At 37.1% G+C, this 259,212-nt stretch overlaps 12 protein-coding genes, 1 long non-coding RNA gene and 3 other non-coding genes across 19 annotated transcripts; 6 read left to right on the top strand and 10 right to left on the bottom strand.

Moving 5' to 3' along the window:
* Positions 1-4,373: 4,373 nt before the first annotated feature.
* On the bottom strand, positions 4,374-5,849 carry LOC126055780 (forkhead box protein C1). The gene has a single exon (XM_049846380.2). It carries the CDS (start codon positions 5,804-5,806, stop codon positions 4,862-4,864), a length of 945 nt encoding a protein of 314 aa, XP_049702337.2. The 5' UTR covers positions 5,807-5,849; the 3' UTR covers positions 4,374-4,861.
* A 10,281-nt stretch (positions 5,850-16,130) lies between these two features.
* LOC110370398 (alpha-(1,3)-fucosyltransferase C) lies at positions 16,131-17,928 on the top strand. The gene is made up of 2 exons (XM_021326185.3): positions 16,131-17,093; positions 17,512-17,928. Exons 1-2 carry the CDS (start codon positions 16,165-16,167, stop codon positions 17,846-17,848), a joined length of 1,266 nt encoding a protein of 421 aa, XP_021181860.3. The 5' UTR covers positions 16,131-16,164; the 3' UTR covers positions 17,849-17,928.
* A 7,459-nt stretch (positions 17,929-25,387) lies between these two features.
* LOC126055867 (cuticle protein) lies at positions 25,388-26,546 on the bottom strand. Its single transcript, XM_049846649.2, has 2 exons — positions 26,483-26,546; positions 25,388-26,180 (listed from the first exon to the last, which is right to left on the bottom strand). Exons 1-2 carry the CDS (start codon positions 26,492-26,494, stop codon positions 25,449-25,451), a joined length of 744 nt encoding a protein of 247 aa, XP_049702606.2. The 5' UTR covers positions 26,495-26,546; the 3' UTR covers positions 25,388-25,448.
* Positions 26,547-31,737: 5,191 nt separating this feature from the next.
* On the bottom strand, positions 31,738-32,581 carry LOC135118027 (cuticle protein 7-like). The gene is made up of 2 exons (XM_064038893.1): positions 32,469-32,581; positions 31,738-32,333 (listed from the first exon to the last, which is right to left on the bottom strand). Exons 1-2 carry the CDS (start codon positions 32,478-32,480, stop codon positions 31,818-31,820), a joined length of 528 nt encoding a protein of 175 aa, XP_063894963.1. The 5' UTR covers positions 32,481-32,581; the 3' UTR covers positions 31,738-31,817.
* A 2,186-nt stretch (positions 32,582-34,767) lies between these two features.
* On the bottom strand, positions 34,768-46,027 carry LOC126055753 (cuticle protein 8-like). 2 transcript variants are annotated; one of them, XM_064038895.1, is made up of 2 exons: positions 45,890-46,027; positions 34,768-35,291 (listed from the first exon to the last, which is right to left on the bottom strand). In XM_064038895.1, the coding sequence occupies exons 1-2, from the start codon at positions 45,890-45,892 to the stop codon at positions 34,803-34,805; spliced, it is 492 nt and encodes a 163-aa protein (XP_063894965.1). In that variant the 5' UTR covers positions 45,893-46,027; the 3' UTR covers positions 34,768-34,802. The 2 variants fall into 2 exon arrangements, with proteins under 2 accessions (XP_063894965.1, XP_049702292.2); XM_049846335.2 differs by lacking the exon at positions 45,890-46,027 and adding an exon at positions 35,486-35,530 and having other exon boundaries at positions 34,769-35,291.
* LOC126055869 (cuticle protein-like) lies at positions 43,439-46,960 on the top strand. The gene is made up of 3 exons (XM_064038896.1): positions 43,439-43,511; positions 43,641-44,117; positions 46,272-46,960. The coding sequence occupies exons 1-3, from the start codon at positions 43,500-43,502 to the stop codon at positions 46,893-46,895; spliced, it is 1,113 nt and encodes a 370-aa protein (XP_063894966.1). The 5' UTR covers positions 43,439-43,499; the 3' UTR covers positions 46,896-46,960.
* LOC126055781 (cuticle protein 8) lies at positions 46,080-49,842 on the top strand. Of its 2 annotated transcripts, none has more exons than XM_064038892.1 (2): positions 46,080-46,124; positions 49,180-49,842. In XM_064038892.1, the coding sequence occupies exons 1-2, from the start codon at positions 46,113-46,115 to the stop codon at positions 49,747-49,749; spliced, it is 582 nt and encodes a 193-aa protein (XP_063894962.1). In that variant the 5' UTR covers positions 46,080-46,112; the 3' UTR covers positions 49,750-49,842. The 2 variants fall into 2 exon arrangements, with proteins under 2 accessions (XP_063894962.1, XP_049702343.2); XM_049846386.2 differs by lacking the exon at positions 46,080-46,124 and adding an exon at positions 48,822-48,941 and having other exon boundaries at positions 49,180-49,841.
* A 1,815-nt stretch (positions 49,843-51,657) lies between these two features.
* LOC110370387 (superkiller complex protein 8) lies at positions 51,658-54,457 on the bottom strand. Its single transcript, XM_064038891.1, has 7 exons — positions 54,298-54,457; positions 54,134-54,222; positions 53,888-54,036; positions 53,307-53,542; positions 52,958-53,145; positions 52,328-52,496; positions 51,658-51,943 (listed from the first exon to the last, which is right to left on the bottom strand). Exons 1-7 carry the CDS (start codon positions 54,313-54,315, stop codon positions 51,809-51,811), a joined length of 984 nt encoding a protein of 327 aa, XP_063894961.1. The 5' UTR covers positions 54,316-54,457; the 3' UTR covers positions 51,658-51,808.
* A 479-nt stretch (positions 54,458-54,936) lies between these two features.
* LOC135118028 (uncharacterized) lies at positions 54,937-56,264 on the top strand. The gene is made up of 2 exons (XR_010277318.1): positions 54,937-55,512; positions 55,718-56,264. It is a non-coding gene; the product is annotated as an uncharacterized LOC135118028 (long non-coding RNA).
* Positions 56,265-56,593: 329 nt separating this feature from the next.
* On the bottom strand, positions 56,594-58,932 carry LOC110370399 (superkiller complex protein 8). The gene is made up of 7 exons (XM_021326186.3): positions 58,773-58,932; positions 58,582-58,700; positions 58,158-58,327; positions 57,643-57,878; positions 57,264-57,451; positions 56,818-56,989; positions 56,594-56,731 (listed from the first exon to the last, which is right to left on the bottom strand). The coding sequence occupies exons 1-7, from the start codon at positions 58,788-58,790 to the stop codon at positions 56,642-56,644; spliced, it is 993 nt and encodes a 330-aa protein (XP_021181861.3). The 5' UTR covers positions 58,791-58,932; the 3' UTR covers positions 56,594-56,641.
* A 254-nt stretch (positions 58,933-59,186) lies between these two features.
* LOC126055796 (pre-mRNA-splicing factor RBM22) lies at positions 59,187-62,091 on the top strand. Its single transcript, XM_049846426.2, has 7 exons — positions 59,187-59,448; positions 59,528-59,581; positions 59,669-60,162; positions 60,363-60,536; positions 60,878-61,020; positions 61,142-61,254; positions 61,509-62,091. Exons 1-7 carry the CDS (start codon positions 59,395-59,397, stop codon positions 61,716-61,718), a joined length of 1,242 nt encoding a protein of 413 aa, XP_049702383.1. The 5' UTR covers positions 59,187-59,394; the 3' UTR covers positions 61,719-62,091.
* Positions 62,092-62,167: 76 nt separating this feature from the next.
* Positions 62,168-68,451, bottom strand: LOC110370336 (secretory carrier-associated membrane protein 1). Its single transcript, XM_021326084.3, has 8 exons — positions 68,225-68,451; positions 68,052-68,153; positions 67,649-67,789; positions 65,884-66,088; positions 65,387-65,645; positions 64,900-65,017; positions 64,325-64,490; positions 62,168-63,859 (listed from the first exon to the last, which is right to left on the bottom strand). Exons 1-7 carry the CDS (start codon positions 68,279-68,281, stop codon positions 64,335-64,337), a joined length of 1,038 nt encoding a protein of 345 aa, XP_021181759.2. The 5' UTR covers positions 68,282-68,451; the 3' UTR covers positions 62,168-63,859; positions 64,325-64,334.
* A 431-nt stretch (positions 68,452-68,882) lies between these two features.
* LOC110370406 (furin-like protease 2) lies at positions 68,883-237,385 on the top strand. Of its 2 annotated transcripts, none has more exons than XM_021326195.3 (14): positions 68,883-69,172; positions 166,369-166,726; positions 213,122-213,226; positions 220,985-221,161; positions 222,080-222,214; positions 223,930-224,237; positions 224,474-226,270; positions 226,348-226,581; positions 227,244-227,402; positions 228,738-228,877; positions 230,516-230,771; positions 233,055-233,146; positions 233,485-233,648; positions 234,347-237,385. In XM_021326195.3, the coding sequence occupies exons 2-14, from the start codon at positions 166,565-166,567 to the stop codon at positions 234,536-234,538; spliced, it is 3,921 nt and encodes a 1,306-aa protein (XP_021181870.3). In that variant the 5' UTR covers positions 68,883-69,172; positions 166,369-166,564; the 3' UTR covers positions 234,539-237,385. The 2 variants fall into 2 exon arrangements, with proteins under 2 accessions (XP_021181870.3, XP_049702326.2); XM_049846369.2 differs by lacking the exon at positions 68,883-69,172 and adding an exon at positions 109,180-109,428.
* Trnas-gcu (transfer RNA serine (anticodon GCU)) lies at positions 185,861-185,942 on the bottom strand. The gene has a single exon. It is a non-coding gene; the product is annotated as a tRNA-Ser (tRNA).
* On the bottom strand, positions 198,825-198,895 carry Trnag-gcc (transfer RNA glycine (anticodon GCC)). Its single transcript has one exon. It is a non-coding gene; the product is annotated as a tRNA-Gly (tRNA).
* Trnag-gcc (transfer RNA glycine (anticodon GCC)) lies at positions 203,112-203,182 on the bottom strand. Its single transcript has one exon. It is a non-coding gene; the product is annotated as a tRNA-Gly (tRNA).
* Positions 237,386-259,212: the final 21,827 nt, after the last annotated feature.

The following is a 259,212-nucleotide window of genomic DNA, read 5'->3' as shown; positions in this document are numbered from 1 at the left end:
AAATAATGAAGTTAAGATAGTTATTAATCACTTGGCCCGTTGAAGCTAGACATTATTCATAATGCTCGGGCATTATAAATAATGCCCGAATTAATCACATGGTCCATAACATTAACACTAAAGGATTAAATATTAACATTGACAGTAACAAAGCAGAGGAAAACATCGTCATAAAGTGATTTATCAATGATTTTATCTTTGGATAATCCCAGCTTATTCTAACAATGGGATTAGTAGAATTTGTTCAGGAAGTTGACGCATTGGTCCCTTCCCTTGAACACCTACAACCTGTTTTGGTTTTAATGCCTTTGTTGTACTGATAACATGTGATAAGCAGTTACGGCCGCTCCCAATATCATATCTATCGCTTCTTTTGCTTACCAGAGATAGGAATTTGACAGTACTTGTATGGTGGGCTTCCAATCTAGTCGGATGTAGCTGAGTACCAGTGTTTTACAAGGAGCGACTGCCCTATCTGACCTCCTCAACACAGCTACCAGGGCACCCCTTGGTTAGACTGGTGTCAGACTTACTTGTTTCTGACTACCCGTAACGATGCCAAGGATGTAAAATGACAGCCGGGATCTACAGTTTAACGTATATCTCTAGTTAGCAAAACAAAAGATGGACAGATTATTGGGGCTGGCGTTAGTTTGTTTTGACGAAAACAGATAGGAATATCCCTTAAAAAACTATGGTAAAAGAAGAATGGGTGAGAATATTTCGCATATAATATGAGGAAGATAAAAGTCTATGTAAGGAGTAGGAAGCTGATTGACTTTAAGATTGTGTTAAGTAATTATGTTCTTTATTTAAGAAGTGCATGGAAAGCAATTCTTAACAATGGTTTATGTAACCTAAGATCTAGTTAGATTGCCTAGTAAGTCTGTATTAAGATTACTTCTCACTGCACTAAAAACATGTTTTATTTCCTCGATATTAGTTTTTAAGCGCTTTCAATCTTTATAAAATTCGTAATCGACGTTTTTGAGTTTATGCACAATTAGCCTAAGCTTATTTCTTTCTTATATTAGAGATAAAAAAATAATAATTTCACATGTTTTTAGAATTGATCTAGATTTATAAACCCATACGCCTCTGGAATAACTTTTAATATTTCAAGATCAATAATTTTGGAGCAGCGGTGGAGTTCAAGACGTTGGCTTGCCATTTTATAGAAGGAATACTAAAATAACAAAACAATACTACTACCACTCAACCAACTAGATCACACCCACTGAAACAAACACACACACACACCTGTACACAGACGTACCTAACCACATATGTATCTATGTATTAGTAGATACCTATCACCATATACTCAGCCAATCCACATTAGCATAGCACACAGTTTGTTTGGCTAACCACAGAGGCTGGAGAATCGCAAATTCGTTGCATGAGCACGATGTCAAGATATCGGCTGCAAATTACAGGCCGGGACCGACGTCCGTCCATTTTGATTGACATGGAATCAGAACTGACGCCGGTTTAATTAAATAACTAAGTACCACTTACGGTGGAGTACTACAGTGATGGTTGTAAGTTTTGAGTTCCTGTTCGTGTTTTAATTGAGTTAGTTTCTCTATCTCTTCAAAAATATTTATCACGTTCATTAGCATTAAATATTTTACCGCAAATAGAACGTGATAAATATTTTTCTTTTCCCATGTATGTAGATATCTATATTTAAGACTTCTAAAATACAACCTCTCCTGACAGTTGCAAGAGAACCAACAATTTTGAGCAAAAAAATATGTTTATTCATTTGCCAGCTCACATAATTTTTAACCAATGTATGAAAAAAACATAATACATAGGTACATAGCCTATGTATATTATTTCATTAACATTATTTTTGGGAAAGAAGAGACATATTTCATTGGAATTTCTTTGAGACACTGACTTCAATTAATGAAATTCTTTCAACGTATTTCAAATCCAAATCTTAATGAAATAAATATTTACTAGAATTCTGTAAAAATATCCCGTATTTTATTAAGAGTTTTTCCTAGGTTAATACGGCGGCGGGCGGTGGCGTAGGCTGGATAAGTTTATTTTAAAAGAAATACCGTTTAGTTTATAGAGAAGTTTAATATGATTATAAGTTCAATGTCTGAGCTTATATTTTTAGAACATTAGAAAAAATATATCCATGATTAGTTATCGATTCAAAACCTTTAGTTACTTACGAATACTTTTAAGATTTCTAACTTCCAATGTTGGATCAGTTTATTTTTATTAAACTGCTTTATGAATTGTCCTAAATCAGCTTTTTTAAATAATTTACTATCTTTCTATCTAAAAATTCATAGGATACAACAGGAATTTTGAAATAGGTATGTTTTCAGAAAATGTGTTCACATCTCAATTGGCGTAACATGTAGATTTTATTTACCCTAATTTTAACTCAGTACCTTTATTTTCCCAGACGCATTTTATTAAGCAGCTAAGTTTTTGTTTGTATTACGTTCAGAAAAAATATTTTGCGTACCTATAATATCAACATATTTCTTTATAAATGTCACGCAAATCACAAGTACCTTTTAAGTATATTACCTTAAATCAGGTAACTTCAGCAAAGCGTGAGAAGAAATGAATTGGCAATTTGTTCAAATGTTTATGATAACATCAAGATGAACTATCGGAACGGAATGTGACACCTCGAGCTACCCTTTACAAATCTAACCCAAATGCCTTATCGTATATATCTTTAACTTCCTTATTTCTTCTGTATTTGTCATAATTTTTACTTAATATTGAACAAATAGTTTAATATCATTTCATTTGCATTTAGATGTACTTATAATTTATTTTATTTATTGCTTTTATTTTGACCCCTGCAAAGGACATAATAAGATTAACAACATATACGTTTAACTAGACTTTTTATTTAATTCTTGATTATATTTATCTAAACTTTTGGAAAACTACTAGGCTTATAAAATTTGTTATAATAACGCTCTGAAAATTTGCTGTAAACTGAGAACTGTCTCAAGGCGGCACGGTCAAGCAACAACAACAAAATAAAAATAATATGGACATCCCGAATCGATGACAGTTGATGATTTTTATTTTAAATAGTTGACCCTTTGTATCGTTTACCTCGTATTTTATTAAGAGACTAGACTTTTACTAACATTTTAAAACCAAAATAATCCAAATACATGTGTCTAGCAATTGCTGAGTTTTTGCGATACAAACGAACAGCAATACATTTTCATCAACAAAAACTTCAATCCCGAATTTTTTATCATCTATTAACGTCCATTTGAGAAATAAATATGGCGTTTTGATATATTTTCTATCCAAAGTTATCAAAACATCAAACATATTCTATTCTCTAGACAAAAGTGGTTTGGAGATTGAAAATTCGGCCCATGGCTTGTTTTTACTTGTTTAATACTTTTCATTACATTTAAAACATTTCTTTGAACTCACTACAAGTAAATTAATATTCTAAAAGTCTAGAACATTACCTACACTTTTAAAATAAGTTCACACGAGAAAAGATTTAGTTAATAATTAGCGTTAAACCATGATTCATCCTTATTCCAACTATGTATTTGTTAGACAGCTTTAAACAATAACTAGGTGCTTAGCAAAACAATGGACATTGGCGTGAGAAATAATGTCCATTCAAATATTAGTATTACTTAGTATTTCTATTTAACTAGCTAGGCTATCTACTTATGCAGTTTATGAACCTATTCCTGAATGGTTACCTATGTAAATATAATTATGAAATAAAACCAACTGAAAAAATATAGGCGAAAGTTTATAAGCTATGCACCTATGTATGTTTGTATCTATTTACATAATATAGTATAGCTTCTATCAGAATATCTGTTTTTTATCCATGTGCGGGAAATAGTTTTCACGAAACTGCTTTTAATGATGAATAAAAGTCTGCTAAGCTGTTGCTCAATCATTTGTTGTAAATTGGAAATGACTAATATTGTTAAACATACCCCTGCCAATAATATTTATCTCCCTGCCAATTATCTTTACCTGTTGTAGTGAATATTAGTTCTACTAATCATGACAATAAGTTCAATGCGATATTTTTGTAGGTATTTAATAAAATAACTTCTTGTGTTTTTTGAGCAAAAATGATAAATTCTGGAGTATTTGCGTTTGATGGTTTACTATTAGGCTTGTATCGCCGATTGATAGTATAATATTTTGCGATAAATGTTGGTATTGATAAAACTTTAAGTCATTCACAGTTCTTGGCAATATTTTCTCATGTGGGTGGGTACCCATAAAAATATTGACTTTATGTGCATGTTTCGGCTAGCCGGCTTAAGTCCAACGTATATTTGGATGGCTAATTAGTGAAATAAAACATGTTGTTAAATTATAATTTCTATTTATTCGGAGATTTCATAGAATTGTTATTATTATTATTTTAATTGATTAATGTCATCTAGTAAATAATAAACAACAGTATGTTTACATGTCATTAACAACGAAGAGTAGACAACATCACTTTACGTATTTACAAATAGATCTAGGAGACGTATCTACATAGCTTGGTCGTTTTCAGACTTTATCAATAAATCGCTTAATATACCAACTATCACTGTTCTACATATACAGTTTTACATGGAAATAATACTTATATATCAGTTTATACAATAATTTACACTTAGATTAGCTTTACAGACGATAGACAAGAAATAAACGGGAACAATAGACAGAACAGAGGAATACGAAAGGAAAGAGTTCAACGCGCTCGCACGCTGCAGATACACAGGGAAATAAAGACTAACACGAGGATATCACTAGGTAACGATAACGTACACGGTGTAGGTAGTTAATACTGGTTATTGAGAGGAGTGAGGCATACGCACTGCGCCTAGGTGTCGGGCGGGCGCTGGTGGTCGGGCGGGCTGGGCGGCGCGGGCGCGGCGCGGCGCAGCTGGTGCAGCAGCGCGGGCTCCAGCGCCGGCCACCAGCCGCCCAGCAGCGGGTAGTGCGCGGCCGGCGCCAGCGGCGCGCGCGCCTCCTCCTCCGCGCCGCGCTCCTCCGCGTCGCTGGCCACCACGTCGATGTCCTCCTCCGCGTCCTCCTCCGCGCTGCTGTCGCGCCGCGCGCGCTTCTCCGGCGCGTCATCAGGCGCTAACAGCGATGCGACATCAAACTGTCGCTTGCGCGCCTGCCCCGCGCTCGCCAGGCGCCCCGCGCCCCAGAACGGCAGCGGCAGCGCCGTCGGCGGCGGAGACTGCGGCGGCGGCGACGGCGAGTCCTCCCCATCATCATCCACTGCCAATCCCATGTGTTTACGCACTTTCCTTTGAGCTTTGCGTCTTCTGAAATCACCTTTGCGGAAATCTTCAATGTTAGCTGGGTGAATAGCCCAATAATGTCCTTTCCCATTGGCAGATCGTCCAGCCTTGACGAAGCAGTCGTTCAGTGATAAGTTGTGTCGTATTGAGTTTCGCCAGCCGGGTCCACGGGATCGGAAGTACGGATAGTTGTCGAGGATGTGTTGGTAGATGTCGGAGAGCACTAGTTTTCGTTCTGGCGAGCTGAGTATGGCCATGGCTATGAGGCCGATGTAGCTGTGCTGCGGCTTGGGCTCCTCGGGCTGCAGCACGCGCTGCTGCAGCAGGGACATGGAGAGCGCGAGGCGCGGCCCGTAGGGCGCGTAGCACGGCGCCACGCTCGGTGGGTACAGGCGGAGGCGCTCGGCCACGGCATAGTTGTACAGCTGCAGGCGGTAGTGGTCCAGAGCCGCGGCGGTCACGGTCGGCGCGTCCTTCCCGAGCGGCCAGGAGCCTCCTTCGGCGCCGCTACACATGTTGCCAGGCGGAGAGCGTGGCGCGGAGTGGCGGCGCCGGGCCGGCGGTGGCGCGCGGTGGTGCAGGGGGCGGGGAGAGCGAGCCGGCAGCCAATCAGCGCGTCGCCGCTACTTGTATACGTGTTTTTGTTTAGCGACGCCCCACTCCAGTGGCTTTGCAACTCCACGCGCCCTGCCTTGAGGCTACCAGTACTGCCTGCAACCAAACAGATGTGGAGCGACTCCCTTAAGAAATGTACGTCGGTATTTGTTTACGCTAATGCAATATTAATTAGTCATAGATACTTGTTTGATAGCTGCGATACTGATTTACTGGGCACATAACCTGAAGGGAACAGTGAAACAGAATATAAATATAATATGTGGAATTTTATTATGTGACTTTTCAGAATACCATGTTTCTTAAAGTGTTTCTTACATGCTTGACAAAAGACACATTTCTTCTATAAATAGATAATAGCGGACATAGACCTTAAAGAAGGTATTACATTGTATCTAACTTCTTTTCAACAGATGGATATTTGATAATGCAGCAGGCATAATGCGATCCTTTATTTGATATTACAATATGTGAGTAAGCAGTGCATTACATTTTCGTCTAATTAGGTCAATCATTAAAGCAGAATTCCATATAATGCGGTCCATTCGGTACAAAGGCTTAGGTACTTCATATATTATTACCTAAGCATGCCTGACTGAAAGAGTCTGAACTTGAGACTTTCTATCTTTATTTTGTTTGATACATAATTATTTGGACTTATACATTCTCAGTCTGATAAACAAACATGTCATACGATTATTATTGAACCCGAACGCCCAATAAATTAAAAACAAACAAAACATTTAAAATATTAGTTAAGGTCCTTTCAAAGCTACATTTAGTAAAAGAAGGGATGCTTCTCACATTTAAAAAATTATTTTTCATATATTTCAGTAAGCACATCTAACTGAAAAATATTTTCAGCTGAAGATTCGCCTGTTTTGCTAACAGTACTCACCAAAACCGTTACAAATGACAACTTCGTAGCGAGTGCTTCCCTGTTATTTCAGAGATATCACAACACGCAACAACACATTACTTCTCAGGAGGCGAGCGGGAAAGAGATGCAGCTATAAAAATACTCCACCCCTCCGCGTCAGACAAGGACAGAGTATCGAGCAACAGTTCCACATGTCGCCATTGCTCGAATTTTGTCGCTTTGCGCCATTCACAACTCCAACCAAAAATGAACTCTAAAGTCTAGCACAAAAGGTTGAATTTCAATTAATGGTGTATGTCACTTAAGATGTTTTTCAGTGTTTTATAAGGCAATGAAAATAAAGAGGTTCGAAGAGCATGGCGCTTTGAGTGCGAGTAAGCCAGTGATATCGGTGTAACGCAACGTTTTCACAATGCAGTTGCCGCCCATTTAAATACGCCATTTTGTTTACTGTCTCCACGGCGTGTTTTACACAGAAAGCAGTGTTTTGTGGAATAAGTAAATTACAGGAAATATTTACTCGTTTCAGCGTAGACAATGGATACGGGTTGGGTTGGCCAATCGATTCGGTTTGCTGTAGATTTTTTTCTTTTTTTTTGTTTTCATTTTCTTTCGTTTAATAAACGAAAATGGTACTTATTATTATTACAATTCTTAAGGGTTGGTTAAGTTCTTCTGGCGTGAGTTTACCTATAACTGTAGGTGTTCTGCCCGCCGCTAGTCGGAAAAACAGTGCAAAAAATAACATTGTAAAGTTTACAAGGGGATGGAAAATTAAATTGACTCAGAAAATGTTGTAGAAAGAATTTGTAAGGAAGTATTTTTTTTTCTTCAGTTTTCGAAGTGACCTATGCTTACAACATTTATATGCTACTTTTATGATAGGGGAGATGTTCCCAAAACGGGTAAGCTAAGGGAAGATGTTAAATAAAATAACCAAGAACATAACATGCGACTTGTATTTGTACTCATAGGGTTGTTTATATAATAAACTTTGGAAAACATAAGATAGTCTTAGTAATCTTCTTCAAAATTTAGAAAAAAATCAAAAAAAATAAACCCCTTCGAAATACCCGCTTTGCCCTCGGGGGGGTCCTAAAACGGGTAGCGCCTTTGGGCAAAGCAGGTAATGAATGAATATATGTGATAAATGAATTAGAAAACGTATCTTAGCCTCCTATTATCCAGGAAATCTTTATCGTTAATTAGTCTCCTTAATTATGTTAAACAGTATTCTTATTTTGATCAGTCTAGATCACTTTTTTACTTTATTAAATGTTACATTTGAAATTATAATCGTACCAGCAGATAATTTTGTTAAAAATCAGAGAAAACATATTTTAATTTCTTTTTCACGCTGTTCCTGTACTTCTTCAGCTCTCTGTGGCTTCCTTTGTCTTCGATTAGCTTTCTGTGGGATCAATTGAGGAAGTGGTCCCTTATTTCAAATCGGGTAGTCACCCGTTATGCCCCTACCCGTTTTGCCCAAAAGCACGTTTTAAATTTCAACTACCTTAACCTTAAAATAGTTAACAAGGAGACCACTAAGTATTCACAATTAATAAGCATATAACATGCAAAATGATAATACAAAACTGCGAAAACCGTATCTTGCACCATATTTGAGTAGTCAGCACTAGCAGAATCCGATTTTTTTTAATAAACTCTGCAAAAAACTTTTTTTACATCTAATCTCGAAAACGCTCGTTCTAGGCGCCTGAGCCAACTGACCGTGATCGGCGGGGTGGTAGTGCACCGCTCTACACTCACAGGTTCTCACTAAGACCTATAATATTCGAATGGCAAAGCCTACCCGTTTTAGGAAGGGTACCCGTTTTAGGAACATCTCCCACTTAGTTTAAGGAACTTTTAAATTAGCTCACAATTTAACATAAGCAATATAAATAAATCCGCACTATGTTAAAATTATTTATTTTTACAAATGATACATAACAAAACAAACCGGCTTATAAATTAACCAAAAACACGCTCTATCCCAGAATAAAGCCTGTTTTATTAAAAACAAAAACAATACACTTCTACAAACCAACAAATACGTATTAAAATAGACAAATAAACCGCATAGTTTGTACAAAATCAGTTAATTTCGTTGCCACAAAACAAAGCTGAAAAAACATTTTATTTCGATTCCCATTTCATTTGTACATGTGGGGTAGATTAAATTTTAAATCCGCGGCACGTTTCGGCCAGTTTTAAACAAGCGATTGCCACGAAAACAATTGGCGTCCATCCAACGCAACAAACACGCATTTTAATTATTGTGTGAGCGATTGTACTGTAAAGTACAGTCAATTGCCACTTTGTAATTATGACGTACCTAGTTCAATAAGTATAGTTGTTATGTTTAAATAAACAGGGATGATTAAAGAGAGGGAAAAGATGTATTTTATTTTATTATGACAATAAACTACAGTAATTCCGTGTTTCGGATTTTCAATTCTATAGGTCTCAACTGCCATTTGGACATATTTGACAGTCGTTAGTTGTCAGAAGCCAGTCTGACAATGTCTTAAAGACGACCCCAGCGTAGTTGGAAAAAACTAGGCAGATGACGAAACTAAAATATTTTTTTGAAAATAAAATAGTTAACAGTTTTTTCATCTAAGTTATTTGTAACACAAATAAATTTTCTTTTAAACGTTTAAACATAGTTGTAATTTATGCAGATTGATTTATTCATACCTGCCTGTTTCCCATTGTTGTTGTAATTGCCGCCGGTCCGCAAGACGAAGGCGTGTCGCTCCGCCCACCGCTCCCAAAACTCTTTTGTAAATGTGCTCGACTGTACTTGTGTAAATTCATTTATTTTTCACCCGCATTGTACTAACGCCCTGCAGTTTATTTTATGTTTGCATTGTCTGTTTGACTGTACACGGTTGAAGGCGTGTCCTAGTTTGTGTTTATTTTGGGCTTGGAATTTAGATTTTATTTATTCAATGCAGCATTCAAGTAGGTACATAGCTTAGGTACTCTATTTCATGCTGCCCTATTTAAAATTTCATGTACCTATGAAATTTTAAATATAAATACCAATGTATTATAAATTTGTTGTGTAATTGTTCATTATAAATACCAATGTATTATGAACTACTTTAAAAGACTGAATAACGCTAACTTAAATTAAAATCGTATTTTATTTAATAAAGGCCTCCCAAGAAATATCCTAAAAGAAGACCAAATACAGTGACATACAACAGCGCCCTTTTCAATACACACAAATTACAAAAAACGAGCTCACGTCCCAACATTGCCATTAAAATCATAATAAAAAAATACGTATAACAAAAAAAAAATAGCTATAATAAGAATCAAAAGGCCCGCTATGTTTACAGAGTTTCCATGTAAAATAACTTCGGTATTGAATTAGAGACTTTGTGTGCAAAACTGTTCAGAAAATATTTTGGCTTCACAAAGGAGGTATTAAGGCGACAAGGGGGAATATAATTTTATGTAAATCGCCACCGCCGCCGACGGCTGAGTTTCGCGTCGCTCCTGAATTTGTTTATATCTGGCGGGAAACAAGCCACGTAGCGAGGCTTCTGTCGTCTCGATCGATGTTACACGTCACTATAGCTAGGTATACTCATCTACATCGCTAAGGGTGCAGTAAAAAGGTGTCCGGATAAAAAAGTCTATGTTGATTTTCGAGTTCTGTTTAAAACATTTTCTTGTAACAGTTGTGGATTTAGTCTGGCTGTTAACTGTCTTTCGAAGTTACATACTTGCCAAGTTAGTTCAAAATTGAATGAAACTGCTTCACACAACAAATATATGCAACCTTTGATACCAAACATGTAAATGGCAAGCAAAAAAACAAACGAAGCACAAAAGAAACTCATATAAAAGCAGACCCAGTTCCAAAAATGCTATCTTCAATAAAAAACACGTTCTGTTTTCAGACTCGTTCACATTTATTCAATAGCTCTCACAAACCTATTGAATGCTACCCTAATCCTAAATTATCGTGCTCCACAAAATAAAACATATCACGAATCCTTAGTCATGTCTAAATCTGCAAATAAAGCCCTATCCTACCTCAGACTAGTCCCAAAGGGATTTTATTTGAGTCTTTTTGTACACATTCATAGATACCCATACTTTTGTCATAGACTACATACGTTCGTAAGAGAAACTGTTCTAAGGATGCAGTGGGGGAATATTTTGAGGAGACGTTGGTAAGTCTGTGGCGAAGCCGTATATATTTGGATCACAAAGCACGGACGCACGAGTCGATTTAATACGCTTATTTGAAGATAATCCCCGTCCCCTAGCAGAATACCTCGGCGATTTGAGACTGTTACGTTTGCAGACATGTTTCATTAACCAGCTCGTCATATTACGACATATTTTCGGCTTAGACACCGTGTATCTTGTACTGGTCTAAGTATAAGCTTATTAAATTTTATCAAACGCTATTTATAAGAAGTACTAAATGGTCAGAATAAGATAATGCCATTATTGCAAATTATGGGATACTACGTAGGCTTGCTACGAGAGCTACGGCGTAGCTTAAGATATTTTAGGTGCAGTGAAAGCAGTTCTGAATTTACAGTAAAGATCAAAACACTGACGAAATATAAAACCACGAATATAAGACAGCTAATTTGGGCCATCTAAAAATATTCAACAAAGCTTTTTCTTCCACATCAAAGAAAAGCAAGCAAGTACCAACATTATAATGGCGTCTCGTTACCAACACAGAGCTGAAACAATACAAAAACGTACTACATACAAATGGCTTGTTGTTTTCAGTTGTGTCTGTATTTTGGGAGGAGGGCTGGCGAAGTGTGGAGGACGGAGGGGGCTAATTACGAGCCGGGGGAAGGAGGGGGGGCGCTCCCGTCTGCCTAGATATCCGATGATATCTATAGGTGTGTATGTAGGTATGTAAGGTGGGATGACATTACAAATCTTTGTGGAGCGCTTTGTGATGTGATGTAATGTTTTATAGAACGGCTTTGTAGATTTAAGAGTGTACTTTTTAAAAGTTCACGCAATTTCTGTATTGGGAAACGGTACTGAGCTCTCGTGGTTCTCTCGATGTTAGAAAGGCAGTCGGTCTGTGTTAATTATAATAGAAGTGGGTTGAATTCAGTATAATTAGAAGATGAGTTACAGATTTTTGATAAAGGAAAATGTATTTCGTGGGCCTATTTCTTTCTGTTTCATATTTCATAGATATTTTAAAGTTTATGGTGCATAAAAGTTCGCACAAAAAGGTCAGTAAACCAATGAACTATCTGGGGTGATATAAAAATAGTATATCGAAGAAATCATTCAATAGTAGGAATTCGCAATCTCTTGAACTAATATTAATAGTCAATAGAATTACGCAAAATAAAAACACACTATTAGCCTCTTGAAAAAACCCACTCAAACTAATAATATTTTCTAAGAATCAACATCGCAGCCTCCGCGGAGATACAACGACATAAAAAAATAATACGTATCGAGCGAACACTTGAATAATCACTTATTTTATTAGGCTGAGATATTATTCATATTTTTTGTTGTACCAATTGTGTAACAGAAAACGCGAAGCTCCATTCAAGTACCTACTGTAACTCTATACAAATTGGCACCTCCATTGAGGCCGGTTGACACTTTTATATAACCACGATTAACAGTCAAACGAAATTAGAACCCAATAATATTATTAAAAGTTTTTTTTTGAAGTTCACAATACAAGTTCCCCTTCCGTGACTTGTGAATAGGTAATGGTAACTCGGATTACCACCTACGTATTTGTGTAAACACAATAAATATTTTTTGGTCTCTCCCTTTATCTGTTAAGTGCAGATTGAGAGATATTCGTCAGTGTTTAAGATACGTGTAAAGATAAAGGAACAATAATTTAGTTTGAAAGCAGGAACTGGATATTTGAGTCATGATAAGCGTAAACTTTCTTGTACCAAAATGTTCGAGATTTCACGTGAAAGTTCAGAGAATATTATAATGTGTTGCAACATGATTTTATCATATTTAATCGGTTTATATTGTAGCTATAATGAATAGGTAACACTGTATTAAAATACTTTATTATTCCTGGAATATAATTAAAATACATAAATACATGACTTAAAGTTTTTGGATTTAAAATTACTAGTCCTTCCATTCGCACGCTAATGGGTTCGTCGATTTTCACGGTTATTTAAACAACTCTAATCAGGATAATAGATTATTTTAACCTAATGAGCCCAATAGCTCAGTATACTTAATCGTACGGATCAAGGGTAGACTATTTTCAACCCTTCTTTCAAGTTGCTAATTTATTTTCTGTGTTAAAAAAAACTGTGTGAACAGGCGTCAATGTAAATTTTTAACTATACATAGTTTATAAAAAGCCAGAAGATATTGCACATTTCACTTATCTACTACTGATTTTAATATGACTTAATTCTAATTCAAGACGCACTACAAAATAATGAACATAGGGCACTGCAACTGTTGTGATTGAATTAAGCACAGCAGAGCGCACATCCCGTGGACAATAGTGATGTGGTAACTAAGCGTTAGGATTAACCGCCGCTAAGTGGATTAGCACATGGTGCGCCCGGCCCTTCCGACTCATTGTAACACACTTGAGCTTATGCTTACTGAGAAATCATCAAATTGATGGACTATTAATATGATTCCTTGCCACTTTTTTGTGTGATTTTGTTCGGAAGCATATGGTGTTGGTTAGTTGTTGTGGTGTGGTGGTTGTCAAAATATCCGGTCAGTGATGTGGTCTAGTTTTTTTGCTATTTGAATTAGAGTTAAGATGTTTATAAATGTGATAGCTTCGATAAAGTCTCATAGATTGGCGTAAAATCATGCCTTTGTACCGTTGTACAGTAAAATAAGTTGATTGTCATGGCTCAGTTTGGAATGGTTCTTGTTTATTTGGCAAGCTCATTTATCTGTCCGATGGTTTTGGACAACACTTTTAAATGTTTAGTTACTATACTTACCTACTAGACACCTTGCAACATGATCTACAAAACAAATTATCTTTATATAACAAACTAAGCAAGTGTATTTTATTCTTACAATTTTCAGAGGATGCGAATAGAAGGAAGCTACCGACTTAACGCTCAAATATGGGTCGCAAAATAAACAATGCCCACAAAACTAGGCACACATTTACTCCCATATGTTCTCCATCGCCGTACAAAAGGCGGAAACCCTCGAGTGGTTACTGGAGCATACTTCAGAGCCGTCAACATTGGCACACGGGGTAATACAATACCCACCCATTGTGTGACACGCTACTGTTTTGTCAATATCTAAATTATAGAAATACCAGACGCTGGCTCAAATTGTGTTAGGTACTACCAATTTAAATCTGTATATCACATAGATTTTTCAATGATGTTAATTGATCAAAGATATACGAATGACAGCTTATATCCAGAATGTTTTAGTGTGTAGTTACATTCATGAAAAAATATCTGATCACTTATTAAAGGTATCTGATCGGTGGTATTTGATCAGCAAATTACATAATTGAGATTTTAAAATAGGTAATTAACTGAGTATTCGAAGAATGTGAAGCTTAAAAATAAAACAAGATGAAAGGCTTGGCCTAAAAACCCTTATATCGGTTCTGAATACCATACTTTTGTTATTTAGTTCGTAGTTTTTTTTTTCACAATTTAATACGTACTTACTTGTCTTATAAAAATGTGAACTTTCTATATTTATAACGCTACAAAAAACTTGTATTGCAGTTATTTTCTGTTGTGCGATGTTGTGATTCAGCATTTTAATACAAAAACAAAATCGCATCGTAATGAAGCCGAACAATATTGATGATAAAAATATTTTTGTTGTTAGCAATGTTTTGTTCTGTTTCTCTTTTGTGTACTTTATTTAAACATTGACAATAAAATTATGTATGTATACCAAGATGATATTTTGCAATCTACTTATGAACTATTGATACCAGTGTGGAGTGATTTTTAAATCTATAGTTATCTACATTTCTCTCTGATTTCACTGAAAGTACTAATGCAACATAACTGACTGGATACATTATATTGTTTACATTCATTATTTAGTCTCTATAGTATACGCTATGGTACAACATCGATTTGTTCCGGAATTTTATAAAAGTAATTCTAAACCTAATTTTCATTCGTCACACTTCCACCAAATAAAACCTTATTCCGGTCAGCTGCAAAACAGTTCCAAATATCATGTTATATAAGTAAGTCACACATGCACATTCCGAGAACCTTCTAATTCAATTACTGAGCTATTGTGGTCAAAGTTTTTGCTCTCCAACATTTTACAGCAACAATGGAGTTATTTTGCCAACAATAACTGTATTCGATGGACAATACTGTCGACACTCGGACACGATCGCGGGTATGTAGTAAAGGGATAGGTAGTAGGTTAAAGTGGTACAAAGTTGGTTCATGGGACATTTTAAAAATTAAAAGTTGCAGAAGTAAAATGACGACATGAAATCTAGGTTTTCTTTTAAATTAAATTACATGTTTTATCCAGTCTGAACAATGTCGACCTTAATGATTTATTTAAAATAGCAGTTTTCAATGGAATTTCAAATAGCACGATTCAGAAAATCACATATACAATCGCAGATAACGCAGATAAGTTTCAAATCAAAACCCATATATGGGCCCATTTTTTAAACAAAATTTAATGGGCCGTCCGCCGCTTTTATTGTTAAAAAATAAACGAATTCGAACAACCTTTTATACCTTGAAAACCTCAAAAAAATTTAAGACTTATTAAAATGTTAACCTTCTGTTCTCCCTCGACAGTTCCTCCCCCTCCAGTGACAGTTGTCAATATTTTTTTACCACTCAAAACTAACTGTTCATGAAACATGAATTGTATTTATATGTGAAGTGTTTATCATGTCCTGGTCCAGATACGATCTTAATCTCGGATTAGTGAGGCGTTAGGACGCATTGTTAAGTGATGGTGCCACCTATGTATGTGACAATGGGCCATTGAGTGGTCAAGATACTCCCACGAGTTATAATGACGATTAGTGTGACGGTCAGCCGTCGTGTATCCGGCCTTATTTGAGTGTTATTTGGTAATATTGGTCTTTATTTGTACGTTATTGTAATTTCAGAAGTAATTTTGGTCCTGTGACTTCTTTTACTGTAGAATATATTGTACTATACAGTTTACTTATATAATATATTACTAGTATCTTCAAAACAAGTTTCTGTTATTTGTAGAGGAAAGACATTTATCTTTTCAATATTCATACTTCTTGCAGTGCAAGGGTTAGGTGCAGTATTTCCATTGCCTATTTTCACAAAAATTGTGAACGTCATTAGAAACCTGTGCCAATGAAAACGTCATCTTTGTTTGTACATACAATGATTTTCTACAATGTCGTTTTTATGGAAATTACAGTATAACTTTTTATCCTTAAAATGTGCGCTATCCGTGTTATTGTTTTTGATAATATTTACACTATTACAGATATGGACGGATCGTTCCATGCTACATTACAGCCACATAATACCCAGCTTGCAAATGTTGTCTGATAGCGGACCTATACAACCTAATATATCGATGAAACACATATTAATATGGGACAAGTATTACTTGATGACCACTAACCGTGGTAACCAGATATTCCCGAGGTTACAGTGCCGAGTTAACAACTGTTTATTCACTGAAAACAAAGACTTGTTTAATGGAGACTACACGAAGTTTGATGCTGTGCTTTTTGCCGAACAAGTGTTAGGGCAAGGCTTCAAGCTTCCAGAGAAGCGAGCGCAGTCACAAATATATATTTTCACTACAATTGAATCGGCGTACCACGTCCCAGCTTGTGAAGTGTACCACGATGACTTCTTCAACTGGACGTTTACGTACAGACTGGACTCGGACGTGCTGTGGCCACACTTCTTAGTGCGTAATGCGAAACGCGACGTTGTAGCTCCGAGTATAGACGTGAAGTGGAAGCAGTACACTAGGAAGCGCATCAATTCCAACATACTGAAGATCCTACATAAGAAAACAAAAGCCGCCGCCTGGCTGGTCAGTAACTGCAAAGCTGACAGCGCACGTGACGACTATCTAACACGACTTCAGGAGAACCTATACCACTTCTCTCTTCAGATAGACGTGTATGGGGAATGTTCCAAAGTCAAATGTGCAAATGATAACTGTGGGGAAATGTTGGCTAAGGATTATTACTTCTACATGGCGTTCGAGAACTCTTTCTCGGAAGATTACGTCACAGAGAAGGTGCTGGACGGGTACCATCATTATGTAGTCCCCATTGTGTACGGTGGAGCTAATTACACCAGGTAAGACATCGTTAGCGAAGTTCCCACGGAATAAACCTACAAATACACTGCTTCAATGGAAGTTTTGCTTATTCTGCGTAATCTATTACTTATCGCGTTTTGTTTGTTTAAATTCTTTAACAACTTATTTTGATTTTACAATGAATAGGTGAACGAAGAAATAGGTATTTTCTATCTAGAGTCGTCACGGGTTATTTTTTTCCTCGAATATAATTAAAGGTACTGATTCTTCCGACTATGTGAAATGGGCCAAACAGGCGTATTGATATGACGCTGGTTGCCCCGTCATTTTACTTCCCAACTTGAATATTTCCCACGTTACAGTTACGTAATTATTCGTGCAATGTAGGCAAATCAGGAATATTATCAATGACCGCTGTCTTATTTACTAAACTCTTAGATAGCTTCTATCCAACAGATTCCTACCTCCCGGCTCCTACCTCAACGCCCGCGAGATTCATCCCTACAACTTGGCCTACATCATGTATCAATCTATTAAACGCCCGATGAAGTACCACCAGTTCTTCAGATGGACCAACTACTACACTTTAGACAATGACATACCTGGCCACCATCCTTTATGCAACCTCTGTGAAGCCTTGAACAGTGAAAAAGCTAAAATACCAAAGACATATAAAAACTTTAGGTTCTGGTGGAATGGTCGTAACGGTATGAAGTGGTGCCTGTCAAGAAACTTTTGGAATGAGACCTCTTTGATGCACATAGATATTAGGGATATGTTCCATATGTACTAATTGAGTTTTGTATGCGCTTGTCGCCTTTTGTGTTTGTAATGTTTATTTATTTATTTGTTTGGTAAAGTTTTACATTCGAATTTGATAGTTTTTTTCCTACTAGCGACCAGTTCCGGCTTTGCAAGGGATAACAATATTTCCTCACTATTTAATGTATGTCAGTATACATATAAACCTTCCTCTTTAACCACTATCAACATATTAAAAAAAACCGCATGAAAATCGGTTGCGTAGTTTAGAAGATTTAAGCGTACAAAAGGACACGGGGACAAAAATGGCGACTTTGTGTTATGCTATGTAGTGATATAACCATATTTTATTATCTCTAAAAATAAATCATTCATTTGTGACTACATTTCCATAACACGATTTTGCAATAGGAAAAAGATTAAGACTTCTTATAAGATGTCCGGAAACTCGGTATTGCGGTTACAAATATCGCACAAATCAATGTCTCATATCGGATCTCCCACGCGGAGAGGCTTAGCGAAACCTCATCAGCGTCAAACTAAAGCACCTATAAGAGTTCATAGAAAGCATCACCGATAGTTTTGTAATCCCCACACAATAACAGGCCGTTATTAATTTCATATCGCTAACAAAAGCGCATGTTGCTACAAATATTAGTACAAAAGACGGCGCAGTAATTAATGTTAGAGTCGTATTGGTTGAATCCCGTCGTTAGTCCCGGGGGAGGGCAAATCGCCGCCGACACAATACGGTAGTTAGGGACGGGCACGGCTCGCTATCGGCGGACGTTTAACGAGCAAATTATTTAGTAAATGTTGCCAAATAATAACATTAATGCGAGGGGCGCGTAGGAACTGGAGTGCGTGGTGCGCACTCGACTGCGCTTTCAATGCGTTTAGGTTGCTTTAGAGGAATTATAAATTAATTTGGGGCACATCATTCTATCTGAATTAATCTAAAATACATATAAGTTACATACAACAATTCATTTGTAGCAAGTTATGGAATGATAACTCCATTCGGTACTTATTAAAAACTCTTAATACCTACATGTATCATCTCAGTATTAGGTACTGGGCTTACTTAGTTTTGACATAAAAATCGAAACAATAATCCTAAAAGTAAAACCTCAGTTACCTAAGTTAATTCCAAGATTACATACCTAATACATATTCATCAAATAAAAGAAACCTCAACACACTAACCAACAAAACCAAATAAAACCTAACGAATTTCAAGAACCTATTCACAGAATCTCAACAACCCAAATATTGTTGGTGTGCAAAAATGTTGATGTCCACAAAGGTCTGTCGAGGGGTGGTCGCCCCTCGAACTGGCAGCCAATAAGAGGCGGCGACGAGTACCAGAGAGCAAACAGCCACGATCCTGAATGCCACATAATCACGAAGTAAGGAAAGATGAGCGGAGATGCCATAATGCAGGTAGGTCGGGCGCCTTCTTCTAGGTCAAATTCGTACGGTGGGCATGACCAAAATGATCAGTTACGAGTGAACTAACTAGACGTTCGGGTTCTTTCAGGCGATTTTTGGTGTTACGAAGAAATAAGAATGGTCGTGTTCATGTCTGAAGAAGGCCTATGAGGGTGATTTTGCCGTATGGCACCTCCGCTAGTAATTTTGTACTCCATGCACCTAATTGAGTGGCTCCTCAACTGCGCTCCACTGATCTATTGTCATCGCCATTAAAGCAATTATGAGCTAAATGCTCGCGAATTAATGACGGTTTTATAGATGTTTCACGCTTGGACGCACGTCTTTTCAAATTAGGAACGTTGATTGTTTTATGAGCATTTTCTGCTGGTTGATGCAGTGGTTTAAAGAGTAACTTTATGCATAGCCAACCTTTGCATCCAAGTTGGTATATGGATTTCATGTAAAAAACTATTAGAAAGATAGACCCAGCTTTCCTTCGGATTATGGCATTGTATATTATATTAGGTTACTACGATGCTCTACGATGATAGGTCATTTCAAAACTCTCCATCAAAAGATACCAAAATTGGATTTGTTAACCATTGACAAGATAAGTTGTTAATTTTTTATCATTGTCTAAATTGCAATTAAGAGCCACTGCAGCGGCTTTTGTACTACTTTACCCATTAATAGAATTCGCTACAAAGTTAGGGGATGTTTACCGCAGCGCTAATAGGCCGCAGCGCTAAACATTTGCCGCTAACTAAACATTATAACGTATTCACAGCGCGTTTGCAATGCTCGCCGACTTTTTGCCGTGTTTCTCTCTCCCCTACTCAGGGATGTATTTTGTTAATCCTGCCTTTTTTACATTCATAATTCAAAAATATTTTTTTCGTCGTAACTAGGACTTTTGGCACTTGGCACTTTTTAAAAATTGTCATAGAGGTAAGGACTTCTCTCCTATAGCTGATTTTAGGAAATAGGAAAGGATTTTTAAGCGATATTCTTTTTTGGTGTGTACCTTAGTAAAACGATCTCTTGTTATGTGAAAATACGTTTAAGTATTTACTGCTTCACCGCAAACGGTCGCATCACAACAATATTCCTAAACTCAAATTCCAAATTCAAAATACATCAAAGATCAGTCGAGAACGCAAGTCGTACTAGTCTCCCGGGAGCGTCCCCGCAAACGGAATGGATAATTCAATAACCACCGGAACGCTCCACTAATCCTCAAATTAGCAATACGATATGAATAAATAGATTTTGGTCGAACAAAGCAGGTGCCTTGGGAATACGGAGTAGGGGACACGCGGGTGTTTAGCGAATCATTAGTTTTGCTAATGAAGGGTTGCGTCAAATATGCCAATGTCATTGGAAATGGGGAGTACTTATTTTTCATGTACGCTAGTTTGTTTTAACATGCTTAATTCAATATTGTAGACATAAAAATACATCTTTGTTGTACAGCAAAGAAGTTAAAATTAAAGGCAATTTGACAACAACGAAAGCAGCTCTTCATTGGCTTACAGTCAATAGTAGTGTCGTATTTAGAAATCAATACAAGAAATGTTGTAGCTATAAAAGCACATAAGTTCTCCTTCAAACTACCAAACATTATGTCTACAGAGAGACTAACTATCACAAACCGAACTACATAATGTGAACAACAATAATGGAGTAGGTAACGTAAACAGATAGCAATCTAATCTCATTGTTGCAGCGTCTCAATTATAACAGATACATTGAGCGGCAGAGATACGCCAATTAGGCGAGGTTCGGAAGCTGGCGCGCGTGCGCACACACTAATTGTTTCCGACATAGTCTTGCCACCCACTCCCGGACTTGTTTAACAAGAAATTTTCAACAGAAAATCCATGCCACGTTAAGAGGGCTAATAAAAATTATATGGGAACCTATAAGTTTTATGATAAACTGCATGGTGCATAAATACATTGAATACCAAAACCGGATTTGCACATAAAACATTTTGGGCTATATAATTTTAGTTAAGATTTGTATTTATTGCAAAAAGGTAAGTAACTTATAAGCTACATAGCCACAAAAACATTGCAATGGTTTGACTGTGGGGCCGTTAAGACATACTTTTTTATTTAAACTCACACTAATTATACTGACAATACACAAAAATGCATAAATATTCTACGAAAAGTTGTAAATTACTCATGAATTCGTGGAAAAACATAAAAATACTTTCTCAACTTTTCAAACACAATCTAAATAATATGACTTTCATTTACGTCCACAAATTTCCTATTTGGCCTTCTCCTGTATCTCTGTGGTATTCACGAAGCCACCACCCTGCCCGCCTCCCGTAGCTCCGGGCGATAACAAGGAAAGGAATATCAGAGCGCAAAGCTACAACTGCACAATGTTTTGACAGAACCTAAAGTACTGCATTGCCAACGGATTCAGTCTGCCATGCCGTCCGATTCAATTTCTCAGAATTGGAATTGGTTCTTTCTATGTCGCTGAATTTCTGTTCCTGTAACGAGGTAAATCCTGCTTTGGTTACTTGAATATTTGAGTTGTTACTGCGTATTTGGTATTGGTTTAGTTAAAGGGTGATATAGAATTTGAAGCTGAAATCTGTACTTATATATCTTCACAAATTGCAATATTTTTGGTTTTCAATACATACTTGATTGGGCAGAACACTTTTGGTATATAAAAGTTAGTATTAAATACAAAACATTTCGTAGAACCCCAACACAATACAATCAAGTACACTCTAAAAATCATTACACTTGCGTGCAGCCACACGGGCCTAAAGTGCACTTCATCATATCAGTGTACACTGGAAGCCACACAAAATATCAACATTTTTGGGCGATGCAACTTGACACTCGGGTCATCCGGAAGCAATCGAGCACAATGTACTAAATGCACGCAATTGTACGAGGCACGTGCGGCCTCGTGCGGCCTCGTGCAGCCTCATGCGGCCTCGTGCGACCGATTTGTACCAAAGAGATGTACAAATGCGTGCCGAATTAGTGACGTTTCTATTATAGTTGGAGACTGATGATTCACGCTTGTTGGGCCTCAATTAATTGTTTCTAATGTAGAGGTACTTGTATTCTTTGTGTGGTTAATCTGTGTCTACTTAAACATATTCACGATGTGTTCTAGAGTACTGCTATAAATGTTCTACATGTCTCTATGTTCCTATGTGCTTTATATGCGTCAACTTAAAAGACAAATCATGACTTCTGATATTTCAGAAAACCAGAACTTGAATCAATTAAGGAAAAAAAACTTAAAATTGTACCTATTAGGTACAATCAGGCCTCTGTCACTCGACGTACTTGCGCGCGATAAATGCCTACCGCTCGCTGGGTTACCGGTAGCCCCACGCGGCACAGGGCTTTCGACAGACGCTCGCGACGCGCGCGTTTTATGTTTATTATTTTTATTTGTGAACATGACGACCTCTGGCCAGTTATGTGCAGTGCTTGGTTTCAGATCAAGTAAAAGAAAAAATATAAAGCTTTCGTTTTTCCGTTTACCTAGAGATGTAGACTGGCCAGTAATTGTTTATTTTTTATTTGGTTTTTAAAATTATCTAATAAACTGAAGAACTATTTTAATTTGTGTAGGTGTATATGTGACTATTTTAGGAAAATATAAAGGTTGGTTTCCTATTATACATATATGTATAGGCATTTAGAAATATTTTATACCTTTGTATGAATATACATAGGTTTCTATTTTTTTAAGTAAAAATACTTATCTTTGTCATTTTAAAAATAAGCGACTTACTTTAGATACTTAAATTATAGATACTTATACTTAGTTACACATGCAATGATTACCGAGTTTTGTAGATAAAAACACTTCGAGTATAAGTAGGTATAGTTCTCGTCCAACTAAATGGTGGCTTGGAACATTTTGAACACAAGAAACCAATTTTGAGTAAGTAGGTATGTATCAGCGGTCAGCGGTGTTGTGCCAGGGGTAATAGGTAAGTATAGAATACTTGCGTGTTCTGTGCTCGAAAAGTAGTTGGGCACCTCCATTGATATTCGGGAAGACAGTTACAAATAAGCGTAACTTTGTTCCCTATTTAATTGTAAGAGGCAACCCTACGCTCGCTGTCGGCACGGTCGCGGTCACTGAACTGTGCGCTATCGCATTGAAATAACAATCGAGCGCTAGAGTTTTTAAGGTTCATTTTCTAACGCAGCTATGAATTTGTAGGTAATTTGGGAACTTGTAGGTGCTTATAACAGTAGGTATGGACTTTTTTGTATGGAGTGATTTATCTGTTACGTAGTAACTATTATATAATCTGTGGTACAATCCCATACTTAAAATAAAAAATTAAGCCCTCCTTTCCTTTTCTAAATATCCTTAAAAAGTTCTTAATTTGAATTAGATGGTCCAAATAGTACTTAGTGAGAATTAACGTGTAGACTAAAAGCAAAACACAGCGGTTTTATAATTCAGTAGCTAATAGAGTGGCATTAATAATGCTCTTTGATTTCATAGGAGCCTAGTAGCTTCGTAGTTAACTCAGCCGGCTTGCTTGCTTGCCTGCTTGCCACAATCGCTTTGAAAACTTTACTGAAATTATTAATTAATGCAAAGTTTTGGTTTTATTTTTTTTTGCATATTTAATGTAGCTTTAGAAAGAAAATTATAGTTTTGGTTGTTTGTTGGTTACGTGCACAAAGTGTTTGTAATGTGCAGTCTAATTAATCTTTTGACATTATGACGATCGGCTACAATCTCCAAATGACAGCCGTGTAAAAATAATTTACCTTTGTGCATTTAAAAGAGTAACAATTAGAACAAAGTTAGAGTTATGTTGATTAAAAGAGTGTATAATAGTTTCTATGAGAATATCAAAGTAATTATCATTTTGGTGCCTGTTAGCTTTCAATTTAAAAAGCTCGTAAGCTGAGTTATAAACAGTAATATTTTTAAGTATGTACCTCCAGGATAAAGACACAGATAAAACTTTAACAACCCAACTAAACACAGTTATTATCAAAACATTTTTTCAAACACAACCCTTTTATGAAACGTAATTATACCGAGCTAAACCTCTAGAGATTGTTTCATATGAGGAACATTCGGTGTAATATCAGCGTTCTGACTGCTAGTGAGCAAGGGAGGCGGGGGAGGGGGGGAGGCCGGGAGATGAGGGGGGGTGACGGTAATAGTTCATCATCCGATAATAGCGGGATTAACACGATCCAACCCTTTGTGGGCGGCTTGTAAAACTTCACCAAAACATTTGTCGGCTCTGATTATTTATTCGTCCTATACATTAAATATTCGCTCAGTGAATACGGTATTGCTTCTCTTTATCAACAGACAACACGAGTGATTTTATCATTTTAATGTGTTATTGAATTTTGGTTTTCCTTTCTACTTGGCGTAAATTGATTTATTTTCAGTTGTCTGTTTCATTCCTGAGCGAAATCAAACAACATCGCAATTTAAATAGGTTAGGGTTAAATAGATTAGGGTTGCAAAAACCTATAAGATATGCTTGCATGGTTCTTTTCAAATTGAAATTCTTTCCTATTTTTACTCACCGAAGAAAGTATTTTATCATTTTTTTTAAACCCTTCACAGTATTTTATAATAGCACCCAAGAGTAACCTAATATAATGTTATTCACATCACACACTGTAAAGCGCCCCCAGAGCATCCTAACAACTACTTTCACCATCAGCTCTGTCAATTTATATTTGCCTGCAATCATTAATGTAGGCGTCAACACGTTCTGCTGTTTTTGCAAAGCGCGCGCTAAACATCTCCACTGTATGAAGATACACCCTGCCCTCCTCACACCGTAGTTTGTAGGGCGATAGAGGGGAATGTTCCCAAATTCTCAAAGTGCGTGCCTGGTCGCAGAGTAAACTAGCCGAATGAATAGGTGTCAGAAGCAATGCGTCAGAGAGTCCCGCCGGGGGCGCGGACGTGCCGCGTAACCGGACCCACTCGCATGATAATGCTACATAATTCAATTGATTCCCCGACACTACCCACACGCTTCCATCTAACTTCGTTTAGAACGTTTTGATATCGGATACGCCGCTTTGACGCCTCCTTGTACAATTCTTTCCCCACTGACCCTCGGTAAAAAATAAAAGCTGCGAAATTAGATTGACTATCTTGTATTCAACAAAATAAATAAGTTTAACAACAATGGTTCTTATGACTTAGTGGTGGTAAGAGACAGCGGGGGAGGAGAAGGTGACGTGGCCGAGGTTTTCAGCGTACGCCAGTTTAGCGACGGGGGCTGCGGCGTACGCAACCTTGGCGACGGGAGCAGCGGCGTAAGCCACAGGGGCTTGGTGATAAGAGATCTGAGGAGCCTGGGAGTAGGTAACTTGGGCAGGGGCGTGGGAGTAAGAGATCTGAGCAGGGGCGTGAGAGTAGGAGAGTTGAGCAGGTGCGTAGGCGACCTTGGCGACGGGGGCAGCGTAGGCGAGCTTGGCGACGGGTGCGGCGTAGGTCACTTTAGCGACGGGGGCAGGGGCGTAGGCGATCTTGGCGACGGGAGCGGCGGCGTAGGCGATCTTGGCAACGGGGGCGGCGGCGTAGGCGATCTTGGCGACGGGGGCAGCTACGGCGATCTTGGTGGGCTGTTCGACGGGGGTACCCTCGTAGCGGACAACAGCGTTGAAGCCGTGCTCTTCGTCAGCGGTGTAGTCGACGATGCGGTGGACACCGTCGGGTTGCACGAGCGAGTAGGAGCCGTGCACGTTGTCGCCGGAGCGGGACTCCTGCTGTTGCTTCACGTCACCGCTTTGTCCATCGTGGACTGAGTACGAGAAGTCGTACTGAGCGGGAGCTTCGGGCTGGGCGTGGGCGTACGCCAGTTTAGCGACGGGCAGGACGGGGAGAGCCACGGCGGTGGCGGCGGCCACGAGGGCGGAGAAGGCAAGGATCTGTAAAAGAATTTGGTCATTAGTAATTGATATAATAAAGACCTGTGTTGAACAACTTGAATCCTTATTTTGTTTTTTTTTTTTTTCAAAAATAAGTTATCTTTTATTGATGACAAAATTTAAAATTATGGCAATCAATAATCTTGCACGATGTCGCTCAAAAAAGAACAGGCAAACAATCCTAATCCACTATGTCAAGTCAAACATGTCGTGAAGAAATAACCATTACTATTTAACAAGTTTGCCACTGATCTAGTTACAAAACCGTCTCGTAATTATAATAAACAAAAACAACCACTTACTCTGGCAACCATGTTGATTGGTTTGTTTATTGTCGACGAATGTGCTGTTACCCAGTAGCTTCGAGCTTTTATACTAGCCTCAAGTATTGCGTATGCACATACACACACACATGCATACATACCACATATGTATATTATAAGGCTTACAAACATGTGTACTCGCGCCTACGAGATGCCCGCGGCGAAGTCAAAAACTGGATCGATATCACAGATAAGATCCGATTATGTAATTCGTTTCAAGTTCAATTATTTTGTTTACTTGCTATCAGTGTTTTATGTTTATTTTATTCATTACCATGCCATGTGGTGGAACGGATTTCCGATTTTTTTTATTGATTAGGTATGAGTTTTCTTTATGAAACAATTAGACCGGTGATTATTTGGTGACTTCGTTGCTCGAAAGAATTACTGCTAAATGGGAAGGAAAACTGGACCTTAAGCTTCCCTTTATAACCTTTGCAGAAAATTAACAATTAACATGTCTAACTTTATCGTCTAAACAGGTACTTATATCATATCATAGTCAAATATCCGTATTTTTGTTTAATACGCATAGAAATAAACTAACAAATTGTATGCTTTATTCATAAACATTCTTTATTTTAGGTAAAAACAAATTGTTTGTATGGAAAATATTTGTATGTATTTAGGGAGATTGATCCGTGTCATCTATTTTCACACCTATTTTACACTATATTATACAGTTGCCTAATTCCACACAAATAAATAGGCTAATGAATCAGGCTAATAGATAGTCGTTGTATCAATAAAACAACAATACAACAGAAGTCACGAACAAAGCTATATTCGTACCTACTTATTGTATTATCTATCACCATCTCTATAAAAGAACGAATTGAATACTCCGCCCAAATGGTTTTGATACTAGTTTCATTATTAATTTAATTTATTGTATCGAGATTTCTGTCCTTGTTAAAGAAATATTATCTCTTTCATACATATAACGCAAATATGTATCTGGTTAAAAAAACTTACGGGTGATAGTATTGTTATAATTTTATATGCGTTTGTCTTGAAATAATTTTTCTAGCAAAAAGTTTTCCTAGTGAAATAGGTCTTAAAAATTCTATACGATACTGTAGTCTCTACTCACATAATTGTTTATAAAAAAATCAAAAACATTTTTTATTTTATCATTATTTATTTTATTGTATCAAGACAACTCCAGCCCCACCTGCATAAAGTCCCCATGTAACTAATTAGGATTATCCACAATGAATATAGCGATAGTATCACGATATTATCTAATAGCTACCGAGCTCCACAATAGTGAATATTAATCACACACTTTGATATCACAATTGGAGCGGTTTCGGCACTCTTGTTCCATCTAATATGAACGTATTTATGTAATATTTTAGCAATAAGTATTACTAAGTATATTATCGGCATGTAATTCAGTATTTTTGTTTAAGATAAATTACCGTAATTAATTGCAATAAAAGCATTGATTGACTCTAATTAGTATGCAAATGTGTGCTACGAGCACTTAGAAATTGGTGTTGCAGTATTTAAGGAAGGAAATTGCAGTGTGGTATTGCAATTTTTATATCAATTGAAAAGCTTGTGCATTAGACAGATGTACGCAACTAAGAAACGCTTCTATGAAAAAGTGCCAAAGGTTTGATTAATATTTGCAATCCTAAAGGTTAAGTTTAGATGAAAAAAATCTTGTTTCATAAAAAAAAGAACTTATTTTGGTCTTAATTGCATGATACAGTTATTGCATAAAGTCATATAGGTGCACTGAATCATCCCGTGACGACCAAAACCTTGCACAAGAACCCGTTGACAACAATAATGACATTAATAAAGTTCGGAATGAGAATAATTCCGGTTTACAACCGGACCAAAAGGTACCGATTCTTCGACCTTGCCTTAAATGGAACCTACATTTTTGAGGTTCTTAAATGCCATTGAATTTACGTAAATTACCAATACTTGTGATTTTTTCCCACGAATAAATTGACTCTTGACACTTTTATGTGAAAATTGTGAATAAGCTTAATTTTTTCGTCGCGGGTTCTGCATAATAATTTTATTAGGTAGATATTATGGAAGAAATTGCTATTTATCAATAAGACCGCCGATTGTACTGTGTTTTTGTATGTTGTGAATGTTGTGATGTCCTGTGTTGTGTCTTGGTGTACAATAAAGAATAATCTATCTATCTATCTATTATGTCTAACCTTGCTGCTTAGGTTATTTAAGACTTACTAATTGAATTAAAAACATACAAATAATTGAATTAATATTTCCAGACTTAATTATATCAATTTCTAAAATAAAATTTGTACGTACTACAACCTACAAAAAAAAATTGAAACTTTACGGAAAAATAAGTATGAATGACCAAGTAAAATCTTATTAACATTAGTTTTGTTAGGTACTCTAGTAACTAGTAAAAATCCAAAAAAAAAAAAATTGGATAGGTACATAATTCTACTGCGGTATTGGTAGCATTTCTTTCTCATTGACCCCTAAAACGTCAGCGCAACAGTTAACTCGAGAACAGGTTCCAAAACGCCATTACTACTTAATCATACCAACCAATATACTTAAATGCGATCGCTCCATTTTTCTCAATTGCCAAACTAATGATTTACGTAACAAACGCACTGAGGTAACTACATCTTTGTTACACATTAGCCAAAATATATTTATGATCCCTCGAGGGCATGGCATGAGGTCGGACTTCTGTCTTATTTATCAATGTCGTGTTTTGAAAAGATATGTCTTTCTTTAATTTGAGACCTAATTGTTAAAGCAAATATATAAATTCTTATTCTAAGAGAAAAGATGGATAAAACTATAGATGATGCGGTTGCCGTAAATTTCAAAGTGTTCGCATCAATTAAGACAGCAGAAAACTACTTAGTAGTGTCTATACAGTTTCACAATTTTAAATAGGTCAAACCAAAACAAAATGCTTTATCCAAATTAATTTAATTTTAAATTATGATAAACGAATTAATTTTAAATCATGATAAAAAGATTAATTTATCTGTTACTGATGAAAGCTTCTGTATAAACAAGGATACTTATTTACAGTTTTAAAAGAATCGATATTGACCTGCTGTCCTACACCTATTTAAGCTGACAAGTGAGGCTGATGAAATCGCAGATCCATATGACAGTCAATGAGATAAAATATTACCTACTCAAGTTGAGATACCACAGTAAATAGTCCTGCAATCATCATTAAAAAGCTTCTTTGCTAAATTTGGAAAATCTTATTTAAAAATATCGAACGAAATTCGATTAATTCGGAATTCGGTTAAAATTAAAACTGTCCTCAATGGCAACTATTCGAAACGGAAGTTTTTATTGGTAAAATGACATTGACAGGTTAACTGGTTTTTGGAGCTAAATGGTTTAAACTTGAGGTGAACCATATTTTAAGTTAATTGTAGCTCAAGAACATTTATAGCTTTCCTGTATTGAGTAAAGCACAGGTGGTTAAGCAACCGATAGGTGTGATCGGTCGGTGGATGGGTGACCATCTAGACATGACGAGTTCCTCTGTGTTTTGGAATTCACATTAAATTGGTGGACCCCAGGCGTAATTAGAATATCTTTGGCAGTCATTACGGGAAGTCGAATCGGGATCTAAAAGTGACCACCAGTCTTACTAAGGGTAGGGTAGGGTTATAGGGTAAGTATCAGGTTGCGCGGAATGAGGAGGTCAGATGGCAGTCGCACCGTTTCAAATACTTCTATAGTATAAAATAATTACCTATGGCATATACACCTACCTACTTATTAACATACATATAATAATCATTATACCCACTTGATATCATACAAGATTGGAATCTTATCAGATATCAAAAATAGAAGCTAATAAGAATCTTGTCAAGACCCACTAAACCATTATAAGTATAACAAATTAGGAGTGACAAGGTGACCCTTACACCATTTAATATCTACTTAAAGAGATATGCATCTATCTACCAGTTATCATAAGGTAAGGCACGGTCACGAACGTACTAAAGCCTACTAGACAATTCCATTCATTCGATCAATCAGTCAGCAGTAAAGGGTGCATCTACACAGTGCAAGTAACTTGCGAATGTTGAGGCACATACATAGGTTGCATGCATTTTAAAAACGTTCGGGCCCAGCGACTCGCGCATAGGGCTGCCATCTCGCATTTCGCCAAACCCGGACAAACATTTAAAAAACCTGGTCATTTTTCGTAAATCGCATTTTTTTCCCCGAACGAGTACGATTTTTTTAACAAAATAATACCTAATTTGTAAACCATTTACAATTAACATATACTTAAATTCAATGAGGTGCTTCCTTACATGAAAAGTGTCCGGGTTTTCCCCGGACACTTTTTGAAACCCCGCCCGGACGGCCCCCGGACGGCCACCAAACGAGGACAAATCCGGGAAAACCCGGACGGATGGCAGCCCTACTCACACATGTACCAGAGCAAAATACCCACCCGCGTGTTCTTGTCACTTGCGCATGTTACTTGCTCCAACTACATACACCGTGTAGACGCACCCTAAGTACAGGTAGTTATATCGTTACACATAAGTCTAATATTATTACCATTGGACAACACCTTAAACATTTCGGTCAAGGCCTTGGTCAACAGTCACCAAACTACTTTTAATTTCTCTAAACAAACCAATTTAACTAGACCTACCGAACCTCTTTCTATGTTCTACACGTTAGAAGGCACGTAGAAAGCTACAGGTCAACTTAAAATGGAGACCACATGTTTTTCAAATATTTTAATGCTCGGTCCAAGATTATTGTTGTAATTCGTTTAAGTATTAATTATGTGTCGTATTTAATTTGTTATTTGAGTTATGTTTTTGTATACGATTATGAAGTAATTTGAAATTATGGATGATTAAATGGTCTTATCATAATGTTGCGATTGAAGCATTTATTTAGCCAGATAGAAGTTGCTTAATAATATGCGTAAAATGGTTCTTATGGAAGCCGACCCCAACATAGTTGGGAAAAAGGCTCGGAGGATGATGGTTCTTATGGAATCGAAATAATTAAAAGTGTGAATGAATTATTGTCTTTATGTATGACTACTTACCTGTAATTGATTCGTTCAAAGGGAAATTTTTAGTAACGAATTATAAAATCATGCTGTGTCCTATCAATATTTTTTATGTTAGCCAAAGACCAGGACTAGTTTTAACTAGAACATCAGAGCAGTAGGTAACTGAAATCTTCACGAGTAAATGCAATAAAAAATGTAATCAGTTCAATAATTTAATATCACATAGTCAATTCAATAAATAGAACAATCATATTATGTAACAATAACAAGGGTAGTTATCTAGTGGTGGTAGGAGATGGCGGGAGAGGAGTAAGTGACGTGCGCTACGGGCGCGGCGTAGGCGAGCTTGGCGACGGGCGCGGAGTAGGCCACGGGAGCGTGAGCGTAGGACACGGGGGCAGGCGCGTAGGCTACCTTGGCGACGGGAGCGGCGTAGGCGAGCTTGGCTACGGGAGCGGCGTAGGCGAGCTTGGCGACGGGGGCGGCGATGGCCAGCTTGGCGACGGGAGCGGGGTGCACGGGGGTGCCCTCGTAGCGCACGTTGGCGTTGAATCCGTGCTCCTTGTCGGCGGTGTACTCGACGATGCGGTGCACGCCGTCGGGCTGCACGAGCGAGTAGGAGCCGTGCACGGCGTCGCCCTCACGAGCCTCCTGCTGCTGCTTCACGTCGCCGCTGTGCTCGTCGTGCACGGAGTACGAGAACTCGTAGTGCGCAGGCGCGGCGTACTCTGCCGGGGCCACCGCCACCAGCGGCACGGCGTAAGCCGCCACGGCCAGGGACAGTACAATCACGAACTGAAATAAAATTGTTCTATGAATTAGATTCAGAATTAAACATTTCGATCCTCGACGAACAATGAGATTTAACTGTTTATTTTTTGTTGTTTTAGAATCATATAGCTTAGCTTAACTAACATAACTCATACTCACTTTGGCAACCATTTTTGCAAGTTGAATTGTTGTTGCTGATTTGAGTATCAGTGGAAGACTATGAAATTGTATGACTTGCTACACTTTTTATACAGGGTTGTAGGCCGAGTCGGTCTCGTTGGTGACACACGGCGTGCCCGCGGCTTCGTTCATTAAACTTCACAATGATTGAGAGCTGAAGGCCAACAAGCTGCATTGCTGAGCCGAACTTCACGATATTACATATTTCGCACCTGATGGTACATTCCAATGTTGCAAGTATATAGATCTTTCATGTCTAAGAGCAACAACGTGTCCTGAAAGTTAAACTGGAATTCAGTACTTTGCATACAAAACTATAATTTAAATAAACCAGACCAGTTGTTTACATTCTTAAAATTAAATTACCTTAATCTGAACCTAAAATATTGGGTCAAAAAACTCTTCCTGACCACTGCCAACATGGAGTATGCATTGCTACGTTGTATTTTAATGCTTAGCTGGCCGAAAAATAGGGTTTTTAATCAGGTTAATTTTGCATATTTGTATTGATTATGTCTTTAATAAATTATATAATGATTATGAGTGCAATCATTGTATTGAATTATTGCATCAGAAGACCTACATACGTTAATAATGCGCCAGAATCTAACCTTGATTTTGTTTTTTAAGTTTCCGCAAAAAAACTTGTTACCGCGGTCAAGTTTACGACCTTTTATTTAATGAGCAAGGTATTACACAAGAAATACTTTCATTTTGAGCGTGAGCTCATCCGTCATCCATCCGATATGGCTGAAAGTTCTAAATCTGGTTTTTGACCTATATTGAGTTTTGTTTTAAGTGAGATGTGCCAAAGAAAATGGCTACCATTACCACTCCGATATAACCGATGTAAACTGATTTTAATACAGACTTTAATGTCTGGTTTACTGTTTTGGTCGTATTCAACTGTAAATAGCCCACTCACATAGCTACGCATTTTTTTTACTACATTTGTCTCTTTGGCTGTCATTTTGTGGGTTCGATTCTCGGTTAGGCGAGTAACAATACAAATTTTATCTTTATATACTTTCTAAGAATCTTGTACACCAATGACTGTATTTCGGTGGGCACGTACGGCAACTGAAGGTCTCGGCTGCCATCGCACATCTTGGGCAGTCGTAACGGGTAGTCAGAAAAGAATGTCTGTCAACCAGTCTTACCGAGGGGAATTGTGTTGGCCGTGAAATTGGGTTGAAGGTCAGATAGGCAGATGCCCCGTGTAAAACAGTGGTACAGTTACCGGCACGGATATTGAGCTCTCGGCGGAAGAGTGGGGATCGCTTTGCGCACCCGTACGCATAAGGCAATAAGGCAGTGAATCGCTTCTGCGCAGGTGAAGGTCAGGGCTCAATATCCGTGCCGATAACTGTACCTACTCAGCTGCTTTCGGTTAGATGGAAGCGGACTCTAACATGTGTAGTTGGGAAAAGGCGGGGCAGACGATGTCCACCTGTAATGTCACCCTAATTGTCAAAAAATATTTTAAACGATTACCTCATTTCATAGCATCTTCAAAGCATTTGATGATGACTCCAACTAGAGTCAAAAGAGTTTGCTGTAAGTCGTATTTACATAGGTATGGTCAATGTTGAAGAACTAATTTTTAGGGTATTCATTTTGTTTTCCAATCAGATTTAACAATTTTCATCTCTTTAGGAACGGTTCTTACTGATATTTGTAGGAGTACCTATGTTACAGCTGACTACAGATATCTACTTTAAAATATAAAAAAAATGTTGCTCTAGCTTACGACGCTTGGCTTGGCATGTGGATTTCTCAGTCATTATAACGACAGTTGTCAGACAATGGCGTAATAGTTGGCTATTACGCCATTGTCTGAGCCTGGCTTTACCCCAACGCTAACTTTTCGTTAGACAGTTGAATCAAATTCCAGATGAAATACCATCGCGCTTTTTGCGCATTCCTAAATACTCTGGCCCCTGACCGGACCTGGCAGGTACCGTGGGCTCTATTCCTGAGGCCTCAGTGCTACTGCTGAGACAACGATCCGGTAATTTTAGCTATAAAAATAATTAGGCTGTGCACTTCCACGGAAAATCATTTTGCCATATAGAGTTATATACATAAAGGTTTATAGACCTCAGGGTTTGCATTTGAACATAAAAAAAAATATGCTAGAGTAATAATTGTAGTGTTTATCATTAGAGTAATAACATTTTCTGTAACTTGAACTTTCTTGCTTTCTGTATGGGTGGTGAAATGCAATAAAATAAGTAGATAATTCGATTCAATAATTTAATATTTCATAATCATTTCAATAAATAGAACAGTCTAACTATATAACAAGGGTATCTAGTGGTGGTAGGAGATGGCAGGAGAGGAGTAAGTGACGTGCGCTACGGGCGCGGCGTAGGTGAGCTTGGCGACGGGCGCGGAGTAGGCCACTGGAGCGTGAGCGTAGGACACGGGGGCAGGCGCGTAGGCTACCTTGGCGACGGGAGCGGCGTAGGCGAGCTTGGCCACGGGAGCGGCGTAGGCCAGCTTGGCGACGGGAGCGGGGTGCACGGGGGTGCCCTCGTAGCGCACGTTGGCGTTGAATCCGTGCTCCTTGTCGGCGGTGTACTCGACGATGCGGTGCACGCCGTCGGGCTGCACGAGCGAGTAGGAGCCGTGCACGGCGTCGCCCTCACGAGCCTCCTGCTGCTGCTTCACGTCGCCGCTGTGCTCGTCGTGCACGGAGTACGAGAACTCGTAGTGCGCAGGCGCGGCGTACTCTGCCGGGGCCACCGCCACCAGCGGCACGGCGTAAGCCGCCACAGCCAGGGACAATACGATGACAAACTGCAATCAAATTTACATTTTTAATACGTAATGAAATATCATTTTACCCTACTAAGTATTCGAGAACTTATAAAATTATGAATACAAGCACTAATAAATATCAACAAGAATGGAAATAAGATTGTATCTAGTTTTAGTTCTCCTAAATGAAAACCCTCGCTGCTAATTATTACCAAATTTAGCGATAAACCAACCTTAGCAACCATTTTGGAATTGGTGTTGTAGATATGAATATCAATGCACAAAAAGCTAATTTACACTCGCTATAGAAATTTTTGTAATAATATATTAAGAAAACTGAGAACTGATTACGATAGCCGACAAATACAAGAAAACAACAAAAATCCTCAAATGCTGTGGAAAGTGCTAAAATCCATCTACGACCCCAACGCTCAAAGAAATGCCACATCAAACGTAACGTCAAACTCCGCAGATCCAATCGACTGTCTCAACAAATTCAACTCTTACTTCACAGCAGTAGGAAAAAATTTAGCCGATACCATACTAACGAGATTATCTGAAACTCAAGAATCCCTAACTAGCAAATACACGCCACACAAACCTTCACCTATCACCTTCTTTCTTCACCCCACTGACGAAACAGAAATATCCCACTTTATCAGCCAACTAAAGAACGATAGCAGCCCTGGACCCGACAAAATTGGTGTGAGACTTTTGAAAAAAATACAAAGCTCTATTATAGTTCCCTTAGCACATATAATCAACCTCAGCTTAGAAACAGGTGTATTTCCTGAACATTGGAAAGTCGCTGCAGTGAGTCCAATTCACAAAGGAGGGCCCACAGATAAACCTGAAAACTACAGGCCGATTGCACTCCTTAGTATATTGTCAAAAATCCTCGAAAAAGTTGTAAATAAACGTTTGATAAATTTCCTAGAAAAGAACCACCTCATCTCAAATAGACAATTTGGCTTCAGAAAAGGGAAGTCTACTGAAGATGCCACCTTGCTATTAACAAATAAAATATCAGATTGCGTCGAAAGGGGGGAACGATGCATGGCGGTTTTCTTAGATCTAGCCAAAGCATTCGACACAATTTCAACAAATCTTCTTCTCAGAAAATTAGAGTCATCCGGTATTAGAGGTAAGCCGCTTGAATGGTTTCACAGCTATCTAACAAACCGCAGTCAGTATGTCAAATCTGAGGGATACACCAGTAATAAACTCCACATCAACTTCGGAGTTCCCCAAGGTAGTCTTTTGGGCCCCACTCTTTTCATAATCTATATGAATGATATACTCAATCTGAACCTTCCGAACGCAGAACTAATATCCTACGCTGACGACACTGTCATAATCTTTCATTCCAAAACTTGGGAACACTTATTTAATTTAGCTGAAGAAGGCCTAGCAACAGTAGCACAAACTCTGAACTACAACCTGCTAACACTTAACATAAAAAAAACCAAAATAATCACATTTTTCAAAACTCTAACATCCAGTCCACCTCCTAATCTCTCACTTAAATTCCATACATGCACTCCAAACACATCAAGAGAAACCTGTTCATGTGATCACATTCAACGAACCCAATCTATCCGCTACCTAGGTCTCCTCATTGATGAAAATCTATCCTTTAAAATACACATCCAATCTCTGTCAGGTCGAGTAAGAAAACTAATATACATTATGAAAAAACTTAGAGACCGAACACCAAAAGACATACTCCTCACGGTATATTACGCCATATGCCAATCAATCATCCAATACGGTATATCTGTTTGGGGAGGAGCGGGAAAAACCACACTCATAGACCTTGAAAGAGCCCAAAGGGCAGTGATCAAAGTACTTCTTAAAAAGCCGTGGCTCTTCCCAACAGACACCCTATATAAAGAATTTGCAGTTCTACGTGTCCGCCAACTATTTATTCTTAATGCATACCTACACACACACAAAACCTTGAAAAAAAGAACAGACTACAATACACTCACCTCAAAACGTTTATTCAAAATCCCAATACCACGCACGACTTCCCTCTTAACCAGACGATGCCCTACCTATCTCCACACAACTGTCTTTAATAACGTTCACAGCAGGTTACCGCACGACACAAATGAGCTGACACTTTCCTCGTGTAAGAAGATAATCAAAAAATGGCTAACAGGACTCTCATACGAAGAGACAGAAAATCTTCTCACAACACAATCTACACTCGAAAGGATGCATTAGCAAACTTCCCACGCATGTGCACACACACACACACACATACACACACATACATACACACACACACACACACACACACACACACACACACACACACATACACATACACACATACACACGCGCACTCACTTTTTTGAGACTGATAAGCTAAGTTCGATTTAAATTAAGCATTTTGTTATAATTTTAATTTTTTTTACTAACATTTTATTTTACTTTAAACGTCTAGAACGAGACAATTTTATTTTTTTAGAAGATGCTCCAATTAGTTATAACTTTCTTAGTTTTCTTTTACGTCTTGTTTAAATTTTTATATTCTATTTTTGTCCACATAAACAACGACCTATAATTCGACAAAAGTACTCATTGTAACCGCAACTCGGGCTCCCAAGATACAGGCCTAGCCTAGTTTGGGGACCGCCGATCCAAAAAACCAATGTCTGCTACTACATATAGTTACACCAAATCAATGTACCTAAGTTAATTTTAAGGCAAACTATGTAACTGTGGATAAAATAAAAACTTTATTATTATTTCTCGTTATTACTAAAATATCTCACATCTATGTGTGGCTTGAGATTGCACGGGCCGAAGCCAAGTGCTTTTTGGTAAGTGGGTTGAACAAAATTATGAATTTAAAAATTTACGTGTTAATCTGCATGTATTTAGGATAACTGCCTTTTGGAGAAGAAGATAGGTAGATGGACTGATATTTAATGAATTAAGGCTGTTGTGTAAAGTTTTTGGGACGACTCCTGTGCTGGATAATATGATGGGGATAGTTTTGGTGTGTGTGATATTCCACTGTGTTTTGAGCTCTATGGATAAATCTGTGTACTTCGCTATTTTCTCGGTGTGTGTGCTGGTGAGATTATGGGTATTGCATATAGCTATGTCTATTATGTACACAAATTTATTTTGTTTATCTACCATAAGTATGTCTGGTCTATTGTTATAAATGGTTTTATCGGTGATTATGGTTCTATCCCAGTACAATTTGAATTTATCGTTTTCTAATACTGCTTGTGGTTTGTATTTGTAGTAGGATACTTTGTCTGTAATTAGTTTTGTTTGGATTGCTAGTGATTGATGGATTATTGCAGCTACTTGGTCATGGCGGTGTTTGTAGTCAGTTTGGGCTATGGCTCTACACGCACCCGTGATGTGCTGGATGGTCTCGGACGCGCCATGACATCGTCTGCAGGAGTCGTTGTAGTTGGGTCGGCGGATTATGAATTTTTGGTAGTTGCCTGTGTCTATGACCTGGTCTTGAATGGCGATCATAAATCCCTCCGTCTCAGGGAAGAGTTCACCTCGCTGTAGCCACGCGTTCGATGCTTTCATATCGACATGAGGTTGCTGCAAGTCGAGGCGATGTCTTCCGTGAAGGGATTTACGCTCCCAAGCTACTATTTTATCTGCTTTGCTGGTGATATGTTCATTGGTTTGTGGGTCATTGCTGTGTAAATTAAGTGGAGTAATTTTTCTATCTGTTTGGGTGATGATTTTGTGAAGAGGTGATTGAAGGGCTTTCTGTATGAAAAACTTTCTTAAGCTGGTTATTTGTTTGTTGTGTAAATTTTCTATATCTATAAGACCACGGCCTCCTTCGTCTCGCGGTAGCGTGAGTCTTTGAACACAGGATCGTGGGTGGTGTTTTCTGTTCGTCGTTAGGGTAGTGTTTATAGAGCGCTGTAGTTTAGTAAGATCAGATTTGGACCAATTTATAATGCCGAAAGAGTAGGTAAGTAGGGGAATAGCAAATGAATTTATGGATTTTATTAAATTACGCGACGTCAGTTGTGATTTTACCAGCATGTTCAGTCTGTGTCTGTATTTAGTGATTATTTTGTTTTTTGTGTGTTTTTGATTAATTTGGTGTGATTGTTCAAAGCCTAGGTATTTGTATGTGTCATTTTGTGATAAGGGTTCTATTGTTTTGCCAGAGTCTAATACATATGGGTTTCTATCAACATCTTTTCCATTTCGTAAAGTAAATGTTTTACATTTGTCAATACCGAATAACATGTTTATATCATCAGAAAAAGTTTGAGTAAGATCTGCTAGTGAGTGAAGTCCTGATATAGTATTGCTATAGAGTTTGATATCGTCCATAAACATTAAATGGGTCAGCTGATAGCTATCCTGTGTTTCGTTATTTTTAATTATAAGGCCATTGTCAGAAGAGTTCAAAAGGTTAGATAGCGGGTTTAAAGCTAGGCAAAACCAAAGAGGGCTTAAAGCGTCTCCTTGATAAATTCCTCGCTTTATGGGTATGGGATCTGTTTCTATTGATTTTCCTACTTTAAGTTTAGTATTCCAATGTTTCATGGACTGTGTCAAAAAATGAATAATTTCGGGATGAATTTTGTAATGTTTTAATATGTATAATAACCAGCTATGGGGAACAGAGTCAAAAGCTTTTTGATAATCTATATACATGGTGCAAATATCATTTTTTAATTTAACATTGTGTTTCATGGCAATGGCGTCTATTGTTAATTGCTCCTTACACCCCTGGCTATATTTACGGCACCCTTTTTGCTCCTCTGCTAGGATATTGTTCTGTACGGTGTGTTTGTATATGATTTCTGCGATACAGCCGGTAGTTAACTTGTAAATAGTTTGTAGACAAGTTATGGGCCTGTATTTGGCTGGATTCGTATAGTCGGAGTCTTTAGGGAGCATGTAGGTTAGGCCTTGCGTGATAAATTCTGGGATATTTTCTGGATATTTTATGAAATCATTGATGTGATTATAGATAGAGGGGTGTAGAGAAGTTAATTTCTTATAGTAATAGTTGTGGATGTGATCAGTACCAGGACTTTTCCAGTTATGTGCTTTATTGATGACGTTAGCAAAGACCTCTAATGGGATTGCGGTAAATTCCATATCTGTTACGGTTCCTAAATTGCTTTTATCGTCTTCTATCCATCTAGCAGTTTGATTATGTACTGATGCATTCGACCAAATGTTTGACCAAAAGCCGTGTAGTTGTTCGGGGTTAGGATTGGGTCTGTCTACTGTCTGTTGTCTATTTTGTGTATTTGTCGTGTCTGTGGTTAGTGTTCTATAAAACTGTCTTTCGTTGTTTGTAAATTGTATATTTTGGTCTTTACGTTTAGTGCAATTGAAATATCTGCGACGCCTACTTGTTACGGCTGAGAGTTTCTGTTTTAGACTATCCATAAATTGTTCGTTTGTTATGTTAGGTTCTTCGTAGCTAGAGTGTGTTCTGTATTTGTGTTTGATTCTATCAATGTGTGTAATTAGTCTTGGGTGCCTGTTTCCGTTGATGTATTGTGTCATTCTTCCTATGTCTTTGCGTATTTTTTCTATTTTTATATCTAGTCGTTTCAGCCACTTTGGTCTTCGGTCTACTACTATGTTGCGCTGTGAGGACGTTTGTGTAGGTGTTTGTGTAGATGTTGTTTGCTCTCTAAGTTTAGTTCCATTACAAATTGCTGCGGTATAGGCAGCGCAATAGATAAGTGTATGAGTTTTAAGAAAGTTGTCTTCTTTAGATGCGTACTTTGGTAAAACATTGTTATTTAAATATGTAATTATGTGTGCAAATTTCTTTGATGTTTTCTGTTTGGGTATAAAAGGTCTATTTGTGGGGTCTGATAATAAATATTTGTTGTAGGTTTCTTCAAATAGCTTTTCTATTTTGGTGTCTAGGGTTTCATCTACAAACATAGTACTTATCGTTTCTTCGGCTACTGTATCTAGCTGTGGGAGTACACTATCAATTGTTATTGGGATATCTGTTTGATTTAAGCCATTACTACTGCGAAAGTTGATAGGTTGGGTATTTATAGTTGAGTTGCTCGTTATTGCGTCGTCATATGTATCTAGTGTGGGCTGAATGTTGAGGAAATCCCTAACTTGTCGTTTTATTTCTTCTAATCTATCATCAGAGATAAGCCTATTATTTATAATTACTCTACGCTGATCAGCAATACGCTGCTCAGAGACATGTGCGATACAGGAGAATCGTTGTGTTATGATTGTGTGCAGTTGTTTTCTGTAAGCTGTTCTATTGGTTTCTAAATGGGTTATTTTAAAATATTCTGTTATTATTGCCTCATTTATATCGTCAGTCCATCTTAAACGACCAGTTGTGTTTATGGGTTGTTGTGATTCACCTACGAAAGGTTGTGTAAGTGCTAGTGTAGTGTCACTGATATTTTGTAGACTAATTCGTACCTCATTTTTTATAGACTCTAACGTAGTTTCAGGAAGTAATTTATTTCGTAAAATTGCGCGTTTCTGGTCTCCTAAACGTTGTTTTGATACTGGTATCTCGGGAAATTTTTGTGTGAATTTAACATATAGTGGGTCTAAGTAACCGCGGATTTTAGTATCTAAATCGGTAACTTGAAGGTAAGTGCGCCAGATGAACTCATTCATCTCTCTTGTCCATCTCAATCGCGCGCGAGCTTGGCCGGTGGTGGGTACAGGATTGTCGGCTACTGCCTCCTGCACAACATCCATGGCTACAGAAGTTATAGAACTAGGTGGGGAATTAGAAGAAGAATCAGTATTATAGTTTAAGCAAGAAAGCGGAGAAGAAGGGAGTGAAGGGAATAGAGATACAGAAGAAGATGGTCTGCTGTAACCTTGTTCGGGTGACCCGGTAGGAGCCCGCTGACTCAACTCACTACCACCGATGGTTCGTATGCTGGAGCGCCCAGCATCGGCTCCAGGCGCGCCCCGGCGATCGCCCCCGGGCAGCGATCCTATACGTAATTTTCTTTTTGCTCTAGTCTCCATTTTGTCGATGGGTTACTATTGCCACGTTAGCCGCCCAGTAATATTATTTTTGCGTTGCCCGCCCCCCACGTGATCTGGTGTTCGATCGGGACGTGTGGTTAGGTTTCAGGGGGCTTATTATTATTATTATTACTGTGACAATGTGTGACCTGCTACAGTTTTTATACTTGTGTTGTCGCCTACAGTTCACATCGTTGGTGACACATTGCAAGCCTGGGGCGCCGCGAAGTGCGTAAGGTGCACTGATTGAGAGGTGAAGGTCGGCTTATGGCGTTTGCATAAGTTGAATTACTTGCATTACAAACAAGATTAGGAATGTACCTCTTGTACCAGTTCACATTCGGCTTAAGGTAATGTTGATTTTTAATTAAGATGTGGAGTGACAGAAACGCACGTGATAATGTGTGGCTGAAGGCGTTGCTGTACAAAAATATACATTTTCTAAGAACACTCAAATTCATGCTGGGGAATTTTTGTCACGTTTTTTTGAGACTCAAAAGGAGTTGATTTTCAGATAACTTCGATTTAATAATATTGTTTTTTTAAATACGTTTTGTAATTTTTTTTTAATCATTTTAATAGACAGATGGTATCTTTTGCAACAATCTAACCCGAGTGATCAAGAGTTGAGATGGCAGTAGTTTATCACTATTGCTGACTCATTCAAAATCTTTTTTTAATGTGTTACTCAAACAAGCTTACAAGCAAAATATTTCGCATTAGACTGGATTAAAAAATTCGAAAAATAATGTAGCTTATAACTACTTTAAGTACTTTACAGCCACTCTACCTAATCTAGATTAAAGTTACGTATTTAATCAGATGATTTAAGATTGAAGTTTGTTAGTAGCAACAAATCCATGCCACTTTTTTACTGTAGGTAATATATTTGCCTTTCTGCATTAAATTAACATACAAACAATACGTTAAGACGATTTAAATCTGTTTCTAGTTCTGATTATGTAATTAATGAGTTAACTGAGTTTAAGGCTTTTTGAATTTTACATCATATACATACCTAGGTATTTAGAAAGTATAACATATCAGCTTTGTCAGCGGTATGTACCTATCATTTCATATATCAGTTGCGTGCACAACCTTAACCTCTAAATTAATATGCAGTGCCCCAGGCTGGTCGTGTGTCACCAATAATACAATGAAGGCGATAATTTACGTATAAAAAGTGCACCAGATTACAAATTGTCACATTCAAAACTTGCTATTCCAATCAGCAACAACAAACTAAAAATGGTCGCCAAAGTAAGTATAGATAATTTTACTTAATTAAATGTCTTAGAAAGAAATATAATAATTTCTCAAATGTAATTTTACTTCTTTGATAAAATTGAATAAGAAAGTAATTAATTAATTATGCATTTTTTATTGCAGTTCGTGATCGTATTGTCCCTGGCTGTGGCGGCTTACGCCGTGCCGCTGGTGGCGGTGGCCCCGGCAGAGTACGCCGCGCCTGCGCACTACGAGTTCTCGTACTCCGTGCACGACGAGCACAGCGGCGACGTGAAGCAGCAGCAGGAGGCTCGTGAGGGCGACGCCGTGCACGGCTCCTACTCGCTCGTGCAGCCCGACGGCGTGCACCGCATCGTCGAGTACACCGCCGACAAGGAGCACGGATTCAACGCCAACGTGCGCTACGAGGGCACCCCCGTGCACCCCGCTCCCGTCGCCAAGCTGGCCATCGCCGCCCCCGTCGCCAAGCTCGCCTACGCCGCTCCCGTAGCCAAGCTCGCCTACGCCGCTCCCGTCGCCAAGGTAGCCTACGCGCCTGCCCCCGTGTCCTACGCTCACGCTCCCGTGGCCTACTCCGCGCCCGTCGCCAAGCTCGCCTACGCCGCGCCCGTAGCGCACGTCACCTACTCCTCTCCCGCCATCTCCTACCATCACTAGATAACTACCCTTGTTACAAAGCTAGACTGTTGTATTTATTAAAATGGTTATAAAGTATTAAATTATTGAACAGATTTAACTATTTTATTTCATTTTATCACTCACAAACTGCTGCTGTGTCAAATTCTGAAAATCTCGTAGATTGTAAGCTGAAATGATAATGAATAAGGAATCAATACGGTTTAATTTTGAACAGTATCTCTACTGTCTGCTTACTTGACTCTTGATCGTACTCCTTAACGGGATATGTTATTTATTTTTATTTTATTTAAGTCAGGCATCTGCGTTATGCTATGTGGTATGACTTAAATTTGCACTATATGAAGCTTACTATTTCGCAAACGGATAGCAGATCAGAAAATCCTCTTGGCAATGACATATAAATATTTTTAACATACTCATCCGAACAGACCCAAACTTACACGAATGAGCAGATGGTAAGGTGAACATTATCGAAATATGTTTACTTAGAGCTCCCTGTAGACTGCCAACTTTTGGGTCTCTTAATCAGTAAGTATGGAGATGTAGATATATAGTGCACACGTTGCAAATATCGTGTATCAGTCAGCTAAGAGATTGACAGGATTAAGAGGACGCGCACACCATAAACTTTTAGTCGACCGATGGTTTCGGGCTCATAAATCAGTATGATGATGAATGGAAATACACACGTAATAACGATCAGGTATTTACTCGGAATCAGACCGAGTAAAAACTGTGATTGAATTCGTGATTTTCTAAATAAAAGCGATTTAGGATTCAGAGAAATTCCTTCAAAGTAAACTGTTGGTCAACTATCGGGCGCTAAACACAATAATTCCAGAAGTCGCTGAATAAGATCTAAGTCATCCAATACAACTTCATTTCGTAAATAATTTATATATTCAGTGTAAGTAAATAAATAATCTAATCACCTATGAATATTATTTAAAATACTTAAAGGTGTACTAATAAATTAGGGTTGTTTTGACCCTTATTTATGGACTTCCTAATAATACTTTATTTAGCCTTTATATAGATAGACCTTTACTTGCTATTCTTCGAGGATCCACCAGGTCCCGATGGAACAATTTCCCGCACCCGGATAAAAAATAACCTGAGGCTTTTCTCAGGCTCCATAGGTTATGTGCACCGAACATTAAAATCGGTTCAATTGTTTTTATGTGAAAGCACAACAGACAGACGGTAACTTTCTTCATACTTACTACATATATTAATATGGTTGAGAATGGTCAGTTAACGTAATACTGCCCATAATAAAGTCCACACGTGGACGAAACCTCGGGCGAAAGTGTAACGAAATAGCTGACTGATGATGGTAAAATTATAACTTACTTCAAACCCGATATTCAGGACCTTGGTTTATTTACATAGCTTTCCATTTTTAGATTTTTAAAAAGTACATAGGTACTTAGGTAATAGTATATTTATGAAATAAATATCGTTGTCATAAGATTCCAAAAACCGCTTTACTTCTTAACAATAGGATACTAACCAAAATGAATTAAAAGATTAAAGAAGGTCGTGAACTTGACCGGTAACAAGTTTTTTTTTGCGGAAACTTAAAAACTAACTAAGTCATGGTCAAAATTGGTCGCATTATCGAAATGAGTGTTAAAATCTGATGCAATAATCTCAAAATAAAGTATTTTCAGTTTATAAATTAAAGACATCTAAAAGCTTTATATTGTTGTTGAATTATTCATTTGAGTACTAAGGCAACTGGAACGTACCATCAGGTGCCAAATCCGTAGTACCGCGAAGTTCGGCTCAGCAATGCAGTCGGCCTTCACCTCTCAATCATTGTGAAGTTTAATGAACGAAGCCGCGGGCACGCAGTGTGTCACCAACGAGACCGACTCGGCCTACAACCCTGTATAAAAAGTGTAGCAAGTCATACAATTTCATAGTCTTCATCTGATACTCAAATCAGCAACAACCAATCAACTTGCAAAAATGGTCGCCAAAGTGAGTATTGAGCTATATTAAGATAAGCTCAGTCAAAATTCTGAAACAATAAATTAAGATAAATAAATTAAGATTTTCAATCTCATTGCTCGTCGAGGATTGAAATGTTTAATTCTGAACCTAATTCATAGAACAATTTTATTTCAGTTCGTGATCGTATTGTCCCTGGCCGTAGCGGCTTACGCCGTGCCGCTGGTGGCGGTGGCCCCGGCAGAGTACGCCGCGCCTGCGCACTACGAGTTCTCGTACTCCGTGCACGACGAGCACAGCGGCGACGTGAAGCAGCAGCAGGAGGCTCGTGAGGGCGACGCCGTGCACGGCTCCTACTCGCTCGTGCAGCCCGACGGCGTGCACCGCATCGTCGAGTACACCGCCGACAAGGAGCACGGATTCAACGCCAACGTGCGCTACGAGGGCACCCCCGTGCACCCCGCTCCCGTCGCCAAGCTCGCCTACGCCGCCCCCGTAGCCAAGCTCGCCTACGCCGCTCCCGTAGCCAAGCTCGCCTACGCCGCTCCCGTAGCCAAGCTCGCCTACGCCGCTCCCGTAGCCAAGCTCGCCTACGCCGCCCCCGTCGCCAAGCTCGCCTACGCCGCTCCCGTAGCCAAGCTCGCCTACGCCGCTCCCGTCGCCAAGGTAGCCTACGCGCCTGCCCCCGTGTCCTACGCTCACGCTCCCGTGGCCTACTCCGCGCCCGTCGCCAAGCTCGCCTACGCCGCGCCCGTAGCGCACGTCACTTACTCCTCTCCCGCCATCTCCTACCACCACTAGATACCCTTGTTAAATAGTTAGATTGTTGTATTTATTGAAATGAAAACGAGTTATTAAATTATTTGACTGAATATTTTCTCTTACTTTGATATCCTAACCTATGTCAGTTAACAAAAAATATTCTGTGCGAAATGAGTAGGTACGTATGCTTATTACCTCTATATTAGGATAAGTTAAATATTTTTGTTGGTTATGTGCACTACTGTGCGAAAGAGAATTTTGAAAAATAAATTCCAAGTCATTCTGAAGTCGTCAGGTGACTTTGAAAAAAACTAATAATTCTTGGGTGGTAAAAGTGGGCAGTTAACTCGATAAGCTATAGAACAACAAATATTATTATGACTTCAGGGCCTGGTATGAACTTGCAACGCACGTGCCCATACCATTGATTTGACAATCCCGTTATCGCAATGTTCGCCATGCCTGCCGAACCTGAGGTCGCAGGTTTGATTACCAGTACATGACATTTCTTTGATGAGTATGCTTGTTGACTGTGGTCTGTGTGTTATAAGATTTATCTAAATATATGAGCATATGTAGCCATATAGTTTTTCAGTTGTGTTAGCACTCATAAGGCTTAATAGCTTAGGTACCATGGAGCCAACCGACTATGAGAGAAAGGTGGCCCGATATTTATTAGTGTTTATTTATAAATCACTTGATTTGTTGTCTGTCGCAAACGCAAATGCTGTGGACGGGGATTGATCCAAAATCATCGAAAGCTCTATAAGCTTTATGAATAAAAACAGACAACTATGGTGAACTGTGATTTACATACCTATTGCTGTAATTTGACGGATGTTTCCAAATTCTATCACTAGAGCTGAATCGTTTTATGTGCTTGCAGGCATAAGTAGAATAGAAGGCAGTCATCCTTATTCTAAATGCCCCTAATTTTAACTCGCTTTTATTAGATCGACCTGTATGCAAGCTATACATTGGAATCTGAGATTACTAATTTAACCATCTTCCAGGGATCGAAGCGTCGTGAACATTGGCACGTACATATACATATATTTCTGATGGCAAAACGTACGGTATAGAACCTACTGTAAAACTGTTCTGATGATGGAGCCGGAAGATATGAACTGCTACTTTATGATGAAACATAGCGGGTTGCATAGACGCATATACCTACAATTTACACTTTTTAATCTAGGTTTAGTTTTCCTGTACTTAAGTATCTGAATAATTAAAATTTGTACCTTACATACTACTTTCTACCTACCTACCTACTTACTTCTGTTAGTACCTAAATAATGAAGCGCTATATAAGAAAGCATTCTACAATGTGAAAATCAAATTCTAATAAATACTACTCAGTTACAATTGAGGTCAAAAAAAATCTATAAGAGATATAGAGAAAAAAATAGCTTTTAGCACTACTCACCTTACTCTCACCTTACCTACTCTATATGCTATTTTCAATACAGCAACCACCATGCAAAGACACCGTTAACCCATTGTTTATCCTTCAAACGTGAAATGTAATTTTAAATCTTATTTATTAATACCTCATCCTCGGTACGCTGATTAAAACAAACAGCTCGTAAACTGTACCTTAAATATTTTTTTTTTTTGACATTTAATAATGAACGAAAACTTCGCGTTAATTTTCGCTAAGTATCAAGGCAAATATTAACTGATGCAATATTCTAAAAATTCACTTCACTTCTTCGAAACTATCGTTGCGGTATTTTAATCAGCCCACGCCTAAATATTATGCAGCAACTTTTGAAAATATTAAATAAGCATTACAAATCAGCTCTCGTATTCTATAAAGTCGTTAGACAGCTAAGGAATGTACACACAGGTGCTAATCTCTAAGTACCTAAGATAGATATTGTAATATTCGGTTCAGCAATGCAGCGCGTTGGCCTTCACCTCTCAATCACTATGAGCAATGCCGCGGGCGCGTCGTGTATCACTGCGAGACCTACAGGCGACAGTGCTGTATAAAAACTGTAGCAGGTCACATATTATCGTAGTCGAGTACTGACACTTAAATCAGTAACAACAAATCCAATTGCAAAAATGGTTGCCAAAGTGAGTAGATACTTTTGGAAGACAAATTAATATAATAATTATAATTCGGCAAACTCGTACCATGTGACATTGCCATGGTCCGCAGTTGGCGAGGGCCAACCCGCCTAGACCATGGTGTGATCCAAACGTATTATTTCTTTATATAGAAAGCTATTTAAACAATTAAAGATGATTAACTATTCCAATATTTATGTTTTGACTGGACCAAATAATTATAATGAACCTGACTTCTTTTCAGTTCGTGATCGTATTGTCCCTGGCCGTGGCGGCTTACGCCGTGCCGCTGGTGGCGGTGGCCCCGGCAGAGTACGCCGCGCCTGCGCACTACGAGTTCTCGTACTCCGTGCACGACGAGCACAGCGGCGACGTGAAGCAGCAGCAGGAGGCTCGTGAGGGCGACGCCGTGCACGGCTCCTACTCGCTCGTGCAGCCCGACGGCGTGCACCGCATCGTCGAGTACACCGCCGACAAGGAGCACGGATTCAACGCCAACGTGCGCTACGAGGGCACCCCCGTGCACCCCGCTCCCGTCGCCAAGCTGGCCATCGCCGCCCCCGTCGCCAAGCTCGCCTACGCCGCTCCCGTAGCCAAGCTCGCCTACGCCGCTCCCGTAGCCAAGCTTGCCTACGCCGCTCCCGTCGCCAAGGTTGCCTACGCCGCTCCCGTCGCCAAGGTAGCCTACGCGCCTGCCCCCGTGTCCTACGCTCACGCTCCAGTGGCCTACTCCGCGCCCGTCGCCAAGCTCGCCTACGCCGCGCCCGTAGCGCACGTCACCTACTCCTCTCCCGCCATCTCCTACCACCACTAGATACCCTTGTTACATAGTTAGACTGTTCTATTTATTGAAATGACTAGGTGATAATAAACAATTATTAAGCGAAATTCATTACTTTTATTTAGCACCCTCACTGATATCGACTCCATTGGTGTTCCAATAAAACTGTGCGTTTAATACAGTAAACACAAATCTCAATCAAAATGAACCACCTAAGCACAAATAGCGAATCCAGATCATAAATTGCAGAAATCGACCGTACGATATTGGACATACATATTCTGTCAACTTTATATCAATATCGATAGTGGGGTGAGTGAGGGAGGGGGGCGGAGTCGGACCGCACCTGAATTATTCATACAGCCGCATAGTGATTTCATCTCATTGAATGGTGCTGGCAGCGGCGCGGCCGTGATTACGACATCGATACCTCCGCTGCCGGCCGCCACCGGTCGTATGTGGACTGCACAATGCCTCAACCGCCTATTAATATCGCTGTGGCGTTTTGCAAATTCTATATTTGAACTGGCTTCTGATCCTGGATATATGCAATCGAATAACTATAGCACACATCCTGCTCGCTAAGGTGACCCTGCCCGCAGCAGGAGAGTATCAGACTTTTATCGACTAAAACATAGCGGAGCCCTTTGTATACCCAGGATCGCGGTAACTCTTTCGAGCAATCCAACAAGCAGGCCTGCCACCTACCTACATACAATGGAAGGGAAACTACATTTAATAACGACAAGAATCGCTCAAACTTACAAAACTTTAAAAATATTCATGAACACTAAAGAGGATTTATTCTGCCGCCGCGACAGGTAAAAATGAAGAGATTGGTTTTTATCTGTGCACGCCGGCAAATTGAATGTAAAGTTGATTTCCCGGCGGGCCGCGCCGCATAATTCGCCGCAAATTAAGCCGAAACCAATTGACTTGCTACCAATGTAAATATTTTTGATAAATGCCTCCCCTTTATGTATTTAGCTTGACAACAGCTCAATAATGTGTTGATACTTATCACAAAAGCCGTATAATTTCGATACTCTTTTGTGTCTGTGGACGGTTTTTGTTGTTCGCTTGTAGATATAAGATCGTGTGTGTGGGATGGTTTGGCTGGCTGACCAATAGGACATTTTGCACATGGAGAATTAATAAGTATAAGAATTCACAGGTTAGGATATTGATGTTCTTTCGTAGGTATATGTAGGTACCTAAATGACAATGATTGGAAGGATTGAAAACGTCATCTAAGCACTTTTGAGAGTAGGAATACCTATGTATATATTCAGTGAATCTCTCAAGGTTTTTAAAATTCAATTAAGTAATCAATTTTTAATCAGTTTCCCTCTCAGTCCTACCACGTCAAAACAACCAACACATAACTAATTAAACCAACGGTGCTACCAGGCCAAAAAAATCCAAAAATCCGTGACCACTGGCAACACAAAACAGGCCACATTAATAATCCCGAAAAGGGTATTTTTTGGTCCTAACTAGTTATAAGAGTGCAAATCCTAGGCAAAGAACGGGAGTAATATGACGGCGGGCGGAATCCTCTTACCGCCGAAAATTAATCAAGCCGACTCTCCCCGTCTTGTAGGGGATAGCGCCCTTACGCACACATACGTATAGTTGGTATATTGAAGTGTATTTGGATACCTGTGTACCCTATATGTGTTAGAATCTAGGTATTGTTGAGTGAGAATGGTTGTAATATGTCTAAGGTACCTATGTTAAGTGTAGCGCATTTGAACTTTTTAGTATGTACACAATTCAAATAATGTGGAGGAACACTGAATTATAGTGATTAGAGGGTTAAATTCAAAGTGAAAGGTTTTTATTTCCAATAGACCTTTGCAGGCTCCTATGAAACGGGTGAAGGCTGGCTTGATTTTGTTTGGCCAATATCTAATTTGAGATGTAATAAAACATGTTACAGAAGTTTCAAAATAAACAATTTTAATATTTGTTACAAAAACAGACTTAAATACCTACATAACCATAATTTATACAAGTACCTATACATACATAGGTAGGTATATAAAAGTATACTTTTAATACTCACCGTTAAAGTTGTTAGAGAAATTACTTATTTTATTAGATTCATTGTTTGTTCCTTTTTCTCAGGCTTTGGTAATGGTGGGCACTCGTAGATATTTATGCTCTTATCCTTAGACACGGAGATAATCTTTTTATTGTTGCTGTTGAAATTCACGCCCCACGCCTGGAAAAAGGAAACTAAATTTATGAATTTAACAAACACACACGCTTAGGTATATAAGTAGGTAGTATTACAGATTCGTGTATAGATAATCCCTGAAATAAAATTTATCTAATGTGTTCACTTCAAAACACTTATAGGTACTTACTCCTTTAATAATATAATATACTATTTTAAGCTGTTTATTTCACTATTTAGTACTTTAGTGTTATCGCTAAATTGATATTCCAAACTGAGAAATGATGCTTCACTTACTTATTTTGTACTTACTTACTACTTATCTCGTTTCGTAGAGTTCGGTGTTTGTAAAAAAGGGATATTATTTCGTTGGATTAGGTACTACTTAACTACTATCAAGTTATTACCTAAGTAAATATACACACTTACCACATCGCTATGTTCGTGGAAGGTATTGAGTACGGCAAGGCCGTCAGTGGCGGCGACCCTCACGCTGCCGTCGGCGGCGGCAGTAGCCACGCGCGTGCCGTCCAAAGTGAAACAGACGCTGACAGCCCAGCATTTGTGGTTTAGAGAGAATTGGAGGCCTGCGCTAGCCCTGTAGAGATTTTACAGTGATTAGATGGTGAAAAAAATTACTGGACAGATGTGAGTTGGACTCGCGCTCGAAAGGTTCCCGTTATATGTATCGAGCAAAAACATGTTTATGATACTCGTATAGAAGTCTATTGAAATATGATTATAGTCCGGTTTTAATATTTTTTGGGGTTGAGCAAATTTTTTCGAAAGGTATGGGAAAAGTGCGACGATAATCGATAGAGAAACTACAATGGACCAAAATCAATACTTTTGATTAATTAGACTCGAATTTCTTAATGATAGTAGGTATCATTGCCAGGTACGTAGATAACGTTAAGGCCGAACCTATTCCGTGTCTGGAACTGGCCTAGATTGCAATTTTGATGTCGAAAACATTTGCATACGAAAAAGCGATACAAAAGGCATTCACGCACGACATTTAAAATTAATTTCAAAGCTGAAACGGGAAACCAAACTCACACATCATAAATCTTGACATAACCATCGTTAGAGGCAGTGGCCAGTCGTTTACTGCACGGTGAGAACGCAATACTCCTGATGGGCTGTGAGTGAGCCTCTACTGTGTGGACAACCTTCCCTTGTGTTACATCTACTATGCATAGGATGCCGTCCTCTGAGCCGGTTGCTATGTATCTGCCGTTGGGACTCTGAGAAAATGGAGATTAATTTTTAGCCAGTTCTTAGATATTACAAGTTTTGGTAACTTAGTAATATTGCATTTAAATAGGTTACTTTGTCTTTCAGATAAATCCTGCTAGACGAGTTAATTTAGACTAGGTTAATAAAGTAGTTTAAACATATCACTCACCCAAGACACACTTAATATAAACTTCCCTCTGGTATCCAAAACTTTCTCAGTAGTTCCACTCTGAACACTGTATACAACTATCTTGCCAGTATAACCACCAGTGGCAATGTGCTCTCCGTCCGGAGAAAAAGCTATCTTCCATGCATCTGTGACTCCGGTTGGTATCTCCACTAACTTCTTCCCCAAGAGTAGGTCCCAGAATATGAGGCTAGAGTCAAGTGATGAACTTGCTATTACTAAAAAGTGAGAAAAGTATTTTAGAATCATTTCCAACAATGATGTACAGAAATGTAATATTGTGTGTAGTTTTTTCTCCAGAATGTTTGAATTAGCACAAAGATTTGTCCCTAGCCTGAATTATACAAAATTTTCAAGAAAGTGTAAGTTTATATAAAAAACATAACACAGCAAAAATGTTATTAAAAAAATACAAATATTTTAACAGGAGAGTGTATCAAGATGACCAGATTTTCCATTGCAATGGTTCATAAGTATGAATTAGTCTGATAGATTCAATTCTTAGCAGCATGGTGAAACACCTCTTTTTTGGTTAATTTTTAGAATAGGTTCAGGAGACCTACTTGGTGCAGAAGGACTAACAGCTACGCAGACCACAGCCATCGAGTGACCCTCCAATGAATGAAGTACCTCTAGCTTATTGTTTTCTAGTGTCCATACTTTTACCAAGCAGTCCAAACCACCAGTCACTATGAAATCTTTTGAAGCATTCCTAAAAGATTAAAAATGAAGTAATTAGTGAATAAAACCAATCAGATATTATGGCCAATGTTTTTTATTATTCTTTGCCTCCTGTTTATTTTACTCACGCTGAATCTCCAGCGGTGTTTACTTTAGCCCACGAACAGCAATAAATAGGGTCCTCATGTGCATTTTCTTTTTTCAATATTAAGGAATACTGAAAAAAAACATATGTTTTATGTTTAGTTTGTTTTGCAAATAATTACATTAAATTCTTAGAAAGGGTACTTACTATGGTACCAGCCGGCATTTTCGTATATCAAATATTTAATTTTTAGCTTCGCAATGTAACCTAAATTTACTTTTGAAAACAAAATAAATAAATCCGCTTTGAATAAAATAATTTCGTGCACAAGGAAGGAGAACTGTCAAATAATAACTACAATAAATTACATGAGTTGTAAAATCCTTCTTATAGATCCACTAAAGTTAGAGTAGGCTAAACGTACTTTGCTATGCTGAAAAACTGGAAAAATATTCTTTGGAACGCGGAGCCATTGTCATTTCCAGAACTGTCAATGTCGTTCAAATAATGACAACAAAATCAGCGTTTGGAAACTATACCTACTTACCTACAACTACATACCCAACATTCAGCCTTCCTTCCTTCTGGCATTGATTGATTGATCCTCAAAATTCTTGGATCAAGCGTTTTATTATACGATAAAGATATACAGTCGTGGACACGTAATTAAAGACACTCCCTATTTTACCACCAACAGCTCACTCATGGTAACTAACATGACAGTCATATATACAATAAGTTAAATACAATTTTGTTGTTATTAAATCATAATGTGACATCGTAGGTATTCTTAAAAAAAAATAATAAAAAAGTTTATTAATTTAATCAAATCACTCTTCTCACTATTAAAAGTGAATCAATCCTAATCTATGGGTCAGTCAAGTAGCTGGCCAGCTAATTAAAGACGCCGATATATTTGTTCTTAATTTTAAAAAGGAGAAGAAAATTACTACCTACATATTTTTTTACTCGTTTTGCCGCGTATTTTTAATGGAACGTCGTTATAACTTATAACATTTATCAAATTTCTTTAAAAAAACACGTTTTTAATAAAATACTATGGGAAAAAACAAGAGTTGTGATTCTTCGACTAGGAAGATTATAATGAACTTATATGATAAGGGTTGGTCATACAGAAAAATAGCAAACCACATAAATTGTTCAAAAGACATGGTTTTTAATGCTATCAAACATTTTAAGCATTTCAACACTACTGAAAACATGCCTAGAAAAACCAGGCCAAGAAAGACTACTCCGCGAGAAGACTTGCACATCGTGTTGTTGGCAAAAAAGGATCCATTAATGGGATCAGAACTGATCCGTTCGGAGTTATACGGTGCGGAAGGAACGACGGGTGTGTCTGGAAGAACTGTCAGACGAAGATTATGTGAGGCAAACTTGTATGGAAGGGCCACACGGAAGGTACCGCAGTTGAAAAATACAAACATCAAAGCTAGACTAGCGTTTGCTAAGAAATATGTTAACTGGACAGAGCAAGAATGGAAAAATGTGCTATTTAGTGATGAAACTAAAATAAATATGATCAGTTCCGACGGAAGTCCCAAGTACACGAAAAAAATTGACCAACATGAAGGTGGAAATATTAAAGTGTGGGGCTGCTTTTCAGGATTCGGTGTTGGACCTGTGAGAAAGATAGATGGCAACATGGATAGATTACAGTATAAGAATATCTTAGAAGGGACCATGCTACCCCACGCCCATCAACATTTACCAGAAAATTGGACATTTCAGCATGACAATAATCCCAAACATACAGCTAAAGTGGTAAAAGACTTCTTGAGCAATGAGTCCGTGAGGGTATTGGATTGGCCGCCTTGCAGTCCCGACCTAAATCCAATAGAAAACTTGTGGCACCATGTAAATAAAGCAGTGGCTTCAAAACGTTCATCAAACGTAAATCAACTTTACGATGCATTTAAAGAAGCATGGGAGCAAATTCCAGTAGCTACTTGTTCAAAATTGATCGCTTCCATGCCCAAGAGATGTCGTGCCGTTATTGAGGCAAATGGACATGCAACCAAATATTGATATGCATCGTAATGTTTCATTGATCTGTACCTCACCTCTGACAAGTTCTGTTGATGATATTTAGACTTACTATTAAATAATATTCCCATAAATATTTAAAAATAAAGTACCTAATATGTTCCAAAGGTTATTTAAAAAAATAAATCCAGATCAACAGCTCGAGTAAGTGTTCGTCGGGTGTCTTTAATTATTATATTGTCCATGAATGTATGTGGGCACAGGCGCCTAAGGCACAGAAGCATAGAGCTTTAACCGCCACGCTTGCTCAATGTGGGTCGAAAATTTCAGACTCTAACAGTCCTGGTATCCTCGAAATGTTTTCCTTCACCTTTTAATTATTCATTGGTGTTCAAAATATAAGCTATAAGAGTAAAATAACATACATACCTATGTATAGACAAATTGAAAACCCTCTCCTTTTCAGGAACTCAGTTATACATATAATGAAACAGAGTTTACAAGATGGTATGGTATATTAAAAAAAAACTAATATTATACATTATTATAATGGGCAGTCATAAATATTTAAACTTTTATCTTCTGATACAGACATAATTTTATTACTTTCTGCATTAAACTTCACACCCCAAACCTGGAACAGAAAAAAGCACAAATTACGATTGACCCACACATAGTAGATAACATTTTTAAGTGTGTTAGCTTTAAGTAATAAGGTACCTGATCACTGTGTTCCTTAAATACATGTTGGCACTGCATACTGTCTAGGTCCCAGACTCGTACCGTCCGGTCTGCACTGCCCGATGCAAACCTTTTGCCATCAGGTGAGAAAGCTACTGAGAGCACCCAGGAAGCATGCCCTGATAATGTGCCAGCTAAGTTAGCGTGCACCCTGGAACAGAAAAAAACAATATTTTTTAATACAGAAAATGTGGAAGACACATTTACTCAGCAGTAGGAGAATACTCCTGCCCCTATATTATTTATTTATATATTACACTAAGGTATACATTAACTTTTAGCCAATATTAAATTAGATAGGTATATATTTTAAATACCAATGAACAATACATTAAATAAATATTTATTTACATTTATTTAATGTAACATTTCTTAGGTACTAATTCTCAACATATTTAAGGATATCTGTTCTCAAAGCAACTTACACATCATAAAGTTTCATATGCCCATCATCGGAGGCTGTGAGCAGTAACTGAGAGTCTGGTGAAAAGCAGAGACTCCTTATAGGCATAGCATGGCCTTCTAATGTGTGGACGAGCTTGCCTTGAGCCACATCGAAGATGTTGATGATACCATCCAGGGCTCCACTTGCTATGTACTTTCCATCTGGACTCTGAAAAGAGAGGTTTGTTCTTTTAAAAGGTGTAATTTTGTGTCTGCCTATTTAGAAGATGTAAAATTTAGATAATACTATAATTTGAATGAGTCTATTTTCTGATTTAATGACAGATAGTGGTTATACAAGAATATGATGGTTATACATAAATAGCTAAAAGTTTTACATAATAAAAATACATATCTTACATAAGCAACACTCAATGTGAATTTTCCTCTTGTATCTAAAGTCTGCTCTTGCTTCCCGCTTTCTACTCCAAATATGAGAATCTTCCCAGCATTGCTCCCAGATATAACATGTTTGCCATCAGGAGAGAAGTCTAAAGTCCACACATCTGTGGGACCTGTTTCCATTGTCTTTATTTTCTCACCATTCGTCAAGTCCCAAAGTATTAGGGAGGAGTCTTGAGAACTGCTGGCTAATGCTGAAATGTGATAATAGAAATGATTTTGAATAAGGCATTTTTGAATAGCATACTTACACACAAGACATGCAAAAAGAATGATAAATATTGTTCATCATTATTACTAGCTTGTCAAGTGCTTATTGGAAAAATGATGAAGTAAATTAATTAGTACAAAAAGATCTTTTATGTAACTGACACAGTGTCTCAAAGGATCAGGCATACAAACTCTACTGTCCTGACTGTCTATGATGGTACAAACTAGTATATTTGAATTGGTTTAATTTCTCAGCTACTTACTCTTTCCATCAGGGCTGACAGCAACGGATATCACACCCAGTGAGTGACCCTCCAACTGATGTTTTTCCTCCAGTTTGCCATTCTCAAGCTGCCACACTTTGATCAAGTCATCAAGCCCTCCAGTGATCAAGTAGTTCTCTGAACTAACTTCAGCTTCGTGGTTCGAGTCACTGCAATAAAAATGGAATATGTAACACTATATATTTGGCTTGCAACTTAGAGGTAGACATTGTGAAGTGAATTCACTTACTCAAGATATATTAATTTTGTGGAAACACAATAACTTTTAACAGTTTATGTAAAATGTACATTAGACTAGGTGTTCAAATGAATTTGAAAAATTTATTGGAAAGTTGTGGTGAAGTATAAACTCAATGCACACACCCTACTCCAGATGTTATAACTGTGATCAGGTTATACTTACTGTGAAGGTTCAATATTCTCATTTTCAGGTTCTTTAGGCTTCTCATTATCTATTTTACTCCAGCCACAACACCAAATTGAGTCCTCATGCGCATTTTCCCGTTTCAATTGCATATAATACTGAAAATAACGAAAATAGCATCATTTTGCCGATACGATAAACTGTGATTTTTACAAAACTATAAAACGTACCAATGTAGTAATCGACATAGTCACTTCTTATATTGTGAATAAACTTTCCTATTTATATGGAAATGTTGAACTAACACAATTATTTCCTTTTACAAAATAAACTCAGGAAAACATTGATGACAGATTGACAGACGCTCGTTTGACACTTTGGCAGAAACTAGAGAGCTGGCGCGGAATCGCGGACATATCCGGGATGTACGGTTTTATTGTTATTAACGTTTTACAGTATTATCTAACCAATATGAAATTCTCTTAAAATATTATTTTTCTCTTCGAAAATCACCTTTTCATGGAAATAATATTTAAAAACATACACACCGTGTTATAAAACTAAAATCACACCTTTGATAAATCGATTTACCATACGAGAGTATCAGCGTATAACCGAAAAGATCGGGTGTTAAAAAATAATTTATTAAAAAAGTTAATCAAAGATGGCGTCACGTTGATAGTTGATTTTGATTCGATTCATTCACTTTCCTGTTGGCGTTGTTGATTATTTTAAGCTGTTTTTGTAGATGTATTAACCTTAGGAACTAATAACTGTGTCATGTGTTAATTAGTTTGCTATCGCTATCAACTATTATCTTCTTGACTAGGCCATTCAACTTATTGATTTGCAATGGCAGTATCAAAATCAACAAACACGTATAATCGTCAAAATTGGGAAGATTCGGTAAGCAATGACAACAATTTCACTTAAATTATAACCGATTCTTGAAGTTGATTAACATTTGCTAAACCTTCTCTTACAGGATTTCCCCATTCTGTGTCAAACATGTCTTGGTGATAACCCCTACATACGTATGGTAAGTTCGATATTTTTGGCTCTATTACATGAATGTACATTTTATTACCCAATGCTTGTTTGCTATCATGTTTTAATATAATTTCAGACCAAAGAAAAATATGGCAAGGAGTGCAAAATATGTGCAAGACCCTTCACCGTGTTCCGTTGGTGTCCTGGCGCTCGTATGCGTTTCAAGAAAACAGAAATATGCCAGACATGTTCCAAACTCAAGAATGTATGTCAAACGTGCCTTTTGGACCTTGAATATGGTTTACCAATTCAAGTGAGAGATGCTGCGCTTAAAATACAAGATGATCTACCTCGAAATGAAGTGAATAAAGAATATTATATTCAGAATTTAGATAGTCAGATGTCTAAGTTTGATGCTACACAGCCTAGTAATTCCGCTTTAAAGTCAAAAGGTGCTTCCGATTTATTGTTACGTTTGGCTAGAACAGCTCCCTACTATAAGAGGAACAGACCCCATGTGTGCTCCTTCTGGGTGAAAGGAGAGTGTAGGCGAGGTGAGGAGTGTCCTTATCGCCACGAGAAGCCTACAGACCCTGATGATCCTCTGGCTGATCAAAACATCAAGGACAGGTAAGACTAATCCTCATTTTTGTTTTTTGAGAAGTAGTTAACATGAACTTTTACTTGAAATCTAGATACCATTTAATTTGTATAATTGGACTTTATGAAATTCTACTTATTAAGTTTTCAACACAAACCTATTCTTTCTATAAACCCAGTAGTCCTTATAATGTATAAGTATGTTCCTAAATATCACAACTTGTTTCCAGATATTATGGTGTCAATGACCCTGTGGCAGAGAAGTTGATGCGAAGAGCAGCGGCCATGCCAGCCTTGCCTCCACCAGAGGACAAGACAGTCACTACACTGTACATCGGCAATCTACCCGATAACATTAGTGAGGATGAACTAAGGGGGCATTTCTATCAGTATGGTGAAATAAGGTTTGTTCATTATTTAAGAATACCAAACTCTGAGGCTAAAAACATCGCACACTATGCTAACACTTTGTTCAGCAGTGGAAGTCTTTTGGCTATGTTAAAAAACTACTTCAAAAAAGTATTTATTCAAAATTGCAGCCTATATCATTTTTCTGAAGTCAAAATTACATGGCCACCTTTAACCACTTCCTATGTTTTTGCTGGGAAGAAGTGGCCCAACAAATTCGTCACCCACACATGTCATCACTCCACTTTGCTTGGATAAATTTACTAATTTATCCATTACTAATTAATACTTTAAATAATCCCCAGAATCACCTTTAACAATTAGTATATTATTTCAGATCTCTAACTCTAGTGCCCAGAGCACAGTGTGCATTTGTGCAATACACAACAAGGAGTGCAGCTGAGCATGCTGCAGAAAAGACTTTCAACAGATTGGTCATTGGAGGCAAGAGACTCACTATCAAGTGGGGTAAATCTCAAGGCAAGTATAACATTCATCTCCAATAATTTTTTTTACATATTGAACTGACCAAACAAAGTAATAAATGATTATTGTTTTGTTTATATGGAATATAAAATTATTGTTGTCCATAATTTACCAGGTCGCCAAGGAGCAAATGAGAAGAATGAAGCAACACCAGTGTTGGAACCGGTTCCTGGTCTTCCGGGCACATTGCCCCCACCACCTGCGTACTTGCATCCATTCCCACCTCAGGTATATTACTTTCTTTTTAAGTCTTCTTTATTAATTTTATATCATTGGGTGTAATATTACGCATTTAACCAGCAGTCCTTTTCTTCAAATTATTTAGTTGCTTAATTAATCAAGTTGCCATTTATGTAAGCAAGACAATCAATACCTACTTGCTTCTCATATCACTTGTCAGTGGCAGAATCGTCGACACGAAAGAATATAATATAAATATTCTAAAAAATAGAATAGAAATCAGCTTCTTGATTTTGTTCTAGATGCCGCCACCACCGAATCGTCCTAACGACTTCTTCAACTTGCATCATTACGGAGGCGGCGGTTGGCCCGCGTGGGGCGCCCCGGGCGTCCCCGGCGTGCCCGGAGTCCCCGGGGTGCCGCCGCCGCCCGCGCCGCTGGCGCTGCACTACCCGAGCCAGGACCCCGCCCGCCTCGGCGCTCACGCTCACGCTAACCAACCACAAACCTAGTACCTACCCGATTCCAAACCGGAATCATAGACCTCTTATACAGTTCTCTAGCAGAAACAACAGTGGCTTATATTCAAAGCAATAAAGGTGGACCGTGATAAACTAAAAGTTCGCCTCATTCAGCAACAGATTTACACATTTAGAGTATTAGTAATATGACGTAGAATCAAACAATTATACACATACGCAATACGCAAATAGTGAGATTTTCAATACAAGTTACATAAATATTGGTCCTATAGTTCCATGTTGTGAGAGTCTAGATTTATTTTTAGGCATCTTAGATAATTTTATTAAGGGGTAATCAGTTATAGCTAGATTAGAATAGGATAAAATTGTGAGCATTTTCTTATTAAATTGAGTTATGTATGTACATATGGTATTTTATTTAATTCATCTTAGACCTATTTCCTTGAAATTTTATTAACTAGCAGTGATTAAAACAATAATTTCTGAAACTATATTTATTATTAATCATAAGTTTATAACATGACTTAATCGTTACAAAACAGTTTAAACATTTAGATAAATCTACACGCCTTCGCTTACCATTTATCTGGGGTAAGGACGGTCTGGTAAATAATTTACATTATACTAGGCCCAGATTATACATAACATACCTACGTATTGTTGGCACCCCGATAATGGGAGCACTCACGTCGTATTTGTTTCGATACAATTTCGTAAGCGGTTTATGTATTTGTTAATAGTCAGTTTCCAAAGCTGTTTAGTCCATTGACTAGTTAATAATATGCTTAAATGTTTATCAACTTACACTATTTTATTTATACAACGATAAATACTAAAGTAGAAGTCTTGTGCATCTAATAGATAGTCTCAACGCAGGGCAAGAGGGAGTCACACACTTGGAAACACTAACGATTAAGTAAATGGTCCAAATACATACATTTAATTAGCGACGTTTACATGAAATTTTAATTATTCATTAAATTTTAAAAAGATATTCAAATTTCAATATACATTTAGCATTCAAATTTTAATTAAGGGTTATTTACACTTATTTTTGGAATGTTAACAAAATATAAATTCAACGAGAAATAAGTTTGGAATAATAACAAGGGCACATTTATTCAACAAAGTTAGCTTTGCAAACAAACGACAATTTGAGTGATTACCCGCCGTCGATAATTTTAACTGTTTGTTTTATCAAACATGCAAGGTACTTACTAAATAATCAATTATATAAGTAAAACAAATAAAACCTGTTTTCTAAAAAATATAAACCGCTATATATTCAGCAATGATAAAACCCTGGTAAAACATTTTTATATGAAGACTTCACAATTTTTAGTAGGTACATAGATCTTAAAGCGTTTGTAAGCTCATGTCGATTAAAATCAATCATTTACAGCTAGCAAAATAACTAAGTTGTGGCATATTAAACGTTAATTAGATAAATATCGTTATCATTATTATAATAAAATACTCAAATGCTGTTTAATAAGTACAGTGCGACAAAGAATAGAGATGAAAATTAAACTACTGCTTTCAATACATTTTAAGATTAGAAGTTAAGACAACAGTGAAAATTGGCTGAAATACAACCCCTTACAAAATCTATCGTTGTTATTATAAATGATTTATATAACTCTATTATGTGTTGCACTATACGTTTTATTTAATTAATTGAAACGCCAAAACTTGCATAAATTATTTGAAATAATAGTTAAATAACATTTCGTACACAGCCATATGACATTTTGGCCGTTACAACAGCTACCTGGGCACTTTAACACGAGGCGGTACAGGCAACGCTTTGTACTGCGTCACGTTAAAGTGTACAAACATAGGATATGATGATAGAATCAAGCTTACAACACAATCACATCACATGATATATTTTTCTATGTTAAGTAATTGATAATGCGAGAAGTCGTTAGATAAGTAACGAAAACACTTTCCCCAAACTATCATTTAATTTGATCGTACTTGTAGAATACATAAATGATATAAACGCGGTCGACATAACAATATTTCGCGATAAAATGACTGTATCGGAGAAAAATGTAAACATATGCATTTAATATCAGAAGAAGCCTTGCGGTATCTTGATTGATGAAGTTATTTCGTACTTTCCCGATATGCACTCAGAGCGACACATTTATTCCTTTCGGTCACACCTGCAAACAGAATATCCAGTTGTAAATAAATATAGCAAATGACAAGCAAAATACTCATGAAAAAAAGGTGCTATATCAATTAAAGCTAATTGTTTTATCAGTAAGAGGTAATCACGGGAAGGATTAATTACAACTCGATAAAATTATAATAATATTGTGAAATACAATTCTGTGATCTCTAATTTTAGAAGCTTACAATATTTGATCCTGACCCAATCTGCAGTTTTTTTATTGACTTTCACTTTTAAAGTGAATATTGAAGCCCCTTTTTTGGTGTATCTCATGCAAACTTTTGATCCTAACAAATTATGGACGCGTAAGTTTTGATATATGTATCTTAAAATCAACTCTGATTTGACCTGCAGGAGGTTACACTTCTATCTAAGGGATCTCAAGTTGTACCTCAACGAGCCTACAATAAATACCCATAACTTTCTACGTTAAAAAAAAAGAACTGTAACTCACATGCAATGTTCTAATACCGGTTAGCGTTAGCGATCTGGGCATTCACCGCAGCGGCTGCAGCGCTGGACGCAGCGGTCTGCACGTGCTGGTTGCGGAGTATCTCAGTCGTGAACTCCGCCTGAGCCTTCGCGAGAGACGCGCCCGTTGACCGGTAGATGCGGTGAACCTTGAATTTTAAGTCAAAGCTGGTTTACATGTGCATATTAAGTAGGTAGATATGTAAATAATAAATGTCTTGATACAAGAAATGTTGGAGTGTGATGTAATTTTTATGTGGAAATGTCTCAAGACAGAAATAATATTTAAAGAATAATATAAGATTTTTTTAGTTTGATCTTTCTAGTTATTTTTAACTTTACTGGGTGTATTAATATTTACATGGAATTTCAGTATCATATAAAAAGAAGATAATGCCTCTATACTTTTGGGAAAACCATGCGTGAAATTGTTATTTATTTTGATGATAAAACTAAGCAAAGATTTACATTATATGGTACATGAATCATACTGATAAAGTTAGATAAGATACGGATTTAGATAGCGAATAACGAAATATAATGGAAGTAATATCTTACCTTAGCCATAAGCATGACATCGACAACCACACATACGATGAATCCTATGGTGACCATCAAAGTGATGATACCAACTGCAATGTTCTCCTTGAATGCGCCAATGCTGGTGATGAGACCGCTGGGAAATAAAATAATTATGTTTTTATGAACAGTTAGAATGACTGTCTATTTTAATTATTGTTTTGGTACTTTCTGACGCTAATTAAAAAGGTTATTTACAGTAGCTGTTGTCATTTATTGTGCTTTTGATAAAACATGTTATTGTTTATACATATTCAAGAGAATGGTTTTCTACATCATAGGGAAAGAATAATGTTATGGTCCAATAATACTGATAAAGTAGAAATTGTATTTTATTGTCTAGGTGGGTATATTATTTATACTACATAGAGCGTGGCCATAGACTATAAGAAGTTTTAATTCAACTGTAGATGGACTAATGATGATACATTAAATATCCTACAGTTTAATAAACCAAATAACTTACCAAGAGCCTCCACCGCTGAATCCAATAGACTGCACAACAGTTATGATGATTTGGAACAGAAATATGAAGAAGAAGACCATAAAGTTAAAAGAGGAATCGCTTCGGAACGCCTTGTAGATAGGTCTGTACCAACATACGAAGCTGAACGGAGTTAGGAGAATGAAGTAGAGAATTGATAGGCCGAATGTCGTGAAACCGTTGCCGGCGAACATAAGGGACATAGCCCCGATTATGTTGAGGGATAGTACCAGGGCATGGACTGAAACAAAACAAAAGGTTATTATAAAATTGAAGCCCTTCCATTGGGGATTATTTTTAAATCCTGTGTATCAGAGTATGGCTTGTCTTTACCCAAGGAATTAAATGAATGTGTTGCTTGCATACATAAAACTGTAATAATATTGATTTTAAATAAGTATTATACTTCAGACTTCTACACTGCTTGGGTAAATACAACAGGGATAAACTAATCACAAATTAAACTAATATGTACTCACACATCCACAAGTGATAAAGGTGACGAACAATCCTTTGGAACTCGAGTGGTATATCAACATTGATGTCTTGGTAGAAACACGGCTGTATAGGGCAGAAAGCGGGTAGAGGGGGCCAATTGTTTCGTCGCCCTGCTGAACCGGCTCTCAACTCTGCTTCCCTTCGTGCTAACTCTTCAGCTTTACGCTCCAACTCTTCTTGTCTTCTCTGTAAATCACTCATAGCTATTACTAAGGGTCCCACAGTGACTGATCTGGTTTAACGTATAATGTATAATCTACAGCGGAAAGTTACACCCACACAAGCAATTTAGAGTTTACAAGAACGCGTGGGTGTACCATTCGCGATTAGCGAGTGGTGGTCAGTTAATTGAGCAATTTTAAAACGTGCACAATGGTGTCTATTTTTAAACGAGATAAACAAATGTAGTTTTTGTTACTAGATCAAAAATTACCAGTTGTATGTAACTACATTTTTAAGTGAGGTGCGAATGACATAACTATGCTCTGTACTAAAAATTTTGGATTGCAGTGCAAATAAAATGCTGTTATCACACAATTACCAGCTGTATGTGAAATTACAAACTACTAATTGTAAGGTTAGCAGTGTGATGAAGATCTCATCTCTTTAAAAAAGTGATGCAATATAAAGATACAACTATCAGTCTGAGTGACATCAAAATCTATACCGATTAGACAGGCATGCAGTATCTACATTTAAATTAATGCTAAAAGATATAATTATTGAGTCATACTGGTGAAATTACTAATACAAATAATGATGATACATAATGTTAACAAGTGTTTACCTTCAACTCCTTTTGTGCGTTTTGAAAAAAGCAAAGTGCATATTAGTCAATAATTAACATGCAAGAACACTTTGTACATGTGCTGGTGTTTACTACACTATGTTGATTATTTTTTAAATGTCAGTAATATTGAAACAATGGTCTATTTATACATAATTTCCATTAAAATCAGATTTCTGTAACTAACTCTGTTGTTAATTCCAGTCAGTAAAATAAAAGGAAGATAAAATGAATTGGAAAATGTATTGCTTTTATTTTTAATTGGTAGTGATATGTGCTGTGATCACAGCAATCATTTTATACAATGCAATTTCATAAACATTTTTATCCTTAATATATATAAAGATATTGGGTTTATGGTTCAAATTGCCAAAGGAACATAGAATATAATAACAGAATAGAATAGGAGGTTTTTACCTCTGTCACTAATGTAATTTTTTACATTAACTGAAGTAGCTAATGAATTGTCTATAGTTGTTAATAAACAGTCAATTAAGGATTCTTTATTAAGCATTAAAGTAAGAATTACTGTGAAATTTTTTAGTGTTGCTTTTAATATAAAAAAATATTTATAACACAATAAAATTGTCACATAGAGACAATAAATAGAATCACATTGTTGTTACTACCGAAATACTGCTGGACAAAGGCCTGCCCAAATTGGAGATGATTTGCCCATACTCACGATTTGAGCATGCATGTTGCTGGGTGAGAATCACATTACATAATAGTTTTTTGCTTAAATCACCACAAAAATGGATCCCTAAAGATAGAAAGTGATTGAGAGCAAGGAAACACTGGAAAGAAAATTGGATAACTTCCTGGCAGAATGGCCACAAAAAAAAAAAAAAATAGATGATAGATGGAAGGCTATGGGGAAGGCCTTTGCCCAGCAGTGGGACAGTATAGCCTGAATAAAAAATTATTATATAAAAATAAGAGTTTTGTTAGCTAATTACCTGAAAATCTGCAGTGGTGAAGTTCTGAGGTGGCTGGGTTTGTGCTGCAGGTTGTGCCGGCCTGGTGTACTGCCCACTCACGGGGGGAGACACCGCCTGCATGATCGCTGGCTGTGATGGCTGCTGAGGAGATGGTTGCACCTACAAGCAAGTTTACAGCCATTCTTATTTACTTGGTACATATTTAGAGATGTGGTAAATATTTATCAATAGGATAAGTTTCGAAACTGCACATAATTACAAATTGCATCAATAAGAATAAGTAAACCACAAAGAAAGATAAAGAAAGCAAAACAAAAGCCATTAATTAACGTTAGATACGTTGCCCCGATATCTATCAGAGATACCGTTGTCCGTATCGACACATATAAAATCCCACTAATGACTAATATGAACATGTTACCGTAGCTTGATTTGCATTTTGTTGGCCATCGAAGGGATTGTAATCGTCCAGGCCTCGTGTTGCATTGTTAGTACTCCTGGCCACCTGCTGCACTGAAGGATCCTGAAATATTTCCACAATTTAACGAGAAAAGTACAAAAACATAATTTTCGTATCAACGAAGGGCTACGTACTGCGAATGGGTTGTCTATGGTTGGATCACTAAACGGATTATCCTCGAATTTGGACATTATAATAAACTAATTCACGCCACTTTATAATTTGTGATGCACTATTAACACAAAGGAAAGGTTTTCTCACTTCTTAACAATATATTTTTAGCACAAAAATAGAGATAACAGTCAACCGAAATGACAGATTGCTGATGACGACGAAGATGACAGCTGACATGAGCGTGTTGCCCTTGCAATGCCAACTTATTATTTTTATATTTCCGCTGTAGAAAATAAAAATACCTCAAAAGAAAAGAGCTATTGTTTAATTTCTAACAAGAGTCAAGTGAGATTAAATAATTTTAATGGGTGGTGTCTATTGTAAATAATTCATGTAAAAATCTTAATATCGGCAAGTTTGCTACATACTTTCATACAACGATAATAAAATTTTGTTACAGTGTTTATTTTACAATTTATGTGGTGTTCCTTTTACAAAAAGTGAGCCCCGCTTGATAAGAAGTAGAACCAGTCACTTGATTGTGAAAATCCATGTTTGTAAACACTTACAAAACATAAACCTTTTGCGTAACCTTGGTGCAAAAAGACAAAAAAATCGGATCTTTTAATATCTGAATGTTGGTAACGTCTCTTTCGTTGAAGGCGAAAGTGGATTGCAGTTGGCAACTGCAAAACAAGTGTCAGTTTATTGGATGATTCTGTCAAAGTAGGTAGCTGTTTACGTTTTGTATCGTTATTTTGCGATCGTTTTGCACAACTTTTGTTATATCTTATTGTTTTTATGATAACGCTTTATCCCTACGTCTTTATGGTGAAATATAAATGTGATATTTCTTTACGTTTTATGAACAATGTCAGATGTCAAGAGGTAAAAGTCTGTGTTTTGTGTTCTAACGTGTGAGTGACAGTTTTTATATTGTTTGGGATTTGGAGCGATAAACATAATCGGTGAGTTTCCTCTTTTATTCATGTACAAGGTAGTCGTAAACAGAAATGTTTCAGGTGTTACGTGGACAGTGGTGTTGGAACGTAGGCTGGTTGTTTGAGTGATTGACCGGGTTCTGATAGTGGTAGGCTTGCGTAATGTAGCAGTAGGTGTAAGTGCTGGTGGAACATTTAAGGAGGCGTAAGACTGGCGAGGTGCGCTGCGCGGCGCGTGCGCCAGCTGGGGAGCAGCGCGCGCGCACCCGCCGCACGCAGCGAAAGTTGTTTGCTCTTGATATCAAGGAAGTAACGCAAGAGTAACAGAATACCGGTCTTACACCACTTACACCACTATGCATAATATTTGATTTCTTTTTTATTTGTATTCCTGAGAATTGCATGCAACAGGTTAAAATATTTTGACTGCCTTCCAGCCATGAGTCATGACCACACATGATACTTTTTGTATGATGTTTCATTTAAATCCTATAAGATAATACCTCAGTAGTAATATTTAAAACAGAATTCAACAAATACCTACAGAAAAATATTTTTAACCAGCTATTTACTTATTATAGGAAACAATTTATTTGCGTACCAAGTATGTGGTCACACACAATGTATTTCTATTCTCTTGAATGAGGATAAAGTAAAGTTATAGTTGTGATAACAAAGTCAGAGGCCAAAACGGTCATTCTAATTATCATTTGTTTCACTTGACCGTGTATTCATTAGAATATAAAGTACTTACATTTGTACCGAAACCAGAACCACTGACTAATTGGTACACAAAGTATGTAATTTATCCCAATGCCATTGCACTCATTCATTTAAAAATATAAACAATATTTTATCTTTTATGTTGATACAATGTCTGTAAAAACAAACCTTGCCAGAAAGAATATAATAAGAATTTTAAATGTTTATAAATTAAAGAGTTGAGGTTGATACAGTTTTCATTGCTACAACTTGTAGTATTTCTGCTCATTCATGAAACTTGCATATTGTCTAAACTGGTAAATTATTTTACCTTCAGGGATCTGTGTAATGCTAATGTGATATTAGCATAACACAGCATTTGGACTGAGTAGCAAAAATAGAAATGCTGTGAAGACATGAGTATTGAAAAAGTATTTTTATTCATCATCAAAAAAATAATTTAATGTAACATAACAATATGATATCATTACTTCATTAAAATTAACTTGTTTACAAAGAAAGTTATAACCTTACTCTAAGCATCTATCTAGGTACATAATTGAATCTTATCAATTACTAATGAGATAAAATTGTTCTTAATTATTCTCAATAGATGCTGTGAAGTTCACATCAATGAAACAATGTGTTGAATGGTTGGCATACTATCTGCAACTATTCAACGGTTCACAGGCTAATCAAAACACTGGCATGTGTGCAAAAACAAAACATGTAATGCTCCATCCCACTTGATCTCATTGACACACAATTTTGACCTTTATTGCTAGGAGATAAGACTCTTTCTAAAGTTTATATGAAATGGCCATCATAGACTAACAATTTGCATTGAGTATACTAGAATCAGTCATAGGCATAGAGTTGTAGTCTGATGGCTTGGTTAGATTCTCATAACTAATAATAGTTGTTAACTAAATATAATACTGGGCCTATTTGTTTATTATTCACTGTTTTTGGACAGCAGAAGTTATTTTTCTCGATTCCATCTAGTGATCGCGAAAACTAGATAAATTCTAGCTTTTGTTTCTATCGATTTATCAGAATTTACGATACAAATATGTTCTCCATGTCAAAATTCTAACATGCCATACATCGTCGGACATTATTTCCAGAGCTATGTGCACGAACAGCGCTGTCGAATGCCCGGATTCCACAAACACTATTCGGCATATGGACTACAACACAAAAGGATATTGCTTTTTGACGAAAAATTATTTGGCCTAGCTGAGGACTAACATTTTGCTCTCGTGGAATGTGCAACCTTTGGCATTTTGTCATGAACTACGTTCCTCGCGACTGGATTGACAACCGACTTGACCTTTGATTGTTCGACAGCCTCAAAACTTTTCTGAGAATTACTTTTTCACAGAAAAGGTCGTTATAGCGAAAAACAGAACTGTGAAATTCTTTGTATAAGTCAGATATCGCGGCGATAACACTTGGCCGGCGTTACGTAAAGAAATTCATAATTCTCGCTTTTTACTTTTGTTGGGTGACCACATGCGTATTTTACGATTTCGTAACAGGTTTATCTGTGGAGTTATCGTCGAGTGGCGCGATGTACGGCCATTCAACATGTTGTGCCTACATGGCCGAACGTTTGTCATGGTCTCGTTTTTTTGCTTTTTGTTTGAGCTCGATGAAAAGGACGTGTTACGCGTTATTGCGTAATGACTACCTCATGATTTTATAGGACTTGTGTTATTTTAGTATCGACATAACCCAAGTACCAGCGAACGTAGTCTCTGCTATTGTATTGTTTGAGAAATGAACTGTTTCTTGTTAATTAAGGATACAAAGGCACGTTATCTTGTGCTTCTTTTCTCCGCATTCTGTCTGACTCGACATGTTAGTTTTTCATCATAGACCCGCGTATTCTTAACGAACGATCAGTTAATTAATTTTCTCTCAGAAAATTCGTAGTGCCCGTAGTGCTAACTGTACTACGAACTGGTAAAGACCTCAAATAACGAAATAACATGTGAGGCTTTCCTTACAAGAGGTCCTCACCTGCCTGGGCTTCCAATCTAACCGGATGCAGCTGAGAACCAGTGTTTTACACATGGAGTGATCGCCTATCTGACCTCCACAACTCAGTTACCCGGGCAACCCGATATCCCTTCGTAAGTGGTTGTCAAACTTTCTGACTTCTGAATACCAAAGACTACCAAAGATGTTCAGATGAGAGGCGAGGCCAATTAGCGTGTCCTTTCGATACACTGAAGAACTTGTCATGACAAGAATACACCCATCCACGGACCGATCCCGCTAATCGTTGCTTAACCTTATGATCGATCGATCCGTTTTAACTTAGCTACAAGCTCTTCCAAAAGTAACTTCAGTACAGTAGGTATGGAGTAAGAATGTTAAGATATCTGAGATAGAATGGGTTTAACTATTCTTTTCCCAAGCTCAGATTTATCACCAGGCCATCGTACTAGTCGTAGATAGTCACCATTTGTAAGAGGTCAGTTTTACGGTCGGCTAGGGCGTAATGAATCGGCGACAAAATGCGTTATGTGGGGCCGCATTGCGTAAAAGAAGTTCAAACTTTCTGGGCGGGTGCACTTGTATAGTCCAACTTTGTCGATAAACGTTTCGGGCCGGCGTCGTCCTGACGGTGTCGAATGTCCAATCTTTGTGTGAATACTAGGTAGTTGGGTAGTTCTCTTCGTGTTACAGTGTCACGTTTAAGTGTTCTCTTCTTTCTTAAATGTTCCATCTTTGAAGGGATCTCTTTAGATTTTGTTTGGGTTCCCAATATTGTTGTAAAGAAACAGTATGGCGTGTTTTACTGAAGAAGGAATAGATCATGCATTTGAGACTTTAATAATTGAAATAATGCGTCTTAGCTAAATAAAAAATACTTAATTTTATAAGTCACGACAATTTCCCCGATTTAGTCAGCTCAGCTAGTAGAAAACTAAAATGCGGATGTAAAATCAACGTGCTTATTAAAAGGTAGTGAACGGTTGACCTTGCCTTGTCAGCCGTTCACTTACATTTGCTTACAATTAGAATAATATGTCGTAACTCATTATCGTATATTTTTTCCTATTTAAGTCCTTATAGTTTTGACCTCGTTATTGTATCCGTCTTAATATCTGTCAAAAGATCTGAAAGTCTAGAATAAAATAAGACTGTAACTAATACCTGGTTGGGTCTGCAAAAGCCAGTTTCAAGTTGCAAAAAGATTTATGAACTATTTGGAAACTTGAACTGACTCAAAAGTTTTCTATTCAATACATGTATTTCAATATTAACAGCAAGCTTCAATTGATATCACTCTATCTACCTATGATCAGCTTTGTCTTGACACAAGCCTCAAAGATACGGGTACTGTGAAACCTTGAGGAACGGTATAATGAAACAATACCTGGGGTTTTAGTCAGAGTTCAGTCTGTAGTAAATAGTATTACCTATATCAAAAGTTGTTACTATTGAAAGATAATTCTGGTAGGTATACCAACCGGTATTTTGGAGATTATGGAGAATTTATTAAGCGTTATAATAAATATTCTTCCAAACCGGTTAGCTTCCATTCTTTCATTTATTCTGGTTTTTAACCCCGACGCAAAAACGACGGGGTGTTATAAGTTTGACGTGTCTGTGTGTGTGTGTGTGTGTGTGTGTGTATGTGGCATCGTAGCTCCCAAACGGATGATCCGATTGTAATGCGGTTTTTTTTGTTTAAAAGGTATGAGAGTCGGGAGTGTTCTTAGCTATGTTTGGTGGAAATCGGTTCAGGTCTTCAAGGTCATCAGCTCGTTTGCTAGATGTGATAGGAATGTTACACGCTCAGTTTACTTGCAAGTATATGTGGGATTTGAAATTTGAAACACTAATGCCTTTTGGAACCACTGAGCTGGTCTGCTGTTAGGGCACGAAGGTAGGAGACGTAACCCTGAACTGCCTTTTAGTAAACCCATCGAGTTTGGGCTCGTTGAATTTGTCTTGACGAGTTCTCTTCATGTTTCTGATTGACGAGAACCTGATGCTGGAAATGGGATGTGCCGGATGAAACCCTGGAATGCCGGAATGAAACGGATAAACCGATTTATATTTTTGCTGAAAAACGTAGAATGTCCGAAGGTTAATCTTTATTGTTTCTCAATCTGTGCAATTCTCCCAGAGCCAGTTTGTCATGAGGATTGTTAAACAGCTTCCTTTGGCCGAGATCGCATATAGCGACCCTATCTTAAGATAAAATAAATTAAAGGAAAGAAGGAAAAATTAAGGAGCTCCTTTAAAAAACATGAAATAAAATTAAATTATAAATTTAAAAAAACCCCCGACCCAAAAAAAGTACGCAATAATTATGACAAAAGGTTAAAAACGCTAAACCCTATAAAAAGCAAAAAATAACTTTTAACACTACGTAAACTAAATTTTGACGTGTCGGGGGACCGCTTTTTACCTTCATAAATCAAATGATACCTACCTAATTACAACATTCGTTTAAAAAAAAAACACGTATCTAAAGTAATGAATTAATTAGAGCGGTCCCCCGACACGACAAAATTTAGTTTACGTAGTGTTAAAAGTTATATTTGCTTTTTATAGGGTTTAGCGTTTTTAACCTTTTGTCATAATTATTGCGTACTTTTTTTGGGGCGGGGGTTTTTTTGCCATGATTAGTGACCTTGCGTTACGAGATGATAACCTTTTTGTCAAAGCTGTTGTTAGGCCTGATTATGATATTTCTGTACGTGAGATTTCTTTTGGTAAATCTATTCCATGGTAAAATAATTAACAGACGCTTTTGTTGCCGGGATCCATTATGACTCAAAATGTTATTATGAAATGAGAAAATCTTCAATGCCTACGTAATCATATTTACTCATTACTAAATTACTTAAATAAGAGGCCGCACTGGTGCACATATTTTTTATCTCAGTAGTTGACCTTATAGACATTTAAGCAAAAACATAAAAGGTCCATAGTACGCTACGCATTCAGTACACTATTGAGATAAATAGCCTTCATTAATCAGACATAGAAATAACGTTTAAATACTAAATAACAATATTTAGTATTTAAACGTTACCAAACTACACCCTGTCAAAAACCTGTAAGGATGCATAATCTGCTCCATTTTAGAAGCCGGTTAAAATATTCTGCGCTGCAGCGGAGCTGAAAGATTTCATTGAAAGATTTTATCTTTGTTGTCAGAGGACAAAGAACTTGTTATTATCAGAATAGAGCCTTGACATTGAGTAATAATATCTGCTTCCGCAAATCTCCTCAGCTCTTCAACGGATAATAAATTCTCTACTGAAGTAAGTAGGTATTACATCGTAATGGTGATAAATTGTCAGCTGTCATATTTTGGTTTTATTGTCTCGGTAGATGTCTACCGGCCGGTAATCGCTGGCCGTTTACGTTTCTCTCACCGATTTATGGAGTTTTCTGATGACATAACTTCGTTGCAAATTGCCCAATAAAAGTTATTTGTGTGGACGCTATTTTTGTAGCCTATTCTATTTTTGATACAAAACACTCCGAAGTTTTATTATAAGAACAATCCTATTTCGACTTATTAAATCGTCCGATTCAGTAAATTCTTTATCCTGTAAGCAACATTGCAGCATTGATTTGTGTTTCCATTGTATTATTTTTTATTCCGCAAAGTGTATAATTTAATTCTTCCTTCAATAATTAAATGTGATTTATTCATCCAGTATCATCACTAATTATGTAGTCGGAAGCCACGTAGCTATATATGTCTGTTTATTTTCGGTTTGATGACGATCCGGCGATGTACATTGCAATTATCTCACGGAACTGACTAATCTACGCTAAACTATGCTAAAGCCGCAATTTGGCCGCTTGTCACGGAGGTCGCTGCATGCTAAACTCGACCTTCCTGTGAGATCACTATAAAAAAAAATCTTACAAAAACAAAGCGGTATATTTTGACTACCATATTTCCTCACGTCTTAAGCTTGAAATTACCTATTGTATAAGACGTTTAAAGATGTTGTATAGTTGAACAAAAATGTGATGTTAATGATGGAAATGTACTTAATTATCTTTTTCAAATAACAATAAAGAAAACAGCGCGGAACTTCAGCAACGAGCCGAGTCTTGTCAAGAACATAATGAGAAGACAGTGAAAGAAAAGTAGCAGAAGTTATTCGTAAATAAATCATTCTGTTACAAAGGATTGCTGACTAGTCGTTGCACTATTAAACAACACCAATATTCTATTCTATGTTTAATGTTTAATTCCGCGGAAAGTAAATGTTTAATAGTAAATTCGTTTCAGAAAACGTTGAATTCAACTCTGATTTGAGGACAGCCATAAATATACAAAGCGAGCACGCGAACCGATGCTTAGCATTAGCGTGGAAGTATTCATCAGTATAATGTTGTTTTTATATATCAATTTGCCTTAAGTTGGTGAGCTAAGTTAGTGTAGCCACTTGGGCCGGTACTTAGGGAGGTCTTGCGGAGTCACCCTGAGTTAGTTCGTTTACGCCTGCAATGTATTTTAAGTGTAATCCAATTTGAATGTCTGCTTTGATGCAACTAACCTTAGCAGCCATGAAGCCGTCCTTAATGCTAATGAATACACAACTGTGTGCTCGCGGCCGCGGCTTACCGCTCGGGACTCAGATTAATTAAGTCTTTATACAGCCTGTTTGCAATGATAGTTGGCTTTTATTCAAATGTACTTTACGTTTAGGACTTCTGAATTTGTTATGATGTTTTATGAGTATCTTGGTTTAAGTGACAGATTTTTAGGCATTCGATTTCTGCTTCTACACAAAGCTACCTAATGCTGAATACATATTTGAATATATGATTGCTGTTGTCAAGTTGTACCTTTAATTAGTTTAATGATGTATCAGCGTTGATTCCATGAAATAATGATTAGATGTTACGGAGCGGCAATTAGTACAATTTGCCTGTGTGACGTATAAATAAACAAGAAAGCCGACAAACCACAACATTGCGTTTTGGCGCTCAACACAAACAACCATGGTTTACATAATTAAATTATAACATTTCTGTACAAATGTCAGGGTATGTTATAACAACAGTAGCAAGGTTTACATTCCCATTTGTAGCCGACTTCAAAAAGGCAGAGTTTCTCAATTAATTATCAGGTATTTTAAGTAATTTTATAAAATAATATTATTATGCTATGCGTATACATATATTTTGGGAGTATAAAAAGTAAGTAAATTAAATTACATTTTACGTATCGCTACGTTCAGTCAAGGGGTGTAAACATTAAATCTCTTTGTCAAACCATGGAGGATGACTATGATGAAAAATTTCTATGTGAAGTAATTTTCGTTTCGAAACTCTTTTCAGAAAACCATATAAAATGTATGCTTCCCATCCTATTCAAAAGCCCCTCAAATTGCGAGGCACCTTCATTACACCTTTATAAGGTTGCCAGATCCAGATTAGCTTTGACGGGCACGGGAACATTAATCACACGGCGCCCCGGCTCACGCTTGGCCGGATTTTTTCGTTGTGTAAAAATCAATTTAGATCTGTGGTAATGTTGGTGCATGGAGTATGATACAGAGCTGTCTAATAATAATTGAAATGCCTGCTTCTTTAAAAACGGAAGCTTTAGAAGTCTCTGCAACTTCTCTTGCATTTTGAGAAAATCCAAACATGCATTTAAACAAACTAACTTCAATTAAATGATCATCATTATAACATAAGGATCTACTTATTCACGTCAAAGTTGTCACCAGTCCCAGAATTCGAAATAGACGTAGTCTAAGTTACAATTACTTAACTGGGTCGTAACTGTATCCGTCAAGTATAGTGGAGCACTATAAATGGATCACGAGTAATCTAACAACTTGCCTAGTTAACAACTTGCAATCACGGTTCGAGGACGCCACGCGATCTAGTCAGGCGACATTTACACAATTTCGCCTCAATATTAGATTACGATTTACCTCACATCTCGTATTACTTAATTGTACAATCGTGTTTGATATTGTTTCGGTAATGTTACCATCTCCTTGCTGTGAATATTTTCCTCTATGACTGTTAGAAGTGGAATATACGACTGTTGCTTGCTACTCACTGCCATATGCTTGAATATATTATTTTGTTAATGTGTGTGCACTGTGCAGCCTACAAATAATGTCCGATAGTTTTCACTTTCATTTATTAAATAGAAAGTAGATTGTAGTTGGTCAGGCATTATAATAAAGTAGAATATCGTTCTAATCGCTTTTCTTACATAGATGTGCAATCAGCTATTGCGGTGGTCGTTAATGTCAATTTAAACCAATATCGATACGAAACATCTCATTAATCACAAATGAGTGTAATGGAACTAGGCTAAACTAATAAATAACATGGATAATAGGATGCTTTTGAAATGCCTCTTTGATAGTGTCTGCGTAGTTAGTACACTCTCGGGCGCGTGATCGTATCTTAACCATTATCAGGTTTACGCTGAGCCCGATAGGCCTCATTTCGTTTGCCACTAATTGGCTCATAAACACTTATCTGGGACATTCCGTCCCGTCCTCATTGCTGCTCGGAGCCAAATAGCGAACAACTCAGAGTTATTGGCCTATAATCCCAATCAGTTTGTATTTGTATATCCATTGCAACTTATTTGCGGACCTGGGAGATATGAAATTGCACCCCAGATAGGTCCCGTTACGTCGTGATCCGGCCGCATCTGTATTGTTATTATTTTCAACGAAATATCGCGGAGATAGCAGCGCGAATGACCCCAGAAACTGGAACGCAGCGTAGGAACATATCATAAATTCAACAAATAAGGTTTCCCCGCAGCTAGTTGCCTTTTCGAGTGAACTTCCTTTCAGCTCCGGGAATATGTTCGCTTTGTTTTGTTGTGTTAGCGAGTTAGGAACGGCAAATTGTCGGATTACACAACTCCTAAGTTGCTAGGTCAACATAAACACAGGATCTGTTCGGATTCCGGCCTCTCGCGGTTTTTGTGTTCTGCTAAAGTAATTTGCTTATTGGCATAATATGAGTCAAAGACAACATTTGTTACTTATCGTTTGTTATTCCAATACAGCAGCCGTTTTCAGAGTTAAAAGTTCGGGGCGTTTGTTTCGTAAACAAAGCTTAATTTTCCAAATTGCCCACTTAGGGAAAACCTTTCGAGGCGCGACCAGCTTGTTTGCAAAACCTGTTTTTCTTTTTAAATAATAATAACATTTCAGAAAGTTGTCGTAAATTCGGTGATTTATTTCTGTTTCCTTTACTAGCGTAGCATCCGTTCGTACGGACTTCCTTTTGGCGGCGCCGTGTAAATAAGCTGCCGGCATTTTGTTTGCCAGTTTAACGGTTGTAAATTGTATGAGAAAAACAGTAGCCAGCGCCCGTCGCACCGCAAGGCGGACGGCGAGCGGCGAGTCCGCTGCTTTACTCCTTACATATTTATGAGATTGTAAAAAAGTGTATCTTAATGTGAGACACTGAGCGTTTATTTTAAATGTGTAAGCGTGCACGTGATCCAGAAGTACTTTCTTATAGAACAAAGACAGTTCAGCGTACCTGTCACTGTTTCCTTGGCAACTTGAAAGAAGTTCCAAGAAACGGGAATGTGTCGCGCACGGTTGTGAAATGGTACGGAACAAACTTAGCTATTTTCGATTAACGCAGAATTCTCGATAAACAATCAACAAACGTCGTGTGCCCTTTAGCGTAAAATCGAAAGGAATCATGTATTTACCTCGACCATTCTTGTATTCGTTGTGGCTGCTGTCTGTTCATCCGTTCTGAAAGTTCCTTCGTAAATACACCTTCCTTTGTTTACCAGTTCAACGTTGTAAATTGTACAATAATAATGGTGCGGTTGTGAGAACTGCGCTCTAGTTCAGAATGCGGTGCTGCTCCACTGCCACATAATATTCATAGCATCATTTGGAAGTTCTCCGGTATCTTAAGAGACCAAATCTCCTAATTAGCATTCTGGAATACTCAATCATATTCTAAGAGCTGGAGGCAATGTACTTAGGTGTGCTGTGAATTACTTTCTGAGTGGATTGGATTGGGGTCACATTTAAATGCAATTATTATCAATAGAAATAGTTGAGTAAGTAAGCATCTTCTCAAAATCATCTGTTTTAACTTAAAGGTTGAATTTATAAGAAAAACGTAATTTAACAAAGATTTTTCTGTTCAGTCTGCTTTTCGAAATGTTTGAATTATCATAACATTATTTTCAAAATGGAATGCAAAGTCCGAGCCTTGAGAAGATATTAAAAGTGACTAAAGCTTTTTAAAGTAAGACAGAACCCGACGAAACTTTAATGACGTCAAATTTGCTGCCGAGTACACGAGCCAAGGAACCCGAGGAGGTTTGCAGGGAAAAAGCGAACATTATGCACTGTTACCTCGGGTCAGCAACATGCAATATTGTATGTACAATATTTTTATCTCAAAAGAACCCGCTAGACAAGGCGACCAATTTATATTACTACTATCCAAAATTCTGTAAAAATTCAAGGCAAAGTTAGTACAGGTGCTCACTTATCTCTTTTGCCCACTGTACTCCGGCAGTGCAGAGTCAAACTTCATTAAAGTCAGTCAGTTAGGCAGTTTGCGATGTTGCCGGGGAACCTAGTTAGGGAGGCGCGGCACGTTCGGAGTTGTCACGACGCGACAGCCCGACTGTTTTTCCGTGGTCAGGAAACTAACACGTGGCGGTGGTCGTCCATCGTCTCTTATGCAATGTTGTGTGACTTTATGGCTTGTGAGTACTTCCGAATGTGTTGGCCTCCTCTTAATTGCTTACTGGTTTCTTTTGAGAGATTTATGGACTGATAAATTCGTGTTCGTTGAAAAGATTTTTTCTGATGTGGGTTCTTAGTTACACAGAAAAAAAGTGTTTTGAGATGTTGTAGATTTAGGCGGTTTATTTCAAGTCACGTCTGAACCTCATGAGTCATCAATACTCGTTAGAAACTAAAGTTGAGTATTTAGCAGTGAAAGCATGTCTTCCGCTACCTGAATATTGTTTACATCCCAAGAGAAAACCTGTACAATCAGATGCCGTTGCAACATTTTTGGCAAGAGTTCTGTTAATTCAGAAGTTCTGCCGCTCCCTCGTTCTCTCGGTGATTATTTCAAAACTTTTCTTTTAGAAACAGGACGGCTTCAACTTAGCACTGTAGTTTGCACGTCGGAAAAAGGAAGTCTGTTCATTTGTAAAAGTACGTAACTGTCGTAGTGTTCGTTATCACAGTTTGTGGATAAATGCAGTAATTATTTAAGCAAAGGAACTTTCTGTTTCTCGTTTCGGCAGCTGTTCTCTTTTGTTTTTTGATACGCTAACGACTAACTAGATGGCTATTCCATTTTCTTTTATTTTATTGCATTTTTTATTTACTTCTGTTAATGATCAACTTTCTAATAGTTCTCAGTATTTACGCATTGAATATCATCTATTTAGATCATTTGAAAACAAAGAAGTTAAACAGTTTCATTATTGAAAACTTACATTTTCGTTAACGAAGGAGAGACGACGCCAATGGTTTCTGTCTTAACTGCTTCCTAAACTTGAACAATAAAACAATTTCTCGCTGCTAAGGTAACGTTTACAATGCAGTAAGAGTCCTCTCTTTATGACGCCAGCGGCTTATCCTCTGCATACAAATTAAACAGACACTTTCAAGTTTTGCTCGGTTCGTTTTAAGTTTAAATCTATTATGTGGTAACGTGTTAGCCATGGTGAATATAAAACCATGTTCGTCATATAATTTCACACGTGACGCAACAAAATTTGGAAATTGAAATCGTATATCGTTAGTTCCTTCGAAAATTGTGATTTTTTTCAATTTAGCTTGTTTCCTGGCCGTTTTTGTACCGGCACGTATTTAGTAATGTCTACTTACTGAATATGGTTTCGTAAGTACGTTGAATGTAGGCGAAGGAAAAAAAATATAAGTAGCCTACTTACGTTAAAAGTAGCTGTCTAGCTCTAGAGTGTCTAGCCCAAAGTGGGTTAGGCTGATCTGATGTTAGTGATTTATTGGAGCAAATGTTTTAAAGTTTGTATTTGCACGGGTATTTACTTAATATTTTCAATTCCCGAGCACACCCTTTAGGCTTTTTGAAGCCCGGCTTATTTTCTCAAACTTCGTACATTATTCGCAAAATATGGTTTATATTCTGGGAGCACTTAGACGTTTTGGGGTCTTAAAACATAGAGTAATTATAAAGTTTTGAACAACATTTAAGTAGCGAAGTCATAACAATTATAATTTTGGCTAATTATTTCAAAAGTAATATTATTATGTGGGCTAATTGGAATAATACTGCTTTCAAGCATAAAATCTTCCTTGGTGCGACTTTCGTACTAAAATTATAAAGGAAACTGACATTTATATAGTTTTATGTTATTATTAGAAGAGTAAACTTCTGGACTTAAATACTTTCACAGACTTAATCACCGCTTTGAATTAACATATCAGGTGTGAATTCAGCCTTACACAGAGTAAGTGGAAATCAATCGGAGACGCCGTGTCACAAAACCCAAATTAACGTTAATTGACTGGCTAATGATTTATTAGTCGGTTTGTGTATCGTCGACTGAGACTAATTAACCAAGTAAATTCAAGTCGGCACGAATTTATTATGTAATTGTATGTAACTGTTAATACGCTTGTTATACGGATCGGTGTAAAATTATATACGCTACATGTATTTACACTTACATAAATACATACCTATAAGTCGTACTTATTTACACTTGGTAACAGTTATTAGTTTCTTTTTATAATACTCTACTTCTAGATTTATTATACTTAGGTATTCGACGTTGATATCTCGTGTTTCATGAAGCCATTTCGCTGATCATCATTATGGGCTTCTTTCCATTGAGCTTCATTCTCATACCAGTCAGCCTCCTTATTGATGGCATTATGAACTGGTAACAAACATAAAACATCTGTTACATTCGAAATTCATCACTGCTGGCAACTGTTTATTCAGTGCGACGATAAGTTACGACCCTACATAATTTGTTGCAGCTGATGTTCAATTATGATTAATTGTCTGCCATCAATCATAGAGGATATTCTTAATATTCATCTCAGCTTCAGGTACCATTAACACTGTAATGGCTTCGTTTTAACTCTCCCCTTTATCTTTGTCACTAGAATCAACATGACAGGGTTCTACCAGGACAATTAGACCACTTATCAACTACATGTTAAGCTTGTACTACAATTACCTAAGACCTTAAAGGCTTGGTCACACGTATACTGCTGCGATTTGGTAAACGGAGTGCCTACGCGCGGCGAATGCAGCTTACAACAACAACGAGTGACTTGTAACAAGCTTCGAGTAGCTTAGTAACAAGTTTACTTCAGGTGGGCAATTGTAGTGGCAGCTAGTACTCGCTCCGTCTGAACTAGAATTTAATTGCATAAAATTCGTTTGACTGTGAATGTTCAGTATGGAGAAATACTGTCAACGTGCTGCAATCAGGAAATTTTACATGGAAAATTATAAACTTCACCCTATATTTCAGTCTCAACGGAGCACAATTTAAAATAAGTATATTATTATCGTTCGATTCTCGTGCATATTTAAATAAATTAATATTTTCACTGTCACCTGCATATTTTATTGAACAAAACCGTCGCGGTTTTATACCTATAATGCCCGTTAAAATCACTAGTTTGTTATGCAACGTACCTTCAGCACTTATTATGCAAATATAATCACGTTCCAAATTGTAGGATCTAAAGTGCGCAGTAATTATTTGTGGAATACAAAATTAAGTGAAAATATCCATGATCGGAATACGAACTCGCCAAGTTTTGGGCTGTCAAGTGCACGAGTCTCGTCGCTACGCCATCTTTCACGCATTATCCGGCTTCTTTGAGCGAACAGTTTAATTTGTTAAATTGAAAAGAAACATCGTATTGTTCAGATAAAATTAGGTTTATTTTGTGAAACCCAATCGGTCGTAACAGAAGATCCGTTCGACGGAAATAAGTGAATGGAATAAATGAAATGACCTATAAAGTGGATAGGATGCGGCCGTTTTGAGAAAACTTGCTGTGTTTTACTTAAATCGATATCGCATATTCGAGTGTGTTTCATGTCAGAACTTGGTTGCATCGATCATAGCGACTGAAATTAAATAAAGATTATTTTCAATATTTCGGAAAGTAACTCAAATTAACAATACCAAGGTCTTTAACAATAGCAGTTTGTTTGCAATTGTTGTCAAGAGCGATCTTAGCAGGAACTTACTCTGTATTAAGTTAGTTTAATCGCTTGTATCTCTGAGTATGGCATAGATCTTAGTTCTTGCAAACTCATCCTCATAATAATTTCTTGTTTAAGACCGAGGACGTCTTAGATGTGACGTCACCCGATTATTAAGAGCTTAAGTATGAACAGAGTAGCGACACTAAGCTCTGGATTAGGTGAGCCGCATTGTGTAACTATAACGCGAAACATGATGATATATTTTTGAATCATTATATCTACACTAAGTAAGTATTATGAATGGAACTTAGGAGAATTCACCTCTTACGTATATATAAACATCAACAAGGATACCTTCTTCAGTAGTTAGTGAATGTTGCTGTTAAATCTGGATACCTCTTTATTCAAAGAAACCTAATAACTTAAGAAGAGAAGGTTTCTTTGAATTCAGTGAATCACAGCAAAAAGGATCTCATAATTACTTATCAGTCATAGTGTGAGTTCATCAGCAGGTAATTAACTTAGCATAAATGCATTAAAAATAGCTACCTATATTTTAATTAACAATATCAAAATTCAGTGTGCACATGCAGGCAGCCATGCTTGATAAAATGAACGTTTAATATATTTGTAGTATCATGTTGAGGGTTACACGTCGCCCGAGGCGGGAACATCGTTAATCTCGTGACGCTGCGACTCCAGTCTACTTTGACATATTTACATAAATACCACTTAAATACGGATGTCTGTCACCCTCTTTATATCAATAACGAATATCATTTGATTATTATTTGGCCGATTTTTTTGCGGCTTCTTCCTATTTTGTACTAAATGACCAACTATCAGCCAGTGCCAGTTCGTGACCAAAGAAGTTCAAACAGTAATTCTGGTGTAAAAAAAGCCAATAGTATTACGAGGTGTACTTAGTAAATAGTTCTCGTTAACCAGAAAGTGGAAACTAGTAGTATTTGGATTGCATTTTGCTGAGTTTGTATAGCAGTTACAATTAAGCAACGTTAGAGTTAAACGTGTCTGCGGTTGTGCCAACCACTTTAATGCTATCCGAGCATTGGTATCACGGTACTGGGATTTGATGGCCACGGATATGGGACTCAATGAATATTAAATTAATTCGTGCATTTAGCTTGAAATACGGTAATTAACATGTGACGTATCCCGGTCGGTTTACGAGGTGATAAAGTTGTCGGATTGGCTTGATGACGTGTGTGCGTGGGTCACCGCTCCGCGTGGACGGATCGCTGTGTGGCAATTCACAGGATCGTTTGTGCGTAACCGCTTTATCTTTATGATTGACTTCCTGACGGAACAACATTTTGTACCAATATTACAATATGAGGGCACGTGGACGCTGTTATCTTTTTCTGATAAAATATGAGGTGCGAATTGGGCCCTTGAAAACATGCAAAGGTTTTACGTGTCGTTTTACAGCGCTGTCTGCCTCCTCACCTGTACAGAATTACTCGATAAGCTTTTTAAGGTTTTTTCTGGGATCAGAATAAGAAAGCAAATATAGGGTTTTATGATATTCCAGCTTTTAGGACCTGAAACTCTTAGAGTGTCAGTTTACCTTTCGTACGATATGACACACTTTTGTTAGACGTTTTATCTACGTACCTTCTTGTATTTGTCTCCTAAAACTCGAACACACTCTTTGTAAAAATAACATGTCTATAATAGATCTATTACTTTTGTTCCAGGTACGTCACATTTCCCATCAAAGAACGCGAAACGAGTTTTTCCCCAACACGAGGTCGCCGCCCGACTGTATTGTCAATGTAAATAAGGTTGATAGGTTGAACTATGTGTTTGTTTATATATATTAGATGAGAAATGAGCCGTGGGATTTTTCACGGTTCATAGCGGCCATTGTATCGCAGTGCAATGTTCTTTACGATGCAATGTGGATAGTAGAGTAGTGATTTATAGCTGTTGCGAACATAAAATTCTTAATAACTCATTACAACCGACTTGTTCAAGGGAAATGCTTACATATTATTAAAGAAAATTACTAGATCTAGATGTAGGTAATAGAATCTGAGAACAGTCCTCAGAACAAGACTAATTAATCCATTGTAGTTCCCTGTGAGCCTACCTATATCTTAATTTTTGCATCTGCAGCCTTTTTCCTCTGTGGATGTATTTATTTATAACAGCCGTGGGTAATATCATAACAATTTACCTTGTTACCAACATCAAAAATAATACGCATATTACAGATAATTATGTTGGAATTGCACGAAGCTTGGCTTGGTTTACATAAATCCGTAATGTCAATTGCGGAAGTACCGGAAACGTGCGTTTGACACCGCATCGGATATGCGCTATATGCTGCTGACGTTATGCAGCTCCATTGCTAGGCAGAAATGCAACCGTCCGCGACCGATTGCGAAATGTCGATCGCATTAAACTATGCTAGACCAAGTCCATTTTCTGATCAACCTAATCCGGACCAAACATTGTGGCGAATTCGTCAAACGAACATATATCAGTCTCTATGCTTCTGATCACAATTTTATCACCGGCTCCTTAGATCAAACGTTTATTGCAGCTTGTTTTATGACGTTAATTCTCTTTAAACACGATTGCTTCTCAAGAAACCTGTCAAGTAAGGTCTGCTTCTACACATTTTCGCAATACACAGTCGTATTTTCCTTGATTTGATATTTCACCAAATTGTTTTTGTTCTTTACGATTCATCAATTTGAAAGAGCAATCAACTGAAATTGGATTCGTTACGGAAATGGCCCACAATTGGCACTTTTACACGTCAATTTGAATTCGCTGGGTGCTTCGGAAATACGGTTATGATTGTAACGCTTCATGTACCTGAACTCTATCTTAGATTTTTGACTAGAGATCTGGTTTAGGTGTTTTCTAGATATAAATTCTATAAGCTTGCTAGCTTACCGTTTCCATATCGGATAACGCTGTGCACCGGGTGCGAAAGATAAGCAGCTAGTATCCTCGTACAACGTGTCGCCGATATCAACGTCTTCGCCAGCCATGACGGCCGTCACCGTCGGAAGCGTGCAGCCGGCGCAGCGCCGCGCTCCATTCACCGAGCTGTACTGACAACATCTGCTTTACACTCGCACTAACCCTTCAGCTTTAAACACTAGAGTCTATAATCCCTTGTGTGGATAGTATTAGTACTTTGTCCAATTGTAACTAGTGTCGATTACGCGCCATGTTGTTTAGACGTACCCTTTGTTTACATTGACGTGCGTCGCGCGGCAGGACATGGTGCACCGGTCGCTAACAAGCATCTTAAATCTAGACTCCCCATTGTTGTTTACTCTATTGTTTATCTATGATGTTCGATTTGTTTGATGTTGCTATTATGCTATTAGTTTGGTTCAATGATTTCAGTAGTTCAATCCTAAAAGAGAACTTAAGTCCGTAAAACTCAATTTCGATTTTAACAACGTTCTCTATAGGATAGAACATGGTTTTATTTATCCCAAATTAGTTGGAGTTGTTCCAAGAAATCTGAGTATAAAAACGCCATTTCCAAGCTATTCATCATTGAAGTATTCCTGTTCTATAAATAACTAATTTAGTAGTGCTGCAGCGGAGCTGTTGAATGTTGAATGGACGTAATGCGTTTCTTTGTGCACAAATAAACTTTACTCTTCTGGATTGAATCCGGTTGAATTCTGTAGCGATTGACGTAATCAAGGCGCCTTTAGAATGCTGCTATATATATTTTTTTAAATACTATAAAAAATATTAGTGTGTCGTGGTGGCCTAGTGATCAAAGAACCAACCTCTCGAGTATGAGGGCGCGGGTTCGATTCCAGGTCAGGCAAGTACCAATGCAACTTTTCTAAGATTGTATGTACTTTCTAAGTATATCTTAGACACCAATGACTGTGTTTCGGATGGCACGTTAAACTGTAGGTCCCGGCTGTCATTGAACATCCTTGGCAGTCGTTACGGGTAGTCAGAAGCCAGTAAGTCTGACACCAGTCTAACCAAGGGGTATTGGGTTGCCCGGGTAACTGGGTTGAGGAGGTCAGGCAGGGCAGTCGCTCCTTGTAAAGCACTGGTACTCAGCTACATCCGGTTAGACTGGAAGCCGACCCCAACATAGTTTGGGAAAAAGGCTCGGAGGATGGATATAAAAAATATTAGTTCTTTAAAACATTCTTTTTCGTGAATATGCCTTGCCTAACCGTATTCATTTAAAAATTAATTACACATTGAGGTGGTTCGTGGCTGTCTAGCCTTTCAATTGTAAGTAGTTGGTGTGCCCCCAGGTGACTTTAATATCACGTCATGCAACTGTACATTTCATGGCACGCGGATGTGACCTGAGTGCACCTACAATCGAACACATACAAATCCGTGGGAAGTAACAGTTCTCTATTCATATAATGTGTCGGCATCGCGTCTTTAATGCGCTGTAATTACACACAGAGTGCACTGGAGGAACGTGGAACATTAAGCGAAACGAGCATGCCCTATCATCTGTAGCTGAACTTTCCGCGTCGCCGGGCCTGTATCGAGGAACTTCGCCGATTAACCAATTGAGACCGGCCTGCGCGCCTGGGGGGGCTAGATATTGCGCCACGAAATGGACTCTGTCTTCCTACAGAATACTTACACTGCAAGCAATTATTATTCAACGTGGCCAAGTAATGTAGACAGTTTTATTGCAGTTATTTAGAAATCGTTTACGAGGTGTTTAAGGTTTTATAGCGTAATTATGGGTTGTGTATGCAGGAACTTTGTTCATTCTAGACTCATGAGGCGGTGAGTCATACAACTTCAAAAAGAAATTGTACAAGCAAGCCTTTATTGGAAGATTCCGATTACTTTATGTTACTAAACTTTTTAAGAAATAAGTCGGTAACTAGTTTTAGGACTACATTAGTCGACTCAACTCGATTTCGGAATAAACTAGATCGGTTGGCCAAACTAGTTACGAGACGCAATCGAATCAATCTTGTGAACGTAGGTATATTTCAGATTAAACTAAGCTCAGTTCTTAAGACTGGAATATCTGAGTCAAAGCTGCGAGTACATATTTATGAGAGCAATTTTTCTTTATGAGAGACGATACAACGAGGTTAACTTACGGTCATGCATGCATAGATTCTTTTCGTTAGTGCGATTTATGGTCATCATCCGACCCAGCATGACTTCACGGTCAGACAGGCGTGGCATCAAACATCGCTATCTGTTGTAGCTGTAACTTACTTATCAAAGTTATTTTTAAGGGTAGTCATTACGTCTCTCTTGTTCTGGATCTTATGTCTGTACTTTGTCACATTATAGTCTCAAGTTTTTGACGTGTATTTTGCAGAATTCCAACGCAGTAGATAAACCATTTTATAGGACCTGTATTCCACATACATGTATAGTAGTATGTGTTGTCTGTTCCTTGTTGTTAGAGCCACAAATTGTAGGCACAGGCACGTATCTCATAAGCATAATTTCGTGTGGTTCGTCACATGTCTTGGCAATGCACAGTCGGAAACTTGATAGAACATGGATTAATATTGACGTAAAGACCTATAAAAACTTTAATGCTTGACGTCAAACAAACCATCTGGCAGCAAGATTAAAAAAATCTTAATGTTCGCCGAATCGGATCAGCTTCATGTTTGATTACAGGAATTAGCCGTGGAAATTAAGTACACACAAGTACACATGTTTTTGTATTTACCTATTTGCTACGTTGTTATTAGGTTCATTCTTGTGGAATAATTTTATTAATCACTAGGTACAGGGAAATCAAATCATTCGTTTAATGTAACAATAAACAATATGCTACGCGATACTAAACAATGGGGGATTATAATTTATTACAGTGAAGTTAATTAGTGAGGATAATTTTCAAAAATTGAATGCAATTGAAAGCTAAATTCATTCAAGCGGTACGGCACACATTGTACCAACTGTTGACGTTGGAACTACATATTTCATTTATGGTACTACTGTAATAGTGTGCCACGGCAGGGGTTAATAAGTTTAGCATATTATTGAATGCTTGCGTGGCACATTTGCGTGTGGCGAGTCGGAAGTCATTTGCTCCATCGCCAATAATGGCCGTGCTCGATCATCTGGATAATAGGTCCAAGTGTTAAATTTAAAGCTACTTACCGTCGCTCCTCTATAAAATATTATCTTCGTTTGGTCGCTATCGTTTATAAAGTTGGCAGTTTAATCACGAAATATAGCTGGGATAATTAAACGTTCATTCATCACGGGTGTAGGTACAAGTACGTGGATGCTGTTGTCCTGGGAGTGACACTAGTTTCATCACTTAAATTACTCTACCCAAGACTGTATTTTAGACTATCAATTTTTAGTATATAAGGAGATTTAAAGCCATTAAATATATACCCAAAAATATTCCAGAATATTCCAGATAAATCCCACTCATATTCAATTCTATCTAGACACACGGCAGTGTGTCCGCCAAGTTCGAGCAAAAAAGCGACACACCGGCCGTGGGTTATATTACACGAACCATTTCGGGCCAAATTCGACCCCCCTGTAACTCAAAATCTATTTTATTTACGCATATCAAATTTCTAGTATCTGTTGAGACCCCCTCACTTATCTAAAATACAAAATTTCATTAATATACCTATTGTAGGTCTTGAGATATTGACGTCAGAAAATCGCTATTTTTACTATACACTCACTGACTGACTGACTGACTGACTGACTGACTCACTCATCAAAAACCTAGACCACTTCCAATGGTCGTATTGACTTGAAATTTGGCATGGAGGTAGGTCTTTATGTCAAGGTAAAGGGAAAAATCTGAAAATGGCCAAGTGTGAGTCGGTTTCAAAATAATGAAGGTGTTTTATACCCGGTGTAAATTTATACCCCTAAGGAACTAAAACGAACTAAATTTATCTATATTGATATAATATATCTTCGAATGGTACAAAGGTTTGTATTTAGTCAAAGTAAAGTAAAAATCTGAAAACGGCCAAGTGTGAATCACTTTCGAAAATAACGAATGTGTAACTTTGATCCACGAACATAATATATGATAACATGTCATGTGAGTCAGTTGGTAAATCTAGTCCATTTAGTTAATCTAGTTCATTTCTTTGTAAGAAACATAGTGCATATTAAAAATCTAAAAATAGTATAAATGAGACATTTCTTTAACTAACTTCATCATAAGAAAAAATAAAATAAACAACCTTACAAAAATAAATGAAATCCCACCCAAAACAAAATGTGAAAGACTGCCAAGTTCGATAATATGGGAATGCTTCGCCTATAAAAGTGAGATCTGAATAAGTACCAAGTTCCATACACATACCTCAGTTAAAAATAGTTACTTTTTAATGATGATTACTTGGCAAGTTTTAATAGAAAATTAAATACTTGATTCATTGCGTTTAGTAGGTTTATAACAAGGTGTATGAAAACTTGCCAAGTAACATCATTAAAAAGTAACTATTTTTAACTGAGGTATGTGTATGGAACTTGGTACTTATTCAGATCTCACTTCTTTTATAGGCGAAGCATTCCCATATTATCGAACTTGGCAGTCTTTCACATTTTTGTTTTGGGTGGGATCAGATTATCTGTAAAAGCCTTTGGCGGTTGATTGAAGTATTTTACTGGAACATAGTCGAGTCCTATGAATAAACAATGGACTAGTAGAACTGTTGCAGCAAAAAATCTCATGTTTTGATTATGTAAAAGTGAAGCATGTTTTACAAGCACGTTATATATGTTTTGTTTTACATAAATTATGGCAGTACTGCTGCTGTGTTCATACGTCAAAAGTTTTTTGATTTCATAGAAGTCTCACCATTAATAAAATTCCTCTTGATCTGAATCTACACGCTTTAATTGAGAACTATAACAACCTAATGAAAATATAAAATTTCCTTCAAAGAATAAGATTTTCACAACTATCAAAACATATGACGATAAAGTAAAAGGATTTCTAACGAGTGTAATAACCATACGAGTAGGTAGGTAATGATGAATAAAGGATATTATATACAGTACATACGAAAAAATAAAGTTTTCAGCAAACTGTGTTTCGGTAGATTCGTGAAAACAAATGCGTGTGCGGTTTTCAATCGTGTTTGATTGATTGAAACAGTGATACCTGCTAGTTTTAATCAACCAAATACATGCTGCGTTTTATTCTGCACCAACAAAATGTTTAATATAATTAATTTCCTTTAAGCGTGAAGTAGGAAAAGTAATTTTTTTATCCGAGTGACCTTGCTATGAAACTGTTTTTTTTTCTTATAACCACGTTGCCAAGGCGTTTATTCGTACCGTTATCATGTTTTATCGAACAGGAAAGAAATGCTATTTCAGGCATTAGCTAACCTCGACAATTGCTATAGTTAACAAGTTTTATAGCGTAAGGCTGCTGTTACATGTTCGGGGTATAAGGAAAGTCTGCATACAGAGTTACCACTAGGATTTTGAAGACTGATACGAAATATAATACATACATCTCGTTTGTAAAAATTGCAGTAGATAACAGGTTCCTGGTGTACCGGTTTGTACAAACGACAGACGTTTGATGTTATAATAACCTAGTTTAAATGCACTCGACATCGCGATTGTTGAACAAGGATATCAATGTTAAGCTTTTTTGTTTTTTTCCTTGTGACTTGACGTAGAATTGTGTAGGTTACTAATTAGGTGTATAAGAAATAATGATCAAGGAAATTTCCTCTATTTTTCTTGTTAAAACGTCTACGAACATTGAGCAACCGGCTTTAGGTAAGTCATCGAAAAATTATTTACCCGCTGAATGTAGCGAGCTGGGCTTGTTTTCCTGGCCACCCCTACTTGGCTCCCCTGAGCCTTGGCTCTTCGCCAACGTTTCCTGATGACGTCTCCCACACGTTAAATTGATATTGGCACTTAGCGCGGCTCTCGTTGTCGCCGATCATGCTGTAAAACTTTCAACTTTTGACACTTGCTATCTATATCTTATGAAGATCTAGACCTCTGTCCATTAGGGAACTTCGACAACGTAAAGTTGGCGTGCGAACCATTTCTGATATCTCAGCATTATGAATGAGTCGATACATATAGTTTTTACGCGACTAGGTGGTTTATGAGATCAATCAGACGCCTCCATTATGTATTTCAAGTTTAAAGAACAATGCTTATCAACAAAACGTGTAATCTGACTAGTCATTACTGAAGTAATATTTGATCTTGTATGAGTAACGAGTACAGTCATTAAGTATGTAGCACATTGCAAGAAAGGTCACGGCTCAGTGCATGTTACGCAACTCGTCTCGTGATGACATGATCGCGCGCCACAACTTACCCACCAAGTTAAACAATGACAATGGACATATTGAATAACTTTGATAAGATACAAACACTATCTCTAAGATTTTTTTTGAGATGTCTTAAACTTGCCAAGATGCAAACGTTCAACTCAATATACATTGCACGGTGGTTTTGTTCCATCCTCCAGCAGAGATTATGAAACGCTCGTCAATTGTTGTCGTATACTCAAATAGTTATCTCCAACTCCTTAGAAATGTTGGCTAAGTGAAACGGGTTTTACCTGCATCTAGCGTAACTTCCTAGTTGTCTATTCCGAACCAATCGAAAGAAAGTTAATTCGTTGTCGTGCCAGGGGTTTAGTAATCGTCTTAAGTTTAGAACTACGAAGTTTCTGTTACTTGCGCCATCTCTCTCTCTTAAACTTTTGCAAACGACGAAATTTTAATAAGGAACTACCTAAGTATGTATTTCTAAGGAATTTACGTACAATGTCTTTACAAAGGCCCATTTTTCTGTATTCAAGAAACTTCAGAGAGAGCCGAAACAAAACAAACTTTAGAACATCACATACTAACCAAATAGCCGAAATAGCACCTGAAGTGAACATATCAAAGCATTTTTGCCACGTTCTTTTAGTGGCCTTTCAACAATCGCCTAGCGACGATATTGACATTCTAATATCCCTTTTAGATCAAAGTTAAAAAGGCATGTGGAAGACCTTGTTTCTTATCAAACGTTCGAATATATTCCGGTGGAATTTGGGATCGGCCTGGGCTGGAAGGCGGCGATCGTTGGAATTTTGCCAGTAGCCAGTGCATTGTTGGCCCGCCATGTTAGTAAATTAATATCGCCAATAGAGCTGCACTCTACACGGCAACTTGCATCCACTGCCATAGGGTCCCAACGCTGGCATGTTGTCTTTAAGCGCTTTTTCAATACAACGTGTGATGTTTGGATGCCATTTTTGTTCGTTGTTCGAAGTTTTCAACTTTATTTTGAATGGATCACAGAATGTATAGTAGTCAGGTTCTATAAATTGTTTTTTGTTTGAAGTCTAAAGGTTAATGAAAGAGAAACCTAGCAGGAAAAACACAAAGACGCTCAGGTTATTTCCAGATTTTTTGCTATCAAATAAACTCCGGTCGACGTTCTGCGACGCCGATTTGATTTTTATCGTTTCAGTATTATGCACGGTAAATCTTAAACATATACAATGATGTCAGATTTTAATAAAAATGCCGTAACATGAATTCATGATTGATTCATTCCACTTGCAAAGAGCCTGCAAAGAGCCTGTCCTGTAGTGACACACAGTATTGCGTGAGCTTTATGACCGTGTTTGACTTGTTATCATTCTTGTACCTAGGATTTTGTTATCATAAGATGCGAGAACCGAGAATCTAGGCAATAATATACTTTCGCTTTGCGTCTTATTGCTTTCAGTAAGTCCACAATGAGTACGAAAAAATGATAAATAAATTATTTATTGAGGCTTATTAAATACTTTCCATAACTGCATTTAAATTAATTCGATTAGCAATACTAAAGTGGCGTTTGAATAATGCCTGTTATCTGAAAAGTTAATTAACTATGACTAAAGAATTAAAAGGTTCGACTGGTCCGACCGGCAATCGCTGGGTGACTGACGAAATCGAAGATTTCAAGGCTGTCTTTGTGTTCTTGACACCCATTGAATAACAATTAGCTGGGTACAAATGTTATTTGTACTAAACAGAAACCTTTGATTGTGCGATGGGGGTTTGGCACACTTTTTTAATGCCATTGTTTATTGAATTTGCAACTGTGGTAAAGTTTTAGCCTTTTTTCGCAACTTCATACTGAGAATGTAATCACGCATGAGTGGTCCTGACAAATTACAATTTGCGTTGCGAATAAATTTTGCTGTTTAGTATAATTCATCACCAATCACACATTAGTTATACTATGTATCACTATCACGGCTCAATAAGTTTAAATCTCACTGGTATTACCATAACTTTTAGTAGGTAAATGTCCTCCTAAGTTTATTAGGTAATATTGAGTACCGTTTGACCTCTGTAACTATGTAGAAGCCAAGGGACTCCGAAGTTCCCCGTCCTAATCGTTTTGTCTGAAATTATCTTTGTCCATGCCTACTATAAGTAAAACTAGGTAAAGTTTTACCTTTGATTTTTCCTCAAAACGAACTAAGTAGTATGTAAGCACTTGATTATGCAGAATCGTTATGGATGATGAATCCGTCGCATTGCGTTCTTTGTAATTAATTAAAATTAATCAACTCTAGGAAATGACAGGTAAATGCGGTTGCTGTGGATAGGTACTTGTACCTATATTTTGCTGTTTTTCATTTTAATATTTTCCTTAGTATACAATAGGTTTAATTGAGGTTTGTCTGACGTGCTTGGAACCATACTTTTGGTAGTATGAATAAGTAAAAACATTCAGTCAGCTATTTTGCCCAGCATTATGTGACCATGATTCAACATTTCCCACACAATAACATAAAGGTTTTGAACAGGCTTTCCCTTTTCTCTTTTTTAAATATGTGAATTGAACCAATGTACCTCAATGTTCACTCAGGCTATCACATTACACTGCGAGACAGAATTGTATAATCGGACATATTAAGCAGGTGTTACATAACTGAGTACCTTTATACATTCAAGAGACGTATATAAGGCACCGTCACACATGCAAGTAAGTTTACGAGCGTTTGTCACGTGTGTGCATGCGTATGGACACACGTGACGACGGCGATGCTCGCGTGCTTACCGCTGGCTAACTGGAGCGCGACCACCACGCAACCATTCAAGGTCGATTAGTTGCTGGCCGAAGCTGCTCGTCTTGTTACCTACACCTAGCTTTATCCAAGATGCGTTCATACGCAAGGAAACATGTTGACAAGTGTAATCGGGCTTTTTAAGCGATCCAAAAATATACTGAGGTTGAGGAATTAACATATTGGGTCCTTTTTTCAGTTATTTTTGGACTCCATGATTTACATAAAACACTTTAAACCAAGCCGAGGTATAAAATGGGACTCAATTGATTTTTCTCCAGGTCACGGGACGACGACGTCCGGAAATTGAAAAATATATGTCTACCTGTTTAAAGCTGGGCGAAACCACGAGCGAAGGTTATTTAACATTGAGGCAACTTAAAGGTTGCCTTGTGTTGCATAGATGGCTACAAATTGCGTTTGACATTTGATCCTCAGTATACTTGGCAACCGCAACGTTTTGGTGATTAAGGTCAGGCTCTAAAGTGCATAAAGGTTGAATTTGCAACGAAAGTTGTTGTAAGCATGGCTGTATCACGATATTTGCTTCGTTAAAAGTTTCTCCTATAATCACCATATTCTTTTTTAATTTACCAGCAAATGTTTCACTTCATCGATAACTTTTAATGAATACGAGCATTAATTGCAATAGATACCAACCTGAGAACAGATCATTAAAAATAATGGAGCTATTCGCTTTTTATTTATTTTCGTATCAATTTGTTTTTGAATAAATAATTGTAATCCGGCTCAATCAAAAAAACGAGTGTCCACTTGTTGGTTCAATACGGATAATATTGATTCGAATAAAAACATTGTAATTATTTGAAACGGAGCTAAAGTCCAGTACTAAGGGTTTTAAAAATTGACTCAACAAAACAACTGATTTAAAAGTTCGAAGTTCCCACCAAATGTCAAACTTAATTGTGGGTACAGCTATTCACCTTTGCAGTTACATGTGTTTGCTGAAAGATGAACCGCTTACCACATAGTTTACGCTCGTCGAGTTGAACAATTTATAATGGCAATGTGTAATCAGCAATCTGTAGGGCGAGTCATTAAGCTCGTTTAACTCCGACGGAAGTCAAACGCAGCTACCGACTGCGGACAGCAGTTTTCCCAATATTTGCTCCACAACTCTACACCGACATTATGTGTTAAACTTTATCAATTATCGAGTAATGTGGCGAAGTTGTTCTGCCCGTCGAATACTTCACGCACACTGCTTCGTAACTTTCCCAACTTGCCAATGATAAGAAATATTTCGGATTCTGAGGTGCGAGGAATACGAATGTGCTTAGAATTGCTAAAAGATTTCCAAGTAATGGATTTAAAAGCCTGACTAGTAATTTGATTTCAATTCGGCTTTGCTTGATATTTTATGTCGTCTTAATATAGACAGTCGATTACATGATTTTTTTTTGTTGAAATGTTCGTTTGAAAATCAAAATACTTAGAAGTTATTTATTATCCTATCCTGTTGCTGATGTGGCCACAGATCTGACGCCAACTGAAACAAAAAATAATAGTTGAGCAAAAAACTGACGAGCTATCAACATTGCTAAAGAGTGATGGCACGATGTCCGTGACTCTAAAACAAGTTTCAAACATTATTACTCTTTGGGTATTCTTTTTGTAATGATACTTGAAAGGTAAATTAAAATAAAATGCATAGCAAATCTAAGCACAATATAAGACGTGATGTTTTTACAGTACTGGAAAGGATAATCAAATTTCTCTCTTGCTTAACCCCGAATGTCAGGAAGGTGCTTATTGACTTGACATTATAGAAAATCTGATCACGAGTCAAGTCTGATTCGCTTTCTCCTCGCGTGTGGCTATTATGTAAACACTGGCGAAACTGCTATCGTCTGCGAATCTGCTCGAGATTGCTCTGTCGAGAAATTGAACTATTTTGTGGATAAATTGAGGAAAATATAAATAGGGCCTATATAATTTCGATGACAACAAATTGGAAGGCGCTTATGTCGCTGCTAAGCTCTAGCGCTTACGAAGTGTTTTACCTCCCTGTAGACGAAGTGATCCATCAATCATGGTAATTTATTATTATTAATGATAATTTACGGATTGCAAGGGATTTCCTTGTCTTCGGTTTGGGACTAATAACAGCTTGATTTATTGCTATTTATATTTAGGCACTTGCTTAGACGAGACATTTAGCTGAATTATTTACGAAAATACATTTTTAAGAGATTGGAAATTAAGGCGTCGCGTCGGCTTAATGTTAATTTTAAAATAAATAAAAGATTAGCGGAGTTGTGGAACCTTCCCTGAACCCAAATATCTAGGAGGACAATGAATGGACAGTTCGCGTCGGATCACCTGTCCAAGTGTCTCAAGCGCGGAGGCGTCGTTTGTCAACGTCACGTCTGCAAGACTCTGAGAATGCTCGGAAGGCGCCCATTGTCCGCTTGTCCAGTCATCCCCTATTTTTAACCTTCAAACCGACAAGCCTTCTAAGAAGCGTTGGCAATGGATTCGTAGAAAAACGTACCTTACTCTACGCAGATTGCAAACATTCAGTAATATTACTCGACCTTTTAGTAGATAAGATAATTTGCCATTACCGGGGAATTAGATAGTAGGATCGTCTTTTGTTTATCAAAGCCTATTTTTTTTCTTTTCGGGAGCTTTTAGATTGGATATGTGGAAGTCGAATTCAATTATTTTAGGTAACTCATCAAATAACTTAAACTTAGCTTTGTTTGAGAACTTAGTGTGACGTGGAAAATTTGTCACCGCTGTCAGTCACTAAATTCCCATTGGACATGAACTAGTTTTCCCTAAGCTGCCTACTTCGAGTTACTAACAATTAGTTAGTTACTTATTGTCTCATTTAAGTTGTTCCTCGCTTGAATAACTCGGCAAGTGTGTAGCGGAGTAGTGTTGCAAGTTAGGGCGGAACTTGTTTAGAGTGTCAATGACAGTTCTCAGCTTCTGCGTTATTCGCTTCACAAGTAAGTTTATTGTGCAGTGTTGCATTACAATGGATGCACTTTCGTATGCAAGACGTACAGACTTCTTCATAAATGAATTTGCTAATTCTGCATTGTTCGTCATTTTCGCGTGCTCGTTTGTTTCATTTACATTGTGTTGTTTGAACTTATGAATGATTTTGCTTTTGCCGATTCTTTGAATGGGACAGGTAGTTACATTGACTGTATAGTATCGCAAGATAAGCAAAATTAAGACAATTTGTATTCTACAATACCGTGAACTGATTGCAGGTCGTTGACATGTCTATGTACCGTCTCTAACAAAGTTTTAGAACAAACGTACTGATAACTGATTTCCCTTACAATCAACCCTATTCACTTGATTTCCCGAAGACGTGTTTTGTCTTTATAACACTCGTGACTTCTATGAATATTCTATTAATTTCACATTTGGAAATGTCTGTGAAGCCTGTTAATTTAGGTGCCAATTGGGTTAACCGTTTTAGGAGTACGCTCTGAGTATTAATTAGGTAGTCGAGTTATCTCACAAATACCTGTATGTATGTAAATTGTATTTCGTTGAAGTAGTGTTGGTTCAAGGAAAATAATGTAAATAATTTATGATTTCAAACATTAAAATAAAGTTTTATTCCATGTAAATCCAAACCTAAATTATCATATTCGGTACTTAATTACGTTAATACGTGATTCAAAATTACATTGAATTCTATGGTTTCAAAATAAACCTTCCTTATAGGTATACTTATTTCCATTGAACTGCACTTAAGTCGTGGTTTCGCTTATGATGTCATAGGATTAATTCGCACTTTCTACTTTTTTGCGAAATGCGATTGTGGCGCTGAATTTAATTCTCTCTGCGTGTTGAGAATCTCTAGTGAATGGGATTTTTTGTTTCTGTGGTTACCACGTGCGTTTTAGAGAAGAACTTTTAAGCGGAAATGCATTCAATAACAGATTATGAATAAGTCGACATGAAATACAAATTGAATACAACAATTTGATAACCTATAAAACAGTTGAGATTAAAAGCTTTTCAAAACTTCATTCGCTCCCAATCCTACAATAGATTGGAGCTTTACAGCTGGCGCTTTAATAAATAGAGCTGCAACTAATGAAATAGTGGAAGTATCAATCGGATAATCGCAATAGACAGCTCGGACATAAGAGATGTCCGCCCAACTGTAAGAGATTAATAACTAGACCTTCTTCCAAGAAATATCTGTTCCAATAGACGTCAATTGTATTATGACAATGCACTGTACCTCGGCAATTACACACTGGGTGCCATTGTAAGGAACCGTTCGGTCTCACTCCTTTTATCATTCACTGAACATTGAAATGTATGGAGATTGATTTCGTTCGAGTTATCGGATCTCTTTTCTTTGTTACTGATAGGTTAAAGATGGTGCACGATATTGTATCCATTCGAGCGGTTTCAGTTCTAAGCTAGTTGACTGAAATTGTTATTTTGTTAGTGTAATTAAAACGTTTTTGTGGGATTTTGTTTTCAGAATTCAGAATGTAACAACAATTTGAAATTCGCGTTGCCCTTTTACGTTGTTTCCCAGGCAAATAAATTGATACATATTTGGAACATTTTATTCGTGTAGGATATATTTTTTCGTTCGGCTTTTGTTAACACGAGTCGTAAAATGTATTGTGCTTTTATTTTTAACTAATCGAGTAAAAGGTTTCATGAAAGGTATTAGAATATTTCCATTTATGCTCGCATTTACTTGTTACATTTTATACGTTCGTATTAGAAAAAAATAAGGTCTGGATACCTAAATATTTTTCGTTAAAAATTAAGCTGAAATCTTAAACAACACGACATATTTTGACAAACTATTATTGTAAAAAGAAAACTTTTTTTTTGTTTATTTGAGATGGATAAACTCAAAAGCATCTGGACCAATTTTAACAATTATTTTACCATTAAAAAGCTTTTTATATGCTATTATAAGCTACATTTTATTCCGATACGGGCAGTGGTTCCCTAGGGACGCAGGTGAAACCGCGGCAAAACAGCTAGTTAGTAATAAAATTTATCAAAGTAATATTATAGCAATTATGACTTTGTAATGATACCTATTAAATACTGCCGTCATGTTTTATGACACTATTTGCAATGTCTATAAAATTGAAGTATTCATAAAAAAAGTTGTAATTGTCGCGGAATTGAGTTAATTAAATTACACATTTTACTACTTTGTTTGTAATAAATGTCACTGTCGCGTCCTTAACGCTAGACGAGGCGTGACTACTCAGGAATTACGAGAAAAGAAAACAATTGCAAAAGAAAAAAACATTTTCATATTTCTTGTAAATTATGGTTGTGGATACGAGCACTTGGAAGAACAAACTAATGATAGCCAATGATTCATTGAATAATAAACAATGATTTTCAAAGTATCGACATCATGGAGTTGAGTCAAATCCAAATCAATTTCTATGTGACCTAGGCAGAACTACTGCAATCATCCAGATAGCAGCTATTGTCAAATTACTCTCGACCAATCAATAAGCTTTTACACCAATGTGCTAATGCTGGCCGTAGTTGACGTCATATCAAACCGCGATTAGACGGAAAATCGATAGCTATAGTGATCACTCGGCTCTGAACAATTTGATCGTAAAAGGCGTTGTGCCAAGTCCCAATTACGAGTGATTGAGTGTTGCCGTCTGTGTGGTCATTAAACGACCCCATCACTAATGACACGGTAATTAGTAAATGGATTACTCACACTTTATTTTTTCTAACAAGTTCCCATCAGGTTATCTGGCGTGGGAAGTGGACTGTGCGAAAGGGACTTAGTGTCATAGGCTATTTGTCGTCTTTGGTAAGACTGTTTCTTATATGGATGAAAGACGAGCATTAAACATAAGGTGCAATTCTACTTCCAAGTTCAATTTCTTTTATTAATATCTTATTTAATTTCTTGACACTTTAAGCCCGCATACTAGTTCGTTACTTAATGTCAAACAGCACGCGCGGGCTATATTCAATACAGTCTGTACTTGACAAAGGGGTGTTACGATTTCTGATTGCCTTCTATATTGCGTTAGCGAAACATCTTTCGCGCTTTCCATTTGTTTACTAATCTGTGACACTAATAATCCCATTCACATGCTAAACTCGGTGTATCTGCCAGCAGCCGACATGCTTATTGTGCTGATATGTAATGTAATCATAGTGTCATGTTCAGGATTGTTGAGACAGGCTTTAATTAAGATCAATGAGGAATGCTCCTGATGCCTTGATGTTAAGTCAGCCAAACAAAACGAAACTGTAGAGCAAACATGTATAAGGGTTGCTTAAGGAGTTACATAAAATGAATTAAGTAAACATTTTCCTTCACTGTTCATTCTTTCCTTTTGTTTATGGAACTGCATCACTGACATTGAATCATAGTTTGTTATCAAACGCCTTAGTCCTTATTCACGCCTATTGCAGGTCATATAAGCTGCGATTAAATTCTCGGCACGTGTAGTTGTTGTTACTTGTGCTGTAACCTGAGATATCTACCTACATGGTTACGTGTTCTAATCATATAAAGGCGGTTCCCTGTCAATCATATGTCGACCATTTAGGTGAGACGTTTAACAGACGCATCAAAACCGGAGCTGCAATGTCAGAAACGTTATTCAGACATACAAATACATTCGGTGCCCCCATAAACAACGAAACTACAATAAAACTATTCGAAACACGTACAATTGTTAAGCCTAAAACTGAACGGAAACTAGTTTTAAATAATCACGCGTAAAATTGTTTGTTCGACCTACATCCGTTTCACTCGACGATTTTACCGTTTCATCAATAGGAAAATCACTTTGAGTACCCCTGTGTCCTAGTAGTACGTAACTTGGGAATTTAGCTTTGCGTGCGTTATCGAACTAGTTCAAGCCTCTGGGGCCATTCATAATCTGTTCAAATAAAAAGTTGGGATCGCGTGACTATTGAAAGCAGCCCGTTTTACTTTACCAATTGGATCGTTAATTTGTTGTAATCAATTTAGTTTGATTGCTATCATAGCACTTGATTTGATTATTTTATTATTGATGAATCTTATTGATGCGATTTTTTTTAAGTTGAAGAGAATGTGTTTGTTTCGTGTTAGAGTTGTTATTGTGTTATTGAAACCCACAAAATAGCCATATTTTATTACATTTGACAGCTAAATATGAGACGCTGTTACTTACATAAGCAAACTTGCATAAACACAAATATCTACCGTATTGCTTTATGTACAGTTAGTTAGTGTATTTAGATATTTAGTCACATATTTCGTAACGCGTGAATGTCTGTATCCGTAAAGGCTGCACAGTCGCTTGCTATGTAGGACTTAGAATGGCTACTACTTTAGTACCTAGATATAATCTAAAACTGCGTTATATAATCAAACCTGTCTTGAAAGTTTCGAAAATAGATCGAATAGTGAGTAATTGGCTGGCCACTATCCAGTTAACGTTCACCATTTCAAATATATCTGACTAAATTGATTCGACACGGTATGAATATCGTTAGAATGATTTCTTGTGAATTCTACTCATCATTCTCATTCGAAAAAGACGGCCAAAACCATTACTGCAACAAGATTTAGATTGTTTATTGCCTGCCGATCTGTATTATTTTTATTAAGTGGCTTAAAGTAATAATTATGAGAACATTCATCACTGCTGAATGATGCGTTTTTTTAACTTTTATGAAAAAGTGGTGTATTCTAGACTAGAACACAATTTTTTCTCATTTTTCACACTCAATGAAATTGAGTTGCATGGCACGTAGTTTATTGCTTTTGTTTTATATTCATACTAATGATATTTCTCGTTGGTACTAATTTGTTAGGTACAAAAAATCTTTAGAAAAAGCTTAATGACGTCAATACTTAGGTCTGTATATTTCAAGTCAGGTAAAGTTAATTTGTAACGTTAGCCAAAAGTAAATTCATACTGTGAAATAAATTGCTGTTCTAAACAACATTCAAATATCAGTTAAGGCTCGAACAAGAACAACACACAAATAAATCAGTGTTCGATGAAACGATAACTTGGTAGTAAGAATTTGACTCATGTATTGGCACAAAAGCCTGGACTCCCGCCCGGGTATTGTACCACACACGTACGTGATAGAAACTACACATCCATAGTAAGTTGTAAATAATGTTCAGATTCTAAATGATAGCGAAAGAGTTGCATAGAACTGATGTCGGCCGAAATAACCCATGTTAGCGACCTTCATACAATATTGTTGCCAGATATTATACCTCCATCTTACTTGTAAAAGAGGAGTGGGACGAGAAACTTTTGCTCATTTCTTCAGAACGTATAAAGGTGTGTGCACAACTGCCATTACGGCGTATACGGGAATCTATAAGCAAAGAGATAAAGTTGGTACGGCATTTCCTGCGGAATCACCGGGTCAATTTAAAAAGTTTTTGACGTACAGACAGCTTGTTTTGTGTAGACAAATATGTCTAGACAAAATGTGGGAATCATAGAATGTTCCAGATATTATGTTTCGAAGGAAATATGTTATTCATGAAAAGAAAACTACTTGGTGGAATAATATTTTTGTAACTTTTCTGAGTGACACAGTTCAACATGAATGTTAGATGAACTAGAATTTAGCGATATTGTTAGAAATCTCCATTGACTGCTTAACAGGGATTAAAATAGATATGTTTCGCAAAGTTTGTTGATGTAATTACAAGTCGGTCCTCTCTCCTGCATACGCAAGTTACCTATTAATCCTATTGACAGGGGAATATGGGCACGTGTAGTGTTTAGTGACCTTTAGAGGCTTTGGATCTCGGATGTGTGACGAAACGGCAGCTTGATTCGAAGGCACGGCCCCCGGCCGCAGTAACTTGTGATCAGAGTTCTGACTAGTTAGATTGCGGCTTTAATCCAATTTGATGTTCATGAACTACTGTTGATATACGACCCGGAGGGGTCTCTACCAAGATTTACTAGCGACGAAATGTTTGCACGTCTATTTATTTCTTACATGGTTGCGGCAAATTAAATTTCATCTGGTTTTGAAGTCCTGTTACGTCTCTCCTTTGTAGTGTTCTCGGATATAGAAAGTTTTCCTTCATTTCTAAAGGTGCAATCTTGGTCGATAATAATCACTTTGTTTTAAAAAATAAAAAAGTCTTCCACTTTATCTTGAAAATCATATTGCGATTATTATTTATGTATTTTTGAATTGCGAGTTACACGGACTGAATACAGTATATAATTTTGGAAATATTAAATGGAAATACTGAAAACACTAGGTATGCTACGCGACCTACCGCGACCTATCGATGTAGGGCTGGGTTTACGATGCAAAATGCGTCCGGGGTCAAGCCGTGCGTACTCCAATGACGTCATAAACCCGTTTTGGAGCGCAGCATCTGTGTCGGTGGCCGCTAATAACATCTGTCATAAAATACTGCCATAAGTAAATGCACGTGTGCACTAAGTTGTGCATAGCTTTGAGCTCAGACGTAATGTTCGCGGTTGCGGTTTCTGCTTACATCCCGCGATACGCGCATCACAAAGGCATATTGTGCCATCGACTCAACTATGATTTGCATTTACTGCATTGTAAGTTCTCTGCTTTGATCAAATATGTACTGTGAGTAGCTCGAATGAGGTCGCAACGCGCCGCGCACTGCTCTTTGCATTTCGATGCAATCCAATCCCTCCTGCATTACTACTCGCGACTAGCCCATAAAAGCCATGAATAAATATCATTGATGATGCATAAATGAATTGATGAATGGGCGATCCTATCGATACATATTTGCTTTCATGTAAAATTTACATTTATGATTGGCGACGATTTTATTAAACAAATAAAAAAATATTTTAAATATCAATATGTTTTTGTAGCATTGGATAAACGAACTGGATACTTGTCCAAACAAATATCAGTAGTGCTGCTCTTCATTAGTGTCTCTCGAACCTTAAGCAATAACATTGTCATAGTTATGTTGATTGTTTTGACTCGCTTTTAACTAACACATTATCTTCACCTGTGTCGTTACTAAAGTTTGTAACAGACAATTATTTAACAGTATTAATTACAATATAACGATGTTACCAACTTTGACATTGAATCCTTGTGTCTGATGTAACTTAATTTCGCGGCAACTTAATGACAAGTTGTGACTAATGTTAGTTATATTTACTTTGAAAACGGGTAATCTGTCGCTTGGAACTTTCTCACTATCTCATCTCACTTATATTGGAAACAGTTTAAAATGATTAATGTAAAGCGAGCATGTATTTAATGGTTTTTCTTGCTGGATAGTCAATGAAATTGCTTATAATGGCCCGTTAGTTTCGACATTAATCTTCGATAATGAGTCTAGATTTAGTGTTGACTAGAAGTTATAACTTTAATCTCTACGTTACCTAACTTTAGTCCAAAATTTATCGACCCATCATTCTGCAATACATACATATTGTAAAAACCAGTAGCAATAATACGACATCAGAACATTTTGTAAACTAGTTTAATTCCCAAAATCAAGGTTTTAGTTGTCTGTTAAATCTTTAATTAAGTTTAATGCATGTCGCCATTTTGTAACAGCCTTGGCCCGCTAGTGAAACGCGAATGTTGCCTGCCTATTATCCGCAAACGACGAGAAAGTTCCTCATTTCAGTGAATATTAATGAGCTTTACTGAAAACAAAACTGTGTAACTTTCCCAAATGTTACAAGTCGTGTTTTATATTATGTATGTTTACGGTGTACGGAATATAGGTTTTTATATTGGAATTGTTATACAAATATGGTTCAAGTCTTCTAGCATCTTGCTTTTGATTTTGCACAAAAGCACTGTACTGCATTCTACATTACAGATTGAATTATGCAACTCGAATAATTGTACAAACTGTATACGGTTGAGCGGCCAAATACGCCATTCGATACACATTCACACTCGAATGCATTTATTACATTTAAAACATTGAAAGCTTCGACATTCAAAGTTAATTGACAAGGGCTCCATACACGTCCACGACAATATTTATGGTCTGTTTGTTTTTCGATTAAACGTATCAACTGTCGCGTCACCTCCGCCGGACCGGAGCGGAGCTATTTACTCGACATTTGAATATAGAATACGACCGTTTTGTGTTGATTTGTTTGTTTAGATTGAATCTCTAACGTTCGCGTGTTGGGCTCGCAAATCTCGTTCCAATATGATCGTTACAATGATTGGCAATATACGGAATTACAGTCGTAAATGGTAGCGTTGTTGCGTTTGCGAATGTCAACTGTTAAAATTTGCAGCTTTTGGAAAATTTAACAGGCCTTTTTATGACCCGGATGTCACAGTATCTGCATCCGCCTTCACAAGTGGGGATCGCGAATTTGAAATCGTTGTAATATGCATGACCTATTGATAGGTATTCGTGTATGTAATTTACGCAATCTCTTATATTTGTATTACATATTTGCGTAATAAACTCAACATTGTGCAACGAAATAAAACATTACTTATTTTCCTTTCTATTCTTTCAGGTACGTACAAAAGTCATCAAACAAAATGCTCTTCTTTCTTGCTGGTAAAGTATTAGAGACGTCTGAGTTGTCACCGCAGATCGGCGTTCAATTTTGCCAGACGAAGTTGCGGGCAATTCCGTCGGGCACCGGGCTCGAATAAAAAGTCGCGCGAAGTGCAATAAGTGCCTCCATCAATGTCGCGTTAGCGCCAACACAATAAAATAGAAAGTCAATTGGCTTTGGAAAAAGTCGGCTCTACCTCTGACGTTCGAGACTCGAGATGTCGCGCACGATACGTCTGGGTGCAATCTAATTGCTTTTTATTATTGTTTTCCTATTCCGACAGGTCTTTCATAATGTTAGAATCGAGAATCTTTACAATTGAAAGTGAAAAGCTGCAGCATTTATTAATTCGATTATCAAGGTAAACCTCTTCGAAATCTTTTCTGTAATTGGTTACGAAATCATTTCTTATGAATAAAGAAAAAGGAGGAAATAAGCATATTATCGGTTTTTAGTGGTATAAAAAACTGTTTTCTGATATTCGCAAAGATCGTGATTGCAATTGAGAGCAAAACTAACTAATGCGAGTATTCTTAGAATGCCACAATGCAACAATTGGAACTCTTCGTTGCAAATTGCATTGTGTGCAAAAATGTTTCAGATCTTTTATATCCATGCGTTTGCAAGATTGTATGTTGTCGACAAACGAGATATTGTCGCAGCGTGTTGACGTAAATATTTACATAATTACACACGTGATATAATTTAAATCGAGTATATTGCTGTGACCGTAAGTTAAGCTGTACTGAGCTGTGACGTCAGGCCGCTTTATTTCCTGGACGTGTTAATTCCATTAAATCCTCACGCGTTGATGCCGAATGATTACTTGGCTTAATTACCGTTGTAGCCTGCCTGCTGTACGGAAAATTACTTAATGATAAAGTAGAATTACTGATAAAAAATCTAAAAAATAAGTAGGTAACCACATAATTATTGCTTCGGTAATGTTGAATGTATAATCTAACTATTGAATTTCCATAACAAGTTAGGATGGTAGGAGAATATCTTAGAAACCGGTTATTACAAGACGTCGATAATGTTAAAGATATGCATACTTTAGATGAAGCTATCCTTCATCCATTGCAAGGTGATATGCAAGTGTATCAGTGCATGCCTGTTGCGCCTACATACTTTATTACATCAATGCAAACTAACCAGTTACTATGTAACACCAAGTAATACTATTTGAATAATTACATAGACTTTAAAAAGTCGTTATAGCCCTCATGTTTATGTTAGTTGTACTTAACCGCGTCGTTAACCCGTTTCCCTTACTAATGTAGTGTTATAAAACATTCGGAGATTGTACAAGTACATATATTGGTTTTTTTTATTAACTTCTTACTGGCTCACACGTATTACTGAATAAGAAACACGCAGTGCCTTAATAGTTGGGCACGAGACCTCGACGCGTGCGAAATCGAGAGCCCGACCAAACTGGCTGGGCCGTTCACTTTCACTGCGACAAAGGCCCGTTGTTAGTGTTATCTTATTAGCTTACGGACTCTGTTTGTTTTTGACGTTTCGTTTTGTGGCCAATTACGCCGCCAAGAGGCGAACTACACCCCACTAGGAGTGAGTGATGTGGTTGCTGCGAAACTTAGTGAACAAATTAGTTAACTCTGTATGCGGTGCTTACATGAATTGCAGATTTTGTGATAACTTGACCCGACTGACAGTGTTGAATTTGTATAATCTGAGTGAGTGTTAATAGAGCAGACTGTGTTCTGAGTGTTAATAGTGTTTTGTGGTTAATTCTAGGTGAGCAGTTTTGTTACTAGGTGAGAAGTTTAAATATTTATATTATCATATTGAATCCTTGTTTCGAAAAGAGAAATAATGTGTTGTATGTAATTTTGGCTTTTTCCGTTTGTGAAATAAAATCCTTGATTTGATCTAAAGTTTGATTCACTACATAATGTTCTTCAAGTATAATGCTGCACAATTCCATTGGCATTTACTCAATGCATTCGAAATGGCAAATCAATTAAAATAATTATAATGTATTTCCATGACCTGTTGTAGAAATAGGTAATAATGATTTGTAATAGGACCTGCGGTTTGCATGACATGACAGCAATAAACAATAGGAATACTGGTTATGACAAAATAGTAATAGCTGTCAGCTCAACAGTGATTGGCCCATTGTAGTATTGAAACATTATGTATTTTGGTAATTATCTCCGATTTAAGTTATGAATTTCTAGTGTTGCTATTAGATTTCATCATGTCTGCGATGTTTCCAATACACGACTAACCTTTTGCTACGATTTGCGCAAGAGAATGTCAATAAAGTTTCGCATAAATGTTAGAGGCGCTTGGAACTAAAAGTTGTCTTTATTGTTAAGACTTTACAATACATCGCTGGCATTTGAGACAAGTCACGATTTAGTCGCCTCCGTGAAACTTTAAATACGAATAGTTTGGCTGTTTGAATTTTAATTATAGTATGTACGTATTCAATATATGAAGAGGACGATCAGTTGCCGTTTTGAATCGGAATTTAGTATTTGAGATTCTGATTGATTCTTTTTATTGTCTGGGAAACTTGCAAAATCGTATTTGCGCAAATTATAACACACAAGGAAAACTGAATTGACGGTTTTTGTGGGTTAAACGTCTTCCAAATAGTCAAGGCATTTGCGTAAACTTTGAACAAAAGTAAACTAGGACACATATTCGGAAGACATTCATTTAATATTAAGGTTCATTGTTCTGTCGTCGGTTCACACGGGTTGGCCCAAATCATGGTAGATTTCGCAAAGATAATGTAATAATATAACTATTTACAGTGCTGGTGTCGAATAAATAGATCCCTTTAGGGTGATACCGTTTGTACCTTCAGTCCTGCCTCTACGTTTATTGAGACTGGAATATTCGTCCTTCAAAGCAGGATATCACACAACAGTGTCAGGTAGCTGACACCTTGTTAGAGAGGTCGTCCCTTTTGAATCTTGCCTCCATTGTGTTGAGATGGGTCGTCTGGATTCTGTTTCAAACATGTCTCATTCAATGTCTGACAAATGGGACACCTACTTAATTGAAATTACCTATATCATCTACTCTATGTACCTACGCAAATCGAATTCGACACAATAGGTTCGAATAGAGCGAATTTTTGCGATGTCTCGTGACCACAAATGGGTGGTTCGCCCATTCAGCTTGTTTGGTCCGGAAATATATTCCCCCGATGTCGTGTGTAGTCGCGTGTGTGTAGGGGAAGCTGTCTAAAACATGCCAGTCTCCAGTCTATAATTCACGCTCGGACGAGCCCGACCGGCGCGAGCGGCTTCAATCGCTCAATGTCAATTGGACCAACCCCGCCCCGCGATCTTGCGCTCTCAATGGCACCTCGACAAAGAAATGTACGCCATTTTTCTTCGAGAAATGCAATTAGAACGGATGCATTTCTCTTTCGTTGCTTGTGTTGTGCAACAACGGACAACGATCTTGGATTTTTAATTTAAGGTAGTATTTTCTAGGTTTAATGCAACTTGACATCAAACTATTGTTCGAAAAGAAGAAATAAAACGTACGATGGATCTCCAGCCAATTTTACACCAACTTATTTATTGCTGCTACAATGGATTGATATGAATCTCAGAGAAACTTGGCTTCTTTTGTATTTTCTTTTGTGCTTGAAATAGTAAAACGTCTACCACTGCAGATGTAGGAAGAATAAAACGTAATTTTAGCTGATGTAGCTTTAGATAGAAATCGATGAACAAACATTTAGTCCGTTCTCATACTTTGCTACTAAAATGTGCCAATTAGTAAATGTAACGAGTAACTTTCAGTTTGGTGAACGGCCTACAGTCAGCAATAACAGATAGTGAATAAGTAAGGGTGTAAGTTGCGTAATAAGCGAATGTTCCGAAGAGATCGTGCGCGTTAATCAGCTCGGTGGCTGGGTAGGCTTGGGCAAGCGGTCGCGACGGAATTCGCAAGTTACGCAAATACTCTACACAGGTACCTATATCATATGATATAGAAGTCTTTCGTGGCCGGTATCCTTTGAAAACCGAAGCCTTGCATGAGCTGGCTCCTGTTTCGTGAGCGATAGTGTAAGGTGATATTGTGTGGGATAATTTGATTGGTGGGGCCTTTAAATTTAGGTATGAACATAATTTAATCCTTGATTGCTGCTACGTATTTGCAATATACAGGTAGGGTGAAAGGATTAATTTCACAGACATCGATATAATTTATGGTGCATAGTGTAGAGATAGCGGTATAAGAGAGCACACGTAGTGTCTTTTTGACGTCACCGATATTCATAAAAAATGGAGTAAATTATTTTTCCAATCTTCCGAGTTGGTCATGAGTGAATTACGAGTGAAATTAAACTCGGCCCGTAGCTTGCGAAATTCATCCGGCCTTTTGAATAATGCAAACGCTTTATTGGACTGAACGTGGATACCTATGCTGCCCATTCTATACAATGTGTTGTTTTTTATTTTAACCGATTTAGTGGAAGTTCGACACAAAGCGTTATCTTTTTATTGTTGCAGCGCAAATTGTGTGTCCCAATATCAATTCGTGGCTACAAACCGAATCAAATCAAAATCCAATTTAAAAGAATGCATGGCCTACATCATAAATTTTAATCGAACTGACGGACGTTAGAAAATATATGCCTCAATGAATTATGTAAAATATTTTTTCAATGTTTCGGATTACAGCCCATCTGTCAAGCGTCGGACCATTAAATCTAAGCGACATGAATATTTCAGGCTCAACAAACCGCCGTGTGTTTGTTGTACGTTTTTATTAACACAAGACATTAACGCTAACGGTTGGCTGCACTCGGCTACGCTCCACTGGTATAAATCCATCTGAATTAGCGCAACGACAATGCGAGGACATTACGTTGCGCGCAAGTCCTTGTACTAAATCAAGCGCACTATTTTAGAGGAATAACAGCTGCACGCGACTACTGCAATAAAAGCAGAGGCTTTGATATAAGCAGTAGTGTGTCACCTAACTAAGTTTCGGGCTTCGTTCCAATGTTCATAGTGTTATATCTATTGCGCTACGTGATCGACGAACGATTGCGAATCGCTCGTTGAGAAAGCGCAATGGAGTGTTAAGCGGAGTCCGATTTCCCATTTGTGATTTTCTAATATTCCATACAGTACAGACTGCCAGACTTGCACTTTCGAAGGAAGACATCATTTGTTTTACGAACGAAGAAATAACAAGACGAGTTTAATAATCACATTTCGATAAAAATTGCAGATGTCCAATCATATAGCTTCGTATTTAGTGTGTTCTAGTTTTCCTAGAACTTTCCATTCTGGCCAAAGTCAGCGAGTTAAACAATACTTACCTGGTAGACTTTGGTTGGTTGCCTTCACATAAATCCTTTTAAGGCTATCCTTTTACGCTTGTCGATATTCATATCTTCGGAGTTGTGAACATAGTCGATGGCAGCATTAAACTTGTGTGCCTGATTTTGTCAGTTGCATAACTGCATGACTGGTCATGTCCCGGTTTTTGGAAATGTGTCACCACGGACAGCAAAACCAGTTTCCACTGTTGCGTTCTTGTGTGCGTGTCACTTTTTCTGTATATCTGCAATATGACGTATGGCGGATTGCAAATAAATAATACTTTATGTGTGACAACGCACGCTGTCCACTTTTTTATTCGCCATTCGCTGTTTTTGTTTGTCGGATAACGTTACGCCATTGTGTTTTAGCTGAACGTGTGTCATTTACGTAAACGAGTTTTTATTTATTTACTAATAATATTCGTATATTTTGTATATAAAATATACTACTACGCTGTATGGACAGTATTTTGACGGTTCCAGTGTTGTTATCTTCCAAAACGTTTTACGAATGGGATCGCGAGCTATAATCCGATCCGCGACAGTTTTGATTCATGATTTAATGCCGACATTAATATGACCAAAATACATGAGAGTTGTTTCAGTGGGCTAATCCATAATTATCGGTGTAATGCATTGCGACCGCGCCGCTTATTTGTTTGTTAGCGCGTGACTACGGTAATTACAAATTGTGGTTGTGTTTGATACTGTTTGTCTGTTGACATAGTCCAAAATTTAAACTCGGCGTAACTGTAAATTATGCAGTTAGTGAATCCAGTAAACTTGCGCAGCTCCAAGTGAATTCAGCGTACACTTATCTCTTAACTTCTTGGCAGTTAATTTATCCCTATCTTCTGGGGTAAGGAACATCCATTGAACGACTTATGAAATTATTATGATTTTATCTACCCTACTTACACAATTCAGAATACGGTACTTACTATAATTAATATGGCATATTGAACCTTAGCCCTCCATGCCATGGCACTCGTAACTTGAATTTTATTGCCAATAAAATATGCCATAAAATCTCAAAGTATACTCTACAATACTGCATTATTACAACAGTCTTTCTTCATCGGCTTTACTTAAAATTCACAAATTGGTCTTTAACAAACAGTACTGCTGGGCTAACAGTTTAAAATACGCCCCGGGACCGGGTAAACCTAATTTATAATATAGCAGTAAATTATGCAATGAATTCCCGGTTGAAATTTCCTCGTTGCGAGTGAAAATGGTCGGTGGCCCGGGGAGAGATAAAGCTCACCTGAGCGTTAGGCGAGGCCTGTGTGCGGGCGGTGCTCGCACTCAGTTGTGGCTACGAAGCGAGCTCCCTAATCGAATTGCCTGCAAATTGTATTACCCATCCTTCAATGGATAGATCAAACTAGTGAGCGAAGTGGTGCGTGTGCTGCGTAACTCGCTCATATTCTCTTGTATTGAGATGTTCATTCCATTTGGCAGCATAACGGAAGCCTTCTTGCTTTGTGTCGTGCACTTCGTAGCAGGGGATTCTATTGAAAAGTCATCCAAGTAATATTTGTTTAGCTTGATCTGATACAGAAGCTAATCACCGCTGATAATTGCTCCTCAGCATTAAAAAAACGTAGATATAGCAACAGTCTACTTGATACTTAATAGCGTTCCAATGTAGGCATAGACACTATAAGCATCAATACATAGGTACTTAGATATGTATTTTCTTTGAAGATACCCAAATTTTAAGTAGAAATTGCAGCGTTACCAACATGCACATTGATTACTATAACTACGCTTATTACTTGGGTCAGGCATCGGAGGAATCCGCATTCCACAGAGGAATTTAGTGGAAGCTTCTGGCTTGCTTTCTTAGGGCGCGAACATTATACTCTTCTTGTGAATTTCACCAGTCATTTAAGGAAGAAAATAAAATACAATGGAAATAAGCAAGAAAGATTAATGTTCCTAAACTATTTAAAAAGAAACGATCACACAGTTAACGTTGAACCGTTGCATTCCTATTTAATTAGAACTCGTTCCTCGCGCCTCAGTAACGACTTAAACAACTGTTTGTGAAGCTTACCTTCATTGCCCAAGCTTTATCTATCTTAATCTATTTAAGCTCAGCAAAGAGTACCTGCTAAATGCCTCTAGGAAAATAAATTCCTCCGAGGTATTTCAAGATAGTAAGAAGATTGATAACCTAGTCGAAATGGAAATGGTGCGATTTATAAAAAATTAAAGGAGTGGTTATCCTTCATAGATTTCCATCAGGGCGGAAACGTCCGTGCTAAAGTATCGTGTACGAAATTGCCTCCAAGGAAGCTCTGAAAAAAGGGAAAATAAGGCGACATCCGCCAGGGCCGACGGTCATTACGTTAATGCGAGACTAAACTTGATTGATGATCCTGCGCTCTAGGAAAATCGTTGACCTGCTGTTTGGATCTCTGTCGCTGTCTTTATGAACAAGATCACAAACCTAACTACTAACTCGAAATAAGAATAAACATGCCATAAATATACCACACCTTTTGACTTTATCATAAAGTTTTGGGAATAAATGTGTCACCCCAACATATTTTTGGTTCGTAGAACATTGCTCAGTAATTTAGTCTTACCATTCAATCCTCTGACATTTAAAACGAATGGGTATTAAATCTGGGTTTAACGCTTCCACACGTTTAAAATGAATTCAGAACCGAATTTCGAGTGAGCACGAATATCACCTTTCAACCCTAGAAGCCAAGTTTCTTCGGCACGTAGCGTCCGACTAATTTAATTTGATAGCCGTAATATAATCTGCCATGTTTTCTTAAGACCTTAATTTTAGTTAGACGTTCGAGTTTCATATTACTTTGAAAGGCGCTGCAAACATCGTACTACATAAAACGGGACTGGGAAAAAACTCGTACCAACGTTTTGTTAAGCTTGTATCACCATTGTTTTACATGCTCTAAAACGGAGTTGTTACTCGATCCCGCAACGAGCGTATTGTGCCTCTGGCAGAACTAGCTAAACTAAACGAACAACTTCTTTTATTGCTATCGCGTGCAAATGCTCAATTGCCATGCTATAAAAACAAACGCGAGACCTCGCCTCACGCAGTGCGAACAAAGCGACAAACTCCTGTCAACGCCTCTGTGATAGCACGTTATATAAATGTTGCATTATAAAATGTTGGCAGTAATATAATGTGAAGTTCGGTGTGAATGCTGCCCGCCTCTCAGCGCATTGTACCAGCCGGTGTCCTAATTAGTTCATGATGCACATAGAGCAGTAATGGACCGGCCGTGTACTAAGCAATGGACATCGGGTACCTGGTCTAAATTTAGGTCCCACCTGCCAGTTAACGTATAATGTAGAGCCATTGTTGAACGGTTGACTTGGCCTATAGAGCTGCAGGATTGAACGGGATTATTATCCGTTGAGGTGGCCTAGTGAGCTTCTACATTTGATAACTCATTGTTTGGATGGGCGAGCGTTTAATTTAATATGTGCAGATTTTGGTTTTAAGGTATTATAAAGAGAAAACTAGATAAGACTATAAAAAAAAAAAAACATTCTAATTTGCTGAAACAGGTTTCCTAAGATAAAGTCAGACTTACAGAATAATTTTACCCAAGAAACGTTGTATTCAAACGTACCGAAATGAAGTTCGTTTATAATTTGCATAAAGATAGTGTGGGCTCTTTAACTAGTTTCACCAACTGTCATTACGTTTAAAATTGATGTTATTACACTTTAAGTACTCGCAACAAATTACCTTTCATTAAATTTTAAGCTTTGAGAGCAATTTCTTTGGATGGTTCTTAGGAATGTTGTTTGAAAGTGAAAGGATGAGCCAATGAGACTCCGAATTTGAATCACACAAATATATTGAGATCTTACGTAATTTGACATTGATGTATTCGTTTCGAGTGAGGGACAAGCAGTTTAAATTTATTATGCATGCTAAAATAAAATAAGAGCTCTATTTTTCAGCTAGTTATTTTCTCATCTGAAATTCACTGAATCTTTTCTAGTAAATATATTATAACTTTATAAGTTTCAAAATATCTTCTGAAAATTCGTATCTTTCAAAACTGATAGCTAATTGAATTTAGATAAAAATGGTTCATGTTAAAAGTAGTTGGAATTAAGTACTTCAAATTGAAGGTCTTCTCGGAGCCCAAACCAGCAATTGACAGTAACATTTCACACCATTTCGTCCCTAGTCGTGAATTACCTCATATTTGCAATTCGCCAATTCATTCTATCTACTTGATCTGGATAAAGCAATTTTATCTGTCGATCCAAGGGTTCGAATTTTTCAAACCAGACCAATGATTCACTTACGTGCGTCCCCTCTAATATTTACTATGTCGGAGAAGTGGCAATAGACTTTACAGGCTTTACTATGCATGGGTGAACTCCAATAAATGTAGCCTCTTATTTTTATTCTCTGCGTAAATCCTTTTCGAACTTTTCAAAAGAATAATCTGTAAAATAAGTTATTTTAGCCTTTTGTAAAAAAAAGATTTTTATGTAAATTTATTTTTGTAGTTATTTCGTTAGTTGGGAAAATATATTTTTCATTTCAATTTATAAATGGAATTCAAATAAAAATATTATATTCGACGGAAGATCAAGGTCCAAGCCCTCGTGTACATTTACCTACTGGAATACTATACTTTGATAATGGTTTCAGGGTCCCATGTATTGCTCAGACATTTAACCACCAATTCTAGAAGTCATATAAGAGACGTAACTATTTAAGATTTTATCTCTCTTTCAATTCTAATGAAAGTCTTGGGCTTATTTGATTTGTAATTCTAAATTGAAGATCAAACGCATTTCAGACATCAAATTGTTAGTGGCAAGCTAAGTGGTTTTAAACCAGACTGAAAACTATTTAACCTTTATATAAAGTCAAGTTTTTAGACGAATTAGCACTCGTTAAAGGCTTTATGAATTTCTAATATCGTAATCATGCTCTTGAAAAAATATAACTCTTTAGCATTAAAAATAGCCTGAAAAAATCTGAGAAATATTTCGCACGAAAATATTCACTTTAGATTTTAATAAAATAAACAAGTTATCATAATTTATGACTACTTCTCCCCCGAGGGTAAAGAGTCCACACTTTTTGCTTAGAATAAATAAGAAATACTTATAGGATATTTTTATAGTGCTTATAAAATTAATATTTTAGTTATAATAACTTGGTTATATGTTCAAACACAGTGATACACTGTGAGGTGTCAGTACAAACTATTAGTTTATCACTCAAGTAATATTGTAGATTTGTTGCAAAACCCTCGAAGCTGGTCGTTTGCGGCGATGACTAATCCAGATGCCAGCACACTCCGTTACTTGGATCCAGTCTCAGAAGCTTTATAAATTGACCGCCATTCAGTTACTTAGTACATGAAGCATTGAAGAACGCGGATGACTTGTTTCTTTAACCCAAGACTGTAGGGGTTTAGTTGTGGGCTAATTGGTAATTAGTTCTTGTTCTTAGCTGCAGTGATGCTTTCGTCTATTATACATGCTCTAAGGTTTTGATTCTGAAATTGAAAAACTTTCCTATTTACAGTCTGGTTATGTGCTAAGTATTTTCTGGTTTTAACCAAAGTTTAATTACCGGTTGAACCTGTTAACTTTAGTTGGTTATTCCGTAGACAAAAGAGTTTTAAAGAATTTGGTTCACACGTTATCCCTTACCTGGATTAACTAACTTGGATCAAATTGAAACCCGACAATTGATAGGGTTATTTGTCCACTTACTTAAAGCTCTTAGCTACAGACGCGGGTACTAGCTGGAGGTCTATAAAAGGATACAATAACAGTTTAACAGCAAACTGAATCTTATGCCAAAGCCGGGGTGGTTGGAAAGGCGGCTGCCCTGCAGCGCTCGTTACTGTAATGCGCGACTAAACTTGATGGATACAGTCGTACCGTCGGCGCTTACAGCGACGCCTGTTACTTTTATCTTAACTAAAAAGCTCAAGACAGACTCGATGCGGTGGTTCACCTCGGAAAAGCGATCGAGATAAAGGATCTTGAAAGCCTCTAGGAAAAAATTCCCGCTTATAAATTATCCACGTAATTTGACATCGAAAGGTAATTCGATTTGAAGACCATATTTGAAAGTCAATTTTTTAACCCCCGACGCAAAAACGACGGGGTGTTATAAGTTTGACGTGTCTGTGTGTGTGTGTGTGTGTGTGTGTGTGTGTGTATGTGGCATCGTAGCTCCCAAACGGATGATCCGATTGAAATGCGGTTTTTTTTGTTTAAAAGGTATGTCAGTCGGGAGTGTTCTTAGCTATGTTTGGTGGAAATCGGTTCAGGTCTTCAAGGTCATCAGCTCGTTTGCTAGATGTGATAGGAATGTTACACGCTCAGTTTACTTGCAAGTATATGTGGGATCTGAAATTTGAAACACTAATGTATTTTGGAACCACTGAGCTGGTCTGCTGTTAGGGCACGAAGGTAGGAGACGTAACCCTGAACTGCCTTTTAGTAAACCCATCGAGTTTGGGTTCGTTGAATTTGTCTTGACGAGTTCTCTTCATGTTTCTAATTGACGAGAACCTGATGCTGGATATGGGATGTGGCGGATGAAACCCTGGAATGCCGGAATGAAACGGATACACCGATTTATATTTTTGCTGAAAATCTAGAATGTCCAAAGGTTAATCTTTATTGTTTCTCAATCTGTGCAATTCTCCCAGAGCCAGTTTGTCGTGAGGATTGTTAAACAGCTTCCTTTGGCCGAGATCGCATATAGCGACCCCATCTTAAGATAAAATAAATTAAATGAAAGAAGGAAAAATTAAGGAGCTCCTTTAAAAAGCATGAAATAAAATTAAATTATAAATTTAAAAAAACCCCCGACCCAAAAAAAGTACGCAATAATTATGACAAAAGGTTAAAAACGCTAAACCCTATAAAAAGCAAAAAATAACTTTTAACACTACGTAAACTAAATTTTGACGTGTCGGGGGACCGCTTTTTACCTTCACAAATAATTACATAAATCAAATGATACCTACCTAATTACAACATTCGTTTAAAAAAAAACACGTATCTAAAGTAATGAATTAGAGCGGTCCCCCGACACGACAAAATTTAGTTTACGTAGTGTTAAAAGTTATTTTTTGCTTTTTATAGGGTTTAGCGTTTTTAACCTTTTGTCATAATTATTGCGTACTTTTTTTGGGTCGGGGGTTTTTTTAAATTTTGTTTCATGATATTGACCCCAACACTTGGACACATTAACGGCAACACATAAAATGGTTTTATGTAAATGGTCGCATGCAGAATTCAATTTGGGTGAATCAATCCACTTTGTAGACACAAACTCAACTTTAGGGTTATTTGGGTGTGGTGTGGCGTATGCACATACATATTTTAAATGAAGGGACCGACATATAACACGGACGCTTCGTCCGGACTTTCTTTTAGTCAAATGAGGCATAATAAAATAATGGTACGAAAAAAGGTTCCTCGAAAAAGTTATGAAAGGGAGATCCAAAAGTTTTAGTAGCGTCCGCCCTTTTACATTTTATACATTCTACTCTGTGTTAGCCTTGTGTTATTATTTATGTTACATTTTCGTCTGACCGCAGCCTCTCGACTGCGGTGCTGTTTTTAATTAATGCTACCCATTCCACGTACCTTCCTTGTGTTACAGCAATTATTTTCCCAACCTCATTAAGAAGTTTAATGTTAGGAAGAAAAATATTCTTGTTGATGTTTCCACCTTCATGTTTTTCTTTCGTTCCCGGCGTCCGTTCCTTTTCTTTTGTGCTATTGTGATACAAACTCGCCGATTTCCGACGCTTTTTGTTTATTCGATCCCTTCGATCGTTGTTTCTTTCGATTGCTGCTTTTACGTAGCGATTACAAAGTGATTGATACGATCGGAAGACTTCCTTTGCGCAATTTTGTTAAACTTTATCCTCGACGGAATTGCGTTTGTCATCGTTTGTTTGTTTTTTCGGAACATAATTTTTAACACTTATCTGCTCAATAAAATTGAGCGTATGAAACATGCGATGGCTCGTATCGGGATCGTTAGTGGAACGGTTAGGTCGTTTCGTTATTTACCATCGGTCGTCCATCATATTTAATCGTATCGCGTCGGTTCGTTTTTGCTCTTCGTGTGTTTGTTTCGTTCGGCGCAAACTGCGACACGTGTCGGTGTGACGTTTTGTTTCTGTTGACGTGCCTATGATGGATCGCACTCAGGGATTTTCTAGATTATATTACAACAGCTCTATTATAAAGCCTACTTATTTGGTACGCGATTCTTTTCAATTCACTCACTGGTTTATGATAATGATAATTTCCCAGATAGTAATGTCCTATTTATTTATTTACGAAAGTGAAAGTAAACTAACGATGTCCTTTTGTATTAGACAAGACTTTGATGTCTTATGTTCGTGTTAGAAGTCATTAAACGAAGCCTTGCATCAAGTAAACATCGGCTCTGTGCTCCTTAATGCCGTAATGTTTTCTGTAGAAAATTACTTCCAGTGTACGATGCGCCAGAAAGGAAATGGTCATTGCTTATACCAAATAAGGAAGCCGGATCATGTCAGTTAGGTCCTAATGTCTACGGATTTCGTGAGCCCGCCAGCTAACGGGGGTCTTTAAAGTAATGACGTCAAACATTTGGAGACACGTTCTACTTAATTTAGACAAGTTCTAATATGTTCAGTCATTACTACCTTTCATAGTTACAGCCTTAATGTTAATACATTTGGGCTCGAATGTAGAACGACAATCATTGAGGTCAGGTGTTAAATAAGTGGGTTTTGAATAACCTGCCTTAATGGTGTTTGTTCGTAGTGTTTTGAAGAGGATTTTAAACAGTTGCTTATTTATTCATTGAATTGTGTTCGTAAAATGTGCATTGTTTGCGGATGTCTTGAACAGACTATTTGAGTACCCGTGTAGTGTGAGTAATTCTGTTGATAAAATAATAGACGTTTCACCAAGACAAGGAATTCATCTCTATTATATCGAATACCTTAATGGGCTTAATGTTTACTAAACTCAGTAACCTCTTAGTTTCTACAGAGAATTCATAGTCCTCAAATCATAAGTGGGGTCGTCTGTTGAGTTACAAACTTCCAAATCAATTAACCGAACAATCGATTACTCTTACCTCTTCAACCCCGTAAGTCATGAGAAACTACAATAACCCTTTATTGAATTTGAGGTAACTTCGCTGTCACTGAATAAGTAATCGTTATTCCAGATACTTTGAAATGTTGAAATTAATAACTGCTAGTCACGGAAAAGGCAACATTTTCATTACAGCTAAGGACTTCCTCAAGCAATAGTATTACGGTGGGATCAATAATATTGGCTGCGTCTCAGGGCTGTTACGTAATAGAAGTTTCTAGTTCCATTTATTTTCTAACAGGTCTATCAATAACATATTGAACTTGCTGTATTGGACTTACATGGGTAAAGTATCTGCCGGCTTCGTAAAATAATTATAAAAACAATAGATAGCTTGGGGCGCTTAACGTTTTACACAAAAGCGTATTCCAGTACATGTTTTAGCATTTTTGCCAAGCATATGTGGAGAGATTCAGATTTTGAATTTCAAATGCATTCGTTGGCAAAGTTCGTATTCAGGGTAGCCTCTATATTCTATTTCGCACATCAAATTAAATAGGCAGTAATTTTTGCATTGTATTTGCTGTAATATGAAAAGAACCAAATAAAAACTGATTTGTTAGTCATATTGTTACTCAAGTTGGATCCTTAAAGTTCGTCATCATCATTGCTTAGTACATGAATATACACCTCGTTTATTTCATTTTTCGTAGAAACGTTTACAATGACTAATTCAACCGCTGATTTGGAATTGTTATTTATTATCGTAACATATATTTTTCTAAAAATTGTTGCCCTATTGACAAATCGCTTTCCCTTTACTCACATTGCATTGCTTGTGTTTAAATATTTACTGAATTCACATCGAATTAAAATCTCTGTAAACATTTTTCGACGACAGCCCTGTCCATGAATCAGACTCGTTGTACTTGTCACGTTTTCAATTAGTATGTTCAGAGATGCTTGGCTTATGGCCCTTGAGCGGCCCTGCCACTTGACTACCCATTCATCCATTCGACTGTGGAGATAATTCTGACTATTCGCACCCTGAATGACGGGACCAGCGAATATATCTTTTTTATGTTCTTAACATTTCTGTTAATGTTTTTCCTTTCATCAGTTTTCCTTATAACGAATTGTGCTTTTCTTTGAGAACGTTTTAATTATTTTTTAGCTTCACACTTAAGTGCGTTGTTTTAATACCCGTATTTTCAATTTACAGCAATATATTACACGAAAACATTGCTTAGAGAGCTGCAAGATGTTTTGAAAGCATTTTCTCCTTATTTAGAAGATTCCGTAGTTTATCGATGAAGCTTCCTAGTTTGAAGTACCTTATCTTCGCATCTGTATTCCGTATCGTTAGTTACCGAGAGACTCGAAACATTCCAAAGAACTGAACTATTTACGCTCTCTGGCATATCAATTCGTCGTGTATCTCATTCGGTGTAAAGGTAAATGGTCTATAAGCAATAGCTGAGCTGCATCCGAGTATATTAAAAATCCGATCAGAATCGGTTCAGTGGATCCCGCGTTATAAGCGAAACGGGGCGAACGTTGAATTTTATGAAACACTAGCAATGCCCGCGACTGTGATTAAATCCCCTCCGCTCCATGCCGTGCTATTTAGGTTGAAGTTGAACGAACTTTAATAAGTAGCCTACGTAGAAATATGGGAAAAATCTTTTTCGACATGTAATTTAATACGTTTTGCGGTACAACTTTATCAAAATAGAAATATCGTAATAATACCTTTTGTGTTGGAACTGTAGTTTCAATGAAGCCATCCGAGTATAAAATACGTTTCATATTTCCACATTACTGGGCAAGCTTTGATACTAATTAATTACAAATTATATTTTACTTTTAGTGTGGTACTATGCAATATGTATACTGTTAAAACAGAGGTTATAATTATGTTTGTTGATTTGTTAATTTGAAATCCTTCAAGTATTTAAGAACGCCATTTCAAAACAAAAGTAAGTACTAACTCGTATATAAATAAGGACCTCTCAGTAAAACAAATTGGGTTTACAAAGAGGCCATTCATATAACAAATTACTGGTTAACTAACTGGCGAGAACATCGCACAATTAAGTTACCTTTTAATTATGCGTCCTTGCCGACATTACACCTATATAGCACCCAAGTTATTCATTTGCATAGGGGTATGCCATCAGTTGGGGGTCAACGCGACGACGTGTACAATTAGTGCGGTTGGCTGCGATATGTAGGATCAACCGGCCCAGAGGCCCGATCTCCGAATCCGGGACATGCGCGTTTATTAACTGAGCCTTGTTACTAATTAGGGTCTAGGCACACTCTCAATGTGTGCGTAAAACAGTACAAATTATTCGCATGTGTGAGTAAAAATACTCCTTCAATGGGTAATTCAAAATGAGTGGTCTGTACCGAGGCTATGATTAATAGAGCGAAGTTTACTGTTTCAAGGCTTTCATTTAAGGTCAATATTTCTTGTAGTCGAAACAAAATGAAATTACACCGTTTTATTATTGTGCAATGAGCACATATTCTTTATATTTCCCACATGATGACGCGTCCATTCCATTCCTCAATACAAAGAGTACTTCGCTTCCAGTCTTTAGTAGTTTTGAAGTGCATTTTGTGCACCGTCACTTTACTATTGTGGAGAGACATCTTTTGTGGGCCTCTTCTCGGCTTTATGGTTGCTCTAGATCTTGGTCGTGATTTTGTTAGAACTTACACATTTTATTGCGGCTTTAAATTATTGTATGGAATGTAGGTTAAAAGATGACCTGATTATGCTCAAAATGTTTTTGCCTACAAATGGTTTCAAATATTTACTGAAAATAGTTGAGCTTCCATTACATTACGTAATGAAATGATATTATAGATGAATTAATTTAAGAGTTCATTATGACAGAAAGTGCATCCATTTATCCCAATGATGACCAAAGGCTTTTATATTATACCCATTTAATATGGAAATAATTTAATGACAAATATTATCTAATGAAATTGAATGCATTGGCTTTATTTAGTGTTCATTACAACGCACTCTAATTAGTTAATTATAGAAATTAATATTCATTTTCTGTTAACGAGTAGTTTGAAATTATGAATGAAAATGTTGCGCTTCGCCAATATGTTTAATATTATTAGCTAATTGGGATACCAAAATGGGTATATTTAATTCCAAATTATATTTTTTCTCTTTTCTAACAGATTGACTAGGTATTCTTTGTATGTGTTGTAACTAACTCACGTATCTAGGATTACTATTATTTTATCAAATTGTGAATGTTTGCACGCCGAATGGCAAAATGTGGCTGAGCTTTACTATAAGTATTTTAAGACCTTCGCATTCACCCATATTTGCAAATTAAAATTCTATTCTATTCTACTTACTTAGAACTAAAGCCAATGCAAGAATAATGTGCTAAAATGAAGCTTCATCATCATCTTTAATCATAATATCAAACGTCAGAACTTTGAAAGATAGTGTAAGCTATTATTTTCATTTTGTTAAGTTTTGTAGAATATTGACGGTATAATTAACATCGTGGGATCTACCCAGGTGGTACCGCTTATTGCATAGTATGCTGTATAATTATCAGTTTTTATTCATGCATATTGCAGGTGTCAGACAATAAGCATATTCTTAAAGGTCTAGTCTACTATAATTCTCATGAAGTCCTATTTAAAATGACATCATCATCATTTGCCTAACATTTTCCCAACTATGTGGGGTCGTCTTCAAGTTTGAGTACCATTGTTTTACAAGGAGCGACTGCCTGTCAATATTATTTAAAATTACATAATATAATAACGTTTCCGCGAATAACCTAACGTTATTACCATACGCAAGACCTTGATTTTAATTGTTTGTGATCTTCAATTTTATTGTAGTAGTATTATTACTCGATTAACACAATTTAATAAGGAAAACTAATTCAATGCCATCGCTTTGATAATAGTTTTTATTTATTGTGTTGCAATTAAATATAGTCGATTTCCTTTAATTCAGCACGTTTTATAGCCAAGTTTGTAAGCATGTAAGGTAAATTAAAGGGCATATGTATTATCTATACTAATATTATAAAGAGGAAAACTTTGTTTGTTTGTTTGGTTGTAATGAATAGGCTCAAAAACTACTGGACCTGTTTTTAAAAATTCTTTCACTATTCGAAAGCTACATTATCCACGAGTAACATAGGCTATATTTTATCCCGGTACGGGCAGTAGTTACCACGGGACGCGGGTGAAACCGCGGGAAAACGGCTAGTATTTCATAAAGAAGAACGTGTTACAGTTACGGTAACGTCAAAAATTCTTCCTACGATTGGTCAGTAGTTTCAGGAATCACATAGAAACTCATCTCAATATTTCCATTCATCATTCACCTTATCATTGAAGTTAAAAATAGATATTTCATTAATCGTAGTATTTATGAAAAGATAAGTACAAAGACTTAATTACTTGACAACTAAGTTTTATTTATGAAGTCTCAAGTTTTCATTACTTACTCATTAGTATTTGTTTACATATTATTAGGACCGGCGCGTGTAATGGGTGTATGTAAATATTTACTTGACTTTTACCTATCGCAGACATTGACGTTAGTCTGATTAGTTAAATGTGTTACTTGTTTTCTTGTTTCAATGCTTTCTATTAATCATAATTGTCTTACCTGAAAGTAGGACATTACCTATAGCTTAATTGTAGGTAGAGTTACATCTAAAAATAGCATAATTTTGTCACAAAAGTAGAAGTTAATCAAAACCAATAAAGTTACTGTAATTTTTCAGACTACATGAAAATATATTTCTATTAAACGAAAATGAAATAAAAGTTAATAAAAACGTATATATTTTTTATGTACGTTCAGTTTATTCCAGGCAGATCGGAAATATCTGTGAAGCATGATAGCCTGAAAGACGGTCAAGTGCTCGTCCGACGAGATGCCTCTGTATAACGAAGCTTTTTAAATTAATTATGATTCAGATAAGAACACTTGAACCAGACACACACTCGGAATTTATTAGTGCAGATCCAATTTATCTTTATTACTTTCAGATAGTGGGAGTGAAGGATACGCTTTTGGTCTTAATTGACGTATAAAATTATCAATATGAGAAATATTATATCCAGTAGCTTCGCCCGTGTTTTGAGCAAATACTTCAAGAAACACTCTGTTAAAAATATAAGTTTACTTTAAACATCTCACTTGTCTCGTTGAAAGTACATAAAATATCACGGCAAACATCACAAAACGGATAGTGTTCATTAAAACTAAGGTGTGAAATCTCACCTTGATGTAAACTACGCGTAACGATTTAGCATGACCTAGTATGCCGAATACCTCAGCCCCTACTCCTGGCCAGCGAGGATCCTGAATATTAGTGAGACGAGGGTCGACACGTGTCCATCCGTCCGCAGTTATTGTCACAGTTCTGATCACTCACACAGATATAGGTAGCTACTGTTGCTTCTCACACATTTATTTGGACACTCGTCACTTAGGCAGTGTCTTCTTGTGTCGACTTTTTGATATTAAATCGTCAATTTTACTTAGTTAAACCTGGCATACATTTATAGCATAGTACGAATGTAAATTTTCCATTTATTCGCATTCGTTTTCGATACGAGGAAAGTTCGACTTTCCTCCTATCCATCCAATTTTAGCGACATAAAATATTTTTAGTTAAAAAGTTTGTAACACGTCTTTTGGCCTTGATATTCTTTCACCTAACTTCCGCTTTTTATTCCTTGAATAATTCAGCTATAATTCACAGTTGATTGCTGATAATATTGCATTGAAATCAAATTGTGTTATGTCACGTAGACGTTAGCATTTCATAGTGTTGGCGTGCCAGAATTCAACGGAGACTTTATGTACTTATGCGAAATATTCTAGTTCCGAGAAAGGCGGAACTTCATAGAAATCTTATGTAGTAGGTCTAGTACTTTGGTGCAATATTTACAATACATTTGATGAGTTTATTGTACGAGTTTCCAGGCGGACCGCTTAAGTCCTTTCTGACAATGTTACAGTAACAATGTGTTTTACTTCACTAACAGATGTTTCTCTCTGTTTCAGGTAAGCATCGCAGTCGTTAGTGCGACGTTCGTTTCTCTTAGAACTGGAATCATTATCCAGAGTAAGTTTTCTCCTATACAAACAAACCTATTGATGTCAAAGCTGCTCTACAAATCCCTCGTTACTTGAACGAAATACATCCCAATATTTTTTTCCTCGACGAGTAAATCTGTTCAATTACATTGCATTACTTTCAAAATTACTTCGTCGAATAAGCCTACGTCTTGCGGAAAAGAAACCCGTTAGATTTATTCTGTATCTGGTGAATGTGAGCCAGTCAATATCCAATTATCCTATTTCAACAGAATTTATTTATTTAAAGCATTTTGTTCTGTGTTCATTTAAGAATTCTGTTGGTGCCTTGCAATCAATCCGTGTAAATCCTTGTGTAGTGATCACGGTAAGACGAAAAAGTGCGTCGTGAAATAGCGTTGAATTATCTGATAGCAAAAAGCGCGGACGACGGCATTAGTTTCAAGCTACGAAAATAGCGGTTTTTGTAGCGTGATTTTAAATAAGAATATATTTTAGGATCAATCTAATAATAAATCAGAACTTATTTCTACGTAATCACACATACGTTCTTTGTTTTATGATGAAGAAGCGTGATTTAGAGTTAATTTGACATACTTCAAAGAAGTAGTTTAGTTATTCCGAATTTTTACGTAGCTCAACGTGACAGCAAAATATTTTACTACCTTCACAGTGTTCAGGTATGTTATAATATCAAATGTTAAAATCGATTGAACGTAACTGTTGCACTCAAATCACGCCTCAATTTACACACCCCGCCGTTAGTAAATTGGATTAGAGGCAACGGAAGCAATTTCACACAACGTACATTACTTGTGTACAAACGCCGACTCCGTGGCCTCCTTTACATAAACCGCTGTGTACGGAGACAAAGCGGCATTCGCTTTGGGCGTCCTATTACAGTAATGCTCAGCTAAAACTTGACTGATTACTGGTCTGCCAGGATGAATTTTTCCACTGTCACACCACTGCGCCGCTTTAGACGGACATTAGCAGTATTAGAGGGATTTTCTCGTCTGTGTAATCGAAATTCTTGGTTAAACGAGCGCGTCGCAGCTGTTATCGTGTTCATCCATCATTACACAAGGTTTCCTAGATAATTAAGGAAACTCACAATTTTTTTTCGGTTCTTTGGTATGTTATTGCTTTTCTTGAAGGAAATTAAATGGAAGAGGGTGAGGGTTGTTCCAATAATTTTTGAAGACATGTTGACATTTCAATTACATTCATCTAACTTTTGATACCTATACCTACCTCTAGATAGAACCACATCAGTACTACTTTGAAAATTTTCATATTCAAATGTGAACATCGAGTTAATTTACTGTAGGATCTTAAATTACCTTTGAAATTAGATATATTTCGCTGTCAGTGCGGATGTAATTTCCATTTATTATTAGCCTTGTTGAATATTCATTATTAACATTAGTACGCATTACTCCTGGTATTCGGGTCGTGCACGCGAAAAATGCTTTATGGCCATCGTTAACTCGATACTATCTGCACTGAATGTTAATCAATTATTTATGTAGCTGACTATTCCAATAATTTTCATATTTACATTTAAAACTAGCCTTGCTTTACCCGTGTATATTTGAGTTTTCCACTGAATATCTTATAGTTGGCGTTACAAAAAAACATACCTACGAAAGAAGCTCAAAGGCTAATATAAACCTGCCAAGTTCTTAGTGTATTCTGTCCTCGACAAAGACAAAATGCCTTAGATCCTAATTTAGTTATCTAGGTCACCGAGACAGGTCTCCATTTTCTTGTCCTAATTAGGTACCAGCGGAAGTTAAGGATTTTAATAAGGACAGACATCTTACCTATTGAGGATTTGTCAGCTTAAGTCAACAGTTCCTTTAATTTGCGACTATTTGCCTTACACACACATGTGCAATATAAAGGTTTACCGTTGATACTTAAGTTCTTAAAGTCCTACAAATTAAGGACCGTTCTGCACTGTAGATAATTATCGGATTCGGATCAGATAAGTGGGAAGCCGATTCACGAATCTTGAAGGCTTGGTGAATTGAAAATGTATTGATTCAGAGGATGGACCGGGGCTTTTGACATAGATCTCTTAATTGCCTCCCGGGAGTGCTGAAGATCCAACCTTTCTTTTATTGATTGCTTTTTTTACTCTAGACTTTTTGCTTACAGTAATGCTTAAAACTGGTATAATTATTCAAATTTAGCCTAAACATTGCCTTAATTCTATAAGTATACCTGATATTCTCGGTGAAATTAAGCGCCCAATGCCATTGGTGATTGGTGAACCTCATATGTCTTCCAATGTTCAGTTTTTGGCACCTGCATTAAAATTGCGCACTCATAATATTATATAATGCAAAAATAATTAAATAACAAAATTGAACAACCTTTATAACGAATACAAATTGCTGTCACATTTACAATTAAAAAACTATCCTATATTTACCTCCAATTTAAAACTTGTGCCAGAATTATTGCCAGCTATTGTTTTCAATGCTATTAACGTTGGTATATCCTGCTCGTGTCTACTGCAGGCACGTCAGGGGGCAATTATAATTAAAATAGCTTGTTCAACGACAACAACGTGCTGCTATCGAGGTCGTGTTTCTCATTGTTTATTGTAATGCGCCATGTCATTATAACCAGCGTCGATAGTTTGACAGAGGTTCCAACTCGCGGTATTGTTAGCAGACTTTAGGTGCTTCCTATTCAAGCTGCTTGAATGTAATAGATTGATGCACCGATACTGCATAATGTGGAGCAAGACTGAGGTCAGAGATGGAAATTAAATCCTTCTTGGGTAACTTGTTCTTGGCCAATTTATTATGAAATGGTCTGTAATTTGCATTCGGTGATATAATATTTTTCATCCCACCATCTCGGAAAGAGTAGTTTTACCCTTTGATATCTGAGCGCAAAAGTCGTTTTTATCCTCTAGAGCGGCAAAGTGATTTGAATTTAGAACATCGTGTGCAATACTCCATTTGTGACAATCTTGATAAGACTTTTCAAACAAATACATATTAAACAAATAAAATACTGCTTAAAATAATTATTTAATTAATTAAGTATTTTTTGTTATTGTTTTTACACAGAGTTTCAACGTCGTTTCATTTTTAAAGTGAGTTTTCAAATATATGATATGTGCGCGCCATTTTGTTTTTTTGCATTTTAGTAATTTCCTCGATGAGGTGGGATGAAAAGTTACGTGTTGCACTCGAGTGCAAAGATTTTTCACCTTGTGCTCTTTTGATTCCCTCGCTATCGCTCAGGATTCTAATTATTGAAACACTCGCTACGCTCGTGTTTCAATTTTAGAATCCTTCGCTTGCTCGGTCATCAAAATTGAGCCCGCGGTTAAAAAGCAACTTTGCACTCTTGTATAACAAATAACTATTGTAGTACGTGTACAATAGAAAAGATAGGTATACGTACATGTTTCCCTATTTTTACAAAGATCCGTTTCCTAAAACAAATCAAGTCTTGCACAAGCATTGTCAACTACAAACAAACCAAACGTGTTTGTTGGAATAACAACGATATTGCATAAATCAAATACAGTTTTCCATAAACCATTCACTGTTGCAGGCAAAACTTAAGTCAATCTGTAGGTTCCTGCGATGCAATTGCGTGCCCATACATATTCAAGTGTTCATACATCACGAGTGGTAGCCGCGGGATTGTGAGCTCCGTAATAACATGCAACTCGTGAGACGTTCGTGTATTCACGTTTATTCAGATACCCCTGTTATCAGAACAGCTTTGTCTCCTTTGAAGCTTTGCTGCGCTTGATTTGCTTCAGCTTGCGGTGGGGACTTTTAAAATTCCGTTTTTGATATTCAACTGTTTTATTTTTAAGGAACTATGCTCTTTGTCAGTCATGTAAGGTACATTTGTAATACAATGTTCAATTTTAACTAGACTTCGGTATAAGAAACCTTTCAACATACTCCGTAATGAAAACGTGCGCATGCAAGCTCAACAGAAATTCAATTTCAGTGTCCCAAATTGAACTTTTTATTAGAATTTTTCTCTGTTTCTTTCATATTATTTGTACATAAATTGAAGTCATATTATATGAGTAGCGTATATTAATAATGGAACGAAAAGGTTTCTTAGTTCATTGTCCAAAGAACGCCAGACATTTTTGTATTTGTAGCCCTGACTTTGTCATTTGTTTTAGGTCACCCACCTTTTTCCAGAGACGGAATACAGACGGTTTGTACAAGCCTGGAGCGAATCCAGTATTAGATAAATGAAGTGTCCTGTTCCTCTGGCTAAAGCGTTCCGTCGCACTCATCGAATTATAGAATTATTTACGTCGTTCCTTTTTACAGAATCGCTGTTGTGTTTTGAGATTGTAGCTTTGGTAGTTTGTTTTCTATGTAATGATAGTATTATTATCTCGTGACGAAAAGTCGCGTCGACGCTGGTCTTACAATTTATCGACATAATTGGCAGTCATGAATATTATGTGTTTTAGTATTATCCAAAAAATACTATGTCTGTTAAATTCTTCTGCAATATTGACTATAAAACGTATAATGTATGTGAACGTCAAAATAAATTCCAAAAGTATAAGTTACATATTCCAATCTATCGATGAGTTAACAACTCGGTCAGTTAAGGCCATACAGGTGCATTTTCTCATAGCAGCCGTTACGAGAATATTACTCACGTTAAGCCGTCCTAGCACGCGGCTTTCCTTGCTATGTTTTCTATTTCCCTCCAATGGCGAAGACGTAAACAAATAGTTTGTATGTTTGTTTATACAACTGCTGCGATTGCTTTGATTGTGTTTTTGTTTATATTACATACTTACTATTATTTCCTATTCAGTAAGGATGCGTAGTAATTGGCGTATCTAATTTGTTAAAACACAATTAAATAAGATACTGGGTGTCCCATAAGTCCTTTGAAATCTAAATTTCGAATAAAATTTAAATGGCGCGCGGGAATGGCATGCGGGGTGCGGGGATAGCATCAACGGTCTTTGGGAATTCATCCACCATGGAAAGTTTTACCGTAGCGGACCGTGGTTTTTCTGTGCTTGAGTTTTATCAAAACAATGATTCGGCCACCATTGCGCGGCGTATCTTTTGATTCCTGTATTAACTGAATTTTTTATGGATGGTAATTTCTTAGCTTTCTTTAAAATGCGCTGTAACGACGATCTTGTCTGTCTGGGTGTATTTAATGCATTGGAACGCTTACGAATGGATTGAGTAGGATTTTCACGAGCTGACTCTTGCACTACGTCGATGTTGTCTTCCGTCAACGTTGAATCATTGTTGTGATAAAACTCAAACACACAAAAACCACGGTCCGCTACGGTAAAACTTTCCATGGCGAATGAATTCCCAAAGACCGTTGATGCTATCCCCGCACCCCGCATGCCATTCCCGCGCGCCATTTAAATTTTATTCGAAATTTAGATTTCAAAGGACTTATGGGACACCCAGTACTTGAAAAAGCTTTTTGCTGTAGTGACATAACTTCGTTCCTTATTTATTTCTCTGGACTAACAAGTCAAATAATAAATGCTTACAGTTTCTTGAAACACGTATGAGCCTAGTTATTTTTTATAGCTATTACCTCGATTTTATTACCTTGAACGTATCTTTGTAATTGTTAGTAATGGTGTTAGAAAGATGTTGATTGTGCAATAAATAGCGGTCAAGTACAAGTTGATAATTGAATATCACAGTTTTGTACTATAATCTGATTGCTTAATTTATCTGCCTGTTGTTGGAAACAAAGGAAAGTTTAACTATTGGACATGGTCCAAGCCACTCGTGTTACCGCAGTACATATTTCATACACGAAGACTGTTTAGTGGCCACAATTTTTGGATAGAGTGACCATTATTTTTATATCTTAGATATCTCCAATTAAATAGAACAATTAGAGTATAATGGGCGTGTCCACTGACATTTGAAAATTAAATGTTTTTATAAAAAAATATTTGGGATAACACAACTTATTTCGTTTAACAATTTCATCGAAATCCTTCCAACTGTTTCGACATGATTGACGCGCAAAATTGCAGTTTTATAAATATTAGTTTGATTTTATGATTTAAAATAAATTCCTCTGTATCCGTGGAACCACATTTAAATGTTATTACAAATTAAATATTCTGTTTAATGTTACCGTTATTGAGTACTAAATGCCTACGGTATGTGGTTAGCTCGACAACGAATACTGACCTCACTGTATAAATCCATTAAGTTGATTAATTGTACACAATTAATTATGTATCATCATTGCGACCATGAGAGATAGAATCGAAGAGCACCTACGACTAGATTAATGGACTTAATGTGCGGAGGTGGCAAGGACACTCAATTGGAATTACATTCATTAACGTTGAAGAAGCTATTATGTAAAATTACATTGAAATTGGACGTCGGAATTTAAAATTCTATCCACTCCATCTTTCATAACACAATGCATTGATTGCGTTATCAAACATGGATAGACTTTTCACAGGATTGACATGCTCACGTGTTTAGTGGAAGTGCTGGAGGCCAAAAATAGAATTTGTTGCACAGCAGATTGCAACTAGTGAAACAATCTACAAATACTAACCCCGAATAAAAATTAGTACACGAACAGCGAATATTTGAAAAAATCTGTGTAAAGCCAACGTCATTCCCATAGCTGTGTCAGAACGACACAAAAACAAATAGTTGTGCTGCTCCCACTACCACCCAATATCAATCTATGTAATCTGATGTGAAGTGACACCGGGATATGACGTGCTCCCGAATTAATCCAATACGTACAACTGTCGGTATGGTATTCCCTTTATTTCGTCCCAATGAACTGGCTCCCACTCCAAATTAATGGAATTAGTGAGTAGCCTATTTGACTGTACGATAATTAGATGTGAATGAAGGACGAATGGAAATTCAATGCAAATAAGCTAAATATAATTCGAAACTGTAATTTCCTAGTAGACAAAAGCGTCTCTTTGATCTTCTGTCTCTAAAATCCAAATGCTGTCATGCGCTCGTTTGAATAGCAAAACCTCAAAATTAAGCCTACCGTCGACATGACAGCGTGCATTGTTAATAAAAAAACGCTATTTTGTTATTTGTGATGAAGGTTTATTTCAAAAGGGGAAAAGAGGGTTTACGATGAAATACAATACAGCTGAATTTATATGGAAATAACCCATGTATTGGTAGCTTACTTCGCACGTTCATCTCGATGCTTCTCGTACGTTCCGAGGCAATCCGATCTTGTGTCGGTTGGCATGGACTCTAATCTCGGCCGGTTGTATTGGGGTGTATTACTATCATGTGCATATTGAGCGATGTCGGGTTTCCCCGGGATTTATCGGACCCTATCTGAGCATACGGACAGTGTGGTACTCGGTGTCCTATAGGTGTATACAATGTTCTGAGCTTATTGGAAAAGGTAACGTACAAGCGTGCACAAAAACGGAAATTCTAAAGAGTTACTTTTTACGCGAAGCTACAGAAGGGCGATGCTCTCTAGGCGATGTTAGCTCGAGGACTGGCTATTTTTGGAAACCCAGCAATCGCTACAGACGTATCCGTATTTGGTTTATATTCAGAAAAAAAAACGTCAAATTCCTATTGGAGAAGAAATTACTTCTTTCAATTAAGTTTATTTAGGAGCATTATTTGATTATTTTTTTGTAATTATTGCAGTTATGTTGCTGTACTTTTAACAGGTTTGTTAGCCTTCTGTGGGACACAAAAATCTGTAATGGTCAGGGATTTGCTGTTTTGTACAATTGGCTTTCAAAAGTAACATAGCACCAATAGTTTTAGACTGCAACTAAAAAAGGTATGAGTAAATTGAGTGTTAATCATTTAAAGCAATGGCTACTGGAATTTCACTTTATAGAGGTATATGGATAATTACCTAAGCAATGTAACATTGGAAATACTGACGGGTTATGTAGCCTTAACGTCACGATTAATTTACGCGTCAATTCTTTTACTTATTTCAACCGCATTTCAATCGAGTTACGAAAATTATATAAGTTTATACGTCTTTTAAAGACGTAGAGTGATGTAGTTATTGCTGTTACATTTTATTAAATGTTACGTTATAATATCAACATAAATTGCAAATTCTCTGTCGTCTTCGCGGTCGTTCTAAATAACATTAAGTATTTGTATTTTGTTGTGTGTGTTTATTTAGAATTTCATGTTGTAAATTAGCTATAGTACCTATACCATTTTAGACAAAGACATACAAAGAGGTGAGGTTTCAAGTCTAAGATGAAAAAATATACATTACTCACAAGAAATAATGTATGAAGTATGAGGCTGTTAACCGACAATTTCACAGCTATTTAAAGCCGAGACATAAATCAGTGTACAATATAAATCACGTACGATTGCGACAAGTGGCTCCAATCTGTTCTAAGAGTAATTCGGTGCGTGCTTCACGAGACGACATCGAAACCAATTACTCGACACTTGTTATGTTAATTAGTCCGCGTTAATATACTACTTCAGCATCTGTATGACGCTGCTAAATTAATATCGTGTATATTGAATGCCATACGTTCGCACCTAGGGTTGAAACGTCAACGCACTCAAAGATCGACGTTTTAAATCGAATGCTTTTATGCTAATTTTATTGTAAAACCTAGGTGTCACCTTTCTCTCAGCTCAGAAACCTTCTAATTTCCCAAGAGACCTTCTAAGTTTACAGAACGTCATTACATAAGCATGACCCTTTTCAGTTACCCAGATCTTAATCAACTTAATCACTATTAATGTGCTCGGCAGATTAATTTCAAGTGTGAACATTGTCATTATTCCTGCGTTTTAAACATTAGTGTAACAGTATAGCCTATAAGCCACCCCTGATCCCCCTCAATCGGCGGAGTAGAAGTAATTACATGTTCATTAGTGCGACTGGGACGACACGCCACATCGCGTGACAATGTACAAGGAACATCCGACTTGTACTTGTTACCAAATAATTATATACTTAGATACTTCAATTTGATATGACAGATTAGAGTTTACAGAACGTTTGATTAAAGGCTTGCCTGCGGGACGAAGTGGATTTCTCAGTACCATCCAAACATTTCTAGGCCATTGATATCGGTTTTCATTCGCTCCAAAGGTTTTGTGTTGGAAATCCAATGGCAAATGCTATCTATAAACTGAGTGCGGTTCAATTGGCCGGCCCCTTGCAGCGCAGCCGGAACGAATATCGCTTATAAATATGAACATTGGGAACAGCTATTGTTTACGCGGCGTGTTCGCCCGTGACGCCCCGAATGACGCCCAGAATTGACGGCGCGCGTGTGACGTAAGCAAATGACGTTGTATTTCGTTCGGCGTGTTTGGTCGGACGTAATTACGTTTGTTTTCCAATAAGCTGCACTCTGATACGTTACGATTGGACGGAATTGAAAGTCAAATACATTCTGTGTGGAGTACGCGATGTGCTGTTGTAGAATTCTCTTTGGATACGAAATTATATTCTTCTTCGACATGCATATGAACTTCATATACTCTGGAAACGTTCAGAAAGTGCTGATTTCAGTTTTATTTGAATGAAATGTGTTAGAATTTGAGATGAGATATTATAAAATAATGACAACCACTTGTAATGGAGTTACACTTAACGAAAGGAACGGTTATCAGAATTTGCCATGTAAATACTGATTTATGAAATGTATCCTGTCAAACCTTTTAACCAATTCGTATCCCATATGCGATCCTCTTATTTAATACAAAGGGATAAACATTACACATGTAAATGCCTGTACCTTTTTCTCGCAGACCCTTATGATTTCGGCCGTAATTGGAACATGCCAAACGTAATAAAATTGACCGAAATAAGTTCATTTTCTTCTTGACCAATCCATGTTTGTACGAATCATGAGTTCTGACGTAAGAAGGGGCCACGAAGTATGCGATGATGCCCGAATTAGGTATTCCTGATAACCATCTCACTGTGTGATTTCACTTCCATTGTATTTTTGTAAGTTTTTTATTGTACTTAGTACTTTCACTGCACACGTGAGTGAGAGTGAGAATTATGAAGACAGAAATAAGATCCTTATCTGTATGGCAGGTTTAATTATTGCAAAAAAACTGACCATCTAATCGTCTTTAATTGAACATTAATGTATTTATATGTTTCAATTCAAACTATCGATATACATACTAAAGTGTCGATACAGCATTTCATTAACAGAGCTCGGTATTTTTACGTCAAGAAATCATCTTCTAAGGCCAAAAATCTTTAATGTATCTATCTCTCCTTTATTACCCGCGGCATTAGAAAAACCGAGACATGTCTAGACGCGTATTTGTGTCGATATAAAGAATTTACCTTTACTCGAACTGTTGCTAATATAAGGTACCTAAGTATCAAGTTAGCAATATTATTTTCTGAGTATCTATTACTTCTACTTCATAATTCTCGCAGATTTAACTTGAAGTAAGTATCTATGGCACAGATTCGCTGTCTGACTTATTTTGAAATTATTATATCTATAAATTCAGACTAATAACTGTGCCACATATTCTGAAAGTAAAGTTTCGATATATTTTAATAAAGTAATAATCGCAGTGTTACATAACTATTTTATTATTCATTCTCTGAATTTTAATGCTCCCGAGTGCAATGCGCAGTGTTCCCAGTTGCATGTTTATAAATTGTCCGTTGTGCCACTGAAACTTTTATGTGCATCATTTGTATTTAGCGTTTCTGGTGTCTCTTTGTTTATAAAGTAAATTGTCCTGTTCAAGATGCTCTGAATCTTTGATGATCATGAATTCGTTATTACGGTCTCTTTGGATTTTGTGCTGCAATGTAATGCCCGATGATTTTCAAATGGAAAATGTATTTAAGAATTCAAGTTTCATAGAATTCTGTCTCGGAATTTTTCTTTGAAAATTATCCATATTTTTTCTGAATAAAATACTGGCATACTTTTGAATATGAATTCTACAATCTGTCTATTGCACAAATTGCTTTTAATACGTCTGTTGCACTGGAATTAAACAATGTCACGCACTGATTATCCATTAAATCTGCACATTTCAACTGTTCCTTGCTAAACGTATGACTTAGTGGGTAAATACCGAACATTTTATTCGTGCCGTTGTATCTTATATTTATTGACGCATGTAAGCACGACTCTGCTATTTTCCTAAATCGAAAATCCAAGTGTGACGGTTGTTTGCCTACGTCGGTGCGAAAACGGGATCTCTCAACATTTTTACTGAACATGTAGCACTTTTATTTTCCACACAAACATAACATTGTAGTTTCCCTCTCTCTTATTCACCGTGCTACAAGATTTTGGTACGTTTTATTTATGAATTTACGGACCTTCGTAGCACTTGGTAGAAGTCAAATGTATGCCAAAGATAAACTAACTTGTGTACCTTAGCTGAGGGTTGCAGAACTTGCTCACAGTTGATCTAAATATTTAAGTACGAATTTCGACCGCTTCGAATCTCCAACCACGGTGTAAGGCAAGGTTGGCGACTGAGACGTGCAACAGAAATCAATGGAATCTATCAACAATTTGAAAAAATACATAACCTTAAATCCTTTGAATATATTTCTCCTCGGCTTTTAAAGGATAACAATAAAGCTGAAAGAAAGCAATACGTATGTTCCAATATTAGCATATGTATCAGCATTTTACTATATTATATTGCAAAAATTGTCTGCCAACATTACTGGAGATGATAGTACGCAAGCATGTATGTATACCTATAACAAATATTGTTTATCCTTGGGAGGGGTGGCGTATTTGATATCAATCCTTTATGCTGATTTCAATATTAAAATGCTCTCCTGCGAATATTCCGTTGTTCGAATATGTGACATAGTTCTTTTTATTATTCAAATGCTTATACAATTGCGCCTCTTTGTGAATCTAACTTTAGCTTCGTGGGGTATTAAGTACCATATACCAAGATTTCGCAAAATATTCCTTGGATTTCTTTTCTGGAAAAGCTGTTATATGTTAGAGTATTGTGGAGCACGTATTAGCTAAAAGGCTGCCGACCTAAAAATAGTTGAAATGTCTGGACAAGCGAAGTGAAGTTACGTGGAAGCTATGTCCTTCCGTGACGGCTGCTATCTTGTATTCGGACACTAATAACCGCTCGAGCGCTACTAGTATTAAGATTAAAGGTCTATAAATTTATACGAAGCTGACGGCCATTATTCTTGTCTGATTTGAACTGTACCGAACGTATAGATATGTACACACCGAATTGGGATCGGCACAAAACGTCAACGTGAAAGTCAGATGTGATTTTTTGTGTTGGAGTGTCTTTGACGTTGACGGGTCGTCCAGTGCAAACTCGTATGAATAAACAACAAAAAACATTTCTTCCCTTAGAATTGGCCTGAAACTGGGAAAAATATATCGCAGTATACTGAAAATAGGAAAACTAATGCAACTGTTGGAACAGTAATTTCAATAAATACTTACTAGTTATTTTTGCTGAGTGTGTCATATACCCTTGTATAAAACCAGAATTTTCACACAGTCTACTTTATGCCTCCAGATTGTAACATTTTCAACATAATAGTTCGCCAAGTCCTATTTTTGTTCGCTGCTAATGTTTTCGCACGAGTTTCCATTTCTCGCATATCATCATTATCAAAGTTTAGAAGTTCCTTAACAGTGATGCCCTAGCGGTTAGAAGCCATAATTAAAAGTTGCCGGCTAGTTTCACCTTAAACTTCCCTCATTAAAACTTAGCACCTGAAAGGAACAAACATTCTTCTTATGTACCGTTCGCGTAATTCCAAACCACTAAATAAATTAATTTGTTGCTCTCTTGCATTTGTTCCGGAGATAATGTGCCTCTGAGATATTATATTGATTATTTTTCCGACCCAAATATCGACCAATAGAATTGCACCATTCGACGTCACGTGGTACAACCTACATGGTATTATACTGATAATTTTTTGAATATTTTCTCTGGTCGTTGCTATGTCAAACTGACAGGTTGTGGCCGACATTTGGGACGGAAAAATAATCCCCCGAATACCACACGAGCTTCAAAATTCTGGCATTTCCCTCAAGGTTCCCTGCAAACAAATAAAGTCGTCAAGTTTTCCAGGAAAAATCACTCGCGCTTCGCGCTCGTGATTTTTTAACCTGAAAAACTTGACTCCTTCATTTGTTTGCAACGAACCTATCGGGAAATACCCGATAATTTTGAAGCTCTTGTGGTATTATAAGTGAAAATAGAATGTGAAAATAATGTGTATCTGTCATAATATCATGTATCACATCAAAGTTGTAACGAAATATAATAATTTACGAACATTTCTAGCAAAATATAACAATCAAAATTTCATATTCACAATGTTTTTGTGATAGCTAATAATGGATTTGTACATCAAAATTTTCTCGTAACACGTCTACATGTGAGACACAGTGGAGGAATAATAAATGCCGACATTATTTTGGTACGGGGTGAGGGTGGGTCGGGCTCAGCCTTGGATGGTTTCATTCTTCGCATTTTTGCGGCGTCTTTGCTGTCGCGCAAGGAAATACTCACGAATTTTCAGTCTCAGTTTCTGTAAAAAGGTGCGCTTTGTGTTCTGGCACGTTCCAAGCTGGCTGTATTCCGATTCCTCTACAGGTGGCTCAGGCCCTTTTAGCGAATGCTGATGGAAAAGCCCTCTGAAATTGAGGTTTAATTTGTTCCGGATAAAAATTGCTTCTCTCTTTATGATGTGTTGGGGTTTTGTTTGATACAAAAATGATGCTGAATATACATTTAGGTTACTTTGAAGTGTTTACGATAGCTGAATTTGTTGTATATGCATTATGCAGTTCGACTTACATCATTTAAGTTTCAACATTTAGCAGCAATCTTCCTCCAATTACGTAAAAATACATTGTAGCTCCAATATTTGTTCTCAATTTGTAACTAACGTTTGTACACCACATCGATGCGAGTGATCAGCGCTATGAAACGTGTTTGCACAAACTTCCCCGTTCTATTTTACGCTATATGTTTGGACAAGCCCGAAACTAGCCGAAACCCGAGAATTATAGAGGTCAGGTTGTTTTTGGCACAACCCGTGAGGATTTATGCTTCGGAGAGACATCAACTGCACTCATAAACAGTGCATGTGCGCTCAGTGCTGCCTGATTCATGGCTACTCTTGTTTTGAATACACAGTTTATTGTACGTCTCGGCGACATTGTGTGCTATGTTTTGGTATTGAGATTTGAAGGCTTAGTTATTATTAGTTTTGAATAGTACTAGTTTGTAGTTCGGTGACTAACTGAGTTTGGATTGAATAGAATTAAAGTGATGAACTTATGACATTTGATCCACTCTACCACTGAATGCTTTACTGCGTACTCTCTTGACCTCCCGAATACAATTTTCTTACCTATTAATATTGATTTACTGCTACCCTCTTATACGTATCCCCCTGATATTGATATAACATTGTAACCTTACCACAACACACGTGCACATAATGTCAAATAGTTTTTCTACCTCTCCTCAATAACGAAATAATTAACCCTCATTGTTGTATGAAACAGCCGGCCAATACAGTATTGGGGCCAGTATTCTGGACTCCGAAGTCACTAAGTCACGTAATTGGTCGGAAATGGTACCGCGCCGCTCGAGATTACATTCGATCACGTTCCCGTAAACAGTTTAACGCAGATTTTTTTATTCCACGATCTTTGTTGGGACTGATGGATCTGGTATCGGGTTAATTTTGTTGGGAAACGGAAAAACAGATTATATACGAGTTGGGAAAAACAATATCGTCGGGATATGATAATGATAACACGTAATAAAGTTGAATCGAAAAAAAAAAAAAACAGCAGGCATGCGCGAAAATATTACAAACACTGAATTTAGTAGTCGTTCAGACTATAACCGTCATAATTCAGAACGATAGTGGATAAACCCTCTCCACATTTCTGACATCTGTCGGGGAAAATATGACATTAATAACTAAGTCAATTTCCAATGGAGCCGACTATTCGGGTACCGGCTAATAAATTAATCTGGCGTCGGATCAACGTCAATGCTACATTAGGGTCAGTGACAGAGTTCGTAAGGACCAAGAAAAAGTTTCCAAAATTTGTAATATCAGTCCTTTGCAGAATTCGTTTAGGCCACTGCTGTACTCCTGTTTTTCTGCGAAAAATTCATGTACAGGACTCATCCCTCTGTGAGTGCGGACTGGATGAAGGTAGCCTGGAGCACATATTTTTCAACTGCCCCATCAACACCTCATCCTACGACCTTTATAGCCGTCTCCCAAAATTAAAGATTCCTGTACCAATTAACTTTCCTGCCCTCTTAACATATCCCTGTCCAGAACTACTCCAAGCCCTCATGATATCTATCCTTCGAAATAATATTAAATTATAGACTGTGGCCTACTGTTGGCCACCGTTTATGTGAATGTGGTGTTTTAATGTTTTACTTTTTTTTATCTATATATTACATATTATATATCAATGTTCTAACCTTCTTGTATTTATTATTTATATATGTATATTTTTGTTTCAGTGCCGTCCTACTAACCCAACAAGCTCTACAATCAGTTATGTAAAATCCTTGTTCTTCTTCCAAAGTTGTTTGTTTGATGGCAACACTACGTGCTTCTCTTTTCACTCGTCAGTGGCAGAATCGTCGACATAGGCATCGACAATTTGCCATAAAGAAAAATAGAATAGAATAGAATAGAATAAAGCTGTCTAGCAATTAATGAAAAGCTGATTTTGGGGAATGTCTCGCCAGATAACGACTTCTTAGAGGGGACTGTTATTGGATTGAAAGAGATATTCCGCGTCTGTCCCTCTTCCTTCCATCCTACATTAATTTAATTATAATCAAAAGATTGTCTCACCAAATTCAGTTAATGAACACGCTTGTTCATCGACCACATTTAGTTGTGTTTGTAGTTCGGGACCAGATAAGTGTATTATTACGTTTCTGCGAACATTACTCCCGGAAGCACGTGTATTTTCCGGTCGTAAATATTACCTTTACGCTCCTTTATACACATACTTTTCATTAATCGTGTTTACATTGTGGAAACAATAGAAAGTGATATTTATATGTTGGAGTTCATGGCTCACGTTTCTAATAAATAAATTAGAGGTTTAATTACGAAATTCCGCCTGAAACAGTCTTAATTTGCGCTTAATTTCGTCTCGTTTTCAATCTCAACTTTCGTCGAAACTTTTGCATTGTTCGAAACGCGGTAGTTGGCAACTATAGCGACCGCTAGAACAAAGACTCAAAAGCGCTAAATAAACTCTCGCTTGACGAGTTTTTGTGCTAGTTGCCAGTAGGATTATAACACAGGTATTACTGGTGATGTCGCGAGAGGCGAGGATAAAAACTGTACCTCCTCGGGTGTTCCAAGTTGCCGGCCACTACTCGTACAAGTTGTTCTTTGACAAGCCAAGTTCCTTTTGTGGGTGCCACAGTAATTAATGTTGGACGTTGCTCATTCTGTTCAGAGTTTTCTTGTCGCATTTCGTGTATTCGTGTTTTCCTATTATTCGCAAGTTTTTTCTCGGATCCCAAAAGGTTTGTTTGGTACATTGTCGCAAATAATGACGTACATTGGTTTTACTTGCGGGCAAATTCAATGGAATTGGATTAATGATTTGTTATTTTATGAAGTTGGTATAGTAGTTACCTTTTTTATCGTAACGATGTTGCTTCTGGCTGTTTTCAGGAAAGATACAATAATTATGTTGACGTAATTTTAGTCGTAACATCTTGTTGTAACAGTATAACAGTATTTTGCTCATAATGTACATATTGGAAGAAAATTACAACCTTATTGAGAACATAATGTGTTTTCTCCTAGGCGCCGTTATCTTAGCTCATCTGCCGCTTTATTGAATTTCTATACATTAGTATACCTACAACATAAAGATCGAGTGAATTTCTCTTATTTTTGATCATCGATAATAATAGATAATTATCGCTAGAAATATAATTATCGACAACAATAGCTTGCAATTCCGCGTGTTTAATATAATGCAACAAAATGAAAAAATATTGTTCTCAGCCCACTTTTTCTCGTCGTTAATTTCAAAGATGTTATCAAGACTTTTCGACATGAAAACGTAAGAAACGTGCAACACGTAATTGTAACTTGTCGCCATGTCTAATTGCTGGCCTTAATAAAACGACAATGTTTGTTTATTAGTTGAGACAATTTTATAAATATATCGCAGTTTATTATGTCGCTTAAATTCGTAGCGTTTTTCGTAACATTGACTTCTAACGAATACAGTGGTGAGTCAAAAGAAATATGTCAAATATAGTGGTATCTATCAGCACTCAATCATTTACACCGCACACTGGTTATAACGAACGTTTCCACAAGAATAGAGTCTAGTTTGCCTCTAAAGCGCACCGACAGCCTGACTGTTACAACCAAAAGGAAGTGAACAATTCATACCAGTTGCGTACAATGGATGCATCGCGAAACAAAAGCCTAACTGGGAGTCAACGTCCATTGACACTTTTTAATTGAACCGAACCAGTGTTAGTTCTAACATCGCGAGCATCGGATGTGCAAATGGTCCGTAAATCATTCCTCTAGTCAGTCCGTCGAGTCGGCTATCTCGTTCTGCGCCAACTAACGACCCCACATTCGGAAATTGCAATACTCATATGTCACTAGCCGCTGTAGTGCAGCGCTTGTATTGATGCGGAATGCATTGCTCCCAGCGAGGCGACCAGCATTCTTCGAACCCCGACTCCTCCGTCGACACTCGGCTGCACAAATCGAGGCGGAGCGTTTCCTTTAATGTCCATATGTCAAACGTAATTGGTCGGATTGAGACCCCAGTACATACGGAATGTTGTCAGGGCAACCGTTTAATATTTCAAATGTAACCCAGATATCCGGGATCTAACGGCACAAAATTATCACTTTGATGACTTGACATCGTGTGTATATTTGTGATTGGTCGTCACAATTCTGGTTAAAATAATAACTCTTCTTGTTGGAAACAGTTTCGTAACTTACTACAGTTTCATAACACTATTTACTTACGCATTCATGATACGTAAAGTTAATTAAAATCAAGTGCGTGTCCGAAATTTCTCGTTACGAGTACGCTTAAATAAATTAAGAGAATCATATATTTTACTAACTAAATAGAAAATTGCCTTTGTAAGCTTAAATACAATTAATGTTCAGAAATAAAAGAAACTGAGGAAATTTGTCACGGGCACAAGACTAAATAAATAGGCCCATTGAGGTTAATTTAGGACCCCACCGAATTCTTTTGTGGCCTGTGTTTGTACGCAGGCTTCATTTTTTACGGATTTTTTTTTCCGTTTCTTTTTGAAAACGTTTTTTTATAAAGCCTTTGTGACTAAATGAAAAATGAAACGCGTTTGAAATTAATTACCTCATAAAGAATTTTAGTTAATTATTCATTGACTGGTCTTGAATAAATAGATTGAGGACAGACGACCAATTTTCCTTAACAACGGAAAAAAATATTCTGAAATTCTTACTTTCAAAAAAGAGATCGACAGTCTTAAGATTTTTTTTTCATATTTCGTACTTCTTTTGCCTAGTTTTGCCAGAGTCACGTTACCATTCAACGATACAGGTACCTATATAGTTATGAGTGACACATTATGTGGGTCTTACCGTTGAATTCCACTCTATTATTATTCAACAGCCCGTATTAATGTTGCCATCTCCAGACATTTCATTGTTATCAGCGTGCATGTGTAATGTGACGCATGTAGTTGACATAATTACCGATTTTGTCGGCCATCTTGTATTAAATCATAATATATCCGCAACGTTATGTTCAATGGCACTTGATTGTATCGCTATCTGCCGTCACTAATTTGTGAGGAATGTTACTGATTGAGCCTTTAATATAAGATGATTTATGCATTGTGCTTTGATTATTGGGTGAGAGCAGTTAACATGGGTGGGTGACTACATAACACGCTCTGATGCGTTCAAGAAGAACATTATGTATATGCAGTTGTGATGTACCCACATATCTTATGCTTTATGATACCGTAATGAGAAGTCAGAAGACTGAAAGGCTCACTATATTGTAATTTCATGCCCAGAGGTATTGTGACCTCCAAAACTACAATTGTCCCTTAACGTATTCGGTATAAGATTAGGTACTATAACCCGCATTCCCTCAGCGAACAACTCAATTCGCGTAAAACAATTCAATTTAAAAAGCATGTTCACGTGAAGACCAAGAATTTGAACTAAGTATTCAAATTGTGCAAATGGAAAAAGAACCTGCCGTTCCTTGCACAAGGTATCTATTCTGGTATTCTACTTAGTTCGCTGTATTTCCAACGTTTTAAAATTTCAGCTTGTCTAGCAAGTCGGTTTGCGTCCCACGTAATCCTATATTCTCTTTCTGTAATAATATCTCCGTTCGGTTCATCTTCACGGTTTAGGTCCAGACTTACCCTTTTCTCTAAACTTTACTTTCCCTATGCTTCTAATAAATAAACCTTCCATTATAACCCCTTTTGCCGCTATCTCCAATTTCTCCAGCCGGGTCACAATTTTACGAGGGGACCATATTATATTATTATTAAAACTTTGTGTGAATTTCAGACCCTATATCATAGTGTTATTATTTAAGCATTAAACTGTTTTTGTTATTGAATCCATCTAAATTGAATGGACATCGGTAAATATAGCTCTTAAATGTGCATGTATCTTCTAAAAGCGATTGCGGTTATTTTCGTGGCCACCAGTCTCATCAACTAATGAATCCCGCATCAGTATAATGGAGTTTATTTATATAACTCTATGGGAAGCATTGAGCCCACACAAACGTTTCGGTTATTCTGAAATTTTCAGTGCGAAAATTCATTAAACTCTAACACGAATTTTCGCACAGTATGAACTGTATAACCGGGAGCCGCAATTAAAAGTTTGCTTAGAGAATATACGCCAACATTTTGATTTAAAGTTAGAGGTTTCGCTCGACACCCATACAGCTGCGAGTTCACTTTTTACATGCCACTTCGAACGTTTTGTACAATGCACATTGCTGCTATGTAGCGTAAGATTAATATTCTCAAAGTGGGAAAGTTGCAATGGATACGAAGCTAGTTTTATAGCATGCCTGCATCGATGGATATTTTTTGTGTGTTTACAACTTCCCAAAAGTTGAATGAGCCTTATTATAACGGTGAAGTGCTAAGTACCGTTTACTTCGAATGCGGTTTGCGGTGTCTCCAACTAAGTTAAGAGCTTTCTCATTAAGGATCGTGACACCACCATAACTTGACATTAAGTTTACCCAATTGAAACTCTTATATTTGTTACTTGCAAGGAACTTAAACCGAAAACTTATTTATTTTGCTATTATATATTTATCATTTCAGTAGTGTCCATTTCGATAAAATCATGAAAGGTACCAGGAATATTTATGCAACTTCACTTTGTTCACGAACCGTAAAGTTTGATTAAACTACGACAGTGGGATTCAGATTAGAACAAATAAAACTACAGAATGGTATAAGTTGAGCAAGCTTTTTTTCTTTTTTGTAATCCACTACAATTTTAAAACAAGTGTCAGAACCTATCCCGCAGTCCGTGCGAACCCGCTCCGAATCCAAACTTACGTGTTGGGTACATTTACATTTCCTTTTGTACTGAACAATATGAAGTTTTGTTTGTTCGAAAAGTTGGCAGTGGACAGCATCCATTCCATTAGTATGGAACGGAAAGTTTGTGGTTATTTTTAATTAATACCGGGCCGGATTGCGCCGGCGGCGGCGCGAGGGAATTCGTTGCGAGTAATACCAGAGGTTTAGTAGATTAAGCAGCTACTAAGTACTGGCAACCTTACAGTTGTACTCTTTATTGCGTTAGCTCAGGCTTGTGTTTATGATTTGTGGCCGCTATTGCCTTTTCATTTCTTTAAGAAATAAAGCCAAGGAGTTGACGTTCTTCTTGGCAAGGCTTTTGAGGTTTAGAAATTCGTTTTATACTAGTCTCAATGGATGAATGGTGGTGCCAATTGATTTTTATTTGTGTCACTGAAAAATTGGAAATGTGTCAGACAATAAATTCAGATATATTTCTGAAATTATATCGGATAGTTCAATTTGGATTATAGAGCAGCGTAGATAAAAATGTTAAGTTATTGTATCTATACAATCAATTTCGAGAATTCAATTTCATCGAAAACACAAAAGTTTTTTGTATTAATCCCAATTACTGTATTCATCTTGCATACTATCAGCTTTCAGTCCAATTTCGTAATGCTCGTCACAATTAATTTGTCAATCGTGTCCTCTCACAGCGGTAATAATGCCACAGGAATTCCATATACGCTCATTAGTGCTTACAGCTTAATTGGTCCCGTTACAGCAACACGTTTGCAGGTACACGCTGATGCGCGAATTATTGAAGTTTTCATTGCGACTGAACGAACGGTACGCTGCGCAGCGTGTTCGGTTCATTAGTATTGAAAGAGAATACAGCATGTACGACTGTTCGAGTTTGTTCGTTGAGAGCTATTTTATCAGGCTCATTATGCTCCCGTGCGCTGGATGCGGAAGGAAAAGTTATGACTTTATGTTCGTAATTTGGACGTATCTATAAATGATGTGCAGCTTTTATGGTGCAGCAAGCTAAGCACAGATGCTTTACGAATACATTGTTCTACACATCTACTTCTTTCTATAGCAAATAAGATAACTGAAGTTGGGTTTAACTTGCTAATTCACTGTTGTTTACCTTATAAAGTGCTTGATGCAAGCTCGTTGTCAAATAAATGTGTTATGTATATAAAGCAATTCTCATTCCCAGCTCGACTCCGGAAACTAATTTGGTATGAACGTTACAAGTTGCAAATGTTAATCGAATCTGTTTGCAAGGAGGCGATGCGTTTCGCAAGTGAACGCGCGTGGTTCTGACTTCACGTCACTGTGTGATGATCGTTGCTTAACTTAGTTTATGTTTAGATGGGAACAGATGGCTAAGTGTTTCGTGCTTGGATGAAGTCCAACATTACCAATAATTACATAATCCCTAAATGCCATTCTTGTTCTCTTGGGAAACTCTGTAATCGGAATGTGTTGTGTATTTAAATTGTGTAAGTGAACAGAGATGTTCTCCATACCAGTTTCTTTAGTTGAATTTTGGAAACTTACGATGTTCCTTTGTTAAAATTTATCTCGCTTGTAAAATAGTTTTGAATACAAACTTGCTAGTTCAAAAGTAGGGTCTGTGTAGGTCGGCTGCGATGCGCCGAGCCGCTAATATTGCAAGTGGCGTGGAATGCTCCAACTTCTCTTAATCAGCCGAGGAGATGTCGCTTACAATAGGGAGACGGCAAAGTCGTGTTGACAAGGACAAATATTCGACAAATTTATCTCAAGCTTCACAGTAAACGGAAGATATTTTTTCACCGGGACTGCAATAAAGGACAATGAAAGAAAAACAAAAGCGGGGCGATGGAGCCGAGTGTCAGCAATAAATGATTTGTCTTTCTATTTGACACTTTTCTTTCTTTTTCAGGTAATCAACTGTTGGGGCTTAATTTTGAATTAAGCATTTCATTACTAGTAATCAGAGGTGTTTGCGGGTTCATATCGTAGTCAGACATTATACGATCAGGTAAACTAGTCGTTAATAAGTAATGTTGTCCAAGGCCCTGTGAAGCAATCGCGCAGGTGAATGTAATCCGATTAATATTAAACACGTACATTTGCAAATGAATATCAAAGTATTTATTATAAAAACTGTATCCTTGGTAAACAGTCGAAATAATTATACTGAATTATTATGCAATTTTAAGAACTGCCAGTTACAAACAGATTTGAATCGAAATGTAACTCACGCAATTAAATATTGTTCCGTGACTAAACTCGACATAATTAAATAGGAATGCGATTTTATAATGGAATAAATCTCAGCGCTCTTTGAAGCATAATCTTAAAATGCAGTCGTCGACACACATGGAAGTCACAATCCTCTTTAAGAAGATATCAAAACGTGTGCGGGATAATGAGTAGCTAAGACACAATGTTTCACTTCGCCCACACATGAGCGCAGAGATTCCGCCAACTTGAGAATATTTTAATATCCAGGACTTATCTTGAAATATTAGTGACGCGTTGCGACGCTAGTGTTCATAAAAGCTACATTTGGGATTAACGTTGCGCCAAGCGGAACTTAGCGTAATATGTAATATTGTGCTGGTGTCACAATCCGACTAAGTTTTCACTTGGTATTCAGCTAGTTTTAGTTACAGACAACGACTAACTGATACGGACTGCCGCGAACCAGGACGTGCGTATTGTAGCTCAGGAAATTATGGCCAGTAGTTTACTCTGAACTGTGAGGGAGAACAGTTAAAGCTACTTGTGTACAGCTAAAATGTAGCTCTGGTTTAAATACATTGTATCTAAAGGAAAATACCAAATATAGAACTAGTTCGTGTTCTCAACATTAATGGTTTGAACGATAGAGTCAGGCTCAAAATGATGCTGTTTATTACCTTGACGCTTGGGGCTCACAATGCACTTTAAAAGACAAACCGAAATTGAATTACTGTAGTTTTGCACTCGCTATGAAAGCTTTATTGAAATATGGCGTGTTCGTGTTTGTTCTGCCTGTCAGTACTACAATGTTACGTACGTTACCAGCTTACTTGAATGCAGTCGAGGGTTTTATTTTAAAACTAGAAATAAAAGAGTCCCGGTGCGTGGATTCACAGGATTTATTCTGCGACGGCACAGTTTGCTGTTACGAGATCAACTTGTTAAACTTGTACATAGTTATGGTGGTTTTACGTTTACTACTTTTATTTATTGGAATCGCGATCATTCTGATTTTATTGTTCAAGCAATTAAGCATTTCCCAAGTATTACTGCTTTGTCCAATTGGTAGTGATAAAATCGCCTAATTGTCAAATATAAGGTCGAATAGATAAGGAATCTTCCACATTGGTATGGCGTGATTTAGGCGTTTGTTCTAGGAGTTATGCAGAGACGCAAGAAAGGCCACGAGTGATGTCTAAATAAACATTCCACATTAATTGAATGCGTGTTCTTTGGACCGAACTGGTATGTTGTGTCATCTTGATTTATACGAGAACTAAAGGTCTGTTAGTGTGCATCTAAAATTATTTTGTTTTTCTTTGAGTTGCGGCCTTACCAATGACCTTTATCATTTACGTTATCGAGGAAACGGAAAAGAAAATAAAATCTGTTTTCGTGTTACGCCAATTAAACAATATGGCCGCTATCATGAGCTAGTACTCGTAGTCTTTGTGTTAGTTTAGTGGGTCTTAATTGAAATAATATTCCTTTGTCTCCGAGCCAAAGGAGATTGAGGGCGGGACGTGCTGTGTTTTCGCTGTTTTTCCTCTTTCGAGCAAATGAGAAATACTTTTCTCTTTGTGACATACGACGCGACTGTCCGCCGCGTCGGCTAAGTACCGACAAAATAGAAAAAAGCTCCTCACACGTAACACTGGCATTAAACTTTCACAACATAATATTTACTCTGTTGCGCGAGAGTCATTAGCTTTGCAACAGATGTGATTAAATTCCACACGTTTATACTGAGACATGGGTTTGTGAAACCACAACACGAAGTAAATATGAGAAAAATAGGTATCTATGAATATACATTTTTTCTCAATAAATCATATTTTTTTTGTATCCTTTGTTTCCCTAAGCACGAAAGTTGCGAAACTAAAAGTTCCGATTCGCAGCCGTGGGCGGTACTTAAAACCGAGTTTGCTCATTCTGAGCTAACGCAAATTAAAAACGCCGAACAAAAGTTTATCTTGAAACCAATTATTTAACAGATGTAAACAGCTGACTGGCCTTAACTTTGATTAGTTAGAAGCCTTTAAAAAGTTATTTCCGATATAATCTCGATTTCTAGTTGACTGATGAGCGATGTCATGTGTTAATAATTGAGCGAATTGGAGATAGAAATAGAAATGTAACTATGAACTGAACACTTAAATGAATAAATAAAAGCGAATGAACTTATAAAAGTTGCGATAACTACAAATCAGTGATAAAAATAGGTGTACCTTATTACTTTCTTAGCCCTTTGCGAGTTCATATGTACCTAGTAGTAGTATAGCATTGAAGTCGCGTTTGACCCACTCACGTGCGCAGTCCGGTGAATATAACGACAAATATTAGCGGCCACCCCGGATAGTTTATTACTGCAGATAACATTAATGTTAAGGATATGACCTACGGCTCGTTCGACCTCTGATGTTATAATTTATGATGTTAACTGCACGGTTTATCGGCTCGCATTATGTCTCGACCCGATTTATGTTGAACTTTGACGGTCGCTTATTTGAATAGTTTTCTACTATAACTACTATTCTCGATAATAATCTCCTTGAATTTAAGTAACTTTGAAATAATATAAATATATTATGAAGGGAATTTTTAAGCCCCAAAAATAAACAAACAATACCAATTTACATGTGCTTAAGTATTCTCTTTGGTAGATTCTGTTGCTAGTTCTAGTTAGTTTGCTATAAAATGCTCGTTAAAAGCTTTGTAATGCGCCGCTTTACATAAAAACCATCAGTGCTATTAGCTCGAAAACACTCGCCGGAATATCGTATATTAATATGAGGAGGTACCTAAATATTACTACAATCAACCGCTGCTGGTAAAGCGAAAACGTTTAAGCGGTGTGGAAATAATAATACACTTTATAAAAGGATTAGGTTAGCATTCAGCTAAAATGTGAAGAAAATATGCATGACGATAATTCACGGAGCTAAGCATTGTAAATATTAGCTAGATGTGTCGTGGGCAGCTGACCGCAGCTGACGTGACAACGACGACGACACGAGGCGACGACGCGCGACGCGGCGCTCGCCACGCTCGTCAGATTGCATCTCGCACCGTCAACGTGACCACACATAAATCGCACACCGGCCCCGCACCATTACCTACCATTCCACACACCGAAATTGAATTATACGAAGCCCCGGATTTTATATCTATTAGGAAAACGCTCAACGGTCCCCAGGGCGAGGATTTAGATACCGATAACTTTCTCATTTCCTTCGGGCAGCACCAACCGTTACTTAGACGTGTATAAAGCTCGAGCCTTCGTCACAAAAGGGCCGAACGGTACAGCTCGTGACTCTGAATTAAGTTATCAATCTCTCACCTAACACGGTGCTTACACGTTTACTGCGCCATATTTTTTACCGCTTAAATAGGCAGAAATATATCAGATTTATCCGTCGATGATTGCTTCCGTTTGTCCCTTATCGGTGGGCCAAATAATAAATTACTTTCGATATCGATATGACACAATCTTTTATCGATTTAGGTTAGGATTTCCAAAGTGCTGTAATCCTTTGACGTAGAGTGAAACGTTGTGTAAGACGAATAATGTGTGTGACGTTGATCTATAGAGCTGCTGAATTCCAAGCAAGGCGAAGCTCTAAGCGTTGATTAGCGCAGCGTTCTCAAGTATCTGGTGCTTGTTCACACCGACATCAAACAGCCACCTACAGAGAATAGCTAATAAATAGCGGTTAGAGAAAGCTTAATTAAAATAATGTGGTAGATGAACTACGCTTTCTAGCGTACAGGTAAACTTGATTAAATGCTCGCTTGGGGTGCGGTGTCACGGCAAATATTTTTGTATCCACTAAGACACAGGAGGTAGTTGCATTGTGCATTTTAATGATGTTTTAAGGCGGGCGGCGGAGAGCTGGTGAGGCGCGCGATTCGGTACGTCTAATCCGCGGGAGCTTCGGAACGTGTTTGTGTAAAGTTTTCCATTACATTAGAGTGAGCTGGCTGCAGCGCACTGCCTCCGGAACTAGAACAAATGGACGCCAGAGCGCGCTCGGATATCGTAACTGCGACTGTTATTGTAACGGATGTAACTTTGGATAAATGTCAACTGTTCTCGAATTTACTGCGCCACCGGGGCGACTCGCGTTTTATTAGCTCGCTTTGCATACATTACACAAAGTGAGCCGATACATGAGCGGACGTGAATAGCTACGACAAGAATTCTCCTTGCTTCACAAATATATTTTGAATTTAGGGGCACATTTCGTCTATTTCTCTGTAATTTTCCAAATAAAAGCTTTAAAGTCTATTCAGCAAATTATATTCAAAGTTTAACGTTGGAGAATGAAAATTGGCTTCAGTGTAGTTCACGCGAGTGAGGTAACAACTTTTCCACTGTCCAATTTGCAAGAAATTCTCCCCATTTCGCGTAACCGAAGTAAAGAAATAGGATTTACGGAAGATCCCCCTCATTTCTTCTCCATTATTCTGGATTTTGACTAACATCATTTTCGGGGCTTTATTAAATGGATGTAATGATCTTGAGAACCTTTCAGCTTAAAAGGGGCGTTGAAAGTGTTTGCATATTTTTTCCTCAATAGTAACGCACCTACATAACTTCTGTTTTCTTTTTGGGAACGTTCTTTGTGTTTATTGAAATACTTTACCATTGTGTGCGCCACAACCATTTTCATCATATTAAGGACTAGCTTTCCGCCCGCGGCTTCGCCCGCGTGAAATTCGGTTCACCCCTCCCGCTGTGGGTTAGCAGCGGTGAGGGAGTGTCAGACTCTTACTGACTAAAATCGTCCTGTTCCGTCCTAGGCCTTTTATATACCAGGGCCGCGGTACCTCTTTCGAACAACCCGCAGCCGCGGCTGGCCCTGGCGCTACTGGGCCCCACTGATTTCAAAACACCTTAAGACTAATTCGCGGCGAACCTTAACACCGCGATACAGAAAAGCACAACGCCATCTATCGAGCTATCGGGAAGCTCGCGATTGAACAATGAGCTACAGGTTAAAGCGCGAGATATCATTGCACTTCTTACGTATCTTAAAAAAAACAACGTCACCACGTTTTAAAAAGCTATCATTCCACTTCTTACGTATTTTAAAAACACATCGTTACCACGTTTTAAAAACACCCAGCGCCATCTATCGCATTCCTCAAGAACTAAATAACTTAACTTATACTTATACCAATTAGTAATTCGTTGAATTATAGTTATTTCAGGATAAGTAGATGTAAAAAAAACAGTTAAGGCGATAAAACAAATTGTACGTCATCCCTCGGGAATTCCTCATTTTCGAGGATTCATTATCGTATCTTTTAGCTTCTAAATTTATATGTTTATATTCGTTTGCAATATATTACCTTGTTTTAAACGACACACAGCGCCATCTACAATCCATCCATCAAGCAAACAATATTTTTGTTTTCCCTCGGGAATATCTATTTTTTTCGGGATAAAAAGTACCCTATTATTTAATCCGGACTTCTAACTTTACGTCTGCAAAATTTCAAAGCAATCGGTTCAGTAGTTACGGCGTGAAAGCGGAACAAACAAACAAACAAACAAACAAACAAACAAACAAACAAACTCACTTTCCGATTTATAATATTAGTAAGGATAGTAAGGATATTCGTCGTGGTTCTTGGAATCTATCTCTAGATCAATAGCTACATATATGCGGAGTGGTCTAAGGTTGTATTCAAAGGCGGTACGGTTACCTGCGTTCTGGCGGAGCGTCTAATTCAAATTGATCGGTAAGTGCAGACACAGACGTTCACGTTTCGACGTCGACGTTAGCCACGTCAGCATCATGCTAATGCCTAGTGCTTCCTATCAGGACTTTGATCTAATTATCTTCCGATTGTCGTCGGTGCTATGAAAGGCGTGACTTCGACGTCTTGAGGTTAGGTGTTATTAGTTCAGAGTTAATGCAGTTTTAGGTAATTGTTATATGAATATTTCTTTACTGTAGCAACTGTGGTGAATAGGAAGAATATTAAACTGTTAACTTGCTCAATGTTTATCTGGATAAGCAAATCGTCTGGTTTCTTTTCGTGACTCGTTCATAGAGACCCGATCACGGTCATAAAAATTCTATAGACGTCACCACGTTCCATGATTAGTCCCCACTCTAGTCACCTATTATATTGGTCCGACGTGAACAAACATCTTTCTCATCGGCTCAATTAGTTTCCAATATTCAGTCATCTTCCAGTAATTGCTTCGTTAGCATAATAGAATTCATCTTCGAAATTTCACAACAGACCTATTATCGTGCGGACCATTCCAGTATTAACTAGAATTTCCACCTAATTAGTAAGTCATAACCAATTAAGTTGGTGGCCAAGGACTAAACAATACATAGTACTAAGCTTCTATGCATAGAGCAGCATAATAATGCTTTAACCTACGTACCTGGGTGTGATTATTCTGAGTTATATTCGCTACTGTTATTAATTATTATTCTACCCTCTAGCACCTCTAATACTGAAAATTCTATACCATTACTTGAGAGAAAATTAAATAAGGTATATTATTTTGTGTCTTTAAATAATACGATTTTGTATTGTAATAGGATATGGGGCTTCAAAAATAATGTTGTTTTTGGATTGTTTAGGCTTGGGTAAATGTGTTCGTGTCTGTACGAAATAGATGTTATGATACCGTGAATATGGGGCCCTAGTGTATTTATGAAGAAAAAATCCGTTAAGTTACGTAACCTACACTAGGTACGTGATGTTGTGGGCTGCAATATAACTGCTGCAATGTTATTTTTCCGTAGAAGCCGGTCCTATTAACGCCAGCAACGTTGCCAGTATTGACATATTAGCCTTTTAAATGAAAATTTGTAAAGGGAATGTATTTTTTTCAGCATAAACATTATCTGACAGGTATTTTGTCAGGCGAGGCGCTTATATCGAGTCTCCCCGAGACAAATTAAGGCGAAGCTCGAACATTACGGTGTAATCGCAGCAATTTGCGAAAAGATCACGTCGCCGTTGTATTTTTACACTGGTCGTTTAAAAAAATGGTCGTCACGACATATATTTTTTCGTCTACTATAAAGTTTGTGTACAGTTTGTAGAGATTTTTTCTCCAATATCAATTTCGTAAAGTGCTCTTTTATGAGATTGCATCTTTTGCACCGTTTTTTTGAGATTGCCATTTTTCTTATAGTGCTTTAAATTAACTATTTATTGCTGCAAAAACACTCAAAATTATGAATGAGAACTTACAAAGTACTTATAGTGAATCAAATTGAGTGAACACTTAGGTATTGAAACTATAAATGCACATTCCCAAATCGCAGTAATTTACAAAAATACAAAAATTCACACAAAACGATCATATCAGATTGGAGCTTAACAGAATAAATTGGAACATGAATTGTGTTTTTATTTTGTTTAATCCAACAAATGCAAAAACAAAATAGAGCATTTAAAAAATTTCGAAGTTGTGCAAACAACGCGAGCAATATCTATTGACGAGCGATATAGCTCCGCTTGTTTACGTTTTTCAACTGGCTTGTTTGCGCCCATGCTTATTGAATTTTGTTTCGCATTTAGTTTTTTTCCTGCGGTGAACATTGGAGCTTAAAGTGCGCTATTGTATTACCTAGTGCTGTAATTTTACCTGAAATTTTTTCTGAAAGTAATTTTGTGATGACTGAAACATTTTACGCCATTTTTTATTTTTCTTCCGAGTCCCACCTACATCCCTTATTCCGATACGAGAATAAATCGCCGCAAGTGGTCAAGTGTCTTACTTGTAATTAGTATACATATGAAATACGAACTTATAAAGGCAATCACTTTAGATTAAGTAATTCAAAAGTTCTCACCAACGATTTTCTCCAAAATAGTCAAAAAATAATTTTAATCACCCACCACCCCACGGTTTTACGAAACACATTTACTATTACTTGCCTAAAAGTCTTCAAACAAACTAAATGAAGAAATAGTCGTGAAAGCTTTTCGTAAATGACATTCCAAAGTTCCAAACAAGTTTGATTGGAGTTAATGATTTGAACTAACCTCAGGGGCTTCCAGACAAATGTCACCGCCAACAAAGTTCATTGTCACAAAAAACTGTAAATTTTAATTTGACTAAGCTATTAATTAAACTTTGTATCTATGAATAAAAGCACAAAAAATAAACGTTTTAATTTTGGGTACTCAAATTTAATAGAGTTTTATTAAAACGAAACGTGATTAAAAATTTGGTTCTTCAATTATACGGCCTGTCAAGAGTCTCAAGAGCAGGCAATTAATTTCTTTTTCTCTTTTATTTCAATTCGTTTACGAAAAAAATACGGGTGTTGGACAGAACTGAAGCCAGAGAAGCCTATTATTTTGCGGTAACATGATATCATGGAAATACTTCAAAATAAATTGAAGATTGGTGTTTGGATTAACTCGTGTCACGTAAATGGAATAGTGCGGTAATAATCGGGATTAGGTAAGATTAGCCGCTGCGGATAGACCACATGCATAAATGTCATAAACAGCCATCGATTACAGGTATGTATAATGCGTGGTACACGACACGAGGGCCCTGGAGGCACTTGCACGAGCATGGAGGGTTGGGCCCTCAAGCCGATACAATGGGGCCCTCGACCGACGACCCACTCCACTCTTGCGGTGTATCTCGCGTGATATAGCTGCGATCATCGTTTGGTGAGCGATCGATACTCGATTAATAACGACTTGATGGTTAGCTCGCTGATGTGTGTGTACTCGTATTTGTGCATGTCCGACAGGTAATCGGTTACGTTAGACTTCGGGTACACTCGTTCGGTCGTTATGGAAAATGTCAGATCATGTCACTGTGTTTTGATTGTCCGAAGTACGAATTTTGAAAAGTAATTGAATTAAAAATAATCACATTTTAATTACTTCATGCTTAACACAATCTTCAATCGTTCCGTTAGTAAAATGTTAATAACATTCTTTGTAATTTTATTCATGAATTTATATTACGTTTCCTTCCTAAGTATGTCATTAATATTAGAGACAAATTATCATGTTAACCTACTTCCCACGAATGATTTCAATAAAAATCATTTAACCTACTTCATCTAGCATAAAAATCAACACGCTAAATAAAATTATAAAGTAATGTATTAACAAACAATTTATAAAACGAATATGAATAATTACTATTCAATATTTGTGTCAATAATTAATTGCATATTTAATTTGCTTTTTGCATTATAGCAAGGTTCGCAGTTGGTTTTTACAACAATACATTCATTTTAATCATGTCAATTAATTTATTTTTAATTTCAATAATTACCTTTGATGTTCGTAATTAACAGTTTTATCTATTGTTAAGGTTTATTACCACACGGACGACCTCTTTAAATACTTTTTAAGTAACTTTGTTTCTCTTGCATCACCAAGGCAATATTTTGCATGAAAAGGATTTAGACGATATTAATCATTTTGGTCTTGGCGGGGTACTACCGTACTCCCAGGCGGCTTCAATGAGTGAGACGTAGTCATCATAGTATTCACATGCTGGATTTAGTCGTCACTGGACACACATTCATATAAAAATGATTAAAACCGGAACATTAAGATTAAAAAAAGGTTTACAAGCGGAAAAATCATAAATATTATTTACATCATTATTTTCACTAGCCACTTTGACGGAGTGGTATATAGAGAGTGATTGTAATTACACAACTGTCAAATCCACACTGTGTTCAAAAATAATTTACATATCCTAACACCGAGAATCGGTTACTAACCCTTTATTTATAAAAAAATACACAATTTATAGTTTTACAACACACGAAATGAGACTGGTTATCATTTATTATAAAAAATATAAAATTCATAAAACAATATGTGTTGTTAGTTACACAACTTTTGTTTATAAAATAATACATAATTCATAGTTTTACAATGTGGGAAATAAGCCTATTCACTCACCCTTTATTATAAAAATATACAATTCATACTTTTACAATATGTACTGTAACTTTTGTTGCATACCCCTTTACTATAAAAAAAAAACATAATTCATAGTTTTAAAATATTCATATGAAATAAGGCTGTTTACACTGCAAATCATCGTTGTTCCCTTTTCCCCGCATGGCATCTGATGGTCGTGTTAGTTGGGTGTAAGTGTACAAATGGCGTATAAACATCATTTCTCCGCGAGGCTGCGTCCGGACGTGTCCCGTGTTTGGCCCCAATCGGGTCACGTGGCGAACAGGCCACGTCACTAGCTCTAGTGCTGTGATACGACCATTTATTGTTGAGCTAAGTTTTCATTTTTGGAGGAATGTTTTGGGTGATGTATTGAGCTTCATGACTTGAGATGGCTAGAGATTTTTAGATGCCGTTATGAAAATATTTTGTTAATGTAGGTAAAACATACGGAAGCCGACCCCAACATAGTTGGGAAAAAAGGCTCGGAGGATGATGATGAAAACATACGGCCCGAGTTACGAAAAGGTCCCAAATAAGAATACTGATTTATTTCAATTTCCACAAAAAAACATTCCACATTTCAATTTAAAAATGTGCCCCCATTTTCCATACAAATTAACTAAAAGCAAACCGCCTATTATTGTGGGGGAATCAAAGTTTCGTAGAGCTTCTGAATGTCGTAGCCCGAAGTCCGTAGCGTTAACTGAGCGTAGAGCGTCGTAGCCGGGGCGTAGCATATTATGCTACGTCGACCGCACTCTGTGCCACGTGCCTCGGCATAATAAGCCGACTTGATAATTCCTATTGTTCAAAATGAACTACGCTTTTTATTTGCTGTTTATTATTTTAAAATGGGAACGTATTTCATTTAATTAATGTAGATTATTTAATATTAACAGATTATACACTTTATAAAATACTATTATGGTGTTTTAACACTATGTTATTATTTAATCGGGCTAAAAATTAATCATTATCCATTTTTAAGCCATTGTGAATACGATTACACATAGTTACGATTACGAGTAAATAATTATCATAATTTGTTAACAAAATGGATTTAGCCTAAATGTTAAAGAGGTACATAGTATTTTGATATATCTATGCATGACGAAAGCAGTCGTAGATAGTTAAACTGAATCCATGAGTTAATAATAAAGCAGCTTGTCATGTACACGAAAGTAAAATATGATTTTTCGCACTCAGCTTTTTACTTTTATGTTTAAACTCTGAATTTTATATGCATATATTTGAGTAATATTTTGAGTTATAGCTCAAAATAAACAGATTTTTACACAGGCCTATTTACTTTACACAGTTTCGACAAAAAGTCCACAAGTTTCGAGTAGCTGTTATATTTCCCTCTTAAGGCTGACTTTGATTGATGCAACTTTATAGTTAATTCATGTTTTTGATATTTGATTGAGTTCGTACTTATATTGTTACAAAAAAAAGTTATTATGCAAAGTATTTTGGCGCGACTTGTATTTTGATGTGTGTGTAAAAGTAGGTCTCACCTTCTAATAAAGATAAGAAGAATGTAGGAATATGCAACCTTGTCTAATTCAATAACAGACAACAATAACCTGAATCGTAAGCAACTTGAAGCTGCAGAACTAATTGGCATATTTAACATGGGAGTTACAAGAGCGAGCATTTCACGTTCGGTGCACAGCGATGCATGCGCTTCGAAAAGACCCGATGCAGCAAAACTTTATCGATAATACACAGCGATTTTACTACAGCCAGTTCAAATGAGAAGTTTACAATTAGCACACGCGAACTATTGGGTTTAGCTAAACATTTCTGCAGAATAGAAGCCGAACTTGCACCACCCGGCAGCGGAACGGGTTTTATTAAACCGTGTTTTGGTTTAAGATTGGTATTTCCTTAGTATAACGTTTCTCTATGCAATGTGTAGTTTAAAACAGTATTGTTTTCCTTTTAAGCATACACTAACAGAGTGTTACTTCTTTGTTTTTTGAAAGCATTCACAGCGAACAACATTCTAGAATTAAGCTCCGTTCAAACATGCATTAAAGAATCACGCAGAGACTCTATACAAACGAGCAATGCATTGTAATTAATCCCATTATCGGTAATAGCGGCCGATGTTAGCCACGTCACCGTTTATTTGCACGGTGCCTGTTTGATTTGGCCCGTGCACTCGAAGGCCCCGTAAATCAAGACCAAATTAACCTGACCTGCCAACATCGCCCCGCCTTCCTATAACATGTTCCACATCGTCATCACAAGAAAGGGGGCGGGAGATCAAGTTAGATTGGACGTTATAATGGCACTTGTGTTTCGCAAACGATGTTTTATTCATGCCGCGATGCTCGACTGCTGCGAATAACCGGCTAATTATTGAGGTGTTCGGAGGCAAGATTTAGGCGCCCGAAGGAATCTACCGGCACGGCTTATGAATGTGCCGCTTCACTTGTCACGTTAATAAAGTCGCGAGATGTATTTTCAATATGCTTGCGAGAGGAATTCGTTATCACTGAATTGATTATGCTAATGCCTTGGCTTATCTGTAAGCGCTACTCCTCTAGTGGGATCTTAGATGTATATCACTCTGCTTCGCTAATTTGTATCTCGCCTTGTAACTAGGTTACGGAGAAACAGCGGGAAAACTTTATCACAAAAACGCGAATGGTGCGACTTTCCTGGTTTAGGCAATCGTTAAAGTTATTTTTTGTATTCAGTTTACTTTCATTATTTACAGTTGAAACCATAAACAAACCTATTGACCAAGTTACGTATAAGTTCGTTTGTTTAGACAATTTGTTTTAATGTGTGAATCTATGTTTATTGAGTTTTTTGTAGCGCAGTTAATGTCATTTGATGGACAATGATATTATAGCATATGAGGCGTCCAGATGGGTCTCACGAAAATGATACGGAAAGGATAATGTTGTAACAGGAGGTCACATCACGCAATAACCCAAAACATAACAACAAGAAAATGTTACATACTAAAACAAAGCTTAAAACCAAGGAGAACAAATATATTATCTGAATAAATACGTCCGTGCGATATTAAGTCGTAAATATCAGGGTTCTCCGCGTCCCGCAATGTACCGATTACGTAGGCTAATGAAATTATCCTGGCTATAGCCGAAATTAATTCCAACGACCCCGAGACCTTTTAAATATTACCCCGAAGGGTGAACGCGTGACGCGATAAAAATACAACTTAACACCCTTCCAGTGATGTCGTGTTGATGCCGAATTTGAGATTTTGTGGACCGCAATCCCGAATAGCCTTCAAGTTGCTATTTTAATCTAACGCGATCACTGAGCATGGTTTATAACACCTCCTTTTTTGCACTTTTTATATTTATTTGTTCTTAATGAATTTATAATCACATTGTATTATTTTTGGATCAAAGAATGTGATGTTTACCAAACAATCCCTTAAAGAAGCAGTACGTTGTTCCAGCTGAGAGTCCCAATATCCCGTTTGAACATATCATCGTAAAGTTCCCGATAATATCTTTAGTAGGTACTATTTTCCACGAAACTCCCAGAGCATTTCGATACGAGGCTAGAAGTATATTGCACATATTATTTAGTATTTCCTCGAAGTAAAAGGTGCATGAAGAAGTATAAGTTTACTTTGATTGAATTGCTTTTACAGTTCGTAAGCGTGGCGTGGTATGCGGCCAGCGTTTTACAACCTATGAAGCCACAATATTTTAATAAAGAACTCCTTTCGGCCGCGGTTTTCTTTCACGATTTTTCTCATTTTAAAGAGCTCAAGTTTTCTTCAAACCTTTGATAAATATTTTTCTATTTATTTAATAAGAAAACTGTTATCGTTGTTCACGTGGCAGCTTGAAATTGAAGCGAGGTTGTTTAAAAATGTTACACAATTAACAATTTTACCAAATTGAAACGTTTCACGTCAAAGGTAACAAATTTCATTACATTAAATATGACCGGCGCTCGTGTTATGTATAAATAACGAGGATACGTGTCACGGTGCACGGAGCGATGCTGTGCGAATAACTTGCATGTTTCATAACTGCCACACGATATATAAATAAACTCACTATTATTTGATATTGATATGTTGTGAAGAATTATTGATTGACTCCGTGACCATCGCTGCTGAATATTTCACGAATGACGGTGCACTTTAATTCAGTTTACGGTGTTAATATATTCTATTCTTGACAGCTCGTTTTAGAAAAACCAAAAACCACAAACTTAATATTAATTGACTTAGAAAATTGAATTCATATTTATAAATCGTTGAATCGATGTGTACTTATTTAAAAGTTAACAGTTTTAAACAACTTTAATCTTAAAGTCAATAATTATTAAGCGTCATTAGTTTGACTTTGTAAAGTTAATCTAATGTAAACTTAAAAATCTTATAAAGATTCTTGCGAAGTGAATATTTCGAATTTAAAGGCGCTAGACTATTACCTCTAATAGAAACTTCAGTTTTAGTTTAAAGCACCTACTTTAAACAAAACTAACACTAGATATAATTTTAGTGAACATTTTAGAGCAACTATTGTCTCAAGAGACAGTTTTTAGCCTGCTGCGAAGTCAGAAGGCAAACAAGTTAAATTGTTTTTATTGCATCCTCGGGCCATTGTGAAAACACACGTGAGAAAAAACCTTGCTTAGTTGTGAGTGGAATTACTTGTTGCCTCACAGAGCTCTTACTGACTTCAAGCGGTCTTATTTACTCACGGTTTCAAGAAAACCAACTTTTATGCCTTAACGTAGTTATCACCTTAACGAGTTAAGTTAATGAATTTTACTTGTTATTAAAAATATTGCGAAATAACGATTATGAAGCAAATAACTGGTTTTCCCAATTTATCTTTTTTGAGTCCTTTAATTTATTCACAAAGGAAGGTATAAAATAAAAAGTCGAGCTGACAATACCAAACCGCCGCCGAAGGTGGGAGACACAAAGAATTTTGTTCAAAGGTTTTACTTTCACTTGTAACGGACGTCAGATAAATTTCCAAATAAAATTTCATAAATATTTTTGATATATTCACGGTCAGGCTTTTCATACTTTGCCCGCGTGGCTTATCTGGATTATCTCGGGATTTCCCACGGATTTTTTTAACTTGTTCGCGTTTGTGCGTCCGCTTATTGCGTTTTATCTGGCGCGTGATTTGCCGTGGTGCGGCCCGCGCTACGCCAAATATGTTTATCGCACCCTAAATTCCCCTTTATGTTTATGGAGTTCGTTCGAACGTAAAAAATAATGCTAAATGAAGAGCGGAACCTCCGCCGCGGGAGTTACTCTTTATTAAAATTTAATATCTCTCAAGCACCTTTTGTGTTCGAGAGAGCGGGTACACGTTACAATTACAGAGATCCTTTTAATTAAGTCCTTCGCCGTTAAAGCCTAATTTAACCGTTTTTGTTTCAGGTAATACGAGGTGGGATGACACAGTGTTCGAACGGGTCAACATTAGAGACGTATACCGAGATATATTAGTTGAGTGTGTTCGAGGAAAGTGTGTGGGTGATCCTTATGTTAAGGATTGGTAGTTGAAACACGCGGTTGGTACTGTGTCGGTGGGTCGCAGATGCGGTTGTGATTGTGCAGTGTTGTGGTCATTGTCATGGTGACGTCATGGCGCGCACTGGCGCTGCTGGCGGCGCTGCACGCGTGCGCCGCGCTGCCGGAGCCCGTGTACCACGACCAGTTCGCCGTGCACGTGCCCGCCGGGCCCCACCACGTCGATGACATCGCCAGGAGGCACGGCTTCGTCAACCATGGACAGGTATGTTGACTATGCCCTTACTTACAAACCAAAAACCAGAGGTAACGATCGCTCTTCCGGATCGGAAGCAATATAGAACATTTAGGAGTACACGTAATGTGCGTAGTTCCGCGTACGTCACGCTGGGCTAGTAGGCAGTTATACGTGCTTATGTAATTACATAAGACAGTCATTATGGCAAAGTTTCCGAGCGTAACCAATTAGAACGCAATTACGTTTCTTTTTGGGAATTTTTGTTTTTTACCGTAACGAATAAGATTTAGGTGACATGAGGTTTTTTGCGCCGCGGAACGTTGCGTTTCACAAACCATTCATTTTAATTAGAGATTCTTTGTTGTGGCTTAGCTTACCTGCAGTATGAATGGTAGACTAGCTAAAAACAAATTAATTAACATTTTGTTTTTAGTAATTTCAACAACACAATATATGTTTTGTCGGTATCAAACATTAGCTAAGATATAACTCGGATCTCTACTAGAAATAGTTTTATTTCATTATTAAAATTTTAATGCCTATGTGCAAAATGAACAAAATTTAAAAGCACAATCAGATTAACGAAGAAATTCGCAATTAATTAATTTAATGATTCACATAACAATCAAGCATTAAACAACTACAAGAATTAATTAAATTTATAGACTGTGAAGCGATTATTTTAACGACGTGACGTTGTTGTGTCAATTAATTGATTGGTGTTGACTGCCTTGCGACCGAGCGCTGGTAGTGGGGGGAAACTCGTCAAGTTTAACTTGTATTTTTGTATATTGTTTTTTGTCTCTTTAATTAACGCCCCACCCGGGATGCTTTCACATTTATGTCACTTTTGTCTGTGGTGATGTTGCTTCCGATATTGGCTTGTAGATCAATCAATTTTGTTCATGTTATTTTTAAAATTGAACATCAGAAAGTTAGCAGACAGTTGAATCAAAAATAATGATTTACAGACTAGAGACATTTAAAAAGATTAAATCTAGCTATTGCTATCATTGTCTTACTGCCATTTGCGTAATGAAAGTACTTAAAAGTTTTAGGTCAACAGGTATTTAATTACCAATTTACGATACAATAGCTAAATGTTCATTCAGGTCAATTGGTGTCAGGAGCTTTTATTATAGAGCCCTGATGTCCCTCGTTTAGTTGAACTGTATACTTACCTATATTTGTGTTAACTATGCCCAAGTTCTTCGCGTGACTGTCTGTCGCGGCCGTCCAATTAAGTTTTCTCCAGTGATTAATGGCTCCTAACTCTATACTTAAGCTTTATGTAATGTCCAGTCTGTTTTTGTTTTAGACAAGTTTTTATGCTGTGTTACAAACTTGTCAGGCATCTTGATCAATTAAATGCTAGAAGATAGATGACTCGGGTTTCATTAGATTCTTGTTTGACTACCTAATTGGCTGATGTAGTCATTACTATGTCGTTAGGTAGGTATATGAAATGTTGCGTTGATTAGTGAAATATTTAAAGGCGTTTGCATCATTTTAAATTCTCGGATAATCCTAAAAGTTACATTGTACTTACATTTTGTCGATAAGTTTATCCTAAAATTATTTATAGCCATGTTAATTAATGTGCATTTTGTTTTTGTAGCTCTTGTAATAAGCATATGTAGGTACGTTTAATGGTACGACGTAATACTTTACCTAATATTCTAAAATTGAGTTGGGTTTTATTTATAGCCTGGCCGACGTTTTCCTGTTAATTATGGTTTTTATATAGCCACTGGATAAAATTTATCAGCTCCGCACGGAGTAAGGTTTCAATTAGGCACAAGTTATATTTACGTGGGCTCTAAATCTGGTCGGTGACAAAGGGCCAGATGAAATTAGCCAGGTAGGTACCGCGAGATAAATTGCAGAAATACGACCGTAATGAAAGGAACAGAATGTCTGCTGAAGTGTTTGGAGAAAATTATTCGTACCCACCTTACGCCTTAAATACGATGAATCTGGGGCTCGGAAGGTTTATATATGATCGTAAATTTTCCCCAACCTTATTTTGATTTTTTCTTAGTTTCTCGCCTTTTGTGTATGTTTAGTAAAATAGGGTGTGCTAAAAAAGGGTGATAAATCTCGAACGAAGTTGGGGAGAATTCTGAGTAGATGCGGAGATAGTCGATGGAGTTATGTTTTGACTAATAGGTGGTCAAGATTAGGTCGGAAACTGTTCAGAATTGTCGTATTCTAAGACTGGCCCTTCTTACTATGTTGTAAGTGTATAATTAATCACAAGCAATGTTGCTGGAGGCGGGGTTAGATTAATTCATCACTCGTGGCAATATTTTCCTCTGTACACTGCCGTGCCAATTAATGTTTGCTGTGGTGGTATGTAAGTACACTTACACATTATTTTCTTGTACGTTCGACAAATATATTTTTGTTGGAACGTTATCTCAATAATGTTTTCTTTTCTCTCGACACATTATGTCAGGAGTTTATAAATTAGGTCGCTAAACATAATTCAGCTCCATTATTTAAAAAGCCTAATTCAAGTTGTATCGACATAATCTTGTACAAGTAATCTCCAAGTCTAAAACCCGAAGGACACGATTTACGTCGTTAATATCCATCAATTAATTTCGAGTCGAATACGATTTCGGCAATCTGTTAAGCCAATAATGATTTATTGCGACAATGGCCTTCAAACTACGAAGCTTTTAATAGAACATTAGACGATTTGCTTGTTATGCAGGTTCTTTCAGTCGTTCTGTTCTTCCGAGAAGTTGAATCCCGCAGCTTGTAACTTCTGAGTGTACACGGAAGACTACTCGATGTTTGTCTTACTTCTTGCCGTATAAAATGAAACTCCGCAGAGATTTAAAGTATTCATTCGTGTCTCGTGCAACATGAACAGCATCGTGTAACTTTTTATGACAGCCGGACGGTTTACTAACTTTTCCGTATACCCATTTCAATGTCCAGAGTCGTTTCAATCTTTGAGCGTTACAACGCTGCGATCGCGCCGACCGATCTCAAATGTCATGCGCTGTCCAAAAACTGTTGACGCCAACGTTTTCCCAAATTAGATTTTTATCTCCAATGCGAACCGATGATCGGAACGAATGGAATTGAATTCGAAACCGGGAAACGTATCGCGGAGCAGGTTGAGTGCTCGGCTCCGGCTCAGCTGGGAATAACCGGCGGCTGTTCCATGAACACATTCAAACATTTCCTGTCGCATTATCGACTGTTTCACTCATGCTGGCTTAAAGAGATGCGCGCCACTCTCTAGGGAATATGTCGGCAATCAAGGGGCTCGCGATTTTTGCCATCTTGCATTATTAATTTGGCTCAGTTTAAATAAAGTGCGCCTTAAAATAAACAAAACAATTCCTATCCCCATGGTAGAACATAGCCCTCTCCCCGTTCGTGTGACAGAGATCTGAATTCAAGCTTCGGAAACGTTATAGGATCGTGTGTAATCTAGAAAACAGATTACCGCTTCAGTGCCGCTCTGATAGCTATTTGATGTTCGGTAGAGCTTTTGTGAACATTAACGTATTTCCCCCAAGTAGCAGGTCATGTTTTATTTATGTATGATATTACTTTAGCAAGTACCTATCATTTAGAAGCAAACAAACATATTGCGCACAAAAACTTAACTAATAAGCTCATCATGTGTTCACCTAAACCCCTTAATAATGTAACAGTTTTTGTTGAACCAACGAGTCTTTGTTGTACCTTGTGTTGTGTACAAAACACAGAATTTATAACCTGACCGAAACAGGGTCGGAAAGCTAATTCCCTTCGCGGCAAGCAAAAAGATTCGTAACTAGATATCTAATTTACTCCAGACACAAAAGCGTTTCTTGTCTCTCTTAACTCGAACAAGTCGTTAGTGAAGGAAAAACTCAGTAGAAACTTTAATTTGGATCGTAAAAAGTGTCCATGATGCGAAAATAATAGTTTTCACTTAGTCGCTTTTTTATTAGCGCCCGAGCTGAAATGTGACGATGAGGCTGTCTTTTTGCGTTGCTGTCGGAGTTGTTAAATTGAATTGCACGCCAGTTTAGTACGCTGAGTGCAGTGCACGTCTTTATTACAGACCCCGTCATATTTTTATGTAGCCTTAGCGTATGTCACATTAGCGTGCTATACGAGTGCACTTGCGATGCAATAAACGTTACAGTATTCTATTCACATTCAAAACAAACGTAAGAACTAAGGCCTGTGTTACGCGAGTAAATCTTAGTAAGGCAAGTGTGTGTGCAAACTCGACGCGGTCTGGCGTGCACAAACACTCGAGTGTGCTGTCATTGTCGAGTAAGTGTCGCCAAACACTCGCTCTATTCCGCGAGACGTCCTGAACCGCCTGTGTTTGACATGCTCCACCAAATCGACCCACAAGAGTCCTCGACGTGTGTGCGACTACATTTACAACACACCGCGACACTGTGCCCTAATGTGTCATCCATCACTAATGTAATTCTTAAGCGACACGTAATTTAGTTACATAGTTGGAATACTCCGGAGCGTGCGCGTACACGTCATAAGTTAAGGAATGATTAAGGAGGTTCTGATCAAATTATTGTAAGACAAGTGTTTCGTTTATGATCGGAATATTGTATGTCATTCAATTTGCTTCATTGAGACAGTAATTTATTTACTTTACGGTTTCCACATGAATATCGCAATTAAACGTATTATATTATTTTTCCACGAATTTATTAAGCTTGATTATCCTTTCACACCGTCACTATATATTTTTTCTGTAAGCCCGACCAGTGTCCATGCTTGATTGCTTGACAATATTACCACGGGTTACCGACATACATCGTATTTTTGTAGCTTTTATTTTTATAGGCACTTATTCGTTTGAAGGCTAGATCACAAGGAGTTACCTTAAAACTATTGACTGTGTTTGACTTAAATGACTATTTCATGATTTATCACACTTTGTCAAGCTATCTTTTTGTTAAAGCAGACATGAAACTTGCGAATAATGAACCCATAGCGAAATTATTTGCATAAGACACTAGTTTTGGGATTTATATGGTCTAACATTTTTTTAACATAAATTGTTACTTGTAGATTTTACCAAAGGGACAGTTCACTACTTAATTCGATATCAAATTCCCATCGATCCTACCTCGCGCCATAACCCTAAACCGCCGCTAAACGTCGCGCGGTTAAGTTTGCGTTTCGCGTCACGTACGGCCCGTCGATGGCTCTCGGAGGAGCCCATTCTTCCCATTCGTTTTATAAGTATTCAATAGTGTTCACAGTTTGTACGTATTCGCTGTCGTTCGTGACTCGATTGGTTGTTTACTCGTAGAATCAGACGTGTGTAGTGTACAGTGCTTTGGGAGATGATGTGCTAAATATTTTTGGTGTTGTTTTTCGGAATGTAAGGCTCGTTCGGAATTTTGCTGTTTTGATTTGTGGGGCGCTTAAGTTAAATCTTTTGGGTTTTAGGGGCGACAGGACACATACATAATAGCAATGACACAATTTAACGTAAACAGTACACATCCTCGCCCAATGCAGTTATTTTTGACCCCGTGAAAATATTTATCCAAAAATAAACAAGAAAAAGGGATGAAGAGCCTACAGGATACTTTGAAGTCATACGATGACACTGGAGATGCTCGTTAGACCCGATCAACACTCGTGTTACCGAACGTACGCTACAAAGGGTTTTGTATTGAGTTGACCCTTAGGCCTCTCAATATATTGGGCCGTGACAGATGCACGACTCCATTCAGTGTTGGGTCGGATGTCTGAGGACTCACTTAGTCTTGCGATCTTTATCTATGTTACGAATCTACATGTTGTTGTTATTAAATCTGAATTTACTGATAGGTAAGTGATTTTTTCAATTGAAGAAATATATTTTTCTTTTTTTTCGATTCATGTGTGCTTGACAATGATTCTGATTCGCCAGGTAACTACATAGTTTGAATAATAATACACAATGCAATGAACACTTCAGCGCAATCGCTATGCAATCTACACAAGTAAGTGTAGGGTTGGTCCTGTCTTGCAGCAATTTCCATATAGGTAGGAGCGCTCAGACTTTAAGACGATGTTGTGTGTATCGATCGGTACTATCCACTATTGACCCAGTTTATCGACAGCACTACTCAACTAATGAAGTACTTGACGAACCGTATCAATATTTATTATAATTCCTTCTAATTGTAAGTGATACTATCTTAATTAAACCTTTAAAACTTCGGCCAGCAACTTCCGTTAATTACTTACCAATGAATTAATGTTTTTAATTGCTTCTAATTAAGGCTCTTTAGATATGGAGCGACTTTCAATTAGCTGATATCCATAGCCAGTTTAAAGTTTCGAAGATGTTATTTGTTATCCTGAAATTGATATGATGTTTATTTACAAAAAAATCAATGATTTATCGCAAGGGAATTCCCGTATTTTAAATGCATGGTGTGGTTAGCGATAGTCCAAAGATAGAACTATTTCGTGGAATTAATTATATTATGGACTGTAATAAACACGGATGTGGTTAGTAAATTGAAATCTGACGTCATCTGTTTTTATAACAAGATATGGTCTTATGTGGTTTCTAAAACATTAATTGCTTAATTCACTATTATAGCTGTACCTACTCAATTCCAAAAAGATGGACTATTTTCCAAAAGAAAAGCATTAAAGTTTGCGATAGTTGTACCAAATAGAAGTAATTTTCTTCTGGAACCGACAAAATTCGACCCGTAAAATGTCCAAGTTAAATTGTGAAATTAACTACAATGTTACGTCATTCGAGTACTTACTTTAAGAATACGTACTGAAACAAGGTCGTTCAAAAACTATTAAGTAAACTTATTCATATTATCGCTACAACATGACTGGTTTATTACTCGGCGCACTAAAGTGTAAAGCTATGAAGTTATTAATTATACTCGCTAATTGCGTTCAAAACTTGGGGCTAATGTGTTGTTCAAGTTATTTATGTAGTGGTTAACTTGCACGATCGATAGCATAGCCGCGAATAAACTACTGTTAGAATTACGTAATTCATTTAGGTATAATCGCAGGCTATGATTTTAGTTGATGTCTATACGGATATAGGTAAACACGCCGTAAAATAAACTTCTTCACCATCTTTGTCACTAAAATGGTTCGCCAAAACCAACAATTTAATAATTCATTTCGTATTCGGAATATATGTTATAGTCAAGTGATAAATTGGGCAGTATACATAATGCCCGGTCATTATGAATAATGCCCAATATGAGAGTGCAATTTGATAATAATTATTCAAATAATCAAATTGACCGGGCACTATACATATTGCCCGTGACCTTTTGGGCAAAGTAATACAAACATACGTTATTTAATTTTTGTTATTGTTATTGACATTTAACTTAAAATAAACTAAATATAACACATCCCATATCAATTGACTGAGCATAGAAGTAAGCATGCAACATGCAGCAAGCATGGCTTCTGTCACGGCTCCGGCGCTGCGGGGCTCCGGCGGTCCCATGCGAGCTTATCGTCGCAGATGGTTTACACGCTCACCACCGCAGCTTCGGCTTGCTGGCCGGCGCTGCCGGCCAGCCTCAGCCGCGGCGGCGAGCGCTTCAACCACCTGCGCCTCAGCTCGCAGGCCGCCTCGCCCCTCCGTGCCTACGCGGTTTTGAATTGCACTCTAGGGGTAGGGCAGACAAGACTACGTGGAGTCGGTTTTGCAGCGATTCGTTTTCGTCGCTAAGTTCAGTTTTTAATACAATGTTTTGAATCCAAATTAAATTCTACCATAAAAAAACGAGCCAAGAAAAATTAGATCAAGAAAAACGAGGCCGAGTTAGTAAATTAGATGACAATTGTCCAATTCATAATTTTGTGGCTAGACTTATAATTTCCCATTAAAATAGAACATATAATTTAAAACAATAATCATAAAATATGTAGCAAGTAACAGGATTTATTTATTAGAACAACTGCCACCCTCGCACCGCATAAAATATAGCTCTATTATCAAATTGCCCAACTATCATGTAGCAATATAATAATGCCCGTGCAATGTGATAAATAATGAAGTTAAGATAGTTATTAATCACTTGGCCCGATAAAGCTAGACATTATTCATAATGCTCGGGCATTATAAATAATGCCCGAATTAATCACATGGTCCATAACATATATATCAGACGTAATCTGCCGTATCGCAAAAATGCTATTTTAAGCAAGTTTTACCATACTGAGTATCACAAAAAAATTGGAACCGAGTGTTAGCAGTAATTTCCCCAAAGCGAACACGCGAACCAAATATTTATCTAGCAAAAATCGTACGAGCAAAGTTAGTATTTCTTTTTTGCGAAACAATGCGCGCGGAATTAATTATTGTAATAGAGCAACGGTCGCCGTTGTGGCTTCGGCTTAATTTGTAGTTACGTTTAGTGACTCTTAGCCACGGCTGTTGCTGTTATAATTACGATATAACGCACTACTAAATGCTACGAGTATTTCCAACAAAGATTTTGTGCTTATGTGCCTTACAAATTGTAGTATATTTTTCGAGGCTCTTTTGTAATGAGGCCTTTTTATTAAACGGTTTTATTTAGCTCACCCCGTTTGTTTTATTCATTCTTGGGTCAAAGGACGATGGGCGTTTTGGTACCCTGTCCAACAGTGTTGATTCTAGTACCATTGCGTAGGTCTCGGCAAGGCGAAAAATTTTTACTATGACGACTAGTCCCAAATCCTTGTCCATTTCGCGTTACATTGACTAATAGAATGTGTAATGTTCATAAATCATCAACGTAGATGTAGTTCTTAAATCTAACTGTATTGAATAAAAAGTGGAAAAGTAACAAAAAAGCAGGAATTCGGCCTTCTTAAAATGTTTGCCTGCCCACTGCTTTAAAAAAAGACTGTGCAAACCTTTGCAGTTCACGCAGAATTAGCTTATGTATTTGATGAAAGTCTTTCAGTATTTATAATCAATTAAGGTTGAAAAGTCAGGAGACGATGTTAACATAGTACATATTACGACTCAATCTTGCTCGTCAAGAGGTGCTGAGATAATGATGAATTTCTTCTTAAAAAAAGATGAATAGAAATGTTTTGAACTTTTGTCAAATCAGATGACGATTGTGTTTCCGTAGTATGACTCCATAGACTATTACAATCTTTAGATTATAATAAAGTGTATCTCAAACAATCTAAGATGTCTGTTAACTGAGTTTAAAATTATTACACTGACGATATATGCCTCTTAATGAATTTGCATATATGGATGACATACTTGTTGCTATGTCGATTCAATTTTTATCGTTATTCGGATCGGACAGCTAATTGAGGCAGGCCCCATAGTTTTTATTATTATTCACGCAAATACCTTTCTAATGATATATCATACGTTACTGTTGAAGCGGGTACCAAATCTCATACAAAGTGCCCATTGTCCTTTAGTAATTCAAATTTCACCCTCTTCCTGTCATCCGATTAATCTGAAATTTTGTATACACCTTTAATTCCGATGACAATACAATATAGTAATATCAATAACATTGTAAATCCAATATGGCCGCCGGCACAAAATGGCGGATAACGTAGATTTTATCAATCCCATCAATATGGGTATCAAATGAAAGGGCTCAACAAGCAGAATACAATATACTATAAAAAATTTAAATCCAAGATGGCGGCCGCTACAAAATGGCGGATAACTTAGGTTTTATCAATCCCATCAATATGGGTATCAAATGAAAGTTCTCAACCAGTAGAATACAATGTACTATATACAATTAAAATCCAAGATGGCGGCCTCTACAAAATGGCGGATAACTAAGATTTTATCAATCCCATCAATATGGGTATCAAATGAGAGGGCTCAACAAGCAGAATACAATATACTATAAAAAATGAAATCCAAGATGGCGGCCGCTACAAAATGGCGGATAACGTAGGTATCTGTCAGTGTATATACTGTCAGTAACTCCAGCGGGCCCAACAGGGCCAAGGCCTTCGGAAGAGTTACCGCGGCCCTGGTACATAAAAGGCCTACGACGGAACAAAACGGTTTCTAGTCAAGAGTCTGGCACTCCTCACCGCTGCTGACCCACAGCAGGAGAGGTCATGTGATGATTTTGGGGTTGTTACAAAAAAAAGTTTCTGGAAGGGCTATGTATTGAGGAATTAGATTGTAATAAATTGTCAGGTAAGAGACCGTGTAATAATGATGCACTAAATGAATTAGATAGAATGAGGAATATTCGGTAGGCATTTTCATTAAATACTAAAACTAGAAAATAAAAATCGGTAAAAACTTTTAAGTTAAACGGTTTTATCTTATGTGTACTGAAAACTAGAAAATAAAAAATAGTTACTTACCTGTCAACCTACGTAGGTGGTCCCGGTCATATTAAACTAAAATAAAAACGTGGGGCCCCTGTGAAATCCTACCTATGGCAAAGCATATCTTTATACTTTGGTAGATCGTGAGCTCGGCGTTCGTTGGTGAAACCGCTACGGCTGATTATTGATTATCAAAATCTCCAGTTACGATTGTAGTAACTCCATGCAATCCACACCTATTATACCTCTAGAAGAAAGTACTACAGCAATAGTTAATGGGCCCCACGTTTTTATTTTAGTCTAATATGACCGGGACCACCTACGTAGGTTGACAGGTAAGTAACTATTTTTTTATTTTCTAGTTTTCAGTACACATAAGATAAAACCGTTTAACTTAAAAGTTTTTTTACCGATTTTTTATTTCCTGTAACTTGGTCCAGCGGATTCGACAAAAAGTGGCCATCATAAACAAATAATTGTTATGTTAATTGCAGCTTTCACTGTTTGTTCAGCGGTGTCACATGGAAACAAAGGGATTATTTAATGTTACGCACTGAACTCAAAATGTAGTTTTTGAGTTTATGCAATTTGTAATTATTTATAAAACCACGTAATTGACGCAATGTGTCACGGTCCAGGCTATGCACACACAATGTGCTATTATGTGATATTATCTGTATTTTACCGTCACATTACCCAAGCAGTGGCATGTCATTACAATCGACGCTTTGACAGCGCGGCTGTGGAACGCGACAGCGTCGTTTGCGTCGGTTCGCAGCCGCGCCGTCGCATCGCCGACGCTCCTTTCAAACACATAATGTAATATTCCTTTCTGAAAAGGGAACTGTGACAGGTGTGCGGAGCGTACACTTGAAATCTCGCTATGAAAAATGCGCCCAGCTCTGAATTACATAATGCAAGAACGTGTCAACGCGTCGCACATAGACGCGGCGCGACACGCCATACACTTTTGAGATTCTTTGTGTTCGTAATAAGCGCCAGACAGCCGCCGAATGTTCGTAGGGCAGAGCGGGATGGTTGCAACAAAAATTTCATATAAAAGAGAAGCGTACCCGCCATACTTCACGCGCATGTGTTTATTATGACTTCTTCTATCTCAGTAAATATGATTTTCATTGTACGTAATAAAGTCGTAATAAAGGCGCTCCCGGGGAGGGACGGAAGGAAGCTTCGACCTTTCCTGTGGGGCAGGGACCGGCGTATATCGCCACGAATATGGTTAATATTCGACCACCCCAATGACAATAGGAGGCCTTCGTTAAAAATTATATGTTTAGAATTGTTTACAACTAACTTATTGGGGAGCGGCGTTGTGGAAATTCGGAACACGTATAACGAGGTATTAGGTGTTACGAATTTATGAAACCCTATTTAAACTTACTGACAATACGGGATGATCAATGTATTATGTGAGTAGTACCTACTCCAAAAGTATGTTCTTCACTACAACCAAAATTCATATAGGTATGTATGAGTATGAATTTTTAGAGAGCAACATACATACTCCGCGCAGACTTACACTATTCTTAGACAGCACTCAGCTTTTGGCCGATAAAGGATGCTACATACTAGTATATAAAGATATGCAACTGTACAGTTAAATCGAATCGCCTCAATCTGAGTGCATGCAACGGACATCTGCGTTGGTAGTATGTTCCCCTCTTGAAGCTCATATGTAAAACAAGTATTTATTCAATTTTAAAGTACCTATATGTAATAACCAAGTCTGCTCTTACATGGGTTTGAAATAATGCCAGATTTCTATGAAATATACATTTTTGATAAAATATATGTCATTCTTGAACTAAGTGATCTAGTCAGCACAATTCACAAGTGCGGACAATATTGAGGATCGGTCTACAGGTCTTACCTAAATCAAAGGAGTTAACCCTTTTGTGAGTGAAGAATTGAGAGGAACCCTCAATTCGGTCCTTACAATTTACGCGGGAATTGACACACTTGTACATATTTCTTCCTCGAGACCCTTTAAAGACTAGGGTCTGATTGTAGAAGATAAAGGCAGAAAGTACGTAATAGCACTTATTGCCTTATTGATGATTTGAGTCATCTATGTACATGTACATAAGTTTCAAGTATAAAAAGGTTACAACAAAATACTTTCAGCAGCTTACCTGTGGCACCGTAACAAGCAGATAACAGAGACTGTAGCAATAATAAATAAGGATGACCTCAGTCAGGCAACCCCTTACGGCTAAATCAATATAGCAAACTGCATTCCGTGCTTTATAAATAATAGGTTTTCAACAGTAGGAGCAACGGCCTCCTCGCCCTCATTGGACGTTAATAGTTCCAGTAACATGAACGAACAAGAAAAAGTTTCTCTTTGCCGCTTCCAATTTCAGGAAACTTTAGGCGTTGAACAGTAAAGGAAAATACGTTATTAAACAAAATTATGGCATTTTATTATGTGTTTTAACATCTTTGTAATAAGGCTCTTTTTATGAACCACAAAGTTCCCCACCCAACCTACGTAAATATCCCCAGTTTTCAGAAAGCATTCATAACTTTATTTGTTATCGAACAAAATGTCATGACGAGTGATTTTAATGGCTTTTTGGTCAACCAGTCACAAAAGCTTAAGTGGGATTGGATAAGGATTTATGAAAGCCGCGGTTTAGTTAGGAGTTAAAAATAAACCTTCAATTAAAGTTGCTCCAAATGTTCGTCAGTTCATGGTATTTTTGTTAAATAAGAACAGTGATGATAAATAATTTATTTGATGATTTCCTTATTTTTCTCCCATGACATCAGCCACAAAATCATTGTCAGATTTCTAATCCTCAAATCTGCTAGTGGATTTCGACAGCACTTTTTTGAAGGGTTGACAAGTAGTAGCCGATCGGTTACGTACAAAACTAGTGACTAATTGAATTAGAGCCCTTCTGTTCGGAGACGACCGTTCCTCGACATCCCTTGGCGAAAAAAGGCCAATTTATAACAGTATGGTAGGCACTGGTTGGAACGGAGACTTATTGCGAACACGGGACCATTTTTCCCGGATTGGTCGCACAGTTATTTATATTGATCGATGAAGATCAAACCTTATACAGTGGGTAAAAGGGGTGTTTTTAAGTAACCCCAAGTGCAGTTTCCTGGATGCATATTTAATAGTGAAGTGGTACTAAATTATAAAAATATTATTAGAACATAAAATTCTGAAAAATAATTAACATGAATCCCTAGTGTTAATTATAGTGCTATGAAAAAATAGATTACACATTTGGTTGGTAATAAATTTATTCCCCACTCAGTGCTTTTAATTAATGCATTAAAATATCTTCGAAAGGTGATATTACTACAAGCATCTCATCATTGGAATGCTTTAGATTTAAAACCCCGTACATAAACAAGAACGTGAAATCCGTGCATCGTGGCTCGCAAGGAATTTCTTAAGGTTTAACGAAAATTAAATTGACCTAATTTTCCTTTGACCTCCTTTGTAGAGATAACTGATGAAACGTGTGCCTTCAACTTCTTGTATGGGGGTTGTGATTAGTTCAAAATAAAGAAATAGTAGGGGATAAAATCTCATTCAAAATTCCACTTACATGGTTTCTAAGAGACTTGAATGTCTAGCTTGCATAATAAGCCGTTTAACTCTCTATATTTTGTGAAATTTACCGTATGGTTGCTAAGACCCAGTTCCCAAAGACTTTCACAGTAGCTCACGAATAATTGAATAGATGTATTCAAATTGAAAGGATTTTGTAACACACCTATCATGAGGACACAATGTGCGGCGTCTGTATAGGCCTTTATTGAAAACTGTATTACCCAAAATTATATAATACATAACATAGCGACTAGCCGTGTGAACTAGCAGTTGTTTCTTTATACCCAATGTCTATGTATATGAAAGTATAGACACGCGAACTATTGAAGATCCCATTATAACTTAGTTTTCGATACATACTATTTATAGTGGAACGAAAGATAAAGAATATTTAGGCAATTTTCTCCATTTCGTGAATCATTACAGATGACAAATGTTTTTCCTATGAAGCTTACACATAGAATACATAGACAAGTATCCGCTCAAATCATAAGGAAGTCATTTTATGTTATTACTTGTAGAATATTTCAAAAGATCTAGAACTTTTACTGGTAAGCCAATCGAGTAGTCTTCTACGACTCCCACAAGACGAACGATAATAGTCCATTCTTTACCAGGAACGGCGGCGATAAAACCCCACTGCGATAAAATCTGCTCCTATCTGCAATTGACAATGGCAACGTGATAATAAGCTGTTCCATTGAAAACCGTATTGTAAGAGTACTCGCAGATTGCAGACTTTTTAGTCGGCCGACAGTTTAATTGACCAATTAATACGTATGAAAATGAATGGTAGACCGACTAAAAACTTTGATAGAATTCACGATTTTCTGTCAACTTATTCCGCCAACAGTCGGTCGACTGTTTAGTCTACAGTTTAGTGATACTCTAAAGTTAACGTAACATACTGCCGTGAGTAGGATCCGCTCTTCATACGTTTTTCAATCATGATTACGCAAATTGTATTTATTAGAGGCTCAAGTTCAAAGTGGATGGGACGCGGTGACATTTATTGGCTTACGAGTTTTCCAAACACCGTGTGTTGAATGTAAATTAATGTCTGACATTTTGTATGTTATAGATGTTAAATGTATTAAATATATTGGATAAAATATGTCTAATGAGACCTCAGAAAAATCTATTAGTTTACCTAGAGGATAATAATTTTGACCTACACGAAGCTTTTGTTTCTGCCTTTTATAGCTTGTAAATTCTAACATAATCAAACTGTTGTTATAATACATACTGCAGATGCACTTCCATACTGGTTTATTATGAAATCTTAAACAATTTTAAGAAGATACTTGCACAAAACACTAGTCATGATTATAGAGATTAATGTTTAGTTCCAATGCTCATTAGTAATGAGCCGTTATTCACAACCGATTGATTGATTGATAATGATCTATTTGGATGATGTTGCACTTCTTAGAATTTTAGTTTGCGATATCTTTTAAGAACCGGTGTGTTCATGATTTATTGGTCTGCAGTCATTCAAGAAATCTGCCCTCAAATATGCTTCTGCGAGTTTTCTTTACTTTTATTCAGACAAGAAAAATAAACGTTATAGTAATTTTCACGTGCAACAATTTACCAAGACCGAGGTAATTCAAACAAATAACAAAAGATTTTATGCCATAAAATAATGGCATCGTATCAATCTTGTATTATATTTCACGTCGTTTACTAGCAACAAAAGTCGCGTGCCTAAAATAATGTTCCGTGACACAAGCCATTTGACACGGACTCCGGTAAATATCCTCCATTGAACACTGATCTTTGTACTGAAATTACTGCGTCGATAATGAAATTAAACTCCTGAATTTCATAAATATTCACACTTTAATTACAGTGTGTGACAGAAAGTAAGCTGGTTTTTAAATTAAAACTTGTGTAGTAATTATGTAGTAGGCAACTTTTCTAGGAGGGATTTGTATGCTTTGTTTATTTTTAGAATACGTGCTGGAAATCATTTCATACGAGAAAAACACTGTTTCCCGTGAAAATTCAGAATTTTGTCTGCAAAAGAAAATGCTACATTCACATTGCTGCATCATAAAAATAAGAAATATCACCATCAAATGTAGGATATTTCTTTTTGGCCCCAACTTCATAACGGTAAACTGCACGGTTCCCAACACGGAAATCGTAATCAATGTATTGAGAGGCTGCACTCATCCGCGATTCGAACCGGGTATACTCGTTATTTTTACTGTAGAATACGGTCTGTATTTTTACTGGCGTGTTTGCTGTTTACATTGCACGCACGACGGATTGGTCGAATGTGCATCTGTCATAGGGCTGTCTCACACACATTTCCTGGTACTTTTTTTTGTTGTTTTCTGTTTCTTGACTTCTGTCGTGTGGTTGATTGCCCAGCGTGTGGTGATGTTGTCAAGCCCAAATGTCATGACAAAGGATTGCTTTGCCATCAGGCTTAGTTGACAACCATGGTAAACATTTGACGCGGTGACGTGGCCTTTTTTCTCCAAATCTGTTTGTACACGTTCTTTAAAGTTCTCATTCTAAACATTTAAAATAAAATGGTCTCTGAAAAGAAGCAGACTAAATATTTGAGTAATTTCACAACGCTAAAGCGTCTGATCTTTTTGTTTACTCTGATGAACAGCGGTGTGGTAATTTGCATACCTACTTTGTTTAGTTGTTATTTCTAAGTTTGTAAATGCAAACTAGATTTTCAAGCGTTATAAACTGAAATTAACTTGCTTGGAGTTTTTTACAGCACAGGGAATTCGATTCATCTTATTTTCTGTGTGAATAAATAAAAATAAATTCCTCTTAGTTTCAGACTGTATGTTATATTTTGCTTCAAGGTTGGAATGTTGACAGACATCAAAGTAAACAGTTTTTTACTGAAGTATTGGTTTGTTGCATTAAAGTGGCATCCCTACAATCTGATGAATATTCAAAGAACCCATCCTGTATTGATATGTTTGGCCTGAAGTGTACTTTTGGGATTATATAAGGTAGCGTATGTAACAAGCCGCTAGGGAAATAAGAGAGTTGATATTTTTTCTGTGTGTAAAGTATACTAAGTATGTATGTACATTCAAATCGATTCGTTTAACCTGGTAAGTAGTAAATATACATTACACGTGGACTATAGAATTTTCTTTTCATAATTTTGCATGCGGGTGCTTATATTATATGCTTATATCAGTATGTTAGATTATATTATGTAGACAGGTGGGTACTGTTAAACGTCGGATCGTCATTTCAGTTCTGGGCTAGAAATATACACTTGGAATACTTTACCTGCCCCTTTCATGCAATGAGATAACGCTTGTAATAATAAACAGGTTTAAGTTCAGTTCAGTTATGCGTTTCACTTCAGGTATGCGTTTCAGTTAGGGGCCCCACATTCCAGAGAAATCATTTAAAAAGAGCAGTAGAACAGTGATTGTACAACTAGAATATTGTGGACAAATAGACAAAGTTGTGGTTTTACATTAGTAGGTCAGTATTCGCACGCTTTGTGGTTCTAAAACTATTTCTATGAAGTTCGTTGTAGGTGGGGCTGCTGCACATCCGACTGCATAAGTACAATCTTTAGTAGTCGTAGTTGCAAACCAACTCTTGGTCAGATTTAATCAATATCTTGGTCAGATCGTCTGTGTGAATTCCTACGTCAGGAATTAACCATTACTGCAAACAAAAATAATAAAACTTCGAAATCTGAAGCCGACAATTTATCGTAATTAAAAAGTTGCGGCTTACTGCAATTACACATTAAGTACTCGGAAACATTTATGTCAGAACCTCGCCCATTATCCGGTCTTACTTCGCATTCTCTTCTTCGAAATACAAACAATTTTGAAATCCACTTAAACCGGCTAAACACAAAGAGCATCTCACATTTAACATTGTGAACTCAGACTTAAACAACACAACTCATTACATCACAGCATCGGAGAGACGAACAGAATTTACCTCAATTTAATTTCACGAGACAAGGCTTTATACAGTTTGGCGTGTCTAACATCTTAGAAGGTTATTTTTATTTTGAATCCCCCTCCCTTGGTTCTTATAATGTGATATTCATTTATTTCATTTCCCGGCGGATGGGCGCGCGCCTGTGGCTCGACGGAGGAAACAAAGCCATTTCCTAGACGTCGCCAATCCGTGGCTGTGTGGCCACTAGAGACGCGACTACGTACATACGTACAGCCCGCGCCCGCTACGCCCGACACTGACGGCTGACGCGACACGTTATTAAATCCCGCTCTTTTATTCCTGTCGCTTTTTCTCCTTGTTTGCTTTTGGCGGGTTAAGTTAATTGGCTTATGTGCCATATTTATTTTTGCAACATTAAAAAAATCGTAAGGTGCGAAATGTACGCAAAGGTCAAAAGTCTCACATGAATGTTATGAGCAGAAAATATTAAGGTCGAATTCGTATTTTGACCATTTTCACAATATCTTTGGCTTTTTAAATAAAGTTGAAATAATAGAAAGTATGTAGTGGTAGAGGCCAAGATTAGTTTTTTTGCGAAATATTACTAAACATGAGATTATTTTCATCTCAGACACGACCGTTTTCGATTCTCTTAACAAAAGCTTGTTAGTCTACCATCTCGTTACACGTACTTACGTATTATACTTAGAAATCCGCACAAAGCTTTAATATTCGACACAGAAATATCAAACAAAAATGTGAAAGAAATACAAGGGATTATGTAAGATGAGAGTACCTACGTGTATGTTTTTTCTACAATAGACGTTATGAGTCGTGCGCCCTATGCTCGTATCGTCTCCCACAGGGGGATGCGCTGTCTAAGACGTGTCGATTTAGCATTTCGACTGAATTTGACATTCGCAATGTTTATTACCATCCCATTTGGCGGGCCTCTTTTGTGTGAATCTTTTTGTGATATAATTTATCTAATTTGGAACAAAGCGGATTATACGCGGGGATGTTCACTCAATTCACGCTAGAGCCAGTCTTGAATTTTTATTAGAGAAATTGCGGTTTTTCTGTTTTGTTTAGAGGTGAATATTCAAAAATCCACCTCAGAATTCTTCATCGAGGTCGCCGTAGAACTTCAAAATCATTATCTCGTCTAATGAAAAAATATTGAGCGTTTTTTGCTGTAATCTAGGCTGTAAGGTTTGTTTAATAATTACGAAATCCATTTGCTTAGACTTAATTAAGGTCGCTCTTGAATTCACCTGAGGAGTTTCCCAAGGTCTGATGCTAGAATCTACCTATCCTTTTTTCTGATGTTAGAATAAATGTTTAAAAAGTTCCGACGAGGATGGGATTCGAACCCACGCGTGCAGAGCACATTGGATTAGCAGTCCAACGCCTTAACCTCTCGGCCACCTCGTCATGTAAGATCGTGTTCAAATAGCTATGTCCCTTTTGTTATCGATTGTGTACCCAGTTGTACATTGTTTGACGGCAAGTAAAAGTTCTTTTCATAATCACATGCAGCTGTTGTTTCGCCGAGTTTGCTCTCCCTAATATATTCAGCTTGTTTTTTCAGAATTGTTAAATTAAGATAATGAAGCAACCGCAGTGTGCCTACTAATTCACTGTTATTACAGTATAGATTGATGTACTTAAAAAAAAAAAAAAACAGCGATAACTTATATTTTACATTTGTATAGCTTTCGATCAAATTTTTTACGACCATTCCACTTTTTTTGCCTCTTGAATAGTTATAAAAAGTGAAATATATAAATATCACATTAGAATGATGTGATTTATAACATCGGTAGAAGAAACTTGTATGTATATTATTCCTTTTCCATAAATCGGCTGCCACAGTTTGATTTATTACTAGGCAAAGTGTAGCTAGTTTAAATATTTAAGTGTAAACACCCGTAACTACGCGGATAATGACTATGTTGGATTCACTGTCCATGATAAATTATACTTGATCATGTCAGTCTACGTTGGTATCGTTATAATTGCCTCGCAACAACGTTTTTAAAAACGTTCCGTACAATCACCCACAAAGGCAAATAAAAAATCGTATCAACAAAGTGCTTCCGAGTTTGGACCAACCTTTAAGTTCAATTAGGCCAAACCACACAAACCGAACGTGCTCGTTTCAAAAATGGAATGTCAATAAGACAACAGTAACGCTCCACTTGTGTCCACTTACCGTCGCTCCAGTGTGCGACAGTAACGCGAACCGTCCCCATATGGGGCACTAGTGTCCCTCGCAACTAAACCCGAGCATAAAGCCGAAGGATTTGCCCGGAGCGCTCGGCCAAATACGGAATGCACCTGGACCGATTTAACTTAGCTTGTTCTTTGTATTATTTACTTTTGAGGACTTACGGCAGTCTCTTATATTTGTTGTGTTGCTGAGAAAAATAACGTATCTTCTAGATTTTCTAGAGTTTTGTGCCTGTCTTCGCACTAACAGAATTCAGGCGGCGGGCGCGGCGGTCCTTCGTAAACTTATTCCTTACATAATTAAATATCTCGTTGCTTATTAATGCTTCAATGTTACCGAAATTTTGGTCGTGAATCACTATCAGGGCACGTGTCTATTAAACATTCAGCGCGTTAATTGGTAAATCAATAAGAAGTTTCGTAAAATGTCGCAACTTTGTATCGCGTAACCAAAATTCAACCCTGAATAGTGAATCTACCTTGATAATGGATAGCATACGGACGTCCGCAACATCAACCGTAATATAAGCGACAATAATCTACAACATTTAATTTAGACAAAGTCAACTATCTGAATACATTGTTTCCGACGCCATGGCCGCTTCTCATTAAGTGTTATAACTTAAACGTCACAGCGCCGACCCATGTAGCAAATTGTGCTCGTAGAATTAATTCAGCTTACATAGAAGCTATAACAATAACTGGATATCATTATTATTCGCACAGGGCCGGGCTGCCAGTAGGAAATGAATATTCCATTCGTAATGGACCTGTACTTTCTTTCATTAAAACTTACATTATGTGCCCCACTCCGCTCCTGAATAATTACTACACTTCTTCGGAATTTGAATGAGCCGACGCGTCGGTATAATGAATCGAGAATTTCATCGCTATCGTTGCAGTCTGCTTGTTCACTCTCGATTATTCATTTTTCTTGACTGACTGTCCAGGTATTAGAGTATTTTCCGAGACGCGGTCCGAACATGGCGCTTCGTGTCAGAATGCAATCGTTCATTGGTTTCTTGGTAAGGAAACCTGAAGGCATGTACGACGCATATTTGAACCGTTCGTAGTCACGTACTTTCAAAAGGTATCGTGTTGGAAACTTCAAAGACTGTTATAGTGCTTTTAGTGACAGATTGCTTGCACGTAGTCTGGATATCAAAAGTAAAAACGGACATGTAAGTTCTTTGACGATAGGTGAATATTGAACTACATTTACAATAACTTATGAAGTATGAAACATGAACTGAGTATTTCATAAACCTTGGCATAGGCTTTAATGGGACTACATTCACCTTCATTATTGATCAACAGGATTGAGTCGAAGTAACTAAATTATTTCCATCACGACTTGGAAGTTCAACGACGTGACGCTGCGTCGCTATGCTTTAATTTAATATTGATGGTTTAGGGGCAAGAAGAATGGATTTCAAGGAGTTCATATTTTTAAGAATTAATTACGGTAATTTTAATTAGGGAAAGTTAATAATGGCTTCGTAAACTTTATATTATTTCGAAGACTTCAAGTGTCCCATATGTAACCATTTTTACCCAGAAATTCTTCCCTTCCCTTTCCATCTCGTCTAATTTCATTTTAAGCATGCATACTAATACCCATTACAGAAAATATTAAAACTTGGTTTCTACAATAACTATTCTTAAAAGGGATATCACATAACACGCAACCAAAAGCGTAGTCAAAGTTTTTACATTCTCCATGATACGACATCGTTCTGTACAAAGCGCGTTTCTGAGACGCCGATAGCTCCCACACTCAGAGACGTTATTCCCATTACTTGTATTAAAACTTTTTAAGCCTAACACAATATTGATGTTATTCGTGCTCCAATGTTTTCCCATAGAGGCTTGTATGTTGTTACTGCCTACATTGACTGCACGTGCGGAACCCAAGTTAACGCAAACAATTCTAAACAACGCACATTTATTTTTCTTGTGTCGTATGTGTTTTAATAGCAAGTTCTTATTATCATTTTGTTCTGAAGTAAATAGGAAGTAAGAGATCTTCTTGTTTTAACTGTGGTACATGCATTTCCTTCTCGAGTTTCAGTTCCAAAGTTGAATTTTAATTGTTATTAATTTTGTTGACGTTAAAGTGAAATTCTAAGTTTTTTTTATCATTTAAATTTGTTATTTTCACTGGCATATTAACTTCTCGAGATAATATGTATGTATCCCATAGCATCGTAGGTAATTTATTTAAAATAGTATACAAAAATAACCGTGACAATATATGAAATTGGCCATTTTCATATTTAAATTGTTTCACGCCCACCCAGCACTGATAATATAGGTACACATACATACCTAAGTAGATATATATTACTTACTCATGAATTTCGGTATATTTTTAATTTAAATTGATGCCCCCAAGTTAATCATTTAAATGATAACGAATGTGCTGTTTTATCAATACGCAAACTTTAATCGCGTAAGAGTAATTAATAATATTCTGTGGGGAATCCAGATTGATAAGAATTTAATCTGTATGCTTACTATAATTATTTATCTGTTAAAGTTTTTAATTCTTTTGTATCTTGATTAATATGCTTGGAATATTACATTTTAACGATATCACGAATGCCCAGTTGGCAGATTTAATCACGCCAAAGAATTACCATGCGTTAGTAAAAATCGAATCATTTATTTTTTATATGAACCTAGCATTAGTCCTTTTGGCAGCTACGTAGCAACAAACATTGAAAGGCGATCACTTGGCGGGGCACCACACACGAACAAACAATCACACGTTGTTATCATCAGTGGTCGTGTGTGCAAATTATCGATTCCGTTTGGCGTCACGTCTGTCAATGTGCCGTTTACATGTGCACGGATGGCGACTGATTGGCCTCTCATTTGGCCCGATTGTACCTCACGCATACATAATTTGTGTTCAGCGTCGTCGCTATTAAGATAATCTGCCGTTCGGCCTGGCTTCGGCCTCATTGATTACCACGGAGCTCGGTTTGCCTGCACACCTATCGGACTGCTCGGGTTATTGCGAATTAATTAGTAGCTGGAATTAGACCTGGAAATTGACATGATCACAAAGGATAAGAAAATTAAAAAATATTTTTTGTTGGTATATCTGTAAGTAGTTTTCAGTTGTGTACCAAGTCAAAACTCTGTAAAGGACATTGTTCAATTTTGGCCTAAGAACCGATGTGAATATAAATTATACTATAATTTTTATTTAATTTTTTATTGTTTGAAACATATTTTAGTTTTCCATGGACACTTCAAATAAATAAATTCCAAATAAAAAGTTGGTTCACAATTATTGATGCCTTATAAAATGTTTCCGTCAGCCAGTGCTGCCAGTTTCGAAGTTTTCGCGATTTCGGTAAATACGGACCGAATTGAGAACCTCCTTTCCGAAGTCGGTTATTAAAATTAGTTGCTAACACTTTATTCATTTGTATACCTAAATTGACTAGCTAGAAAAAAAACTAGTATTCTATATGTTTTAAGCGAAATCGCGAATTTCTAGCTTGGCATTCGAGTAGGATTATAGTTTTCGTAATTGGCAACACTGGTGTACTTCAGTCAGTTTGTTAGAAGTCAGTTTGATTAGAATAAATGTCAACGGTTTGATTGCTTTGCGACTATCGTTTCTTTTGTGATTTTCTATGCGTTTCATGGTTTTATTCTAACAACTTTGGCTTGATTACGGACTCCGATTAGATTGCGTACTTGGTAGACTTCGCTGTGTGTAAAGGTCTGGATTTTCCTGGCATTTTCGGATATTGCTCTGTCTGTGATCGAATTTAGTTGTATTATAATTACAACAATGGATGCAGAATATAGTATATTGTATAAATTGTGGATCTGCTGGAGGTTCTTTGGTATTAGAAAACGAAGATATACTTTGTTGCATACAACAATGGACTGTTCCCCGTATGGTAAGTGGTCTACGAAAGTGTTTTTCTAATTTTGATAAGAATGTTACTACCTACTTATGTTTTCATAAGCACACAATTTCTCGGTTTTCAAATTAATTGCCACAATTGCAAGTTACTTGACATTTACTAATGTTTTATTGTATTTATTTATTACAGGTTGAAGCTCATGACCTTATATATACGACGTGTTGGTCTGAAGCAGTCGAGCATAATAAGATGCAATGCACTGTTGGACGCAATTGTGTACTTTGTAAGAAGCTCCTACCATCAGGCATTACTGTTGCAATTGTATCGTTGGGCGCAGAACAGTGGGCTGTTGTGCCCACATAATGACTATAATTTGGTATTTAAGCTGGGCGAGATACCAAAATTCAATTGAACCCCCTGCTCAGTTCTTAGATAATATATTATTGAGAAATATTGATGATTAAAAACCTTTAATTGAATATAAATATTGTTTTTATTGCACATCCTCGAAAACCTCTTTCATTGTTATTGGTAAACCTTACTTTAACTGTTAAATTATTTTGTGTGGTAATAACATTTTTAGTATGGTCTGTGCCTTCTTGGTAATAGACCGCGGGTTCGATTCCCGCCTTATGGCATGTAGATAGCTAGGTAACTGTCTAATATAAAAGTAGTAACAATCATTTAAATAAATAATTTTCCATCGTAATAACATCGATATTTTACGAATTGTGGTGAATGGAACTCTTCCATTTTGGATACTTATGCGTTTTATCACAAATCCAAAGTGGATTCACTAAATCCATTGCGTAGTTTTAAAGATCTAAAGCATTCATAGGGACAGACAGAAAATGCAACTTTATAAAATGATCATTGTCAAAGAATTATCTTAAACTTGACTAGGTACTATCTCTTTTTGTATCTAGTAGAGTAGTCTTTCCCTAGATCTAGAAGAGAACATATAGAGCTGTACATAGTGTTGTTGATATTTTGTATAGTGTAGTTTGATTTTTAATTAATACTACTCTGATATTTCACGCAAGCTTGGTTATTTTTTATTTATAACCTCAAAATATTAACTTTTTCGTAATTATTTTAGTTTCCTGAAGTGTCCGTTCGTGAAAACTTATTTCATAGGATTCCATATAATTTAAAGAGTTTATAGAAGTCACTTTCCATTCGAACGGTTCTTAGGCAGAACATGTATGGAGCCGGAACAATGTCCTTTGCATACTTAACCAAAGCGGAAAATAAACGATTAAAACAAATTTATAGGCCCACGTAAAACTTCAGGAAATAACAAAATTGTACAAAAACTTCCGTCGGGCGTGTAACAGTCTTTAATAACGCAATTTTGAGTAATAAAAGAGTGAGGTTGGTCAGTGGCGGTGCGCTGCGCCCGCATCGCTGTGCTTGAAAACCACGTAACTTTGTGAGCCGACAAGTGCCAGCCACCATTAAAACTTAGTTCCCGGCGACACAACGCGACACACAGTCCGTGCGGGCGGCGCCGATGCGAAAGTAATCTCACTGAGGCCGAGAAAATCGCTTTTAAAAGTTTACCTTATTGCTTAATGCGCGTTCCAAGATAAGTAAGCGAGTGAAGAGGCGTCACGACACTTTTATAATGATTTACGACCGTCAACGCTATGAAATATAGCGCACGCTTACAATATAACTCCGCTCTTCCATCGTCAAATGTAATTACAGTGTTACCAACGTAACGATGTTATGCAAGAGAACTAGCACAGAGAACACTGGATTAATAGCTGCAGGCTATCGAGACTGTTATTGTCGAAGTAGCTTATCATACGACACCGCAGGGATGCGGACATTTTCCTACCTGGCAACTCCACAGTCGTGATCATAGATTCTAGCTGTAATCTCAAAGGAACCCATAATATGCCTAGAATACCCTGTGATAAACTAAGCATTTAAAATGGTGGTGTGTGAATATTTATCTTCAAAACAATAGAAACATTAATCGCGCCGGGCGAGTTCTGCGAAATAATTCTCCACATATTCATCGTTTTTCATATCACGCAGGTGTTAAGTTCCAATAAAACATAGTAGCGGGTGGCCTCGCCTGCCCCCCGGCGCCGTTACTAATGCAGATTGCGTTCAGAAGGTCATATCTAAATCACGGGATAGAGCATAACGTCAGTACTTTATCTCAACTCCGCACCTGACGCCCCCCTCCGCCTGAGTTATAACGTCGGTTCTCCTTTTGTTGTTTACGAATGAGTTTTTCACGCTTTTCTTAGGCCGCGGACCGGTTCTTCGACACACCTGCTATTCTCCCCCGTGTTATATTTATTGTACTCATTCTATGTATATTGTGAGGGAATGCCGAATAGTATGCGATGTTGGAAACTTATCGCGTTTATATATTTTTTCTCTCGTGCCCCAAACTCGGGGATGATGTTTTTATTATAAACACGTGTCAGGACTTGGAAATATTTGCGCATGTTAACGCTGTAGTGATGTGCTTTGTTCACGTATGAGCAATTCTATTATACGAGGCGTGGGAAATATTTGATTAATGAAATGAGATGTTATTATACTTTATTATCTTGTTAAAGGTTCTATGAGAACGATCGATGGTGCTATTACCGACGAAATAAAAATTGGCGTAGGTATCAAACATAATTTACCCAGAAAATTAGAACTTCTTAAGTGCTAAAATAGATTTCAATGAATGAAAGCCAAATAAGTAAAAACTACGAATCGATGATACTAGCATTAAACCTACTATAAATGATTTAGTGCACGCATTAACAACATGGCAATAAAAGTAGATTACAGTAGACTAATACAGGCGTTTGATTGATGGATAACAACGTGCAAAGCTGTCAATCATAAAATAATAATTACTGCACATAATTATGTCATAACCGGGTGTTAATGTACTGACACACACCTGTTCAACGTGTTATTATAATTACAAATAAAATAGCCTAGCAAATAGACAATTCTTTTATTACGCTATATCGCTCGAACATAACGTTAATCCCAGTATTCCAATATACTAATGTTTATTGAATATAAACATCGATGTGCGGGAAAACAAACGAATACATTACAATGGTCGTTACTGTGTCAGCGTTTTGTCCCAATAATTTACGAATGGTCATGCCGACAGATTTTTTGTTAGGTCGTATACAGCTATATGATATTCAGTTGTGTCAAACACCACTATTGTGTTAAATTCGATATCTCTGTAGGTCACCACTGGTGCTCAAATGTCAGTTCCAGCCACGCAGTCAGAAACAAAACAGAAATGTTATTTAGAATTTTCTCAAAAACACAAAAGCAGAATAAATAAGAATTTACCCGCTGACATTACCAGACTTCAGAAAAACCATTAACAAATGTAAATGACCGCCGTGTCAGGGGGCGTTTTGATTGAATTCTGACGGCCATGTATTGAGCTATTGGCAGCCGGCCAATTGGGGACATCGCCTCGCCGCGCCTCGCATCGCTTCTGCGAATGACGCGTGTTGACTCCCTGTATGCAAATGAGCGATTTTATTGAAAATTTAATAAGCGGTTTGTATGGTAACGAATACCTGGAATACGTGATAGGTAAATCGATATGCATTACGGTGGAAAGCCAAAAATAAAGCGATTACGAAGCATTTTCAGTAACCCTAATTACTTTAAGTCAAAGAATACCTAATGTGATTCTAAATTGAAAACCACGATAAAAATTCCAAACAGCCGAGTAATTCCAAAAACACAAAAAGTAATATCTTCTTATTAGCACGGAGCAAATACTGTCGTTTCTATTCTGAGCAAAATTTTTATGTACCGTTCTGTATAGCAATAACACTTATTTATGCCACCGCAATGTGTACATCATTTTATATTGTCCAAGTTTAGTTCCAGTATTGTTTCTATACCCGTTTTAGGATATTTCAGATGGCAGTTTGCGGGTTCGTTATGGTTTTCATTTCAGTAAGTACGGGCGTTAACTAGCAGAACGTAGCGAGCGTAGTTAGTACTTGGAGGTGCATCAGTAAATAAATGAATATGGTATTTGTGCGGCTGCGGAGCCCCGGGTAAACACAATATCACTCAGCTCGTCGTGCCGGCTTTGTTTGCGGCGCGTTCATTAATTTAATTATTGCACTTCATTTTAGAAATCGGACTACACCTGATATTATTTCATCTGTTTACTTTCTCTCGTGTTATGCAAGGTAAAAGTCTGAAGTGTATTTAACCTTTCAAGTAACGTTGAGATAGACAAAATAACCGTTATGTATTTTTAGCGGCGCCCGGGGCCGACACGTGCTATCGCTGCCTGTAATCATTATATGCCTACTGCGTTGTTGTGAGACAATGTTTATGTTTTCACTAGATAGAGAAAAAAAACAACATTTGTTCGATAATGAGCATATATCATGTTATAGATACATGTTACGACTTTCCTAAATTACCCCAGCTTTTGTTGCCGTTGTGGTCATAAATTAGGTGAATAATGTTCAAATAAGGCTGTATACGTTATTTAAATGAACTCGTTATAAGTTGTATTTACAGTTTGCCCGCTGTCACATCTGGGGGCACGGCAGTGCCCCAGCCAAGTCTCGAGCAAAACGGGCACGGCCGTACCATCTTTTCTCGAAGCAATTCGCGGCTGTTTCGCCCCCCCTATATCTTCGACGTGGACAAAGCTAGGAGTTTAGGTTTTCGGTGAATAATAGTAGGCATTAGAACAAGCTTAAGTTCGAAATTACATGCCAATTGAATTAATAGTTTAGGAGTTACGGTCGATCAAAGTTACACCATTTTGTCACTCACTGACTCACTGACAGATCATCAAAAATCTAAGGTACTTCTAGCAGACTTAGAAACTTCAAATTTTGCACCAAGATAGGTCATTAGCCACATATAAAGGAAAAATTATAAAAACATTAAAAAAAAATATGCCATAGAAAACAATTTTATATTTGCGGTTTGGCAAGAACATTATGTATGGATTTTGACTGCATTGTTAACTTTGTTCGTTGTTTAAGTAACTATTCAATTGGATGAATACATACATAGAATAGAAAAGAATAATATAAATGTAATACATAGACTATCATTAATACAAATTAATACATAAAGTTCATAATTCATTAAATTAATAAAGCTAAAACTCCATTGTATTGCTATAAATATTGTATGCGCGCTCGATAGATGGCGTTGTACCTGTCTGAATCGCGCTATGGTTTCGTTACAAAGCGCAGTCTAAGTAGTACTTCAAAATAATTCAATAATTTTCATTTGATAGCGCCATCTGTCTATGAAAAACCATTTCGAAACTAAAAAACATTGTAGTGATAATTGATATTCGGAGAACTTTACGTGTTATTTAGTTTAGTTATAGTTTTCGTATATCAGTTATAGTTAGTGCTCGTTATACATAAGAGTCAGGGGCTGAGCCTAAACAATGCAATGATGGATATAGGTTCTTCAGTTTTTACCTGTGGTCAAGCATACGTGGCCCTTTCAAGAGTGACTAGTTTGGGTGGATTACATTTAATAAATGTGAATTTTAGTAGTATCAAAGCTCAGGAGACAGCAATAGCTCAATATAATCGACTCCGAAGTATATATCGCCCAGACTTGTCTACCTTAGAAGTAACGAAGCGTCAGAGAAGAAACAAAAGAGATAGAGATAGAGAATGGGTTCTAAGCAAAGCAGTAGCTGAAGTCCAAGAAATTATGAGGTCACCTAAAAAAAAAAGAAAGAAATACACTTACAAAAATAAATGAGATCCCACCAAAAACATTAAATGTAAAAAAATGCCAAGTCTCTCGATGCAGTCTTTCCATCGTAAAAAGTTTTGAGATCTCATAGAAGCCAAGTCCTATTCAAAATATTTTGTAGTTATAAATCAACATTTAGTAATTGTATCAATAGTTTTCTTTATATTATAATTATAGTGACTTGGCAATGAGCAAAAATTAAAAGTTGCCTGGAATTATGTGCAAATATTACTGACGAGACCAGTGATCAGATTATTTGTTATGTATGAATCATGATGGTCACTACCGACTACATGCTCCAATACAATAATTAAGAATACCTTACGGGCTTTGCCGAAATTCGGTTGGGACGACACGGATAAACCAAAAGAAAATTAATTTTGTGGTATTAATGTTTACGCATGCGGTGTGTGTAACTTTCAACTCCTCCAAATATGCCGTTTTATTTGTTTCTTCTTGTGCTCATTGCCAAGTCACTATAATTATAATATAAAGAAAACTATTGATACAATTACTAAATGTTGATTTATAACTACAAAATATTTTGAATAGGACTTGGCTTCTATGAGATCTCAAAACTTTTTACGATGGAAAGACTGCATCGAGAGACTTGGCATTTTTTTACATTTAATGTTTTTGGTGGGATAATTATGTTCCAGCCCGGGCTTCAACGTCCAGAAAAGTATTTTGCAAATTTATACGAACCGACGAAAAAGTTCACTGGCCAAAATTCCTATTTTCGCATAAAATTTAAATAGTATTTGTTATACAAACATCCCTTTTTGTTTGACCGGGGTAAATAATAAGAACGAGTGCGAAAATTTTAGATGAATTTAATATACTCAGTGAAAGTACAACATTAGGAATTGCGGAGAGAATTAGATATTATCTTATAGGCTCAATTATATTACGGTAAAACATAATTTCATTTCAATGTAGGTATGTACAGACCACAAAAATATTAGTCCTTTGAGTTTATGAAAACAAGTTTTATAAAAAAAACACGTGTATAATTTTCTATATGGTTCCTTTCCCAAACCGCACATTGTAAAAGGTGGCTTTAAAAAGCATATTAACAAAAGTGGCACACCATTAACACAAGTAGTGCACACAGCGTGCAATTTGTGGCGATATTGTCGCGGCCCGAACCAGAATGTTCGCTAATGCCCTCCAACATTAAGCCTGCAGATTATCTGGCCAAAGCCCTAAAGTCTCACTGCTCCAATAGACACAGGGTTGCCGTGACAAACTTTAACAATCATTTTTTAAAACTAAATTGTATATTTTCCTGGTATATTTCAATTAACAGCAAAATTAATGTCAGCTTAACAAAAGTGGCAGCACGGGTCTTTAAACCACATCAAAGCCCTTAAATAAACCGTAGGTATAAATACAGATTGCCATCTACCTATCAATGTAGCATCCACCGGTTTTCGTTTACGGCTAATAGAAAATAAAGAGCATGCGGCGCAAAATGCACTTAACGTCCGCCCTCGCCTCATGGCACTCGCTGCGGTTTAGCGACGATCACACAGCGGCAAGCGAAAGCGAGAAAATCTTTTGACCACGACACAATACAGGAAAAAAGAACACTTCATTCCTAGACTAGCCACAACAGATTGCGGAATAGCACGTTCATATAATACCTACTAGAGGTTTAGTCTAGGTTCACAAGCAAAACTAGAAATCATTAAATTTTCCGCCAAAATCACAGTATAAATAATAAGGATTAACTCCTACCGTTTCAAATACGGCATTGTTTTCAGGTCCCTCATGAATATGTTCTACAAACAGATAGAACTAGTTAATACAAAATTTTCGCTACCAATTAAAGTTTTGCTAAAATAATGACCGTATTTCCCGGTATGTCCATGTGTGCCTTTCGCCTCTTTGTCGACGCAATCGAAATTGTAGTGGATATAAAGGGCGAGCGGTGTGGAATGCACTTTGCGTTCCCTCGTCCCTCGTGGCTGCGGTTAAGCTATGAGATCACAGGCCAAAATATTTTATCTACCGTTAGGAAAATGCGGACATGGGTCGACTACAAAGTATTTCGCGTGATTTGTGTATGTTGAATTTTTTGAATGTTTTATTTTATTTGTTTGATTATTAAATTAAATGTCAGTGTAAAAATATAAAACTATTTATTTTTATTTACAAAGAGACAACCCTGTAAATATCGCGCCAGGTAAGGATTAGTGCATTAGAAGTGGAAGTGAAGACGATCCACATCTTGAAAGAGTTCAGCTAGTCAAGACTTCCAGTCTATATTTCGCGCTTTTATATTGCAGTACACGAGCATTTTTTCAGCTTAAAGAATTAAATATATTAAAGAATCGAAAATCTAGATAATTTTAATTCACATAAACAAAAATATGTGGACATGCTTCTTAAATGAAATAAAATTTGTAAACCTGTTAAATAAAAATTAAAAAAGAGATGCATCGGCCGGGAATCGAACCCGGGCCGCCCGCGTGGCAGGCGAGCATTCTACCACTGAACCACCGATGCTTATGAACACTGAATCAATTTACTACACCAGTTTCATATGATATGTTATATAACTAGTAAAAGATTATGTATGACTGACACGTATCTTTAGTTGCTCGTAAGCTAGTATGACGATGTTGTGTGAGTCTTTATAACTTTACGCAGCTGTGAATAAATACGTAATTATACTAATCGCATTATTTGTGAGGGTCCAATGATTATGATGAATACTTAAGTCTAGAAATCCCTTATTATATCTATAATTATCAAGGGGTTAAATTGTAAAAGATAATAAAACTAGGATTTTTAGTCAGTAAAAAAACTGGCATTCTCATACATGTTGCGCAAACAAAACGAAACACTATCCTTTACTCACTTCCGAACATTTTTCCGTACACTAAATATCTAACCTTAATTTGAACGTTTTCCTCGAAAAGTAAAAGTCGTGACATTTCGAAAATATTCCCGAATATTTAAATGTACGCGAGCAGTTACGAAATAAAGTAACATTTCACCTTCAGCTCTCGAGTTTAGCAAAAAAACTTGGGTACCAACGTTACTGGCGGACAAAAAAGCGGCTTTAACGATTTTACGTATAAAACGAGAGACGCGTGCTTTTTTATTTCTGTTTGTAGCCAATACTATCGGATTTCGTTACGCGCGCTCCGCGGACCGATTTTACAATATCACGAATTTTCCCAGCTGCATGTCGCACCTGGTTTTTGGGGTGGAAAGTGGATTTTTAGGACTCTAAACCCACCCTGTATAAATCCCTCTCTTTAAACTCTTATTTGATACGAGTTGAGTTTGCTATTTCAACTACGGAATTGGCAGACGATTGTGCGCGCACTTACTGGTTTCATCAGTATTTTTCTCCCGAACCTTTCTTCATTCCCGAACGACTATTCGTTAAGAACAGGCATTGCATTTTGCACTCGATTTTCTTTTACAAAAAAAGTTTCATATATTTAATCTAGAAGTGAGCTGATTCAAAAACAAGTCCGTAAAGAATTCAGTAACAAAAGTCGCTAGTCTTTTCACCGTTCTTATTCCTCATGGCTTCAGTTATTCATCGCAACGCCGGCTAATGCGGAGAGCTCTTCTCGCGAGGGTTGCCTTTGAATTCGTCTCACTCACGGCCTCTTTGCTACTATAAAGTAAATGACGTTGTGCAGCCTAGGCCTTAGTGCATTCACACGGGCCAAACGACCTATTTTTGTCACCTCCCTCCCTAGCTTGATTGGCTCAATCATCTGTTCAAATGGCAGCCGTCGGCACGGCGACTTTAAGTGCATCGTTATTTTGAGTGGCGATTTAATTTTTTAATTTTCCTTTTCCTTAATTAGTATCTTTGCAAATTGGATTGCAGCTTTTTCATTACTCGATTTTAAGAAATGATTTACTCTTTCTTTGTGTTCGCTTACTCCATTATTTGTGTTTCTTCTTCGGGTGTAACACCCAACCGAATGTATATTTAATACATCAATCAATATCTGAAATCCGTTTTTAATATACGATATTTTCAATATAAATTCATCATTGGGTAACAGGCAATGTTTATATTAAAGAATCGCATGTCAATACCACTCGTGTCGCCAATACTGCTGAATGGAATAAACGTTGGATTCCAGATATACGTTTTATATATTGACAGCTGGCTTTTGCAACGCGTCTCGGGATCAGCCACCTTGCTTTACTTAAATCCCATGCCAATATTGTGATACCCAAATATATCTCACCTGTATTTCAATTCAATGGTCCTGTTGATCTTTTAATCATATTTTATGCTTAAGAATTTCAGCTTTATTTTTCCGTACAACATATATGTAGTGGTAGTGTTGAGTTCTTTGTACGTAAACGATCCATGTGTTATGTAGTTGAAGTCCTCGTTGCAAAATTCTTGTTGAAAAATGTAAGCAATTTTCAAGGAGATAAATCATGCGCATAAAGTGGCGTAATAGAAAAGACAGATCCTTTTTAGAAGATGGAATTTAAGAATCTTCCGTTATAAAAGCACTTTCCAGAAAAAGCCTTTCGATTCCGAAATAGTTCCGCTGTTCCATTTTGAAATGGGAAATGTGTAGTCCATGTCCATAGCGAAAAGTTTATTTTTGGACAGCTTTGGAAGTAGTTTGTTAGCGTGGCACAATCCAATGAAAATGTAAGGTATCACGTCTATCATATCGAAGTGAGCATTGAACGAGTTCAGATATCGGAAATAAAACGTTGTCGGATACGCGGAGCGGTTTCCGATATCGGGCGATGCGTCATACAGGCGCACATTTGTAATGTATTCATCGGAACGAGTGCGACTACCACGGTTCTGCGGACAAACTTGATTTTTATTGAGTTTGTGATGGGAAATTTGGACATTGAAGACTTCCAAATTTTGAGAGGGGTTTTAGTACAAGACGATAACTTGAATTCTGTCTCCTTAATATATTGAATTTAAGGCAGCAAGTATTAGATAGTTATCATCTCATCACAATATTGATTCACAGGTTATGTTTACCTTTGAGAATTACGAAGTTCTCACATAAATTAGTGTAACCCTTAACATGATTTGGGTCGCAATGCAGACTGTAATTTGACAGCTGATATTATAACAGTGGTTATTGGGCATCTAATCAACTGTCGAATTTGTATTAATGGATATTAATATTCGCACTGTTTTGACACATGGGCGGTGGTTGTTGTACCTATATTGCTAGCATGTGTTTGCTTAAGCATACACAATGCTGTTCGCGTTAACAGTTTGACCTGATTACCGATAAGGGTTATAGTTTCTGTTACTAGCTTGAACCCGAATCTATTGAACGCTAATTCAAAGGCTAAGTTTATGCTATAGGCGTTTATGTTGCTTGAGTTTGTATACTTAGTTAATCGCTTTAGATTCTATCAAATCAAAACGTGTTGCCTACTTAGCGACCTGTTTCAGCTGGTAATCTTTGGCCTTAAGGCTTCTGTTTATTATTTTGTTGAAATGGGTTGATAACTCGACACGTGAACTTAGCATATTTAAATAAGTTAACTCTTAATAGTAGCTTAAAGTTCGTTAAATCCAAATCTTGATTTGTAGTTTTCTTATTCACTGGTACTCCTTTCTTTAAGCTGATCTTCAAGGAGTATATTCTCCAATTCAATGTTCACTGCAACAATGTTATGATCATGCAATGCAAATATTGTATTCGCGTCGCCTAACGCCGATGCAAACGAGTGAATCGCATACATATGGAGTTTGTGTTACATGCTCTTTATTTTACTCGCCCGCCCGTTGCGTCAGTCACCTGAGCCAGTAAGTGAATGCGCCTTCGGAATACCAATGCGAATGATAATGCTGTTTTACGTGGAAATGTTTTCTGAAGTGGGTGCTGAGACAACTGGGGGATTAGTGCTGAGTTTTTTTTTCATGATGGAGCGAGCTTTGTTCGATGATGATTAGTTTTCTTGACTTGTTTTCGACATTTCTGGCTTCTGGTTTTTAAAGTTTCTTAGATCTGCCAAGACAGTGTGATTTGCAATATTTGGGAAGTTTAACGTCGCGGAATTCTTGAGTTGTTTGTACATAATATACTATAACGCATTTAGACCATCATTAATTTCAATATTAGTTACTATTAATCGTGAATTTATGTCAAAGTTACGATTATTAGTTTACAATACTATAAAAGTAATCGTAGGTATATCTTATTTCTCCTGAGAAGTCTTGATATCTATGGAACATTTATCAAAAATTATATTTTCCAAGACATTTGACGTCCAATAAACTTCGACTTTATGCAAACTTTATTTAATGGCTGTTTCAACTTCTAAACAAGACTGTTCACCAACAGCGATTGTATAAACTGAAAGAGGAACGATTTTAGGTTACAGTGCATATATTCCAGTAGTTATAGTTATCTCTTAGACTCTAGTACCTACGTGTTTGAATATGTTTTGAATTTGCACAATTTGCGATATCCAACCAAATACATTCGAGGTTTTATCGCCGTTTCTGGTTTGACTGTACTTTTTACGAAAACATTCCGCATTTACTCGGATTTCGATGGTGAATGTACGAAACTATGTTTGCCGTGTAATTTTGCGATTTCTAGCAATATTTATTATAGTTTTGCTGGCACATCGGCTGCTTCGGAATATTTGGAATACAGCACGTTGGAATTGTGAAATATGTACACTGAATGTTATAAAATATGTATTTTATCCGAATTTCGTCAAATAAAAATAAAAAAAGAAATGCATCGGCCGGGAATCGAACCCGGGCCGCCCGCGTGGCAGGCGAGCATTCTACCACTGAACCACCGATGCTTATGTTCATGTGAGCGAATTTTGCGATTACGTACATATCTATCTCTTGTGCACACTCGCTCTAATCACATTACCGTTCTCTAAATTGTTGATCAACGCTATTTTGAGAGATTAAGTTATATTTAAAGTAGTCAGCAGATTTTACCTACATGTATTTGTCTTTTATTTAATTTTTTGACGAACAATTCTTTTTAACATATATTTGGGTAAAGCAAACACGTGTGTTATGTACCTGCCAGCTGTTTCGTAAACGCTATGACGTCATCCAGTTCGTTAGTTCCACTCGTTATGCCCAACACTGATGCTATAAATTCAAACGATAAGTGAGAAAACATGAACAAAACGAGCTTGCTTCCTAGACACGTACGAAATGCAAGATTCCTTTCAAATATTTACTTTTAAGTATGAATCAGACGAGCTGGAGAGCTTGTTTACGGAAGTATGGAGGGACTGTTAGTACGTATGAACCGCTAAAAGCAATGTTTGCTGTGATTTTGTTGTTAGTACAAGTTTAACTAAGGGATAGTTAAGAGTTATAACTAACCTACATATAGGTTATAACTAGGTATAACGGATGAACTTTATCAGACGGTTTGACTTTAGTTGATAAGGCACGTAACACTGTCCAGCAGTGATAATATCTGCTGTTGTGACATAACCTATTAGCAATAATTACTCGTGAAATCAACACTGCTATCATCTGAGTCTCACAGCAGTTCGTGCACTTGTTTTATGAGTACCCTCAGGTATTCACCATATAAAGCATTTTTTTCCTGGATTCCTAAAAACATGTAGCCTATCCAGCGCTCTACATCATCTTCCATACTTTCAACCAAGGAACATGTCTGTGCAATAGCTGTGTTATTACTCGCAATTCGTTGATATTTGTCTTGTAGCAAGCGCGCATGCCATACGTCACGGGCTAAATATTAAAGCTGGAACATCCCAGCAGAGATTAATATGTCGTCACTAGTACGGGCGTACTTTACGCGCGCCAGATGTACAAGGAATCTGGTATAGGCGTGAGCGGGTGATAACGGGGTACATTGTTTTCATTGATAAGGTATGTGCCATTTGGTACTATTGTTCTGTTGGTGGATTGATCCTTCTAGAACTTGGGAACAGTAACTTGCGTTGCACTTCTAAGGGATGAGAAATCCCAAACTGATGCACCAATTGATAAGGGAGATACGTAGATTGAGATGTATTATAGTTGGTATCTACCGAAGAAATTAGTTGCGAAATGGCTACCATAGCAAAACATTATGTATGTCCAGTTAAAGCAGTAATTTTGACCAAAGAAAGTTTTTAATAACGCACGGGAGCGGTTTTTCATAAAACCCGTTTGTTTGTTAGTGGCATGAAAAAGCTTAAAATCTCTGCCTAGAAGCTTTGCCTGTGCGAGTATACATAAACTCTTTCAAAAAACATTTTCTTGCTTTGTCTTATTTTTACGCATTTTCTGATTTAGCAAATTAATTTTAGGCAGTAATAATAGTTCCAACAAAAGAAGGAGAAACAGACTGCCTCACTAGGTTGTAGCGTGATTCAATCTTGTACCAATTCCTCATAATTTTGAGAACGTAACTAAAGGCCTCGGATTTTACGAATTATGGGTTCATAACAGCGTGATGCAGGGCGCTCGCACCTTGCGGCAGCCCCCAAACACGGGTAGGGTCTTCGTCGTTGGCCCCCGCTGACATGGGTCCAAATCAGAGATATTAATTTGTTGGGCGCGCTGTAAATTAACGGTCGCGAGTTCGTGTAACCGAGTTACCCGCCAGTCCACATAGGGAGGGATAATTTGTAACGCGAACGAGTAATAATTTCCGCTGGTTGTCCCTTAACTACGACGTGTGCCGGATTAGACGTTAAGAAGGGTAAATGTGCTCCCTTCAAGGTGTCTCCTACCTCTGTGTTTTGATATCCAACGCCGAAATCTTCAATGTTTATCCCTCCTTAAGCACTTGAATCTTAGTTTCTGTTAGCGGCATGTCAATTTCTCTCGTCGTTGCTATTATTTATCCCTGGGGAGTGATGCTCACATTAAGGGGGCTCGGTGCATCCATTTATTTAAATTATGGTGTACTTTTTTCTTAATGGAAATAATTTCCTAGAATGGCGGCGGATATTTTTATGAAAGGGAAGGAAAGCAAAGAATTTATGATGATATTTGTCGTGAAAGTTTGTTTAGGAGTTTTAAAGTAAAACTGTTTTTAATGGGACTGCGGCAATGTTATATCTTTGCCAAAAATAAGCGTATTACAATTAGTTTTCTTTTTACGAATTGAAGCTAAGTTACCTTCAGTGTCGTTATCTTCCACAAATTATAAAAATAGATTACTAAACATTAAAATATCTCATTTCTAGTATAGTTTCCAACAATATCAATTATTACACTTTAATTGAAATATAATTTGTTTAAATCAAACATCAAAGCTTTAGGTATAAAGTTCCATCGCGTTGTTTTGCCTGCGAACAATTTTAGTTATGCTCAGTGACTTGGAATTCTTGGAATGTAATGCGAATGCCCCCTCTACTCCGGTCTCGAACTTAGACAATTAATTAAAAGTTTTAAGAAAAGCCCCGTCCCCCGACTTGTGACTGATGGCAACTATCTACGCCGAATTTCTTCGACATATTTACGAGAACTTTAAATAATCGTTTAAAACGTTTCATTATAATCACGAATATGCAAATTTTAAGTTGCTCTTTCCCGTTTAAAAGTGCTTTTCATCAACCGGCTGTTACGCAAACTACTGTTATTTAGCTCGGACTCATCAATCAGTTTGATAGCTTCACACTTACATACTCGCTCGTGTAATGAAAATACTCAATTATGACCTAGAAACTCGATAAGTTTCAGCTTCTTAAGCGTTTGAACAGTCCATTTATTAACGAATGATTTACGATAAATACACTGGCCCTTGTAGCAAGTGCTTCGCAAAGTTCAAAGGTCCAATATTTCACTACAGTCGATATTAATTTCTAATTCTGATAACAAGTCGAAACGAGAGAGCACTCCACTTGAGTAACGATCACTTCAGATATGGTTCCAGTTTATCGATCACATCTAGAAGGTCTCCGCGATTTTAATTAACTTTTAACCTCTTTTACAGCTTTAGGGACACCAGATGTCGCGGTAATAACTCACACTGAAACTCTACCCTTTCAAACTGTGTAGATTTATTTACATAACTAACGTAGAGAAATATTTTACGACTACCTACGCAAAATAAAAAGTTTAAAAGTACCTATTAGTTAATGCATCGCAAATATACTCACTTTTTTATTTTCAACAGTACATAATTTTCAAGAGTAATACTCTCCTGGACTCGGCACAAAATGTATATCACTGGCAACATAAGAGCCGCAAAGCCATTCTCTTGATAAAACATATTTTTACAAAAACAGGTCGCGAAACTGCACCGCGAATAGTTTCTGGCCGTATTCCATCTTGCATATTCGCCGAACAATCTGTATGTGGGGGCTTAAATATAATCAAACTTTAGCAGCGCTTAAGCACAGAACGGATGACAACGCAACAGCAGCTTTAAGCAGATAATAAGTTAATCTTGCATCATACATTCGCTGCGGCGTTTTCAAACGAGCCACATAAATTGCGGGCGATGTGAAAAATAGACCTGACTGCGGTGGCTCGGCCGGCGCGTGTAGCCGGCACGAATATATGATCTTGAATTTTACAGGTAAACTAGGCGGAGAACTATGTTATATTTAGGAGGTTTTAATACGATTGGATAAGCTGCTCTCGGAGACCTAAGCGTATTCAATATTTTACGATGCACGCAAGCGATTCCATTCGGCTTTTCCAGCAGATCGCGCTTAAAACATTTTAGCATTTTTATTTCCATTGCCTCTGCATTCCGATCTGGATTAAAAGGTAGACCATGAAACATTGATTTGATTGATTGAACAGCTCCAGCAAGGCCTTCATTTTTACATTATTTGCAATACTGAGAGCCCAATTTGAATTTGTTTGAGCTTCAATGTTAATAAACTAGCCGTTCACATAAACTCTGAATTCATTCAAAACGCGTTTCTACTTAGTTTTACTGCTCATCATATTGGGTAAAGTTGGCTAACAAATTCAACATAAACTTTATTAGTACATAAAGTATATCAACAATGGTTGTTATGCTCCATATTAAATATCGCGAGAATCTCCCTTCTAGTAATAAACGTTTGAATATGAATCGTAAAATCCTGTTATCTTTGTGTGGTTAACATAAAATTTTGTCTCTAGAGCAATCTATAAGTGGACGTGCTCGTTATAGCTTCGTTTCCTGAGATGATGTAGCCTCGTATAATATCACTTTAGTAAAGATAGGAATAACAGACGGAAAAATCGTCTTGTCTTAAGAGTACAGATAGCCTTATTTCAGCTTGGTTAGGAGACTCGTAACGAGACTTACAAAGACTAATTAATGTTAGCAATGTTAAGTATGACTAGAGGTTTGAGCCTTTGGAATTTTCCAAGAAATTGTATATAGAACATAAAATATTATGTAATTTAAATTTAAAAAAAAAAACGTGATTTTATGTTCAATTAGATCAAAGTCTTTCGTGATCCAACTATAAATGGTAGGATCATTTAATCCCTAAGAAGCCGGTATCGCTCGACTGTATTCTAAACAGAGAGTAGTTGAAAAATTGCAGTAGTGTGCAAGTAGTGACAGTTTGCTAGATCGCAGCCCCGACGCCATTACATGAACCGTATCGACTCGCGCGGAATTGTAAGCAGCTCAACTACTTACGTATTTTCCTACTAGCCCGAGATTTATTTTAATAAAATTAAATAACACCAACAACCCTTATTCAATGTTCAAAATCAATTTTCTTGCCAATAATGTACCGAGCCAGAATGCCAAAGTGAATTAGTCAAAAAGTACGCTAAATTAACTATTTCGAGAAGTTTGTGATTTGATGTCAAGTTACTTAGCGTAATTCTGGTCTCAACTTTAGTTCCAAAGTCTCTTAGTCAGTTAGATAAGCTCGTTAATTCTTAGAATTCGGAGTCCACAAGAAAAGAAAATAATGTTGCCGACCTAACTTGATTACACCTACAAAATGACTACGCGAGGGGCTCTTTTTGATGAACTCCTTTTTCAAAAAGCAGCCCCAAAGGAAGTGGACGTGGCAAAGCCCCGACACTATGACTAAAAATGAGATTGACTTCATCATGACGAACAAGAAGCACATATTCAGAGACGTCTCCGTGATCAATAGGTTTAATACCGGTAGCGATCACCGACTTGTCCGAGGCTCTCTGAATATCAACTTCAAGGCCGAACGTTTCCGTCTGATGAAGGCCAGGCTCCGACCAACACTGCTCCAAACCATGACAGGATCCGAAACGTTCCAGTCAAATTTGGAGAACCGATTTGCCGCCGTGGAAACCACAACAGACGTTAACCAGAACCACGAATATGTGGTTCGGATCCTCAGGGAGGAAGGTTCGAGATTCTGTAACATGCAGCGTAAGGGCAAGAAATCAAAGCTTTCGGAAGAGACATTAGGGCTTATGAAGAAACGACGTGAAAACCCGCCTGTCACTTCGTCAGCTAAGCGGGCTCTAAACCAAGAGATCAACAAGCACGTACGACGCGACCTCCGGTGCTCCAATACTCTTGCCATTGAAAGAGCAATTGAGCTGAATCGGGGTCAAAGGTGTTCGTACAATCTCTTGGAAGAAGCCACTTGACGAAGCTGACCACAACAAGTGGAGAAGTCGTTTCTTCGGTGCCGGCAGTCCTTTCGGAAGTGGAAAATTTCTATGGCCGGTTATACGCATCGCATGCATCTCGACCTGATCCCGGAAATGAGGATTCTAGAGCCACATTAACACGCCATTTCACCGAAGACCTGCCAGAAGTCAGCAGTGGCGAAATCGAGATCGCTCTGAGACAGCTCAAAATGGAAAAGCCCTGGCGAGGATGGCATTACAACAGAGCTTTTAAAAGCAGGAGGTAAGCCCGTACTGGGGAGCTCCAGAAGCTTTTAATGCCGTCCTGTTTGAAGGAGAACTCCAGAGGCGTGGAGTAGGAGTGTTGTCGTCCTGTTCTTCAAAAGGGAGACAAAACCCAGTTGAAGAACTATCGACCCATTTCCTCCTAAGCCACGTCTATAAGCTGTTCTCAAGAGTGATCACGAACCGACTTGCGCGAAGACTCGACGAATTCCAACCACCGGAGCAGGCTGGGTTTCGAGCGGATACGGCACCATAGACCACATCCACACAGTGCGGCAGATTATACAGAAGACCGAGGAGTATAATCAGCCCCTGTGTCTAGCATTTGTGGACTATGAGAAGGCCTTTGACTCGGTTGAAATCTGGTCTGTTCTGGAGTCCCTGCAGCGTTGTCAAGTAGATTGGCGATACATCCAAGTGATGAGATGTCTCTACAAAGCCGCTACAATGTCCGTCCAAGTACAGAATCAGCAAACAAGGCCCATACCGTTGCATCGAGGAGTGAGACAAGGGGATGTTATTTCCCCGAAACTGTTCACTAATGCAATGGAGGATATGTTCAAGACGCTGAACTGGAAAGGACGCGGCATCAACATCAATGGCGAACACATCTCTCACTTGAGATTTGCTGACGATATCGTCATCATGGCGGAAACGCTGCAGGACCTACAACAGATGCTTAACGACCTGGCTGAATCTTCTCTACGCATCGGCCTACGGATGAACTTGGACAAAACCAAGGTCATGTTCAATGAACATGTTCTACCGGAACCGATTGCGATACACGGCGCCGTTCTCGAAGTTGTTCGGAAATATGTATACCTCGGGCAGACATTGCAGTTAGGTAGAAACAACTTTGAGGACGAGGTGAATAGGAGAATTCAGTTGGGTTGGGCTGCATTTGGGAAGCTACGTCGAGTCCTAACATCGTCGATTCCACAGTGCCTAAAGACAAAAGTCTTCAATCAGTGCGTTCTACCTGTCATGACTTACGGAGCCGAAACGTGGACACTGACGGTACGGCTGGTCCACAAGTTTAAAGTCGCTCAGCGGGCTATGGAAAGAGCTATGCTCGGCGTTTCTCTGAGGGATCGCATCAGAAATGAGGTAATCCGTCAGAGAACCAAGGTCATCGACATAGCCTACCGAATCAGCAAGCTGAAGTGGCAGTGGGCTGGCCATATTAGCCGAAGAACCGATAACCGTTGGGGTAAACGAGTTCTAGAGTGGAGACCGCGCCTCGGCAAACGTAGTGTAGGACGTCCTCAGGCACGGTGGAGTGATGACTTGCGCAAGACGGCTGGCAGGAGCTGGATGCGAGAAGCCGAAAATCGATCTCAGTGGCGTGCACTTGGAGAGGCCTATGTCCAGCAGTGGACTGCGATAGGCTGATGATGATGATGACAAAATGACTGAGTTTATTGTACCGTTGTGCAGGGTCAACATTAAGTCATACAATTTAATTTCCATAACACTATAAATATTTAGGCCACTTATTAGGAAATAAAAGTGTCACAGCAATACCACAATTGTTTTCATTGCTGGTGATAGATCAAGTGAAGTGAGTGCTGCGTACTTTGCTGGCAACACGTGGCTAGCGGACTCTATCCCGACCATCCTACACTATGCAACGCTGATTGTCGAAGCACGTTTCACACTCCACTACGTTATTTCTACAACTACCGCCATCGGGGCGTCCGCTTAAAACGCAATGGAATGTAAAAAGGTAACCGGAATCGTGCTTCGCGCATTCCCAGAAGATACCGGAATCCTGCCGGTATATTCAGTTCAATAAGAATTTATGCCCTCATATTTCGTATCATCAATACCGTTTATTTTCCACACGTTTTCCTTGTCGGTTCAGTCGGGCGGCGGGAATACATTCAGGGAATTTTTCTCTTGCGAGAGATAGAGCTAATTTTGCATAGGTGTTCCTTCAATCTTATAATATTAAATTCTCGTCGTCGGAAATATATCGTCGTGTTCCTTGTATCTTATTTGGCTTTCATCGACAATTTTAAGCGTATAATACGTTGATATGCGAGTAAGCGATACCTCTTAAGTGTGCCTTCAATAAAAATATAACCAAATGATATTGTTATTGGTTCTTTTGATGTCTAAATGTCAATGGTGTCTTCTTAACTTTACATGTCAATATTTTTTTTCTTCTAAAGAGCCATGTTTCGTTTGAAATAAAACCAACAAATAAGGATTCAGAAATAACCCCATATAAACCTGTAAGCAAAAAAAAGTGCAAACATGGCACGCGTCTAAGCGACGATTTTATGTTCATAGTTATGGGCCAATAAAGGTAATACAATACTATTTTCGCACGCGAAAGATTTTCCACGTAAATGTGTAGAAGCAACATTTAAAGCCGTAAGTTGTTTACATTATTCGCTGTGGTACTAAAGTAGTACATTATATCGATATACACGGTGGTAGAGAAATTGGTTCTTCGATGCGTAATTATAAGATAATATCATATAATAAATAAATATAAGAGGTTTTTATTTATTTTTATATTGTTTGCTTTGCCTTGGGTAAATGGGTAATAAAATAACCCTTTCCCTGTCCTCTCCTACGTTTGACTTAGACATAAAAATCCATATACATATTTACATACATAAGGCCACCACGAGTGCAATTACAGTCATACAATTAAAATTCCTTCGCGTGAATGTGACTTTTGTTTTTATTAGTGTAAGCAAAGGGTAATGGTTACAGCCTGAATGTTGCTGTAAATACTACTTATGGTCAATGAAGGCAGGATTAAAAATCCCTTCGCATATAAAGTTAAGCAGTTTAATGCCGTAATAAACGATAATACCCGCGAGTGCGGTAATGCCGGACAAAGTGTCAAGAGTTATATAACGACGTCAGTTACGACCTTTTTTCAATAGGACATTGTAACTGTCCAGAAAGAATATTCTGGTACCAAAATTCTTAATTGAAAATCGCGTTCCAAAATTCTAATTTCAAAATACAAAGACGAGTCTCAGAAGGGTTCTTTAAGGCAGCAACGTTAACTCTCGGCATTAGTTAATAGGTAGAACGTTAGACGAAGCGCTGTAGCCCCGACGACCTCGTAAACCATCGGCACGTGAGCTGCCAAATAATTTAATCCCACTTCTATTTCGGACAGGTACTGCCTGAAGATGAATTCTGCCTAAATCTAAATAATATTCTGAATAATAAGTCGGTATTAAACCTCCTTGGATACTAAGTTCGTTTTAGAATACTCTTTTATTATTTATCAGATTATAAGAGCCACGCTTCTTAGAGAACTGAAATACATGTACTATATATTTTTTCTGTAAGATTTATACGTTAAAGCAGATGATGTTAGGACTAATGGAAATACATTTCGTGAGCTTTTTGTGATAGTAACTATTAATATAAGTGGTGAGTAGGTACGCGACAAAATCTTAAGTGTACTTCTGAAAAGGTACTCTCACTAGGTACGATTTTTGTTGAAAAATAATCCAAAGAAAATATGTAACAATTTTTATTTTAGCAGGGTAGGGTGGGGCAGATTGCGTTTCTCGATTTATTAGAGCACACAAAAATGTACTAAAAAAATAGTTCTCGCCGACGCACTAATATGATACGGAAAGCAATAGGAATAAATTACTGTTGCTAATGTTTTTATAGTACGCAATCGAGAACATTTTGAACGGCCTCTGATTGTTGTGAAGAAAATAAAGTCGCCGATAAGGACGGGATAGTTGGGCTAGGCCGTTAGGAAATTCGAATTGCCCCGGTGTAAGTGTCGCTAGGGGCGGAGCGCACTTGACGCCGCTTGGAAAATAGCCATTTAAATACTGATGGCCTGACGGAAATGGAATACATTTTGTTGAATATTATGAAATACATTCTACGCACAAAAATATTCTTTGTTCGATTCAATTGATATGTAAATTAATGTTGCTTTTGTATGTTTGTTACAGATTGGTTCACTGAAGCACTACTATTTGTTATCACATCATGAAGTCCGCAAGCGATCCGCGGAGCCGAGCCACGAACACCACAAAAAATTAAATGACGAACCGCAGGTAAGACAAAATAACTATAATATCTTTAATATACTAAAGTATCTAATATACTAATTATCTGAATAACGGTATTATAAGAGCATTCTAACAATTTACTCTCACCAACGAAATGTAGACACTCTACCACATAAATTCTTCGTGGAATGAATAGAATATTTTCAAGCGAAGTCCTACTCTAAAATGCTTCAATTAAAGCGTCGTTCACGCCGCATGTTAAGTATTCATTTCCTTCTACGTGTTAATCCGGATTTTTCTTTATTGAGCAATCTCGGTGACAGAGTCCCGACATTGTTCCTTGAGTTTGTGGAATTGTACAGATTGCGATGTTTTATTCGTATATCGCGTTTTGATGAGATGTTTCGAAATTTTCAAAGTACTTACCTTTGCCAATACAGGTAGGAATTTTCGATTCCAATATTCGTTCTCTTTTAACACGCTTATTTAATCCAAACGTTATATCGGTAATTTTCTTTTACTGAAAGCAATGAAACTTATTAATCACGAAATGAAAGAATTAAAAGTAAACTTACGCGTAGCAGTGGCAAAAAGGAAATAAAATGTAACTGCAATTATTAATAATAACAAAGGCAGATCGGCTTCATAATTACAACCTCATTAATTCAATGTCTGTAAGTATATTTATTTAGCGTGTATCATCGAAAGTTTTCCAACCCTTCTACCCCTTCTGTTTTCTCCACTTAATCTTACTCCGCACGATGTATCCTCGACCCTCGAATTCCCCAATTTTACATAACCCCCAACTAAACATCACTAAATCATATTTTTAAAGGAAAAGTCAGAACAGAAATGCCGGTGATAATCTCGTCTTCATAGAAATTCTTGATTTCTTAACAATTAGTCAATTATAACAAAGCCAAAATCTGTTTCAAAACACAAAAAACACAGCTATGATAACGTAGACATGAGCTTTACCCATGCGTTTTTATGGTACTAAATAAAACATTAACATTATAAAATCCGATTCATAATGCGATTCCAAGACGACAATATGAAAGAAAATTCTCTAAGTCTTCAGTGCGAGCTCGTAACCTTTTTATGGCTTGCTCCGGCAAAGACAATTGTGTTTTTTTTTATCCATGCTTAGAACAAGGGTTTAGGTTTTGTCGTATGATGCTGAACTATAAAATCTCCACGTTTTATTCAGCCGTTGACGTGTTAAACCATTTATTATACCTACCATAAAATTACTTATTACAAAAACACTGTTGTATTTATCTACAATCTCTTTGTGTAAAAGATACCCGAAATTACGTTTTGTATTTTCTTTCAGACACGTTTCATTAATTATTTCCTCGAGTGAAATTAAATATACTTATTTTTCGTGTTGCCTTGCGCCTATCATCGTTTCGTAACGTGCTCTCTTTGGCACAAAGTTAAAGTACTTAAAATGTGTTACGTTCACTGAGAAGGATAATGAATTTAAAAAAGTAATTTCGGCGCTTACGTAAACTATTTCATTAAAGTTTTTATTTCTTTTTTATTATATCATCAGGACTTTGTTATTTATACACCAAAATAACGCTTATACATTTCCTCTTTTGAAGTTGAGCAAGTCATTTAGTAAATATCTCTTATAAGCGTGACTTTAGCCGTTATCTCCATCTGTAACTTTTATTCTTTCTCAGCAAAGTTTCGAAAAGACTCCGAAAATCCTTACTGTAACAGATAAACTACTGGATTGTGGAGATAACGCATCAAAAACTTATTACTTAGTCCCATTCGGATTATAGGCTTTTTTCTTTGATGTAGGCCCGTAGTGCGTGACAAAGCAAAGAGGGCGAAATATCAGCAATCTACATTAGTCGCCGAGCACGCTCCACCGGGTTTTCTGTTTTTCTTCTAGTTACAGTGTTACAGTGCTCATTGCCAGTGAGTCAGCACCACGGGATTCGTAAAATTTTGCTCTCGACGTCACAGAAATGTGACATTTATTACTATGATGCTTTTGTAAGTACGTCGCTGCTCCGAGAATATGCATCCCATATTCAAGAAAGTCGTGAACGAAATATCCTTGAGCATGTGGCGCCTTTTCCTTCTTGTGAGTTGTACATTTTCCAGTTGTACGATATTAGTCTACGTACTACAGCACTACAGTAAATGTGGACCCTCTGTTATTGTTAACGATTTAATGTAAAAAGGTATTTTGGTTTGGGAATTAATTTTTCTTATTCAAAATATCAACATTTTCTTTCATCTTAAATTAACTGCCAATGAGATAATTATTCTTTAAAAATTCTTTAGCTTAAATAACAGTATGACAACATTTTCTTTAGTAAAATGACCAAACTGTGTGCACTGAACCTTACATTGATAGGAAAGATGACCTCCCGACCGGAAAGTTACTTTTCCTCATAACACTACCTAATACTGCGAAACAAAAGGAGGCCTATTTTCTTTTTTATAAAGATGGTATTAGACGCTGGGATACGATAGTATTAGCCGGAATAAGGCTGCGAAGCCGGCTAGTCTGATCCATATATTAGAAACAGGACCTATATTTTCTGGGGCCTTATAGATCCGGCTTTCCTCAATCTTATTAACATGAGGTAACTCATACGTTCTACATGGTCATTGAACTTAAAAAAGTGAAAACATTCACTGAAACGATAGACACGTACATTTCTTCTAGAACATATGTGATATTTTTACATATCGTACGTTGCGACTTTACACCGTAACTGGGGTTATCCTTAAGACTACGGACGTAGAATACTAATGCAATCCCTTGTTGGTAAGGCGGGCACAGAACTCTTGCAAAAGTAAAGACATTCCAGCCATTTTTATTCCGAGTTTTAAGGGGAGTGTACGATTTTCTTTTGTGTTTTTCTGTAATTTAATTGGAACTGTGATGTATGATTGAAACGCCTTCTAGAGCTTAGTATCTAATGAGATTTAGCAAACAGGTCTAACCAGCCCAAAAAGTGAATAAACGCTACCAGAGTTTACTTTTCTAATTCCACCAGTAGGTAATCAGTAAGCTATTATGCAACCTGTTCTTAGAAAGCTCTCAAAGCTACTGTATCATCGAAGCTACAGAATATTCCACAGTTAAAATTCTTCCATCTGTGATTTTAATAAGCAGGCAAATTTCTATGCATGTATCGCGAACATTTTCCGTCGTTACAGCTAAAGTTCAGCTTAAGCGGTGCTCACGTTGTCTCGATAGCGCTTGACGCTTTCAAGAAAATATCAAGTGTAAAGAGTCGTATGCGCAATTTGATGAGAATATAAAGTATTAACATAAACGTTACACAACACACGTGTAGCATCATTTTCTGTATCATATTTAGCTTCCTCTGAACGAGCTGCAGTAATAACGAGATTTCTCTTCGGGAATGGCCCTTTTAACCTTTTTTCTGGGGGAAATGACATCATTCCGTTGGATGGCTTATATTGTTATAAGCCTCTGTATGTTTTGCCCGTGAATCTGTTGAAATTGTACCCACATGTCATTTTCATTTTTGGCGATACGCGTATGGGGCAAATTTGGTCCTAAACGATGTTATTTTCATTTGTTTTTTGTTGTGTTATTTACGAGAACCAAATTAGTGGTGCTTTTACATTTTGCCCGTTTTTAAAATTTGACTGAAGTTCCATACATTTATGAAGAAAGAATTACAAAGTTTTCATTAGATAATGACGAAACGGCCATCGTCAATTTATAAGCTTTATCGGATAATCTATTTGACCTAAACAAATCTTGTATTTGTGTCCCAAACTCGAGGAAAAATATCATAATAAGCCATATGCGGCCATACCATACAGCCTTTGTTGTGTGTACACAAATCAATAGGCCTAAAGTGTTCATAAAGCAGCAAAGCATTTACTTCAATATTAACTCAGCATGTGCCGAATACGTGACCAGCTGTGCCATTTACATGGGGCAAATATTAGCCCGGGCTATTTGTATCACTGGTCAGATTTATTGTGAAGCAAAGTTTCCTTCGGCAACGTACCATGACGGTTTTGTGTCTTTGTGGTCGTAACAAGCTGAGTTTGGGTCGACTTGGGCGGAGTGGACTGTGGGCTAATAAAACTCCGGGGCGTGCCGGCCCCACGACCGGCCTTTCTCATGTTGATGAGACCAACACATAGATAACCTACATAAACTCCCATATCAATATAGTTTAGACTTCATTTCTTGGCAGAACTTCGTCTTGTTAATTATGACCGTCTTTTATAAAGGTTTGCGCAGAATTAGTGGGTATATTTTCTTTGGGAACTGTTTGGACTCTGCCTTTTCCCCCCGAGGCTTTTATTTATAAGGGTAAACGCGTTTAGATGTAGATGACAGAGATTTGTAGGTATAAGATTTTTGACGTGACGAGGTTGTAAAGTCTTCAGTGTTTGTTTTGATGTCTTTTTTTTATAACGTTCACTAACAATGTGAAAACCATCTTGATGCAAGAGTCAGGCTTTCATTATAAAATGTTAAAATATTTAATGGTAATATTTTAATATCCCGTGTATAATGTAATGAGATAAATAATATCCATTTTCGAAATACGAGTCCTCTGGGCATACACGTCGCACCGGCCTTCCGCTTAAATTATGTAACAAAAAAAATCCTTTCATAATGGCCGTCTACATCATAATGAACTACAAGAAAGAATTTTAATTAGACTCAAAACAAATACGTTCAGCAGAGCGCAAATTGGGTCGCACAACAAAAGACAAGGGTCAACCGCGTAGATGAAGTGCGTTTCTTTTAGGCGTAAATCTGTTTAAACCCGTCCGTGCCGTAGACTTGCGGCGCCTGTAATAGACCCCTCTGGTCTATTAGTTTAGGACCCTATTACGTTACGGTGTGTTACTACAAAGGAGCTTTATTAAACCTCATTCGGTATGTTCGAGTCTCGTGCCGACTTTTTGTCCGGTCCCAAGTAGAAGGATAACTATGTTTGGTTTGCGCGACATCTGCTGTTTGTTCAGCTGAATGTACGCGCAAAAAAACAATATGCGAGGCACGAATGTTTGGATGAAGCAAAAACTGATTTTATCAACGTTGGCTGAATAAAATATTGTTTACCTCCGAATAGAAGTTTCTGTACCTATATAGACTCAGCTCTGTCACCGTAACGTGTTGATATGAAGATAAAAACTTCACTTAATGCGAAAGAAGGAAAATACAAACTTTTCTTATTAGATTTAGAGCTCGTTCTACTGTCATTGTGCTGCGATAAGATTATAAAAATAACTGCTTGTTTTCGTTGTCAGCAAATATTGTTTCACCCAAATAGGGCATTTAAAATTTAACACACACATAAAATGTCGCAGTTAAGACCGCAAAAACGCTTCCCGTTGTTTCTGTTCCATAATCATGCATTATAAAAAGAGTAGAAGCGGGGATTTTTTATTAAATTACTCGAGCTGCGGTGCTGTGACAAACAGTGGACGTTTGCTCCTGAGTCGTTCATATGCTGCGGCGACCGCGCCAATAAAATACGTGTGACATTCCGCCCCACGCTCCCCCACCACCATCCACAAACCACGTAATGCTTTTTGTACCATTTCAATTGTGTGCAAACGTTTTATCCTCGGTATTTTGCTTGGAGTGATAAACAAGGATTTAAATGTTAAAATTGTTATGTATGTTGGCAATTACATCAGTTTTTTGTATTTTTTACATTAGAACATCAAAAGTTTTTAATATTTTATGAGGTAATTTCCCTTATAAAAGTAAACGAAAAAGGATGGCCGAATTTTCAAACGAACACAAAAAGTATTCAAAGTGCAATTCAAGAATGTTCACAAAAGTAAACGAAATATCCTCGAAATTTGAGTTTTCTTCTTTGCGTAAGTAATTCCATTCTGGCACCAACTATTACGTGGCTTATGGCCGCTCCCCCAACATTTGCTCTCACCACTGTTGCTAATGAAATTAGAGTGGCGCAGCTAAGACAACACAATTTACAACAAAGGGGAATATTTTTTAAAAAGGTGCATTTTGTTCGACTTTTTTGTTGTTAAGTTTCGCGTCAGACGAATTGTGTCGTTTCGTCTCGACCTCGGCACTTGTGAAAAAGCAATGAAACGGGTTCCCGGCGCCCCGGGCTTTCTCATGCTAATACACTGCTCTGGTGCTGGCCGCCTCACCCTCCCCTGTCTGTTGCGTTCCAACAACTGTGAAATTGCACCTTCTAAATGTTGGATTTAGATAGCCTTTATTTTTCTGGACGTTAGCAGTTTATTTTTTGGTTTTATTTTTAAAGATTCGCTGTGCATTTAAATGGGGTCTCGATGTCGTAATAATGGTGTTAGTAGTTTATAAATTCAATTTCCGCATTCAAAAATAAAACCACTAACTGAACTTTCTCATTAGAACCTACCAGTGAAAATATCCTTCTACAGCCTTATTTATTTCTTCTTATTTATTATTACGTTGGACCTTTTCCTTATATTGTCCAAGACTGTCTCCTTAACTAAAGCATCGTGAATCACTCGACCAATTATTGCGTCCCCTACTCATTCATTAATTAGTTTCGATGCACAACCACAGCGAGCCTCTGGCGCTAATAATAAAATCTAATAACATTCCAGATCTAATTACCTTTCTATCTTGTTCTTTTATTTGTCTGATCTAATTATAGACTAATTAGCAGTGTCCTTTGTTAAGAACATGGTGTCCTGTTTCTTGACGAAATTAATTAGCTTTTCGATTTGTCTAGTTATTGCTACTAGGTAATACTGACATATGAAGTTTTGACCTTTGCTCAAATGTTAAGGAGAGTCGAAGTACGTGTTATAAATATCTTGCTAAGTCTTGATAGAAGATAAATAATAAAAGATTCGAATTCTTCAAAAACCGCAGTGTTTCAACCACTTTACACAATGCGACAAATTACCGCGGATCTCAGATAGTTCAATTGACCCTGCACTTATTAACAAGCCGATGCTTTTAAAGCTAAGGTCTTTTGCCATTTTATATGTGACGCAAAAACAAAGAACGTTCTCGAATTTACCGTCCTTTACAATTAATTCGCTATAACAGTCTAAAACTGGATCGCACACAATATGTTTGCTAAAGCTTTGTCTTTTTACTTGGCCACCATCCAGGCTAAGAGTACTGTAATTGCGTCTTATGGCTCGCTAACTGCTTTGTATCTAATCTAACATGTCCTAATAGCCGTGAAAGAGATTGTTTCGTCTCCTCTGATCTCTCATTATTTCCTAGAAAACTATTTAATTTATTTACAAAACTTCCTCTGGCAATGTTTCCACTTCGTTGACGGAAAAAAGTTCGTAATTCTTTTGTTTCTAGCTCTTAGTCATAGCTGTTTTGTCGTGTTTACAACAAAATGTTAAAATAAATTGTGTTATTTGTCTTTGTTCCTAGAAATATTTTCTATTTAGGTGTGAATCTTGGTACACAAAAACGTGCTTTAGACGCATGTTAGCTGCAAAATCGTGTATACATAGGTGCATTGCGTGCGTTCTGGCACGATAACCCCATTAAATTCTTTTTGAAGGAACTTATTCCTGGAAGTACAATACAAACACTAGGTGCATGACTATTTTTACCGCAAAGCGGCATTTATTTTTCAACTATATGAAAAATGTGCCGGTGGCATGTAAATCATATAGTGAACTTTTCTCTTTAGATGACAGCTAGCATGGTCTTTAGGACTTTCATTTATGGGTCTTGTTCTCGACTCGATTGAGGAAATTCTTCAAAAATTGTCCTGAAAAAGACATGCTCTTTTACCATCAAATTCTAATTCTTATTCCGTTTCCCAGGTTCGGTGGTTCGAGCAGCAGCGTGAGAAGCGGCGTACAAAGCGCGACTATTCGCCGTACGATCGGGCGGCGTTCTCGCAGCTGTCGCGACGGTTGCAGCCGCATCGGCCGCACTATCGCGCGCTCACCTCGTCTCCGTTCTTCCCGGACCCGCTGTTCAAGGAGCAATGGTACCTGGTGCGTATGGTTTGAATTTTGGAACGTTCGGTTTTTGAATAGTTTTGGAATGTTACTTTTTTAAACTCACTGACCTCTATATTTACACACTGGACCGGCTGTTCCGTACGTTTCAGCAATTTTTTTGTGCCCATTTGAAGCGCCAATATCGTCTAAGCGAGTGTTCACAGAACTAATTTTGACGTATAATTTCAAATGGCTGTGAGAGACGTGTTTGTTCATTGGTTCACTGTAAAATAATTTTAGTACCACGAACACTCGCTACGTCTTACAGCGCCAAAATGGCGATTATCAAACGGGCACAAAAGCACGTTGACAACAGCCTGTCCAGTGTGGTAAATATAGAGGTCAGTGTTTAAACTTATTCTTTTGATTTACTTTTTTCTGACGGTTCAGTAAATGAATGGATCAAATCTTTTTCCTTGTTTGTTCTTAGTTATCTTGTGTTTTATTGTTCTGAATAAATGAAATGCAACTTTTTCAATAGGTTTCTGTATGTGTACTGAATAATATAAAATGTTTTGTATTTTTTTGCTAGCAATTTAATTTAGTTGTATGTAAGTATTACTATGGTTAATGATGATTCCCAAATGATAGGTATTCAGTTGATTTTTACTCAAATATCCGATTATTTGTCCTAGTGGATAAACAAAACAAAACTTCTGTTAATAAAACGGTAAGTTTTCAGTCCAATGGTCAAATCCATACTAAGAAAGACTATTTTGATGTCAATATTTTTGGTCATCGCACAGATCAATGTACTCTATAAAATTATTATAATTTATTAGTAACTTTAACTAAAAAGAAAATACTCATATATAATTCCATATGTTTCAATACGAACTTCTCCTAGCTTTTCTGAATAAAAATAAGAAAATGTTAAACAAAGATTTTCATACTGAATATCGTTTTATCCAGAACGGCGGTGCCAAGGATGGTCTGGATATGAACGTGGCCCCAGCTTGGCAGAAAGGTTACACGGGCAAGGGCGTCGTCGTGTCCATCTTGGACGATGGCATACAGACCAACCATCCTGACTTGGCGCAGAATTACGTAAGTGGAATTTTGAAATGTACTTGGTAAGATGCTTTATTGGTGTCAAAGAAATATCTATTCTACTGCAGGAACAGTAGAACTAGATTTTAAAGTTCCAAATTAAAGTAAATTTTCCTAATCAGGTAACTTTTTCATAATTATCAACAGTTTACGTAGTTATATTTTTACCACATGACTTAACTGACTAAGAAGACCATCTTGGCATAAGTACTTCACCGCGTATACTTTAGCATAAGTATAGATTATTTTTGACCCGCTTCAACTTAAATAACATATGCAGGCAGTACGAGCTTCCCAAAATTGGGTTTCGAGCGATTAAAGCGCTTTTATCAAATCCTCTCAATAAATGGACTCAGCAAGTCAAATAGGAATATAGAACGAGAAATATTTCAACAAAATCGCCACGTTTTTAATCTCTCCACTCCCAGTGGTTTCCGATTATCCTTTTAGTCAGTGGAGACCAATAAACTACCATGCAGATATTAGTTTCCTAGAATTTCCTCGTATCTACAATTACGCGAATTGGATGTTGCTGGTTTTATATGAATTCCCAGAAATCAAAATGGCGTTGCAAATAAAAAACAAAAAGTGTTTATTGTTCTTTTTGTGCTGTCCAATCGCTCGTGTTCAAATTACATTTTTAGTAAAATAAAATTAGGTTTTGGATTCAATGGGTTGAATAATTTGATTGTACGTAATTATTTTATTACATAGAAACGTCATTAACGCCGTTTATTTCAATTAGGCTATAAACAGGAAAATTCGATTTAACGAGTGGTTTAATATTGATATGACCTCTTATTTACAAATTATCATAATTTTCTATAACGTTAGCTAAAATCCTAACAGTTTAGTATTTTAGTAAAATCTAGTTATAATAAAACGATGAATATTCGAGAACGGTTCACAAAATTGTCCAACTGATACGGTTTTCATATCGACATAAGTCCCCGAAGTTCAGAGCATACTATTTCAGCATATCGATAAGTTACATAGCACCAACTTGTTCCATAGAGAGCCGTTAATATACTCTGATAATACTATCAGTTGGACTAACAGTTGTTGTAAAGGTCTAGCACTAAAGATAAGCTGCCCGCATTAACTTACTAAGTTAGGGGTCTGCGACTGAGTTACTCGGTTTTCGTGTTATAGAAAAACCGGTTTGACACTAGACCTCCGTTAAACTAGAATGTATTTGAATGTTTAGGTTTAATAGGGTGTTCTTCTTTATTATGTCAGTAGTTAGTAGTTGGTAGACGTTCCCTGCTGTAGAGTGACGACTTTCAGGTCTTGGCAATAAATGTAACTGCGGGATAACACGAGGCTCCTTGTCCAAACAAGATATAACTGAAACCTTTGTTAAATTAATTACCTGTTTAAAATGCTGAGTGCTATCGGGATCCTCCCTAAGAAATACACGTGAAAACGAATATTTTGAATAGCCAAATTATTAATTTAATTAGGAGAATAATTTACAGGTATGATTTCGAAAAGGTCAAAATTTATGCCTAATAATAATCAAAATGAGCCAAATTACAAACATTGTGAATGTATCAACATCGAAATTAATTAATTTTACTAAAAGTGCCTTAAATTTCGCAAATTCATTAGCCTATTTCGACGAGGAAACAAGATTTTTGGAATACGATTTCAGTTGTAATAGAATTTGTTGCTTCGCGTGGGTCGTACTTAATGTAGATGTATTGTTGTAGGATGCCAACGCGTCTACAGATATCAATGGTAACGATGACGACCCCATGCCTCAGGACAATGGCGACAATAAGCATGGTACCCGCTGCGCCGGTGAGGTGGCAGCCGTCGCTTACAACCAATACTGCGGCGTAGGCATCGCTTACAATGCCAGTATCGGTGGCGTCCGAATGTTGGACGGTGTCGTCAATGATGCTGTTGAAGCTAGAGCCCTGGGTCTTAATCCAGACCACATCGATATTTACAGCGCTTCTTGGGGACCTGAAGACGATGGCAAAACTGTTGATGGTCCTGGACCACTTGCTAGGAGGTAAGATAAAATAAACGTTATATATATAGGTACCTAACAATAATTCAGTAAATAAGGCTTGGGCTCATCATCATCATCATCATCATCATCATCATCATCTCAGCCATAGGACGTCCACTGCTGAACATAGGCCTCCCCCTTTGATCTCCACAGATACCTGTTGGAAGCGACCTGCATCCAGCGTCTTCAGGCTTGGGCTCGGAAAATTAGAAATTATAACTTGCTTTTGTTTTCAGGGCATTTATCTACGGTGTCACGAGTGGTCGTCGCGGTAAAGGGTCTATCTTCGTGTGGGCTTCAGGAAACGGTGGAAGACATACAGACTCTTGTAATTGTGACGGCTACACGAACAGTATCTTCACGCTGTCGATATCTAGTGCAACTCAAGGTGGTTACAAACCTTGGTATCTAGAAGAATGCTCATCTACGTTAGCTACCACATACAGTTCTGGCACTCCAGGACATGATAAGAGTGTCGCCACTGTAGACATGGATGGAAGATTACGGTCCGATCATATTTGTACAGTAGAACACACAGGAACCTCGGCTTCGGCTCCCCTTGCGGCTGGTATTTGTGCGTTAGCTTTAGAAGCTAACCCTGAACTTACATGGAGAGATATGCAATACTTAGTTGTAATGACGTCAAGACCTCAGCCTCTTGAAAAAGAAGGAGGATGGATCATAAACGGAGTCAAGAGAAAAGTAAGTCACAAATTCGGATACGGTCTGATGGACGCATCGGAAATGGTCAGCTTAGCCGAGCAATGGATATCCGTCCCGCCTCAACATATTTGTAAATCACAAGAAATTAACGAAGATAAGCCGATAGAATCAACGTTTGGTTACACCTTAGCGACGCATATGGACGTTAATGGGTGCAGTTCTACTGTAAATGAAGTGCGTTATCTTGAACATGTTCAATGTAAAATATCATTAAGGTTCTTCCCTAGAGGTAATTTACGTATACTTTTAACTTCACCAATGGGTACTGTGTCAACATTGTTGTTCGAAAGGCCACGTGATGTTGTGAGCTCGAACTTCGATGATTGGCCTTTCTTAAGTGTTCACTTCTGGGGTGAACACGCTGAAGGCAGATGGACGCTACAAATTGTTAACGCCGGCAACAGACATGTGAACCAGGCTGGCATCCTTAAGAAGTGGCAACTCATATTTTACGGAACAGCAATCGATCCGGTACGATTAAGAACAAAAAGGCCATCGCCTATAGCGCCACCATTCGCATTCCCCACCGCCGCGGACGGCTATGAAACTATCGGTGATTCTTTTTACAATACTGACGCGTTTGCCAACTATCAAAACTTTCCAAATCTATTCGCCGCTGGCTCAGACCCAGAAAAGGCAGTAGCTCGGCTCGATGGACATAACGTCCCTTCTCCGCATGGGGAGAATGTCCTCGCTGATAGTAATGACAAGCGCGTCATGCATGACTGTGATCCCGAATGCGATTCTCAAGGATGCTATGGAAAAGGACCGATTCAATGCATTGCGTGTAAGCACTACCGACTGGATGACTCTTGTGTATCTCGGTGCCCGCCAAGAAGTTACGCGAACCAAGGCGGCGTATGTTGGCCATGTCATGAGTCTTGCGAGACTTGCGTCGGCCCAGGACAGGATTCCTGTTTGACGTGTGCCCCTGCGCACTTACTAGTTGCCGACCTAGCCGTCTGCCTCCAACAATGCCCAGACGGCTACTGGGAAGACAGCGAGTCTTCTGTTTGCCGGCCGTGTGCAGCCCACTGTGCCACGTGCTCCGAACGTGCTGACGGTTGCACGTCTTGTGAACACCACCTAGTTCTACATGACGGAACGTGCTTGGCGTCTTGTCCGCCATCTCACTATGAAACTGAAGACTACATGTGTGCAAAATGTCACGAATCCTGCGACTCGTGCCAAGGGCCCGGAGAAGCGCAATGCGTGACGTGTCACCCGTCAACTTATGCACTAGACGGAAAATGTGTTACTTCATGTCCTCCAGCTTATTACGCTGATAAAAAGAGGAAAGAATGTATGAGGTTCGTACCATATATTTCCATGCTATTTTAATATAAGCTCTGATATGACCTCGTTTTAATATTTTTTATTTTTTAAGGTGTCCCGTCGGTTGTTCAACATGCACGAGTGCATTTTGTCTCTCGTGTGAACCGAACTGGGAACTCAATAAAAAAGGAAAATGTATGCCTGTGGGAACTGAGAAGTGCAGTTCAGGCGAATTCGCAGAAGCCCAAAAATGCAAGAGATGCAACGAAGCTTGCGACTCATGCTACGGCGAAAACGACGGACATTGTCTAACTTGTCAAAACCCCAACTTACTTGAGGAATACAAGTGAGTAGACGGAACATTTGTTAAATTAATACTCTTTTGTATAATTCTGTTTAAATAATGAAATGGAAAACTGTCTCAACAAATCATAAAAGCGGAATTTCGCTGACCAATGCAAAGGCGTATTAAACCCTTTATTCTATTTAATTTTCACGCGGAAACCCTAACGAACCACGTTTGGCATGCACGTGGTCGCGACCGGGTTTCATGTTTATTTTTAGCAAATGAGTAAGGTCAACATTAATTATTATGTTGCCCTGTTATATTTTTGGTACTGTAATTTTGAGTAACATTTTTAGATTTATTTTATTGTGAGAAAACGGAAATTCAATCCTTCAAGGCACGGCATTTAGGTCCATCTAAAAATTCAAATGTCATTAATTTATAAAAATACAGTATCATTAATATTATCTTACAAATATTGAATGGTAATTAATACATATTGGCCTAATCTACCTACCTAATATGCAGGACGTTACGTTATGTTACGTTGATGAGGATACGAAAAGTTTATCAATTTATATCTCTCAGTTTTCAATTTCAAAAATCCAATTAAATATGGTATCTTCGTCTTAAACTTAATGTATCCCAGTGTAACAGTAGCTTGATGTACCAGTGTGTACCAACCTTTTACCGCCACGCCTAACCTTCACCATTTCTTCTAGATGCGTATCAGAATGCAGTCGAGGCTACTACCCAGAAGCGGGTCGGTGCGCGCGCTGCATGCACGGTTGTTCCGAGTGCGTGTCCCGACTCAACTGTACGGCGTGCGTCAGCGCATTGAGGCTGCAGTCGGGCGCTTGTAGAACTGCCTGTGCTGATGGGTAAGATTTAGAATTGTTTTAAGATGACTTTAACTGTCTTTGTGTATCGATAGTACTAGATTAAGAAGGTGGGCAGTGGATTTCTAGCGACATTCTGAGGTATGAATTAGTTTTATGGCAGAGTAAGTCCTAAGAAAATATGGATGGATTGCTTGAAAGAGTGAGACTCTTTGTGAGTGAGTCAGTATGACGAGTGATAGGGAAAAATTAAATATAATTGGGCAAATAAAATTGAGAACAGGGCAGGAGGAAGAAGAATTAGATTTATGGCCAGTTTATCAACTTATCTGCTGGATAAATTATAACTTAGTTTCACACAAATTGACTTGAAATTTTCGGATAAATATCTATGTAAACACAATTATAATAGTTAAATTAAACACTTGAAGCTTAAACAATTGATTTGCCTAATATGTATTTGTGTAAAAAGTCCTATCAAGATTGTTCAAGTAGTTACTCGTAATTAAGTGTCTAGTCAAATTGGATATAGATTGAGTAAGTCGTGGGCAGTGTATTTGTAGCTGAGTGAATTCTGAGATATTAATTAGATTTAATGTCTAAGATCAAATATTTGCTCAGATAAACACGCAGGATTTGATAACGCAAATAGGCCGATACTAAGAACCGATTGATCCGCACCTAGTTCTAAAATGATTTCGAGTTAAGCGTAGTATACGAGTGTTGTAATCATGAAGATGACAAATAAATAGTAAAAAAAATATCGATTTAATTTTTATGTATTTAAATCGATTCATTTGAATCGAGATTGATATGTTAAATACTGGAACATAAAGAAGGCGTTAATATAACTGAGTGAAATGAAACGAGTTTGCGTGGTAGCAAATGCAATTTCTTTAAGTGGAATCTAAGTTGCCTAAGCTAAAAAACGTTTCAAATGTTTACATTGAATTATTTTAGTATTTTCACTAACGGAGAGTGTTTTTTATCGAGCATCGTTGAGGGTTTTATCGGCTAAATTATTGGAACCTAAAAATATTTAAGTATTTCTTAGAAGAAATATTTTTTTATCATTCTGCAAATAGTTTTCTATAATTTACATCTCACTCAGAATCTTAAAAAAATTTGGAAAAAAGATAAAAATAGGTGAATAACGATTTATTTACTCAAAACGTACAATGTTAAATAGCAAATTGTAATCCATTTTCATAATTTTGAACTCCATGACGACCACTGCAAAATTAAAGAAAGTTGCCCAATAAAAGCACTTAAATATTTTCCCAAAACCTCTTATTTATAAGACCATATTCCTATTCATATATTTTGGCATTGTCTTAATGAGTATATAATTGTTTTATTCAATTCTTTTTCCTATAGATATTACGCGGATCGCGGCACGTGTTCGAAGTGCTACCTGTCTTGTCGCACGTGCATTGGGCCGAGGAGAGACCAGTGCGCGTCCTGCCCTGATGGCTGGAGACTAGCCGCTGGTGAATGCCATCCTGAATGTCCACAAGGTATGTATGGTCTACTGTTTCGTATGATGAATTTTCTGAAGTAACTTCTAGGGACTTTGTTCAGCCTACTTATATTACGGTCGGTCCACCATTTTCTTCATACGAAGGATTTAGACGGCATCATAACCCTTTCTTTAAGCATCTCAAAATCTCTGAATGAATGCCTAAGTTAACTTAGCTTTTTGAAGCACTCAAATCTACTGATAGAAATGGGTGATGTCTGTGGACCTCGTATACTGTTTCATGTTTGCAGGATAGCCTCTTTTAACCTGATCTACAATCGCAACAATATTTATATTAAAGTGTTCCCCAGCTAAATTCCATTTATTTTCCATTTTCCTATCGATGGATCGACTCATCACTAGTCCATTTCATTACCTTATCTCTTTACGTAATTAATCGATTGTTCATAACGATGGAAATAAAGATAACAATAGAATATTTCCCCCTCACTTATTAGTTATTATTACAAGATTCTAGTGAATGGCGTGAAGGGAAAATAACGAAATATGTTTATCCTTATTATTGATTAGCGACGGTAATACAATGGATGAGATTAATGAACATGTTACTATGAAGGGTAACAAAGGGAATTATAATGTTCTTGTGTTTGTGGACGACATATGGTCGTAGTTCTGTCCGTAAACATGTGTTACTATTGTTTTATTTCTTCGCGTATGTTTATTATTGTTTACGCTTAAAGAATGTGCGTTTGTATCGTAGAGAATTGCGACAATGTGACATGATCACATGACCAAAACAGTTTGAAATCGTCAATCCAACTTGTGTGTGAATAACGCTTATGCCTTCTCGAGTAATTCAGGTTTAGAGAAAGACTATTTTCAGCCGCCTAAACGACGTCGCTTAATAAAGGCATCGTTTAAACAGTTTCGGCGCCATTTTGTCGGTATGCCAGGAAGAAACTGGTGCCGTCACTTAGGCCGCCGAAAATAGTTTTAGTTTAAACCTGGCTTGATACTTAATCAAAAGATTGAATCGGAATTTTTGTGGAATGAATGTTCAGAATGTTAACGGTAGATATCTATCTATCTATACACACGGTTTGGAAATAAAAATTCCTTTTTGAGGTCGTCTGGTTATGATTTATATCATACCATTTATTTTGCTTTTACTCTCAATATTCTCGTAGGCCCCTTTTATCATAGTTGTCATTCCGTTCTGAACTTTTGTTTTAAAATATTTGTAATACCTTTGGATATACGAAAACAGCCGTTATTTATTGTCGTTTTATCGCCTAGAGATTTTCGTTTAGTTTGACTAAAAGAGATTTATCACGGTAAGCGCCTTGTGGTCTCAAGTACCTTCTAAAGAATCTTACTCAATTCTCTTGTGTATTTCAATTCAAGTGAATATAGAATCTTCGCTTGAATTTACTTAACCAGGTGGAAAATTAAATGTCGTGGGAGTTAATGTGGTTATGCATCTGCTATAGTCGTATTATGATTAATGCTGGCGAACATACTTAATAAATTAATCGTAAAGAGCACGTTTAAATAGTTTTTATTCCCAATCGATTAGGTACTTTTGGATTTACTTAGGACAAACGCAGATAAATGTAAGCAAGTGCTATGTTCTAGAACTTTCTCCATATTTACTAATCATTTCTTCTTCACCCAGGTTTCTACCAGAGCTTAGGCGGCTGCCGCCATTGTCATCACTACTGCCGGGAATGCGACGGCTCAGGCCCACTCCACTGCAAGTCCTGCCCACCCCGCTTCATGTTAGACGGCGGGCTATGTATGGAGTGCCTCGGCTCCCAGTACTATGACGCCAGCAGTGGAACGTGCCGCGCCTGCGATGGTTCCTGTCGAACTTGCTCAGGACCGGGACAGTTCAGTTGTACGACTTGTTCCAGACCCCTGAGACTAGACAGGTTTGTTCAGTGAAGTTTTTAGTTTTTAATTATTGGGGTCCTTTGGGAGAGGGCCTGCGTTTAGCAGTGGGCGGTAATTGCCTGACATGGTGATGATGATGATGATGACGATTGAAATTAGCGTATGCATTTTGGCTTCCAACGAAGAAGACGCAGCTTGCGATTGCTTTGTTTATTGACTTTAACCCATGAGAAGATAAAAGACACTTGGGAGGTAAGTCGCCTTTTAAATGCATCTATTACAGCAACAGCATCGGGGAAGAACAATACTTCCTACTCCTTTGTATTCAGAAATCTTATAGCCTAGATAAAAAACTAAAAGTAGGTTCTCGTATTTATCATAGGCGAACAAAAAAGTTCGATCGCTCTTGTTTCATCTTTTCCAGCGTAAGTGGAGATTTATCTATATTTCTTGTGAAAAAATGTTCTACTGTAAAAGAAAGTTGTATTTTCTCCCAAAACAATTTTAACTTAATATTAATTTTTGGACTTCACCGCCGTTCAAGTAAAAATAGGCCGATCATAAAAATTACCCAATAACTTTTGAACAGGGAAATATTATTAAAAAATATAAAAGTAAGTCTACGTTTTCCATTCTCAGAAACGCACTTCGCGTTTTATTTTAAAATTTCTGGGTATTTTTTCCGTGTGGGACAGTTGTATGTAGCCATGTGTTCGAGAGCTCGACAGGTGGGTCATATGTTAGAGGTAAGTTCCGTGCGCCGGTTATGTATGAAATAGCTAGTGAAACAGCCCTCTAAACTGAGCCTGGAATAGAGTCGTGTCGAGTGGACGTGAGCGTTTTAGTTTCAGTGTAAAAGTGAGGCTTTGCGGCCTTTTGTTTGTAAAGGAAGGGAAGGGAACCCGACGGTTTCATTATGGTAAAAAAGTATATTTAGCGCAAAGAAATTGGTAAAATATGCTCATGTGAATTTTTATTCAATACGCGGTAAAAATAGCTTTCTTTTTTCTGAAGTTTAAAAAAAGCTAATCTAATAAAATAAAATAAATAAATTGAATCTTTAGGAAGTAGCTTTATCTATCCTTTAGCTTCCTTGTAGCTTTTTTATCCTTTTCCAAAACTAAGAGTAGGTAGGTGCTATGAATATCAGGTAAACCGCGATTTTCTTTTCAATTGAAACATTTTACGTGACAAACCCCACGTCTTGAGGCAAAAGTACGGCGTAAGGGTGCTTACTGATTGAAGGGCACTGACACACGTACAAGTCGGCTTGCGAGTGAAACTTAAACTAGTGGACACTTACCTTTACTACGCTTGCATACTGAATAGTGCTACACCTTTTGTGTGAGTTGCGGGTAAAAGGGTCAAAGTCATGTTTTAACGTCAAGAAATTCTTTCTTTCTTTTGCGTTTATCCGTGGTACTTTAGGTTTTATTGAATTCGGTACAGTATGATTTAAATATTCTACAAGTTGACCCTAGATTTCGTAAATATTGTTTCGTTAACAATATTTATATTATGTAGGTCATTATTTATTTATGTCTACTTAGTTAGAGGTTAGAGTAAACTTTCTTTAGTGTGAGAGAAAACCTTTATTTATTTAGCGATGCCGCCGTTTCCCGTGGGTGATTCTAAAACATTTTTTCAAATCTGATCAGTTGTCCCTGAACTTACCGCATTCCAACAAACAGCCAAACTCTTCAGTTTGACAATGTTAGTATAGATTGAGTCCAGAATTCCTTGTTAATAAACATAAAAACCGCTTCGATGCGCCACTGAAGCGGATTAAAAGGCATCAGGCAACCGCATCAAGGCCACATACCAGAATCCAAATCATACAAGCAGTCCTTCCGTGTTTGCTAAATTACTGTCCACATTCGAATATCGAGGCGAGCAATCGAGTGAAATACCAGAAATGGTTGCCTAGCACCTGTATAATCTGTGTATAGCGTATCAACGATTCCTTTGTGATACGACCGAAGTTCCTAGATATGGAATGTCATTGTTATGTGGGTGCGAAATGTCGTATGAATTGATTAAACCCGTCCCGGCTTTGGTGGCTCCCGATTAACATTTCTGCGCCCTGTTTAGTACTATCGTGAATTAGTTTAAGGACCTAGCGATAGTGTTATCGCTTATCGCTCTGTCAATTGAATTTTACTTCATAGATACTTATATATTGTTTGGCTAATGGTGTTTCTATCTCCAGAATGTGTCAAATATCCCCGTTGCCCCGTAGATACTTGATACCTTACTTAATTGTAACTTATGGGTAAAAAAAATTGTGTAATATTGACTAACGATCTTGTATTTTGTCCTAGGCTAAACAATCAATGTGTGCCGTGCTGTTCGGAGCGTGGCGCCACAAACTCCACGCCGGCAAGCGACTGCTGTAATTGTAACCCTGATACAGGTAAGTAAATCATTCTTAGGCACTAGCTGAAATACATATTTGTTAACATGTAATTGACCTTCACGTAAAAACATGGGGCTTTCTGATAAAAATGAAAATAAACGTTCAGTAAAACTATACCACTAATTTTACTTTAACAATAATCAGACCTTGATCTCTTTCTGGTCGTGGCGATTCGCCATCCCATCGGGCTATGAGAGTGAAGTAATAAACAGAGACTGCATCTGTGTCTGCGCAGCTGGAAGATCTAAATATTATTATTTATTTCATCAACAATGCAGACTCACCAAGAATCTGAATTTCTATGTAAGCCCTTATATCAATTTTTTTGTACGTAGGCGAGTGCATAAACTCGTCGGTAGCGGGCAAGCGTCGTATCGCGGAGTGGGGCGCGTTACACACCGCGCCGAGCGGCCGGTCCGCGCCGAGCGCCGCCGTCGTCACGCTCGCGGTTTGCGCGGCGGCCGTGGCACTGTTCATCGCCGTGCTCATGGTGTTACAGGTATGTGTAATAAGTTGGTCTTAACGTCCTGAACCTTTGGAAAGTTCAGTGTGACAGAGGACTGAAAAACATGAATGAATGAATGAATTTGATGTTCCATATATCCGAGAAATAACGCAGGACGAAATCGGAAAACACAATATCTTTTTTAGTAAATTACTTGTAGGTTGTTTTAAAGTTAGGTTAACTTTTTATTATTTCTCTCGTTGTAGCACTGACAAACGTACGTACATGTATACTCTAAAATTAAAGATTAAAATATGGGGTACATAACAAAGTTTTGCAAATATCTCTGCATTGCATCTCCATTTAAGAACTTTCTCCTTACATTTTATCGTAAAAACTTTTACTGTAACCGCAGTATCACTGGAGATATCAAATAAACTACACATTTCTCATCACACAATACTAATAAACTATATGACGGTCTGTCTATCCATAAACATTCATACTTTACTGCGAATAACCTCATTAATGTCAGTATTGGCATTCTCGTAAGAGCAGCATACCAAATGAAGACGTTTGATGTCGCATAAATACTTATTTTATTTGTCAGAATAATAAACTAAGTATACATCAAGTTGAAACGTACTTTGATGTGCAAATAAATGGAGTATGTCTAGAATTAATGTATATTTAATTTAATTAACATAATTTTTCATTACGTTCTTAATTTAAATAATGTATTTTTCGTACAGGCGCGCAGTCCGCGCGAACAGAAGCCGAAACGTTCGCGCGACCGCGGGATCGACTACTCGCGGATCCCGTGCACCGACGACGGCGACGTGGCCGTCCTCACTCCGCGCACCGCGCTGTCCGCGCGGGAGAGCGACGCGGAGGGAGTCGAGTGCGGACACGAACACGAGCCGCTTCTCGAACATTCCACATAGCGCGCGCTGTGATCCTAGACGTAAGTTAATGACGTAATGTGTATCATCTGAGAGTCAAGTGAGCCGAGTGGTAGGGGTAAGTCAATAAGTGATGTACGGTCACAACTTCCTAGTTATTGAAATTTTTAGTTGAAACGTAACCCGATAGAGATATAAGCAGTAAGTCAACTTCGCTAGTTTGTAACTTTGACGCGAATTTCTTATCAAAGTTGAACTATTGTTCATTTCTTTACTGTGTTTAAAGGAGGACCATTACAATTATGTTGGATTGTTATAAGACACCTACCGGCGAGCTTTAAAAGCTAGTGAAAATTAAAGCTCGTTATGCGAATAGTGCGGGCTTTTTATCGACATAGTCAATACGATATAGTTACTTCTGTTAATTATTTATTTACTCGACGATTATCTATCGATCGATAAAACGTCCGTGCTCAGTGATTCGTTAAGACAATTGTTCGGTAAAAGACATTTATCGATAAAAGAGTTGGAGACTTTAGTTGCAATTACCGTCTTTGCATAATGTTTGGTGATGTTATGGGAGTCCGTTGGCGGCTTTGAGTATTGTTAAATCCTGGAACATAATACTGACAAAGAACGTTCTAGAATACCTAGAATAATTCTCAAAACGAATACGTAGCTATATAATGACGTAACAAAAGAACTGTTATACTACTTGAATTAAATGTAAGATCAAAACATGCGAATTAAGGAACTTCCATCGTTTGTCTATATTATGTATCGATAAAATTAACATCACCAGTCGAAGTACTAAAGTCTTGTATTAAAAGTAACTATGTATGTATGTAATATAGCTAGTTATAAAATTGTAAGTTGAACAAATGTTCGTGATGGTGTCGGCGCCACACTTGTTACGTTGTGATACTTGGACGAAGAAAAGGTGATGTTCCATTGATGCGTAGCATATGCACGCAGCTTCAACGCACTCCACGCTTCTACGTTTTCCCTGCTGTAACATGAGTCTGTTTTATAAACGCGATACGCTCGTAGCCGACGTAGCAATGCTACGGGCGTAGCGCCTTCAAATAGATCATGTGTATGCATAATGACGTCATGAGATCGACGCAGTGTTGTTCGCTAAAGTTGAAATCACGTGCATAGTCCGCGCGCAATAGTGGAACACCACCTTAATTTTAAATGGTGTTCCTTTGACAATCTCTCGGAAGTTTGCAAAAGAATCGATTCCATATCAAACATTCAAGTAACTAAAGTTAACTATTACATTCCGTTCATCTTCTCGAACTTCACAAAACGAAGAAACGTCCAGGAATATTATTTTTATCGATAGAAAACTTATCTACCACTTAATGAATAATCGAAACTTAATCGATTAATATTATGCTAGATTCGCACTAAGTTTCGTAGTTATGTTTAAGGAACACGCGTCCGTATTAGTGGTTCCATGTTTGTTGGTACATCTTGACTTAGTGCACACTCGACTTAATCAAACCTGCCTTTGATGTTAGCCGCTGGGGTAATTTGCATTACATATGTGGTATGATCTATCTGTCTCGCAAACAACTGACTGCCTGTGACGTCACTGGCCGGCCATTGTTTTCTTTCTGCATTTATTTGGGCTCTCTTTATATTATTGTTTAACTGTTGTTCAAGTATCGCATTGTTATCGGCGCACATTTTTGGCGTAATGGGTCATAGAAAATATTCAATAGGCAGTTAAGTTTAAAATTCTGTTCCTTTAGTTTCCATTGTTGTAGCACGTTACTATAACGGCCTAAAACTATTCGCATAGAAAATATTGTTTTGATTAAAAAAGAACGTAAGAATCAGTCGAATACCAGCAAACATGCTTCCATCAAGTCATTGAATAAGCCATAAGACATGCCACAATACACTGTAATGTAATATGAATCTGATATAAGATCTGGAGCTCTCTCAGTATGGCGGTACGACCCTTAACTGTAATTAAATGTATTTTAATTGTAATTTAGTTCATAGGCCCAAAGTTACCATAGCGTTTTAAAAATTGTACAATTTTAATTTTGAACCTGTTCAAGTTGACGAAAATATAGTTTAAACTGTTGATTCTATTAGGCAATTTTTTACATAGTCCTAAAATATACCTTGACTCGTCATAATTTTAACTTTATTTTATAAGTAGTAAAGCTTCTTAGTTTTTAATTGTAATTAGTTAAAATCATTCATTTATTTCTGCAGACGTTAGGTATATTTTTAGAATTTAGGTTTTTATATTTAAATAATAATAAAATTGTCACAAATTTCAATCTCAATTGTATAAAGTCTCGAAATTGTAATGTTTTATATTTGACAGATATGTTAATAAACTATAATGTGATATAAATACTGTAGGACTGTAAGACCGTCGCGTCGGTCGTGCGACGGTCATAGACAAATTTATAAAGTCAAAGATGTAATGTTACCATTTACCATCACAACTGTATATAATGTTAGCTAGATTGTTGAATTGTTAATAAAGAAATATTGTCAATAAATCCTTATGGTATTTAAAATAATGAATGAATGTCACAATTTGCTTTGGCTTGGAGTTTCGTCAATTAAAATGTACTCGAAATAATTTATTAGGAAACAAATTTAATAATCTTAATGTTTTAATTTCCGTTTAATATTTAGGAAAAACTTCTTGACATCTGATTTGATAATACTTTTTGCATTTCCACTATGATTGCATATAATCAAAATTTTCTAATTATGTATTTGTGTAATATCGATCTATATTGCGGTTTTTTAGTTTGTTTTAGTGGGAATCTTTTTAATTAAGAATATATTTTTGTATGAAATGTTCTTATGTGCAATTAATATTTGTAATAAAAAGGAAGTCTGTGTCAACGATATCTGTTTTTTTATTTGTACCGTGCCCCATAAAAATATCAAAGACAAGAATATCACGCATAGACAAGACGCATGTGTTATGGGACCTCATTGCTGTCTATGGATTCCGTTCACGTTTCCCATCACCCTTTGTAGACTCGAATTTACCAAAAAAAATGTTTGAATTCCAGATTTCATATATCAATGTATGATAGCTGAATATATTGGTGCACAGGTATAGTTGGGTGGCGTCCGTGTTATCCCGTCGCATACATTACTGGGCCAATATAGGGGGATGATATTTGCATAGTATTGTCCCGTGGTCCACGCATTAACATTTAGACTACAAGCCGATCCCTAGAAAGCAGATGCCAATACGTACCTGCTTATTATAGGATTTGGGATATAAATACTTCGTAGCAATTCTTTTTCCAGTGTTTTAGGATTTTTATCAGTAAGTAACTCTTTGGTAACCCATTATGAAAGAATTGAAGATAAAATAATTCAACATGTACATCAAATGAATAAACTCAGTCAAGTATTTCTTATAAGTAAATGTATTGCGTTTCTAGGAAAAGTAATAGACACGAGAAACCTTCATTGTTAGATAAAATGTGGGTATGGGGATTAAATAAAGTTTTTTCGCCCATAAAAACTTCATAAGTACAGCGTTAACAACTTTTATGGGATATTCTGTTGCCATAATAATACAGTGTAGGTAGGTAGGTGTATGACAGAAGAACAAATTCTGATAGGCAACTACTAACTTCTAGTTAGTGGATTTGCTTGTGTGGTGTTTACCTACCGCAGTAGAGCTTCAAAATTAATAAAATATCATATGATTTCTGACACTAAGCCAAAAACTGCTAGACCTAAGGATACAGTGAGCAGGTTTTACGTGAATCGGATAGTCAATAATAATCAACTAAATGTAGGGTAGCTAAAATATCACGACGGCCAACACCAAAATGATCGCAGATGTGCGTCGTGTGCGTTGAGTCTGTGAAAAATCCGCGACCGACTTTTTGCGCGCCATGCAGACTTTTTGTGCGCCGCAGACTCGATCGTACAAAAAGTGTGCCGTCTGCGCAGGGCCTTAAAGCTATAATTTGAAACACACTTTGTAAATTGGACTTTAATTTCACGACATCTGGCCACAATTTTAGAGTACAAACAAACAACGGGTGGCAGATGCGACTGCACTTACATACACCACTATAGCACATTGCACGAAGCACGATGCACTACTGCAGTTAGGTAATCATTTGTATGAGGCGCTTGCCAAAAGCAAATGCAAGTGCCACGCGACACTCGGGCTCAACTCGACCTATCATTTCATGCATTGCGGTGGCTGTTCTAAACAATTTATACAATTGTGTTGGGTATAAAAAGGTTTTTGTGTGTTTAAAATCTTTTATGGACATGGTTTTAGATGTCTAATTAGATTAGATACCTAAAAAGTTAGCTACTTGGTAGATATATTCTTGATTATGCATCCATTATTCGTGATACTGAAAAATTCGAAGGAAACACACAACCCTTTCCATAGTCAAATAGGAAGGTATTGAAAAGGACTGAGTGAGAATTTACCCCATGCCTCAACCACGATACGAATGAAGAGTAGTAGGATATAACAAGATATCCTAGAGCATTATTTCAAAAGTGGCCCCAAAATGGATGAAATAAAATCCATAAATAGGTACCTTACTTCTCGCCTCACAGCCTCAATAAATTCCAAACTTCAAAAACTGCGTAGAACATAATAATAAACATTTCAATGTCTCAAAATGTTTCATGAAGTTGCGTTCGTAATTGGGTTAAAAAGCTATTAAACGCATCTGGATTGCGTCGCGGAGTGGCGTCGGCCATTTGTTAACGATCCCTGGGGTAGTAACCGACTAACGACTGATTAAAACTAACTGCGACTGTTGAGTTATGGCCGCGAGTTAGTGCAGCTTGTTTGTGATATAACTTCGAGCAGTATTCATGCGTTGTTCGTACTGCTAAAGCCTGAGCAGAATTGTAATTTTAAATTATGGTCTGTTTTTTCTTTTCGGGGTAGTAAATTGTTTTTGACTGTAGTTGGCCGGAAACAAAAAAAATAGAAATATTATGAATTAAGAATACACTAATTGAGAGCCTTTGCCTTTAGAAAAGTCAAAATCGGACCTTTATTCGGTGGCCTGTGGGTGGCCTACTTACAACTGATCTAACTTATGTATAAAAAAAAACGACAATTTGTTCCAACCTATCCATCTACCTAATTCAATTATCCAAATATCAAAAAGAAATATAGGTAAAACACAAAATCCCAATCGTATTGAATGTTATTACTGTATATTAAACTCATGACCTATTTCATAACATCGGTTCATTCAATCGGCTTGATTCGAAGTAATAAGTAGAGAGGTACCTACTTAATGGTGAGAGAACACGACATATTATTTCATACGCTCAGGTAATGGGGTCAGTCGTAACCCGTAAGCTGTAATTTACTTACCTAGAGGTTCTCAAGTAATTTATTTAACCCTTAGCTGTATTTATGGTAGGTATGAGTTCGTGGTGACATACATTGTATGTGAGAAGTCGTAGATGGGTGAACGTAAGTAGGTAAGTATTATTTACAAGAAAAGTGAATAAATATTCTGAAGGATGAAGAGTAGGAAGGGTGTGAATATTAAGGTGCCGTGTGGGAGGTATCAAAGCAAATTAATGAAACGCGTGGTAGTAGAGGATTCATATGCTGATATATACTTAAGTTAGGTACTTATGGTAATTTTATTTTACACCCTCAAGTAAGGAGGAAAATATTCTATTTCTACATAACTCTAATAAATATTACCTACATATTCATAATAACTAAAAACCGATATAAATGGTCCTCAATTAAATCAAAACTAGACGATATGATTTCAAAAAGTCTTTCACGAAATGACAAACCCTTTTCACAATTTATGACCAAACCAAAATCGAATAGAATCGCTCCAATACCTTATTAAAGCATAAAATATCGAATAATAAGGGTAAGCTTTGGATGGCAGAAATAATAGCGGTCTGATAATTAATTGTTGCCTGTCGTGGTGGCTATCGGCAATCGCCTATCGACGCCATCTTGAATACACGTTGAACTTCATTTGTCAACGTGCATGACTTCATTCAAACATTTTTTTAAATAACTTTTTACCACAAACATGATCATTAAAATCCGGAAAGCCCGTACTAAAATTATAATTGTGTTGCTATGTCTATCAATCATAGCTTTAATTGTTTAAAACAATTATAATAATCGCTGTGATTGATAGCCGAAAAAAGTAATTATTTTGTGCTCGTGCTAGCCGAAAAATAACGTGGTTTTTTGAGCTCATTGCTCTGATTCTGTAATCAGATAATATCAAATTCTTACTGCGTAAGTAGCTTTTTTAATAATCAACATGGTATTAATATAATAAGATGAATTTCAGAACAATAATACTATTAATATGCTAACATAACTGTACATATTGAAATCACACATCGTTTAGAAGCCCCAACATTGATGAAGCTATCGCTCCATAAATACATTTTAATATCGATACTTTTCACACGCATCGATATGAAAAATCGAATAACAAGCGGACGAACCTAACTCGTGTTGACATGATATATGATAACCCGTACTTTTTGTTCGAAACCTTTTTTTCGCTTATGTAAATAAATTCAATATATTCAATAAGTTGGTCCCCTGGACACGAGACTGCCAGGCATCGTTCCGTGGGCTCGATAATTCAATTTATGCCAGTACATAGAGGCGACGCGCCGTATCCCTCAAGACTGAACTAGTAAACAAAAGATATAGCACAATATCACACAGGGTATAAATAATGTATGTGTTCCCGGAAAGAATATTTCTTTTACAGAAGTTTTGCGATATCGTCCGACAGTTTACGAATTCGATCTGACGGATTCTTCGTTCGATTTATTGTAATTTTTTGGGACTATCGTTCGGTTCCTTTGTTATGTCTTTGTGAAGTAATAAGCGGTTGTTGTCGTTGAATAAAATGAATTTTCATGAATTATATAAACTTTTTTACTCGTCTTTATCTTTACTTTATTGTCAATAATTTTGATCTACTTAAATATGTAGGTACTGTAGCGCGTGGCGGGCTAGGAACCGGGGATCTTCAGGATATTTAATTAAAACATTCAATAATAACTTTAACTTTGCGTTTATTCGCTGACTGGGGGTGAAGTGACATACTTCAATATCAAAACTATTCTACTTCAAATCGAATATACTTATTTATATCATTGTCCGGCCAGGTATTAAATATAAAACACCAAAGAGTATCTAACTAAATGCTACATCTCTACAGTACCAAGGTATCTTAGTACTAAGACAATAATTGGTCTATTAATATAAACTGGTTCTAAAAGCTATTATAGTCGGCTTAGTTTTCCTTAATAATCTGACTACCGAGAAGCATTATATATTATCTCATTGAATCTAATCTGGATTAATTTTCTTAAAATATATTCTTTGGATAGAGTTAGTCAACTAAGTTCTGTTTTTTTTTACTGACGTAATATCAAATGAAATTAACACAAATATTAGAAAATTTAAAAAATATAGATATCTGTATCAATACACATACAATACATAGGTTCATCTTCAATTATATTTTCCAATATACCAAACAGTCAACAGTCAAAAAGCAATATCAAATATTGATTCGTCAACTTAATATCCAGTTTACCTAACACCAAGTTCCATCAAACGTTTGCATTATACAGCACCTAATTCTATCCGAGCACATTTCACCGGCAGCACATTATATCATCGACAGGCACTCGCTAACTAATTTATGTGACATTTATCCACTTTATTTCAGTGTTTGGGGGTTATTAATTGAATAAATTTGCCCGTTATTGATTCGCCGATCCAATTTCACTGGGACTCGGTTAATTTTCATATTAATTCCGTGCAAATCAAACATCGAATAGTGTTGTTTAGTGAGCTCCCGTGGTGTTCACAGCGTTTTTGTTATTGCCTCATGACGTTATTAATTGGGGGAGTAATATACGGATATATTTAGTTTGCGCTAAATGCCGAATTCAATTAAATGATTTCAATGAATAGGAGTATTTAGGCTCTACTGTCTGCCGCGTGGTGCTCGTGAATGGGAAATTAAATAGATATAATCTTTTGCCAAATTTTAATGGGTTCACCAAACAATGGTAATGCGTACGAATTGAAGTGATTCGTATTTTATTAATTAAATTTGAATCCCGGCTTAGAGGGACTAACAATGGTTTAGAAGTAGATAATTAGTGCCAACATAAAAGTACTGTAAATTCAATATTGAATATTCTAATCACTCAGCTCAATCCACGAGATTGAGACAAACACAAGAGAATTAAATAAAGAGCCAAATAAAAAACCAGACAGACTGAATAATACACAAATTAAACGCAACACAAATACCGTTTAAAACTTAACAATTCGAGAAACATTTTTAAACGTTGTAAAACAAAGTTTAATTAACAAAAAGTACAAACGTACTCAAACCGCGAAACAAAAAGTGGGACCCTATTACAAAGGCTAATCAAGTTTCCGACGGAATAATTAACCTGAGCTACTCAGATCTTCAATACCTCCGCGTAATGTATACAGGATCCAAATGAATGTCTCGAGTCCGCCCCAGTGGTCACAGGACCAACAAAAAAGGTCCTAATTTATCTTTGGCAAGAGCCCGAAGGGACAAAAAGGAAGGTACAATTTGGATAGGGAATTTTTCGGGACCCTATCTATATGTTAATGAGGAGGTTGATCAAATGTATGTTAAAACGACTGATATTATTGAGTTCGGATACGAAATGGAAATGGCACAAATTGAAATAACAAGGGTCATAGTAATTGTCAATATGTATGTACGGCACGGTGCGTGTCGTGAATTGAATTCATACACAAACTTCACTAGTTCGCTATGATAAATAAATTGCGTTTTAATCGAATCGTTTGAGTAGAGTATATTTAATAATTAATTTGCTGACGGTAAATTATTTTTAATCAGTAGACCTTACTAAATTAGTTTGATTAAATTAGGTAACAAGATGTATTTTTATTTTTAACTCGGTTAAAAAAGCCTTCGACGAAGGGCTAACAAGGTGTAACACTGACTAATCTTTTTAATCAGTCAAGAAGCATCGGAGATTCAAGCAAACAAAATCTTCAGCTTTACAATATTAAGTACAGATACCTGACCATCTTCCACTGCATCACAGTGTATCAAGAGCTATGAAGACTTCCCTTTGTGTCCGCTCGTGCCGACCGCAACAGACTGCGCGGCTCTCTCGCCATTTCACGGGAAGCCCGATTGCCACCTGACCACAGCGTCCGAATAATTAATGTCGATATTCTGAAATTACATCGGTGTATCTGTTTCGAAATCTTGACTGGCAATGCCAAATCAAAAAGGTTGCATTTTTATTCAAAATGTTGTAAAGAGGATTTTTTATTTGTTTGTAGCTGTTTCGTGATGGTGTTTCGTCGCCGTATTCCGGTTCACTCGTAGTCTGAGAGAACTAGTACTAGTAGTTTACCTAGTAACACATTTCTACACTTCAATATTAATCATAGTTCACATTCAAGCACAACACACACACAGAACATAAAACACTTACTTCAAATACACACAGCACACACATCAATAGTCTACTCGACGTCCGTGCGTCATTTTTAGGGATCCAGCAGAACACCAGCGTCGGGTATTCTACCTGACACATGCTGAGTTGGACTCCCATTCGGTGCAAACGTAAGACACTGCAGGGCGCCGCACATACGGGTATTTCATCAATCTAGGCGGCCAAAAGTCAAAATAACAAAATTCTAGGAACGCAAATTTCATTGATCACCTGAGGCAGGGGACATTCCAGGAAACAATAGACTGCCACCCCCACCCTTTTTCCGTTGCGCGTTTTCCGGAAAAATCAGTCGAAAGTTGATCATTGATTCTTGTGCATGTGTCCGTTGTCGGCTATTTACAAAATCGTTAACTTTGTGTGTTAAACTGAAGTTTTCTGTGTTTACCTAGTGAAAAGTAGCAATGGATTCGGAAAGAACAGGTATGTGATGATCTACTTGTAATAAATTTATTAAAATTTGTGTTATTTTAAAGTACTTTTAGAGGTCGAGAAATCACGTCTGAAATTATGATACTTTTTTAAAGAAATTTATGTTTACGAGGCTATTTGTTTTAGTATCCTGGTAGATCCCGCAACTTTTGTAATTTATATGTAAACTATAGACCCTCAAGTAACGAATACTAAAAAAATTTGCCGCGGAATACCGCGGATGCGCAAAACCCTAGAACATTGAATTTCACGGTCAACAAAAGCAAAATTTTTGAAAAAAAATCTTAATGTCTAAAAGTAATATTTACTTGTTCCAGATATAAGTGTGTACTTCCGGAGTGAGAATAGTGACTCGTAAACCTCTCTTTAATATTATGAAAAATGAAAATTTACTCAATTTTGGAGAAAAACTATGTTTTTTGGGAGACCACCTTCTTAATAATGAAGATCAGTTAAAAACACTGAAAATCAATTTTGTTCATTTTAAATCGGAAATAACAACAAAGGTGGATTAAATCTCACAAAAAAAGATGATTTTTTCTTGAAAAACAACGAACTTTGGCCGGAAGGTACATTCGAAATTCCAGTCACAACGGCAAATCGTCCAGGTCGCCCTTGTAAATCTTTTGAGGAATCAAGCGAAAGAACCAAAAGAAGAAAAACGGAAGAGATCGGAACGGAAGGGATAATATTGATGTAATTAAGTTGAAAATATGAAAAATATGCTGAAGAAACTGCTTGTTTATACATAAAACTCTACCCATGGCACCCAATGACACCCACACTGCACAAAGTACTTGTACACGGGTCAAATATAATAAAATGCATTGTTACCTACAGGACAACAGTCTGAGGAAGCAGCAGAGGCACGGAACAAACATTTTAGGTCGTACAGACAGGATTACTGAAGGAAATTCTCTAGAGTTCTGTAATAGACATATTTTAAATAGGCTTCTTTTAAGCTCAGATCCATTTCTTAGTGCCTCAAGGATAATAAAGAAAAGAAGATGTATTCGTTTCTGCCTGAAACATTAATCATGCTTCTGTTTGGTATACACCAAACCCAACAGAATCAGAAAGTTAGAACGAGGAGTTGAATTAATTTGAAAAAATTGTATTGTTATTGGTAAATTAATTAAGTAATGTATGAATATGTAAATAGTAATGGTTGTATATATAAGCGTATGTAAGTTTATGTCAATATATAGTCTAATGTAGATAAGTGTACGTAAGAGTATGTAAATATATAGCCTATTTTCAGTTTTTTTTTTTTTAATTTGTGTTTTATTGCTTTTTTTTATGAAATTATAAAAGTTATGGCCCGTATATATTACACATATATTATTTCCATCATTTAAAACAAGAAAAGCCCCACAAATATTTTTGGCCGCCTAGATTGATGAAATACCCGTATGTGCGCCGTTAAGAGCGTGTACGCTCGGCGCGCGATGTCAACTTTAGGTAATTCAACGCAAAAAACCGCGCAGACTAGCGTCGCGGCTGTGTGCGTGCCTATCATACTTCACGTATAGTCACACAAACCATTTTGATCCTTTCGAGTGAAATTGGTAGAACAAAAAATATATTATTTAGTAAATAGTTAATAGCGGGAAAATAGTGTAAGTCTATGGATGTCTAAAATATAAAAGCATGAAAATAAGTCGTTAATACTTACACTCTTTTGCAAAAAAATCGGGCACCTATGAAAACCTTGGTTTTGAGGACTTTCTGTATATTACATACAATTTTCAACAGTACTAAATAGTCGACTGATGATTAATGACAATGTTAAGAGTTTCTGTATTTTAACCGATTTCAAAAAAGAAAGGAGGAGGTTTCAATTAGATTGTTTTGTGATTGTTCTCAATTTGATTGTTCTCGATTTCTCAAAGACGCCTGGACCGATTTGAAAAATTGATTGTTTATATGAATGGTCCAGTCCATCCAGACCGAAAAATTGTGGTCAAATAACAACAATTGCCGGAAAGCCAAATATTGGTGAAGAGCTTGGGTTTACCATTGCAAATAAAGTTTTAAGTTATCTATCCTATATGCTTCAAAAGTTATTCGAGATCAAAAGTCAAAATTTGGGTACATCCAAAATGAAAAAAAAAAATTATAGCTCGATTGGTAACAGACATCTGCAATAAGTGATTTCTAGCCTAAGGAGTCCGCCATATTGGATTTAGACTCGCGACACATTTTTTTTCGAGTTATTCATAGCAAGCCCTTTCATTTGATACCCATATCGTAGGAATGCATTAAAAACATTTTTTTCTCCATCTTGGTTATACCGCCATATTGGATATAGAATCATACATTGTCATTAAAACTGAACATTCAAACAAAATTTCAACACAATCGATAAAAAAAATATGCTTTAAAATTGAGCTTTAAATAAAATAGTAATGTATCAAGATTTGTTGGTCGCGCTTGAAGTACTCTATTCTCGGTATCCACGGCAGAGGTTATTCACCCTACGCCATGTGACGGAGCGACACGTCTTCTCTCTGTGAAGCCTTGCGGCGGTCTGGTTTGAGTTGACTCGCGTGCAGCGTTTTATAGTAGTTTTTAAATAATTTATAAAAAAATAAAAACGAGAGATTAAATTATAATATAAAGTTTATGTTTTAAAGAAAGAGTTATATTACTATAGTAAATAATTGTTATATTAAATTAAGTAAGATAGATAGGTAAAAAAAGCATTTGAAATTCATAATTTTTCACATTGTTAAAATATTTTTTTCTGAAAGATAGAGACCTAAATCAAAAAATGTTTTCAACTAACTATAAGCATGGGGATTTCGTCTATGAGTAAAAAAATAAATATGATTATTTTTGCCACTGTTTCCACATGAATTTAAGCTTCGAAATAGACGCTGAACGGGAATTTTATAAAACATCTGTTACGTTATAGGGGTTTTAAGTATTTAAACTACACAAATTGAAATTTATGTTCAATTAACTATATAGACAGTGAAATTACCTTGCGTTATTAAAAAATAACATAGTTATAGGATAAGTAGTTACTGAGAAACAGTGGTTTGAAAAGTACCATTTTAGGCCAAATGGCGCGCGGTTGACGTACACGCTCTTAATCTCTGATTGTATTTCATATTTCATGCTTCTCTTTCTACCCACTTCTTGTTTTGTTTTATTTTTCTTATTGTGTATCTTTGTGGTGTCTTTTTGTTTGTCTGAATAAATGTTTTATCTATCTATCTATCTACTTTATAGGTTAGGAAACTACTGAGCCGATTTTAAAGATTTCTTTCACTGTTGGGAACGCTGTCCTTGGATGATATAGGTAGTATTCTATACAGGTAGAGGGAGAAGTTTCCCGTGATGCGAGTGAAACCGCAGGAAACGATTAGTTTTGATACATTCCAAAAATGTTTTGTCTGACAGCTGTTTTACTAAACTCGGCAATGTATTGTAACCCAAAAAATAAGGACTACTGAATATTTATTATACCTTTTAAACTGTAAACTGTACTGAGTATAAACATTTAAACATCATTAATTGGTTCGTAAAGATGCGAAAAATTTGAAAAACTGGTGATTGCAAATGCGACGGGAAAATCGGCATACTGCGGGCGACACAAAACAAGAAAGTATGCCTAAAGGAAAGGAGCACAGTACCTGTTGTCTTCTACGGCGATTTCTTGTACGAGGAGCACTGGCAGTGCGCAAATAAAGTTCAACACAAATCACACCAATTTTCCACTCAATATCGATTTTTGTATCGGAGAGAGACGTGAGCTCTCGCGCGCGTTGTCAGCCATTTTTTTTTCTTATGTTGCACACACGACTCAAGGGCGCTAGTGTCGCCTCTCGCTCCAACGAATGCGTTGAGGTATGTGCGGGAAAAGGAAGGGAATAGGATTGCAAACACCAGTGAAATTACCAATATAACAAATTATGAGTATGAAAATTACCTCGCAACCATTAATTTTATTTATTTAAGGCAATTTAAAAGTTAAACCCGACGAAAGTGTACCCTAACAACAATAGTTTATAAATAAATAGTAGGTACTGAAAAGTACTTACCAAAGGAGTACATAGTTGAACAATGTCATTGACCTCACAGTACGAAGTTTCCGACTACTACCCGCTGTTGTATTCTCAGAGGAATAAAGTACTCAGTACCGATAACTGTATCAAATATTAATCTGAGTTGAGCTGACGAGACTGTCCCGATGTTATTTTGATGGAAACTAATGAAACTTTAGCTAGTTCGCTACTGATTGACTTGTATACTGAAAGATTGAAAGAATTCACAATAGAATAGGTGAACTCATGATTTTAATCTAAAGTAATGCCGAAAGTTAAGGAATTCATGCAGCTATTTCGTTACATTATATGATTATGATGAATCTTGGCTTAAACTTCTGAAGAAACGTAGGTTTCTTTTTACTAAGGTGCGCAAAGAAGTTCACTCCGGAGGTGGGTGAAACCGCTGGCTGAAGCTTGTCATACATATCTAAAACCTTTAGAAATCCATAGAAATGATTGCCGGCATTATGACCAACAAATAATATAATTGAAATTAAGAAACTAGCTTTTTCATTTTATAAAATTGACTTGCTTATCAATCTTTATATACCTAAGTCAAGTGCTCTTTGTATGTACTACCAAAGCTATTCTTACAATCAACAGTCTTACTCCTATTACGTAAGTTGCATCTAAAGCTTGGAGCTCACTGGACGTTTGCATCGGCACCTCGTTACGATAACACTGCGGTGTCCCGGTGTGCACCTGCGCTCTGACGTCATAATATCAAGATGCTCACAGATTATTAGTTCGTACACAGTATGGAAAAAAGGTTTAGAAAGTCAATTGGTACATTATACCTTCGTCAAGTGCTCTTTGTATTTATTTACCTAAATGCGTTTATATTCGACAATTTCATAAAGCTATGCACACAATCATCAGGCCTTACTCCATACATTACGTAAAAGCATCTAAAGCGTGGAGCTCACTGGACGTTTGCATTGGCACCTCGTTACGATAACACTGCGGTGTCCCGGTGTGCACCTGCGCTCTGACGTCATAATATCAAGATGCTCACAGATTATTAGTTCGTACACAGTATGGAAAAAAGGTTTAGAAAGTCAATTGGTACATTATACCTTCGTCAAGTGCTCTTTGTATTTATTTACCTAAATGCGTTTATATTCGACAATTTCATAAAGCTATGCACACAATCATCAGGCCTTACTCCATACATTACGTAAAAGCATCTAAAGCGTGGAGCTCACTGGACGTTTGCATTGGCACCTCGTTACGATAACACTGCGGTGTCCCGGTGTGCACCTGCGCTCTGACGTCATAATATCAAGATGCTCACAGATTATTAGTTCGTACATAGTGTGATAAGGAAGGTGCAGAAAGTCAATTGTTGTGCAATTAATGATTTTCTTGACAAAAATCTACAGAATACTTTCTTTAACAAGTTTTTTTTTATTGCTCGTGTATTTAAAAAATAATTACGTTATATGAATAATATTATTTTAAAAATTTAAACTGGTTTATTTAGTACTTTTTTATAGTGTTTTTCTACTTTATCAAACTTCTTTTATTTCAGAATGGACTAAGAAATTGAACAGAGGTAGGATTGTACCTTCTGATTTCTGACTACTTGGTATAGGACAAGTTTACTAGTTTGCACTGTAATTTCTTAGTGTAATATAAACGATGTTTGATGATACAAACTACTAGCAGTTGTGCCTTCAAGGTGGTGTGAGGCTAAAATAGAAGATTTCATCTGAATTAAATAAGTGTTAGTTTTATTGTAATATTTTTACGGAAATGCAAACTACATTACAATAAGTTTTTTTGTCGAATTATACATATATAAGAACACATTGTAAACCATTTTGCAGAGGTGCATGAACCAAAATCTTACAAATCCCTTACATTGTATAAAATCACGTAAGCATACAAAAACTAGTCCCCAAGAAGTTATTCAAACAAATCTTCCTTATAAAGAAAACCGGAGTTTCCATCCAAGAACTTTATCAAGCCAACTATCGGTATACCATTAAAAACATTTCAAAGTCGTTCCTTTCAAAAGGCTGTTACATTATAATGCACTCGTATCTACATATTCCTTTGCGATTCACAAGGAGCAAGAAGTAGGGAACAGCGCACTGTCAGATTACTGACCGTCTGCTGCATTTCATTACTCTGTGGCAGTTTTTAGTAGACGTCGCGTTAGGCTGGCTAGACATAGGTTGATATCGAAGCAAGGGTTTAGCTGTAGGTATAATATTGTATGATATTTACTTTTATATAACTAAATATCACCTGAAACCTTTATGATTAATTCACTTTCTTAAATTTTTTTTTGAAATTCTGTGGGATAACCCTACAGATCTTCTCACCTGAGCGTTTACTTCGGCGTGATCCTGAGGTTATTTGTAAGGTCTTGTTCCGCCATTACTTGTATTTGGATCCTTCATGTACTATCGTTGATTTTATGCCATTAGGCCTGTCAGAAACCAACCATATAATATAGGGATGTAATTAAACATATTTCACGAAATGTAAACTCAGCTTTAAAAGTGAGATGTCTGTCTTACACTGTCAACTTTAACGATAAGATCTAGTGTCTTCTGTCATTGCGTGGTTTCAGAAACCTAGCGCTTACAGTAGTGCTTAAGGACGCAATATAAGACCTAACAAAGACGCAGACGGTGTAATTACGTTGTCAATCTGTATTTAAAGCGGTTGATTCTAAGCTTAATTAATTGAGCAGATTTCAGTGTTGGAAAGCAATGTTCATTTGTTAATTTGCTTTTCGTTGGTGACAAATATGCATAGGTATCTGGTAGATAATAAAAAAGTTGATACACTACATACCTTGTAAATGACTAGTTTTAATCATTTACATTGGGAATTAGCCTGCACACCGGGATATAAAGTAGCCTACCTCAACAATTGCACTATGAAACAATTAAATATTTTTTCAAATTAGTCCATTCCCTGAGATCGTTCAAGCATACACAAAAATTTAGTGTAGATTGTGTATTGTATTCTTGAATTAGTATTTGTGTTTTTTCTATAAAATAATCTAATGAGCCCATAAGTCAGCATTGCCCAGAGAATACCAGTACAAACTAAAGAATCGTAGCTAAACTGCAGATGTAGTGAGAAAGTTATCCCCAAGTGAGCAAGTTAAGTGCAGCTCAGTTGTACATAACTTGGTTTATGTTAGTTTGGTAAGACTCATTGTTAGAATTGTTAGGTTAAGATTGCCGTGGTCTTTGTGTGGATGGGTGGTCGTTGGTGGGAGTATCGGATATCAATGTGTATGTATGTTGATTTTAGAATCTGCTTTTATCGTTAATAGATGTTGTGGGGGATGAGGATAGTTCACAGTTCACAGTACCTATTCAGCTGTTACAATAGTCTATTGAGATATAAATTTTACATTTCTGAATATTGGTCATAAAAATAAACATTTAAATATACAAAATTGAGATCTTAATAATCATTTACTCTTTGTTTTATTCATATAAATGTTTTTAGCATTATATTCATTGTAGTCTAGAGTCTAGCTCACAGGCACTCGAAGAAGACACAGACGTAATAATCAAACCCATCAGAAAAATCCAGAAAAATCATAATAAGCCTCACACAAGAATACAACACAAGAAGGTACTTACATTCATGATAATAGATTCCAGGTTTTCAACACATCATAAGCGAATACATTTTCATAAACACACTCACACACACAAACTCTCGCACACAACCTTACAGTCTACAGTACGATTACAAGGGCTATACAATAATTACATGAGACTGGATGTTGCAAGTCACTATAATTGGAGTAGAATATCATCCTTTCGAATAACCCCGCTCGCTCTCCTACTAATTAGTGTGGTGTGAATTTATCTTCTTTAAGATATTTTACTGACTTTTAATATGATTTATTGCGAATTGCTGAATTAGTATACAGTTTTGATGGAAATTAATTTTTGGGATGTGTTTTGTAGGTCTAACACCCCGGAAGGGTTTCTAGTTTCGTTAGCTATTGCGAATTTGAAATTAATTTTTTATAGACGGTTTTTGAAACTTATTGTGAGGGTGTGAACTTCCTAGTGGAATAAATTATTTCAGGGTAACATTTTTGGGAGTTTGTTTTTTTTTAATCCTATTAGATCTGAAAAGAATACAACATTAAAAAAAACAACTCCTCATATCTCCAAAAACAGAAAGGAATATAATAATTTCCAAATTCAAAAATATACATATTTAGACAGCGGATAGAACAAACCTCAACGCGGTTTGTTTTTTAATTACCTATCCTTCGAGTGACATCAACGATCTCTGTTTGTACCAGACATTAAGTTGTTCAGAAAATTCATTAAAATCTCGAAGATTTACTGAAGTGATATCGTTGAAACATGTTCAATTTCCCGACTGATATTAGACGACATGGGACATTGGAAACAGTGAACCAATTCAGAACAGGGTTGAATAATATAGTAGATTTTACTTTGCTAAGTTCTTAGGAAGTAATTAATAGAATAACTTACGCGTGGAAATATTAACTTTTCTTAAATTATGAATGTGAGAAAAAAATATAGTGATCATTTTTTATGTGTTTTAATTCCTTATTACAACTTTGCTTACTACAAGATTCCATTTCGTAACTTTGGTAGCATCTTTAAATATCAAGGTTATGGCTAAACTGCGTTACTGAAATTAATTAATTATTATCACATTTTATTGATTCAACATAAATTATTTTTATAAGACATCTAAGTTTTCCACAGGTCTCAAAAATCATGGACGGCCTATAATTTTCTTTCTCGCGAACTCGACTCACTGCGGCGCCCTATGACGCGGTTGACAGGTAATTAGAATAATGAATATACCTTCTAATTATACAGCACAATGGGTTTTATTAAAGAGCGCTGTGAAGTGAGCAGCGTATATTAATTATAGAGAAAACGTATAATTGAGCCAATATTTACTCTTCCAATGAAAAACAATGCAAAAGCTCTTACTATTGTGAGTTTGAAACTCTCGCAGTCTGTTAGTTTTTACAGTAAAATTACCTTTTAAATGTTAACAGGCATTTCTTAATAATTAGTCTGTTTAATTCAAAATTAGAAGCTATTAAAATATATCTGTCTTTGAAGTTTGAAACATGCGTGGGTCGACAATCACCCTTTGCGTTGCTACGGCGTAGCTGCTACGAGTTGCTACGCAAAATTGTTACGCTACGACATTATTTACGTACAGTCAACTTCAGGTCAGTGGTTACAGTTTTATAGGAAAATCGTACTTATAACTATTAAGTTAAGGTGCATGACAGTTACCACTGATGTGCGGTCTACTGTACACCATTTTGCAATCGAAGTCAGAATGTCTGACAACCAGTCATGGCCGGGTGACTTGGTTGAGAAGGTCTGATATGCAGTCGCTTGTAAAATACTGGTATTCAATTGCATCCGATAAGAATGGAAGTCAACCCCAACATAGCTGGGAAAAGGCTATGCAAATGATTTTCCAGTCAAGCTATCCTACAAAAAATTTAAGTCTAGTAAGTATAGTAAGTATCTACATATGTTATGGCTATTGCTTGAAACCTAGTGATTTTTTCAAAGGGGTCAAAAATAAATGCTAGTTCCGATAAAAGGAGCGATTTTTATAGAAAGTCCAGTTAAAGTGTAAAATGTTCTGAACAGTCGCTGACCCGTTATAGTGCTTTCTACGCCATCTTTGATACAAGAGTAGACAGCTGCGAGGAATGCACTAGCATTAGCGCCTGAAAAATATGTTATAGCAATAGCACTTTCTGTTGTTAAAAATAGATATATGAATGAAATAAGCGTTAATTTATTCGAAAATACCGGCTAACTGCAGGTCCGATTCGCGTAAGTAAAATCACGTTTGTTAAATAAGAAAAAATATGTATTCTATTCTAGTTCTCAGTATTTGTTGCAGCTGTGTATTTTATTCTAGTTTTCAGCATTACTTGTTATAACGGCAACAATTATAGTTACATGATCTGTGAACAACTTTCTAACAATGACTGTTCATGAAATACAGCCTGCTAACAGAAAGACGGACAGACAGACAAGAATTTTTAGTAGTAGGTATGGTCCCATTTTTGTTTTTGGATTTGGTAGAAACTTCGTCACATGTGTAACTTTTTTAAGATTTATTTTTTTATCAAAAGCTTTTTATTGCTAAATCTAAGACATTAAATTCAAGATTTCAATGTTAATGGGTTCTATATGTCCGTATATAATGCCATTTATGTATATCCTGAAACCCAGTTAGTGGTTACATCCATCATACTCGTATTTGGTTTGACAGCAACACATGTTCCCAAGGCGGTTAGAAAAAATAATTTAATTTGACGTCTCTTTGGACGGAAGAAGAAATGGCTTATTGTAAGTATAATTTATTTATCACTTTATTTATTGTATTTTTTACAATTATCAATGCATAAGCACTTTCTTTCGGACTTTCACACTGAAACTACCGAACCGATTTAAACGAATATTGTTAGACAAACCGATAGTTTTGAGCATTAGAAAGACAAGACGTAGGCTTTTTATCCGGATGCGGGAAGTAGTTTCCTCGTACACGTATAGCACAGCACAAAATCCCTACTTCCCTAATATTATAAATGCGAAAGTAACTCTGTCTGTCTGTTACGCTTTCCCGTCTGAACCACTCAACTGATTTTAATAAAATTTGGTACAGGGATAGAGTTGACCTTGAGAAAGAACATAGGATAGTTTTTATCCCGGACTTTTGAAGAATTATTTTGGGAACACGATATAACCGAACTCTACGCGGGCGAAGTCGCGGGCTGAAGCTAGTCATCTATATGTAGGTGATATGCACCATAAGTCACATATTAAACTTGCTATCACAGCTACAGAAAAAGCGAAAACACAAGTACAGTAATAAAAAGTACACAGAAATATAAAGAAGGTCTCATTAATCACTGGCTTGGGTACCGGTGGCTCGAGCACCAATTTCGAGAGGGTGTCGTGTACCTTAGATAAGGGCGACTTCAAGAGTTCTACCCTTCGTGCTAATTTGATTTAAATTCCTCAGGATTATGGTGCCTCTTCTCTGTAGATTATGCCGCTTCGGGCTACCTGGGTGAGGACTTTATATTTAGACTGGTATAATTAAATGTTTACCTTTTTAAAGATTACAATTATTTAATGTTTGTACCGTGTTAAGAAGTGTTTAATACAATGTAGGTATATTGTGACCTTAAATATTTAATTTACTTGGATAAAAGTGCGAAAGTAACTTTGTTTGTGCTTGTCCGGCCTACACACTAGAACCACTGAACCAATTTAAATGAAAACTGCTACACAGTTAGCCCAGAGTTTGAGAAAGGACATGTACATTTTATCTTGATACGGGAAGTAGTTTCCCGGGGATGCGGGAGGAATCATTGGGAACAGGTAGTAATCTAATAAAAATCTTATAATTAATATTACCACTACGCGTACTCTGAAAGGAAAATTACGTGACACGTCTTTTTTTACTACTAAGTAACATGTTAAAGGAGTTAATATTCTTAGTTCTAACTTTGTAAGACTTCCTCTAGAATGTGAATCGGTTTAATCCCAGTCGAGTCCTTTAGACGCTCGTGAGTTACGCTACACTGAAACATATTTACTTAGTCATAATATTTGCGAGCGTATTTCTTGGCAGGCCGCAGGTATATTTTACTCAAAAATAGTTATCCTCTAGAGTAGCAATTCTCAAGCAAGACACAAATACAGGGCCGGGGTTGCCAGCCACAATGGCGTCCGCTTCAAATATTTATCATGCAATTCCCGCCGCTCTCATTCATCTATGCTGCAATTTATTTTTCAACGAGCAACCCTGTAAGCTGTGATCCACTTAGGATTAGTGCACATTGGCCACATTTCCCCGATAACAATTTTGGTTGAACTCCTGTTCAAAAGAAGTTTGTAAACCGATTTTATAATATCAGATATAATTCCGCTTTAGTTTAAAAACATAATTCTTACAATCCGCACCCGAATATACTTTCCAAGTAATAAATAAATCCATTTAGCTATGTAACAAACTGGCTAGGCTTTTACAGAAATAAAAATGTATGTACGTTCAGTACTCGTTCTTGATTTCAGGCTTTAATATTTAATCATATTTGTTATGCGTTGAAATAATATTAAATGGGTGACCTATTTATTTTACATGGTACACTGGGCAGTCTGTATGTCTGTATGTACCTACCTATCACAATGTAATCCCGGCCGGTTCGTTTACGTACTTGTCAGTTAAATACCCGTATTTAACGGAGTTTACATCAGTTTAATTATATTATTTAATAATTCTGGTACGATTTCTGTGACTTTTGTAAATTTTAATTGAATATTATATTTTTATTGCTTTCACAGAAGATAAGTTATCAATTACTTAAGATTTTCTTAAAATCGGCAGTCTGTTAATGTTTGTTGCAAATGTGCATTTATCTGCCAAAAACGCTTAGCCGAGTAGAATAGCTGACATAAAATGCAACATTAACACATGCAATTCATATTGTCCTCTAAACCACTATCAATGAAAACGTAATCCGTTTTATTATCTGGATAGTACACTCGATTCATTAAAGGCATCTAAACACTCGATTCAATAAAACCCGGAGCACACAGCAAGCCGATTACGGTTTAATCGATGGAGTGTCGCCAGTGTGTTGCAGTCCTAAACCGTGATCCATTTAGGGACGAGTTGGCCGTGCCGTGGATTTGAACAAAACAAGTGAATACTGGACGTACTTTCGTTTTAAAGTATAGGTAGTATGGGCTTTTAATTAATTATGATGGGTTTATTTTGAATTTTAAGATTACCTTTTTAGGTTTCCGTAACCAAAGGGTAAAACAAGAGCCTATTGTTTTTGCTCCTCTGTCTGAAACTGAAAACTAGAATAAAATGAATATTTTGGGGTGCTCCCATACAACAAACGTGATTTTTGCTCATTTTCTAAATATTGGTACGGAACCCTTCGAGCACGAGTCTGACTCGCACTTGGCCGGTTTTTTATAATAGGTAATGCCTACTTGGATGGTCGATAGACAAAACAAACGTAGTTTAGAGAAAACAAATAAAGGTTTTCTTTTCGGCATTGAGACTGTGTAAAGAGTCTTATGGAAGGATGAATAAATAAACAGCTACAAGAAAATCGTTATGAATTACAATCTATCATCACTCTCAAATTAGCCCAATTTATATTCGTCTCGCCAAAAATAACGCTTTTGATTTATTTACAGAAATTATAATGAACCGCCTCGCGTCTAAATTATCTTACTTACACTTGCGAGCAATAATAGCGTAAAACAAAACCAGTGAAAAAACATCATAAGAACAGTATACCTACAAACATAGTAAGTTTCTTGTATTATAAACGTAGTACTCAAAGAGTATTGATACTTAAAACCTTATATTTTATGAAAACACAAAGTATCAAGCCACAAAATATTTTCGTGATGAACCCAGATTTTCAGCACGCAAGTGTATTTCACATATTTCATTTTGAGCATATTCTCTCCAACAGATATATTTGATTATGTTATTTACGAAAACGAATATATAAATACGGATCTAGGTATACTTTTGAGGAAATGGTAAGATGGTAATCCGAGATAAGGAAGGTAAAATTAAGTTATAAATAATTATATAAGAGCTTTATTTGTTTGATAATTATGAATTTATGAATATCGAATTAGCTATATACTTTTTGACGACGAGTTATTTCGAGCTGGATAATGTGTTGTAGGATAAAATTTTCATCATCATCATCATCTCAGCCATAGGACGTCCACTGCTGAACATAGGCCTCCCCCTTAGATCTCAACAGATACCTGTTGGAGGCGACCTGGATAAAATTTTAATTTCATAAAATCTGGTGAAGCGTCAATGCTTTTTTTCAATTCAGATATTTTTAAAATAATAAATAAAATAAATAAGTTTTTCCCCCTATTTTATTATATACTTATCTAGATTGGTATAAATTCCTTCTTTCATACATACCCAGATACTACAAGTATTACAAGATTTCACTTACTACAGCTACATAGGGATTTTCGTCACTTAGGCCACAACTTATAGAAAACTACGTGCGAAAGTACTTACCACAAAGTATGTAAGTAACAAGACTTATTGAAGTATGTGGGAGCGGGAAGTTTAATTCTTTACTGATTGCAGCCGACATGCGGTAGTGAAAACTAGATGTGACTGTGATTATACCTCTAGAAGACTTCTTACTTTTGGAGTCGTTTGAACCATTATATTAAAAATCAGTTTGTTAGATTGACTAATTACTACTACATAATTGTCAAAAACTTGCTGAAACTGCTTCCCATGTAAACATACCAACGTAATGCATTTTTTTTTTATTTTTGTAATAGAATAGGGTTTTAGATGAAAGCGACAGTAGTTCCTTAAAAAAATCTTCAAAGTCTTGAGTCAAATGGCCACATAAGCATGATGATTCTGTGTAGACAGTGTTTCATTGATTTACTTTAAAAAGATTCTTAAAAATGGAGGACATTTTCAGCTCGATTTCTATAATTTGCTAGTTGTCTCTGTAGCGTAATAGGTGAGTGATTTTAAACGGATTTCGGGTGTCTAGAGTTTATTCTATAAATCCAGTCTAAACCTCAGACTCAGAAGGGATATAACGAGAAAAAAAACAAGCGAAAGTACTTTTGGAAATCTACT

Source organism: Helicoverpa armigera, chromosome 17 (genome assembly GCF_030705265.1).
Source record: "Helicoverpa armigera isolate CAAS_96S chromosome 17, ASM3070526v1, whole genome shotgun sequence".
Taxonomy (NCBI): Eukaryota; Metazoa; Arthropoda; class Insecta; order Lepidoptera; family Noctuidae; genus Helicoverpa; species Helicoverpa armigera.
This window is presented reverse-complemented; position numbering and strand designations above follow the sequence as displayed.

Bases quoted from the DNA above. Each gene is read 5' to 3' on its own strand.
- LOC110370399 (XM_021326186.3), bottom strand. The intron at 57,879-58,157 runs GTAAGTAGCTGA...ATCACATTTCAG, and splicing joins TGTCAGCCCTGATGGAAAGA to CATTAGCCAGCAGTTCTCAA. The intron at 56,732-56,817 runs GTACCTTATTAC...TTTCTGTTCCAG, and splicing joins TTAAGGAACACAGTGATCAG to GTTTGGGGTGTGAAGTTTAA.
- LOC126055869 (XM_064038896.1), top strand. The intron at 44,118-46,271 runs GTCACCTACTCC...ATTTTATTTCAG, and splicing joins ACGCCGCGCCCGTAGCGCAC to TTCGTGATCGTATTGTCCCT.
- LOC126055780 (XM_049846380.2), bottom strand. From the start codon at position 5,806: ATGTGTAGCGGCGCCGAAGGAGGCTCCTGGCCGCTCGGGAAGGACGCG.
- LOC110370387 (XM_064038891.1), bottom strand. The intron at 53,146-53,306 runs GTGAGTGATATG...CCATTTTCTCAG, and splicing joins TTATATTAAGTGTGTCTTGG to AGTCCCAACGGCAGATACAT. The intron at 51,944-52,327 runs GTAAGTGTGTAT...TCCTTTTTCCAG, and splicing joins TCCACGAACATAGCGATGTG to GCGTGGGGCGTGAATTTCAA.
- LOC110370398 (XM_021326185.3), top strand. From the start codon at position 16,165: ATGTCGTTTTTATGGAAATTACAGTATAACTTTTTATCCTTAAAATGT. The intron at 17,094-17,511 runs GTAAGACATCGT...TCTATCCAACAG, and splicing joins GGTGGAGCTAATTACACCAG to ATTCCTACCTCCCGGCTCCT.
- LOC110370336 (XM_021326084.3), bottom strand. From the start codon at position 68,281: ATGTCCAAATTCGAGGATAATCCGTTTAGTGATCCAACCATAGACAAC. The intron at 67,790-68,051 runs GTAACATGTTCA...ACTTGCTTGTAG, and splicing joins AAAATGCAAATCAAGCTACG to GTGCAACCATCTCCTCAGCA. The intron at 64,491-64,899 runs GTAAGATATTAC...TTAAAATTCAAG, and splicing joins ATGTCATGCTTATGGCTAAG to GTTCACCGCATCTACCGGTC.
- LOC126055796 (XM_049846426.2), top strand. From the start codon at position 59,395: ATGGCAGTATCAAAATCAACAAACACGTATAATCGTCAAAATTGGGAA. The intron at 60,537-60,877 runs GTTTGTTCATTA...ATATTATTTCAG, and splicing joins TATCAGTATGGTGAAATAAG to ATCTCTAACTCTAGTGCCCA. The intron at 61,255-61,508 runs GTATATTACTTT...ATTTTGTTCTAG, and splicing joins TGCATCCATTCCCACCTCAG to ATGCCGCCACCACCGAATCG.
- LOC110370406 (XM_021326195.3), top strand. From the start codon at position 166,565: ATGGTGACGTCATGGCGCGCACTGGCGCTGCTGGCGGCGCTGCACGCG. The intron at 224,238-224,473 runs GTAAGATAAAAT...TTTTGTTTTCAG, and splicing joins CCTGGACCACTTGCTAGGAG to GGCATTTATCTACGGTGTCA. The intron at 226,582-227,243 runs GTGAGTAGACGG...CATTTCTTCTAG, and splicing joins AACTTACTTGAGGAATACAA to ATGCGTATCAGAATGCAGTC.